The sequence below is a fragment of the Heloderma suspectum genome, chromosome 6 (assembly GCF_057233095.1).
Source record: "Heloderma suspectum isolate Gila_16-S chromosome 6, 16-S_ref, whole genome shotgun sequence".
In the NCBI taxonomy this organism is placed as follows: Eukaryota; Metazoa; Chordata; class Lepidosauria; order Squamata; family Helodermatidae; genus Heloderma; species Heloderma suspectum.
Genome location: NC_139463.1, coordinates 116,326,423 through 116,609,637, shown reverse-complemented (window position 1 = coordinate 116,609,637; position 283,215 = coordinate 116,326,423). Strand labels below are relative to the sequence as shown.

The following is a 283,215-nucleotide window of genomic DNA, read 5'->3' as shown; positions in this document are numbered from 1 at the left end:
TGAGAAACATTGTTTTATATAGCTTTGTTTTTCATTCACTAACCCAACTGATCACTGGTTTTTACTTGCTGTTAAAAAGAATTGTGCAAAATTGGAAGGTTGGGCAGGAGAGGATTAATGGAACCAGATGTACTAGTAGAGGCTAACTTAAATGTCCTAACGAAGTTGCCAACTACTTTCCCTCTGTTACAGAGACTGACCAATTGCTCTCTACAACTGTCATTCCCAACGGCTAGGAAATACCTGACAGCGGGACACCTCTCCCTCCACCCCAGCCAAGGATGATGTGATCTATGTGTCTGCATGTGAAGAGAAACTGCTGCTTCAGTTAAGAGAGTGATTATCTATGATTTAAAGCACAGAAAGTTGAGTTTGGGCTCTGAAAGCATCTTTGGGTGCTGGCTGTTTCCCTGGAGATCTGAAGCAATGGACTTCAGCTGTCTGACTGAATGTTTAAGCTATGCCTCCATCTATGCTCAATTTGCATAAATAAACACATATATTACAAAATGCCAATAAGACTTCTATGCCCTCCTTCCAAAGGGAACCAAACCTAAATAAATGCTGCAACACTGAAACTTCTCACCACTCTGAGAAGTGGGTTGAGCATAGCAATATTCTGTCCATGGAGTGTCCGAATCAAACAGCACCTCCTGAATTTGTCCTCTCTGGGTTACCATACCCAGGAGAGATGAAGGTCCCATTGTTCCTCTTCTTCTGCCTCATGTTTATACTGACGCTTTTGGGGAATTCCTTGATCCTCTGGGTGTTGGCATCTGACCTCCAGTTGCACAAGCCCATGTACTGGTTCCTGTGCCATCTGTCCATTCTGGACATGGCCTTCACCTCTGTGGTTGTTCCCAAAGTGATTGCAGGATTCATTCCTGGTGGAAAGGTCACCTCTTTTGCGGGATGTGTATCCCAGATATTCTTCTTCCAATTTCTTGGATGTGCAGAAAGTCTGCTTTACACCTTGATGGCTTATGACCGCTTCTTGGCCATTTGCAAGCCCCTCCATTATAGCAGCCTCATGAGCTGGAAAGTCTGCCTCATCCTCTCCTTAGGGACAGTGATTGGAGGCTGTCTGAATTCAGTGTTGGAGACAACCATGACCTTTCTCTTGCCCTACGGACAAAGAAACCATGTTGACTACATCTTCTGTGACATCCCTGCCATCTTAAAGCTGGCTTGTGCTGACACAAAACTCAATGAGATGGTGGTCTTTGTTGACATTGGCCTTGTGGCCATGACATGCTTCCTCCTGATCCTGATCTCCTACGTGTACATCATCTCAGCGATTCTGAGGATCAGCAGCAGTGAAGGGCGGCGGCGGGCCTTCTCAGCTTGCACTGCCCACGTTACTGTGGTGGGCATATATTACTTGCCTGTGGTTCATCACTACTTGAGGCCAGCTACTCAAGGCTCAGTAGATGGAGTGGTGAGCATGTTCTACACCACAGTCACCCCGTTGTTGAACCCGGTCATATACACACTTAGGAACAAGGAGATGAAGGCTGCTCTAGTGAAACGGTGGGGTGGGAATTCAGAATGAACAGCACCAGGTTGACACAACCCTCTTCTCCTGTGCTGTGGTCAAAAAGTCAACTCACATCCACTTCACCATGTGGTGAGTTGATTGTGGAAGTGGGAGTGGTGACGGGGAGGATCTCCAACCAGTGTTGTGTCAGTTGCACTGGCTGCCTCTTTTTGACTCAGCTCAAATCAAACTGTTGGATGGCTTGTATGTCAACGTACCCTGAAGAAACCCACTTCCTATCCCTTCCAGTTGTCTCTGGGTGTGTCTTTCCTTCGCTCTTTGATGGTTGCCCACATTCTAGATTGTGTTGTAGCTGGCATATACAGTTTGCTGTTTTGTTATATTTTCATATAATATTAGAGTGCTACTTCTTTGAAAATATTTGGTAATTCTTTTTCAATGAAAACTGAAGATTGGTTTCGAATAAAACATAGGGCAATATCCAGGTTGACCTAAGCACTAACATAAAATACATTGCAATAGCATGAGGGACCTCTAGCACAGCACCAGTAACATTAACTGGCATGATGGGATTCCCCAGAAAACGAGTCAAGCCAGCTAATGCTAATGCGATTGCACCTGAAGTCCCTTACACTAGTGTGATGTAACTTACATTAGCACTAGTGTCAATCTGGATACTGCTGATAGGACTCAGGATGAGATATTTTTGCAGAGAGCAACATGCAGCATCTCTACACTAGCCTAAAATCCTGCATTTAAAACAGGGCTTTCTGCTTCCGTTTTAAATGCAGGATCACAGCGGACTCCCTTTACACATGATTCCTTCCCCCCCCCTTTCCCCCTCCTCCTCCCCCTTATCTGAGTCTTCCATATGTTTCATTGGTCTGTCTCCTCTTCTTGCCACTTTTCCTCTTTTCACAAGGGAACTCAGGAGCAACTCAAACTCTGTAATTTGATGACTCATTATCCCTGATCTTTTAAGAAATGGAATAAAGGCCACTTAGTGCAGGAGAGCTCCTGGAGGTCCACGATGTCATCTAAAGGGCCCGCGCACTTCCATGAGTGAGCAATCTCAATAGAAGGATGAAAGCTCTGTGTGAAGGAGCCCCTGGTCGTGAGAAGCACAAAGTGCCAAAGTATCCCTGCTCCCCATTGTTACGTTATATTATTGTCAGCAGCTGCTGGGACCTGGGGACAGCTGCGCCATCCGGTGAATCGCTGAATGCAAGTAGCAGGTTCTCAGTGAAGTACCTTCAGGCGCTGAACTGACCCTGCCTACCCGGGTTGGCTACTGGATGCTCCTGGACAGGAAGGAATACAAGAAGCCTTCCTCTTCCAGCTGAGCCTTCCTGGGCTCTGGTATATTCCTGTATCTGGTTATTCTTCAGTTCTGATTTCTATATTGCTCCTCAACCCTGCGGCCAGACAGTTGACTGGGGCCAGTTACAGGGAAGACACGACTCCTTTGTTACAACAGCTTCACTGGCCACTGGTCTTTTATGAGCACAATCCAAAATGCTGGTTATGACCTAGAAGGCCCTATACAGCTACCCAAAAGACTGCCTTCCCCCAGCTCCCTGAAAGACCACCTTCTCCCATACAAGCCTGTCCAGGTTTAAGATATCCAGACTAAGGTATCTCAGACCCACCACCGTCCAAGGTACGCTTGGCAGAGATGCAAGGGACAGCCTTCTTGGTGGCTGCTTCCACACTCTGGAACACCCTGCTGGGGGTGGCTAAGCTTGTTCCCCCCCCCCATTGTTCTTCCAGCGGCAGGCAAAGACATTTCCATGTAGGCAGGCCTTTGGCATTTAGGCTGATTTATGGCTGAAGAGCTTTATTTTGTTTGGTGCTGCTCAAGTCTTTTATTGTTCTTTTTTTAATTGTGCTTTCAGTCTCTTAGATTTTATGTTTTAATCAAGATTCTATTTTTAAATTTGATATTAAATACATACATACATACATATATAAAGTACATCCTGCCTCCCAGTTTGTCTTCTGGTTCTGGCTTGTTCTTCAGTCCTGCCTTGTGGTTTGTCTTTTGGTCCTGACTTGCTTGCTCATCAGTCCTTCCTATTAGCCACATCTCACACTGCTACCCATGGGCCAGGCTTCTGACAGTTATACTATACTTAATTTCTCTTGTCACCCATTTTGTAATGCATGGATAGAACCAGGACCAGCGTCAAGGGTGGGCATGATTGGGCATCTGCCAAGGGCCCACACCCAGCAGGGGCCCACTGACAAGAGACCTTTGGAGTCAGTCCTTCTCTTTGCCATAGCAATCTGCTTATTGACCTGCCTCTCGCTCTGACCCAGACAATGAAGGTGGTGAGAAAGAGGATCAGTGAATGCCACTGTCTACTTGCTCATTGCCTTCCTTGCCTGTCAGACATGAGTGGAACAGTACCAACCCACCCATGCCCCCCCACACACACACAACTGGTATACATAGGCATACTGCCTCTTATATTGGACGTAGCATATAGCACTCAGGACTATGCCATTGACATAAGAACATGAGAAGAGCTGGATCAGAAGAAGGGTCTACTAGTGCAGCATTCTGTGCCCATGTCAAGCCCCCACCCTTTCAGAAAGGCAGAAGAGTATTGCTGATGGCATCTGCACCTGTGGAGGTTGCACTGCTCCTCTGTTCTTCTGAAAACCGTCAGACTTCCTGCAGTCTGAGAAAAAAGATCCACAGGGGGATGGCAACGATGGTATGATGGCATCGTTTAGATGCCCTGTTCAAAGTGAGTGAATGTGGAAGCACTCTGAGATGTCCCTGCTGGGTCTACTGCACGGTCCTCAGATGGCTGCTTTCCTTCCACATTTTTCCTTGATGTAATAACTTCAGAAGTCAAAATGGATGGGAGAACACAATTCCCACCGTTAACAGCCCATAAAGCAGATGTAAGAACACAAGAAGAGCCATCCTGGATCAGAGTCAGGGTCCATCTAGTCCAGTATTCTGTTCATACAGTGGCCAACCAGCTTCCTGTGGTAGCAAATTCCATAATGTAACTACATGCTGTGTGAAGCAGCCCTTCCTTTTATCTGTCCTGAATCTCCCTCCAATCGGTTTCATGGGATGACCCCGGGTTCTAGTATTTTGAGAGAGGGAGAAAAATGTCTCCCCGTCCACATTCTCCACATGATGCATAATTTTGTAGACCTCTATCATGTCTCCCTTTACCCTCCTTTTTCCCCAAGCTTTACCCTTCTCTCATAGGGCAAATGCTCCAGCCCCTTGATAATTTTAGTTGCCCTTTTCTTCCCTTTTCCCAGCTCTATAATATCCTTTTTTAGGTCTGGTGAAGTTCTTTCAGCCCAAGGGACAAATTCAATTTTGGACAAGCTCTTGGGGGCTGCAGTCATGGGCAGGGCCAAGGACAAAATGTGGCAGGACCAAAGGCAAAGTGGTGGAGTCAAAATTCCAAAAACACCAGCATATTTTAGCTTCAAGCTGTTACTGTCAGTAACTAAGCCTTAGGAGACACATGTCAACCTTTTACAATGGGGGGATGGACCAGAAGAATGAAGCTTGGCCATCTGGGGGGCAGATTGGAACCCAGGTAGGGCATATTTGGCACTTGGCCTGAGGTTCAGCATCCCTGATGTATAGGGAGGGGTGGTCCAGCTGGTGCAATTCAGTTTTCCCACTGCATGCGTTCAGAAAACATGATTGTAAGATCAGTTTATGCACCCCTACCATAAAGTCTTCCTAAGAACATAAGAAGAGCCCTGCTGGATCAGACCCAGGGTCCATCTAGTCCAGCATTCTGTTCACACAGTGGCCAACCAGCTGCCCACACGAAACCCACAAGCAAGACATGAGTGCAACAGCACCCTCCCACCCATGTGCTCAGTGCCTCTGATACTGGAGGTAGCACATAGCCACCAGGATTAGTAGCCATTGATAGCCTTCTCCTGAATATGACTGAGATGTGCATAATTGAACAAAGGGTTGCATCTTGGAATGGATTCTTTAGTTTTTACCCCAAAGAAAGCAATGCCTTAATGATGCCCTCTGGAGTTTCAACTGTTGTCATCATTAACCCAAGAATAACCCAAGTCTCACATGCATAAGTTCCTGTGACCTGAGGGACACAAAATGAGTAGACAGTAGAGAGGGGGAAGGAAAAGAAAGGAATGCACATGAGGTATAAAGATAGACCAGCAATAGAGGTCAGGTGTTCAAGAGAAAGACTGCTTCCTAGGATGAAATAATCTCTTGCAAAATAGAGTTCCCCTTTCTTTCAGGCAGGTGCTTCCTTTGAACATGTCACATCTTAGATAATCACTTAGTTGTTGGCAACCCAATGCAGTGCCTGTTTATTTATTGTCAGCAAAGCAATCTCTTGCTTGCTTTGTAAAGTTGGAAAAGGGCATTTTGAGGGATAAAAAGACTGTCCAGGAAGGAGAACTAAGGAGCAGAACTGGGACGTGAGATCTCTTGTGTAAAAATGCTGGAGTGAGGATAGATAAACTAATGGAAACTGGATTTTTTCAAAGTATTCTAGTTTCATGTAATTATTATCCTCACCAATACCTTCAGCTGATGAAACCTCTCTCAACTCCACTGAAAGGTATGGACCCATTTTTTACATATACGAAGTGAGTACTGGATTGACTGAACACAGACTGTAACCACAGGAGGAATAAATATCAGTGATCACCCATCTTGAGTAATCAGTGCTTTGCTCGATACAGCAAACAAACCTTGCTGCTCCAGAAAAAGGGGTATAACATTCTCTTCTGGACAGTAGAGGGGTGACAACCACCTGGGATGCCTTCCAGCTAAATATGTAACTGCATGAGTCAAGATGTTGCTAGACGCCAAATATTCTAAAACTGCCTCTAGGCATTGAGGGAGGGTGTTGTTAAAATCTAAACATCACCCACAATAACTCATTCTCTATTTGCCATACTTCTGGGGAATATCTGGACTGAAGCTAGTTTGCACAGGCTCAACCAACCATGAGGTGCTGACCTTAGTTGACATTGGGTTTGTGGCAATCATTCACCATGACTTTTGTTCTGCCGTGACATGCATTGCCTGAATGGAGTGTGGAAATATCACAACACTGCTTGAAAATTTTGAACTTTTGGGATTCCTCTACCCCAAAGACCTAAAGCTCGTATTGCTCATTTTCTTCTTCCTGGTGTACATATTGTCTCTTTCTGGAAATGTTCTGACCCTCTTAGCAATAGCATTGGAGCCTCATTTGCACAAGCCCATGTACTGGTTCCTCTGCCACCTGTCCATCATGGATGTGATGGTCTCCTCAGTGGTGGTCCCCAAACTGATTGCTTGGCTGGCAGAGGGCAACAGGGTCATCTCCTTCGCTGGTTGTGTGTCCCAGCTCTTCTTCTTCCACTTCCTGGGCTGCACAGAATGCTTCCTCTACACCGTGATGGCCTTTGATCGCTTCCTGGCCATCTGCAAACCACTCCACTACAGCACGATCATGACCCGCCAAGCCTGCTGTTGCCTCGCCATTGGCACCTGGTTTGGAGGCTGTCTGCACTCTGTGATACAGACCTCCCTCACCTTCCGTTTGCCATATGGTCGGGGCTACCAGGTAAGCTACATCTTCTGTGACATCCCAGCTGTGTTGAAACTGGCCTGTGCAGACACATCTCTCAACGAGATGGTGACTTTGGTTGACATCGGGTTTGTGGCCATGACTTGCTTCCTCCTGATCCTGACATCCTACATGTATATCATTTCTGCCATCCTAAGGATTCCCACTTCGAAAGGGAGACACCGGGCCTTCTCCACTTGCACAGCCCATATCACCTTGGTGGTGATATACTATGTGCCTGTGGTTTACAACTACCTGCGTCCAGCATCTCAAGACTCCTTTGAAGGTGTGGTTGCCATGTTCTACACAGCACTGACACCCTTCTTAAACCCTGTCATATACACACTGAGGAACAAGGAGATGAAAGTGGGGGTGAGGAAATTGTGCAGCAGGAAACCACAGTGCTCTCTTATCTAATAGAGATAACATTCTTTGGTTGGATCCAGAATCTGCCTTCCATTAGCTCTCCTTGAGAGAAAGAGCTCCACTTACAGAAGGCCCCTCTAGCCAAATCTTGAGGGTCCCCTCCTGCACACACCACAGCTCACTCCGATTCAGCAGGGTCTCCTGACTCCATGTGTAGCAATTTCAGGGCTCTAGAGGGGCATCCATGGGAAGGAGGGGTTGGGGAAGTCCATTTCCAGCAGCACTCTTGATCAAGCATAAATCTGGAGCCATCCCCTTGGAAATAGTTTTGCTCGAGGAAGAAAGTATTGCACTTTTTCTTAAAATGGATCCTTGTAGTACAAGTTTCAAGACAATCTTGGCCATTGATGATCAGCTAGTTCTCTAGTCAGTACTAGAGAAGACAGACGACACGGTAGACAACCTGAGCCTGGAACATTCACCTGATCTCTATTGTGTTCTTTTATGCTGTTTAGAACCTGCTGTCCTCAAGATACAGATTAAAAATCTGTAACCAGAAAATTTCCTAAAGGAAATCAACCCTGAGTGCTCATTGGAAGGACAGATACTGAAGCTGAAGCTCAAATATTTTGGCCACCTAATGCGAAGAGAAAACTCTCTGGAAAAGACCCTGATGCTGGGAAAGACTGAAGGCAAAAGGAGAAGGGGATGGCAGAGGATGAGATGGCTAGATAGCATCACTGATACAATGAATATGGACTTGAGCATGCTCCAGGAGACAGCGCAGGACAGGAAGACCTGGCGTGCTATGGTCCATGGGGTCATGAAGAGTCGGACATGACTGAACGACTGAACAACAACAACAACAACAACAAACCAGAAAATTGTATTTGTCTGGACTACTCATATCATTTCTTCTATTAGTGCACATACATTCATTTCAAGTCCAATTTCTGTGGTACCCATGTGGTTGCGGCATATCTATGGCTGCATCCCGTACTGTAACGTTATCATCTAAGGCTGCAATACAGAGTAAGCCCCATTAAACACTGTGGGTCTTACATCTGAGTTAACATTGCACTGTATGTGTCACATATACTGTGAGAACATCTCATATTTAAATAGGGATGTACAAATCCCTTACCTTGTTCCGTTGTGGGGCTTCCGCAGTGGGGGGGAGGCGCTCCGTCCCTCCCCCTGGAATCCTCCCTGGCTGGCTCCACTCCATGGCGGCTCCACAGAGCCGCCGTCCAGGGCCGTCCGCAGCTGGAGTTCCACCGAAGCTGGGCTGCTGCAGACGCAAATGGCGGCCGCTGTAGCGGCTGCCATTTGCGTCTAGCCAGGCTGCCATGATAGGCTACGTAAGAATTTACGTAGCCTATCACAGCAAAGAGCAGGGATGCAAATGGCAGCCGCTACGCCATTTGCACCACTGCTCTTTCCGTGATAGGCTACGTAAGTATTTACGTAGCCTATCACGGTAAAGGCAGCCACGCAAAATACTTATGTAGCCTATCACGGAAAGAGCAGTGGCGCAAACGGCGCAGCAGCCGCCGTTTGCGTCCCTGCTCTTTGCTGTGATAGGCTACATAAATACTTATGTAGCCTGTCATGGTAGCTTGGCAGGATGCAAATGGCGGCCGCAGCAGCCGGCCGAAAGACCAGCCGCCGCCACCGCTGCCGCCGCCGCCGGAGCCCCAGGTAATTTTCATTCTGGGGGAACTCCATGGGGTGGCAGGGGGTGGGAGGCCATTCCACGATGGATTTCGGGGGCCAAATGCCAGTGCATTCAGCCTCACTGAAATCCGTGGCGGAATTCTCCGCCATCCCTATATTTAAACCTCCAAGTACAAATGCCTGGGAAGCAGATGTATACTTATATTAAGCATTATATATTTACTGTGGGATAACAGCAGTGTTTCCCCCCTGAAAGTATACTATGTGGAGCTCCCTAAAACTCGGGATAGTTGGCCACCTCCGAACTCAGAGGCGACCACCTATACAATGCAGGGCAGGAGAAGCATGGAGGGGATCGTTCCCTCCACCCTTCTCCTGCCCTGCATTTGTGACTAGGCAGCCGATTTTGGCTGTCTAGCCACAGGAAGTTGGAGTGGGGCGTGTGGATGCCGGATGATGCATAGGATGTGTCGGAATGGCATGTCTGCCCTCCCCACCTCGGCACGCCCCCAGGAACACCCTGTTCTGGCCGCTCCATGCTCCTCTTCTGAGGGCAGAGCATGGTGCCATTCCGCGCTGCCTCGTAGGCAGCGCTGGAGGGGGTGAAGGTCGGTTCTCAGGGAACTGACCTATCCTATGACCATCTAGCCCCTGACTAGCACCATAGGATTGTTTAATTGTTTATTACACTTATATACGTTTATATTCCTTAATTGTTTATTACATTTATATACTGCCCAACAGCCAAAGCTCTCAGGGCAGCTCACAACAATTAAAAGCATAAAACACAACTCAATAAAACGTAGTACAAGCCTTTAAAAGGTTAAAAGTAGCATGTAAAACCAAACTAAAAAACCAACAGCAGTCACAACTAGGGTTGTGCTCCGCTTTGTCACGAAGCCCGAATAACGAGGCGAAGTGAGCTGTTTCGGAGCAAAAGCCTCGTGATACAAGGCGGTTCAGAGCAGTACCGAGGTGCCCCGGGGCGAAGCGCACGCCCCACGAAGCGCCTCCGACGCCTCGTATAGTCAGAGCTCTACTGAATACCTGAGCAGTCCAGACAGGCTGCCTCCAAAATGTATCAGCTTCTCCATGTTCACGTGGAGAGGCATGAGAAGGAGGAGGAGGAGGGAGGGGGGAGGCAAGCAGACGCAAGGAGGCAGGGAGGCGAGCACAGGAGGAGGCGGGAGTGTGCTTTGGCGAATAGGAACCCTCAGCCAGAACCGACGCTAGCAGTCTCCAATCAGAGAGAGCATTGGAGGAAGGGGGTATATACTTCGGGGAAAGGCTGCATTCAGTCATTGGGGGTGCAATGCCCTGGAGGGGGGCTGGGAGAGGCCAAGGTGTCATGTGCGTGTGTGGAAACAGGGAGAAGTTACAGCTCTTTGCTTGGAGAGTTTCTGTAGAAAACATTAGATTTCAACTCCACCTAGCACAAAAACGGCTGGGCCAAACTGTCTGAAATTGTGCAGGTGGTCTCCTCCCCAGGGGCATGGAGAGATCTCCAGATTTCATGCCTGTGTGCTAAAAACTAAAAAAAAGTTATGACCATTTGTGTTTTCCCATGCAAGTCAATGGGAAAACGCTCAAAACGCACGATCCAGATATCCGAATCCGAATCTCGCTTCGGATTTGGATCCGAGTCAGATCAGAAGGGTTCTGAATCAGTTCAAGGCAGATTGGGGTTGTTTTGGATGATCCGAAGCAGCATCCGAAGCGGATCAGGGGTCCATGCACAGCCCTAGTTACAACCCAGACAAGACATTGGGGGATTTGCCCATCCCTAGGTACCACTAACCACCACCACCAAGCCCACTTATTTACCTTGCCCTTGGGATCAGTGATGCACATGTACATGAAGCAAAGGCTGTTCCATATTTAGGATATTGATTGAGACAGCTATTTGAAAATGAACGCACTCATGCAAATGGGTCTCACATAAAGGCAATCTTCAACCTTTTCAGACCCAGGATCCATCTTTAATCCAAACATGCATTTGAGGACCCCATTTTTAATTGGTTTTATATCATAGATTTGTACGGTGTTCATGCTTTTGTTGCAGCCTATATCCGATCAGGAAGCCGCATCCCAAAGTGGCTCCCAACCTACCAGAGAAAGATCATTGTGTGAAGGAGCTCGGGGGGGCAGAAAGCAGGGTACTGGCCTCTTCGTTGTGCTTCTCTGCTGAGTCTCCTAATACATACCAAACATGACTATACTCAGTGGAGGCTCTGATGTCGGTGGGGTTGTGAATCCACTCTGGGTTTCCAGGCAGAACCAGGCAGAACTCTAAGCGACCTATCTGAGGTGCTGAACCTATTTGGGGGCTAGGGCCCAGCACCTTGGATAGCTCCTTTGGAGTTCTGGTTGGTTCTGACTGAAACCCAGAATGGATTCACGGACTCACCAAAATCAGAGCCACCAGCCTCTGCTGACTGTACTAACTTTTATAGGTCATAAGAATAGGGATGCCTCTATTTTTCCTATGAAAAGCCAACGTGTCTGCTTATTAGTAGCATGTAGCAGCACAAGACTCAGTAAGCATGGGTAAGGCTACATCTAAGACACATTACTGGATGGATGGATGGATGGATGGACGGACAGACAGACAGACAGACAGACAGACAGACACACTGATCAGGATCACCCTAGAGTGGCACGGGAGCATCACGAGGGTGGGATGGGGAGTGGAGGCCATAGTTCAGGGATATGGAACCTCTGGCCTGCAGGCCTAAATTGGCCCATGGAGGTCCTGTCCCAAGCCCACCCCTTCTCCCAGGGCTAGAAGAAGGCAGGCTTTCTTTAGCACAGGAGAGGAAACCCCGCTCTTATCTCTGATCATTGAGTGGGTTCCCCAGCAGTAAAGAACAGCAGCCTTTCTCTACTGCTGGGAGAGGAACCCTCTGCTTTTACTGCTGATAAGTGATAGGAGAAAGGCAGCCTTTCCCTACCACTGAGCAGGGCTGCCCTGTTCGCTGTGCAGAGAAAGGCACGGAGCGATCACACCTGCCCCTCTCTGCACATAGAAAGGAATTTCTCCACGCAGACTGGGCAGGAGTGATCACTCTGGGTCTTCCTCTGCATGGAGAAACTCTCCTATGACATCAGGGGGTGGAGCTTCAGGGGAACGGGGTGGGGCTCCAGGGCAATCACCACTCTGGCCACCTGTAGCCTCCCCAGCTCCCTACACTTCATTGAAAGCCCAGTTTAAGGCCCCATGAGGTAATTCCTCCCATGGGGCTTTTGCAGATCAGGACATGCAGGCAGCCTGGGAGGCTGGCTGTGATTAGCTAAGCTCAAAAACATCACAAAATTATAAAACATCCTGGATGAGGCAGAACATTGGAAGCCTCTTTGAGAAAACTTCCTGGAAATTGGAGGACAGATTTTGGCAGAGCACTAACCCCACTTCCACCCTGGAGCTGGACACAACGCTACCCCCACCTGCATTGTGTTGAACGTAGGGATGGCAGAGAATTCCGCCACGGATTCCAGTGAGGCTGGATTCTTTAGAATCCGGCCCCCCGGAATCTGTGGCGGAACAGCCTCCTGCCCCCCCGCGGAATCCCCCCAGGATGGCACTTACCTGGGGCAGATGCGGCGGGTGCGGCAGTGGTTCCGGCGGTGGCTCTGGCGGCAGCGGCTGGTCTCCTGGCCGGCCACGGCTGGGCTTCTGCCGCCACCATTGCCATCCTTGCAGCTGTGATAGGCTACACAAGAATTTACGTAGCGTATCATGGCTAACCCCCCTCCCAAAAAACCAGCGTACGTAAATGGCGGCGGCTACGGCCGCCGCCATTTGCGTACGCTGGGTTTTTGTGGGTTTTTTGGAGAGGTTAGCTGTGATAGGTTACTTAAATTCTCACATAGCCTATCACGGCTGCCTGGCTGGACGCAAATGGCGGCCACTATGGCAGCCGCCATTTGCGTCCACAGCAGCCCGTCCGCAGCCGGAAATCCGGCAGTGGATGGCCCGGAGCCAGCCGTCGAGGACTCCGGGGGGGAGGACCGGATCGCCTCCTCCCCCGTCGAGGATTCCAGGGGGAGGGACGGAGCGCCTCCCCCCCCACACACCACGAAAGATTCCGCGAAAAGGTGAGTTTCGTACATCCCTAATTGGGGGCCGGCCTGCCAAGACAGCTGATGCTGTTGCAGCACAAAAAACTCCAAGCCCCTTATTAAAAAAGAAAGAAGCTGTGCTACAAGCCCTGCTAATGGGGGGGCCCTGCCTGGGAGAAACTGTGGAGAATTTCTCCTCTCCCTGGATAAATTAGGTGAAATTGTCTCCCAAATTTCTCTGCCCACACGTAAGGTGGAGAATTTCAGGAGGCCATTTGCACACAGATCTAATGTCGGGTGAGCCACACTGGAGAGCTGCTGTCTGTCAGAGGGTGAGGAGTGCCATAAGGCAGTTCCTGGCAGCTTGCATACCCAGGGTCAGCTCAAGACATGTTCCCACCTGAAACGAAGAACAAGAACCATGCCTCTCCTCTAGGGATGGGCGGAACGCTTACCTGCCATTCCAGGAGGGGGATCCGCAGTGGGGGGAGGCGATCCGTTCCTCCCCCCCCCCCCGGAATCTTCTTGGCTGGCTCCACTCCACGGCAATTCCATGGAGCCGCCGGCTGGCTCCGAAGTGCCAGCGATACGGCCGCCATGCCGTATCACTGGTTGAAGGGAGGGAACTGACTGTGGACGCAAATGGCGTCCAGGACACCATTTGAGGCCGTAAAGGCCTTAGTTTAAGGTAAATGCAGCCGTAAATGGCTGCATTTACCTTAAACTAAGGCCTTTATGGCCGCAAACGGCATCCCGGACGCCATTTGCGTCCACAGTCACTTCCCTTCAACTGGCGATATGGCACGGTGGCCGTATCGCTGGCAATCTGGAGCCGGAGGATCCGGCCAAAGAGGATTCCTCCTGGAGGCAGGGGTAAGTCTTCCATTCCGCCACAGACTCTGGGGGGCAGATTCTTTAGAATCCGGCCTCATTGGAGTCCGTGGCGGAATTCTCCCCCATCCCTGCTCTCCTCCACCTCCGCTTCCACCCAAATTCCACGTACAGAAGCCAACCGGACTGGAACTGGGATCTTACTTCAACTGCGGCAAAGAGACAGTGTCCTGTACCGCAGCGTTTCTCAAACTGTGGGTCAAGACCCACCAGTGGTTCTCAGCCCACCTTCAGGTAGGCCTCAGTGCTGCAGATGGCTCAGTGCCTGTTTGCTTGACCATCCTGTAGCATGACCGCACCACACATACCGCATAGGCAGCTGGCCTTGGCAAGAGAGCAAGGCTAATATATTATTGACAGCCACTGTGGAGTAGCAGTTCGAGTGCTGGACTGGGAGCCGGGAGATCTGGGTTCTAGTCCCCACTAGCCATGAAGCTCACTTGGTGATTTTGGGCCAGTCACAGGCTCTCAGCCTAATCTACCTCACAGGGTTGTTGTTGTGAGGATAAAATGGAGAGGAGGAGGAGGACGATGTAAGCCACCTTGGGTTCCTTGCAAGCGGAAGACAGGCAGGGTTGTTGTTGTTGTTGTTGTTGTTGTTATAGAATAAAGAGGAAGGGGATAAGAGATGAAAGCTGTTATATGAGGAAGTGAATGTAAAAATAGCAGGAGGGAGGGATGAAAGGAACTGGCACTTGGGGATAGGTACAAGTTAAGTGTGAAAGAAGGAGAGAAGAAACGACAGGAGATGGGGAAGACTCTGAGAGGCATGTGTGGGGTGTGGGGGAGATAATCAATATAAAGTTTTCTTTAGTTAGAGCAGGGGTCCTAACCTTTTTGGGTCAGTGGGCCCAAAATGGGCTGTCAACATTCCATATTTGGAATGTTGAGAGTGTCGTGGGCACTCTCACAAAATGGCTGCCATGGAGGGGTTTGTTCATTCATAAAATGGCTGCCACGGTGGGCATGGCCACACAACACTCATTTCCTGGAAGGCAAACTGGTGAGACTATCTCTCAGTTATCTCTCATTTTTTCTCCCAAAATGGGGAGGCTAAGTGATGAAACCTCCCGAGTCAATGCCTATACTTAAATTGAGGAAAGTTGAATTATGGAACTCCCTGCAACAAAAATAGCTGTGGCAAAGAATTAAGCCATTTTCAGAGAGGGATTAGATATCAACATAAAAGGATATCAGCAATTGCCAGCTGTTTATGCAAAACTCCACCTCCATCTGTCACCATTTTGCGACTGGTGGACCTCAGTCAGTTTCAGCTATCTCAAGCTATCTCCCACGTTGCCTGCACTTCCTGAGCTGAAAAAGCCTTATTGAGGAATTAATTCATGATGTCTTCCCCTGGGTTTTAATTAAACGCCTCTCCTGTCCTGAACATACCTTGTCACTACAATCAACATCTGGGGCCTTCCTCCAAGTGATGCTCGGAAGGTGGCAACAAGAGAGAGGGCCTTCTTAGTGATGGCCCCCAACTAGAGCTCCCCACTGAGGCCTGCCTTACGCGATCACTGTCATTTTTTCAGTGCCAAGTTAAGACTGCCCTCTTCCCCCAGGCATTTAATGACATATGGTGGGCCATGTATGTCTGCTGTTTGAACAGGTCTATTAAAATTGTTTACTGATATTGTTTTTAGTTATTTAAATTGTTTCTAAATTTTGTATGTTAGAATTTTTTATACATGCTTTAATCATAACATTGCATTGTTATATAATCTGGTTCTTGTATTTCTTAAGAATTGTTGTGAACCACCCAGAGAGCATCGGCTATGGGGCAGTATGGAAATGAAAATGATGATTGATGATGATGATGTGGGGAGGCTGAGGAGGCTATAGGTTGCCAGAGATGACTGTACAAAGAAAGATAGGACACTCTCAAATACTCTTCAGTCACTTCATGAGTAAGTTAAGCACAAGAACTCTGAACTAGGGATGGTGCGACCACCTGGCTGGGGTTCAAAGCTCAGGGATTTCTCAGCAGCTCTGCCCCCCAGACACCGTTCTGCAGTTGCCCTCATTTGCCCAACTCGGCACGCACAGAGCGAGGCAAGCGCACGGCCGCCCATTCCCTTGCTGAGCCACCATTTTGCATAAAAATGGCAGCTCAGCCTTTTTCATGAATAACCATTTATGCAAATAGTGCCCTTAAAGCGGCCACTTACACACCATGGTCCATTTATGCCAGTAATGTTGTGTAAATGGCCGCTTTACAGAAGCCATTTGCATAAATGTCTATTCATAAAAAAGGCAGAGCTGCCATTTTTTATGCAAAATGGTGCTTCGGCAAGGGAGCAGGCAGCTGGGCACCACTTGCCCGACACCTGCTGACTTCCTGGGGGCTCACTGCACACAATGAGCAGGGTCGGGTGGCTGGCGGGGGTCTGGCAAGCGGCACATGGCGTGTGGGATGAGAAATGATGAGTTCACCCATCCCATCCCTGCGCTGAACACAACCCACGAGAACATCTCCGAAATTTTCTTCTCCTCTGAATTTCTTTTCAAAAGCAATTTCTTTTCTATCAAATGGAATGAGAATGATTGGAAAAAATGTGGGAGAGATTTTCGGCACAGCACTAGATACCTTGAAACCACTGATCCATCCTTTTCCTTCTGGATCAAAAGCAGTCACTGGAGTTTTCTACGCAGCAGTGCCGTGTTGATGATTCAGTTACCAATTCAAAAAGAAAACAACCTCCTGAAATTTCCATAGGGGAACTTTGAGCAATGAGGAATGGTAAAGAATACACAAAGGGGTAAGAGAGAGAAAACTGTGGGGCATATGGATGGTGCAACTCTGCTCCCATGGTAGGAGGAGTTGAAAGGAATAAATATCAGCAGAAAAACAATACCTATGAGCAAAACATTATTTTTAGCCTGAATTTAGTCTTCTGCCTACATTCTAAGGACACTCCAAGAGGAGCTGAACAGAATAAATATTAGGGGGAGAATTATTCTTATGAGCAAATTATTCGTCAGCCTAGATTTATAGTCTTCAAACTCCTTCTGCAATAGACAGTTCAGTGGAAGAGAGATTCAGGTGTTGCTCTCTGGGCAATTCTCCGTGTTTTCCTTATTTTACATCTCCATAAAACTTTCTGTATATCAGGGGCAGTAAAGTTGCTGAGCTAAAATGTTCAGGAACTAGGGAAGGTCTTCAAGGGTGGGTGAAGTGATGTTTTAGTGGACAGCAGAATTATTTTTTGGTAATGCATCTCCTTTCTTTTGATGATGTGCAAGTGGCCACCCTATCTCCTTCTGAATCTCCATGGAGTCCTCTGCTGCTGGTGGTGAGGGGGTGTCTGTGGCTTGGTCATTCTGGGGAGAGGACTTTGCCGACTTGATAAAGCCTAAAAACCACACATTGGCTACTTCTACTGAGAGAGAAAGAAGAAATCTTGGGTGTTGTTTGTGAAAACAGTGCGATTCTCAGCTGATTTGGAAAACTCTAAGAATCTGGGTTAGGATTAATGCCTCACAAAAGGCATTTAAAAAAAATTCTAATATATCCATAGAATATTCTTGTATTTCCCATGTTCTGGCCACTGCTCTACCTTGAAAACTCCAGACAATTTTACTTTGTGGAAAACAATATTGTATGAATGGAGTGTGAGAACCAAACTGTTTGGGCTGAATTTGTCCTCTTGGGCATTCCGTACCCTCAAGAGCTATATGCCCCCTTGTTCCTTTTCTTCCTGCTCATCTATTTGCTGACCGTTGCTGGGAACATCCTGGTCCTCTTGACTGTGGTATCCACCCCTGATCTGCACAAGCCAATGTACTGGTTTCTCTGCCACTTATCTGTCTTGGATATTGCAATGTCCACTTTAATAGTGCCCAAGGTGATTGCTGGGTTTGTGGAAGGTGGTTGCATCATCTCCTTTGGTGGCTGTGTGACCCAACTCTTCTTCTACCACTTCCTGGGCTGCTCTGAGTTCTTCCTCTACACTGTCATGGCCTATGATCGCTTCCTTGCCATCTGCAGGCCTCTTCATTACAACGCCATGATGAATCACAGAGTATGCCTCTACCTCTCAATGGGTGCATGGCTTGGAGGATGTCTGCACTCTGTAATTGAAACAACACTCACCTTTGGCTTGACTTATGGCCTGAAGAATGAAGTAAGCCACATCTTCTGTGATATCCCTGCCATGCTGAAACTGGCTTGTGCAGACACAGCGTTCAATGAGATGTTTGCTTTGGTTGATATTGGTTTAGTGGCCATTACATGCATAGTCCTGATCCTGATGTCTTATGTGTACATCGTCTTTGCCATTCTGAGGATCCGCTCTGTTGAAGGGCAACGTCGGGCGTTCTCCACCTGCACTGCCCACATCATTGTGGTGATGATCTGCTACATGCCGTTGGCTTTCAATTATCTGAGAATAGGGGCTCAGGATCTCCTGAGTGGGGTGATAGCTATTTTCTATACCACACTGACCCCATTCCTAAACCCCCTCATATATACATTAAGGAACAAGGAGATGAAAGATGCAATGCTGAGGCTGAGAGGTAGGAAACCATAATATCTTTGGGTCCAACTAGATTTGACATCAGGAGATTCAGGAGTGGATGCCCTGCAGTGTTGTTTTGTTTTTTTCCGAAGGTAAAAGCAAATGCAGCAAGGTAGCTCAGTTCAATTTAATTTTCTTTCCATATCAGCTACAGGCTACAACAGATTGTAGAGATTGCAATATTCAAATGGTATAAGATAAGAACAGGATAAAGAAAAGATGAAACAACCAGTTAATTTGGAGGCCTGAATTGAATTGGGGCAGCCATGCTGGGGGAGGTGAGGGTAATCCTTCACCCCATTCCATTTCCCCAATCTAACAGCCTCCACCTGCTCCAGAAAAAGTTCCTATTTGATCTATGAGGGGAAACATACAAGTGCCCATATAGTAACTGTGGGTTAGATCCAGACTTAGTCATATTTAAATTGGACCCAGTGAAATCAGTGGGATTTGAGTTAGCCATGACTAACTAAAGTCCCATTGATTTCAAAAGGTCTACTATAAGTATGACTAAGTTGGGATCCAACCTCATATGTTTTCCTCCACAGGGCAAAAAGCAGCTGGGGTGGTAGTGGAATTTAGACTGAGAAGATTGGACATGTCATGGGCCTGTTCTGGTTTGAGCTTCTCCACAGCTGCATTTACCATTCGGGGGTAGGGGTGGGGGACTACAGGAGATCTGATCCGGGATCTCCCAATGTCACAGCACCTTTGGCCTCTCTCCCAGAAGGACACCCAGTCACCTATGTGTGAACATTTCTGCTAATATATGGACAGTCCATTCTTGTCCTCCTAGGGAGTTTTCACACATGGGTTTTTTTCAGCCAGTTGTAATGCAAATGTAAAGGTTTTATATTAGCCAGAATGTTCATTCTCTTGACAAATGCCCTCCTCATCTCACTTTTTCTCCCACCTTAGCAATGACCAGACATAACATAAAACAACCTGGTGGTCTCCAGATGTGTTGGACTGCAACACATTCCTAGCCATAGAATTATAGAATCATAGAATAATAGGGTTGGAAGGGGCCTACTACAAGACCATCGAGTCCAACCTTCTGCTCAGTGCAGGAATCCAAGTCAAAGCATCCCTGACAGATGGCTGTCCAGCCTCGTCTTGAATGCCTCCAGTGTGGGAGACCCCACTACCTCCCTAGGAAATTGGTTCCATTGTCGTATTGCTCTAACAGTCAGGACGTTTTTCCTGATGTTCAGCCAGAATCTGGCATCCTGTAACTTGAGCCCATTATTCCGTGTCCTGCACTCTGGGATGATCATGAAGAGATCCTGGCCTTCCTCTCTGTGACAACCTTTCAAGTACTTGAAGAGTGCTATCATATCTCCCCTCAGTCTTCTCTTCTCAAGGGGAAACATGCCCAGTTCTTTCAGTCTCTCCTCACAGGGTTTTGTTTCCAGTCCCCTGATGATCTTCATTGCCCTCCTCTGAACAGCATGGTCAACTCCCCATGATGGAAGCCCCAACACATCTGGTGAGCACCTGGTTGGGGAAGGCTGACATAAACAGTGCAACAGAGACTCACAGGTGATTTAAGCCCTGCGTACAAAGACACTCCAAGAGTTGTCAGATTCAAAGCTGGTACCTTTAAATCCCCTGTTGCAGCAGGAGATATGACATCTGTAGAGGAGGGTGAGAATTTCACTTCAGTTTTGAGAAGGATTTACCGAAATTCACAAAATTCTTCATATTCGGGACAGAAAGAATGTGAGATTTCTAAAAAAAAATCAGATATGGGACAACCCAAGACTGACAGATGCATCCGTCCAGGCCCAGGGCTTTGAGGGCTTGGCTCTTAAAAGCCTGGATTGGAATCCCAGTGGATTCAACCATGTTAGTATTTATTTAGGTAGGTGCCTCTTTCTTTTTTCCACCCAGGTTCCTCATCTGTAGCAGCATGGCAGGCTGGTCCGTCATAGCCCTCTCCATGCTGGGAATAGCTGTACTTACAGAATATGGCTGGCATAGATGGTTGAGAATTTCATGTCAGTTCATTTTAATAAGAATTTACCAAAATTTGTAAAGTTTTCATATTCTGGGAGAAAGAACTTGAGATTGAAAAAGTTCAAATGCAGGAGAAAATGAAACTGACAGCTTTGCCCGCCCCAGAGTCTCCACCTGTTTCCTCCCTGGTCCTGTTGTCCACTATCCATCCAACCTGTTGTAGGTGATCAGGACTCCAGGAAGCAAGCAGGGAATGGTGGTAGACAGCAGAGCCAGAGAGGGAATGAGGAACAGTGCTTACCTTCTCTTCTGCCAATGGGGAGATTTAAAGGTAACTTAGGACACAATCCTATGGCCACTAGACAGTGTTTAGACGGCCATAGGATTTTTCAGTTTCTGGCACTGAGCTTGGAGCCAGCACTCCGAGCTCGGTTCCCAGAAATCCGACTCCCCTCCCCTTCCCCACTGTCTTGTAGGTGACGCGGGTTGTCCTTGGCTCTGCACTTGGAAGAGCAGCATGGAGTGGCCAAAAAGGGGGCGTTCCTGGGGGTGGGGAGGGAACCACGGAAGCACCATTACAATGCTTCCTATGTGCCATCCAGCCGCCCCCACCCCCTGCTCTGAGGCACCCCGGTTAGACAGCCAAAATGGGCTATCTAGCCACAAATGCAGGGCGGTTGGAGTGCAGAGGAGAGGATCCCCTCTGTGCTCTGTCCACTCTGCATTGGATAGTCAGCCGCCTCCAAGTTCGGAGGCAGCTGACTATCCCCATAGGATTGCGCCCTTAAGCCTGTTAGATCTAGTCCTGCCTGAGGTTCACTTGTCTTGGGATCTGTTTTAAGAGCTGGTATCCAGGACATACTTCCCTTGTTATGCAATAATTTCTAAAGGACATTTCCCATTCCAAGCTCCTCACTATTCCTAGGGTCAGCATCAGGGGTCAGCCTTTTGGGGCATCTGCTGAGGCTCACAATTCTTCGGGGTGGGGGGCACTGTTGACTCCCAGAGCTGCCTGTCCCTGTTTCTCCCCTTCCTTCCTTCCTTCCTTCCTTCCTTCCTTAATTTATTTATTTGATTTGTACCCTGCCTTTCTGCCAAAACATGGCACTAAAGGCAGCTCATAGTAGAACCGATTAAAACTGATTAAAACAATACATTAAAATGCAGTAAAACATAACAATTACAGGAAAAAATATTATTAAAAACAGCACCCACTTACAAGTTAAAGGCCTTCTTGAATCAAGCAGTCTCTGCTTGCCAGAGGAAGGCTAGCAGAGAGGGAGTGAACCCAGCCTCCCTTAGGAGAGAGTTCCACAGCCTGGGAGCAGCCACCAAAAAGGCCCTGTCTTGTGTCAGCACCAAATGAGCCTCTGCAGGCTGAGGTCTTGAAAGTAGGGCCTCTTCAGAAGAACTGGGCAGGCTTATATGGGAGAAGGCAGTCTTTCAAATAGCCTGGTCCCAATCTGTACAAAGGGATTATAGTCATAACTAGCACTTTGAATTCTGCCCGGAAGCAGACTGGTAGCCAGTGAAGCTGCTGTAACAAGGGAATCGTGTGCTCTTTGTAATCGATCCTGGGCAACAGTCTTGCTGCAGCCTTCTGGACCAGCTCAAATTTCTGAACACTTTTTGAAGGCAGTTCCAACAAGCTTCCTTGTGTCCTATTCACCTGCCCTCTCTAAGCTTGCCAAGAATGGGTGGGATCCAGACTTAGTCATGCTCAGAGCAGACACATTAAAATCAATGGGACCTAAGTTAGCCATCACTTACTTGTCCCATTGATTTCAATGGCTCTAGTCTAAACTAGGGATGTTCCTCTCACTGCCTATGTACATTGTCCAACCTGTCTAAACTGTCTGTGGTTTGTTTCACTGACAGGCAAACCCGCAGCTCTGGCTTATCTCCCACCTGGCAAGCCAGAGAAATAATGCAACAATAAACTGTGGGTTATTTTCCTGGATTGTTGGGGGAGGGACAAGCCAGAGATCTAGGTATATATGTCATGCTAAACAAGGTGTACAAAATTATGCATGGTGTGGTGAATGTGGATAGGGAGACATTTTTCTCCCTCTCTCAAAATACTAGAACCTGGGGTCATCCCATGAAGCTGATTGGTGGGAGATCCAGGACAGATAAAAGGAAGGACTGCTTCACACAGTGCATAGTTAAACGATGGAATTTGCTACCACAGGATATGGCGCTGGTGATGGCCACCAATTTGGAAGGCTTTAAAAGGGGGTTCGACAATTCCTGGAGGAGAAGGCCATCCATGGCTATTAGTCCTGATGGCTATGTGCTCCCTCCAGTACCAGAGGCAGTGAGCCTTTGTACACCAGTTGCTGGGGAACATGGGTGGGAGGGTGCTGTTGCACTCATGCCCTGCTTGTGGGTTCCTGGTCAACAGCTGGTTGGCCACTGTGTGAACAGAATGCTGGACTACATGGACCCTGGTCTGATCCAGCAGGGCTCTTCTTATGTTCTTATGTTCTTAACCCATGGACCAAAGGATCAGGGTATATGAGCACACTACTCATGCACAATAAGCCAGGTTTCCAGAGGAATCCTGTCTTATCGTGTCATGCAAACTGGGTCAATGCCTTTTGACTGTTAGAGATAGGAGTCCACTATGTGGAAGCACCCAGTGTGTCTCAGTTTAGACTTCTAAAAATCAGTAGGCTTTTCTGTGGCTATAATGGATAAAATAAGAGCTGCAAGTGAACGTTTACACCATAAACCAGCCCAAAGGAATCTAAGGACCATTGCTTTCATGTACTTCACTTTGCCGCGTTGAAATCGATGGGTCCTAAATGTGCCTAGTTTCAGTGGATTGTGCTCTATCTTCTTTTTAAAATTAAAAAGATTAAATTACATGTTATTAATTTTGTTATTTGCCTCTGCTGTCATACCAAAACATGGCATAAGAGGTTATTGTATCTCGACACAGTATGTGCTCTTGTTCCTCCTGTGTATAGAGATCAGGGAGCAGAGTGGACCTTGATATGATCCGTCATAAACTCCCCACCCCCCATCATGCTACAGCAGGTGTCTGCTTCTGCATGAGAGGGAATAGCCCATCCCCATCAAGGCCTGCCTGTAGCCCACCTCACTCCAGCGGCTCATGGCTTCCACTATGAGTACCTTGTGTGTTATAGAAGTAAGATCATGGCCTCAGGTTCCAATCCTAAACACGTGCATTCCCAAGAAGAAAATCCAATTGAACTCAGTAGGGATTACTTCTAAGAGTTGTTTTTTTTAAGGCAGGGTCAGAAACAAATTGTTAGAATGGTTTCAGGCTTTAATGATTTGGGTGAATGGACGAAGCACAGGCCATTCATTTTTTTGTTTTCAAACGAATCATTAATGTCAGAAGCAGAATTTCGTACAAGAACCAGACTCAGAAAACGCTGTCCTGAAAGTTCATCATTCAGTTTCTGTCTGTTTCTGTCTCTCTCTCCCTCTTCCTTTATTTCTCCCCTTTTCAATATTTTTTTTTATTTGAAATATTTATTTCCCGCCCTATATCATTAGGATCTCATGGCGGTGTACAGATAAAATCAATTTAGACAGTATAGAACAATAAATAATTTAGGGAGTAATCCTATGGCCACTAGTCAGCAGCTAAATGGCCATAGGATATCTGGTTTTCCAGGAACCAACCTTGAAGCCTGTGCTCCGAGGTCGGTTCCTGAAGAACTGACCTTCCCTCCCTTCTATGCTGCCTCACAGGCAGTGCGGAACAGCCCCGTGCCCTGCACTCTCAAGAGGAGCATGGAGCAGCCAAAATGGGGCATTCCAGGATCTGTTCCAGGGCGGGGAAGGTGTAAATGACGGAACAACACATTCTATGTGTCGTCCGGCAGCCTCCTCCGCCCTTCCGTGGCTAGACAGCTGAAATCGGTCTAGCCACAAATGCAGAGCAGGAGAAGCACAGAGGGAACAATCCCCTCCGTGCTTCTCCTGCCCTGCATTGGATAGGCAGTCGCCTCTGAGTTCGGAGGTGGCTGCCTATCTGCAGAGGATTGCATCCTCAAACAGCTAAAAACATATTAAGCCATTAAGAGGGCTAATACCAATTTAAAATCTAAAACAATAAAACAGTTAAAACAGTGTGCTACTTTAGGGAATGCATTTAGCCCTCAAAAGCTTTGGTAAAAAGCCATGGTTTAACTTGGCGCCAAAATGAAACCAATGTCTGTGCCAATCGGTCCTCCTTTTGTTATTCTTATTGATTCTAGTCACATGCTTTCTTCTCATTGTTCATCTCTCTGCCACATGATGTGGTCATGTCCACTAACTTAGATAGTTTTGAAGGGATGTGACATCCCAGGTCTCCCACCCAAGGCCCTGGGCCCTAGAGGTCACAAGGTAAGTTACCCATCCTGTCCACTGAGTCCAGATTCCCCATAACCTTATCTATACAAGGTTAGTGGGCTGTGTTTGGCTTGATAGATTGCATTCAAGGCTGGCATCAAGAGTAGGCATGTTTGGGCACTTGCTGAGGGTCCACACCCCAGCAGGGTCCCACTGGCAAAAGTCCCCAGGAGTTGCTCCTCCTCTTCACCATTGCAACCCGCTTGTTCACCTCCCTCCCACTCTGGCCCAGACAACAGTGATGGTGGTGAAAATCAGAGACAGTAGATGCCACTACCTACTTGTTCACTGGTTCTCTGTCTGTCAAGAAAGCAAGTCGTACTAATGATGAGAAAGAGGATGAGGAGCAATAGAAGCTAGTGACAAGGGTGGTGGGAAAGTAGACTCACTGAGGAAGGGGGCTCATTGAGGGTGCCTTGCCCAACAGCCCTCAAAAACCTAGAGCAGGCAATGATCACAAGTTGGGTAGATCTGGATTGAGGTCAATTTGTGTGACTGGATCGTGTGTCATTAAAGTTACATGACCTACTTGGGGGCTTCCCAGAGGCAACTGGTTGACCACTGGGGAAAGCATGAAGCTGGATTAGATAGACTTTGTGGGTTGTTGCAGCAGGACTCTTCTTATGCTTGAATGGGGTTGAGGGATATTGTCATCACGTCATTATAATAGGAAGGTTTTAGGGGTGTGTGAATTAGCAAAACGTGAGCTCGTCGCCTTTCTCCAAATCCCACCTTGAACTTTGTTCTGACTCATGTCTGTATCAGATTTCAAGCTTTGTCTCCTTCCTTTTCACATGAAAATTTGTGCATATTTTGTGCACCTTTTCCCCAAATGTACACCTCAAAGGCGCACATTTTTCAAATGTATGCATCTTTCAAATGCATTTTTTTGTTTTGTTCCACCAATCACATCACAAGCTCAGAAAAGTATGGAGTTTGACTGCAGTTTGGGTCCACATTCAGTTCCAGGTGGTGCAAACTGGGTAAATTCTGGCCAGAAACACACTGACAATAATTTTTCATGCATCTCAATTCCTTTTATACCAAAAGGACTGATATTTAGTTATTTGGCCTGATGTAAGAGGTAGAAAGAATAAGAAGCCACTTTATTTATTGACTGCTGTGCAAATAGCTACCAGTTTTACCTGACACAAGCCAAATGACTCAGCTCCTATGATATCAGTGGAATGTAACGTTGCCACCAGTTACATTCACAGGGCAATCATGTTTACTCAGAAGTAAGTGCCATTGAGCTCCATAGGTCTTACTCCTTGGTAATTGAGTATAGAATTGAAGCCTTGGTATGTATCAATCCATTATGTATTGTTTTTCTCTTCTTCTGGAAGAATGGGTCCCACAGGGAGAACCACACAGCTGTGACCCATTTCATCCTTCTTGGCATCCCTCACACGGAAGGCCTTCACGGCATCCTCTTCCCTGTGTTCTTAGTCTTCTGTATCTGCACTTTGTTGGGGAACTTGTTGATCCTGAGCGATGTCTTCGCCAACTCTCGTCTCCACACCCCCATGTACTTCTTCCTTTTCAACCTCTCCATCCTTGACATTGGCCTCTCTTCCATTAGCACCCCAAAGATGTTGGCCAACCTTTGGGTGCAAAGCAGAATAATACCGTTGGGTGGATGTGTATCCCAGGTTTTCTTCTACCATTTTTTAGGAAGCACCGAATGCCTCCTCTACACCGTCATGGCCTATGACCGGTATGTGGCGATCTGCCACCCACTGCGGTATCTCATCATCATGAACTGGAAGGTATATGCATCCTCTTGGCTGCTGGCGCATGGGTCACCAGCTCCTTTCATGCCACCATCCTCACCACCTTGACTTTCATGCTCCCCTATTGTGGGCCCAGTGAAGTTGACTACTTTTTCCACGACATCTTTCCTGTTGTCAAGTTGGCTTGCGCTGAGCTGACATCATCATCATTGAGACAGTGAGCTTCACCAGTATTGTCATGGTACCCACGACCTGCTTCATCCTCACTCTGGCTTCCTACATCCGCATTGTCTATTCTGTGCTAAGGATGAGCTCTGTGGAAGGGCGGCGTAAGGCGGCCTCCACTTGTGCCTCCCATTTAACTGTAGTAACCCTCCTCTTTGGCCCCTGTGCTCTAATCTACACTCAGTCTTCACTAAGTGAGATTCTGGTGACCCCTGTGCAGATCTTCGGCAACATAGTCACTCCGATGCTCAACCCAGTCATCTACAGTATACCCTTCAAAACAAGGAAGTGAAAGCAGCCTTGATAAAACTGACAGGGGGAAGAAAGTGTCCCAGATAGTGACTGAGTAACTTGTTGGGGTTAATATACTTCTGTAGCTAGATCAATAGCTGTGTGTGCTAGATGACCTCAATCAATTCACTCTCTCTCAACTTTAAAGCAGGGGTGGACAACTTATGGCTCACCAGATGTTTCGACCTACAACTCCCATAATCCCTAGCCAACATAGCCAATGGTGAAGCATGATGGAAGTTACAGGCCAAAGCATCTGGAAAGCCACACGTGCCCACCCTGTTTAAAGGACTGAAGACTTAACGTGTATTCATTGCAAACAAAACTGAGCACAATCCAGGAAAAGTTGGCCATGACTAAATCCCAGGGAGAAATACATGGGTGTTCACCATCCATATATAGAGCAGTGTTTGAGGGGTAGAGGCCCCCTCTTTGTAGGAAAAATAGAACTCCAAACTGGAGGTACTCTGCTTCACACAGCAAGGTAAGTGGAGAAAGGTGTGGGTTTCACTCTCCTTCCCTGTGACAAGAGTACGACAAGAGTAGACCCCCTCCAACTCCACTTACTGTGTGAATGGGGCAAATATGTGGATGACTGCCATGCCAGATTTACTTTCAGTATAGGACTTAGTCATGACTCTTTTTATCTGGGTTGTGTCAGGTATGTTGAGCTTCATTTAAATATTGTTATATGTTTGGAGTCAATCTAAATGGTCAATCTATTTACATTGGGGTCAATCTAAATGTTTGGGGTCAATCTAAGGGTGCCTGCCTGGACCCTAAGATCATCCTCAGCAGTCCTCCATGACCTCTGACAAAGAAAGTAAGGTGGGTGGGCTACCAAGAAGAGGGCCTTTTCTGTGTCACCCCAGCTGTGGAATGAGCTCCCTATAGAGAGGTTGGCCTGGCGCCTACGTTGTACTCCTTCCAGCTCCACGTGAAGACCTTGTTATTGTCCCAGTACATTAGCATTTTAGCTTCCTAGTCTTTTAACTCTGGTGTTTTAAATCTGTACTTTAAATCTCTGCATCGCTGCTAGGTTTTATTCTGGTTGTACTGTTATATTGTGGTTTTAAGCTTTCATATTTTATATTGTTTTATGCCGCACTTTGTGGTTTTAATTTTTGTGAATGACCTAGAGAGCTTCGACTATTGGGCGGTATAGAAATTAAATGAAATGAATGAAAAAAAATTACTTTCCTGGAGTCCCTTACAACCCAGTGCTTCTGATTGCAACGAGATTCGGAATTCCTCCCAGCTCTGCAACTCTTGATTCTAAGATTTCGGTGACCCCGGATAGTATCCAATCTTAGCCCTACTTCAAGTAGACCTACTGAAATGAATAGAACTTTAGTCAGTCATGACTAACTTAAATCCTATTCATTTCAATTGGTCTACTCTATGTAGGACTAACATTGGATACTACCCCTGGTTTGCATGTAACAGCAAGCCATAGTGGGTGAATTTCCCCATGGGTCTTGCCATATTGCATTTTAAAAATGTAAGCCATGGCACCGAATGCCTCCTCTACACCGTCATGGCCTATGACCAGTATGTGGCGATCTGCCACCCACTGCGGTATCTCATCATCATGAACTGGAAGGTATGCACCCTCTTGGCTGCTGGCACATGGGTCACCAGTTTGTCGTTACACATGAGCCTGGCAAGGGTGGGTTGTTGGAGTGGTGAACAAGCCACAAAGAACCCATGGCCTGTTTTAGGGTTGTGGATGGCTTGTTAACCACCCCCAACACCCTCACCAGCTTTGCATGTAACAACAAGCTGCGGCACGCCCCCACCACAGCTTGAATTTTCAAAATGGTGGCCAGTACCACAATGAGAAGCCCTGCAGGGAATTTATCCACAAGGCAGCTCCGTAAGTAGACCATCAGTGTAGGTGCCTGAGGCAACGCAACTTGAAGACCTGACAATATACAGCTGATGGCTGGTAACATTCTGTTGATGTGCTTTAATGGGAGGTGGGGTGGACCAAGAAGAATAGGTCATAGATGGGGAGATGACTCATTCTTTGTCCTACTAGGCCAAGGGGAGAGGATGAGCGAGGTCTGGGTGTTTAGCAGGAATTCAGTCTGTGCTGGAACTGGAACTGGAGCTGGAAAAGCAGGCAGAGAGCTGGCTTGCTCTCTGCAGGAAATCCTATAGGACTATGGGTTCCCCTAGACATCTGATGGGGAACAGGAGTCTGTTGAAGCGTTTATGTGTGGTCCTTTTCTTACACTCTGCCTGTATACATATGTAAATAAACCTTATAGCACAAGAACACCATAAGTCTCCAATGGTCTCCCTCTAAGGAAACTGAACTCTGAACAAATGGACCTCTGAAATGTCTCTCTGCTCAGTAGTGGGGAGCACACTTGTAACAATACAGTTCATTGTTATTCTTTAGCATGAGGCATATGCTATTGTGATTTGTTAGCTTCTTTAATTAGAATCTTCAGAATTACACACCTGCCCGGTGGATGAGAGTTCAGTATCTGTAAGATGTTAACAACTGACGGTTTTGTCTTATTCCCTCCACCCACCTCATAATCTATTAAACAACAGGCACTGGAATCCTACAGACCCTTACCTAAGAGCATGTCCCATTGAACTCAGTGGAGCTTACTCCAGAGAAGAGCAGAGAAGAGCAAGCATGCATAGGAGTGCACTGCACATCTCAGACTGATTCAATTAATTGCTGCCAAATATGAACTTGAGCACATTCCGGGAGAGAGCAGAGGACAGGAAGGCCTGGCGTGCTATGGTCCATGGGGTCACGAAGAGTTGGACGCGACTTAATGACTGAACAGCAACAACAACAATGGTATAGTTCTTATTGATTTGGGTACCTGAGTGGTTGATGCTTATAGATACAAATCTTAACCAGTCTCTGAAAGTCCCTCTATTTTGAATTCCTGGTAATTATTATCACTCAGTATTAGACACTACTAGAGATGTTGGAGAAATCCACAACAGAATCAAATGAGTTCAGTTTTCTGTGAATCTGACCCATGGATTCCATAGAGAACTGGCGTTTCCTGAGTTGCATGGATTCCATGGACATGCAGACTGTTTTTTTGTTTGTTTGTTTGTTTTACATTCTAGAATTTTACCCAAATTTAGTTGTAGAAAATTACGTAAAATTAAAAAAAAAAAAGTCAGCCAAAAGTGTACATTTCCCCCATAGGCTAAAGCATGAAAATGCACATTTAGGGGGATTTGTGCACTTTGGGGAGGATTTGCACATTTTTTCAAGTGTGGATTTTTGCAAGTGTGCATTTGTGCAAATTTGGGGAATTGGGGGAAAAAAATCTAATTATGTTAATGAACAGACAACGGAAAGAAAGGCATCCGACAATCCATGAAATGCAGACAGAATGGATTCTACAAAATTGGTACATCCCTAGACACTAGAGCCTTGTGTGGCGCAGAGTGGTAGGTGGCAGTATTGCAACCGAAACTCTCCCTACGACCTGAGTTCGATCCCAGCTGAAGCTGGGTCTCAGGTAGCCGGCTCAGGTCGACTCAGCCCTCCATCCTTCCGAGGTCGGTAAAATGAGTACCCAGTTTGCTGGGGGAAAGGGAGTCACAACTGGGGAAGGCAATGGCAAACCACCCCGCTACAGTCTGCCATGAAAACGCCAGCGCAAGCGGCGTCCCTCTAGGGGTCAGTAATGACCCGGTGCTTGCACAGGAGGAACCTTTCCTAGACACTACTGATAATCAAATAAATCAAAATATTATATCCCTATGTATTTTGGAGGTAATAGAGGTCAAGTTGATATTAAAACTGTTTTATTAATAGCTTTTTGGTGGGGGGTGTCCACCATGAGCTTTCCATTATGTATGGGCTCTACCATTACCATTTATCCATGAAAATAAAATGAACTGTATGTTGGTCACCAGGCTGCTGACTGTGTTGTCTCTCAGCTTAGCCTTTAGCAACACCCTGCAAACATTTGCTGGAGTTCTGTTTAACCTGAGGATATTGGAAGTGGAAGCAGTCTTCATGCAAAGCAATAGAAAAGGTACCAAAGAGAGCAAAATCACCAAGGGCAGCCTTCTCCAAGCTGGTGCTCTCCAGATGTTTTGGACTATAACTACCAGCATTCCTGACCATTGGCTGGGGCTGACAGTTGAAGCCCACAGCATCTACAGGGAACAAGGTTAGGGAAGGCTGACCAAGGTGTTTGAACCCTTACCTCATACAGATATTTTTAAGTGTTTAAAGGCGCAATCCTAGGCATGTTTAAACAGAAAAAAGTCATAAGAACATAAGGAAAGCCATGCTGGATCAGACCAAGGGTCCATCTAGTCCAGCATTCTGTTCAAACAGTGGCCAACCAGCTGTCCATGGGAGACCCACAAGCAAGACATGAGTGCAACAGCAATCTCCCACTCATGTTCCCCAGCAATTGGTATTCATAGGCATACCGCCTCTGATACTAGAGGTAAGCATATAGCCATCAGGACTAATAGTCATTGGTAGCCTTCCTGTCCTGGAATTTGTCTAACCTCCTTTAAGAACATAAGAAGAACCCTTCTGGATCAGACCCAGGGTCCATCTAGACCAGCATTCTGTTCACACAGTGGCCAACCAGCTGTCGACTGGGCACCCACAAGCGGGGCATTAGCGCAACAGCACCCTCCCACCCATGTTCCCCAGCAAGTGGTATACATAGGCTCACTGCCTCTGGTACTGGTAGCACATAGCCATCAAGACGAGTAGCCATGGATAGCCTTTTCCTCCAGGAATTTGTCCAACCCCCTTTTAAAGCCATCCAAATTGGTGGCCATCACTACATCTTGTGGTAGCAGATTCCATAGTTTATATGTTGTGTGAAGAAGTCCTTCCTTTGATCTGTCCTGAATCTTCCACCAATCAGCTTCCAGGGATGACCCCAGGTTGGCTGGTTGGGGAATGCTAGGAGCTGTAGGACTTTTTTCTGTCTAAACATGCATAGGATTGTGCCCTAAGGCTGCAATGCTATACACACATACCTGGGCATACATCTTACTGAACTCAATGGGGCTAACTTCTGAGTATAGGACTGAACTAGCTTTTTAGTTTTAAAAAAGGGGGATATGATAGAAGGTGATCAAAATTAGAAGTAGTAATTTTTAGATGATGAATCTTTGTACTAGGATTCAAGGTCACCTGGTAAAATTGGTCCATAGCAGCTTCAGAACTGATTGAAAGGAGCACTGTTTCACACACCACATTTTTAACTTCGGGATTCTTGAGGGAAAGGACTATCAACAGTTATTAGCTGATCAGAGCTTTGATGGAATTTCCATGTCTACAGGTAGCCATGTGTCCTACTTTTCAGAGGATAGTCCTCTATTTGAAGATGTCTTCTGTTTGAAGAGCTGTCCAATCCAAGTCCAGTTTAAAGATTAAAAAAAAAACCATAAGAAGCCAGGGGAACAGGGGCCTTGGAGTTGCCTATCAACTGTTAGTACCTGAACAGCAGGCTGAGAAGGCTGGCACACAGATCACCTGGTCACAATCTTCTCCGCTATGGTGAGATAGATTGTATTTCTAGTTACATTATAGTAATTCTTTCTAAATGTGTGTCTATACATAACCATTAGCATATGCGACCTTTATGCAAATAGATGTTCCTTTTGTCCTCTTTTGGGGTGATGCATGTCCCCACTTTTGGAGATGTGTAAATGGCCACTCGGAATACCACCAGATGCTTGAGACATTCAACAGGCAGTGCTGCTCAGTGCTGACTCCAGATTTTTTAGGGCCATATTGAGGGACTTTGGGGCAAGAGCCCCCGCCCCCGCCCCTCTAAGTGAGTCTACCTTCTCACAACCATTGTAACCAACTGCTCTTGCACCTTGCCCTCTTTCTCATCATTGTGCCCACTTGCTTGCTTGACAGGCAGACTTGGCTGTCAAGGAGCCAGTAGGCCGTGGCATCTGCTGCTCCTCCTTCTCACCACTGCCGTTGTCTGGGCCAGAGTGAGAGGCAGGTGAGCAAGCAGGTGGCAATAGTGAAAAGGAGGAACAAGTCCAGGGGGCTCTCATCACTGGGCTCCTGCTGGAGTGTGGGCCCTTGGCAGTCACCCAACCATGCCTAGCTTTGTTGCGGGCCGTGGCAGTGCTGCCTTAATGCCATGTCTGTAGGCTTCCAAAGGCATGTAGTTGACCACTACTGGAAACAGGATGCAGGAGGACCAAATTAGTTTTCTTATCTTTTTATAACAAAGCCTGAACAATTCTTTATTCAGATAAATTATTCAGATAAAATTATTATCTTCCTAGGGAAAGGGAAAAGGACCAGGAGACAAACAATCAAAAGGAAGACTCTATAGATTGTATCCAATGTTAACTGAACTTACTTCATTTCAGTGGGTCTACTCTAGGGAGGACTAACATTGGATATAACTCCATGGACCCCATTTTGCTAATGCAAAAGTGGTCATACGGTACCCCCTACACTAGAGAGTAGAAGTGAAACTTCTGGTAACATTGCTGCATAATATAACGCAAGAAGAAAGTTTTTAAAAAATATATATTTATGTGTTTATTTATTTACTAGATTTAGAATATCGCACGCTCTGCCTAGCAGGCCCTTGAGGTGATGTACAATAAAATCATTAAAACTTTGCATAAAACCCAAGGAACAAAACCATACAATACAATTTGTGAGCAGCATTAAAATTAAAGAGCTGCAAAACATTAAACATTAAAATTCGCCTGACAGAACAGATTTTATGGCCTGTCTAAAGCAGAACAAGTAAGGAGCCAATCTCATGTCCTTCAAGAGGGACTTCCACAATCAGGGTGCTGCTACCAAAGAGGCCTGGTCTTGAGTGTCTGCCAGCATAGAGCCAAAACAGACATTACTAGCAGATACGTCTATTTCCTCTACTGGGGCATACCCCAATAATGCTGGTAGTTTTTCTCTACTTGGAGATGCGAGGAATTAAACCTGAGACCTTCTCAGTGCAAATCATGTGCCTTACCACTGAGCAATAGTAACTCAGGTACTTAAATGATATTCAGGGTGCAGTGGGAGAAAAAACCTATATCTGGGATTCTGAGGAACTACTCTCAGTCAGAGCGAACATTGCTTAGTGAGATGAAACATTTGATTCTGAGGAACATTTGAGGATTCTAAGGAACATTTGATTCTGAGGAACTACTCTCAGTCAGAGTGAACATTGCTTAGTGAGATGGAACATTTGATTCTGAGGAACATTTGAGGATTCTGAGGAACATTTGATTCTGAGGCACGACTCTCAGTCAGAGTGAACATTGCTTAGTTAGGTGGAACATTTGATTCTGAGGAACATTTGATTCTGAGGAACATTTGATTCTGAGGAACATTTGATTCTGAGGAACTACTCTCAGTCAGAATGAACATTGCTTAGTTGGATGGAACATTTGATTCTGAGGAACTACTCTCAGTCAGAGTGAACACTGCTTAGTGAGATGGAACATTTGATTCTGAGGAACGACTCTCAGTCAGAGTGAACATTGCTTAGTGAGATGGAACATTTGATTCTGAGGAACATTTGAGGATTCTAAGGAACATTTGATTCTGAGGAACGACTCTCAGTCAGAGTGAACATTGCTTAGTGAGATGGAACATTTGATTCTGAGGAACATTTGAGGATTCTAAGGAACATTTGATTCTGAGGAATGACTCTCAGTCAGAATGAACATTGCTTAGTGAGATGGAACATTTGATTCTGAGGAACATTTGAGGATTCTGAGGAACATTTGATTCTGAGGCACGACTCTCAGTCAGAGTGAACATTGCTTAGTGAGATGGAACATTTGATTCTGAGGAACATTTGAGGATTCTGAGGAACATTTGATTCTGAGGCACGACTCTCAGTCAGAGTGAACATTGCTTAGTTAGGTGGAACATTTGATTCTGAGGAACATTTGATTCTGAGGAACATTTGATTCTGAGGAACTACTCTCAGTCAGAATGAACATTGCTTAGTTGGATGGAACATTTGATTCTGAGGAACTACTCTCAGTCAGAGTGAACACTGCTTAGTGAGATGGAACATTTGATTCTGAGGAACGACTCTCAGTCAGAATGAACATTGCTTAGTGAGATGGAACATTTGATTCTGAGGAACATTTGAGGATTCTAAGGAACATTTGATTCTGAGGAATGACTCTCAGTCAGAATGAACATTGCTTAGTGAGATGGAACATTTGGTTCTGAGGAACATTTGAGGATTCTGAGGAACATTTGATTCTGAGGCACGACTCTCAGTCAGAATGAACATTGCTTAGTGAGATGGAACATTTGATTCTGAGGAACATTTGAGGATTCTGAGGAACATTTGATTCTGAGGAATGACTCTCAGTCAGAGTGAACGTTGCTTAGTGAGATGGAACATTTGATTCTGAGGAACATTTGAGGATTCTGAGGAACATTTGATTCCTAGGAACGACTCTCAGTCAGAGTGAACATTGCTTAGTGAGATGGAACATTTGATTCTGAGGAACGACTCTCAGTCAGAATGAACACTGCTTAGTGAGATGGAACATTTGATTCTGAGGAACATTTGAGGATTCTAAGGAACATTTGATTCTGAGGAATGACTCTCAGTCAGAATGAACATTGCTTAGTGAGATGGAACATTAGATTCTGAGGAACATTTGAGGATTCTGAGGAACATTTGATTCCTAGGAACGACTCTCAGTCAGAGTGAACATTGCTTAGTGAGATGGAACATTTGATTCTGAGGAACGACTCTCAGTCAGAATGAACACTGCTTAGTGAGATGGAACATTTGATTCTGAGGAACATTTGAGGATTCTAAGGAACATTTGATTCTGAGGAATGACTCTCAGTCAGAGTGAACATTGCTTAGTGAGATGGAACATTTGATTCTGAGGAACATTTGAGGATTCTAAGGAACATTTGATTCTGAGGAACGACTCTCAGTCAGAGTGAACATTGCTTAGTGAGATGGAACATTTGATTCTGAGGAACATTTGAGGATTCTAAGGAACATTTGATTCTGAGGAATGACTCTCAGTCAGAATGAACATTGCTTAGTGAGATGGAACATTTGATTCTGAGGAATATTTGAGGATTCTGAGGAACATTTGATTCTGAGGAACGACTCTCAGTCAGAGTGAACATTGCTTAGTTAGGTGGAACATTTGATTCTGAGGAACATTTGATTCTGAGGAACATTTGATTCTGAGGAACGACTCTCAGTCAGAATGAACATTGCTTAGTGAGATGGAACATTTGATTCTGAGGAACATTTGAGGATTCTGAGGAACATTTGATTCTGAGGAACGACTCTCAGTCAGAGTGAACATTGCTTAGTGAGATGGAACATTTGATTCTGAGGAACATTTGAGGATTCTAAGGAACATTTGATTCTGAGGAATGACTCTCAGTCAGAATGAACATTGCTTAGTGAGATGGAACATTTGATTCTGAGGAATATTTGAGGATTCTGAGGAACATTTGATTCTGAGGAACGACTCTCAGTCAGAGTGAACATTGCTTAGTTAGGTGGAACATTTGATTCTGAGGAACATTTGATTCTGAGGAACATTTGATTCTGAGGAACGACTCTCAGTCAGAATGAACATTGCTTAGTGAGATGGAACATTTGATTCTGAGGAACATTTGAGGATTCTGAGGAACATTTGATTCTGTGGAACGACTCTCAGTCAGAGTGAACATTGCTTAGTGAGATGGAACATTTGATTCTGAGGAACTACTCTCTGTCGGAGTGAACCCTGCTTAGTGAGATGGAACATTTGTGTGACTCAGTATAAGACAGCTTAGGAGAGGTAGGTTGATGGTTGCCATGAGAATGAACTAGTGACAATAAGGAAAGATTGAGCTGTTCAAGCCCTGATACCCCATGACTCAAAGGTTCTGTTGCTTGCTTATTTATTTATTACATTTCTATACTGCCCAATAGCCAGGCAGTTCACAATAATTAAAACCATAAAATACAAGGAGATAAAATACAATATAAAAGTTTTAAAGTTTAAAATTACAGCATCAAAAATAAAAATAAAAATAAAATAGAAGGTTATTAGCAGCAGGGCAAAGATTTAGAATACAATACCAGATTTAAAACAGGAACTGAAAAACTAAAATGCCTGGACAAATAAAATGGTCTTCACCTGGCTCCGAAGAGAGCACAATGTAGGCACCAGGCGAACCTCTCTGGGAAGCTCATTCCACAACCGGGGTGCCCCAGCAGAAAAGGCCCTCTTCTTAATAGCCACCGGCCTCACGTCCTTTGGTGGGGGGTCCCAGAGAAGGACTGCTGAAGCTGATCTTGCGCTGGGCAGTTGTATATGGCAGGAGACAATCCTTCAGGTAGCATGGGCCGAAGCCCTTTAGGGCTTTGAATGTTACTACCGGCACTTTGAATTGGACTTGGGAATGGGCTGGCAGCCAGCACAGATGGAAAAGCACTGGTCCCAATCTAGTTAGGGCTTTGATTGTTAGTACAAGTACTTTGAATCAGGCCCTGTTCTCTCTAGCTTCTCATGCTTCACAAAGTTCTGCCCATGCCATTACAAACATGCAATTTTCAACATTCCAGATTAGGGTGTCCTACTGGACAGTCGTATGAGGGCAACTTTTATGTCTTTGTTCCTCAGTGTATAGATTATGGGGTTGAGAAGTGGTGTCAGTGAAGTGTAGAACACAGCTACCACTCCATCGAGTGAGTCCTGAGATCCTGGCCTCAGATAGATGAAGACAAGTGGCACATAATAAGTCACCACTACAGTAATATGAGCTGTGCAGGTGGAGAAAGCTCGCTGACGCCCTTTGGCACTGCGGATCTTCATTATGGTGGATACAATGTACATGTAGGAAGTCAATATAAGAAAGAAGCAAGTGGTGGCCACAAGGCCAACATCAATCATGGTCACCATCTCATTGAGTGCAGTGTCAGCACAAACCAACTTCAGCACAGCTGGGATGTCGCAGAAGATATAGTTCACCTGGTTTCTCCAGCCAAAAGGCAGGCGAAAAACAAGAGCTGTCTCTATCATTGAGTGAAGACAACCACCAAACCAGGTGCCCATTGCAAGGAAGATGCATGTCCTATGGTTCATGATGGTACCATAATGGAGTGGCTTGCAAATGGCCAGGAAGCGGTCATAGGCCATCAGAGTGTAAAGGAAGCATTCTGTGCAGCCCAGGAAATGGAAGAAGAACAGTTGGCATACACAACCCCCAAAGGACAGGATCCCACCACCATCTAGAAATCCAGCAATCACCTTGGGTACTATCACAGAGGAGACTGTCATATCCAAAAGGGACAAGTGGCAGAGGAACCAGTACATGGGTTTGTGGAGCTGGGGACTGGATACTACAACCAACAGAATCAAAAGATTTCCAAAGACAGTAAGTAAGTAGATAAGCAGGAAGAAGATGAATAAAGGACTCTTCAGATTCTTGGGGTATGGAAACCCAACGAGGACAAACTCGGTCAATGATGTTTGATTTTCACATTCCATCTCTGCAACATTTAAAAAAATGTGGGTATAATCAGTGATGGATTGGAGGACAAAAAAGGAACATAGAATATAAATCACCAAATCTTTAACAGGTCAATAGAATCAAAGGCATGGGTCCCTGAACAAACCAGATCCTCAATGTCCTTTTGTATAGCTTGGTTCCTTCTCAGGATTGTTATATATAGCTGGCAGGATGGGTTAAATCAGCTTCTCCCAACCTGGTGCCCTCTAGTCATGTTTGACTGCAACACAGCAAGGCTCAGATGTTTCATAAAACAAGACAGGAACAGGATAACATTGGGCACCTTTGCTGGTCCCAGGCACTCCATCCTCCCCATCTGGATTTGGGCCTGAAAGACTAAGGCAAACTGTGAATGCATGTAGGGTATGTTGTAAGCCAGCACAATGTATGGCATTGCACAATATCATCACTGATCATGGGGCACATCAGTTAAGTCATCAGCCTTAGCTTCCAGTTTCCTGGCTTTGTGGAGCTTCAGCCAACATGAGATAGTCTTACCTCAGGTCTTAAACCGGCAGGGGGTTTTTATCATTGAATTTTTTTTTTCTCTTGGCTCTCAAAGTACTTTACTAACAGTAGCCCTAGAGCAATTCTGTGTCTTAGACCACAAAGTGATTTGAATAAGGCCACCTAGTAAGGTCATATATGAGCTGAGTTTTGAACTGAGACCTTCTGGTCATGCTTTCAATGACCACACTATCTTAAAAATATTGTTTCTTAAGGACATCATGGACAGGGAAGCTTCTAAATTAACATTAGTAATGGATACTGATATATCAACAGATGTAATTTTGCTCTCCAGGATCTTGCAAAACACACTGGTTATGCATCTTAATGAGGAACATCATAGAAGTTTGTCCTGGCACCCAGTTACCTGCTGTTCCGTTCATCAGAATGGTTCCAATTATACAGGATCTGCTTCATCTCCTTTACAGAAGATTTCTATGAAATCTGTTGAGATGTTTGCTGGTGGCATCATGGTTCAGTCTCTTCTCCCAGTCCAAATCTTATCTCAACCAGATTGTGACTTTGTCTGACATACAGACAATTCCATAACACAACTGGGGATTAAGAGAAGAGCTTCCCGCTGTGCTTAGTACATCTTTTTTTGAAAGCTACTTTCTCTCAAAGTGTCTACTGCTGGACATCCACTTCTGGCAGAGGCAGGAGTGACCTTCGAAGGGTGAATCTGCTGAGAAGATGTGCCTAATCTCCTCTCAAGAATCATGCTTTGTTCAAGTTTCATTCAGCTCTGATATTCTTGACTATTCTCATGTCTTTATAACATTGCTCATTGTCTGTGATCTCATGTTGCCTTTCTCTCTTGGTCTTAATCCCAAACGCTTTTCTCTTCCCTACGGCCCTATTGCACCGAAGCCATCAGGAATTCAAGGGGGGGGTGTTGATCAAACAAAAGCGCCACCTCTGAGTAAACTCCTTTGAGATTGACTTAAAACTCTTGTTATTTCAAGTAAAGTGGAGTGTACAAGACCCCAAAGAGCAAACCCCTATGGCTCAGGGGTTGCTTATACTTCAGCTTTGAAGAGTTGAAGTATGTTGTATGCCACATCATCATCATAGTCGTTTTGAGACTGAAGATGACAGCCTCCATACATCTGGTTTTATGGGTCCTTTGGTAGGCCCAATCCTTGCCTGAAGACTGTCATACTGCATATTGGACAGATTAAAGTCAAAGAACTGGATAATTCAAGGCCAAATCACACATTACTTTAAATACTTTTTTTTCCTATTTTACTCTAGAGTAAGCACAGGGGCCCCAATCTAGATGAGGACCCTAGTGTAGGAGGAGGGGTCTTTAACCCTCCTCTCCCACCCCCCAACGTCAGCTGGATCTGATGCACATGAGGTCCCACACCCACCCACACCTGCAATATCTATTACCAAATAGTGAACCATTTGCTTTAATATATCACTATTTGGCAATAAAAATTGCCAGTGTGGGACTTGATCCAGAGGGGGGTCACAGCAGAGGGGGAAGGGTTAAAAGGCTCCTATCCCCGAGGCTAGGATCCCAATCTAGACTGAGGAGTTGCTCTTACTCTATAGTTAAGAAGGGAGAAAAGATGAAGCTGCTAGTTACATCTTTTCAGTAGTGTGTGCTTTGGGTCCAAGGCTGCTTCTGATGAGGTTTAGACTGCTGGTTTTTGCACACAGTTCTGTCAGGGCACTTACTTTGCAATCCTATACATGTCTACTTGAAGTAGGTCCCAGTGGGTTCAGTTGGACTTACTCCCAGGTTACTGTGTGGCAGCAACATCAATTTTGAGAATGCCTGTTTTTCTATTCTTTGGGTTTCAACTAGGGATGTCGGAGAAATCCACAATGGATTCAAATGAGTTCAGATTTCTATGAAGCTGATCTGCAGATGCTACAGCAGATGGGGTTTTTTTTTAGTCATCTGGATTTTGCAGACTTGCGGACCAGTTTTTCACTTTGGGGGGCAATTTGCGCTAATGCGCAGGAGTGCTAATTCACATTAATGCACTTTTTCTGTAAGTGCACTAATGTGCATTGGAGCAAATGTGCTACTGCACTAATGTGCATTAGTTAATGTGAAGTATCACTAATGTGCATTAGTGCAAGAAGAACAAAATTCTGGTAAATAAAAAATCCAGTTCCATCAATGGGTGGATTACGGAATGAAAGATGCCTCACAATCCGTGAAACACAGACGGAACAGATTTAACAAAATCCAGATATCCCTAAATAAAGCAAGTTCACCACTTTGCAAACTCCACCCACTTTGGCTCCAGCTCTCCCCACCTTTGGCTCTGGCCCTGCCCACTGCTGAAACATGGACATTGACAGGTTTCAACCAAAATAAAGCAGACTTTGACAAGAAAGAGATCTTCTCCTTCCCCCCCACTTCCAGGCTAGTGGGGAGACTAATGGGTGGGTGCTTTATTGTTAATTCTGGTGGTGTGTTCTTTTATGTTTGATAGATGGATATCCCCTTTAAGTGATTTTTAAAAAGTTATTAATGTGCTAGTTTTATTGAAGTTTGCATTATTGTTATATTGTATTATTTTGTGTTTATAACACTAAGACTTTTAGAAAACATGAGACTATAAGAAGAGCCCTGTTAGATCAGACCAAATGTCCATCGAGTCTATCATTGACCTGGTTCACACAACATGACAAGCCAGAGTAAGAGTGTAGTATGGGTTGAGTGTGAGTTGAACATTGGGTTGTTGTTGAATCAGGGGTTGTTGTGTTCACACAGTTCATAACCCAACACCAAAGCATGAGTTCTATTTGTGGGTTGTTCATGGTTAACAAACCATGGTTTGTTAGCACAGGTGGGTTCACACAACACAACAAACCATGATTCAACAACAAGCCAGGGTTCAACAACAACACACACTCAATCCATAGTCAGCCCACACTCAGGCTTGTCGTGTTGTGTGAACCTAGTAAGTGTGTTCCCCACAGTGGCCAACCAGATACCTCCAGAAATACCACAAATAGGGCATGATGGTGGTAGCCCTCCCAACTGTTGATCCCCAACGTGTGGTATTCAGAGGCAGACTATCTGTGAACATGGAGGTTCTATTTAGCCATCATGTATACTAGCCATTAATAGACCACTCCTTTCCCATTCATTCCCTTTTAAAGCCATCTAAGCTGATGGCCATCACTATCCCTCTTCCACCACTTGATTCCATATATCAGGGGCGTTAGACCTCAGGTTTGCAGGCCAAATACGGCCTGCCTGTGATCCCAATCTGGTCCTTATGGCATAAATAAATTATGCGTCTTCAAGGAAGTTGGTACCTTAAGCAAAGGGGGGGGCGTCCAAACTCTCTTGGATATTTTCAGTGGTGTAGTGGAGCCTGGGCTTGCAAGGATGCTGCATGCAGGGATGTTGGAGAAATCCACAACAAAACCAAATGAGCTTGGATTTTTATGAATCCAACCCACAGATTCTGAGGCAGACTGGCTTTTCCCCTGTTGGGTGGATTCAGCGGAGTTGCAGACCATTTTTCTAACTTTTGGGAGTTCTGCGCAAATTTCCTCGTAGAAAAAAATGCAAAAGAATTTTTTAAATGGCCGGAAATATGCATTTCCCTCATAGGCTAAAATATGAAAATGTGCATTTGGATTTGCACATTTTGTGGGAATGTGCACATTTTTGCATGCGAGAATTTGCGCAAATTCAGAAACAAAAAAAAATCCCATTCCGTCGATGGAATGAAAGCTGCATGACAACCTGAGAAACACAGATGGAACAGATTTTATACTATCTGTACATCCCTAGCTGGATCACCAGTTTTTTATTAACAGGGATGTTGACATAATCTACCACACACACCCCTTCAGACTTCCCAGTTCCCTCTGAGCTTAGCAGCAATCTTCATGGTAGCTGGAGGAGAAATGGATTTTCCCAGCATCAATATATTGTTGGGAGCTACTCCTGTTGTAACGCAAAGTATTTTGGGCTGACTTGCTCTTGAACGGCCAATTAAGGCCTGTTAGCTTTACAAAAGACCTGCACCTAGCAGATGAAACCCTAGAAGTGGATTGGTGATAGGGATCAACACAGCTGCCTGCATTTTTGGCCTCTCCTTGGGGGTGTGGCTATGGGGACTTCTGTGATGAGTATCTGCACTTCAAAATTTGCCACTATATCACTGGACATTTTGCAGAAAGTGAAAAGGTGGTATGGGGTGGGGGGGTTCATACATTATATAATAAATTGTACAGGGAACATAAACAAGTGTGTGTGTATGTGTGTGTGTGTGTGTGTGTATCTATCTATATGAAGAGTCCTGCTGGATCAGACCAAAGGTCCATCTAGTCCAGAATTCTGTTCACACAGTGGCCAACCAGCTGTCAACTGGGAACAGGGGCATGAGCGCAACAGCACCCTGCCACCCATCTTCCCCAGCAACTGGTGTGCATAGGCTCAACGCCCCTGGTACTGGAAGTAGCACATAGCCATCAAAACTAGTAGCCACTGATAGCCTTTTCCTTCAGGGATTTGTCCAATCCCCTTTTAAAGCCATCCAAATTGGTGGCCATCACTACATACTGTGGTAGGGGATTCCATAACTTAACTATGTGCTGTGTGAAGAAGTCCTTCCTTTGATCTGTCCTGAATCTCCCATCAATCAGCTTCATAGGATGACCCTGGGTTCCAGTATTTTGAGAGAGGGAGAAAAAATGTCTCCCTATCCACATTCTCCTCACCATGCATAATTCTGTAGACCTCTATCATGTCTCCCTTTACCCTCCTTTTTTCCAAGCTAAACAATCCCAGCTGTTGTAATCTTCTCTCATAGGGGAGATGCTCCAGCCCCTTGATCATTTTAGTTGCCCTTTTCTGCACTTTCTGCACTTTTTCCAGTTCCACAATATCCCTTTTGAGGTGTGGTGACCAGAACTGTACACAGTATTCCAAGTGTGGCCTGCTCCATGGATTTGTATAGGGGCACTTTGATATTGGCAGTTTTATTCTCAATTCCTTTTCTAATTATGCCTAGCATGGAGTTTGCCTTTTTTACAGTGGCCGGACACTCACTTGACATCTTCACTGAGCTGTCCACCACAACTTCAAGATCTCTGTCCTGGCCAGTCATCCTCTAGCTGAGATGCCATCAGACTATATTTGAAGTTGGGATTTTTTGCCCCAATGTGCATCGCTTTACACTTGCTTACATTGAAGTGTATTTGCCATTTAGACACCCATTCTCCAGTTTGGAGAGATCCTTTTGTTATGTGTGTGTGTGCGTGTGTGTGTGTGCGTGCGTAATCTGAATTGCACAGTGTTACCATATCGACATTGCACCATTCAGGAACACTAGGGTGGTGGAAGAAACATAAATGTAATAGGACTACCAAAATGTTCTATGAACAAGACGCAACAGCCAATATGGGGTACCCTTGTGTGAAGATGGATAAATTAAGTAATTACACCATTGCGCAATTTCACAAATAAAAAGCCAAACAAAAATCAAGCTCTTTTGTTCTAAATAGCAGTTTATTTTTCCTGGAGAATATTCCAAAAATAGTCCACTGGAATCTGCCCAGCCAAGTCCTGATCCAGAAACCATGCTGGAAATATAGAATTGCAAAATCTGGAATAGAATCCAATTGAATTGGGTCCCATAACCAGTCCAAAGTGTAACTCAAATCTATACAACACAGAATTGGGGGTAGCATGGCTCTGTGTCCTACTTTACAGAAGACAATGGCCATGCTGGCTGGGAATGATGAGAGTTGTAGTCCAAGAGGGCACCATGTTGGGGAAGGCTGAGCTAGAACATATGAACTTCCTACATTCCTATGTTCAACAATATTGGTGAATATTTACATGACAAGAGCCATATTTCCTTTCACTCAATGGGTGATACATCCTACAATTTTCAGTACCCATATACAGACAATTTCAAAGATACCCAAAAGTCCCTTCCCTCACCACCACCTTGGAAACTTGATTTGCCCTCTGTTCTAACCCATGCCCCCACGCTAGAAGAATCGTGGCACATGCAATTTGGCTTCTACTAAATTGGAGGGGACATCCCACCTCTCAACAAAACCTGGAGCAGGCAGGAGAAATCTAGGTCTCACGATACTTTCATGTGGGGCAACACTTATCGATTTGGCTAATCTAGGTCCAGGGCAGAAATTTTCCTCAGGCAGGGCTTCAGCAGCAGACTTATTTATATTATATATTTACCCTCAGGGTTGCCCATGTTCTCTGCCCCCCCCCCCTTTATCCTCACAACAACCCTCTGGAGTAGATTTGATAAGAGAGAGATGACTGGTCCAAGATCACCCAGGAAGTTTTTCAGGGGCTTTGTGGGTTCTTGTCTAACATTCTAACACTGCCTTCTCCAACCTGGTGCCCTCCCATTCTGTTGTACTACAAGATCCATCATCCCCTGCCATTGTACTACAAGCTCCACCTTCCCCAGCCAGCATGGGGACACCAGGTTGGGGAAAGCTGCTCTAACCAGTACACCACACTGACTCAGACATTCCCTTCCAAATTATGTTTTGCCTCATATGCTTCTGTTGTTCAGGAATAATAAAAGATGTCCCAGTTATGCAAGTCTGGTGGTAAATGGGTCTTGTCTCTCACTCTTACATCTGTTTGTTCTAATCCTAAATATAGCACATTCTGATTAAACTCTCAGCATTTCCTGATGTTATCATATCATGACATCTGGAGGTGGGAAGAGGAGTCTAATGTTCTCTTCCCAATTATTATTATTTTGCCCTTCTTCAAAATAAATTGTCTAACTGCCTGTCATCTTTCTGAATGCTGCCTGAGTTTCCTTGTTCCATAGAGTGTAGATGATTGGGTTCAACATCGGGGTGATGACATTGCAGAAAATCTGGATCGGTGTGGCTAGCACATCACTCAGGGATGGCTGGGTGTAGAGAAGGGTGCAAGGTCCAAAGAAGAAGCAAACTACCATCAAATGCGATGCGCAAGTGGACGCCGCCTTGCGCCGGCTTTCTGATGAGCGCATCCTCAGTATAGAGATGGCAATTCTAATGTAGGATGTGAGGATGAGGAAGAAGCAAGCCATGGGCACCACACCGATGTTAGTGAAGCTCACTGTCTCTATCAAAGAAGTGTCTGCGCAAGCCAACTTGACCACTGGGAAGATGTCACAAAAGAAATAGTCCACTAGGTTGGACCCACAGTAAGGCAACGTGAAGGTCAAACTGGTCAAGATAGTGGCATGGAACGAACTGGTGAACCACGTGCCAGCAGCCAAAAGTCCGCACACTTTCCGGTTCATTATGACAGTGTACCTCAGCGGATGGCAGATGGCGGCGTAGCGATCGTAGGTCATGACTGTGTATAGGAGGCACTCAGTGCTGCCCAGGAAGTGGTAGAAGAACACTTGGCACATGCAACCGCCTAAGGAGATTGTCCTGCTTCCTGCCCAGAGGTTGGCCAGGAATTTTGGGGTGCCAATGGAGGAGAAGCCGAGATCGACCACGGAGAGGTTGCAGAGGAACCAGTACATGGGTGTATGGAGGCGAGCATCAGAGATGATTGCAGAGAGGATGAGTAAGTTGCCAAGTAAAGTGATGAGGTAGAAGGACAAAAAGACAGTAAAGATGATATTGTGGAGGCCTTCAGTGTGGGGGATACCAAGCAGAATGAATTCCAGGATCACTGTGTGGTTTGGCATTTCAAAACCAACCAAAACATCGCTAAGGGTATTAAGAAAAACACACACACAATCTTGGTCATTTTTTTTTTTCAAAAATGCAGATAAGATGTTTAGGTATTTCAGGACTCCCTATAAGCACACAATGGATCCAAGATCTGCCTTCCATGAGGGGAAGGTCTCCCCTTGCAGAAGGTCCCTCCACCTGATTTTTGGGAGATCCCCCCTTCCCTGAGACCACAGCTCACCCCATTCAGTAGGGTCTCCTGACCCTCTGTGTAGCATTTTCAGGTGACTGGAGGGGCTGTCATGGCAAGGAAGGGACAGGGAAGTCCACTTCCACCAGCGCAATTGATCCAGCTTAAATCTGGATCCAACCCAATGGATGGTAGAGTATCTTCTCACTTACTCCATGGCTATTTTAATGCTAAAAAATATGCTTCTATCTACATCTTATGCAGCCTCAGGTCTACTTATCATGGAATGTGTGTCTATGGAGCTAAAGGAAAGCATACAAATAGAAAAGATTATGGCATACTGAGCAATACCTGTCTTCCACCCCAGAGAAGATATATTAGGTGGACTCTATGAGCTGGTTCAGACATTCATGTTCTTCACTTGGTAACTGCAACATCAAGAGGTGTCCTGCATGTGTGAATGAACAATCATAGATGGAACAGATAGGGCTGTTCTATCAAATGATCTCACTTCAAATTCAGTTTTTTCAATAGAGGGAATACAGTCAACTGCCTTCATTTCATTTCATTGCCTGTAATCAGTCATTAGAAAACCAAGTGAGGTACATGCATGTATGAACTAGGGATGGCGGAGAAATCCACCATGGATCCAATGAGAAATCCACCATGGATCCAATGAGGCTGGATTGGAACGGACTGCTCCCCCCCACCACCCTGTGAAGGCCAGTCGGGACGGACCCTACCTGGCGGCGGCCGGTCCAGGTCCATCGTCTTCGTTCTGCAGCCATCCGCTGCCAGGCTGCGGACGCAAACGGTGTCAAGTGTAGCGGATGCCATTTACGTCCCTGCCCTTGGCCGTGATAGGTTATGTAAATATTTATGTAGCCTATCACGGCAAAGAGCAGGGACACAAATGGTGTCCGCTACGCCATTTGCATCCCTGCTGTTTGCCGTGATAGGCTACATTTGCATGGCAGCGGCCAGAAGTCCAGCTGCAGACGGGCCCAGCCGGCAGCTCCGCGGATTCTCGGTGGTCTGGCCAGGGGGAATTCTGGGGGGAGGGACAGATTGCCTCTCCCTCCCCACGGACCCCTTCAGAGGATGGGTAAGTAGGTTTTGTACACCCCTAATATGAACTACACATGCCTATTCTACTACCTTGTTCACAGGTCTATTATGATCATATTAGGGATGGGAGAGAAATTTGTTTGGTTCACATTTTTATATGAACCAACCTAATTTGCATTTCCCAAATTAATATGCAAAATGGAATGCAATTATCCCTCAGTTTTCACATTTCTCGGAGAGAGCAATCCTATCGCCCACTAGACACTGTCTAGCGGGCCATAGGATATGCTTATTTCTGGAAACCAACCTCGGAACCTGCACTCCAAGGTTGGTTCCCAGAAAACTGACCACCCCCTTTGTCCATGCTGCCTCGGAGGCAGTGCGGAGAAGCCCCATCCTCCACACTCGGAAGAGGAGCGCGGACCAACTGAAATAGGATGGGGCTGGGGGGGTGTTCCGGGGCAGGGAAAGTGGAGATGTGCATATGACACATCCAATGTGTCGTACGGCAGTTTCCTCTCCCGGTCACCCACACCACCACCACTAGACAGCCAAAAACAGCTGTCTAGCAAAAAACAGCAAGGCAGGAGAGGCTCAGAGGGAACGATCCCCCTGTGCCTCTCCTGCCTTGCTTTGGATAGACAGTTGTCTCCAAGGTCAGAGGCAGCCACCTATCAAGTTAGGATTGCACCCTAAATTTTGCAGTCGGGTTCTCCAATCAAAATATGTGTACAAAAATGTGTACACTTGGGAAAACTGCATATAAAAATGTCTACATTATGGGATATACCATTTTTAAAGCATATTAGGGGGAAAGGTTTGCAAAAGCCAGTGTGGTATAACGGTTAGAGCATTGGTCTGGGACTTGGGAGACTCGAGTTCTAGTCCCCTAGTTGACCATGAAGCTCACTGGGTGACTTTGAGCTAGTCACTGCCCTACCTTGCCTCACCTACCTCACAGGGTTATTGTGAGGATAAAACAGACAGAAGGAGGGAAAGGATCATGTAAGCCATGTTGGGCACCTTGGAGGAAAGGTGGGATATAAATGTAACAAACAAATAAAAAAGCATATGTCTGGGAACATTGTGTACACATGTTTTGGTGTACAAAAAATGCACACAAACTTTCCTGCGGAACTCTTTTAGAAAATCCACAAGCTGATATGGAAACAGGATGCTATGAACTTGTGCTTGAAAAAAATGCTCAGAAAGCAAGAATCCATTCTTTGATTATATAAATGTGGAACAGCAATTTCTACATCATGTCTGTACACAACACACGCTGTGGAATCATTCCAGAATTATTCCTGTGGAGATAAATACTGTGCTAGAAAAGGTCCAAGTGCAGAGCACATCCTGAACCTGAGACACTTGTGTTTCTTCAGTTCCTTTCTCTGCCATGGAGTCACTATGTTGGCTTGAGCCAACCTCTTGGCCTCACTTGCCCCATCTCCAAAATGGGCAGCAGGCTGCATCAACAGGTAGGTTGTAGAGGAGAACCACATAAATATTTTCATAGAATCATAGAATAGTAGGGTTGGAAGGGGCCTACAAGACCATCGAGTCCCAACCCCCTGCTCAATGGAGGATGCCTTATTCCCAGTCAGTATCCCATCCAAGTACTAACCAGGGCTGACCCTGCTTAGCTTCCAAGATCAGGTGCATCTACCCATTTGCTCTATATAAATAATAAGCCCTAGTAGAAGCAGGGAAAAAATGGAACCTTCTACTAAGGGGAAATATAACAATATAAAAAAAAACAAAAAATATATAAAATATAACTATAAGGGGAAATATAAAAACAAGCAGGCAGAAGAACCAAACAGAAGCAGTTAAACAAAAGAGATGTTCTCTTACCCTGCACAAGCAAAAGATGGAGAGTTAGGGCATGGGCCAGGAAGCCTTAATGACCTCGATGTTAGGGAAGCATCTATATGTCTTCTGCATCCTTCAGTTGGGATTTGAGGCTCTGGAGAAATCCCTGCCTCCCTCTCTCATGGTAGAACCCAGTGATGAATTAGCCAATGGTGTTACATCAGTTATTTTGAGAAGTTCATGTGCTTCCTGTAATGAGGATCACAAGCTAACCTTCTCTGGGGACAGGGCTGTCTAACAAGTCCTGGGGACTGGGGGGGGGGGCTTTAGAGGTCTGTGGAGCACACTACCTCACTCTACAGAAAGTATTAAGCCATCTTCAGAGCTAGAAATTCATGCACTTAAGGGCTGCGTGTCCTCGGGGCTTACAGCACTTGTCGTGTAAACCAGGAGTCGTAAGTTCCAATCCCATGGGGGCCTTCGTTATGTTTGCACCAGGAATAACTTTCTCAACTCCTTCGCATTGATACCAATTGCACCTCCTGAAATTCTCCACCGTAATTGGGGGCGAGGGACAATTCCGCTGAATTTCTCCAGTGGGAGGAGAAATCCTCCAACTATTTCTCACAGGTAGGGCTCACTACTGGCAAGGGTTGTGGGTGGCACAGCTTCTTTCTTTCTTTCTTTCTTTCTTCTTTCTTCAGGGGCTTTGTGGTTTGTTTGTTTTTGCACTGCCACTGCAAGGGGCAACAGCAGAAACTGTGTTGGCAACCTGGCCTCCGTTGGACATCCTCCGCAATACCCCATGCATAGCGTGCAGGGAGGAAGGAAGGAGAAGGCCACCAAAAAGTGGGGAAGAAAATGTTGAGAACTTCTGCAAAGTAGCCTTTTATTCCTAGAGAGGCAAGAAAAGAAAAACCTCTGGACTTTTCTGAGAACAATGTCTTCTTCTTCTTTGATAATAATTTTTTTTATTTTTTAAAAACAAAACAAAACAACAACATAAACACACCATAGACATACAATGAAATATCTCTTACGATTATAAGGTATCTACCTTTGGCTCCACCTATACAACAAATGCTCATTATTATTCTCTAATTCTTATCTTGGTTGTATATCATATACATTGAGTTCACAGACATTATATTATTTCTCTCCTAATTTTAACAACAACAACAAAAGAGAGTTAACCATCTCAAAGCTCAAAATCCAGATACATAGATATCATTTTTCTCTATTTCTTGTACAAATTCTATAAACCATTTCCAGTCTAACATAAATTTAGTTGTTGATCCTTCTTTAATTATAGTAGTCAGTTTTCCCATCTCTGCCAGCTCCATCATTTTCATAATCCACTCATTCGCAGTTGGTATTATTTCATTCTTCCACTTTTGTGCATACAATAACCTTGCAGCCGTTGTCATGTAGAGAAAGAGGGTTCCCCCCTTCTCTTTTACGTGTTTATCTATTAGTCCCAATAAAAAAGTTTCTGGCTTTAATTCTATAGTAGTCTTTAATATTCTTTGCGCTAAAGACTGTATTAGTTTCCAAAATGTTTTAGCTTTTTTACAAGTCCACCATAAATGATAAAACGTTCCCTCTTGATCTTCACATTTCCAACATCTTCCAGAAACACCTTTATACATTTTAGACAATTTAAATGGTGACATATACCATCTATACATCATCTTATAAAAATTCTCTTTAAGACTTGTACGTAAAGTAAATTTTAAATCTTTTCCCCACATACTTTCCCACTCTTCCATTAATAAATTATGACCAACATTTTGTGCCCATTTTATCATACAGTCTTTTACTTCTTCATCTTCTGTCTCATACCTTAACAGTAATTTATACAGTTTAGCAATAACATGTTTGTCATTTTTACACAGTGTTATTTCAAACTCAGATTCTGTTTGTTCAAATCCACCATTTTTCTCATCTATTTTAAACCTTTCTTTAATTTGTAAATATGAAAACCACTGACATACGTAACCTTCTTCCAATAATCTTTCCCTTGATTTTAACTTATATTCCCCTTGTAGACATTGTTCTACAAGGGGAACAAGGAGAACAATGTCTCCTGAGAAATTCTGGCTCAGCTGTAGTTGTCATCCTTTATGGCTCAGCACTTTCCCCAGGATCCTCCAAATTTTAAATTTCAGAGGGGTGATTGTGGATGCATCTTGCCTCTGATTCAGGTGCAGAGGAATGATTGCACAACGAATGAGAGGATGCTCATACACACTCCTCAGGCACTTCATAAGTATGATAAGCACAAGAATGCTGACCCAACACATGAGAATCTCTCTGACATTTCTTCCCCTTTGAATTTCTTCTCTGTCAGATGGAACAAGAATGGTCAAAAATAATGCGGAAGAAATTTTCCACACAGCACTAACTTGGGGTGTCCTTATAATGGCATGAATCCAGATTTGGCCCTACTTAGAGTAGACCCATTGAAATCAGTGGGATGTAAGTAAGTCATGGCTAACTTAAGTCCCATTGATTTCAATGAGTCTACTCTAAGCATGATTACATCTGGATCTGACCCACTGATTCTCGCTAACATATTGCCACACTTCTTTTCCTTTTGAGCAGGAGTGGGGGACCTGTGGATCCCGGATGTTGTTGAACTACAACTCCCATCATCCCTGGCCATTGGCCATACTGGTGGGGGCTGATGGGAGATGGAGTTCAACAACATCTGGAAGGACACAGGTTCCTGACCCGTCCTATAGAGGTTTTTAAGCAGAGGCTGCATGGCCACCTGCCACGGATGCTGCAGTAATCATTTTTCTGCAGGGTGTTGGACTGGATGACCTTTGAGTGTGCCTTCTAGTGCTGTGAGTCTGTGAATGTAGGAGTGCAAGGGAAACTCTACATCTCATGCATCCATTGTATTTGGCAGCAAAGAAGACTCTCGAACTCTCACAGAGAAAGCTTCCTTACATAAAGTCAGTCTCTTTGTCCATCTAGCCAAGTGTTGACTACCTGTATAGCACCTGCCAGGTAGAGGTCTCAAACAGGGGTCTTTCCCATCCCCTGCTATCTGGACCTTTTGATGGAAGGTGCCAGAGAGTTGAACCTGGGATCTTAGGCATGCGATCCATGTACGCTGCTACCCCTACTTGTTTTGTCCCTTGTTTTGCTTGTTTTGCATTTTGGCTCAGGTTGCTAGACCTCAAGATTCTTGTCAAAATCAAAGTGGATCCTGCAAACCTGAAGCCTGCCCACCCCTGTATTAAAACTAGGGCTGTCAGAGAAATCCATTTGGAGGGTGGAGTTCAACAAGTTTTCCTAGACTCAGGCCTCTGGACTTCATTATGGTTCCCACTGCAGCACACAACTTGATTTGCAGTCATTTGGGCGCCACAGTGGCTTTTCTGAGAATGTTGTGCTTTTTTTAAGGTTCAGCAGTTTGTGCAAATTTCTGAGCACTTTGCACAAATTACAGCCAAATTTGCACAAATTGCTCAGAAATTTGCATGAACTACTGAACCTTCTCTCTCCCCCCAACCCCAAGAAAATGCGCAAAAATTCTTGGCGTTCGGGGGACAGCCTGCAGCTTGGCTTGCAGAGGCAAAGCAAGTCATACACACCACAGAACTCCATCAAGCCAAAAAAGAAACAGATTTCCCAGCAACAGACATCCCTAATTAAAACATGTTTATCACACCTTACAGATCCAGTATAGACCCAACACCCCACACACAAGGAGGCTCACAGGCTAAGGGTGCAATCATATGCATATTTAGACAGTTAAAAGAAAAGTCCTACAAGTCCCATGCTGGCTGGGGAATGCTGGAAGTTGTGGGACTTTTTTCTAACTAAACATGCATGAGATTGTGCCCTAAATCAAACAGTAATCAACTGCACATCCAGCTATAAGAACAATGTGTGTGTGTGTGTGTGTGTGTGTGTGTGTGTAGATAATTTTATATTATATGACAATACTGTATTTTTAAGATTTTTAATCTGTGCAAACTGCCCAGACAGTTTTGGCTATTGGGTGATATAGAATAATAAATGAATAAATGAACAGTCATATCCATGGCCATTATTTATTTGTTTGTTTGTTATGTATTTAGTTATGGAATTTATTACCCTCTTTTTATTATAAAACCATCCCAAAACACAATAAAATCATGCAACATTGACCAAAACAAAAAACATAACCAAAAAAAATAAAAATAAAAGTCAGACAGGGGAGAACAGTAACACAGAGATAAATAACAGTTTGCACATTGCAGGAAAACAAATTCAATCAAAAGCCTATGTGAACAAATAGGTCTTTAGTTGGCATCAAACTCTTGTAAGGCTTGAGGCCCGTATGTGATTCAATTCATTCAATAGGTTCCTGCACTGAGAAGGCTGGGAGCTTTTGTACTGACAACACCTGGCTTCTTTCACTGTGTCTCTCAGAGCGCAGAAGTATACGCCAGCATCGCTCAGTCTTGCTCCGTCTCTGGTAAGCCTGGTGAGACGAGAGTCTTTGATCACATCCAGTTTGAAATCTCCAGCTGGGGCAGAGTTTGCTTCGTATCCGTGTCCCAACCAAGTCAGAGTAGTGCCATCCTGTTGGGAATTCTGTTTGAACCAATGCATAGTGTCATGACTGGTTATGTTCTGAGTACAACTGATCAAGATCTTGTCTCCTTCTTTGTAGACAAGTTGCTTAGGTTGAAGAACCTGGCCCATGACAAGGGTTGGAGCCACTGTGTGAAAAGAGAACCAGAAAATCAGAGGTAGAACATGGGAGGACCAAGTGAGTGCTTTAGGAGCCAAGTTCAATCCCAGACATCTTCAGTGTACAGGTTTTGGGTTAGCAGGTGATTGCGGGGGTGGGGGGACTCTATCTGAGACCCCGAAGAGCATCTCCTAGTCATCAGGAGACAATACTTATAAGGATGGGAAAGAAATGTGTTCAGTTCAAATTTTAATGGCAACCTCATTTTGCACTTCCGAACCAATATGCAAATGAAACTCAGTTCTCCTTTGAAATTCACATTCTCCAAATTTTGTCACAGAGCTCTCCAATCAAAAAATGCATACAAAAATACAGGGAAATGCACACAAAGATGCATACGGTGGTGAAAGTAACATCAAAAATGCATTCTCTTAGTAAAATGGCTTTCAAAAAATGCATTTATGAGAGAAAATCATGCATCGAAATGCATGAACGAGGAGAAATCCTCTCCAAATCAAACGTGGGTGCAGATTTTTGTGGGAATGCTTTTTAAATTGTTTATTTCATTATCAATATTCAGGACAGGCCATACTCAAGATTGGAAAAAATGAGAAACTGGGAGAAATTGAAGCTGACAGATCCATCCATCCCTAAATACTGGGGTTGACTGGTCTGACTTAACAGAAAGCAACTCCATGGGTAACAGACAAGGACTTTGAACCAGAGCTGTGAGATTTAACTAAATGATCCTTGCAATTAAGCAACTGAAGTCTTAATCAGTGTTCAGTCAGGGTAGCTGAGAACAATGCTAGGACTCTGGAAGGGTCAATCAACCATCTTATAGGTAGAAAAAACAGATTGAGGAACATCGGAAGCGAATTTATACTGAGTCAGACCATGGGTCCATCTAGCCCAGTATTGTTGACACTGACTGGGAGCGGCTCTCGAGGGTTTCAAGGAGGAGTTTTTCTCCAGCCTTACCTGGAGATGCCAAGGATTGAGGCTGGGACCTTCTGCAAGCAAAGCAGGGGTTCTTCCACTGAGCAATGGCCCCTCTCCCTTTGAATCTGATGAAAAATACATATTTGCTCCTACCAGCTTTGACCAAATCTAGCAGATACATTGGCCTTTAACGGTCAGATTCAAAATCTGGCTCACCAAGGATGATGCAGAGATAGGTGGAGAACATCCTTCCGATGGAGGTTAGAAGCTGCCATCTGCCCAGCCACATGTAACTCCTGAACAGGCCCATCCATCTGAACAACATGAGGAGTGGCTGAAGGGGAGGTTCCTTCCTGAGCTGCCACAAAGAGCCCAGCTGTTTACATGGCTGCCAGTGCACCACAAACCACCATCACCAATTGATGGTTTCCTCTCATGCTGATTTTTTCCCCCTCTTAAAGCTGAAAGAAGAAATGATCCATGGGCATTCCACCTACAGTGCATGATCAGTTTTGGAGTTTGTTATAGCTATAGAGACAGAGATATAGAGATATTGCTCTGTGAGGATGACAGCAGCTTCATGGATAGGCAATTTAAATTCATTCATTCGCTCATTTCATTTCTATGCTGCCCAATAGCCAAAGTGGTTCTCAAAAATTATGACCCATAAATACAAGATAATAAAAACGTAATATAAACTCTTTAACATATGAAATTTAAAACAGCTTAAAAAAAGCAGTTACAATAAAACAATCAGACCCGATAAACCAATTAAAATGCCCCATCATATGTCGTCAAATGCCCGGAGTAGACGAAAGCCTTAACATAGCACTGAAAAGATGATAATGTTGGCATCACGTGGACCTCAGTGGCAATTGAAAACTGTGGCAATTTAAGAACCCTCTTCCCGCCCCCCAAGTCCTGCTCTTCCTATCCCATATAGAGGGCCCTGTACATAGGGAGCACCCAAGGGCGGGGTGAGTGAGATGAAGCTTCCCTGCCCCCATCTTTGTTTCTTTCAGATAGCAAACATATGGAACAAAGATCCCCCTCCCAAATTCATATTGCCCATTCTGTGCCCCTCACATAATTATTATATTTTGGGGGGTGCCCCCACTCTGCCTGTGTCTGTTTTCAAGTTGTTGGGTTGGATCCGGGATCTGTCTTCTGTTGACAGAAGGGGTCTGTTCATGGAAGGTGCCTCTGCCCAATTTTCAGGGATCCCCCCTTCCTCTCTCTCTCTCTCTCTCTCTCTCTCTCTCTCTCTCTCACACACACACACACACACACACACACACACACCACAGCTCACCCATTCGTCAGGGTCTCCTGACTTTCTGTGTAGCATTTTCAGGGGGCTGGAGGGGCTACCATGGGTTGGGGACAGGGAAGTCAGCTTCTGTCCACCCAGTTGTATGTGCCAAAATCTGGCTCCAAACCTGTGTGTGTGTATTTTAACTCAAGAGATCCATGTCACATATAGATTGGCCCCCACACACACATAGATACATCCATGGACAATAGATTTATCAATGGTTAGGAATACCTTGTAAATACACCCATCACAATTACTATCCTGCAAATTATTTTCCAAGCCTGCTGTGGGCTGGCAGAGGAGGGATGGAGAGTGACATTTCCCTGCTGGCCATGGAGGAGGATGGCTTCCCTCCTGTAGCAGCCCACTCAGTTTCAATGCTGGGCTCAGAGGACAGATGGAGCACTCCATCCCTCCTCCGTCAATCTGCTGACTCGCCTGCCTGTGATCTCCTGCTCAACCATGGAGACCAGGCTAGTGCTTAAATATAGCTGCGAGATGGTCCGGAAACTTCTGCTAGTGCAGAACAAAGTTGTGAAAATTCCAACTGGGATCAAGCACTATGATAACATTATACTGGTCCTCTCTCGTCTGCACTGTCTCCCAATTCATTTCTTGGCCCAATTCAAACGGCTGGTTTTGATTTATAAAGCTCGATATGGCTTGGAACCGTGGGACTGATAGAATGCTGCCTCCTATATGTACTTGCCCGTACTTTAACCCTGCTCCAATCTGGTGGGGTGACAAGCTTACCCCAGGTGCACTTTACATTGCAGAATTTGCACAGAAGTAGACCTGCAATGTAGTCCTCCCAGGGCATTGTTGGGCACTGTCACCTGTACAATGTCTCCGAATTTCAGCCTCTTACCAGTTACCGTTTTCTTTCTGGGGGGAAAAGTGGACTTGGGACATAAAACATCCCAAGCATCGGTTGAGTTTGCCACTGGAGTGCCTTTATGCCCCAGACACAAGCAACATCCTGGGGAGTAAGAATGTCCCCTGGCTTTTTCCAAAGAAAACTGGTCTAGGGAAGGAGCTGGAGGGTACAATCCTATGGGGATAGTCAGACGCCTCCGAACCTGGAGGTGGCTGACTATCCAATGCAGGGTGGGCAGAGCGTGGAGGGGATCTTCTCCTCCTTGCTTCAGCTGCCCTGTATTTGTGGCTAGATGGCCGATTTCGTCTGTCTAACCTGGGCACCTCGGAACGGTGGGCGGGAGGCTGGATGGCGCATAGGAAGCATCACAATGGCTCTTCCACAGTCCCTGCTCCTCCCCCAGGAACACCCCCTTTTCAGCCGTTCCGCACTGCTCTTCCAAGTGTGGAGCCAGGGATGGCCCAAGACTCCTACAAACACCGGCTCCAAGCTCAATTCCCAGAAACTGAAAAATCCTATGACCGTCTAGACGCTGTCTATCGACCATAGGATTGCACCCTTAAGTACTCTGCATGTCAATAGGTTGACACAAGCCGTGGGATTTCATTGGGGATACACTGACCTCACCAGAGCTAGTTTTCTTATGGGGGTAGAAAAAGACCCCAAATGATCCAAATCCTTGGTTTTTAACGGCAATACAGTTTTGCCTAAAGCTTTACTTTGACAGCTTATGATACTTTTCTGATATTTCTAATATTTTGAGTTTAAAGCACACTTCTTAGTTCTTATGACACCACAGACACACTTGAGATCGTGGAGCATTTTGCCATCCCAGGAAACACTGGGAAATGGCTTGGGGTAGTAAAATTACCCCCAAACACATTTGTGTATCTACTTTTAGGGTCATTGGATGATTAAGGGCATCCGCAGAAGCCCTTTTTCAAGTGACCCCCTCATTATTGAGGCTTGGAGGGTGGCAACCAGAGGCAGGGCTTAGGCCCCGCAATGTGATTTTACCTCGTATACCCGATATTGTATTTCATGCTGTGTTGACACATTCATTGGTTATACAGTGTTTATTGGTTGTGGTTTTACTATTGTTATAATTATTATTGTTGTAAAATGCCTAGAGAATTTTTTATGAGGTATTTCATACATTTCGAGAGCAACCCTATGGCCCCTAGACAGTGTTGGGCAGGGGGGATAGGATAGTTTGGATTTCTGGATCCGAGGTCAGAGACAGCACTTCAACCTCGAACCCAGGAGTCCAAGCTCGCTGCCCCCAGCCCCTCCCTCTTGCAGCCGGTGCAGAGAGAACTGCTGCCTCTCTGCACTCCCCGAAGCGACCTTGGAGGGAAGGTAAAAGGGGTGTTCCCGTGGGTGGGGAGCAGAGGGGACTGGGGGGGCAGCTGACAAGGAATCATGCGGGATCCCCAGCCTCCTTCCCTCCCCGATGCCTCACTGAGTTCAGGGGCTTACGGCCATCCCCATAGGATTGCAACCTTGATAAATGTATTCATAGCTGAGCTGGGAAAGATGGTGGTACAGAGGAGAAAAAGAGGGAATGACAAAGATGACCCAGCATAGAAAGACATGAAAAATGGCCCCAGTATTTCAGGGTGGGGTTAAAAAGGAGGATTCCAAGAATGAAGAGCAACCTGTTCAAAGGCTGCAACCACACTTACCTGGGTGTAAGCCCCATTGAACTCAATGGGACTGACTTCTGAGTGGACATGCACAGGGTTGCGTAATTGATGTCACTATTAAAGCTGGTGTCTGCACCTTTACAGGGCAAATGTAGACATGTCTGCTCAGGAGTAAGCACCACTGAGTTTGATGGAGGCATGGAGCTTATTCCCGGGAAAGAGGATATAGGACTGCAGCCTGGATTATTTTAGATTGCAGCTAATACCATCTGTTACTATTCTAGGTCAAGCATTTGGAGGAATGCCCAAGGGAAAGAACCGTCAGAAGATATTTCGTGTACAGCTGATCATAAGACTTCCAGATCTAGTCCATATATCCAAAACAGGAGTACAGCTTACTCCTTCTGCTGTCTTCCGTTGATGTCAGATTGTTTAGTTTTATGCTGGGACTTCGGATGGCATTAAGAAATGCAATAGATCTTATATTCTATTATTATATTATTATATTGCAATAAATGCAATAGATCTAGACAGATCTTAGAGCCAGCGTGGTGTAGTGGCGAGAGTGCTGGACTAGGAGCTGGGAGATCCAGGTTCTAGTCCCCACTCGGCCATGGAAGCTCACTGGGTGACTTTGGGCCAGTCACAGACTCTCAGCCCAACCCACCTCACAGGGTTGTTGTTGTGAGGATAAAATGGAGAGGGGGATGAGGATAATGTAAGCCGCCTTGGGTTCCTTGCAAGAGGAAAAAAGGCGGGGTATAAATGCAATAAATAAATAAATAGATCTGAAGACTCTGGTTCTGTTTGTCCATTCACCATTTTCTCCAGCAACACACACACAAAACACACACACAGACTTCGAGAATCCTGAACAAGGACGATGGACAACTGAAATGAACGTGGATCATTCCCGGTCCTTTCCTGCCCCCTCGTGGTTATTTGAAGCAAGGAAGAACCTGTTTTATTTTTCTGCTTCTAGATTTTCGACATTGCTGCCTAATTCAATGTAGCGCAGATCGGGTAGAGCAGGTTTCGGGAGCCTGTGGCCACCTGGAGGTTGTCAGTGGACTCCACCTCCCATCAGCCCCAGCCAGCATGGCCAATGGCAGGGGGTGATGGCAGTTGTAGTCCAAAAACATCTGGAGGTTCTCTACCCCTGGGTTAGAGTGTTGCACTGAACCTGGGAAAGGTCATTGGGTGTCCTTGGAGCAGTCTCTATCTCTTAATCTAACCTACCTCACAGGATCATTGCGAAAATAAAGTGAGGGGGAACAGGGAGAAGCCTGTTTGCTGCCTTGAGCTCCTTGAGGAAAGGCAAGATATACGCCCAAGTCGTCATCATCAATTTCATCGAAGCCCTCAGGAGAAGCTGGATAAGGAGTTAAATGCTGCCTATTAAACCCTGGGCTCAAATTTAGCTGCTGTTTTTAGGGGGCTATCGAGCACTCTTCCCCAACGTGGTGTCCTCCAGATGTGTTGGATTACAACTCCTATCATCCCCAGCCCGCATGGCAGCTGGGCTAACTGAAGGTGACGGAAGCTGTAACACAACACGTCTGGAGTGAAGCACCCTGGAGAAGACTGCTATAGGCAGTGGAGGCTGGTAGTTCCGATGTCCGTGGGGGGGGGGGTGAATCCACTCCGGGTTTCAGTCAGAACCAGTCAGAACTCTAAAGGAGCTATCCAAGTTTCTGACTGGTTCTGACTGAAACCTGGAGTGGATAGCTCCTTTACAGTTCTAACTGGTTCTAACTGAAACGCAGAGCAGATAGCTCCTTCAGAGTTCTGACTGGTTCTGACTGAACCCTGGAGCGAATAACTTCTTCAGAGATCTGACTGGTTCTGACTGAACCCCGGAGCAGATAACTCCTTTAGAATTCTAACTGGTTCTGACAGGACCCCGGAGCAGGTAGCTCATTTGGAGTTCTGACTGGTTCTGACTGAACCCCAGAGCAGAAAGCTCCTTCAGAGTTCTGACTGAACCCCAGAGCAGATAGCTCCTTCAGAGTTCTGACTGGTTCTGACTGAACCCTGGAGCGAATAACTTCTTCAGAGATCTGACTGGTTCTGACTGAACCCCGGAGCAGATAACTCCTTTAGAATTCTAACTGGTTCTGACAGGACCCCGGAGCAGGTAGCTCATTTGGAGTTCTGACTGGTTCTGACAGAACCCCAGAGCAGATAGTTCCTTCAGAATTCTGACTGGTTCTGACTGAACCCCAGAGCAGATAACTCCTTTAAAATTCTAACTGGTTCTGATTGAACCCTGGAGCGGATAGCTCCTTTAGAAATCTAACTGGTTCTGACTGAACCCCAGAGCAGATAGCTCCTTTGGAGTTCTGACTGGTTCTAACAGAATCCCAGAGCAGGTAGCTCCTTCAGAGTTCTGACTGAACCCCAGAGCAGGTAGCTCCTTCCGAGTTCTGACTGGTTCTGACTGAACCCTGGAGCGGATAGCTCCTTCAGAGTTCTGACTGGTTCTAACAAACCCCCGGAGCAGATAGCTCCTTTGGAGTTCTGACTGGTTCTGACTGAAACCCGGAGCGGTTCACCACCCCACTGACACTGGAGCCACCAGCCTCCACTGGTTATGGGGTAATTGATTTGGCTAAACCTGGGGGGAATCCGGCACTGGAAATTGTGGGTTTTCTTAATTCACACACACACACACACACATACACACATTCACACACAGACCTTTTACCCCTAATTCTTATTGCAGCCGGCGCAAGGACGCAGGGCAACAGAGAATCCAGGCTGAAGTCTTACCCCGGTTGTTGGCTTTCTCCCTTGGCAGAGTACCCCATCCGCTTGCCACTTGGGTACCAAGGGAAAAAGGGGGATGCTGTTTGTACAAAAGTGCAGAACCGTCCAGAAAGGGTTGGCACAGCCTCACAAATCCCCTTGTGATTCCATGTCACAAGTTCCAGTCTCTGCGGGGTCGACTCCCTCGAAGTTCAGAACAACTTGATATTGCCAGAAGCTGTGTTTACCCAACGATCAGAAGGTTATATATTAGGAGAGAAAGAGAGGCACAACCTGGCGGCTATCCGACTTCCCTGGAGCTAAAGAGTGGGGGGGGGAGCAGCCCCTCCTGCAGCTACCGCAACCTACCTCGTAAGTCTTTATTCTAAAAATCATTTGAAAGCGGGAAGCGTGGAGGAATCAAGGGATGTTCCGTCCGAAAAGAACTGATGCTGAGGGCCGAAACAGATGTGACACGTGGAATGCTAGATCAGTTCCACGTCTTCTTTTGTAATGGGAAAACCTTGAAAACAGATGTGCAGGTGGGCAGGCAAAAAGGACAGCAGTGCTGGAAGAGGGGGGTTGAATGCTTCCCCCCTCTCTGTGCCATTTTCCCAGTCCAAATCACCCCCAAAGCTATTACTAGCCCACTGGAGAAAAAAGATGGGTAATGGTTTCCCCCCAGCATGGTTTAGCAGCTTTAGGATGCAATCCGATGTATGTTTCAACGGAAAAAAGTTCCCCGGCCAGCCATGCACAGGTAACTCACACATGCAGTTACAAGTGTTCATTGCTGCAGAGGCTGGTGGCTTCAATGTCAGTGGGGCAGTGGATCCGCTCCAGGTTCCAGTCAGAACTGAACAGAACTCTAGAGGAGCTCTTTGGAGCCACCAGCCTCCACTGGTTCGTTGTTAGGTTTATCATTTTTATTTTTATTTTTATTTTTATTTTACTCGGAGCCTTTGTGCATGATGCAGGACCTGATCCAGAATGCCATTCGCAGTTTCCTTGACTCAGGGAGCAAGAGAGAGCGTACAGAATGTAGCTGAAAACCGGCAGGTGGGGAGGGAGGGGAGTGTCAAAGTCATTGCAGAAGAAGTCAGAAGAAGTCATTATGCCTTTATTTATTTATTTATTTATTTATTTATTTATTTATTTATTTAAAGCCTCTTTTTTTTAACTCCACTCTTCAGCCTTACAAATCCATAAGGAACAAGAGAGCCCCTGCACTCCAGCATACAATCTGAAAGACACGACACGAAAGGGGAAAGGGAGAAGGAGGGAGGAGGAAAAAAGCAAACTCAGTTCTTAGAGTTACCATAGAAAAATATAAGAGCAGCTGGGAAAGAAACAGTTGAGGTAGCCTGATAGCAGCCTGGTAGCTGCTGCTACTGACCGTTGAGGGAGAGGGAATGCCCAAAGCAGCTGTTTTCTCAGCAGAGCTGAGAATAGCCCTGCTTTCCTTTGCTCCCTCTCTTGCAGTCTGATACAGTACATTTTTTTCATGCTCCCCTCTTCTGTGAGCAAGAGGACGTCCTGTGGCAGGAGTGGACACCCTTTTTCCCTGCCAGGGCCGCATACACTGGTGGGTGGTGGGTGAGGTGCTGTGCTCACACATGCAGGCAAACACACTCAGTCATCCCTCTGCCCTCTCCTCTCAGATACCCACAGACACAGAACATACCAGTCACACACAGATACTCATACCCAGAGAGAGAGAGAGAGAGAGAAAGAGAGAAACTCTCCACCCCACCCCAAAACTCTGCATGTGAGGATGGGAAGGCTTAAACCTCCCCTCCCTGCACACTGAGATCACTTTGTACCTCCCTCCACGCCCAGTGCCAATCAGCTGGGCATGCGTGGAGATGCATGATTAAAATGGGGGAACTGTGCACATGGTTGACTCTCTCTGTGTACCTTCTTCCTCTTGTAAATCACACACACACACACACCAGTGTGCAATCGTCTCCCTGCACAATCACAGCCGAGCCAATGCACAGGGCTGTGGCATTTGCTGGTGGGGAAGTGGCCGTGTGGGCACCTGTGATGTGCCGCACAGGAAGCTTCCGAGGGCTGCATATGGCTCACAGGCCACGGGTTGCCCATATATGCCATTTCCAGAATCTATTTCCTTGTAGGAGAAAGGTGCAGGAATTTCATGGTGATATTTTTTAATGTGCCTGCTTTTAAACAAAAGTGTACAAGCTGATCAGGGGCAGGGAGAGCAAGCAGATGGCTTTTATGTATAGTTTACTGTTTGTATTTTATGTTTTTAATGTATTTTGCACTACCCAGATAACTTGAGTCATTGCCCAGTTTAAAAGATTAATGAATGAATGAATGAATGAATGAATGAATGAATGAATGAATGGTGCTGGTCTTTAAAGCAATAACAGTTCCCCCAAAAGTAAATTGCATGTATTGACAGTGCTGTTCCCAGAGGCTGCCTCATGCAAAAAACTCTCAAATTCAGATTTTTTTTTCATCTTCCTCTTGCTAGTTTCAAATGGCAAAAGTGCTCCCTTCAGCCCCCACAATGGCAGGTAGATGTGACCTGCAATCCAAGCTGCAGAAACATCAGGGATCATCAGGGACCATATAAGTCAGCATGCTATATGGAAGCTGAGAGAGGTGGTCATCTCTTCTCTGTATGGAACTCAATAGCATTCCCATAATGAAAGTGTGTGCGTGTGTGTGTGCGTGCGCGTGCGCGCGCGCTGTCTGTCTGTCTAATCAGGACTTTAGAGGTTCATTATAGATTTTTCTCTCTGATCAAAGTAGTCATTCATTTAGTTATAAATCATAGGCTTTAGGCGCAATCCTATGGTGTTAGACAGCAGCTAGATGGCCATAGAATTTTTCATTTCCTGGGAACTGGCCTTGGAGCCAGCGCTCCAGCGTCGGTTCCCAGAAAACCGCCTCCCTGCCCCTGCCCCCTTGTAGGCAGTGCAGTTCATCCCCGGCTCCACACTCTTAAGAGCAGCGTGGAGCAGAAGTAAAGGGGGCATTCCTGGGGCAGGGAGGGGAGGGTGGAATCACTGATATGATGCTTCCTATGTGCCATTCCGGCTACATAGCTGAAATCAGGCCATCTAGCCACAACTGCAGGGCAGCCAGAGCACGGAGGAGAAGATCCCCTCTGCACTCCGCCTGCCCTGCATTGGATAGTCAGCTGCCTCCGAGTTCGGAGATGGCCGACTATCCCCATAGGATTGCGCCCTGAATCTTCTTTCCCAGAAGACACTGCTGGTGAAATATGGATTCTCAGTGATTTTTCAAATGTGCTGATTGCAGGGTGGGAGGATTACTAATGTGTGGGAGCATCCAGGGATAACGGGAGACAAAACTAAGTCAAGCAAAATGTAACAGCTGCTCAAATCTGTGTGTTCAAAACAAAGCAAATGGCACAACCTTCACTGGACTGTACCACTTGAAGTGGTACAGTCCAATAAGGCTGTGCCATCTGATTCTTTTGAACATGCAGATCTGATGTAGATGATGGATTGAATGCTTGAATGCTCCTTCAAATGAACAGCTCCAAGACTATGGAAAACTAGCCCTTCAGGAGAAAGTTAAGCTAGACAGTCATCTCCAGAAAGCTAGCTTTCCGCATGCACTGAGTTTTTGACATGACACAGCATTCGGACATGCAACCCTCCACTTTGCATTCTGAAAGGGTATGGTCCCTGAAAAACTGAGACACACGCTTTTTCTGAATGTGTAGATCTGTCCTGGGGCCATGTCCATTGAGGGTGGTAGCTCTGATTTCGGTGGGGCTGTGAATCCATTCTGGGTTTCAGTTAGAACCACCCAAAACTCTAAAGGAGCTATCCATGGTGCTGAGAACCCTTTGGAGATGGGGTTCAGCACCTTGGATAGATCCTTCAGTGTTCTGGCTGGTTCTGACTGAAACTCAGAGCGAATGCGCAGCCCCACTGAATTTGGAGCCGCCAGCCTCCACTGGGCAGTGTCATGAATGGATCAGGAGATGTTGCTGTGACAGAGAGAAAAGCTAGGCCAAGGGTGCTTTCAGGATGATGGCCAGTAGCTCAGGTGGCTTTACAAAGAGCTAGGCAAGACCATGGAGGACGACAGGTCTGCTGATGGCTATATGGGACCCTCATATGCCAGAAGCCATATGCCACTAAATACCAATTGCTGGTGTTGTCCTCATATCCTGCTTGGGGGCTTCTTGGCCACTGTGGGAAGCAGAACGTTGGACTAGGTGGACCTTTGGTCAGATCCAGCATGCCTCTTTTTATGTCCTTATGACGTACCTTTAGAAGCCCATATACCTGTGACTTACATCTAGTCCAAGGCATCTTGCAGCCCAAGGTGAAGAAGAAGAAGACGCCCCTTCCCATTCCCTGTAGAAAAGCCAACTGGACTGGCAGTCGAAACTTTTTGCAACACTGGCGATGGGATAGCATCCTCCACCACACCCGGAGGCAGCAGGCTAGTTTAGGGGGCACAAGGCAGGCCATGTGGCCCATATCTCTCTCCTCCAACACCTTGCCGCCTCCCAGCATCTGCCGCCTGAAACGGCCACCTCACTCTGCCTAATGGTGGGGCCGGCCCTGCTTGTTGCCTTTGATTCAAAGTATGGATTTGAGACTTCTCACTGGTAACCTGCAAGATAATGACGTGCTCTTGTGCCCTTCTCTTTCCCCTAGAATAAAAATGGAAGGACTGACAGTTCCAAACAGGACCATCGAAGTACAAAACCAGACCTCGGTGACCGAGTTCATCCTGGTGGGCCTCTCCAGCAATCCCAAGATACAGCTGGTACTCTTTGCCTTCTTTCTGGTGGGCTACCTGCTAACATTGGCTGGCAACATCCTCATCATGGTTACCATAGCACATGACCGCGGCCTTCACACACCCATGTACTTCTTCCTGAGCAACCTCTCTTTCATCGACGTCTGCCACTCCACGGTCACCATGCCCAAGATGCTGGCCGACTTCCTGTCGATAGAAAAGACCATCTCGTTTGGAGGCTGCGTGGCCCAGATGTTCTTCCTTCATCTCTTCGCCTGCACCGAGATCTTCCTCCTCACCGTCATGGCCTACGACCGCTACGTGGCCATCTGCAACCCTATGCACTACCTCACCATCATGAACCACAAGGTCTGCCTCTTATTGGCTTGCATCATCTGGCTGGGTGGCACAGTGCACTCCCTTGCCTTGACTAGCATGACCATCAACCTACCCTACTGCGGCCCCCAGAAAGTCGACAATTTCTTCTGCGATGTCCCGCCAGTCCTCAAGCTGGCATGCACCAGCACCTACGTCATCGAGATCCTGATCATTTCCAATTCGGGGCTGATCTCCGTGGTCTGCTTCGTGGTTCTGGTGGTCTCTTACGGTGTCATCTTGGTCTCTCTCCGCAGCCGTTTGACGGAAGGCCGGCGCAAGGCACTCTCCACCTGTGCGGCCCACCTCACGGTGGTGACTCTCTTCCTGGGGCACTGCATCTTCATTTATTCCCGACCCTCCACAAGCTTCCCGGAGGACAAGGTGGTATCAGTCTTCTTCACCGCTGTCACCCCGTTGCTCAACCCCATTATCTATACACTGAGGAATGACGATATGAAGCAGGCACTTAATAAAATGCTCGGCCGGAAAGTGAATTCAGAGAAGTAGCGAGAGTCCAGATGTACTATGGGAAACTGGGAAGGTCCGGTAAACCAGTGAGCGGTGGTGTACCAGAGCCAGGACTTAGAGGGATGCACACCAGCACTTTCAGATCAGCAGGGACACTGATGTCATCTGCCACCCCCCTTAGACTTCCCTGTTCTCTCTGAGCTTAGCTTTGATTCTCACCATAGCTGGGGGGAAATTGATTTTCCCAGCAACAATAATATATTTTTTTCCCTTTTCGAATGCAAAGTATTTGGGGGTGGCTTTGTCTGGAATGGGCAATTAAGACCCATTAGCTTTATCCAAGACCTGCTCCTCGTGGAGATGAAAACTGCTGGAACTGATTTGTTGATATGGATCAATGCAACTGCCTGAATTCTCCTCGGGGGCATGGCTATGGGAACTGTCATACTGACCACCTCAAAATTTTCTAGGACCCCAAGGCCAGTGAAACGCATGGCAGCCCCACAGAGTGTGAGATCAAGCATGAAACCCTATGAATCTCAGGTCAACACTGCACATCTTGACTTGCAAATCAAGTCAAGACTGCAGATCACCATGCACAAGCAGAATTTGGAAGCAGGAACAGAGTCCTGCATCCAGGGATTACCTTTGTTTGCTTCTTGATGATCCCCCTGATCAAACTCTGCACTCACAAAAGGGGGCTGGGTGGGACAAAAAACCCTGCAACCCAGCATCTGAGTCAGGCCCGATGGTGATCCATGCTGGATCAAGACTGCCGCATGCCTGCCAAACAGGTGGTTGACTCAGTGACCTGGGTCACACAACGTGACAAGCCAGAGTATTGGTCATCATTGAATCGTGGGTTGTTGTGTGAACCCCACAGTGCTTAATGAACCATGTTTTGGTAACCACAAACAACCCACAGTTCGCAACCCAACTCTCTGTGGATTGTTTGTGGTTAACAAACCATGGTTTGTTAGCAAGGCTGGGTTCACACAACACAACAACCCATGATTCAGCAACAACCCGTGAACTAACAACAAGGTATACTCAATGAATCAGCAACAACCCATGCTCTGGCTTGTCGTGTTGTGTGAACCCAGCAAGTATGCAGTGCCATACTCACCTACTTGCTGGGAGAACAGGGGAAGTGGCTGTGGACTGGGCATGCAAGGGGGCACAGGGAGAGGCTGCTTCACCCCTTCCCCTCCCGCTGCTTGTGCTTTGCAGTGTCAGACAGCATGAATCATAGATTGCATACAGATTTAGGGTTGGCTCCAGGTTCTGCCTTCCACAAGAGGAAGAGGTCAGCTCATGGAGGGGCTGCCGTGGGAAGAGTGGGGAAGTCCACTCCCATCAGCACATTTGGTCCAGCAGAAATCTGAATCCAACCCTTAGTGTTTTCTTTAAATATATTTAAAATAATGCAAAGGTTGGCAATGTACCTATATCTTTTTAAGTCCCCCCCCCCCCAGTAAGTTGAACATTTCTTTAGCCCAGCAACAATTGTGTTATAAAGCTGGTGATTTTACAGATGGGTCAATCACAGGGGAGGGGCGAGTATTATTATTGTTGGTATTGTTGATGATGATGCTGTTGTTATTATTAAATATTAATTTAAAGGTAAAGGTAAAGGTGTCCCCAACCAGTCGTGTCCGACTCTAGGGTGTGGTGCTCATCTCCATTTCTAAGCCGAAGAGCCAGCGCTGTCCGAAGACGCTTCCGTGGTCATGTGGTCGGCATGACTGAACACCGAGGTGCACGGAACACTGTTACCTTTCCCGCCGAAGCGGCACCTATTTATCTACTTGCAATTTCTTGCTTTTGAACTGCTAGGTTGGCAGAAGCTGGGACTGAAGACGGGAGCTCACTCCATCACACGGCACTCAGGTCTTGAACTGCTGTCCTGCTGACCTTCCGGTCTGCAATTCAGCATCTTAACCACTAAGCCACCGCGGCCATTTACCACCCATCATTGTCAAATTGCAGGGCAGTGTACAAAATGCATTCTAACAACCATTAAAATTAAATGCAGAGATAAAAACAACAGCAAAGAAAAACTACTAAGCTAGGTATTAAAACCAGCAGATGTCGGGGTGTACAGATGCCTTTTCAAAAGCACCTAGAGACTGTCAAGGAAGCCGCCTATGGCACTGCAGTAAGGGAAAGAATTCCAAAGGCAGGGTGCCGCCACAGAAAAGGACCTCCCCCTGGTTGCTGTCACATGTACCTGTGCAGATGACGGGAGAACCAGGAGGCCCTGATTTCAGTGAACGGGTAGGTTAACATAGGAGAAGGTATTCCCTCGGGCACTAGCTTGTGGGAGCATCCAGGGACAGTGAGAGTCTTGGAGATACTGCATAAAATCTCCAGAAGCTGTCTCCCTCTCCTCCCCAATCCACCCACTTCTGATCTCAGGAGTGCGCATATTTGACATGTGTGCATAGATCACATGTGTGCATACTATGTTAACACCATGAAAAGTAGAATGAACCGACAGCCCCGCGCGAAGGATCCCAGGAGAGGGAAGTCAGTAAGGGTTCCAAATGGACCCATTCCTGCCAAACGGGCCTCTGCCACCAGCTGTCCTGTTGTGCTCTTTTCTTTTCTTTTAATGCATGTATTTTGATGTTACTTGTGAATAGCTTTGGAAAGATCTGTATTCTGAAAGGCGCAATATAAGTGACGAATGAATAAATAAAGGCTGCTTAACCCCTCTCCCTCCCACCGTTTCTTTGCGCCATCAAATGTCTGCATGCGTGTGTGAATAGACTATCACAAACACCACAGGCAAAACTTTTCATGGCACCTCACATACAATGCATTTCCATGGCCGTCAGTTTGCCCGTTCAGCCAACCGACATCAATCATACAGTAGATGAAGTGAAGAAAAATGCTGGGTTGTTCACAGCCTGGGTGAACCAGCCCTCTGCCCTGGGCTATACTGAAGTGGTACGGACCCTATGTCTGGCTTATACCATTTCAGACTGCAGGAGGGGCTCACATAGAATCATGGAATCCTAGAACAGTAGGGTTGGAAGGGGTTTACAAGGCCATCAATTCCAACCCCCTGCTCAGTGCAGAAATCCAAGTCAGAGCATCCCTGACAGGTGGCTGTCCAGCCTCGTCTTGAACGCCTCCAGTGTGGGAGAGCCCACCACCTCCCCAGGTAATTGGTTCCATTGTTGTCCTCTAACAGTCAGGACGTTTTTCCTGATGTTCAGCTGGAATCCAGCTTTCTGTCACTTGAGCCTATTATTCCGTGTCCTGCACTCTGGGATGATCGAGAAGAGATCCTGGCCTTCCTCTCTGGGACAACCTTTCAGGTACTTGAAGAGCGCTATCCTATCTCCCCTCAGTCTTCTCTTCTCAAGGCCAAACATGCCCAGTTCTTTCAGTCTCCAGTTTCCAGTTAATAAATTAAGGGCACAATCCTATGGCCACTAGACAGTGGCTAGCCAGCCAGAGGACTGGTCGATTTCCAGGAACCGACTTCAGAGCCCTGTGTTCCAAGGTCATTTCCCAGAGACCTGCCTCCCTGCCCACTCCCACGCCACCTCATAGGCAGGGTGGATCGTCCCCGTGCTCAGTGTTCATAAGAGCAGCATGGAGTGGGGCAAAAGGGGGCGTTCCTGGGGGCAGGGAGTGCAGAAGTGATGGTACGACGCTTCCTATGCATCGCCCGGCCTCCCCACCCCATGTGCCGGTGTCCGGCGATTAGAAAGCTGAAATTGGCTATCTAGCCACAAATGCAGAGCAGCTGGAGCGCGGAGGAGAGGATCCCCTTCCCTGCATTTGATAGGAGGTTGCCTCTGAGTTCGGGGGCAGCTGTCTATCCCGATAGGATTGCGCCCTCCATGACTAACCATTTGTTGCCCTTTCAGGACACCCACAATCTCCTGCTTGAGTCGGCTGCCTCACCCTGCCTAATGGTAGGGCTGGCCCTATGTGGGACTCCTAGAGGGAAGCAGGATGCTGGACTAGAAGTACCCTTTCAATCTGATCCACCCAGGCTTTTCATATGTTCTTGTGATCTCACTATGGGCCAAAGTACACATGACATAGGAGATCTATCTTCAGATACCCCGCATATGTTGTTGTTGTGATGGTACCAAGTGAGGGTTCTTTAAAAAACCCTTTCTCCTCATGCTGTTTGCCCAGTTTATATTCCCACAGCTGCTATTAGCTATGGGTGGGGGGGACGTACAACAAGGGTGCCTGTCTTCCCTCCCCTCTGTAGCTAATACCAGGTTATCTGGGGGGGCAGGGGGGGAGAGAGATTTAAACTGAGGTAAGGCGCAGGGGAAAGGATTAATGTGCCTCTTCCCATGCACTCTGACTGTAAAACCAAATTCCCCTCCCTCCCCTACCATGGCTGCTTTTATATCTTAAAAAAGAAAAGAAAAAAACAGCTCTTGGTGATCTGAACACAATTTCTCATTTCGTTTTGCCCTCCAGTGGTCAACCTGCTGTTGGACTATACTACATCTGGATGCAGGTACCTTGATCAAATGTTCCTCCTTGGGGGGAAGGAGTGTTCCCTGCACCTAGAAAGTTAGCCTGTCAGGGAAAATGGTCCTAGCCCAGGCTTTACCTTGACATGACAGCTTTCTATTTGCAGGTTTTGTTTCTTTGTTCATTGTATGCAGGAACATTGCATGAGCAGAAGAACTGGGCACGTTTAGCCTTGAGAAGAGAAGACTGAGGGGAGATAGGATAGTGCTCTTCAAGTACTTGAAAGGCTGTCACAGAGAGGAAGGCCAGGATCTCTTCTCAATCATCCCAGAGTGCAGGACACGGAATAATGGGTTCAAGTTACAGGAAGCCAGATTCCGGCTGAACATCACGAAAAACATCCTGACTGTTAGAGCAATAGGACAATGGAACCAATTACCTGGGGAGGTGGTGGGCTCTCCCACACTGGAGGCATTCAAGACGAGGCTGGACAGCTACCTGTCGGGGATGCTCTGACTTGGATTCCTGCATTGAGCAGGGGGTTGGACTTGATGGTCTTGTAGGCCCCTTCCAACCCTACTATTCTATAATTCTATTAGGATTGTATTTTTATTTATTGTTTTAGTGCCAGGAAGGTGGGAGAGGTGCTTGCAACATTTTCTGCCGCAGTTGCCAAAATATTTATTTATTTATTTATATTAATTTCATTTCTATACTGCCCAATACCCGAAGCTCTCTGGGCAGTTCACAAAAATTAAAACCAAACAGCACACAATAAAACAATTTAAAATATATAGAACATTAAAACCACAATATAACAATACAACCTCAATAAAATCTAGCAGCAGTGCAGGAGTTTAAAATACAGATTTAAAACAGCAAAGCTAAAAGTTTAGAAAGCTAAAATGCTAAAATGCCTGGGAAAATAAAAAAGTCTTCACCTGGCACCAAAAGGAATACAATGTAGGTGCCAGGCGACCCTCACTAGGGAGCTCATTCCAGAGCCGGGGTGCCACAGCAGAAAAAGCCCTCCTCCTAGTAGCCACCTGCCTCACTTCCTTTGGCAGGGGCTCATGGAGAAGGGCCGCTGACGATGACCTTAAGGTCCGGGCAGGCACATATGGGAGGAGGCGATCCTTCAGGTAACCTGGCCCCAAGCCGTTAAGGGCTTTAAATGTTAATACCAGCACTTTGAACCGGGCCCGGAAATGGACTGGCAGCCAGTGCAGTTGAAAAAGTACTGGCGTAATATGAGCTCGCAGGCCAGTCCCTGTTAACAATCTTGCTACCCTATTTTGGACCAGCTGAAGTTTCTGGACCGTTTTCAAAGGCAACCCCACGTATAACGCATTGCAGTAATCCAGACAAGAAATTATCAGAGCATGGATAACTGTAGCTAGGCTATCTCTGTCCAGATAAGGGCGTAGTTGGTATACCAGCCTAAGCTGATAAAAAGTGTTCCATGCCACTGAGTTCACCTGTGCCTCAAGTGACAGTTCTGGATCCAAGAGCACCCCCAAACTACGAACCTGATCCTTTAGGGGGAGTGCAACCCCCTCCAGAACAGGTTGAATATCACCTAGCCGGGCAGACGAACCACCCACTAACAGCACCTCCGTCTTGTCTGGATTGAGTTTCAGTTTATTGGCCCTCATCCAGTCCATTACCATGCCCAGGCACTGATTCAGAACAGCCACTGCCTCACCTGGTTTTGATGAGAAAGAGAGGTAGAGCTTGGTGTCATCCGCATATTGATGACACCTCAGCCCATACCTCTGGATAACCTCCCCCAGCGGTTTCTTGTAGATGTTAAACAGCATAGGGGATAAAATAGAGCCCTGTGGAACCCCATGGCACAATTGCCATGGCACAAAGCAATAATCCCCCAGCACCACCTTCTGGAATCGGCCATCCAAGTAGGAGCAGAACCACTGTAGTGCAGTGCCTCCAACTCCCAACCCAGACAACCTATCCAGAAGGATACCATGGTCGATGGTATCGAAAGCCGCTGAGAGGTCCAGAAGAATCAACAGGGTTGCACTCCCCCTGTCCCTCTCCTGGCAGAGGTCATCCCACAGGGCGACCAAGGCAGTTTCCATTCCAAAACCAGGCCTGAAGCCCAATTGAAATGGATCTAGATAATCCGTTTCATTCAACAGTGCCTGGAGCTGTTCTACAACCACCCGCTCAAGCACCTTGCCCAGGAAGGGGATGTTGGCCACTGGCCTATAATTGTTAACATCCTCTGGGTCCAGGTTAGGCTTTTTCAGGAGTGGTCTAATTACCACCTCTTTTAAAGTGGCAGGCACCACTCCCTCTCTCAAGGAGGAATTTACAACCTCCTGGACCCAGCCGGACATTCCCTCCTTGTTTGATTTAATAAGCCATGAAGGGCAAGGGTCAAGCACACAAGTGGTCGATCGGACTTGGCCAAGCACCTTGTCTGCATCCTCAGGCCTCAGTAACTGAAACTCATCCAATAAAACTGGACCAGACAGTGCTCTGAAGGCCTCTACCAATGGAACTACATTAATCGTGGTGTCCAATTCATGACGAATCTGAGCGACTTTATCATCAAAGTGCCGTGCAAACTCGTCACAGCATGCCACCGAGGGTTCCACTGTCTCTCTCCCTGGCCCAGAATGTAACAGGCCGTGAACCACTTGGAAAATCTCCACTGGACGACACTGAGAAGATGCAATGCTGGTGGAAAAGAACTGCCTCTTTGCCACCCTCACTGCTACAGAGTAGGCATGATAGTGGGCTCTTACCTGTGTTCGGTCAGACTCAGCACAAGTTTTCCTCCACCTGCGTTCTAGCCGTCTCCCCTCTTGCTTCATTGCCCTCAGCTCAGGTGTATACCAAAGAGCTGGCTCGGCTCAGAGGGAGAGGGCGCTTGGGCACGATTGTGTCAACCGTGAAAATATCATGCCTGTCCTAGGATACTATGCACCTTGATTTTGGAGTGGTGACGGGGGGTGCCAAGGCAGCAAATTGTCCTGGGCCAGTCTTGGTCCCACAAGAAAGAATGAGGACAGCTGCTCTTCACTCTGTGTTTCCCCAACGTATGGTATTGAGAGGTATAATGCCCCCTAAATATGGAGGCTTTATACAGCCATCTTCAGTGGCTAATAACTATTGGTAGAGGTCTCCTCCACCATGAATTTGTCAAATAGTAATCCTCTTTTAACTCCATCTGGCTAGTGGCCATCACCACATACCCCAGTCCAGGCGTGTGGCATTAATGGGACTTACACCCAATGGGTTTCTGATTCCTGTTCTGCAATGGGCATTGATGTGCTATTCTCTCTCTAAAGCAGCAGTTGGAATACAACATCTCAAACCCTAGGAGGGCTTGTTAAACAACTCCAAGTTAAACTTTCGGAGGGCACTTGCGTAACGATCCTCGTGACTTCACTGTGAACACTCTGTGACCAATGTCATGAATTACCTGCTGATGACAAGAGACATCTTTTTCGGGATAAAGATCATATAAGATCTCCAGAGCTAGCAGACAGAACGTAGGCATGAAGCAAAATTTAACCCCCCTGTCGTTCACCTTTCTGGGTTAGATATTCCTTTGTAGGTTTTTTTTTTTTTTTTTAGCAACAAATTCCTAGGTCTCCTTGCCTTTCCAGAAAACAAACTAGAAAGAAAGTGTCCCGTTAGATTCTTTCTATGTCAAAATTTTCCCAAAGGAAAAACAAAATGTAAAGAAATAATCTGGATCAAAAAGTTGAATTTGGATTAGGGAGACTTTTTTTTTAAGAATTTCAGAATATAAATTTAACACATTACCTAACTGCTACATTTTATACCAGAGGAAGAAGCAAATTCAGTTATGGCAGTTGATGTTCTTTATTAACACGTCCTGGGAGGAACAAAACCAACTTTGTAGACAGGCAACACAGTAATGCTCCGTTGGTTCTTTCTAGTCGTCTTAAGATGACTTTCAGAGGCAGCCAAAGCATTTTTTCTTTTCAAATTGTGCACTAGGAGTTGATCCAGAAAGAGCTCTGTCCTGTATACCACCAGCAGCAAAAAGAAATGTAAGTGATGTTTTATTCATGCATTTGGGAAAGGGAGGTTTGGGGGCACCAGGCTTCTTAAATGCTTTTAAACCTTTTATTTTAATGTCAGACAATAAATACCTGTAACTGAGGTTCTAGTGCTATCTCAGACAAAACCATTCCTAGCAACAGTTAATTATCATTTTGGGATGGATTATTCATTGTTTATTGACAAGGCTGATTGTATTCCACATTTGCACCACACAAATGCAGGAATCAGGTTTAGAATTCAGCATCATGAGAAATATGTGTTTAAATAACAACAAGCTTCTAGTCCTCACCATTGTGAAGATAGGTTTTGAAGTGTGAGCAACATAGTGACATCCCAAAACCTGCATCTGTGCACGCGCGTGCGTATGTGTGTGTGCTGGAGAGAGAGGTCTTTGCCCTCTGATTAACAGAAGCAGTGTAAATCATGCAAATTAACTGATTAAATGCAATCACCTTAATCTGCATACAATGGCACACCATTCAGTACCTCTTAGAATATAGCATCAAACCTTTTAGCACAAAGTATATATATAAGACTGCTTTTTATATTACTGGTAGCATTAAATGTCCTTCACACTAGCAGTGTGTATGGTGCTGTATGCGGGGTGTGTGGGGGGGAGGTGTTTGTAGGCATATGTGTATGCTGGGTTGGACCCAGACTTAACAATACTTAAGACCTACTGAAATCAATGGGACAAGTTAATCATGACTAACTTAAGACTGATTGATTTCAATGGATCTATTCTAAGTATGACTAAGTCTGGATCCATCCAACCCATTCCATTTGGATGGCGACCAGACAGAGGGCCATTTTGGCTGTGGCATGCCACCTATGGAATGTTCTTCCCAGAGGAGCTCTCCTCACACCAACCTTGATGTCTTTTTGGTGACATGCAAAGACTTTTTTGAAAAATTACCCAGACATACCAACATGTTTTGTAGATGATTTTATGGCTTCACCGTTCTGCAGGATTTGATTGACTAGTTATGAATGGCTGTTCTTTGCCATTTTAGATTGAAAATTTCTTTATGCTTGTATGCAATTCAGGGGTTTTATACTGAAGGGCAGCCTATATATTTACTAGACAGATAGAAAATAGATAGAGGATAGACAAATATATGATGATGATGATGAAGATAGATAGATAGATGATAGATAGATAGATAGATAGATGGATGGATGGATGGATGGATGGGCGGGCGGGCGGGCAGGCAGGCAGGCAGGCAGGCAGATATAGATGATAGATTAGATAGATAGATAGATAGATAGATAGATAGATAGATAGACAGACAGACAGACTTTAGCTATCATGGTTTCTAGCCATGTATTTTGTCTAATCCCAAAGGATATACAAACCCTCCCTGCAAACACCACCAGTCATAGAAACAAAGAACTGGAAGGGATCCTGTAGGTCACCTAGTCCAACCCAGTGGGGGCTGGTGGCTCCGCTTTCAGTGGGTCTGTAAATCCATTCTGGATTTCAGTCAGAACTCTAAAGGAGCTATCCAAGGTGCTGAACCCTGTCACCAAAATAGCTTCTGCACCCTGGATTGCTCCTTTAGAGTTCTGCCTGGTTCTGACTGGAACCCAGATTGGATCCAGAGCCCCACTGAAATCGGAGCCACCAGCCGGCATTGGTCCAACCCTCTGCTCAGTACAGGATCACCATTGTAGGATGCAACTACAGCATCCCGACAGGTGGCCATCCAGCCTCTGCTTCAGCACTGCCAGTGAAGGAAAGCCCATCATCTTCCAAGGCACTCTGTTCCCCCATAGTGGTGAATCTGCTCTGGGGTTCAGTCAGAACCAGTCAGAACGCTAAAGGAGCTGTCCAAGGTGCTGACGCTATTTCGGCAACAGGGTTCAGCACCGTAGATAGTTCCTTTAGAGTTCTGACTGGTTCTGACTGAAACCCGGAGAGGATTGACTGCCCCACCAACATCGGAGCCACCAGACGCAACTGGACCAGAACCATTAGGAAGTTTCTCCCAATGTTTAGCAGAAATCTGTTTCCCTGCCATTTCCACCCACTAGTCCTGCCCTCTGGAGCAATGAAGAACATCTCTGCACCCTCTTCTGCATGACAGCCCATCAGTCAGTCAGTCAGTCACTCATTCAAAGTGATTGGCTAAAAACCATTGGTCATCACAAACAGGATTGAAAGCCTGGTCCAAGCATAGAAATGGCAAGTTGCAGCACTGAGGACTGGGACCTTGCTTTCAGGACTACAGCAAGCCAAGTAGAACAAATCTGACTGAAAAGACTTAATGATTTAATCAGCACTTTGAATTCCAGCCCAAATCACCACCTGAATGTCCCTGCTGAGAGCGTCTCCAAAATGGAATTTGGCCCTCAGGCCAAAAAAGGTGCTGCACCCTGTTTTAGGCTGCAAGCCAGTGTGGCGTAGTGGTTAGAGTGTTGGGCTGGGACTCGGGAGATCTTCTAGTCCCCACTCGGCCGTGAAGCTCACTGGGTGACTGTGGGCCAGCCACTGACTCTCAGCCTAACCTACCTCATAAGGTGTTCTCAGGACACTGTGGAGAGGAAGAGTGCCATGTACACTGCCTTGGGCTCCTTGGAAGAAAAGCAGGAGAAAGAAAGAAAGAAAGAAAGAAAGAAAGAAAGAAAGAAAGAAAGACAGACAGACAGACAGACAGACAGACAGACTACCGCATCACTTATTTCAAAATTGGGTAAGCCAGACCTGCTGGGCTTGGGCCCCCCCCCCGCTTGTTTTAATGAGTAGAGCCCTGGACATATGCCCCCAAATTGCTTCCCCGACAGCCAGTGGTGTAGTACAGTGGGGATGAGGGGGAACACAGCTCCCGGACTTTTTTCAGCACAGGAACAATGGCATCATCTGCCAAAGTACCAGGGCAATTGATGGCCTTCCTGGCTCTGGCAAGGGAATGAGGCGATAACAAGGCTTTCAAGTTTTACTATTATTTGTAATAGATTAGCATATAGGACGTTAGAGGATGGGGGAAATAATCAAGCAGAAGCTGGATACTTCTTTCCTTTTCTTTGGTGGAGTTCCTACTTCATGTTAGCATTTTGAATGGAAATGCTTCTTTGCAAGGTGGTTTGCATTTCTAATCCTAATACACTGGGTATTATTCCATGTACTGCTCTCCTTTCATGTATGTGTGTGTGATGATGATGATGATGAGTTCCCGCACTTCAGCATTTACCACTACACTGCTGATAGCACATAAGAACATCAGAGTTGCACTGGTTACCAGTTGTTTTCCGGGCCAAATTCAAGGTGTAAGTTTTGACCTTTAAAACCCTATATGGTTCCGGCCCAACCTATCTTAAGGAGATAGCAACACCAGACAGGCCGCTTAACAAGATCAGCCTCAGATGGCCTTCTCTCTGTCCCATCAGCCAGGACAGCTAGACTGGTGGGTACGAGGGAGAGGGCCTTTTCTGTGGTGGCCCCCACTCTGTGGAACTCCCTCCCTAGGGAACTCCGCCATGCCCCCTCTTTAATGAGCTTCCGCCATGCATTAAAAAGGTGGTTGTTCAGGCAGGCATTTGGGGTGGGTTAGGGTATTTTAGAAAATGTTTTTATGGTAGAATTTTATTGTTTTAAACTGTTTTATTATATGCTGTACATCGCCCAGAGTGGCTGGGTGACCAGCCAGATGGGCGATTAATAAATTTAACAAATAAATAAATGTAATAAATAAATAGAAGAGGCCTGCTGGACCAAGGGTCCGTCTAGTCCAGCATTCTGTTCACACAGTGGCCAACCAGCTATCCACAGGAATCCCACAAGCAGGACATGAGTGCAATAGCACCCTCCCACCCATGTTCCCCAGCAACTGGTGTACATGGGCATGTTGCCTCTGATACTGGAGGTAGCACAGAGCCATCAGGACTAGTAGCTATTGACAGCCTTCTTCTCCATGAATGTATCTAATTCCTACTAAGCACCACTGAGCTTAGTCCATAAGAACATAAGAAGAGACCTGCTGGATCAGACCAAAGGCCTGTCTAGTCCAGCATTCAGTCCCCACAGTGGCAAACAAGTTGCCCCAATGGGAAGCCCACAAGCAGGACACAAGGGCAATAACGCCATCCGACTCATGATCCACAGCAACGGGCATGCAGAGGCATCTTGCCTCTGATATTGAAGGATAAAATGGAGAGAAGGATCCTGTGCATTGCCATGGGCTCCTTAGAGGAAAGGCAGGATCCAACTTTAACAAATAAATAAATATTACACAAGCCATCAGGACTAGCAGCCATTGATAGCCTTGTCCTCCATGAATTTATCTAATCCCTATTTAAAGCCATTCCAGTTGGCAGCTGTCTCTACACCCTGTGATAGCAAATTCCATAGTTTGACTCTGTGAAGCAGTCCTTCCTTTTATCTGTCCTGAATCTCCCACCGTTCAGCTTCCTGGGATGACCCCGGGTTCTAGTATTATGAGAGAGTTTTTTCTCCTTATCCATTTTCTCCACACCACACACAGTTTTATATATCTCTATCATGTCTCCCCTTACTTGCCATTTTTCTAAGTTAAGCAGCCCTCAAGAGATCAACATTCACACTTTTTCCAGTTTTACAATATCTTTTCTGAGGTACCAGTGACCAGAACTGTACACAACGTTCCAACAGCAGAAGTAACCCTGGCTGTGAAAAAGCATTTGGCGAAAGGAGCTGTGGTGTGGTCAAGGCCAAACTACATGAGACATGGAAAATTCATAATCAGATCTTCCAATATCTTTTTCTTTAGCTAAAAGCAGCTGGGGGCGAGGGTGGTGGAATTTAGACTGGGACCAAGTCCCTGGATGAATCACACCTCCCCCCTCACACACACACACACCATTTCTCCAACATAAATTATCAACCACAGATAATGGCAGCTTAATGGGGGCGGGGGGAGATTTGGATTGGGACCATGAAGTGGAGGAAGGGATTAACTCCCTTCTCCCAGTATCACCGCCCCAATCCAAATCTGCGATCTGCACCTGTTTTTAGCCAAAGAAAAATGCATCAGAATATCTGTTTGTGGATCTTCCATGTCACAAGTAGGTTGTCCTTAATGTGTGCGTGGAAATAGAATCCAGCTCTCCAAATGAGTTTGTCCATTGTTTCTGTAATGAGAGGGTCCGTAGCTCAGTGGTAGAGCACCTGCTTTGCATGCAGAAGGTCCCAGGTTCGATCTCTGGCTTCTCCAGGTAGGGCTGGAAAAACTCCTGCCTGAAATCTGGAGAGCTGCTGCTGCCAGTCAGTGTTGACAATACTGGGTCAGATGGACTTATAGTCTGACTTGGAATCCACAAGCTTCCTAAAAATTCAGATTTCTCCACCCTTCCCTCTTTCTATGCATTTGGGGCCATTCCAACTCTTTCGACCCAGAGAGTTTGGAGACTCTGAGCCCATAGTAACCATTCCCAACTCTCATTCCCACTCTTTCATCCTTCATTCCTTCCAGCTTCAGCCATCGACAAACATGGTACCAGAGAATGCCACTACCGTACAGGCATTCATCCTTTCAGGCCTGACTGCCAACCATAATGTTGAACTGGTGCTCTTCTTCTTTTTCACGGCCATCTATGCATTGATCGTCATTGGCAACATTCTCATTGTCATTACGATTGTCTATGACCACAATCTCCACACCCCCATGTACTTCTTCCTCAGCAACCTCTCCTTCATCGACGTCTGCCATTCTTCGGTGGTCATGCCCAAGATGCTGGCTGACTTCCTAGAAGAGACAAAGGCCATCTCCTTCGGAGAATGCATAGCCCAGATGTTCTTCCTGCACCTCTTTGCCTGTACAGAGATCTTCCTCCTCACTATCATGGCGTACGACCGCTATGCTGCCATATGCCACCCCCTCCATTACACGACCATCATGAGCTGCCGGGTCTGTCTCCAGTTGGCTGTGGCCATGTGGTTGGGCGGGCTTCTGCACTCCATCGCCCTGACCACATTGACCCTCAACGTGCCCTACTGCGGCCCCAACACCATTGACAACTTCTTCTGTGACGTGCCCTTGGTCATCAAACTGGCCTGCGCCAACACCTACGTCTTCGAAATCCTCATTGTCTCCAATTCAGGGGTTATCTCAGTGGTCTGCTTTATAGTTCTGGTCATCTCATATGTCATCATCCTCGTGTCCTTGAGGAACCGTTTCTCTGAAGGACGGCGGAAGGCTCTGTCCACTTGTGTGGCTCACCTGACAGTGGTGACCTTCTTCCTGGGGCACTGTATCTTCATCTACCTCAGGCCGGCCAAGAGTTTGGCTGCGGACAAGGTGGTTTCCATTTTCTTCACAGCCGTCACACCACTGCTCAACCCGGTCATCTACACCCTGCGGAACGAGGACATGCTGAACGCCCTGAACAAGCTGCGAGGACGGCAGGTCAATTTGGGAGGCAAAGGACATTAGGCAGTGGCAGAGGAGGAGGAACACAACACTGCACGGTGTGGGGCTGTTTTGTTTCTAAGACCATTTGCGAGTAGGGATCGCATGGGTGCCCGATTCTGTCCAGAAATCCAACGGAACCCGCCCTGCCTGCACCCCTAAGCCCCACCTGCCGAGCCCCTGCCCCCACTCACCCCCTGCCCATGCTCAGTGAGTGGCCTGCATTCGCCCCAGAGGCCTCATCAAGCTCTGCGGTAGCCCTTTTTTGAAAAATAAAATGGAGATCGCAAAAATGCGCATATTTAAGTATGCATGAAAATGCATGGTTTTGCGAATGTGCATATTTGTATATGCAAAAATTACATTTTTGTGAAGGTGCACATTCACATATGTGCGAGAATGTGCATTTCCCCAAAATGCATGTTTTGTGCATACGCAAATATGTGCTTTTGCACGATGCACATTTTTGCGCTTACGTAAATATGCGCATTTTTGCAATCGCCATTTTATTTTTCCAAAAATGGCAACCATGGAGCTCAATGAGGCCACTGGGGTGAGTGCAGGCTGCTCTCTGAGTGCGGGAGGGGCTCAAGCACAGCCCGAGGACCGGTGAGCATGGACAGGGTCTGGGTGGGTGCCTGGAGAACCCAGATGGGGGTGGGTTCACACATCCCTATTTGCACGCTCATTGTAGGGACAGTTTTTCGGCCACGGCAGGGGTGCAGAACCTCAGGCTTGTGGGCCAAATCCAGCCCACCAATCCCGCCCTCTGGGGTTCCCCAAAATGGCCATGCTCCCTTTCCCCAGACAGAGAATCCTTTGGTTGTTTCCTAGCTTTTGCATAGTTTCCCCCCATTCTAAAAGGTCGAAATGCTTCTCCTAAGGCTTTAAGCTAAAACATGCTGGCATTCGTGATATTCTTGGCCCTGGCCCTTTTTCCTTTCACTCCACCCACTATTGGAATGCAGCCCTCGAGATCTTCTGTGAAATGAAATCCAGCCCTCAGGAAACCCACACGAGTGCAGGATATGAGTGCAACAGCACCCCGCTAAGTTGTCAGTGAAGAAGTAGGCAGTTAACCTGAAAAAGAGAACAGGTGGGAGATTTGTTCTATGCTTGTCTATGTCATGCACATAGTTGCAGTACTCTAGAATTAGCACAGCTAGGAATTGTAGCCAGTTTATTTCTTTTGGTAACCACAAACAACCCACAGTTCACAACCCAACAACAAACCATGGGTTCTCCTTATGGGTTGTTTGTGGCTGGCAGCTGGGTTCACACAACACAACAACCCACAGCTCAACATAAGAACATAAGGAGAGCCCTGCTGGATCAGACCCAGGGTCCATCTAGTCCAGCATTCTGTTCACACAGTGGCCAACCAGCTGTTGACTAGGAACCAACAACCAGGACACAAGCACAACAGCACCCTTCTATCCATGTTCCCCAGCAACTAGTGTACATAGGCACCCTGCCTCTGGTTCTGGAGGTAGCAGGACTAGTAGCCATTGAAAGTCATTTAATTAACCCTGATCCCAAACCATTCAGGGCAGTTTTCTTCACCGCAAGACCTGAGGGCCACTGGTAGCTCCCAGTCACCTCAAGTGCAGCTCTCCACCTGTCTTTCTCATTCACTCACTCACTGTCACTCCCTTTTTGCAGAAGCTGATCTCTCTCAGCAGGGGCTCTCTAGATTTCCCTCCTTGTTGGCTTTTTGTTTGTTTGCCTGCTACGATCTGGGCTACTGGAACAGGTTTCAGGGGTTGGGGACTCAGAAGCCCTACTGCTCATCAGCTGTAAAGGGCGGGGGGGAGCAATCAGCCAATTAACTGTGGCAGGGGAGGAGCCCAAGAGGCAAAGAGCAACGTGACTGGCTAGCTGCCGTGGTGCACTGCACAGGCATTGGAAGTGGAGGGGAAATTAAATGTGCGGTTGAGAGTGAGAGAGAAAGCAATGTGGGCCTGCACTGGGAGATTTTGCAGCACTGAGTAGAGCAGGGCACTCTCTCAGCGACAAGAAATAGATCCACTTCAGTCCAGAGACCAAGGGAGCCTGTCGGAATTTGCCTGCCTGGTGACTTTGTGCTGACTTGATGAGGTCTTGCTTGGGCGACATGGAGGGGGATGAGGAGGAGAGGCCCAAAAAGGCCTCCAGCCGAGTCTAGAGCACAGTATCACCATTTGACCAGAGGGGGGAAACGAGAGGTGCCCCATGGCCAGAGAAAGGCCCGAAGTGACCGTGGTGGTGGTGCTTAGAGCTAAAGTGGCTCCTGCCTGAAAAATTGTGAAGGCTTTAACAACAATAATAATAACCAGCAGTTTAAAGTAGAACTGGAAATAAACGAAAAGCCAGTGAAGGTCATTCCGGGTTGGATTCACATGTTCTGAAAAACGGCCCCAATCACAACTCTCTGCCCCTTTGATCATGTATGTGCCCTAGAACAGAGCGATGGCCTTCTTCCCTTAAAATTGGCTGTTGCTCCTGGCTTCTGAACCCAAGATTTAACACCATCCCCTAGAGAACCTAGACAATAAGCTGAACCCCCGCCTCTGAAACAAGTAGGTCAAATTCTAAGACTTGGCAAACCTACCAGTCCCCACTCTTGAGAGGTGTATCCACGACAGGCAATGAGAAAGAAAGCAAAAGCCCAACGTTCACTCACTATTCACCCTCTGCACGTGCCCTCCAGATGTGTTGGACTACAACTCCCTGCTGCCTGGGTATGATGGGATTTGTAGCCCAACAGGTCTGGAGAGCACCAGGTTGGGGAAGTCCGATCTACACGATGGGAGGGGAAGTAGTGGCTCATGGGCCGGACATGCCTACAGGGTCTTCCGATCTGGCCCACAGGCTCCCTTCCTCACCTAGTGCAGCCGTTAAGCTTTTTAAAAAGCTTCCACTGGTGTTAATGAAAACTCCTTTTTTAAAGCCCCATTCCCACCTGTGATTCTACTCTTCTGTCGCCAGCACTCCAAATAGGGTAGGAGGATGCCATCCCACTTGTTTTCAGATGACGTAACTGGGAGCATCTCTACACCAGCCTAAAATCCCGCGTTTAAAATGGGGCTTTCTGTTTTCAATGCAGGATCACGAGGGACTCTCTTGACACACGCTTCCTTCCCTCCCTTTCCCCCCTTATCTGAGCCTTCCATATGTTTCAATATAGTGCTGCTAGGTGGCGCTGTGGTCTAGCTCCTCCTAATGCGGATTTTCCTCTTTTCACGAGGGAACTCAAGCAGAACTCAAGGGCAGTAATTTGATAGCTCATTATCTCCGATCTTTTAAAAACTGGAACAAAGGTTATTTAGTGTGAGAGATGCCTGGAGGTTGACAATGGCATCTTAAGGACCTGCTAACTTCTGTGAGTAACCGATCTCAATAGCAGGATAAAAAGCTCCATGTGAAGAAGCCCTGAATCTGGCCTAGCTATCCCCCTTCCTTTTTTCTCCCTCTTTGAAACCACCCCACTTCCTTCAGCACCATGTCACTTCCTTTTTTTTCCCCTCCCACTTTTGGGCATTGTCTGTTTACTGATACAGAACACACCCACCCTTCCGGCTTTCTCGTCTCCCCCTTTGTCTCCTTCTCACTTTTCTCTCAAGGCTCTCTCGTTAACGTCAGCAGGAGGTCTTGCCCCAGGATCCTTGCAATCCTTAACATCCAGAGATTGTTTTGGCCCCTTGTGCATCATGGTGTTCCGCAGTAGAAAAAGAAAAGCCTGAAAGTCACCTTCGCCCTAATGAATTCCCCCCAGATCCTATTAAAAGTTACTTCGGAAAGCACGCAGAATGATGAAACCTTGCCAGCAAGTTTCTTCAGGTTTTAATTAAACAAAGACAGAAGTTTATAAGGCAGAAGAAGAAGGACGGCAAATGTGCACAAGAAATTCAAGCTTATAGAAAACACCGGCAGGGTGGGGGGCATTAAAAGGGTTATATGAGGGGGGGGGGAATAAACCTTCAGTCAGTTTTTGTTTTTCAAAAATCTGCTGTCACTCTAGTCCAGTGCACACATCATGACAACCCACTTTTTTTTTTTTTTTTAATTGTGCGTTATCCTGAACAGGCCTGATCACTTCCACTGTAAGTGGAGTGGCTAAAAAACCCATGGACTTTCTGTCCATGGTTTGGTTCCTGTTACACATCAACAAGGAACTCTGCTTGTCTATTCCTCAACAAGCCAGAGAAACAGCCCAACAACAAACCATGGGTTCTTTCTCTGGCTTGTCAGAAGAGAGACAAGCCAGAATCCCTGGTTCGGGCGTAACGCTAACCAAACCATGGATGGAATGTGGTGTCGTGGCGAGCGATCCAGACCACTATTCCTGCCTGCCATCCTAATGGGACCTTTCCAGTGTGTTAATTTCTACACAGAGTTGTGCTGCAGTCACACGGAGGGCCAGAGTCAAGGGTAGGCATGGTTGGGCACCTGCTGAGGGCCCACACCCCAGCAGGGGCCCACTGACAAAAGCCCGCTGGAGTTACCCCTCCTCTTCACCATGGCCACCTCCTTGTTCACCGGCCTCCCGCTCTGGCCCAGACAACACTGGTGGTGATGAGAGGAGCAGTAGATTCAGTGGCTTATTTGCTCACGTGGTCTCTGCCTGTCAAGCAAGCAATACTCAGTGATGAGAAAGAAGATTAGGAGCAATAGCAGCTGATGATGGTGAGAAGGTAGGCTTGAGGAAAGGGGCCCATTTAAGGTGTCTTATCCAAGAGTCCCCAAAACTGCTCACACCTATCTAGAATCTGGGGCCGGCTCCAGGTTTGAGGGGGCCCTGGACAAAGTAGTGGGCCCCCTCTTCTGCCAGAGAGCCCCCTCAGGCTCACCCGGTGGTGGCAGGCAGCACTAGGTGACTGAGTCTAACTGCCATTTTTATTCCCCACAATGCACCAAGGCGATGTCATGCCAGCAGCATTGTGGGAAATTAATATGGCAGGTGGACCCCGCCACAGAATGCTGCTCAAAGCCTTCTGCACATGCCTACGGAGGTCTGGTGCTGACACAGGCTCTGCTAGAATCCATGCCCTTGAACTTGGACATTTTGCTTCCAACTCCAGATGGGGAAGAGCAGGTTGTTGAATTCCCTGCAGAATAAGAGAAAAGTCCTCTGCATGTGGTGAGAGGCAATGCTCCCATCTGTTGCTTTTGAATTGCACATTCATTCTGGGGCTGAACATTGGCATGCTGTAGCCTGGGGGAGGATCCTTACATTAATGGTTAATGCCCATGCTTTGCATGTTGAAGGACCCAGGATTCATCCCCAGCACCTTCAGTTAAAAGAATATCTCAGACAGTAGGCCTCTGAAAGACCCTTGCCGGGAATACACTATACAGGGCACGAGGAGCCAGTGGTCTGACACAATATAAGTCGGTTCCAGATTGTTATGGGATTGGAGGTGGTCTGAATAACCTTCCTGGGGATCTTCTCCATCTCAGAGATCTTTGACTTTAAGATGTGTTTGGGTCTCCATCCGTGAAGCTTCCACCATTTTCCTGCTGCCCCTACAACAGTGTTTTTCAAACTGGCCTCTTTTAGAATGCACCATCGGATATCAGGCAAGATGATGTGGAAACAATTGTCTATCTCTTCTTGTGGGTAACAGGCCCATAAGCTTTCAAGGCTCAGGGTAGAGCTGAGTCACACAAGGGCTCAATCACCATTATCCCAGTTACCACAGATGAACTGGCATAAGGGGAGGCCTTCCCCAACCTGGTGCCCTCCAGATGTTTTGGACTTCAACCACCAGCAGCCCCAGGCAGTATAGCCAATGCTCAGGAGTGCTGGAAGTTGTAGTCTAAAACATCTGGAGGACACCAGTTTGGGAAAGGCTGGGCCAGCCCTTTGATCATGATGGCAAGTTCCGTCCCCAACCTATGCACACCCATTAGACTGTCTGAAGAGAGCCTCTACGAAGGGTGTTCTCCATATAATAAGGAAGCCCAGTTTCTGACCATGAAGCCATTCCTAACTGTTTGGGGCCATAGTGCCATAGTAGAGCTGCTTGTTTGAGACCAAAGCACAGTGGTTGAGCTGATTGTCTGAGACCAAAGCTCAATGGTAGAGGTGATTGTCTGAGACCAAAGTTCAGTGGTAGAGCTGATTGTTTGAGACCACAGCTCAGTGGTAGAGCTGATTGTCTGAGACCACAGCTCAGTGGTAGAGCTGATTGTTTGAGACCACAGCTCAGTGGTAGAGTACATGTTTTACCTGCAGAAGGTCCCAGGTCCAATGCCTGGTATCTCTGCTTAAAAGGATCAGGTAGCAGGTGAAAGGTATATCTGTTATCTGAAACCCTGGAGAGCCACTGCCAATCAAATTAGACAACACTGGGCTACATAGATAAGCCTGACTCAGCACAAGGCATCTTCATATAACCATGTGTGGAAAGAACCCCCCAGATCTATCTTTAGGTATAGATATTCTAACAAAAACATGTAACCTACCCCTCTATATGTTCATTAGAATGCTTGAAATGGTCTGTTAGGAGACAAAATAATGTAGTAATGGGAAAAGTAAAATGGCTCAAGGTGTGCATCAAGACCTATGCCAGGGGTAGGCAACTTGTGGCTGCCCAGATGTTTTGGCCTGCAACTCTCATGATCCCTCACTATTGGCTACGCTGATTAGTGCTGATAGGGATCGTATGCTAAAATGTTTGGAGATCCTCAAGCGGCAGAGTGCATGTTTTGCATGCACCAGGTTACAGGTTTGATCTCTGCCATCTCCTGTTTAAAAGTATCGGGTAGCGGTGATAGGACAGATGTGGTTGAGACCTTGGAGCAGCGGAGGCTGGTGGCTCCGGATTTGGTGGGGCTGTGAATCCATTCTGGGTTTCAGTCAGAACCAGACAGAACGTTTAAGGCACTATCCAAGGTGCTTAACCCTATCCCCAAAATAGGGTTGGATAACTCCTTTAGAGTTCTGGCTGGTTCTGACTGAAACCCAGATTGGACTTTCAGCCCCACCAAAATCAGAGCCCCCAGCCTCCGCTGCCTTGGAGAGAAGCTGTCTAGAAAGACAAAATTCCTGACCTGGTCTAAGGCAGCTTCCTATGTTCCTAGATGCTGCCTTCCCATCACAAGCAGCATTTGAAATTCCACTCGTTTTTGAGGAGCAACTGGCCATGAAACAGAAGTTCAAAGCTCCCTTGGGTGGCACAGGAAGTAGACAGGCAGTTCTCTGAATCTGGGCTGCTGTCATTTAGATAACCTGTCCCATGTAGGTGAGCACTGATCATCTAGCACATAGTCACGTGTTACTAATCAATTAACATTGTCCCATCAATTTCAATAGGCCTACTCTAAGTATGGTTAAGTCTAAGCCCAATCCAGTACGCACAGACATAGACATCTGGAAAAACCTGTGTCCAGATGTTCTGAACTATTTACTTATTCCTTCGTTGATTACTTTTCTATACCACCCAATAGCCAAAGCTCTCTGGGTGGTTCATAGCATAAAACACAATATAAAACCTTTAACACTGAAAAACTGAAAGCTGTTTAAGAATAAGTTTAAAACTATTGACAGTAAAACTACCAGGACCTGATAAAAGAGTAGAATGCCCTATCATATGCTGTAAAATGCCTGGGAGCAGAGAAAAGTCATAACTTGGCACTGTAAAAATGACAATGCTGTTGCTGGGCAGGCCTCACTGGGGAGAGCATTCCACCGTTGTGGGGCCACCTCTGAGAAGGCCCTCTCCCTTGTTACCATCGTCCAAACCTTCCTCAGAGGAGGCATTCATGTGAGGGCCTTAGATGTTGATCATAGTGTACAAACAGGTAGGTTCAAACTGGGAGAGGCGCTCCATCAGGTATTGCAGTCCTGGGCCATGTAAGGCCTTATAAGTCAAGACCAGCACGTTGAATTGGGCTTGGAAACATAGACAGCCAGTGCAGTCAAGCCAGAATCGGTGTTATATACTCAAACCTTCTGGTCCCTGCTATCAATCTTGTTTCCGCATTTTACACAAGCTGCAGGTTCTGAACCATCTTCAAGGGCAGCCCCCTGTAGAGTGCATTGCAGTAATCTAACTTGGAGGTTACCCAGGGCACAGACTACTTAACTACAGGACAATGCTACTATGTATACATGGAACATGACAGAGAAAATAACATCACCTCCCATTTGTTTAGCTCAGAACCTCAGAAAATGTTGTGTTGTGTGGGAGATGTGAAAGGAATGCCATTGGTAGAATATTAGCCAAGGAGAAACAGATAGATCTAATATTAAAATTGTTGCTGTTGTTATATCACCATCATGTTGCTTTTAATACTGAATGCCGTATTGCACTCATGCACTTCTTCTTCATCACCCATTTATTGGTATGCCATTTTTCCTCAAGATTGTTCTCAACATACCAAATGAACAGCAATAAATATAATAATAACCTCCAAAAGGGAACAATTACAAATAAGCAAAGTGTCGATAAATAAATACATCAGGTTGGATCCAGACATAGTCATACTTAGAGAAGACCCATTGAAATCACTGAACTTAAGTTACTAGTAATGACTAAGTTTTCCCATTGATTTCAATGGGTCTACTCCAAGGGTGGCTACATCTGGATTCAATCCATAATAAAACCATTAATCCATACAACTTTGTATTAAATACAAATAAACTGACCTAGATAAAGGCTTAAAGCTATACAGGAGAAAGAATAAAGCCTAACACAGAAATGAAAATACACTGCCTACAAGGACAAACAGATCTTCATTCCACAAAGGCAACTTGGGGTTCTCCACAATTAATCTTCACACATTGGTTGGCAGCCACATCTCGCATTGGTGGCAACCTTCCTTCCAGCTCTCACCTGGATCTTCTCTATTAGTCCTTCCCCACCTCTCACCTGTACAGAGTGGCAGTCCTCTTTCAAGTCCCACACACATTCACAGTTGACATTGACGTTACTTGGTCTCTCGCCACCACCAGGCACCCTTTCCAACACTGTCTTCTGTCAGCAGGCTTTATCAGGCACTAAGGTGTTATGCAAGAGTGATTTGCTATTGTCAACAATCAATACTTCAAAAACTTGTACATTGTCTCAGCAGGCCAATGTCTCTCCTAGTAGTACTTACAGAGCTTCATGATACTGTAACCTGTTGGGTTGCTTTCCATTCAATTCGACTCTCATTCTTCATTGTCTACCAATTTCCCGCCAGAGCAAGACAGACACTCATTTCCTCATCGAGAAGACCTTTCTCTGGTCTCTGAGCTTTTTCATGGACTTCTTCACCTCTTTGTTTCTCAGGGTGTAGATCACCGGGTTGAGCACGGGGGTCACGGCCGTATAGAAGACGGCCACCATTTTGTCTGCAGAGAAGCTGGGGGCAGGCCGGGTGTAGATAAAGATGCAAGGCCCCAGGAACAAAGCCACCACGAGCAAGTGGGCGGCACAGGTGGAGAGGGCTTTGCGCCGCCCCTCAGCTGTCCGCTTTCTTAGCGAGACCAAGATGACAACATAGGAAGCCAGCAAGGCCAGGAAGCAAACCAAGGAGATCATGCCACTGTTGGACACGATGAGAACCCCAGTCCAGTAAGTCTCAGTGCAGGCCAGCTTGATAACTGGGGGGACGTCGCAGAAAAAGCTGTCGATGATGTTCGGGCCACAATACGGGAGGCGGATGGTGAGGATGGTCTGCACAAGGGAGTGGATTATCGCTCCCACCCACAGGGCCCCCACCAACCAGGCACAGACCTTCAGGCTCATGAGGGACAGGTATTGTAGCGGGTAGCAGATGGCGACATAGCGGTCATAGGCCATGATGGTGAGGAGGAAGATCTCAGCGCAGGCACAGAGGTGGAGGAAGAAGAGCTGTGCCATGCAGCCACCGAAGGAGATGGTCCTCTGGATGAACAGGAAATCGAGGAGCATCTTCGGCACGGTGACCGAGGAATGGCAGACGTCAATGAAAGAGAGGTTGCCCAAGAAGAAGTACATGGGTGTGTGGAGGCAGTGGTCACATGCCACGGTAACTATGATGAGGAGGTTCCCAGCTAGGATAAACAAATAGATGATGGAGAAGATCACAAAGAAAGCCAGCTCCAGGCCCCGGTTCCTGGTTAGCCCCAAGAAGACAAAATGAGTCACTGTAGTGTGGTTTGGGCCATCCATTTAAACAGGGCAGAGGGTTATCCGTGCAATCAACCTGAACAGAGAAAATGAATATATCCTGGTTACCTATTTGTATATGACATATGCAATCCATTCATTGACTCTTCCTTCCTTCCTTCCTTCCTTCCTTCCTTCCTTCCTTCCTTCTCTCACACACATAATCTTGTCCAAAATGCCTACATTTTTAATGAATCTTTCTACTTAACGGTCTATAACCTATACGTGCTGGCCTAGTAAGATAAATAAATAAATAAATAAAGATATTTTGTTATCGCTCATGTTCGAGCTGAAGTGAAACTTCACACAGGCTTGAGATTCTACTTCTTTGAATGTGGAGCATTTTCAAATCTTGCTTTTGAAGTTTGAGAGCTTAAAGAAAAATCTCATTGATGGATTTAACTTGTCACATTTAAAACTTTTGCAGCTTCGGTTCCCTCCACCCTTCTACAACCCTAGGTCCCATTGTATTATTTAAATAGCCTTACTTCTTTACTCGCTCACTCTCTGTACAGGTAGAGGCCATTGCTCAGCTCATATGTTGCATGCATGAAGTCCTGGGTCCAACACCTGACATCACTAGTTAAAAAAAACTCAAATTGTATGGCTAGGAACGACCTCTGCCCATATTTCTTCAAAAAAATAACAGGCAATATTGGTCTGGAGGGACCAATAGTCTGGAGATGATAGATGATAGATAGATAGATAGATAGATAGATAGATAGATAGATAGATAGATAGATAGATCCCACCTTTTTTCTTCTTACAAGGAGCCCAAGGCAGCTTATATAGTCCTCTCCTCTCCATTTTATCCTCACCACAATCCTGTGAAGTAGGTTAGGCTAAGAGTAAGTGACTGGCCCAAAGCCACCCAGTGAGCTTCATTGCCAAGTAGGGACTAGAACCCAGAGTTCCAGTCCAACACTCTAACCACTGCACCACACTGGCTTTCTACACCACACTGCCTTTAAGTATAAAGCAGACTTATAAATTCATAAACAGCCATCTATTAATCCAGCAGCGGGCAGACTTCAACCTTGCACGATCTACTTTATTTTTTACTGGAAGCCTGAGATCCACCTACCGGACCCTGGTGCAAAAGACATACACTTAGAATTCAAGACTTCTGAGCCCAGGACTTTGTTTTGAGTACCAAAATGGAACAGGGTTCATAGTCCTTCCACACAAAAATCCAGTCCTGGTTACCCCAACTTCTTTTAAGCAAGATAATTTGGGGGGGGGGCAGGGGGGAGGTCATTTTGTTCTTGCCATTATGAAACAATTGGGAGCTAGAAATCTTTGTTTTTCTACTTCAAATCACCTAGAGATCTGCCCATAGGTTCTGGTCTGTCATCTGCCCACACCTATGTGAACCTGTCCTTCACTCTATTTTTTCTTTACACATCTATAAATATAACACACGCAGGGTAAAAAATTAAAAAGCACTTGCTGCTGGAAATTTGGCCATTTGCACTGGTCTTGGGTTCCAAGCAACAAGAAGGTGTAGCTAATGGTGAGCTCCCTTAATATAAAATGTAGGAATGTCAGATTTATTCCCATGTTGTCTTCAGGAAAGCAGAGTGTTTACCTGAATCAAGAAAGAAGATCACACCAACACCTTCACAACTTCAACTTTGTTCTTTGTTATGGTTCCTCCTTTGACCTCTTGCTTCATCAGTGTTCTTTTGGATCTCCATCTGATTGTATCCATGTCCCCTTATATAGCCTTAGGTTCTTTGAATGTAAGAACTGGGCATGGCATGGCATCTTGGAAGACACTGAAGAAGAAAGAGGAAGATCTTGGGAGATTTAAGCTCCTCACACTAATTAAGTCACCAAGGGGCTTGGGTGTTTGTTTTTTTCGAAGTTTCCATGTGCACAAAAAGTTTTAGAGAGACTCTGGTAGCAATTGATTAATAAAACATATTGGTTAGGAAGGAATAAACCCATATTGATTTTCAGTGGTTAATTTCTAATGGTAGACTCAAGTTTGTGGGGGCATCACACCTTCTGAAGTGAAGGTCTATAATCCAATCCCCAGATATGAAATTCCGAGATTAGGAGGAAATGATTCTGTACATGCTCAAAGGCACTGTCTCTTTCCCTTTCTCTCTCTTTCTCTCATGTCTCTTTTCTTGTGCAGGATAGCGGCTTCTAGTCCTGATGGCTATGTGCTACCTCCAGAACCAGAGGCAGTGAGCCTATGTACACCAGTTACTAGGGAATGTGGGCAGGAGGGTGCTGTTGCTCTCATGTCCTGCTTGTGGGTTCCTGTTCGACAGCTGGTTGGCCACTGTGTGGACAGAATGCTGGACTATTTTACTCGAAGCCAACATGGATTTGTCAAGAACAAATCCTGCCAGACGAATCTGATCTCATTTTTTGATCAAGACACCTCCCTTGTGGACCATGGAAATGCTGTGGACATAATATACCTCGACTTCAGCAAAGCTTTCGACAAAGTGCCCCGTGACATCCTGATGAGCAAACTAGCTCAAAGTGGGCTAGATGAAACAACGATCCGGTGGATCCACAGCTGGCTACAGAATCGGACTCAAAGAGTGCTTATCAATGGGACCTTCTCAAACTGGGGAGAGGTAACGAGTGGGGTACCGCAGGGCTCAGTCAACATTTTTATTAATGACTTCGAGGAGGAGGTGCAGGGAATGCTGATCAAATTTGCAGATGACACCAAATTGGGTGGGATAGCTAATGCCCTGGAAGACAGAAACAAAATTCAAAGTAATCTTGATAGACTGGAGTGCTGGGCAGAAAACAACAGAATGACATTAAATAGGGATAAATGCCAAGTTCTGCACCTAGGAAAAAGAAACCAAATGCACAGTTACAAGATGGAGGATACGTGGCTCAACAACACTACAAGTGAGAAGGATCTTGGAATTGTTGTCAATCACAAGCTGAATATGAGCCAACAATGTGATGTGGCTGCAAAAAAGGCAAATGCTCTTTTGGGCTGCATTAATAGAAGCATAGCTTCCAAATCCTGGGAAGTACTAGTTCCCCTCTACTCAGCACTGGTTAGGCCTCATCTGGAGTACTGTGTCCAGTTCTGGGCACCACATTTTAAGAAGGATGCAGACAAATTGGAGAGGGTTCAGAGGAGGGCAACAAAGATGATCAGGGGACTGGAAACAAAGCCCTATGAAGAGATACTGAAAGAACTGGTCATGTTTAGCCTTGAGAAGAGAAGACTGAGGAGAGATATGATAGCGTTCTTCAAGTACTTGAAAGGTTGTCCCAGAGAGGAAGGCCAGGATCTCTTCTCGATCATCCCACAGTGCAGGACACGGAATAATGGGCTCAAGTTACAGGAAGCCAGATTCCGGCTGAACATCACTTCCTGACTGTTAGAGCAATATGACAATGGAACGAATGACCTAGGGAAGTGGTGGGCTCTCCCACACTGGAGGCATTCAAGACGAGGCTGGACAGCCATCTGTCAGGGATGCTTTGACGTGGACAAATATTGAGCAGGCATTGAGCAGGGGGTTGGACTCGATGGCCTTGTAGGTCCCTTCCAACCCTACTATTCTATGATTCTATGATTCTATGACTAGATGGACCCTTGGTCTGATCCAGCAGGGCTCTTCTTATTTTTGTAAGTTGTCCACCTCAACTATAGGTGTTGCATTTAAGCAACAGCAAGTCACTACCGGGTGCGGCTGAGGAGTACAGAGTACCTCCTTTTCTTGAGAGAATTAAGGAGAATTCACACTGGCAGTTTTCCACTGGTTTTACAGTTGCGCGTAACCACTGCCAGGCTCACTCTTGACCACTGTTAGTTCTGTGTTATATAACTGGTGAAAGCTCCCGTACAGGGGTGGGCAACTTGTGGACTTCAGATGTTTTGGCCTACAACTAACATGAGGCCACCCCCACCCCCCACCCCAAAGCAGCAATTTAATCCTTGCTGAAGTGACCATGCCAATTGTATGCAACCAAAGTACTTTATTGCTGAACTTTACCGCAGGATGTCATGATGGCCACCAGTTTGGGTACCTTGAAAGGGGGTTAGACAAATTCCTGGAGGAAAAGGTGATCAGTGGCTGCTAGTCTTGATGGCTATGTGCTCCCTCCTGTACCAGAGGCAGTGAGCTTTTGTACACCAGTTGTTGAGGAACATGGGTGGGAGGGTGCTGTTGCGCTCATGTCCCGCTTGTGGGTTCCCAGTTGACAGCTGGTTGGCCACTGTGTGGACAGAATGCTGGACTAGATGGACCCTTGGTCTGATCCAGCATGGCTCTTCTGATGTTCTTATGCCCTTATCCACTGCCTCCAACATTTCACACATGAAGATAAGGAGAGACTCTTGGGTACAACCTGCCAACAATGACTTGGCCAACTCTTCCTCTTTGTCATCTTGTCCCCTCTGGAGGACTCCTCTTTGGAGGATATTTATTTATTTGTTCGTTACATTTATATCCCATTTTTAAGTGAACGTGATCCTCCTCCTCTCCATTTTATCCTCACAATAACCCTGTGAGGTCAGATAGGCTGAGACACAGCGACTGGCCCAAATTCTCTCAGTGAGCTTCATGGCAGAGCGGAGACTAGAACTTGGATCTCCTTAGTCCTAGTCCAACACCCTAACCACTACACCCCTGACCTGAACATCCCCCGAGCTGCCTGTGTCAGGGACCATGGTGCAGGTCGAGAAGACCCTGGGCCCTCGGGGGAGACATCCATCAACCCTTCCCCTCAAGAGCCAGTGTGATGTAGTGGCGAGAGTGTTGGACTAGGGAGCCGGGAGATCCGAGTTCTAGCCCCCACTCAGCCATGGAAGCTCACTGGGTGACTTCAGGCCAGTCACAGATGCTCAGCCCAACCCACCTCACAGGGTTGTTGTTGTGAGGATAAAATGGAGAGGGGGAGGATTATGTGCACCGTCTTGGGTTCCTTAAGGAGGATGGATGGATGGATGGATGGATGAATAAATAACATGTAGTTAGCACCCTCTCGGACTTGGATGGTGAGTGGCCACCTAGCCCCAGGGAGTGCAGGTACCTCAAGGTTCAGGCTCAACCACCTGCCAGATGCAGAAGCACCTGCCTAAGACATAAGGACTCCTCGTGAGTAAAGGTATAATTGTGAGTAAGGCTGTGCTTGCAGGTAGGCCATTTCTTTTTTAAAAGATGTTATTGGTTTTCCAAAACAAGATTAAACAAACCAACAGAAAGAAAATAAATAAAAAGAAACACATTGGATTTAAATCTATTTATTGACAGAGAGTACTACGTTTAATCAGTGGAGGCTGGTGACTCCAATGTCAGTTGGGTGGTGAATCCTCTCTGGGTTTCAGTCAGAACCAGCCAGAACTCTAAAGGAGTTATCCAAAGTGCTCACCCTTTGGGGGCTAGGATATCAGCACCTTGGATAGCTCCTTTAGGGTTTTGGTTGATTCTGACTGAAACCCATAATGGATTCACAGCCCCACCAAAATCAGAGCCACCAGCCCCTGATGCATTTAACATATATGTATGTTTTCCCCTTTACCTTACACAGCAAGATCCAGGTGGAATCCATAGGCTGCTTGGAGTTTTTCTTTATAATTCTTCACCATAACAGATCAAATTTTGTCTCTTTTCCATAGTCTGAGGAAAGGCTTTGACAAATACTGCTGTGTATGTCCCTGATTAGTGTACAAATAAAATCCTACCATATTTCAAGTAGTTGTGGGGCTCTGAAAGCTGAAAAGCCTTCAGTTCTAGATGCCGAGTTTTGGAACAATGTCTGTGCACCAGTTCCCGGATACCTACCTTGTATTTCCTTGATAATCTGGCTCTTTTCTGAAACTCCCTGCATTTGGATTGCCGCCTGATCTTACTTTTGGAATTGATCTTGACTATTTTCCTGGAGCTCTGTCCTTGCATCACTGTAAGTAGGACACCCTTCCATGATTACAAACTCCTAGAAGGTCACCTGTGTTCATGCTTCGTGGCATATACAGTTGCCCATGTTTTGTCCTGTGATTTGATCACAGCACAGCATGGAGAGAAATGTTTATCGCCTGGTTATGGCTGCAGATCAACACTGCAGTCAAAAGCACAGTGACAGAGGCTAATTGAAAACTTGGCAACCTTAGTTGTAAGGTTAGTTGGCAACCTTAGTTGACATCAGTAGGTTATAGCTGAGTGACTTGTGAAGCAGGGTGTTATTAAACTGATGGTAAGAACAAAGCTAGCAGAGATTACAGTATTCCAGCTGAGCTATTTAAAATCCTAAAAGATGATGCTGTTAAAGTGCTGCATTCAATATGCCAACAAATTTGGAACACTCAACAATGGCCTCAAGACTGGAAAAGGTCAGTATACATTCCAATTCCAAAGAAGGGCAACGCCAAAGAGTGTTCAAACTACCGCACAATTGCGCTTATTTCACATGCCAGCAAGGTGATGCTGAAACTCCTACAAGCTAGGCTTCAGCAGTATGCGAACCGAGAACTACCGGAAGTACAAGCTGGGTTTCGAAGAGGCAGAGGAACTAGAGATCAAATCGCCAACATTCGCTGCATCATGGAGAAAGCAAGAGAATTCCAGAAAAACGTCTATTTCTGCTTCATTGACTACGCTAAAGCCTTTGATTGTGTGGATCACAACAAACTGTGGCAAATTCTGAAAGTGATGGGAGTACCCCTTACCTGTCTCCTGAGAAACCTGTATGAGAGTCAAGAAGCAACAGTAAGAACCAGACATGGAACAACCGAGTGGTTCAAAATTGGGAAAGGAGTACGACAAGGCTGCATATTGTCACCCTGCTTATTTAACTTATATGCAGAGTACATCATGAGAAACACCGGGTTGGATGAATCACAGGTCGGAATTAAGATTGCTGGGAGAATTATCAACAACCTCCGATATGCAGATGATACCACCCTAATGGCAGAAAGCGAAGAGGATCTAAAGAGCCTCTTGTTGAGGGTGAAAGAGGAGAGTGCAAAAGCTGGTTTGAAACTCAACATTAAAAAAACTAAGGTCATGGCATCTGGCCCCATCATTTCCTGGCATATAGAAGGGGAAGAAATGGAAGCAGTGACAGATTTTACTTTCTTGGGCTCCAAGATCACCGCAGACGGTGACTGTAGCCATGAAATTAAAAGATGCTTGCTCCTTGGGAGGAAAGCTATGGCAAACCTAGACAGCATAGTAAGAGGCAGAGACATCACCTTGCCGACAAAGGTCCGTCTAATCAAAGCTATGGTTTTCCCAGTAGTAATGTATGGCTGTGAGCGCTGGACTATAAGGAAGGCTGAGCGCCGAAGAATTGATGCCTTCGAACTGTGGTGCTGGAGAAGACTCTTACGAGTCCCCTGGACTGCAAGGAGGTCAAATCAGTCCATCCTAAAGGAAATCAACCCTGAGTGCTCATTGGAAGGACAGATACTGAAGCTGAAGCTCAAATATTTTGGCCACCTACTGCGAAGAGAAAACTCTCTGGAAAAGACCCTGATGCTGGGAAAGACTGAAGGCAAAAGGAGAAGGGGACGGCAGAGGATGAGATGGCTAGATAGCATCACCGATGCAATGAATATGAATTTGAGCACACTCTGGGAGAGAGCGCAGGACTGGCGTGCTATGGTCCATGGGGTCACGAAGAGTTGAACACGACTGAACAACTGAACAACAACAAAGGGTTTCCTTTTTAAAAACTGAGTCTTTTTCATCCCTTTTCTTTCTTTTTTCTTCATTTAGATGGCAAACTCAAACACCTACACCTTTTAAAAAAAATTCTTATTGAATCATATATTTAAAACTTTAGCATAATGCTCACCCAATATATGTGTACATATCTTTCAACAACAACAGAAATCAGATTGGGGAAATCAATGAATATGGATGAATATTATCTCTAAATTTATCATTCCAAAACATTACAAAGATACTCCATCCTTGAATAAACCTATCTGCAAACATTTGCTCTTCTCTTCTCTATCTGCAAACATTTGCTCTTCTCTTATATAATAAATTAATTCCATCATTGTTGCCACATCCCAGATCCTTAAAAAACCCAGACAGATGACGAGCAGTACTTTTTCTCCCCAAAATGAAGCTACTGAGATTTTTGCCACTGGCAAAGGATTAATTACTAATTCCACATCTACATTTTCCACACAATCTTTTAAAAAATTAAGAAGTGTCTAAGAGGATCCATTGGTAGCTTGTAAACCATTATCTGCTCAGCACAAAGCCAAAAAATGTGGATATAATCTGCTCCACAAGAACCACATCTCCAACAGATATCATGCCATATTTCCTTTTAATTTTGCAAGATGCTAAATATAATTGATGTAATGTTTTAAAATAATTTTGTTTCAAATTCATTGCAATTAGGCTTTTTGCCATATTTCACCAATCCATTGCCAAACTTCCATTGGTAGTGCCAATCCTAAATCCTTCTCCCATTAAGAGAGAGAGAGAGAAAGAGAGCGAGAGAGAGAGAGAGAGAGAGAGAGAGAGAGAGAGAGGTAATGGCACTTCTCATTTGCCCACATGTGAGAGAGTCAGGTGGGTGATCACACATGAGAGGGCCTTCTCTGCAGTGGCCCCACACCTTTGGCACAAGCTGCCATCGGAGGTCTGCCATGCTCCATCATTGCAGGCTTTTTAAGAAGGCCTTGAAAACATTATTTTACCTTGGCCTTCTCATGATATGACTGTTATTGTTGCTGTTACTGCTGTTATCATTGTTGCTGGTTTTATTGTTGTCTTTTATTGTTTTTACATTTTTATCACTTTTAATATTTTAACTGTTTTGATGTATTTTATTGCTGTAAGCCACCTTGGGAGGGCTTCTGCCCTGAAAGGCAACCAAGAAATGTTTAGATAGATAGATAGATAGATAGATAGATAGATAGATAGATAGATAGATAGACAGACTGTTCCTGACACCTCCCTGGACAAAGGTCATAAGAACATCAGAACAGCGCTGCTGGATCAGACCAAGGGTCCATCTAGTCCAGCATTCTGTTCACACAGTGGCCAACCAGCTGCCCATGGGAAACCCACAAGCAGGACATGAGCACAACAGCACCCTCCCACCCACGTTCCCCAGCAACTGGTGTGCCTAGGCTCACTGCCTCTGATACTGGGGGTAGCATATAGCCATCAGGACTAGTAGCCATCTGTTGGTTGGCCTCTGTGGTCTGTAGTCTGAATACTCTGAAGAGCAATTTTAACATTACACAGAATACTTCAGTCAACCAATATAAACAGGAAGTGGGAAAACCGAGGCATTAAGGCAAAGTAAAAGCAGCAACACGAGAAGGGAAATGAAGGGGGTGATGGGAGACTCGGTTGGTGGTTTTCATGCAGCTCACTCCTGTGTTCGTCTCACTGTGTCACTCACGGCACAGTAGTAGACGCCGGAGTCCCTCAGTGCTGCCATTTCTTTGGTCAGGTTGGTTGAGCGTGAAGTTGGGTCCACTGCCATGTGGAAGTCTCCAGCTGGTCTCGAGCCTGTGTAGCTAGACCCTAAAGTGGACAAAGCACCCCGGTCCTCTGATGCCTGTTGATACCACGACATTGTGTTGTGAGATGAAACATTCTGGTAGCAATAGATCAGGACCTTCTCTCCTTCTTTGAATGCAAGCTGCAAAGGTTGGAAAACTTGGGAGGAGACCCAACTCTGAGCAACTGTGAAAGAGAGAGAGGATGGATGCATTCATATTAGTGGATGATTATACCTTTTTTTTAATTACATTTATCTCCCACCTTATTTCCACTTGCAAGGAACCCAAGGCAGCTGACATGGTCCTCTCCTCCAATTAAGAGGAAATTAGGAAAGATATTACCGTATTGATATACAGAAAGTATATTTTTGAGCTTCACGAGGTGAGGGATGCTGACCGGGGGGGGGGGGGAGAGAGAGAGAGGGAGGGAGAGAGGGAGGGAGAGAAAGGGGGAGGGAGGGAGGGAGGGGGGGAGGGAGGGAGAGAAAGAGAGAGATTGATTAACCAAAGGCAAAGATATAGGTTAGGGATTACCAGCTTGAAGCCAAAGGACCAAATATGCCCTCCCCTCTTAACAGTGGCTGCCCCCACTCCTTTGTTGCCAAACCCAGAGGCGAGAGAGAGATGCGAACATAATATGTGAAGAGTAGGGATGTATGAGAAATTTGTTTCATTCATTTTTTATCAGGATTTACCCAGTTAGCACCTTCCAGACCGAACATAGACTCAGACACAATTGATGCAATTGGCAGTCAAAGTCCGTACTTTTCCGAGCTTGCAATGTGATACACAGACACACAAACACCCAGAAATGCTTTCAACAGCATGTGGACATTTTAAAAATGTGCAAAAATGTATACTTTTGAAAAATGCACGCAAGTATGCTTTAATCAATGGGAGAAGAATGCATCCATTTCAAAGATGCAAACAACTGATGCGTACATTTGGAAAAACACATACGAAAATACTATGGATTTTCATGCAAGAAGCAAAAACAAAGCTCAAGTCAGAACGAGCTTCAAGATGGAACTCGGAGAACTTCAGTGAGCTTGCGTTTTGCTGATTTACGCATCCCTGGCGAAGAGTCATGCTAGATCAGACGAAAGGTCCTCAATTTCCTGCCGTGACCAAACCCACAAGCAGAACCCAAAGATAATACCTGCCTCTCATTGTTCCACCCCAGGAACTAGGACTCAGAAGTTAACTCTTTCTGAACATGGAGTTCCATATCGTTGTCTTGACTAGTATCCATTAAGGATGTTCCATCCCCACCAGTAGCAGTGGCTTCATGGCAGCCTACTCTGGGGTAACTGAGGAGGGAGTTGGCCCTCCACCACTGTCCACCCACTCTTAAAGTGATCTTCCCATAAATCAAATTGGTAAACAGAGAAGCTGATATTTGACCAAGGAAGGGTCGGCTCTACCATTAGGCAGGGTGAGGGGGACACCACAGGCAGCTCATTTGGGGTGTCATGAAAAGGCAGCAAATGGAGAGTCTGGGCACAATCCTATGTTGGTTTAGACAGGAAAAAAGCCCTACAACTCCATGCTGGCTTGGGGATGCTGGGAATCTTAGGGCTTTCTTCTGTCTAAGAATGCATAGGATTGCGCCCTCATTTAATTTATTATGGTCGTATTTTTAATACCAGGGAAATGAGGAGGTGCTTGAGGGATTTTCTGCCTCAGATGCCAAAATAATGTGGCATTTTGACTTGGGCACAGGTGGCGGTGCACCATTTGCTGCTCCAGCCCAGGTAGCAAAATGTTTTGAGCCAGGACTGGAGCAGAAATAGGGAGGGAGGGAGGGGGGAAGGAAGGAAGGAAGGAAGGAAGGAAGGAAGGAAGGAAGGAAGGAAGGAAGGTTGGTTCTCTTTGGCTCAAACTGTGGTGCCATCCAAAGCTATAATGGGGATTCTGCTGTTGTTAATATTACAATAACCACACGTGATTGTTTTACACATTTGCAATGTACCATGTAGACTCTGCAATATAATCTATTTGTTCCCTATTTACCATTTCTACTAGCTATATTTCTACTAGCAAAAAGACTTTGTTTATATTAATATCCATATTAAAACAGTGGCTTATACATAAAATAGATGGTGCCCATGATCTTCCAAACGTTTCTCATTGTCTTCTTCCATCCTGCAGTTGTACAGATGGGTTTCCAAATGCCATCTCTTAAGATACCATCTGTAAATAAATGGCTCATTGGAAAAGGAGCCTTTTAAGAACCATTACGATTTCTGCGGCAGTTAATAGGTTCTAAACTAATTCCAAATCTTTGACATGAGCCTCCTCTTTAAAATAACACAGTAATATATGCCACGGATTTAATGGTGAAGAGTAACAAATTGTCCAGCTAATATGTGTAATAATACTTCCCCAAAAAACATTTGCAGATAGATGTAATGCGGATTCTAGAGACAATGCACATTGCAGTCACTTGCAGCTGCTTTGGGAGTGAAAGATGTCAAGTGGAAAATGTGCACACCTTACTTTTGAATCAGCTGGAGAATTAACGGGGCTCCTGGACAATAGTAGAAGCTCCTCAAAGAGCACTCGGTGCACTCCATAGGTTTTGGACTACAGATCCCATCAGCCCCAGCAAACCTGGTCAGTGGCAAGGATGATGGTAGTTGTCATCCAAAACATCTGGCATGTGCCAAGTTGAGGAAAGCTGTTCATAGGCTTCTTAGGATAGCTTCCCAGGCAAAAAGGATATCGGAACAGACAATAGCGGGCATTCTGGGCCCTTTACCCATCTCTCTCCCCAGTGTCATCATTTCCCCCATAGTATCTATATAATTTCTAAATAGGCAGAAGTTTACCCACAACCAGTTAGGGAAGCCGCCACATTTGCCTGTCTTTTTAATGTTATATTGGCTTTCATGGTGGTCCTCGCAGCATCCATACATAGAAACGGGGACCCGGCTAGGAGGTAGGGGAGAAAGCGAAAATAATTTTCCTTACCTAGAAGACAGAGTACGGTGGAGAGATACCTCATACTCCGAAGCGGAGGTCTGTTCATCAGCAACATCTCATGAACTGTCACCTCCTCTGGCTGGGGCCAACACCTGAAAGGCATATGCCAGCCACAAGGGGTGAGAACCTATCTACATTGTGGCTGCAGTTCAAAAGATGAAGAAGATACAAACAACTTCCTTTCTTTTCTTACAGGTGTGTAAAGCTGCAGCATTTGCTATTTTTGAGAAGAATTTCATTGGGAGGTTGTTTTTTCTTACTTCCGACTTCAGTTCGGATTGGAAACTGTTTTTGGCCTTCTCTGAGGCTGTCTTTACAGGAGGCATTTATAGTGCGCTCGTGACTGGCCACCCATGGAAGTTTGTGAGTCCATTACATGACACTGTTGTCATCTAGGGCCCTTCCTGTGCTATCCCCAGCAAAAGGTGTAGTTAAAAAACACAGCTGAAGACCACAATGCTATGGCCACTAGACAGCGTCTAGATGGCCATAGGATTCTTCATTTTCTGGGAACCGAGCTTGGAGCCAGTACTCTGAGGTTGGTTCCCAGAAAACCGACTCCCCTCCCCCTCCCCTGCTGCCTTGTAGGCAGCACGGTTCATCCCCGGCTCTGCGCTCATAAAAGCAGCATGCAGCGGCCAAAAAAGGGGCATTCCTGGGGGTGGGGAGGGGAAAGGATGGCAGAAACGTTGTTATGATGCTTCCTATGCCCCATCCAGCTTCCTCACTCCCCCTGGTTCAAGGCGCCCCTATTAGAATTGTCTGTCTAGCCCCAAATGTAGGGCAGCCAGAGCGCAGAGGAGAAGATCCCCTCTGCACTCTGCCCACCTTGCATTGGATAGTCGGAGGCGGACGACTGTGCCCATGGGATTGCACCCTAAGTGAGGTATTTAAATACAATGGGGTGCACCGCCATTTTTCAGCCACTAGATGGCACTATTTTTCATTGAAAGATATACAGGCTGGTGAGAAAAGACATTTGGTCATGTTCCTCAACTAATGAGCCAATTCTCATCACGCCATGATGGAAGAAAATGGCCCGGGGGCTCCCAGATTTTCCGTTAATGTAGATAGGGATGTTACAGAATTCTGCCACGGATCCCTGGGAGGCTGAATTCCAGTGAATTCGGCCCCCCGGAATCCGTGGCGGAACGGAGCAACCCACCCCACCAACCCGTGAAAGCCCCATGAAATGGAGCCTACCTGGCTGCGGCTCTGGCGGTGGTGGAGACTCCAGAGGTGGCTCCAGTGGCTCCAGCTGCTCCCGGGCTGCAGCTGCAAATGGTGGCTGCTACGCCGGCCGCCATTTGCGTCCCTGGCAAGCTGTGATGGGCTACGTAAGTATCTATGTAGCCTATCATGGCTCAGAGCAGGGATGCAAATGGCGTAGCAGCCGCCATTTGTGTCCCCGCTTTTGCCGTGATAGGCTACGTAGATATTTATGTAGCCTATCACAGCTCAGCAAAGGGACGCAAATGGCGGCCACTACTCCGGCCGCCATTTGCATCTGCAGACCAGCCATACAGATGCAGCCAGCCAGCGGCTCTGCAGAGTCGCCACGGAGCAGAGCCCGCTGGGGTAGGATTTCAGGGGGAGGTACGGAGCGCCTCCCCCGCACTGCGAATGTCACCCTTCGAAAAGGTAAGTGACTTTCGTACATCCCTAAATGTAGAGATGTCCTGATTCACAAACACATGAACACACATGCATTTCTGTTTTCATTCCTTTAAAACACACACACACACACAGATGAGAAACTGAGGCTGCAAAAGGCTGAACTTGCCCCTGGCTTCACCGACTCATAGAATTGTAGAGTTGGAAGGGACCAGCCCCAGATCTACAATGCAGGATGCAGCTTACAGGGGTGGAAAGACTTCAAGCTTGAAGGATCTACAGCCATATCTACGGCCATATCTATGGATCTATGGAAAGCTAAGCAGGGTCAGCCCTGGTTAGTACTTGGATGGGAGACTGCCTGGGAATCAGGCTTCCTGCACTGAGCAGGGGGTTGGACTCGATGGTCTTGTAGGCCCCTTCCAACCCTATGATTCTATGTCTACTTTGTTTCTTTACTTGAACCCCAAGATCCACCAACTGGAGTCAGATGCAAAATAGTGGAAGTGGAAGGAGAGGAGAGCATACATTTAGAAGTAAGGAATTGGGCGCCTTTTTTGTTTTCAGTAGCAGAATGGAGTTCACAGTTCTCTTTCACAAACATCCACTCATTTCTCCATCTTCTTAGCAGCCAAATTTAGGGGCCGTTGGGGAAACTTATTGATAAACAATTGGGAGTCAGAATCTCTTGCTGATCTACTGCAAATCACCCAGAGATCTCCCAATAGATCCCAGTCTATCTTCTGCCCATCTCTGAAAAGCAGCATAGCAGCTTCTGCTGAAATGCCACCAGTGAGAGCCCATCACCTCCCAAGGTGGTCTGTTCTCCTGTAGAACAGCTCTTAGGGTCAAACTCAACATTCTTCTAACTGCGCATAGCCGTACTGTGTTAGGGATGTCAGAGAAATATGTTTGGGGGTAGAGTTTGATGCGATTTCCTAGGCTTAGCCCCCCTGGACTCTGTTTTGGTTCCCGCTGCAGCACCCAACTTGATCTGAAGTGAGTCGGGCTAGTTCGTGGATTTTCTGGGAATTTTCCACATTTGGGGAGGGGGAGCTTCTGCAATTTGCACAACTCTCTGAGCAGTTTGGACAAATTGTGGTCAAATTTACACAAATTGTGGCCAAATTTGCACAAATTACGGTCGAATTTTCACAAATTTGGCTATAATTTGCGCAAAATGTAAAACCTTCTAAAAACAAATGTGCAAAAAAATTTCCTGGTGTTCAGGGAACAGCCCACAGCTCACCTCACAGATGCAAAGCAAGTTGTACACACTGCGGAATTCCACTGAGCCAAGAAAGGAACAACCGGATTTCCCAGCAACGGACATCCCTAAGCCATAGTTTGGATTCCATTTACTGCTCATTAGAAATGTTTTGAATTGCACAGATATACTCCAACCTGGGCCCTACTTAGAGTAGACACATTGTAATGGATGCAAATCAAGTGAATGAGGAAACATGCAGTGCAATGGATCTACTCTGAGTAGGATTTACCAGAAACTGGTGTTGAGGCAGAAAAAAAGAATAGCTGCACAACCTTTTTTGATTGTGAGTGCAAGGTGCCCTCCATCTGGAAGTTCCCCCATAATGGCAAAATTTCCAGTAAAAATCTCATGTTTAAGGAGGAGCAGATGAAGATACATAGATGTGGTTCTCTGTGTTCTCCCCCCTCCCCGCCGCACCTTTTTCTTGCTCTCTCCCTCATTCTGTGGGTACCTTAAATGATTATATGGATGAAAATCAGTTTTCTTTCTCTCCCGTCTTCCCTCTGAGGTGACGGAGGCCCACAAGTCAGAGGGAGGGGCAGGCAGAAAAAAAGACGATGTTGTTAACATAGTATTTCAAAAAGCTCCATTTCCCTCTAGTGGATGGTTTTGAACATAACCGTTTATACTCTTAATGTTTTCATTACAACATTTATGTTTTATCTGTAATGTTATTGTTAGGTGCCTGGAGCACCATTTTTATTGGAAAGGCGGGAGATAAATAATAAATCTATAGTAATATAAGATGTCTGTCTGTCTGCTGGCCTGCCTGCCTGCATTTCAGAGCTGTTGCTCCAAGACCATGAAAGGTAGACACCTGAAACTTGGCATCCATACTTAGGGAATTCTAAGTGTGTGTACCTCAGGGTTATTTGTTTTTTAAAGACACACACACACACACACACACTCATTAATTTTAATGAATTTAAATGTGTCCACGTGTTTGAAGTCTGCAGTACCATCTTCATTCACTAGGTGGCAGGCATCCCTAACCAGAACATAGCTTTGCAGTAGACAGTGTTTGAAGCCGAGGTGGGGGGCGGAGTTATACAGTTGCCCCCTTCCCCCTATCAGGGGAATGGATTGGACAGACCCCTCCTTCAGGGGCCTATAGGGGTGCACCATGGCAGAGGCTGTGTCTTGGGGTGCCAGTGAGTGTGGCTTCACACTCGGATGGGGCGGGCACAACGTGTCTGATGCTGCCAGGCTGTGTACCATTACTTGAAGATTTTGCTGTATCAAACTAAGGGCTATTCCAACCTGTGCAAAGCCAGATCCATTTGCTAGTTCAATGATAAAAAGACTTTGCTGGATGGACCAATGGTCCAACTTGAAGTAAGGCAGCTTCCTATGTCCCTAGGAAATTAAGCTTTGTGAACAGTGGGCATTTTCAAGTAGAGATGTCGGAGAAATCCACACTTGAACCAAATGAGTTCAGATTTTGATTAATCTGACTGGCATATTCCACAGCAGACCGTCTTTTCCCTTGTTGGGAGGATTCTGTAGACTTGTGGACTGTTTTTCGAACTTTCCCGATTTTGTACAAATGTTGTCATCTAAAAATATGCAAAAATAAAAGAACTGGCCAAAAATGTGCATTTCCCCATAGGCTAAAATGTGACAATGCACATTTGGGGGGGATTTGCACATTTGGGGGAATTTGTGCATTTTCACACATGCCAATGTGCACACATGAGCACTTGCACAAATTTGGGAACTAAAAAAAATCCGATTCTGCCGATGGGCAGAGTGCGGAACAAAAGGCACCTGACAATCCACAACACACAGACGGAATGGCTTTTACACAATCCATACATCCCTATTTTCAAGCGATGCAAACTATAAACCACAGCCCTAAACTACATTTGTTTTACATTATGGGCTACTCCACATATGTATGTCCGTCAGTCGACAGCAGTAACCTGAGGTGGTGACTTGAATGTGTAAACAGGCCATTGCAGATCTAAAACCACCACCTCAGAGTTCCTCTCCCTTCCCCTCAGATGTGAAGCTTTTTATTGGAGGCTGTTCACACATTTGGCTGGGGATCATCACCTGTAGAATAATCCATTGGTGAGGAATTAAGCCATGCAGGTGTGAGCAGGTTTCTAGTTTCAACAGAGCTGACTTCCAAGTAAGGAGTGTGTAAGAAAGCATACACCTAACATGGTGGGCTTAGGACTGCCAAGAGGCAGTATGGTGCAGTGGTTACAGTGTTGGGCTCTAGACCAGATCTACACATGTATCAGTCAGTGTAAGGCGGTAGAACAGACTGCAGAAGGGTGACCACATATCTGCCTGCCCACCCACAGTATGTATTTACTGTTTTTTGATTAAACATATACGATTGTATCCAATGTTAGTCTAACATGAGTCCCATTCATTTCGACAGGTCTATTCTAAGTAGGATTAATTAACACTGATTATAACCCATCAGTGGCACCCTCTGCTTATACCAAATGCTTGGAGTGGCGGGTGGAGGGCTGTACAATTTTTTTAAATGTTAATTTCATGTAAAACCAAGAAACACTGCAAAATTTCAGTAAACAGAAAACCAGCATAGCTAGCAAAAGGCTGGGAGAAAACCATGAGGTGCTAGTTTTCTCTCTGCAGTGAGTTGTTTCGGGGGGGGGGGTTGATATGTGGAGGAATGTTCGGATTGGGCAGGAGTGGGGAACCCTCCAGCCCTGTCCATTCCACCATCTCAGCATTCCATGGTTTTATTCCCCTACATGAGTCATCCAGGCCTTGGGAGATCACTGTTCAAATCCCTGCTCAGTCACGAAGTCAACTTTGGAGCCGTGTCTCTCTCTCTCTCTCTCTCTCTTTCCCTAACTACATTGCCGGGTCAGTGTGCAGATAAAGGGGCAAATATGTGCCACACAGACCCTGAGGATGCCCTGATGCTCTGGATACTGCTGCAACAGCATCTTGACCATAATGGAGGCCTTGACATGAGGCCTCCATGTTGTTCCTGCCGCTCCCACCACCCCCCAGCCAGTAAACCCATTATGAACTGGACCTGAATCCTTCTAAATGTCACCAACCTAATCTACCAGAGCATAATGGAGCCATTTTTAAAGATGCCATTTGGTTACTGAGTCACTTTTTTATTGTTATTTTTGTTTGAATTTCAATCCCAAAAGAAATGAAAAGTACTATTCATATCTGCTTCTGAAAATGCGTGATATCTTACCATTCCACCATCATCATTGTGGTGGGGATCATCTGATTTGACTGTGGATTGACTTTTGTTTTTTTCTGCCTCTTGTTTTGCAGTGGCTGTTGGTTTTAAGCAAATATTGATTTATTATTAATAATAAAAGGTATTTATTATTATAATTATATTATTATATTATAAGTATTAATAAAAATACTTTTTATTATTAATAATAAAATACTTTTATACTCATAGGGCAAAATCGAGCATAGGTCCTACTTAGAGTAGACCCATTGAAATGAATGGGACTTATGTTAGTCATGACTAACTTAAATCCCATCCATTTCAATGGGTCTACTCTGAATAGAGCTTATGTTGGATTTTACCCATAGCTGCTTATAATATGAGCACAAAACAGTGTGGTGTAGTGGTTAGAGTGTTGGTCTGGGACTCAAGAGATCCAGGTTCTAGTGTTGGCTCAGCCATGAAGCTCACTGGGTGACTTTGGGCCAGTCACTGACTCTCAGCCTGACCTACCTCACAGGGTTGTTGTGAGTATAAAGTATAAAGAGAGGCGGAGGAGGTGGTCCACGTGAGCCACTTTGGGTTTCATGCGTGAGGAAAAAAGGAGGGCTATAAATGTAATAATATAGTTCTGAAAAACAAAATAAATAACAGCAATGATCAAAACAGGTATAAAATGCCATACAAATCATCAGTTAGCTAAGAGAATAATGAACCAAAGTTAAGGGGTTTTCTTTATGGCTTGGAAAGTGGGGATTAAAAACAAACACACACTTCTGAAGTCAAGAATTCCTGCCTTAATCTTGTCACACAGCGTCCCCCCCCCCCGCCCCCGCCTCAGCTGCAATCCACTCCCATGTTGACATCCCTGCTGTGGGCTTGCTTGCCCTCTCCTCCTCCTCCCCTTCCCCCCTTGCCGTCCCCGTCCAGCATCCCCCAAGAGTCAGCGCTTTCATCCGCCACACTCATTCACCTCCTGTGCAGCCATTGCCTGTTCCCCTTTCAGCTCCTCCATGTCGGACTCCTGTGCAACATGGAAAGAAAAGGAGCTTGTGTAGGAGACAATGCCTTGGGGAGAGTCAGCCTGGAAGGGGATGGGGCGGGGGTGTTGTTGGCGGGGGGAGATCCAGCCCAGGCAGGTGGGAGGTGCAGGGGGGAGTCAAGGGTGGCTTCGGTTCACGTCCCTCGCCAGCTTCACTTGCATGCGGCGAAGATGGATATGGCCAATTTGTATGGCCCCAGGAAGCCTGTGGCTGCGAAAGGGATGGGTCAGCTCCAGAGCAAGGGAGGGAGGAGAGGCAGGCAGGCAGGCCAGCAGGCAGGCCGGCAGGCAGGCACCGAGGTTCACTTGAGCCAGGCCTCTACAGAGTGGAGTCCACAGCATTTTGTGAAGTTCAAACTTCAATGCTTTTTAAAAATGAAACGTAATTCAGACACGAGGAGATGAGTCAACGTTTCCTTTGAGTGTTGCAACCATTTTACAGGTCGTGGTTGGATCTCTGCAAGGCCTAAGGGCCTTGTTCACTGCCAGGAAATTATACCATCTTCTTTTTTTCATATACGTATATATATATATATATATATATATATACGTATAACCTCCATTCCAAGGAAAGTGGCCATGCCTGATTGCATTAATGACTAGAGCTGTGCGCAAACGTCCTCTCAAAATTCTCCAGCCTATTTCTGGGCAGAGAAATTGGGGTAGACAATTTCACCGAATTTCTCCTAGGGGAGGAGAAATTCTCCAACATTTTCTCACAGATAGGTCTTGCTATCGGCAGGGGTTGTAGCACAGGCTCTTCCTTTTTTCCTAAGGGTTTTTGGTTTATTGCACTGGTAGGTGGCAACAGCATCAACCGTGTTGAGGCTTCCACTTTTTTGAGGCAGAATTTTGAATTTCTTTTGGTGGTATTTTTGAGCTTACCTAATCACTGTGAGATGGCCGAGGGCGTGGGTGTGTTTTCTCTCCCTATTACACATCTTTCTGTTGCTCTGAAGCTCCCAGGCCACCTGCACTTCCTGAACTGAAAAAGCCCCATGGGAAGTATTGCCTCATGACGTCTTCCTCCTGATGGCTTTAATGGAAGTGCAGGAAGCCAGGGAGGCTACAGGCTGCCGCAGATTTCTGTACAGTGAGAGACAGGACACTCGTGCACGCTCCTCAGCCACCTCAGAAGTAAGGTAAGCACAAGAACCCAAACCCAGCCCGTGAGAATTCCTCCAAAATTTCTCCTCCTTTGAATTCCTTTTCGAAAGCAATTTCTTTTATATCAAATTGAATGAGAGTGGTCAAAAAAAACGTGGGAGAAATTTTCGGCACAGCACTATTAATGACCGAGACAGGAACAACCTCCACCAGAGCTGTGTCTGTCTCCTCCATTATGCCTGGCACCGGTTTCCTGTGGCTGCAGTTCCAGCAATAAACATCTCCCTGTAGAGCAGCCTGACCTAGATCAGGGCGGTGGTGAACGCCTCCCTTGAGGAGGGAGTGAGGCCATCAGCCCTCAAGGAGGAAGTGATAAGACCGATCTTAAAGAAGCCCTCCTTGGATCCCCAAGTTCTGAACAACTTTTCCCTTGTCTTGAATCTGCCATTTTTGGGCAAGGTGATTGAGCGGGTGGTGGCGATGCAGTTGAAGGCACACTTGGAAGAAGCCGATTATCTAGACCCATTTCAGTCAGGCTTCAGGCATGGGCATGGGACAGAAATGGCCTTGGTCACCTTGGTGGATGATATGAGGAGGGCTCTGGATAGGGGTGAATGCTCCTTCCTTGTTCTCCTCCACCTCTCAGCAGCTTTTGATACTGTTGACCAGGGTATCCTCCTGGACCACCTGGAGGGGTTGGGCATTGGAGACACCATATTGCGGTGGTTCCAGTCCTTCTTCTCCAGCAGGTACCAGAGGGTAGCACTGGGAGAGGAAGTTTCAGACCCATGGCTGCTCACTTGTCGAGTGCCACAGGGTTCCATCCTCTCCCAGATGCTATTTAACATCTATGTGAAGCCGCTGGGGGCTATCATCAGGAGGTTTGGGGTGCGATGTCATCAATATGCGGATGACACGAAGCTCTACCTCTCGTTCAAATGTTCACCAAGGTTGGCTGTAGAATCCCTGTCCAGATGTCTGTAGACGGTGAGTGGCTGAATGGGGAGGAATAAGCTGAGCTGAACCCTGACAAGACCGAGGTACTTTTGGTGGGAGACAAGAGGAGGCTGGGGGATGTTGACCTGGTGTTGAATGGGGTACGGCTACCCTTGAAAGACCAGGTCCGCAGCCTGGGGATCATTTTGGACTCCCAGCTGTCCATGGAGGCTCAGGTGTCATCTGTGAGCCGGACAGCACTGTACCAACTCCATCTGATGCAGCGGCTGCGCCCCTTTCTTCCCAACCATCTGCTCCCGTCAGTAGTACATGCCCTGGTTTACTCTCATTTAGACTACTGTAATGCGTTCTACATGGGGTTGCCACTAAAGACGGTTCGGAAGCTGCAGCTGCTGCAGAACACGGCAGCTCGCCTGATTAAAGGCAGCCGCCGGTGAGATCACATCACTCCGGTGCTGAAGGAGTTGCACTGGTTACCAGTTGTTTCCCTCTCTTTAATGAGCTTCCACCATGCATTAAAAACGTGGTTGTTCAGGCAGGCATTTGGGGTGGGTTAGGGTATTTTAGAAAATGGTTTTACTGTAGAATTTTATTGTTTTAAACTGTTTTATTATATACTTTGTACATCGCCCAGAGTGGCTGAGTGACCAGCCCGATGGGCGATTAATCACCCCTAATTTGTGCAAATAGAGATTTTCACAAATCGCGGGCACAATTTGCGCAGATTTGTGTAATTTGTGCAAATTGCTGCCATGATTTGTGCAAATTCAAAAACACCCAAAATCCGCTAGCTGGCCCAACTCACTGCAGACTGAGGGGGATGAGCCAATGAAAGCTCATCAATTTCCACCCCTCAGTCAGATTCCTCCAACATCCCCAGCTTGAACCAACTTCTTTAAACGTCCCAGAGAGCTTCGGCTATGAGGCGGTATATAAATGTTAATAATAATAATAATATAATATAACATAATATGGCACCCCCCAGAGGTGTTGGGCTACAACTCCCATCAACGCCAGCTAGCATGAGTAGGATAGAGGTAGATGCAGGCATGCGACAGAGGCAGTTTGAAGCAAGCCCTGATGCTACATTCTCCCAGTGCTCGCATAAGAGTAGTGCGGTCAGAGAAAAGGCATTCTCCTTTACCACCAGCAGCCACTGTCACCTGATCAGAGAGGCATTTCTGAGGAGAGAGAGACGGGGGGGAGGCAGAGGCATGAGCAAGGTGTGCACCTTTGCCAAGCACAGTCGCTGGATCAGGGCAGAGGCACTGTGCTGGAGCAGAGTGCTCACTTCAATGTTGCAGTTGAGATATGGCAGCGAAAGGGAGGCAGGTGGGCAGAGGTTGTGGCGGTGGCAGCCAGAAACGGGACCCCCTGAGTGTGAGTGTCAAATCAGCCTGAGGCCTGTGACTTGGCACACACAGTATGGTGGTCACCAAGCCCCATAACACCATCCTGGCATAAGAGAGACAGGCAAGCAGGCAGAGGCAGCACTGAGTGGGAGCGCCAGATGTAGGTAAACCCTAAGGATGTGATTTGGCATGCGGGGTGTGGCAGGAACTGAGCCCTGTTCCACCATCCAGGCATGCGGCCGAGGCAGGAGCAGCAAACACATAGTGTTTGAGTTTGCCTTCACCAGGCACAGGCATCCAATCAGAGTCGAGGCGAAGTGTTCCAGCTTCGGAGCTGAGACACTGCTCTGGAAGAGCAGCAGAACGGGCAGAGTGAGGCGGGCAGAGGCAACAGCACCAGCAGCCATTCCAGCAGGCTGTACTGAGGGAGATGAGAGGGAACACAGGGCTGTTCCACCAGGCCTGCTCAAAGAATTAATTTTCCCCCCCTCTTCCCTCCCCTTTCCTTTTTCCTCATGTGTCATTTCTTTTTACACTGTAAGCCTGCGGGCAGGGACCGTCTTGTTGAATTGATTATACGTAAGCCTTTTTGACTGTGGAGCAGCATACAAATGCTTCAGATAAATAAATCAATTATGGGCGCAATCCTGTCGGTATAGGAAGCTGCCTCCGAACTCAGAGGCGACTGCCTATCCAATGCAGGGCAGGAGTAGCACAAAGGGGATCGTCCCCGCCCTAGCCACCCTGCATTCATGGCTAGACAGTCGATTTTGGCTGTCTAGCTGCAGGAAGTCGGAGCGGGGGGGCAGGGATGCTGGATGACGCATAGGCACTTCTGCCCGCCCCAGGAACACTCCTCTTATGAGCATGGAGCGCAGGGCCGATCCGTGCTGCCTACAAGGCAGCGCGGGAGGGGGTGGAGGTTGGTTCTCCAGGAACTGACCTATCCTATGGCCATCTAGCCGCTGACTAGTGGCCATAAGATTGTGCCCTAATAAACTTTGAGTGGGAGTGCTTGATGCATGTAGGATCGTCCTCTTCCTCCATCTCCTCCTCCTCCTCCTCTGTGGTCTCATCCAGTTCTGGGGTGCTTCTACCAGGAAGGTGGTGAGATGCAACACCAGCAAAGTCTTCCAGACTCAAGAGCTAAGATTCTTCACCAAAGAAATGCAGATTTCAAATGAAAATGACACTCAATGAGAGCAGGGAGATGGAGGGGTTGAGTGCAACTACAGTAAAAGGGTGACGCTCCCTCTCTGTTCACAGTGCAGTATGCCAGCAGCAGAGGATTCACTCTGAAGAGCTGCAGCTGCTCCACCGACTTCTTTCTCCATTCCATTGCATGATACAAATGATACAGGATAAGGCTGTAGATTTCTATTTGCATATATTGTATGCTAGCAAATGGGCCCGGCTTCGCATGAGTTGGGAAGAGCCGTTAGTTTGATACAACAAAGCCTAACACACCTGTCAGAGTTGGGGATATTGTGCCTGCCTCATCTCAGTGAAGCCCTAGCCTGGAACCCCACTGGAACCCCTAGGCATGGCCTCTGCCATGGACATACCTGTGTATTATATTTACATTACTTTTCAGCCAGTTTCAGTTTTTGTTCACGAATTGCGATTAATTTTATAGTGCTTTTTGTAGGGTTAAAATTTCCTCACTGCAGTGCTGAATCGTCATGCCAAGTTTGGTTGAAATCCATCAAATGGTATTGAAGCTATACATATTTTAAAATTTCAATTGACTGCAAATTCAGTTCAGGATGGCAGACTCAATTTTGTATGGTTAAAAACTGCTTGCTGCCATTCTGAATCATGATACAGAGTTTGGTTGGAATCGATCAAATGGTATTGAAACGATAAATCTGTAAAAAAAATTGATTGGCTGCCATTTTTTTTTCAAGATGGTGGACAACATTTTCACTATGCCTAAAACCATCCCAGATAGACCTGGCTTTGCATGTGTGGGAATAGCCCTTACATTGTTGCACCAAAGCCTTCAAGCAAATTTACACAGCTGTCAGGGCTGGACACTTTGTGCCCACCCCATCTGACTGAAGCCATGCTCACTGACACCCCTAGGCACAGCCCCTGCCATGGTGCACCCTTATAGCCCCCTGAGGCAATGGACTGAGGGGGATGCCCCCCATCCAGTGCTTACTTCTGCGTAAATTGCATCCCTAAGCACTTTACAGCCGCAATTTACATATCAATAAGCGCTTTATGGCCGCAGTTTACGTAGAAGTAAGTGCTTCACAGCTGCAAATAACATAAAATATGGAAACTGTGTCTGTAATTTGCTCAAGATATGCTAACTGCAGTTGCAAATAACGTATCTTGCCTTTTTTAAAGCCAGAAAACCACCCTGCAAAATCTGGAGGGCGGGTGCACCATGGCTCTAGAGAAATCCAGTGAGTCCCATGTGGCCTGGATTTCCCCATGGTGGACCCCATCCCCCAAGATCACGCATTGGGAGGACTGCCAATCCCTACTATTCTGAAGCATATGTACTGCATATAGGTCTACTCTAAGCATGTTTAAATCTGGATCTGACCCTATGGTTTCCTGCTCTTCAGTGTAAAGGTAGCACAGCGAATGTAAGTCCCATTGATTTCATTGTATCTACTGTAAGACGTGGTTCACAGAACATGCAAAGTCAGAGTACAGGTTGAGTATGGGCTGAGTGTGGGTTGTTGCTGAATCGTGGGTTGTTGCTGAATCGTGGGTTGTTGCATTGTGTGAACCTAGCCACACTAATAAACCATGGTTTGTTAACCACGAACAACCCACAGTTCACAACCCAACAACAAACCATGGGTTCTCTCAAACAAACCATGGGTTGTTTGTGATTGGCAGCTGGGTTCACACAACACAACAACCCACAGCTCAACATAGAATCATAGAATAGTATAGTAGGGTTGGAAGGGGCATACAAGACCATCAAGTCCAACCCCCAACATAAGAACAGAAGAAGAGCCATGCTGGATCAGACCAAGAGTCCATCTAGTCCAGCATTCTGTTCACACAGAGGCCAACAAGCTGTTGACCAGGAACCCATAAGCAGGGCATGAGCACAACAGCACCCTCCCACCCATGATCCCCAACATCTGGTGTACATAGGCTCACTGCCTCTTGTACTGGAAGTAGCACATAGCCATCAAGACTAATAGCCATCAACAGCCTTTTCCTCCAGGAATTTGTCCAACCCCTTTTTAAAGCCATCCAAATTGGTGGCTATCACTACATCCTGTGGCAGTGAATTCCATAGTTTAACTTTGTGCTGTGTGAAGAAGGCTCCTTTTCTCTGTCCCGAATCTCCCACCAATCAGCTTCAGGGGATGACCCCACTGGGTTCTACTATTTTGAGAGAGGGAGGAAAAGGTCTCCCTATCCACATTCTCCATACCATGCATAATTCTGTAGACCTCTGTGATGTCTCCCCTTACCTCCCTTTTTTCCGAGCTAAACAATCCCAGCTGTTGTAACCTTCTCTCATAGGGGAGATGCTCCGGCCCCTGGATCATTTTAGTTGCCCCTTCCTGCACTTTTTCCAGCTCTACCATATCTTTTTTGAGGCATGGTGACCAGAACTGTACACAGTATTCCAAGTGTGGCCGCACCACAGATTCGTATAGGGGCACTATGATATTGGCAGTTTTATTCTCAGTTCCTTTCCTAATTATGCCTAACATGGAGGCATAACAATAATCCATGGCTCAACGACAACCCACACTCAACCCATACTCTGGCTTGTGATGTGGTGTGAACCCAGGCTGTGTATGACTAACTCTGGATCCAACCCGTTATATTTGTACATGTATATTTTGCCCTCCCCTGCTGGAAACATGCCTGCCGATGCCCATGGGGAGTGGGCAAGGAGTCTTCCTGCAGCTGCTCCTTCTCAGGCCCAGAGTTGGCATCAACATCTGGCACCTTGGGGGAGGGTTCACTCCTGAAACCTGTCCAGGAAGGTGGGTCCAGCCACCACTTACATTTTCCCCAATGTAGCATCGCTCTAGGGCATTTTGGGAAAGGTAAATGGCAGCTGGACTCAGCCATCCAGTGGTGCCCATGCAGGGACACTGCCACTGCCAGGTAAACCCATTGGGACCCATCAGCAGGGACGAGGGACTGCCAGAAGAAATTTTGCCCAGGGCCCTCAAACCCGGAGCCCCCCCTGCTCTGGCCAATGGATCGAGCTGGTCTGGCCTTCCTGTTATGATCCTGGATTGATCAGAGACATCCCACATCCCTTATCGGGTTCAAAATCCTTGGTTCATAGTGCAAAGAACAATATTGTACAGCCTTCCGCCAACCTGGTGCCCAACAGGTCGGGGGAAACTGAGTAAATCACGCTCTTCTTGAGTCAATAACAATGGCAGATTGTTGTTAGATTTATACTTGAACCTTCCCAAATTTTGATCGTCTTCCATTTAAAAGTGCAAAGAAGAAGATTAAGAGACGTTTAAAAAAAAAAGATCTCACTGGGAAATTGGTGTTTGCTTCCTTCTCTATCCTTCTTTGGTTTGACAAAGGCTGAGTCTCTCCCCTACATTTAGTTCTGACCTTGGGGTTCAGGTGACTGAACTTACCAACTGATACAATAAAAGAAAGAGGGATGGCAAAAAAAAAAAATAAAAAGGAAGGGAAGGGAAGGGAAGAAAGAAACCCCAGCTCTTCTCTGCTCTTCCTAATTTTCTTGGCGCGTTCGGAGACACCACATAGATCCCATCTCCACCCCCTCTCAAAATCCTCTCCACTCTGCCACACACAGAAATATCGTCTCAAAGGGGCCCATTCCCCCCCCCCCCAACCACTGAAGTAAAAGTCTTTACGCCTTTGTGCTGTGGATTCATTAACATTCCCCTAGCGAGCTTCTCCGAGGATTTTACTTTTGTAGCTCTGGGGGGAGGTCAAAAGGCCACAGGGAAGAGGTAAAAAGGAGGCAGGAATGGTGTGGGACGAGAGGGGGGGAAAAGACTGGGGGGGGGGAGAGTCAAAGATGCTGGCTCTCAAAGGGGGAGGGGGAGAGAGATGGAGAATGGATGGGATGTATAGGACAGATGGTGGTACGTGCGTGGATGGGAAGAAAGGAAAGGAAGAGAAAAGAAAGGCAAGGAAAGGGATGCAATAGACCTGGGAAAGAAAGACATGAAAGAAAGGAAGTTACATGAGGAAGGAAGGAAGGAACCAAAGAAAGAAAGAAAGAAAGAAAGAAAGATTATAGAAGGAAGGAAGGAAGGAAGGAAGGAAGGAAGGAAGGAATAGAACTGAGAAAGAAAAGAAAGTTACATAAGGGAGGGAGGGAAGAAAGAAAGAAAGAAAGAAAGAAAGAAAGAGACAGAGAAGTTATAGAAGGAAGGAAGGAATAGAACTGAGAAAGAATAGAAAGTTATATAAGGAAGGGAGGGAGGAATAGACCAAAGACAGACAGACAAGTTATAGAAGAAAGGAAGGAATAGAACTGAGAAAGAAAAGAAAGTTACATAAGGGCGGATGGGAGGAAAATACTTGGGAAAGAAAAGAAAAGAAAGTTACATAAGGAAGGAAGGAAGGAAGGAAGGAATAGATGTGAGAGAGAGAGAGAGAGAGAGAGAAATGAAAGAAGGAAGAGACAAGACAGAAAGAAAGGCTTATTCCAGAGGTAGGATTTGAGAAGAAGAGCCTTTTATTTTTAAGCCCCCTTCCTTCTTTCTAAAGGTGTAGAAGAAAATTTGTTTGAAACCCAACCCATCTAATGCACACATATAGTTAAAATAACAAGAGTCTTGTGACTCCTTAAAGACTAACACATTTATTGGGGCGTAATAAATACTATTGAGGGGAAGGTGAGAGAAAGAAGGAAGGAAGATCAGAAATAAATAGATAGACAGATGGAAGGGATGGCAGATTAGAGCAGGGTCTAAGTAGGTAATGAACTCCAGCCCCACTGTGACTCCTGGTGTTAACTCTGGGAATATTCTGAACATGGCGCACTGTTCTTCAAGGAGAACAACTGTCCCAGGGGCTGGATCCAGCTTTAGTCATACTGGAATCAACAGAACTGAAATTACTCATGAGTATCTTAAGTTCCATTGGTTTCAGTGGGTCTACTCTATGGCTATATCTGGATCCAACCCCAGGGGATTCCAAAGGACTTGCGCACCCATCAGGCAATGTCTGCCACGGTGACCCAAGAAACCAGGTGTAGGTATACCAGGCGGCTGGTGATGAAGTTCTTCTGTTAGCTGATCTGCTTGCTACTGTCCATTCTATGAGTTATAAAAAGGAATTGACAAGAACTGTGGTGTCAGTGGGCTTGGTTTGATTAAATTTTTATTCACCCCTGATTATTCTGCTCATTCCAGTTTGTAGATGAACCGCAGGTGGATCTGGGTCCCACCATTGAAGCCTACATGTTTTATGGGTACACAGCAACACAGCAGAAATGTAAACAGGACTACCAGGTTTCAGACCCTCTATTGCTATGGATGTTCTGGAACCTCATGAAGTCTCAACACCTGGCTCTTTCTTGGATTTTTATTTACATCTTTATTTACACAGTTGGCAAGGTTCTGGCAAGGTTCAAAAGTGGCTAATAACATTTCTTTAACATGTCTATGTCGTTGTCATCATCATCTTCATGATTCCCATTTCACAGATGAGAAAAACTGAGGTTCAGCTAGCATCTTACCCAAGACAGAGCAAGAACCCCACCGTTTGGATGGAGTTGAATTGAGATATCCCACGTCTCAGCGCTGTCGACAAGACCAAATTTCTCTTAAAGGAGCAACACAGAGGCACATTTACTTTCATTTGCTAATTTACGCATGGATATGTGACGGAGTGAGCTCCCGTCTTCAGTCCCAACTTCTGCCAACCTAGCAGTTCGAAAGCAAGAAATTGCAAGTAGATAAATAGGTACCGCCTCGGCGGGAAAGGTAACAGCGTTCCGTGCACCTCGGTGTTCGGTCATGCCGGCCACATGACCATGGAAGCGTCTTCGGACAGCGCTGGCTCTTCGGCTTAGAAATGGGGATGAGCACCGCACCCTAGAGTCGGACACGACTGGTTGGGGACACCTTTACCTTTTTATACCTCTCTTAGGGCACAATCCTATGCATGTTTAGACAGAGAAAAGGCCTACAACTCCCAGCATTCCCTAGCCAGCATGAAGAATGGGGAATGGCTGGGGAATGCTGGTAGTTGTGGGCCTTTTCTCTGTCTAGGATTGCACCCTTAATGGCTCCCAGCAGAGAGATCTCTAGACAGGCATCACCATGCAGACGAGCCGGAAAGAATTCCCCCAACATTTCAGCACATGAACTTAACTTTTAAAATTTTTCACAATTTCAAACCTGAATCTGCTAAATACAACCTCACTTTGAAGAATTTTCCGATGAAAAGGATAAAGATCACCTTTCCCAGTTCTACAGTTATATACCAAATTTTCTTCCTCCACTGTCCCCCCTCCGCCCCCACACAACCCCCCCCCCTTCTATCCCTGAATTTACCAACCATCCAAAAGTGAGACATGGAAATGTGAGACATGGTTGCTGACACGGAACTCATGTGAATGCTTGCAACGACATTTGAACTTGGGGAATTTCTTGGAGCATTATCCAAGTAATGTCAGCTCTGATAGAAAAGCTCGCTTCACCTTCTTCCACCCCAGAGCTGGCTGCAGTGTTCAGACCAGAGATTCCCATCGATTTTTTTTTTAAGAGAGAGGATCTGGGATAGCTCCAGGGAAGGAAAGAGTTAAATTTCCCTTTTCTCTCTCTCTCTCTCTCTCTCTCTCTCTCTCTCCCTCTCCCCCCCCCCCAAATGCCTGCTAGTACAAAAGAAAAAGAGTGTACAGAAAGATTAAGAGTTTTGCTTTTACAATGAGGGGCACAAAGGAAGGAGGCGTGTCTCCTGAGAATGTGAGTGTGAAAGAGGAGGGGGCTGGGGGGGGTTGCAGGAGGGATCCCATTCCTAAGAGAGAGGAATCAGGTGCCCACTGGCTCCCCACCAAAGAGAGAGATTTGGGGTCCCCTCCCCAACCCCCCCAGCAGGGATGTCTCGGAGGAAACAGCGCAACCCCCAACAGCTCATCTCCGACTGCGAAGGTTCCACAGCCTCGGAGAACGGTGGGTGCCCCGGAGGGGAGAGAAGGGGGTGTCTTGAGAAGTTCTGGCAGGTGCCATGGGGGTGGGGGTGGCAGCAATGTGGGAAAGTGAGTGTTGTGCGGGGTGAGCTTGTCAAAAGCTGGGTGGCAGAGAAGGGTTGCAAAGGAGATGGGAGAGAAAGTTTTGGTTCCCCGCCACCCCACCCCAAACTCCAAGGAAGTGATTAGGAAACTCTGAAAACACTTTGTAACTAGCGGATTGCCTGGATATTCGAGACCTAGATCTCGCTGCAGCACAGTGACATGCTCGAACACATCTATTTCGGAACACCAGTTCTGATCGCCTTGCACACATGGGCCATGTGCAGACACGTGTACACGTTGTCTGTCTCTCTCTCACACATATAAAATTCTTTTTTTCCCTTTCTCTCTCTCTCTCTCTCTCTCTCTCTGACACACACACACACACACACCATCAGAGACCAAGGAAGATCCCTTCCAGCTCTCTTCCTGAGCACTCTTTAATGAAATGGCCTGTGTGAAGTGTGGCATTCAGATTTTAAAAACCATAGCAGGGCTCCCAGCAATCTTCATCCATTGAATTTTGCAGCCTCAAAAGCCTGACCTGCTCAAAAATATGCATTCATACCTTTTTCAGTGTTGAAAGCACCTTGGTAATCTCCCTTGTGTTGATATCTCGATTGTGAGCCCCGTGGGTGCAGAGACCTCTCATTTGTTGAAAAGCTTCGTGGACAGAAATGGCATTATACCAATAAAATAATCACCGGAAAGCCACTGTGGTGGAGTGGTTAGAGTGTTGGACTGGGACTCTTGGGAAATCTGGATGCTTTTCCCCACTCAGCCATGAAGCTTACTGGGTGATTTGGGGCCAGTCATGGGCACTCGATCTAACCTACCTCGCAGGGTTGTTGTGAGGATAAAATGGAGAGGAGAGGGACCACGTAGGCTGCCTTGGGTTTCTTGCAAGAGGAAAAAAGGTGGGATATAGATGATGATGATGATGATGATGATGAAAACAACTCCTTCCAAAAAACCTGTAAGGTAGGCTAGTATTCTCATTATGCTCATTTTGCAGATGGGCAGCAAGGATAAAAGAATGGCAGTTCATCCAAAGCCACCTAATGGGTTTGTGGCTGAAGGACTTTCTGGATAACTTTCCAAGCTGCTACGCTATCTCATCTCTGACCATCACCTTATGAAGCAGGACCATCTATCCTTTAACCTCTACTGCCTCACAAAACACACATACGCATTACACCATACAATGCAGACCTCACCTTGCCACAAGCAGAGTGCAGATGCCTTGTAGAAAGGTGTGTGCAAAGCATACCAACTTCAGGGAGCTCAAAAAAGTGAGCTGAACTGCATTATGCAGGATAAAGCGAGGAGGAGGGTCTCCACCTGACCTGACCCAGCTGGAAAATCTATCCTGACCCCAATCCTATACATATTTACTCAGAAGCAAATAAGTATCTTTAGGACTGCGGCCGGCCGTACACACTCTCGCCAACACAGTTTTGTTGCAGACATGCACGTGTGCTGGTTTCCCTTGGACCCAAAGGCTGGAATCCTATGTGCATTTACTTGGGAGAAAGCCCCATTGAACACAGTGTGACTTTCTTCCAAGTAGGCATGCATACACAAATCTGCACATTCTCACGGGCATTTCATCATGCCTTCTTTCTCAGGACTACTTTCTGGCACATGGCCACACACTGCTTCCTCACATTCTGTTACGCACATCTCGGTTCCATGCACCCGTGCATTCACTTTTGCAGCTCTCTCACAAGCCTGTGCGCCATTTCGTGTGGGGATCCCGAGAGCCGGGAAGACGGTCACACACATATGCACTCTGTCACACTTCCTCACATGCATATTTTTGCCACACACTGCCTCTTTTCTCTCCTGCCCTCTTCCCTCTTTGTGCTGTTGCTAAGTAACTTGAGGAGTTCTAGATAGTCCCTCTTGTGTTAAGTTAGATCTCTTCCTCCCCACCCCCACCTCCCCTTGTTTTTCTTTTCGGGCCTTTGCCTGTGACAGTCGCATTGGATTGACTCGAGTCCAGCTTCCTCTGAGATTCTGAGATGCAGAGAGAAACAAGGAGGGGAAATGAAAGGAGCTGATGAGATGTGCTGTTTTGCCCCTGTGCATGGAAGAATACATTTTAGCTGCAGCAAGCTATGACATAGACAAGTTTATGATCACTTTGGCAAATGTTCGTGTAGGCTAAAGAAAATGTGACTGTAATTAAGCATGGGTCCCTTAAAGGCTAACTTTCGTAAGCAAGCTTCATCAGACTTGTTGATGTGTTACATCTGCCTATGTCCACATGCAGTCTGTTATGTTCAAACTGATACATGGCCCAACCCTATGTGCGTCTCCTTACAAGGAAGTCACACTGTTGCATGAGGCTCGCATGCAGAAGAGCTCAGTGTGGCCTGCATCATATCTCATAGACCCAGGGTTTGGATTCCAGGTGTGTGGGCTTCGTTCAAATCTTCACTAAGGTTGGCCGTAGAATCCCTGTCCAAATGTTTGGAGATGGTGAGTGGCTGGATGGGGAGGTATAAGCTGAAGCTGAACCCTGACAAGACCGAGGTACTTTTGGTGGGAGACAAGAGGAGGCTGGGGGATGTTGACCTGGTGTTGAATGGGGTACGGCTACCCTTGAAAGACCAGGTCTGCAGCCTGGGGGTCATTTTGGACTCCCAGCTGTCCATGGAGGCTCAGGTGTCAGCTGTGAGCCGGACAGCGCTGTATCAACTCCATCTGATATGGCGGCTGCACCCCTTCCTTCCCGACCATCTGCTCCCATCGGTAGTACATGCCCTGGTCTCCTCTCATTTAGACTACTGTAATGCACTCTATGTGGGGTTACCCCTGAAGATGGTTCGGAAACTGCAGCTGGTACAGAATGCAGCGGCTCGCCTGATTAAAGGCAGCTGCCAGCGAGATCACATCACTCTAGTGCTGAAGGAGTTGCATGGGTTACCAGTTGTTTTCCGGGCCAGATTCAAGGTGTTGGTTTTGACCTTTAAAACCCTATATGGTTCCAGCCCAGCCTGTCTTAAGGAGCGACTCCAGCAACACCAGACAGGCTGCTTAACAAGATCAGCCTCGGATGGCCTTCTCTCTGTCCCATCAGCCAGGACAGCTAGACTGGTGGGTACGAGGGAGAGGGCATTTTCTGTGGTGGCCATCACTCTGTAGAACTCCCTCCCTAGGGAACTCCACCATGCCCCCTCTTTAATGAGCTTCCGCCATGCATTAAAAACGTGGTTGTTCAGGCAGGCATTTGGGGTGGGTTAGGGTATTTTAGAAAACATTTTTATTGTAGAATTTTATTGTTTTAAACTGTTTTATTATATGCTGTACATCGCCCAGAGTGGTTGGGTGACCAGCCAGATGGGCGATTAATAAATTTAATAAAATAAAAATAAATAAAATACATTTGATATGGTGAGCAGTGGTGAGTTTTGAAGCACGTGAGCTCACCACAACAGTGCATCCACAGATGTATTTATTTCTTATTACATTTATATCCCGTCTTTTTTCCCTCTTGCACAGAACCCAGGGTGGCTAACATGGTCGTCCTCTTCTCCATTTTATCCTCACAACAATCCTGTGAGGTAGGTTAGGCTGAGAGTCAGTGACTAGCCCACAGTCACCCACTGAGCTTCATGGCCAAGTGGGGACTAGAACCCGGATCCCTCGAGTCCCAGTCCAACACTCTAGCCACTACACCACACTGTCTCTCCTGTGCATACGCATGTGCACACAGAAAGAGCAATGGTGCATAGCATAATACCCAATGCATTCAGAACAGCATTTAGTACACTTATATCACACTTTTATTCCATCATGGAATTCAAGATGGAGTGCTTGGAGTCCCCTTGGAGTCTCCCATCTAGGCATCGACCTGAGCCACAGACGCTTACTTTAGCAAGTTGGCAGCATCATATGTCCTCAGATTAGACCATGCGTATGAAGTACATAATAGCAGGATATTGAAAAGAAGGGTTTTTCCAAGGCTTCAGCTGCTGCAGCTTAATAAGTTTCCTGTGTTAAATTACTTTGCACATTCAACGACAGTTCTTACATTGTTACTGATTTCGTGCTTCTGGTATTGTGTCACTGTGGCTACACTGCGGCCCATGCACGTGACTTAGTAAGTCTGAACATTGGAGAGGGAGAGAGGGGAGGTGCTGCCGTGACCCCCACAAAGCTGAGCTCAATGGGTAGTATCCAATATTAGTCCAATATAGAGTAGACCCATTAAAATGAATGGGACTTCAGTGAGTTGGGACTAACTTAAGTGTCATTAATTTCAATGGGTCTACTCTGTGTAGGACTGACTTTGGATACTACCCAATGTTATGTCCAACTTTAATCAGCCATGCTTTAGTATTCTAAGGGTGCAATCCTATGCATGTTTAGACCGAAAAAAGTCTTACAATGCTGGGAGTTGTAGGACTTTTTCTGTCTAAACATGCATAGGATGGTGCTCTAAATGGCTTCATTCTGACAGCTGACCTCTTGCAAAGCTCACCTTAAGCTGCGAAGTGTGATCCCAAATAGGTTGAACCCAAAGTTAGGAACGTAGGAAGCTGTCTTATACTGAGTCAGGGCACTGAGTCTATCCAGTATTATCAAAACTGAGCGGCAGCGGCTCTCCAGAGTTTCAGGCAGGAATTTTTCCAGCACTACCTGGAGATGCCGGGAGTTGAACCTAGGACCTTCTGCATGGAAAGCAAGTATCCTACCACTGAGCTATGGCCTCTCCCTTGACCTATGCCACCACCCCACCTGCAATTTTAACCAGTGAAGTCATTATTCAAGCTTATCAGCAGATCAGACTTACAGAGTTGTTGTCTTTGGGTTCAATACTATATATATATATATAATCAATTGGCACTTTTGAGAACATGTTCTCATTCTGCCTTCTGTCCTTCCTTGGTGCTTCCCTTCAGTTAGCCTACTGCCTTCAAGTGTGGTGGCCAATATTGTCCTGTCATGGGTGTTCAGAGTAATATTCGGCTGTCAGTCTAGTTGGCTTCATTGCATGGAATGGGGGGGGGGGTAGTGGGAGATCAGCTAGTGAGCCAAGCCACCTGCCAAGCTGGAAGGAAAGCAAGCAAACCAAGGTGGTTGCTACTGGGTTGTGTGGGAGAGATTGGTGGCTTTTATTTTTATTTTATTTTATTTATTTACAACATTTATATACTGCTCCACTCCTACACAGATTCTGGAGCGGTGATCAATACAAGATAAAAAGATAAGATAAAAGAATAAAACTCCAGATTAAAAATTATTATTTCTAAAAAACAGAATACCTGGCTGGTCAGTCAAGGAAGGGGGCCACCACACTGAAGGCTCTTCTCCAGGTGGACTCCAGTTGGGCCATAAGTCCACGTGGAACCCCCAATAACATGCCCTCTGATTACTTCAGTGTCCGGGCAAGTTGATAGGGGAGAAGGCGCTCTCTCAGGTATCCTGGTCCCAAGTTGTTTAGGGCTTTATACACGAGTACCAGAACCTTAAACCTGGCCCGGTAGTGAATAGGCAGTGAATTTGAGCTGGATATGCCTGTTGCACAGGGCACTCTGGGGCGGTGTCTGTTCTGTGGAGTAAGGAATCAGTGTGGTTCAGTGGTGATGTTAGCAGAGGTGGGGTGCTGTTCTCTGGAGCATTTTTTTTTTAAAGTCCAGGGGGCCTGCCCTGGAATTCTCAGAGGCTTCAACACTGACCCCAAAACTAGGGCTGCGTGCTGTTCCGGTCCAAACCCTGAGTTCAGAAGCGGATCAGGGTGCTTCAGGCTGAAGCGGTGCAGTTCTGGAGAGAGTAGAGATCAGGCCAAATCACTTGGAAACAGGTTGGATTGCTCCAAAGTGCTTCAGGGATGCTTTGGACCAATCTAGACACAGCCCAACCCGGAAGCCCCTTTCGCACATTATACTGTGGCAGGGCTTGCCACTTCAACGTTCACTCCCAAAGTTCACTCCCACTCAATCCTGGCTCTCTAACGAGCGTGGCAGCCCCATTCACACATGCATGCCAGTGACCTGATTTCTTGACCCCTGGGAACCTGCTGCCAAATGCATGAACAGACTCCACGCTTTCAGATGATCAGAAATTCTGCAGGAGCCTTTTCTTTGGTACCTGAATCTCTGTCGGTCCATTCCGACATGCAGGTCACAACATGACATGATTGCAGCGCTGCGGCTGGGGACTGACATCGGCCTTACATGTACGTAGGGATGTGGGAGAAATATGCAACAGTACCAAATGAGTTAGGATTTTCATGAATCCAATTCCAGCTTTACCCGTTGGGCGGATTCCGCAGACCATTTTTCTAACCCTCAGGAATGTTGCGCAAATTTTGTCGCAGAAAGATATGCAAAAATTAAAAACTAGCCGAACATGTGCAGTTCCCCCATAGGCTAAATCGTGAACGTGCGCATTGGGGGGGTATTTGTGCATTATGTGGGAATTTGCGTTTTTGCATGTGAGAATTTGTGCCTATTTGGAAATTGAACAAATTTGCTCAATTCCGCTGATGGGTGGATGACAGAACGAATGGCGCCTGACAACCCACGAAACATAGGCAGAACAGAATTTACACACTCTGCCCCTCCCCCATTTGCGCTTCAGCTCCCGATACAATTGCAAGCATACACGACAAACGTCTCAGGGGTGCACACCAAACCCTTCGCCCCAAATGTAACATGTGGATGGGATGCCCTATTTGGAAAGCCAGGCACCATAGAGCCGACGGGAATCCCTGCTCCTTAAAATGTCTGCCTGTTATGAGAGGGGGAGAATGTGGATAGGGAAGCATTTTTCTCCTTCTCTAATACTACTAGAACCTGGGGTCATACCATGAAGCTGGTTGGTGGGAGATCCAGGATCGATAAAATCGAGGACTTCTTCACACAGCGCAGAGTTAAACTATGGAATTCGCTTCCACCAGATGTGATTATGGCCACCAATTTGGATGGCTTTAAAAGAGGATTGGACAAATTCATGGAGGAAAAGGCTGTCGATGGCTACTAGTCCTGATGGTTATGTGCTACCTCCAGCACCAGAGGCAGAGCACCTATGTACACCAGTTGCTGGGGAACATAAGGGGGAGGATGCTATTGTGGGTTTCCCATTGGGGCTTCTGGTTGGCCACACTGTGGGAACCGAATGCCGGACTAGATAGGCCTTTGGCCTGATCCAGCACAGCTCTTATGTTCTGATGTTATCAATCAAATTGGCATGGCTGGTGGAAGAGGAGTGGATCAAGGTTGGCTTGGTGATAGAGGTGATGGGATTATGGGGGTCAGGCTTACATTTGCGCCTCAACCCACAGCTCTTTATCACCCACACTGAACCTCCACATCACCACCACCCTTCTGAAGTGGGGATGAAAGGCGATGTGGCATATGTGAGTTTATTCCTGCATACAACACATAATTAATTTATGGAATTTGGGTGCATTTAAAGGGGTTGGATAAATTCCTGGAGGAGAAGCCTATCAAGGGCTCCTATGTGCTCCATCCAGTACCAGAGGCGGTGAACCTATGTACACGAGTTGCTGGGGAACATGGGTGGGTGGGTGGTGTTGTGCTCATCTCTTGCTTGTCAGTTTCCCGTTGGCAGCTGGTTGGCCATTGTGTGTGCATGCTGGGCTAGATGGACCTCGGTCTGATCCAGCACAGCCCTTCTTATGTTCTTATGGAAGAGCGCTCCCCACATGCTCAGAGGTGTGCATGGAATGCTGGGCTAGATGGACCTCGATCTGATCCAGCACAGCCCTTCTTATGTTCTTATGGAAGAGCGCTCTCCACATGCTCAGAGGTGTGCACGGAAGGCTGCGCTAGATGGACTTTGGCCTGATCCAGCACAGCCCTTCTTATGTTCTTATGGAAGAGTGCTCCCCACATGCTCAGAGGTGGGAGGGTGGTGTTGCGCTCGTGTCCTCCTTGTCAGTTTCCTGTCGGCAGCTGGTTGGCCATTGTATGTGCACAGAATGCTGGGCTAGATGGACCTTGGTCTTATCTGGCACGGCCCTTCTTATGTTCTTATGGAAGAGCGCTCTCTACATGCTCAGAGATGTGCATGGAATGCTGGGCTAGATGGACCTCGGTCTGATCCAGCACGGCCCTTCTTATGTTCTTATGGAAGAGCGCTCTCCACATGCTCAGAGGTGTGCACGGAATGCTGGCCTAGATGGACCTTGGTCTGATCCGGCATGACCCTTCTTATGTTCTTATGGAAACGCGCTCCCCACATGCTCAGAGGTGTGCACAGAATGCTGGCCTAGATGGACCTTGGTCTGATCTGGCATGGCCCTTCTTATGTTCTTATGGAAGAGCGCTCTCCACATGCTCAGAGGTGGGAGGGTGGTGTTGCGCTCGTGCCCTGCTTGTCAGTTTCCCGTCGGCAGCTAGTTGGCCATTGTGTGTGCAAGGAATGCTGGGCTAGATGGACCTTGGTCTGATCCGGCTCGGCCCTTCTTCTGTTCTTATGGAAGAGCGCTCCCCACATGCTCAGAGGTGTGCACGGAATGCGGGGCTAGATGGACCTTGGTCTGATCCGGCACGGCCCTTCTTATGTTCTTATGGAAGAGCGCTCCCCACATGCTCAGAGGTGTGCACGGAATGCGGGGCTAGATGGACCTCGGTCTGATCCGGCACGGCCCTTCTTATGTTCTTATGGAAGAGCGCTCCCCACATGCTCAGAGGTGTGCACGGAATGCTGGGCTAGATGGACTTTGGTCTGATCTGGCACGGCCCTTCTTATGTTCTTATAGAAGAGCACTCTCCACATGCTCAGAGGTGTGCACGGAAGGCTGAGCTAGATGGACTTTGGCCTGATCCAGCACAGCCCTTCTTATGTTCTTATGGAAGAGCGCTCCCCACATGCTCAGAGGTGGGAGGGTGGTGTTGCGCTCGTGTCCTCCTTGTCAGTTTCCTGTCGGCAGCTGGTTGGCCATTGTATGTGCACAGAATGCTGGGCTAGATGGACCTTGGTCTGATCCAGCACGGCCCTTCTTATGTTATTATGGAAAAGCGCTCTCCACATGCTCAGAGATGTGCATAGAATGCTGGCCTAGATGGACCTTGGTCTGATCTGGCACGGCCCTTCTTATGTTCTTATGGAAGAGCGCTCTCCACATGATCAGAGGTGTGCACGGAATGCTGGCCTAGATGGACTTTGGTCTGATCCGGCACGGCCCTTCTTATGTTCTTATGGAAGGGCGCTCCCCACATGCTCAGAGGTGTGCACGGAATGCTGGGCTAGATGGACCTTGGTCTGATCCGGCACGGCCCTTCTTATGTTCTTATGGAAGAGCGCTCCGCACATGCTCAGAGGTGTGCACGGAATGCTGGGCTAGATGGACTTTGGTCTGATGCGGCACGGCCCTTCTTATGTTCTTATGGAAAGGCGCTCCCCACATGCTCAGAGGTGTGCACGGAATGCGGGGCTAGATGGACCTCGGTCTGATCCGGCTCGGCCCTTCTTATGTTCTTATGGAGGAGCGCTCCCCACATGCTCAGAGGTGTGCATGGAATGCTGGGCTAGATGGACCTCGGTCTGATCCGGCATGGCCCTTCTTATGTTCTTATGGAAGAGCGCTCCCCACATGCTCAGAGGTGTGCACGGAATGTGGGGCTAGATGGACCTAGGTCTGATCCGGCACGGCCCTTCTTATGTTCTTATGGAAGAGCGCTCCCCACATGCTCAGAGGTGTGCACGGAATGCAGGGCTAGATGGACCTCGGTCTGATCCGGCTCGGCCCTTCTTCTGTTCTTATGGAAGAGCGCTCCGCACATGCTCAGAGGTGTGCACGGAATGCTGGGCTAGATGGACTTTGGTCTGATGCGGCACGGCCCTTCTTATGTTCTTATGGAAAGGCGCTCCCCACATGCTCAGAGGTGTGCACGGAATGCTGGACTAGATGGACCTTGGTCTGATCCGGCACGGCCCTTCTTATGTTCTTATGGAAGAGCGCTCCCCACATGCTCAGAGGTGTGCACGGAATGCTGGGCTAGATGGACCTTGGTCTGATCCGGCACGGCCCTTCTTATGTTCTTATGGAAGAGCGCTCCCCACATGCTCAGAGGTGTGCACGGAATGCGGGGCTAGATGGACCTCGGTCTGATCCGGCACGGCCCTTCTTATGTTCTTATGGAAGAGCGCTCCCCACATGCTCAGAGGTGTGCACGGAATGCTGGGCTAGATGGACTTTGGTCTGATGCGGCACGGCCCTTCTTATGTTCTTATGGAAAGGCGCTCCCCACATGCTCAGAGGTGTGCACGGAATGCGGGGCTAGATGGACCTCGGTCTGATCCGGCACGGCCCTTCTTATGTTCTTATGGAAGAGCGCTCCCCACATGCTCAGAGGTGTGCACGGAATGCTGGGCTAGATGGACCTTGGTCTGATCCGGCACGGCCCTTCTTATGTTCTTATGGAAGAGCGCTCCCCACATGCTCAGAGGTGTGCATGGAATGCGGGGCTAGATGGACCTTGGTCTGATCCGGCACGGCCCTTCTTATGTTCTTATGGAAGAGCGCTCCGCACATGCTCAGAGGTGGGAGGGTGGTGTTGCGCTCGTGCCCTGCTTGTCAGTTTCCCGTCAGCAGCTAGTTGGCCATTGTGTGTGCAAGGAATGCGGGGCTAGATGGACCTTGGTCTGATCCGGCTCGGCCCTTCTTCTGTTCTTATGGAAGAGCGCTCCCCACATGCTCAGAGGTGTGCACGGAATGCGGGGCTAGATGGACCTCGGTCTGATCCGGCACGGCCCTTCTTCTGTTCTTATGGAAGAGCGCTCCCCACATGCTCAGAGGTGTGCACGGAATGCGGGGCTAGATGGACCTTGGTCTGATCCGGCATGGCCCTTCTTATGTTCTTATGGAAGAGCGCTCCCCACATGCTCAGAGGTGTGCACGGAATGCAGGGCTAGATGGACCTCGGTCTGATCCGGCACGGCCCTTCTTATGTTCTTATGGAACAGCGCTCCCCACATGCTCAGAGGTGTGCACGGAATGCGGGGCTAGATGGACCTCGGTCTGATCCGGCTCGGCTCTTCCCATGTTCTCGTTTGCGCGCTCCTCGGCTCCCCCGGCGCTCTCTCCGTTCCTCTCCCGGTCCTTCCCCTCGGCTGCTTTCTCCGCGGCTCCAGCCGCCCATCGCCCAGGTGCGCTCCGGAGCCAGGGCGCACGGGGGCGCAGCGTCCCCGTTTCTCGGCGACGGCCGCCCTCCAGACACCAGAGGTCTCTGCTGCAAGCCGGGGCGGTGGGAGCCGCTCTCGGCGGCCGATCGCTCGTCTTGCCGCTTCTTCTTCCTCCCCCTCCTCCTCCTCCATCCCCCGGGATCGGAGGCCGGGCGGCCGAGATGAGCAGCCCCCGAGGGCGCGGGGAGCAGCAGCAGCAGGCGGGTGGAGCCGCTGCCGGCGACATGATGGGCGAGCCCGCAGGTGGAGGCCTCGCCCTGTTGCTGGCCAGGCTTGGGGGGCGGAGGGGGGGGGAAGATTCGACTCCCATTACGCCAGGGACGGCAGGGGGGCTCCTAGTAGCGGGGGCGGAGGGGAACCCGCGGCGACCAGACCCATCCATCCTTGCATGCATTCACACGTTCGCTCTGCACGCATCCCATCCCCCACCCGTGCCAGCTCCGCTTCTGCTTGTTGCTAATTCTGGCCCTTCCTTCTCCCAAACGGCAGCCTCTGTGCGCACCTCTTTGCTCTACGGCTTCTCTCGCTCTCCACCTCCCCCCTCCCCACCATGCCCATTGTCTGCACATCTTCTTCTGCCTTCTCCATCCAACCGGCCCACTTCCCCAGGATGGGTGGATTAAGATGGTCTGTAGGAACGTGGTGGATCGATTTGAGATGACTCGTTCCTTCTTTCCTTTCCTAGAGAGCGGGATGAGTGAACGGGCAGATTCTTGCAAAGGTGGGTTGCCGGTTTTGCACATGAGCTCATTCAGCTTTTCCCCACCTGGGGCCCTCCTGACGTGTTGGGGTGGTACCCAACGTTAGGGCTGTATAGAGTAGACCCATTGAAATGAATGGGGCTTAAGTTAGTTGGGACTAACAAGTCCCATTCATTTCAACGGGTCTACTCGACATTAGTCCTATATTACTCGACATTAGTCCTAGACTAACATTGATTATTACCCTTGGACTGCAATTCCCAGCGTTCCCAGACCTGACAATGCTGGGAGTTGCAATCCAACATCTGGAGGGCACCAGGTTCGGGGAGACTGAATGAACTGGGGGTGGTGTGGAATTTCAGATCTGTTTGTAACAGGGTGGGGGTACGTGATGTGCCACACTGATGGAAAAACCTTTCTCTACATTTAATCAAACATTTTTTAAAAAAAAAAATTGCACATTGTCTCTTTGCCTGTCTGCCCAGTTCTTCTGTATGCTGCCTCTGATATTTTAGAGTTCTTTCATTGCTAAGCCTTTGGCATATTTAACTGTTTCCAAGTGTGTGTGTGGGGGGGGGGGGTCTTTTTTTTTTTAAACAAAGATGAGAACTAGAAATATCGCTTACTTTAGCTTGATCTTTCTTTTCTTCTTTAAGGCAAATATTTGCAAAATCATATTTTTCTGTGCAGTTTTGCCTTACGGGGCGAGCAACTGAGAGCATGGGTTGTGTGTTAGGTTCATAAGCTCAGCAGAAAGACACATTTATTTATTTATTTATTTATTTAATTAATTAATTACTTTTATATCCTGCCTTTTTTCCTCTTGCAAGGAACCTAAGGTGACTTACATGGTCCTCCTTCTCTCCATTTTATCCTCACAACAACCCTGTCAGGTAGGTTAGGCTGAGGGTCAGTGATTAGCCCAAAGTCACCCAGTGAGCTTTATGGCCGAGTGGGGACTAGATCTCCTGAGTCCCAGTCTAACACTCTGTCCACTGCACCACACTGGCTCCCATGCTCTGCAGGAACCCTATAGCATCCAGTATTACCAGGAGGTCTCCCATCCAAGAACTAACCAGGCCTGATCCTGCTTAGCTTCCGAGATCGGGCATATTCAAGGTAGTATGGCCGTAGACATGCTTTGTATGAAGACAGTCCCAGATTCCATTCCCAGCATCTCCAGTGGAAGGACCTGTGGTCATTGGGCTAGAAAAGGCCACTGCCACTCAGAGTAGACAATATTAGGTTAGCCGGACCAATTAATCTGGTTCAGTATAAGGTAATTTCATGCATTTGTATACATTACATGCAGGCTATAAGAAGGTGTTCTTTTAGCCCTTGGTAGATTCAGCATGGGGTCGCAGGTGAATCTGCAGGTTGGACCTCTCTGTGACTGTTAGGCTCAGTGGCAAAGGGTGCAATCCTACGCATGTTTAGGCAGAAAAAAGTCCTACAACTCCCAGCGTGGGAGTTGTAGGACTTTTTTCTGTCTAAACATGCCTAGGATTGCACCTTAAATGGAACATCCACCTTCAGAAACTGTATGTCACCCTATGCAGTGCAGCCCTCTGATGGAATGCCAGAATCCCAACCCTCTTTTTGTCCCTGATGAGCCACTGGAGGAAGATTCGGAGGGGACAGTATAAAAGGAGAGAGAGACTGACCTGGTTCACCTGCTGCCTCTCATCCACTTCTACTTGTAAACAACCCAGGAACGCCACCCTGTTCCTGGGTTGTTGTCCCGACATACGGACCTGGCCCTCTGGGTTGTTCAGGGTTAACCCAGAGTTTTAACCTTAAACAAGCCAGAGTGCTGGGTTCGCAAGTCACAACAACAACCCAGGAGCTCCCCTTCATTGCTTTAAAATATTTATTCATTTGAATGTTTGTTTTGCTTCCTCTCCCTCACCCCTGTTACAAATTGCTGGGATCACAGAGTGAGGTACAGAAGGGGGGGCGGCATTATATGATTTTATGTGACCACCACCACGCCGCCTTTCCCCTGCCTTCTTAAATAAATTCTAGTTGTTTTATCAGTTGCTCACTGGTTTTCCCCCCAACCTTTTCCAGCAAACGGGGGTCTTGGTGGCCTGGAGGCACCGCACACTAGTTTGGGGTCAGCATCTTTCTCCCACGTCCACTACTGGCTAAACCCGCTTCCCATGGTTTCTACCACCCCACGGGGTTGCTGGTAGGGAAGGCGAGGTTACTCTGGATACCAGTTGCTGCAGGCAAACAGCAGGAGACAGCTGCTGGTGGGCTTCCCAGAGGCATCTTGTCTGTCTTGTGTTGGAAGCAGGACGTGGGACTAGATGGATCTTTAGTCTGGCAAGGCTCTTCTTCGTTTGAGAGCCGATGTGCATTTCTGCTCCTTAAAGTCTGAGAGCGACACTCAGTTGTTGCTGAACGGCGTACGCCAGCAGTAGGCGTTCTGTAGATCTTTCCTGTCGAACGAGCAGCTGTATGTTGGTTGGCTCGGCCACGGGCCTCCTTGCAGATCTGGAATAACCACATCCCCTCTCTCTCTCTCTCTCTCTTCCTTTCCCCAGGAGACACTGGGGACGAGTCAGCCCCCTCATCCTGCCCATCCTGCCATACCAGCTTCAAGGATCACTCCGAGTTGTCAGCTCACGTGGATTCCTGCTGTCCAGAGCAGCCCACCTGCTCTGCTGCTGCTGCCACTGCCGGCCAGGATCACTCCAGCGTTTCTTCCTCCTCCTCCTCCTCTTCCGTGGAGGTCCGTCCCGAAAGTCCCCCGAGCATGGATGTTGAGTCGGGGGCCCTGCTGACAGACTCATCCCACGAACCGGCCCTTCCCCGGCCGCCGCCGCCTCCCCCGCCACCGCCTCCAGCCGCCGCCACCACCGTCCCCGCGGGACACCTCAATATCCCTCTCATCCTGGAAGAGCTCCGTGTCTTGCAGCAGCGCCAGCTCCATCAGATGCAGATGACGGAGCAGATCTGCCGCCAAGTGCTGCTGCTGGGGTCTCTGGGGCAGGTGGGGTCCCCGGCGCCTTCCGCTGAGCCAGCCCCAGCAGCACCCCTCCCGCCCAAGCCCCCCTTGCCAGTCTTTTCCATCAAGACAGAGCCAGGGCGGACCCAGGCGTCCAGCTCCCCGGAGGTGCCCAAGCCCGCCTTCTTCCACCTCTACCACCCTTTTCCCGGCGGGGCTCGAGTCCCCAAAGCCGAGCAGCTCTTGGCTCCAGCCTTCCCCACGGCCACGGGCCTCCTGGCTGCTCAGTGCCTGGGTGCCGCCCGGGGTCTGGAGCAGGCCACTTCCCCGGGGCTGCTGCGGCCGAAGAACGGTGGAGGCGGGGAAGCCAGCCTGGAGGAGAAGCCGGGTGGGCGTCACAAGTGCCGGTTCTGCGGCAAGGTCTTCGGCAGCGACAGCGCCCTCCAGATCCACCTGCGCTCGCACACGGGCGAGCGCCCGTACAAGTGCAACATCTGCGGCAACCGCTTCACCACCCGCGGCAACCTGAAGGTACACTTCCACCGCCACCGGGAGAAATACCCTCACGTTCAGATGAACCCCCACCCGGTCCCCGAGCACCTGGACTACGTCCTGACCACTTCGGGATTGCCCTACGGCATGTCGGTGCCTCCGGAGAAAGCCGAGCCCGGAGATGAGACGGCCGCCCCTCCGGCCGCCGAGCGCAAAGCCCTCACCGCGACTGAGAGCCTGACGCTGCTCTCCGGGGCCTCCCCATCTGCAGCAGCCCAGGCCTTGCCTAGCTTCAACAAGCTGGTTCTGATGAAGGCGGTGGAAGCAAAGGGGAAAGGCGACGAGAACACCCCCCCGGAAAGGGAGACGGAAGGTGCCCGGCTCCAGCTGGGGAAGCTGGTAAGCTCCTTGCCCAGCTGGGCGTTGCTGGCCAACCACTTCAAGGCAGGCACGGCGGTGGGGCCGTTCCCGTACGTGCTGGAGGCGTCGCCCTCGGAGACTTCCAAGCTGCAGCAGCTGGTGGAGAAGATCGACCGCCAAGGCTCCCCGTCGTCCTCCTCATGCGCCCTCCCTGTCACCGCCGTCACCCAAGCCGTGGCTGGCTCCTCCTCGTCCTCCCCACCCACTTCTTCGGGGCCCAACCAGTGTGTCATCTGCCTGCGGGTCCTGAGCTGCCCCCGGGCTCTGCAGCTTCACTACGGGCAGCACGGCGGGGAGAGGCCCTTCAAGTGCAAGGTGTGTGGGCGGGCCTTTTCCACCCGAGGGAATCTCCGGGCCCACTTTGTGGGCCACAAAACCAGCTCGGCGGCCCGAGCACAAAACTCTTGCCCCATCTGCCAGAAGAAGTTCACCAATGCCGTCAGCCTCCAGCAGCACGTCCGCATGCACCTTGGTGGGCAGATCCCCAATGGGGCGCTCCTCCCTGAGCCCCCCGCTCCTGAGGGGACCCCCCTGGGCGAAGGGGAGAAGCAGCAGCAGCAGGCCCCACCGCAGGATGAAGAACTCTCGGAGGAAGACGAAGAAGAACCCACCGACGAAGACTCTCTGGAGAGTGGCGGGGAGAAGGCCGAGGGGCCCTCCAGCCCTGAACAGGAAGCTCCGGGTCCTGCCAAGGAAGGGGAGGAAGCATTACAGGCAGAGGAGGAAGGGGGAGGCACCAGTGCTGCCTTGCCGTTGGTGCCTGGAAGCCCTCGATGCCCCGTGCAGGAAGGGGAAGAGAAGGCAGAAATGGGAAAAGGGGGAACACCACAAGAGGAGGAGGAACCAGAGAAGGGAACCGGAGGGGAAGGCCCGTCGGAGAGGCAGCAGGGTAGCCAAGCCAAAGAGGGGCTGACGCTGGTTTGTGGCCTTTGCAAACAGGCCTTCCCAGACCGGGCCACTCTGCGTAAACACGCACTGACCGCCCACCACCAGGTAAGAGAGAGACCGTGGCGCCTTCTCGCTGTCTTCTACTAGAGCGGGCGTTTTCCCTGTTGCTTACTCCTACGTGGCCTCCCTTGCCATCTTGGTTTTTTATTGACGGTGGACGCTGCCTTCCCTCGGTGTGCTCTCTGTTCCCCTCTGGAGGTCACACTGGGATATGCAAGGTTCCATTGTAGAGAGTACATCTTTGTCGTATGACCATTCCTAACCCTTCTTCCAGATAATATTCTAGATTACCCTTCCCCAACCTGGTATCCTCCGGATGTGCTGGACTGTAACTCCCATAATTCCCAGCCAGCATGGCTGTTGGCCATGCTGGCTGGGAATTATGGGAGCTGCAGTCCAGCACATCCGGAGGGTACCAGGTTGGAGAAGTGTGGTCTCTGCAGGCCACACCGAGACAGTGGCTATCTGTCCCACTCTAGCACTGTGCCACACTGTTACGGCTTATGGCCAAACGAATAACATTCGCTTATAGCATCCCATGCAGTGGCCTGTGGCATCCTATCCCCTGTCAAGGAGCACTTGCCGGCTTCATAAGCCTGTGCCACTACGCCGTCTTTTGTTGCTAGGCCCAATGAGATTATGAGGTCGAGAGTTTCTGCGCAACAGAAGCATGGTGGTCCCTTTCTAATGGTAGTTCTGGTCACTTTCCCCTCTCCAGTGATTCTGTTCGGCCCAAAAGTGGTACTCTGCCATCCCTTTCTAGAAGTGGCTGCTAGGCAACCGAAAAGCATGGCCGCCTCAACTTACGAGAGAACCGCAACTGTTTCTGCATGTCTGCATTTATACAGTTTGCCTGAATTAACAGCCATGGCTTCTCTTTTAAGGAAATATTGGGAATGATAGCACTGGAAGCGGGTTGAATATTTCTCATGGGGAGGCTTCTGAGCACCGTCCCAAAACTACAACGCCCAGGTTTCCTTGAGGAAAATAGCTTAAAAACAGGCTTGTGTTCGTACTGGAAGCTCACTGGGTGACTTTGGGCCAGTCACAGACTCTCAGCCCAACCTACCTCACAGGGTTGTTTTTGTGAGGATAAAATGGAGAGGAGGATAATGTACACTGCCTTGGGTTCCTTGAGGAGGAAATAAGGCAGGATGTAAATGAAATAAATGAATAATACTGGGGATTTGTCCTTAGGGATTCAAATATGCTGATTACGTTCCCTACAAACAGGGGTCTCAAGTTTTAACTATATTGGCATACTGTAAATCAGGGGTCCCCAACCTTTTGGGGTTGGTGGGCACATTTAGAATGTTGAGCGTGCCATTGGCGCTCTCACAAAATGGCTGCCATAGGGGTGCATTGCCCTTTCATAAAATGGCTGCCATGGTGGGCAAAACTGGTCACAGAATACTCATTTCCCAGATGCCAAACTGGTGACTAAAAGAAAAATAATTTGCCCAGGTACCTAAGTACGAGACAGAAGTGGGGGCTGAGATCTAAAGTACATAACCACTCTTGTGAACCCAAATAAAGATGGCACTGGAGAGCAGCACTTTGCTTTGCTAGCCCCAGTTTTTTTTAAAGTAATTAGTTTTTTTATAACGTAAGAATTTTTTTAAAATAATCAGGAGGGGCAGGGAGCCTGGCAGGCACTAAGAGAGGTGTGTGTGGGCACATTGACACCCACAGGCACCACATTGGAGACCCCAGCTGTAAATGAAGCGCCTTCACTTCCCCCTTCAAGAATTGCTGGGAAATGTAGTTTTTCAGGCATGTTTAAATCTCTGGGAGACCTTCGGAAATCTATAAATCCCAGGCTTCTTGGAGGTAGCCATGGTGGTTCATCTGGCTTTTCAGGTTGCCCTCTGGAATCAATTTTTGTCCCACTGACAATGCGTCCCCTTCAGGTTTCCACCCAAGATGCCGCCTGTGCTAAGCGCCCCGCTACGCTCTCTTGTTCCCAAAGGTTAATCTTGGCAGCCACGTATGGAGTAGCAGCCAGGCGCGACGCGGACGGCGCCTGCCTCTCGATGGCCCTGTGCCTGTGTTGTCCGGGGGCCAGGTCAAGCTACAGGACTTCCTGGGACGTGACGTACCAGCCCAGCTCGTGGGGGTGGGACCCCTGTCTTTCTGGAACCAGTACACAGCCTTCCTGTCCGGAGGCCTTCCAACCAAGCCAGCCCACAGCACTGCTGCTCCCACCTTGTCCTCCTCTTCCTCTGCTTCCAACATGGCCACCCAGGGCCTCTTTGGATCAAGCAATGCGGCCGGAAGGGCGGGCCCTGGTGAGGCCAAGGAGAAACCGCCTGTGGGGTCTCTGCTGCTGCTTCCACCACCACCAGCCCCAGCTCCAGAGGTCGTCCCAGAGAGCCAAGGGAAGGGGGAGAAGTAACTTGATCGTGACAGAAGCCTCCGTCGGGTAAGGGGGCCAGCGCCACAAGTCTGCATGATACAGTTCTGAACTCCGCCCCCCTGATGCGACACTGCAGATATGTTGCGAACCGGACCTGCGAATCCAGAAGCAGTGAACTGGGGAGATGATTATGCAAATGTGGCAGGCGTTTGCATAAATAATTTGCATTGTGGTGTTTGACAGGTAGTAGCCTTTCTAATTCTGTTCCTCACCAGGGATGTGAGGAAGGGAGTTTTCAATTCGTAGGATGTTGAGGGGATGTGTGTAGTGTAGGGGTGGGTCTCGAGTAAAGAGACTGGTGTGCCCCCTCCGCAACGCCCAGCATCAGCCACCTGAGATGACTTCATCACTCTGCCTTAACGGTAGGGCTGGCCCCACTCATTACTGTTCTGCAAGGTCTCCCGAGTTCACTGCCTTTGGATTCTAAGGCTCAGTTCGCAACATATCTGCAGCGTCTTAACTGGTGCCGGAAACCATCTTGATGTGGTGGGCATGCCATGCAAGTGGCCAGGAACGGAGAACATGTTTACCACGTTGCTTTGCCTCTGCACCCATGATGTGGAACTTCCACACCCCAGAATTAGTAAAAAAACAAACAAACACGCCCAGTTCCCCCAGAGAGGTCAAGGTAAACCAGTTGAGTGCTTGTGGGTTTACTTCAGGAAAGAAGGAAGCACAGCTCATTGGTCCCAGTGTGGGAAGGATTATTCTTGCAACATCAAAAGAATCCTGCCAATTCAGGCCAATGATCCAGCTTCTTATGTTCCAGCAGTGGATGTTTCCTGGAAGTCCAGAAGCCGGAGTAGATCCCGTTAAAGCACCTCCCCACCCCAGCGCACCGCAGTGCCTCTGAATCTGATAGGCTCCATTCGGCTGTCATCAACATTCCCTCTAACAGCAAACTCAGGCAATGGGTGCTGATGACCATGTAGCTAAACTGGGGGCCTAGAGGATCGAGAGGGAGATAACGGCATGCTCAAGGGAATTCCAAGGCTTGCGGATTTTTTTTTTTTAAGAATAATTTGTTGTTGTTCAGTCGTTCAGTCGTGTCCGACTCTTCGTGACCCCATGGACCATAGCACGCCAGGCCTTCCTGTCCTGCGCTCTCTCCCGGAGCGTGCTCAAGTTCATATTCATTGCATCCGTGATGCTATCTAGCCATCTCATCCTCTGCCGTCCCCTTCTCCTTTTGCCTTCAGTCTTTCCCAGCATCAGGGTCTTTTCCAGAGAGTTTTCTCTTCGCATTAGGTGGCCAAAATATTGGAGCTTCAGCTTCATTATCTGTCCTTCCAATGAGCACTCAGGGTTGATTTCCTTTAGGATTGACTGATTTGACCTCCTTGCAGTCCAGGGGACTCGTAAGAGTCTTCTCCAGCACCACAGTTCGAAAGCATCAATTCTTCGGCGCTCAGCCTTCCTTATAGTCCAGCTCTCACAGCCATACATTACTACTGGGAAAACCATAGCTTTGATTAGACGGACCTTTGTCGGCAAGGTGATGTCTCTGCTTCTTACTATGCTGTCTAGGTTGGCCATAGCTTTCCTCCCAAGGAGCAAGCGTCTTTTAATTTCATGGCTACAGTCAGCAGAAAAAACAGAGAAAAACCAAAGGGGACCAAAACCCCAAACTACCCAATGGGGGCTGTATATACTAAGTAGCTATGGAATATTGAATGTCAGAGGTGGGGGAGGAAAGTGGGAGAATGGAATGGAGTATCGTGGAAGAGGGCACGGCTGGCTGGAAGGAAGGGGCCCTGAAGGAAGGAACACTTACTATGAATTTGTCTTGTCCCCTTTGAAAGCCATCTATCTAAGCCAGCAGCCATGAGGGATTATGAACCTTTTTATAGTTGAGTAGAGGAGGGTTTCATTGACAGGTTGAACCTCTTCCAACCATTGCCACATGTGATGTGAGAAACGGTGCCTTCCGAAATTCCCTCTTGTGCATGCTTGTTGCAGCAGGAGACCCCCATCCTCCTTGACAGGTTTGTCACTTGTGCCCTGGCACCACCTGCAGGAGGATTTGTGTCACGGGTGTGGAACCTCTTTCACACAAAAGCCGGGAAACCACCAAATGATAGTTGGTTGAGGGGGAAGGGGTTGTGGCCAGCTGGGGAACCACAGGGTCTGGATTTGACCCCCTGGCAGGCCACATTTGCTCTGTGGCATGATGTTCAACACCCCTGGTTTGTATTATCAAAGATCAGCGGCCACTCTGGTGGGTCAAAGTAGTTCTTGCGACTTGCTGCGGGACTAGGGCGGAGGGTGTGTGAACATGGTGCCCATTCGCTCTTTCCCTCTAACTTTCTCTCTCTTTCTTTCCTTCTCTTCCAGGGGGACCTGTTCTAGTGATACCGAGGGTGCAGGGGGAAATAAACCCCACGCCAGGCCCCGCAGGAGAAGTGACTCCAGTCTAATCTTAGCAGCATTTTAGTCTTTTACTTTTAATGTAGCTTGGACGTCCATTGGAAGGAAGGCAAAGATCCTGGCATGGGGCAGGGGAGCATGGCAACTGCCCTGTATCTTTTGGGCAATAAAAAAATGGGTTCCCTCTAGTGTAGGGCAGGATGCCAGACGGCCCAGTCCAGCAAAGGAAGGACATCTGGAATTTCTCCCAATAAAAGCAGTTTGTCAGAATGATCAAGCTTTTGGCTCTTATTTTTGGCAAGGGATGGAAAGGTAATGTGGTTAGCCACTTGATGGGATACACACACACAGTAGGGTAGTGGCAAATTCAGACATGCAGGGTACCTTCATGACAGTCACAGCCCCACCCCCTCGGAGTCACGCCCCCTTCTAAGATTACACAACCTTGTAAGATATACAGCCTTCAACTGGGATCCAAAAGCAGTGTAGCTGAGAGTAAGGCAGTGGCATTTCAATTGGACGTCTGAGAAAAAATGCAGGGGTGTTAAAATCTTTTTCACTCAAACACAAACATTTTAGGTTTTTAAAATATGATACTGTATGGAAGCTTCACTCTCTCACCTCAGCCCCCATGGACACATCCCTTCTCATTTAAACAGCCCCCTTGCACACTCCCTTAGCGCCCCAACATTACCCATTAGCCTTCCCTAAGCTCCTTCATTATATCTCCCCCCTCTCCCTCCAACAGAAACGTCCACACGCCCAGCTGGATTGAACTACACACACATACACACACACACACACACGAGTGGTGTAGTGGTAAATATGGAAATGCAGGAGCTCATTGTGACAGTCTCCAAGGGCAGTCAAAGAATTTCAGGCAGCTGTGTTGATCCATATGAACAAACCAGTTCTAGGAGTTTTCATCTCCACCAGGAGCACATCTTTGGTTAAGCGAATAGGTCTTAATTGCCCATTCCAGACCAAGGCATCCCAAATACTTTGCATTCCAACATGGAACAATATACTGTTGCTTGGAAAATTCATTCCCCCCACAGCTACAGTGAGGATCGCAGCTACGCTCAGAGGGAACAGGGAATTCTGAGGGGGGTGGCAGATGACATCAGAGTCCCTGCTCATGAGAAAGTGGGCTGCGTCCCTGCGAGCCCTGTCCACGACACCACTGCACACACATGCTCCAGCACAAGCACAGTGGGAACCTTGATAGTGGTCCCATCTGATATGAGGCAGCCGCCTTGCTGAAGCTAAGCAGGTTTGGATCTGGTCAGCACTTGGAGGGGAGACCACATGTAGCCACCTTGAGTTCCATGATGGAAGAAAGGTGGGATATAAATTCAATCAATCAATGTAGCATTCTGTCCAGCAGCCAGGGGGTAGCAGTGAGTACAGCCACAGAGGCATTACTAGATTTGGGGCCCGGGCCCATATATGTACACACAAATGTACATAAAATTTGCATAGGTTGATTTATATCTAAATATGCAAAGGCAGAAATAATTCCTAGGAAGCCGGCCCATTAATTTCTCATCCAAATCGCTCAAAATCATCCAAATTGCTCAAAACAAATTCTTCAATTAATTTGCATCCTGCCTTAGATCATTTCAAACCAATGGAAAAACTATTTTCTCAGCTTAATTGCCATGCAGGGAGAGATTTGTGTGTGTGTGTGTGTGGGGGGGGGTACTTTCCCTCCCCAGCTGCAATCCCCGTTCCCTTCCATTGGCACTGATGGGAACTCAGGGCTCTGGGGAAAAGATCCAGGAGCCTGGGACCTCATGAGTACAGGGTAGCTGGAAGGTAGGTAAGAAAGGGTCGGCCATGAAAACAAATTGGATCTGGAATCCCTTATCTATAAATGAGAGCCATCATCTGGTTGAACAAATCTTTGTTGATCGTCTGAATTTTTAACAGTTAAATCTACATACATTTGCATATGGATTAAAATAATATGAAAGAGAAAGCATTGCTTTCTTTGTTTTTAAATGATGTGTGCTCATTTCGTAGCAGAGCACCATCTGTTTAGAAGTAGTGTTCATTCTTTTACCCATTGTGGAATGCCTTTCTTTCGAGCTTCAGGTTTTTGTATTAACAATAATTAACTTTTAACATGCTACTTGTTTAATGGGGGGCACCTTTTAAAAACTGACCAAATGGCTTTTAATCAGATCAAGTAAACTGATTGATCCGCAGTGCTATTCTTGTTCAGCTCAATACAGCTTATTCCCTTGTAAGTGCGCTTGGGATTGTAGCAGAGCAATGCTATGCATGTTTACTTAGAAGTACGTTTTACTGTATTCATTGGAGCGTATTCCCAAGTAGATAGCGCAGTGTAAATGTTGCAGACCTAGAGAGTAGGTGTATCCTCTCGGTATGTTTAGCCTGGAGAAGGGAAGACTGGGGGGTGGGTGGAGACATGATAGCACCCTTCAAATACCTGAAGATATGTCCTCAGGCAAAGATGTGGGCAAAGACATGTCCTCAGCTGACCCCAAAGGGCAGGCCTGGATCTTCAATTACGGGGGGTAGATTTTGGTTGAACATTATGTTTACCTGAGAGCAGTTGGAGGGGATGAGATTGTGTTTGATCCTCAAACCACTTGCTTGCGCGGCTGTTGCATCAGGGACCCCAAGTGATGTGGCGTTGTTTTGGTAGCAGAGTCTGTCCTTTAGTGTTTCCAAGCAGGATTCTGGGAAACCCGAAAACTCTCTTCCTCCTGCCACAGGGGCCTTGGGTGAGTTGTTCCACTGACAGATCTCATTTGATCGACTTTGTAACTCTGAAAGAAGAAAGAAAGAGGCCAACGGCCCCACGCTTCCCAAAGCCAATGCCCCATTAAAGGATTTTGAAGGAGCAATGCTGAAAGAAAGAAAGAACGGCCTTGCCCCCCCCCCCCCATATGGCCACTTCTTCCTGACAGATACTTAGGAAACGGGTTTTCGCCCTCCACCTTTTGGCGATACTTTAAAACAGATCTAATCTGCCTTGCCAACAAAGCACTTTTGTGCCAAGTTTAAAAATCTCCTTCCGTCCATCGAGCTAATGCTTTTTGGCATGGCGGCGCCTCTCCCCACCCACACACATCAGTTACGGATAATGCCATTTAGCGGCTTATGCGGTCAGGGCTTCCTTTGTCGCAGCTTCAGCCTGGCAGGCCTCCGAAGGAAAGGGCCCACTTCCTTCTCACAACGAATCTCTCCCTACCCCGTCCTTCACTTACAATCCCCAACATTCATCACAGCTCCTCTCCATCTTTCCTCTTGTGTGTCGTCCCTCCTAACTAGTGTTTTTTCTAGTGAGCGCGGATGCATTTTAAAAGGGAAAAGTGGCAACGTATTATTCACCAGTGAACGGACCCAGGGAATAGCCCTTTACGTTGATACAGCGAATTGCTGGACACATTATGCCTCCCTGTCTGAGGGAAGCCATGCTTCCTGGCACCCACAGACATGGGTCCTGCCATGGTGTGCCCCTGGAGCCCCCTGAGGGAGAGGTCTTACTGCCCCATTCCTCTTGAGAGCGGGCTGCCCCACGTGAGTGGGGAGAGAGCAGGCATATAAATCTGCCCCTCGGCCTACTAATCTCCCAGACCTTCAACTGTATTGACTGCGAAGCTACATGCTGGTTAGGAATGTCGGCTCCTACTGGCTGAAACTATATAGGCTTCAACCATGTGAACACATTAAAATTAATTAAAATTAATGCTTTTAAAAAACAAAATAAAGCCAGAGGGGCACACCCCTAGAGTCCCTTCAGCGTGCATGTCAACTTTCAGGTCTCTAGGTTTCATGGTCTTGGCGTGATGGTGGTGATGGCTGGACGGACGGACACACATCCCCTTTTGTTGTTATAAACAGTCAAGCCCCTTCTATCGGAGGAGAGGTGCATGTGTTTTATTCTTGTGTGTCAAAAGGCCTGGCATCAGCACAAGGCTTCCTGGAGCAGCTGCCAGGGCCGAAGACCCAAACAGGCTGCCCTGCTGATGCCTGCCTTGTTGTCCCCCTTTGAAAAATGGTCTGGGTCTAGCAGCAGCCATTTTAATTTCCCACAATGCCTTGGAGCAATGCTACAGCACGGGCATTGTGGGAAATTAAAATGGCGGCTCCAGGACCCAGCTTTTGGGCAATGCCAGCAGGTAACCCGGAGGAGGCCCACTGGTGTAGGAGGGGACACGCTGGAGGGCACTTTTCCCAGGGCCTCCTCAAACCTGGAGCTGGCCCTAAGGATCAGTACAAGAAGAGCCCTGTTGGAACAGACTGACAGTCCATCCTATTTTTTAACTGGGGTTAGCCAGATACCTCTAGAAAGCCCACCAGCAGTAACGGCAGCATGAAGGGAACAGACCCTCCCCTGCAGTTGTTCCTAAGCAACTGGTATCCAGTACCTCTGGACACTGAGGTTCCATTTTGCCCTGACGGCTAATAAGTGGTGACTGATCTCTCCTGCATGCATTTGTCTAATACCCTTTTGGAGACATCAAAGTACAGCTGCTTGCACCACATAGGAACATAGGAAGCTTATACCGAGACAGACCACTGGTCCATCTAGTCCAGCAGTGTTGACACTGACTGGCAGTGGCTCTCTCGGGTTTCCAGCCCTATTTTTCCAGCCACACCTGGGGGTGCCAAGATTGAACCTGGGACCTTCCGCATGCAAAGCAGGTGATCTACCACCGAGCCACAGACCGTCTGCTCTGGCTGCCAGTTCAGTACATTAATTGGCACCTGAGTACAAAGTGTAACATCAGAAGTACCCCTTGTACCCCGATCCTGAGCACATTTACTCAGAAAGAAGTCCCACACAGCTCACTGGGACTTACTCCTGAGGAAGTATATAGGACTGCAACGTTAAACTCTCCCACTTTCCTGAACTTGAGGTCTCCGAGGGTGCTTCCAGGCAAAGCTTTTATTGTGTCTATGGGATTGCAGCCGTATAGACGAAATGACGTGCTGGAACACTGGAAGGAGAGCTAGCTGAGGAGCCAAAGAATAACCTTGCAATTTGATCTTTGGATCAAAGAACTGTCAGTCTAATTCTTTCTAGAAGGCAAAAGGAGAAGGGGACGGCAGAGGATGAGATGGCTGGATAGCATCACCGATGCAATGAATATGAACTTGAGCACGCTCCGGGAGAGAGCGCAGGACAGGAAGGCCTGGCGTGCTATGGTCCATGGGGTCACGAAGAGTCGGACACGACTGAACGACTGAACAACAACAATTATTTCTTACTTTTACAGTGTGTAAGGCAGGGGGTAATGCAACCTGGTGCCCTCCAGATGTTTTGGACTAGAACTCCCATTGACCCTGGCCATTGGCCATGCTGGCTGGGGCTGATGGGAGCTGTAGTCCAAAACATCTGGAAGGTGCCAGGTTGCCTGCCCCTGGTATAAGGTGTTGTTGTTGTTGTTCAGTCGTGTCCGACTCTTCATGACCCCATGGACCATAGCACGCCAGGCCTTCCTGTCCTGCGCTCTCTCCTGGAGCGTGCTCAAGTTCATATTCATTGCATCGGTGATGCTATCTAGCCATCTCATCCTCTGCCGTCCCCTCCTCCTTTTGAGGTATAAGGTAGGGGTTTGCAGAAAGTAGAGCTCCAGATTTTTTGGACTTCAACTCCCAGCATTCCAGGCCACCGGGCATGTTGGGAGGGCCTTCTGGGAGTTGAAGTCCAAAACACCTGGAAATCTACCTTCTGCCCACCTCTGGTACAAGGGGGCCGGTTAGATAGACAAAAAAAAAGAAAATCGAGCCAATTACAAATATGGCTGCCTGAGCTTCGCCCCCTAAGCCAGAATGGCTGCTTCCCTCCACCCCTCCCTGCCAGATTCACCCGAGAGCGTCAAAGCGGGGGCACGAAGCGGAAGTGCGCGATTCTTTTCTCCGTCCCCCAGGCGATACTTCCGGTTCCCTGCCTGGTCGTCTTTGTTGCTATAGCATCTGCCCGGTTAGCCGGGGCTATGTCGGACACATGGAGCTCGATCCAGGCTCACAAGAAGCAGCTGGACTCGCTACGGGAGCGGTTGCAGCGGAGGCGCAAGCAGGATCCCCTGGGTAAGAAGGCAGCTGAGGAGGAGACCGGGTTTGGATGGGAAGTCAAATGTCACTGATGGGCCATGTAAAAGCGGGTCGGGGGTGGGTCAGAAATCATCAGGGAGGGCAAGGGACATGAGAATTTGTGGGGCTAAGGACAGAAGAGGAGCCCTGCTGGGTCAGGCCGAAATTGGCCCACCCGGCCCAGTATCCTGTTTCCAACAGGGGTCAGCTGGGATACTTGCAAGCAGAGCAGTGATGGAGAAGCCCTCCCCCTCCTCAATTGTGTGATTCTCACAGCACCCGGAGGTTCACTGCCTTTGAATGCGGAGGTGCTATTTTGGCACCACGGCCAGGGACGTATGAAGATCAGCCCAAAGTGGGTCTGGCTAGTCCAGGAGTAGCCAAGTAGGTGCTTCCACGAAGCTCTGAAGAAAGGCATGCTGGCTGGGAGTTGTAGTCCCACACACCTGGAGGGCGCCAAGTTGGAGAAGGCTGTTTCAACTGGAGATACCAGAGACTGCAACTGGAACCTTCTGTGTGCAAAACACGTCCTCGACCATGGAGCTGGTGTTCCCCTTCCATAGCTGACCCTTGTGGCAAGTTAATTATGACTGTGTGAAGAAAGACTTTCTTTTGTCTGTGCTGAATCTACTGCCAACTCCGTTTTGTCAGGTTCAGCTGGGGAAGAGGCTGGAGGCAAGCCCTTCAATTTAAGGAGACTTCCCCACCTCCTGACCTAGGTTGGATGGAACCTCCTTGTACAGCAGCACTCTGCCTCTGAACACCAGAGGATGGGAGTTTCAAGCTGGCCACTGTTGGAAACTGGATGCTAGGCTTTGGTCTAATCCAGCAGTAATGCTGCTTTTCTGAAATGTTGAATACTAGATTGTCTGTGGGTGGGCTGAAGAAGGTAAAGCAGCAATGGTGTTGAGGGCTGACAAAAGATGGGACTGGGGGTGGGGAGGAGGGGTAGTGAAAGACGAGACAAGCTTTTTCAGGAAGACGTGTGATTGTGTGTTCCCTCTCCTAGACCTCAGAAACCCGGAGCTGGCACTCACCCCTCCCTTCCGCAGCGACAGCCCAGTGCCTTCGTCCATCACCCCCAGCACCGCCACGGAGCCGGGGGACCTGGTGACTGACCCTGAGCTTGAGAAGAAACTCCTTCATCACCTCTCAGACCTGGGACTGGCACTGCCCACGGATGCCTTGTCCATCTGCCACGCCATTTCCATGGTGAGCAGCGCGGCAGCAACGCCACTGCTTGAAGTCGACATCTTCTTCTTCTTCCACCCTGGCCCTGTCCTCATCTTGGGACATCCTGCATTCTTCCTGTTGGGTCTGTTCACATTTAGGGATCCCGGGGGATTTGGGAATTGGTGTGGGATCTGTTAACATCCTCGGCAGAATCCTGAGTGAGACTAGTCCACTTCGTTGCAGATATATTTGTGTGTGTAATGTCCCCCCCATCCCCCCCCCCCGGGGCCCAAATTTTAACTTTATTTTGAAATAAAGTTTAAAAAAACAAAGGCACCCCCCGCCCCCAAAAAGAACATAGAAAATCACTAATGGCATAGAGAAATTCACTAATTGTAATTCTTAGTTTATCACGGATACACTTGTGGAACAACACGAGCAGAACAGCTTAAGTAGAAACCCAGTATCTAATGAAAGAATAACAATACAAGTTACATAGCATGTAAGGGGTGTGTGTGTTAATCAGAAAAAAATCTAGGCAACTGTACTTGCTTGGAACTTGATCAAAAGTTTGAAGGCTTTCCACATAGGATAAAATTAGGATTCTGTGCTTGTGGAGTAAGTTTACACATAATCGTGGTCTCCCAAACATGATCAGCCCGCTGCTGTTCAGTTGGTTGCTTTGGAAAGTTCCATTTGTGTCCTCTACATGACCTTGTAGCTGTATACAATTGCTTAAGAGGGTCTTCATGCATTATACGTAATGTTCGATGAACCATCGGTTCATTTCATGCCCCCTTGCAGCCATGCCTGTACAGCGCTGTGTATATCCTTAACGCTAAGGAAGCTGGTGCCTGAAACTGGGTCAGCCCGTTGGTCTGTTTAGCTTAACATTGCTTACAGCAGCCTTCTCCTACCTTGTGGTCTCCAGGTTTTTTGTGGTACGTCTCCCAGCATTCTTGACCATTGCTGTGCTGGCTGAGGCTGATGGGAGTTGAGATATCCAAAACATCTGGAGGGCATCATACACCTTGACTGGCAGTGGCTGTTTCTGGAGGGGGTCTTTTCTAGCTCTACCTGGAGGTGTCAGGATTGAACCTGGGACTTCTGAATGCAAGGCATGTGTTCTGCCATTGAGCTACGACCTCTCCCTGCTCTAATATGTGGCATAACCTGGCCTAGATGCTGCCATTCTATAAAATGTCTACCTACCTTTCTCTTCTATAATTGAGGTTCCTGCCAGTGTTTTTTGTCCCACTTTCGAGCGTTGTCCTCTTACCCTCCCTTTCCTCATCTGGCCTTTGATGTTTGGGTCTACAAGTCTTCGCATCCCTGGCCATTGGGGATGCTGGCTGGGGCTGATGGGTGTTGGAGTCCAAAACACCTGGAGGACAATTCAAAGCTGCCCTTGCGCGCACAGCCAGCCCGTTCCGTGAGCGGTCCCTGCCACTTGCAGAGCGACGATTCGGTGCTTCCGGGGCAACCCTAAACGAGCGGAAATGCATAACGGGGCTCTGCCGACCTGCGCCCTTCCAGAACTGAAACCTTGGAAATGCTAAATCATCATTCTGCAAGCAGTAGGGACCGCTTGCAGAATGGAATTGGCAGGGCTGGCCAGAAGGAGCGGCCAGCTCCGCTAGCAGATGGGCAGCATTGGATTCTGCCCCAGGTTGCCTCCCCCTGGCCTATGGTGTGAATGTGGCTTGGCCTTTCTCCCGTCCTGTTGTATTCTGGGGTGACGAGCCGACCCCTCCTTTTGGCGGGTGTGGTGATGCCTCCCACCCCTCTGATTGGCTTATTCTTTCTCCTGCAGCCCGAGGCCCCCGCCACCCAGCGGAGCGTAGAGAGCCTCCTCCAGAAGTTTGCGGCCCAGGAGCTCATTGAGGTGAAACGGGGGCTCCTGCAGGATGACGACGATGACCTGCCCATGCTGGTCACCTACGCCGACCACTCCAAGCTCTCCGCCATGATGGGTGCCGTGGCCGAGAAGAAGGGCGCAGCAGAAGGAGTAGGAGCCGGCGGGGTGAAGAGGCGGGCGGAGCAGGACGCCGGGGTTTCCGCCTCCGTGGCCTCTCCCTCGGCCTTGGCATCTTTGGAGCCTCTCAAAGAGCCCCCGAAGAAGTCCCGCAAGCAGGCCTCGGACTTGGATCTTGAGATTGAGAGCCTGTTAAGCCAGCAGTCCACAAAGGAGCAGCAGAGCAAGAAGGTAGAGAAGTCTGTGGCAGGCGGGGGTAGACACACTCACTAGTACAGGGGTGTTGAACCTCTTTTAGCCTGAGGGCCAAATTTCACTTGAGAGACATTCTCAGGGCTGCATTCCAGGGGTGGGCAGGGCCAAAGCCAAAAGGGGCGGGACCAAAATGCCAGCATCTTGTAGCTTAAAGCTTTTACTGCCAGTAACTGTCAGTCAACACACTCCAGGAAACAAAGCTTCAGGCCAACACTACTTTATTAGTAAACAATTAGCTTCTTTACAAATGCAGATTTTAGGAAACTTTCAGACTGCATAGAACCAGCTAATCCACACATCTACGAATATCAATAGTGGAGATGAAGTGGAAGTTAGAGAAGTGCCAGCAGTCTGGTCATGAACTTCTCGGCCAGACTCACTTCGCAGGGATGCCCCTCCCTTAGGGTGGCTCCCTCCTACACTGGCTTCCACGAGTGTGGCCAGTCTGGCGGAAGGTCTGAGCCCTGCCCCTAACTTTTCCCTTTTCGCTCTGCGACGGCCCTAGCGTCCCTCAAGTCACGCCCCTCACCCTCCTCCAGAACTTAAGTTCTCATGGTAGAGGAGCAGGGGAGCCGTTCAGCCTGGGCCATCTGTGTATCAAGGTCTTGGGAAAGTCTCGCCGTATCTGGGCTCACTAGGGAGGTTGCCTCCCTCTGTTCTGGCTGTTCCTGTTCTGATACTGAATCTGAGCTGCCAGACATCTCCACATGCTCAGATTCATTCCTGACAGTAACTAAGTCTTAGGAGAGGCATTTCAAGGCTTTTTGAATGGGGGGGAAAGCACCTAAACCCAAGAAAGCACCAGACAATTGGTCGGGGAAAGGGGAGATGGCCATCTGGGGTTGTCTTGGAGATTGAGGGCCCGCAGAGTTTCCAATGGGATGAAAGTGCGTGCGCGCGTTCTCTCGCTCGCTTGTGCGCGCACTTGTGCACACGCACATCTCCCTCCGTGGAAGAAGACAGGAGAAGGAGAATAGGGCTGAACTCTTCATAAAGAGCTGGTAGCCTGGCTGCTGTTTGTTTGCTTCTGACACATGCATACGAACGATAGCTGGGAGATGCATGCTGCAGGAGCTCCGAGAGGGGCTCATTGGCAATGTTTATTTGCAGGAGCTAGTTCATCTTTGTGCCACAGAAAGCCATGGGGTAGTCCATTTTGAACAGTTATCTATTTATTTTTAAGTATTTTTATCCCGCTCCACAGACAAGAAGGCTCCCGGAGCAGTTTACAAACAGTTGGTTAAACAAGACGATCGCTGCCTGCAGGCTTACCATCTAAAAAGTCATAACACACAAGGAAGAAGGGGCTGGGAGGGAAGAGGAAGAAATGAAGGAGTCTTTTAGCAGGGCTGTCAGAATGGCGCCGCTGCCCCTTCTCGTCTCCCTCGGTACATGCTGCTGGAAACATGACCAAATGCCTCTCGCTCTGTGAAACAACAACAGCAATATGGATGGGGACAAAAACCATGTTGGAACCATGAAGGCTGGAGCCTTTGGCTTATTTATTTCTTTACTGCATTTATATCCTGACTTTTGTCCTGTTGCAAGGAACCCAAGGTGGCTTACAGATAAAAGTATCTGTGCACAGGTGACACGAAAAATGCAGGAAGGCTGAGAAGTAGTATGGCTGTCAGTTGCTTTAAAAATATGATATGAGCACTTAATGCTGTCTTTCTGTCTCTCACACGTGCATCATCTAAAGGGCATGTATGAAATCTGTCTGAGCTCCCGAAGGTGCAAAAAGGGAGAGATGTCAAGGATGAACAGGAGACATTTATTTATTTATTTATTTATTATTCCATTTCTGTTGAACTGTTTTTCCTCTTGCAAGGAACTCAAGGTGGCCTATATGTTCCTCCTCCTCTCCATTTTATCCTCACAACAACAGCCCTGTGAGGTGGGTTGTGCGGAGAGTCTGCAACTGGCCCACAGTCACCGAGTGAGCTTCCATAGTCGAGTGGGGACTAGAACCTGGTTCTCCCGGCTCCCAGTCCAACACTCTCGCCACTACACCACGCCGGCTTAGAACAACGTTCCATAGGCCACACTTCCTTTGCCATCTTCGTTTCCACCCATCTGAGCTTGTTCTCTTTGCCTTTCCAGGTGAGCCAGGAGATCCTGGAGCTGCTGAACACGACAACGGCCAAGGAGCAGTCCATCGTGGAGAAGTTCCGCTCGCGGGGCCGTGCTCAGGTGCAGGAGTTCTGTGACTATGGCACCAAGGAGGAGTGCATGAAGGCCAACGACGCCGAGCGGCCCTGCCGGAAGCTGCACTTCCGGTGAGCCCTGGGAGGAGGAAGGCTTTGGCTGACTCTGTCTGTCTGTCTCTCTGTCTCTCTCTCTCTCACACACAGACACACGTACGTACATTCTGGAAGCAGTGTGCTGGCGCATGTGCGACTTCTGGGAATTTAGAGCAGGGAACTGTAGACCAGGGGTGGACAGAAGGTAGATCTCCGGATGTTTTGGACATCATGCCCCCCTGGGGGGGGGGGCATGTTGTGGTGTAGAAAGTTTCTCATTCCCAAATGTGCCTGTGGCTCCAAAGGAGACCCCTTGGAGACCCCTGCCTCACAGAAGACATTAGGACAGGGCCCTGCCCCAAGGAACAGTGCAGGGGGCAGCAGGATGAACAGGGAAGCATCTGCTGTAGTTTCAGTTACGCATAGTTAGGCTTGTTTACAGCAGGGACGGGCAACTTGTAGGCCAAGATATCTGGAGGACCACAACTCCCATCATCCCTCACCAGCACAGCCAGCGGTGAGGAATAATGGGAGTTGTAGGCCAAGACATCTGGAGGTGCACAAGCTGCCTGGGCCTGGTTTACAGATTTTGTGACACTTGGGCAAAGTAAAAATATTTGAGTTTTATCAAATATGGCATGATTTCATTTCCTATACAAATCAGGGACATATGCAGCAGAATTTGTCAAAGCCTTCTCTCAGATTATGGAAAAGACACTAAATATAGGTTGTTATTATGAAGAGCTGTAAGGAAAACCGCCAAGCAGCCGGTGGATTCCGCCTATATTTTTGTCTGTAAAGTAAACAGGGAAAATAGGTGGAGGGAGCAATCCTGTGGCCGCTAGTCAGCAGCGAGACAGCCATAGGATATGTGGTTTTCTGGGTACCGACCTTGCAGCCCACGCTCCAAGGTGGGTTCCTGGAGAACTGGCCTTCCCCCCGATCCGCACTGCCTGTGAGGCAGCGTGGAACAGCCCTGTGCTCCCTGTTCGGAAGAGGAGCGCAGAGCGGCCAAAGCGCAGTGTTCTGGGGCTGGGAAGGAGGAAATGCTGGACACAACCTATGTGTTGTCTGGCAGCCTCCTCCCCCGCTCCGCTTTCCCATGGCTAGACAGCCGAAATCGGCTGTCTAGCTGCAGATGCAGAGCAGGAGAAGTGCAGAGGGAATGATCCCCTCTGTGCTTCTCCTGCCCTGCATTGGATAGGCGGTCGCCTCCGAGTTGGAGGCGGTCGCCTATCCTCATCGGATTGGGCCCGAAATGAACTACCCTCTATCAATAACTAGATTGAAATTCAGTGCATTTTTTGCTTGTCTGTCTTCCATTTTTGGAAAATTAATCAGACTTATTGATCAATAGATACTGTAAAAAAAAAAACCATTTAGACCAGCCTTCCCCAACCTGGCCAGGGGGTGATGGGAGTTGTAGTCCCAGCACATGTGACATGGGAGCCAGGGAGGCGGAACCCACGGCTTTATGGGAAAAGTGTGTTTTGGGGGGGATTGATCTGAAGGAAGCTCAAGGCAGCTTTGAGAAGAGAGCTTATATTTCCCTCTGCCTTCTCCTTCTCCTCCTCCACCTCCTCTGCCAGCCGCATCATTAACAAGCACACGGACGAGTCGCTGGGCGACTGCTCCTTCCTCAACACCTGCTTCCACATGGACACCTGCAAATACGTGCACTACGAGATCGACGCCTGCGCCGACCTGGACGCCCCCTGCGGGCGGGAGCTCAGTGCGGGCCAGGAGCTGGCGCTGCCCCAGGCGGTGGGGAGGGACTCCAGCGTGGACCGCCTCTTCCCCCCTCAGGTATCTTGGGGGGTGGGGGACCAGTGTCGATGCGGGGGGGACCAGTGTCGATACGGGGAGGGCACGTCAGTCGCACGTGCCAGCATCCAGCAATGGCTGGACGAGTGGAACGATACATACATGTATATTTTTACTTTGAATGCGCCACGTGGATCAAGCTGCTTTGCATATATTTGCACGTTTTTCACATAGTTTAACCTGCCAATGGCTGTGGAAGCTCTTTTCCTGACGTACGTATGAGGTAAAATATAGACCTATAAAATAAAGATCCATCCAGTCCTTGAGGCCATGCAGTGAGGCCCTCCTGGTTGGAGCTGCATACTCCCGAGGTCCTCTCTGTATTTGTTCAGAGCAGGGCATGTAGCGTTAGCGCCCGCTGTGTGGAAGAACGCATGTGGAAGGTGCCCAGAGCACTGAAGACCCATTACCCTGGCTTCTAGCAATCCCCCCATAAGTCTCTATTCCCACTCCATCCCATCTTCTTTCCACCCTGCACATCCTAGTTTCCCAGTTTATCTCCTTGGCCATGAGGACGAGCAGCTTGCCTTTTAAAAATGAAAGAACAGCGGCCTGTAACTAAACTCGTGACCTTTTGTATAGCTTATCCTAGAGCTGCTTCTGGAAGACAGAGCGACAGAATTGTTAAAGATCAATAATGCAAATATATGCAAATGAGGTAAAACACCCTTGGAGTTTCCTCATTGCCAAATCTGGGATGTTGCCTTTTGGGGCAGGTAGTGGGGAATAAGCAGCACTCTATGTCTGTCTTAAGGAGTGCCTCCAACAACGCTAGGGACGCCGCTCACTGGCCTCAATAGGCCTTCTGTCTGTCCCATCAGCCAGGACAGCTAGGCTGGTGAGGACGAGGGAGAGGGCCTTCTCTGTGGTGGCCCCCACTCTGTGGAATTCCCTCCCTAGTGGCCTCCGCCCCCTCTGTGATGAGGTTCCACTGGGCTTTGAAAACCTGGCTGTTCAGGCGGGCATTTGGGGTGGGTTAGGGTTTTTTAGAGGAGTTTTGTTTTGTAACGTTGTTTTGTTCAGTCGATAATGTAAATTCGTTGTATTTCATGTTGTTATTAGTGTTGTATGCCGCCTAGAGCGGCCGGGTAGCCGGCCAGATGGGCAGCTAATAAATCTAATAAATAAATAAAATAGGTCAGGAGGAGGCAGAATGTAGATCTCCAGGTGTTCGGACTTCAACTCCCAGCATTCCTGACCGCTGGCCATGCTGGTAGGGAGCTGCATCTGGAGTTCTGCCTTCTGCCCGCCTTGGCTCTGCGGCACCTAATGTGGTCCCCCACGCACTTCCTCTCTCTCTCTCTCTGCCCACAGTGGATTTGCTGCGATATCCGCTACCTGGACGTCAGCATCTTGGGCAAGTTCGCCGTGGTGATGGCCGACCCGCCCTGGGACATCCACATGGAGCTGCCCTACGGGACACTCACGGACGATGAGATGAGGCGCCTCAACATCCCCGTGCTGCAGGATGACGGGTTCCTCTTTCTGTGGGTCACCGGCCGGTACGCCGCACACTGGGGAGCCGGGGCTGGGGGAATAGTGGAAGACCAAGGCCAGCTGGGGATGATGGGATTTGCAGCCCAGCACCTCCAGAGGGCGCCAGGGTGGAGGAAGGCTGATGACACCAACGTCTGTGCTTCTGGAGCAATGGTTCTGGGACATGAATGTTGGAATCCTGACATTCATCCATGGAGCTCAGGGCAGCGGACGCTGTGCAGTTCTCCCCGTTTATCCCCCCGATGATCCTGCGGGGTAGGTCAGGCTGAGAGTGGCAACCGGCTCGAGGGTATCTAGTGAACTTTGTGGCCTGGGGGAGGTGGGGGTGTCTGATATGAACCTGCATCCTTCCCGGTCCTAGTCTGGCATTCTAACCACTGCACCGCAGTGATGGGGGGGCCCTCAAGACTTCCAGGTGGGCCCTGCGACCTTGTTCTAGGGGAGGAAGTGCTCTTGCGAGGCCCCGGAGCACCGTCACCTCTGCCTGTCCCATTGTTGCCTCTAGCGGCAGACAGAGAGCTAGGAAGAATTCAGCTGCTTAGATCAATAGGTAAATAAGTCTTCCTGGTGCAGAGTGGTCTCTCTTTTGTCCCCTGGTGAACAGTCGGCAAGCATGAGGAAGGGACCAGTAATATCGTTCTTTCTTTCTCCATCCTTCCCCATCAGGGCCATGGAACTGGGCCGAGAGTGTCTCAATCTTTGGGGGTGAGTACAAGCTGGCCAGGGGGAAGAGTCTGTGTGTCGTCTCCCTTCTATGACCTCTTTTCCCCCTGTCCTCTCTGACTCCCTGACATTGCGTCTCCGCCCCCAGGTACGAGCGGGTGGATGAGATTATCTGGGTGAAAACAAACCAGCTCCAGCGTATTATCCGGACGGGGCGCACGGGCCACTGGCTAAACCACGGCAAGGAACACTGCTTGGTAATTAGGGGGTTGGGTGGTCAGGTTCAAAATCCTGGAGAAACAGGAAGCCCGTGGGGGCCTCAGGCAGGACATTTGACACAATAGGAATGTCACTTTTTAAATTTAATTTAAAGAGCAAACTACTAGTCCTCATAGCTGTTGAGGACAACTTAGAAATGACTGTGCCTTTCCCCATCTTCTCTGCCCCTTTCTTTTCTCTGCCAAGAAAAGCTTGAACACCCAAGTAATTTGAGAAAGGTAGATTGTGGAAATAGATCTCAGCTCACGGTGAATTGGCTTGTGGGACACAACAGCCCCCATGAGACTCTTACGTTGTCATTGGCACCACGCCTCTCTGCATTGCCCGAGGATCTCTCGGAGGACCTCCCCCCGCCCGCCCCCAGGAGCCATATTTCCCTATGATGCTGGGCACAGGCGATAATTTCATTGGCCAGAAGGTGGCATTCAGTGAGCCACGGCTGCTGGCCACAAACAGCCCCTGGGCTTTGGGTTAGAGGAAGAGGCTGTGGGGGCCCTTTGAGGAACACTACAAGAGAGGACACAAAACAAATCAATCTGCACTTCAATTGGCACTTACTCGTCGTACACCAGGGGTGGCGAACCTCAGGCCTGTGGGCCAAATCTGGCCCCCTTCTCCCAGTACCACTCCCTTTCCCCATCTGCTAATTGTTTGGTGATTTCGCAGCTTCCGTGTAGTTCGCCCCCCCAGCCCTTTCTAGAAGGGTGAAATACCTCTCCTTAGGCTTAGTTAGTGGCAGGCAGAGCTTCAACCTAGGGCTGTGCACAAACGGCCTCTCAAAATTCTCCAGCCTATTTGTGGGCAGAGAAATTGGGGGAGACAATGTTGCCGAATTTCTCCCAGGGGAGGAGAAATGCTCTCCACAGTTTCTCACAGATAGGGCTCACTATTGGCAGGGGTTGTAGCACAGGTTATTTCATTTTTCCTAAGGGTTTTTGGTTTGTTGCACTGCTTCTGTAAGTGGCAACAGCATCACCTGTGTTGAGGCTCCCACTTTTCTGAGGCAGAATTTGGATTTCTTTTGGTGGTATTTTTGAGCTTACCTAATCACTGTGAGGTGGCCAAGGGTGCTGTGTGTGCTTTTTCTCTCCCTATTACACATCTGTCCATTGCTCTGCAGCCTCCCAGGGCACTTGTAGTTTCTGGACTGAAAAAGCCGCATGGGAGGAATTGCCTCGTGACATTTTCCTCATGATGGCTTTAACTGGAGTGCAGGAAGCCAAGGAGGCTACAGGCTGCCACAGAAATAACTGTACAATGACAGACAGGGCACTCACACACACTCCTCAGCCACCTCATAAGCAAGGTCAGCCCAAGAACCCCAAACCCTACCCAACCCATGAGAATTTCTCCGAAATTCCTCCTCCTCTGAATTTCTTTTCAGAAGCAATTTCTTTTCTATCAACTGGAATGAGAACGGTCGAAAAAATGTGGGAGAAATTTTTGGCACGGCACTAGTTTAAACTGAAATACACTGGTATTTCTTATATTTTGGCCCTGTCCACACTGAAAAGCGAGCCCCTCAACTGCTTTCCCAAAGCTGAATTCAGGCCAAAAGAGGTTCAACACACCTGGCTTACAGTGAGCCCAGGTATGACTAACCCATCTGTCCGTCTTCTCTTGTGAGCAGGTCGGGGTGAAAGGAAACCCCCAGGGCTTCAACCGGGGCCTCGACTGCGACGTCATTGTGGCAGAGGTGAGACAGGAGCATTGGTGCAGTGCCACAGTGGACATGTGCCCTATGCGCCTTCCATCCCCCGCCCTTTTCTGTCCATAAGAAATTACACCTCTCCTTTCTCCACAGGTTCGCTCCACCAGCCACAAACCGGACGAGATCTACGGCATGATCGAGCGTCTCTCGCCAGGGACCCGCAAGATCGAGCTCTTTGGAAGACCCCACAACGTCCAGCCCAACTGGTGAGCACTTTGCCCTGGACCACCATTTCTCCAAGCGACAGGTTTGAAGTCTGTGATGCCCGCGCAGCCCTCGTTTTAGACCCGTGAAGCCCGATGGCGTTTCTAGGCTGTGCTTCAGTAATGCTGGCTTCTGCCGCCGCTTTTAAAATTTGGAAATGCGCCTCTCCCTGCCTCTCCTGACCGGATTCCCTTCCCCGTATCTTCCCCCAATATTTCTCCAAGTGGAGGCCAGCGCAGGTTCGTAACGGCCAGGCGAGTTGCCTCCCATTTATTGCCTCCAGGCGGAAGAGTCTCCCCCATTTCTTTCAGGCTCTGAATGTCTACTGTCAGAGCAGCCCTGCCAGATCAGACAGGGCATTCTAAATCAGGGGCGTCGAACCTCTTTCGGCCCCAAGGGTTGAATTGCATTTTGGAGAAGCTCTTTCCAGTGGTGGACAAGAGCCCAGAATACCAACATATTTTAGCTTAAGGGAATGATCCTATGCATGTTTAGGCAGAAAAAAAGTCCTGTAACTCCCAGCATGCCCCAGCTAGCTATGCTGACTGAGGCATGCTGGGAGTTGTAGGACTTTTTAATCTAAGCATGCATAGGATTGTGCCCTTAAGCTTTTACTGCCAGCAACTATGCCTCAGAAGAGGCAATTCAGCCTTTGAGAACAGAAGGGGGAAATGGCACAAAAGCCAGGAAACCATCAAATGACTTTGTGGGGGGCACTTGGGGAACCTCAGAGGGCTGCATTTGGCCCCTGGGCCTGAGGTTTTGCACCCCTGCTGTATATCCTTTAACAACCCCTTCACTCAGCTTTACAGTGCGACTATTATCCAGGATGTATAAGTGGGAGAGCATCCAAAATAGACCCCCAAATGGAGAGAAACATCTCAGGGTGCTGGAACAAAAGATTTGATTTGTTAAAAGCCCGATGTGTTTCAGCCTATTTTTATTTTAGGCCTTCTTCGGGAGGGGGGGTTATAAAATGTCTGCAGAAATTCCTATAACAAAGGCCTCCTACTGTGTTGCCAGTGAATTGTAGTAGGAGACATTTGTTAAGAGGAATTTTTGCAGACGTTATAACCCTCTGAAGGCAGCCTTAATACAAAAGTAGTCTGAAACGCATTGAGCTTTTTACAAATAAAATCTTTGCTCCAGCATCCCAAGATGTTTATCTCCTTTTTTGTATCCAGGATGTAGACCTGACACTGTTAGCCTTGAACAGACTTCAGCCATGGATTGAACCCTCCCTCATCACTTTTGGCCCCCCTTCCCCTAACGCTCCTCTCTTGCCCCTAGGATCACTCTCGGCAACCAGCTGGATGGAATCCACTTGCTGGACCCGGATGTGGTGGCCCAGTTCAAGCAACATTACCCCGATGGCATCATCTCCAAGCCCAAGAACATGTAGTGGGTGAAGAGACTGCCCCAGTGCTATGGACCAAGGCTTGTTTGCTCTGCTGCAGGGGGTGGGGTGGGGGGTGAGAAAAGGTGTGTATTCTAATCTTTAGTTTTTTAATTAAATGGATTCTTTTTCCGGAACAGAGAGTTTGGAAGAACATGTCAGGGAATCACCGGTTGCTGCCAAAGGAGCGGCTTTCCTGCGTCGGCCCCCATTCCGTGATATGCAGTCCCAGGGGCACTATACTCCTTGCCCCCAGATTTTCAAATTCAGCCTGTGTTGCAGTAAGGCAGGGACGGGGAAAGTGTGATCCTCTAGAGCAGCCTTCCTGCTGTCCTCCACACGTGTTGAACCACAACTCCTCTCATCCCCAGCTAGCACAGCTGGCTGGGGGATTATGGAAAATATAGTTTGACACATCTGAAAGCCACCTGGTTGGGGAAGGCTGCTCGAGGTGATACTGGGCTGCAAATCCCATCATCCCTTACCACGGTCTATGCTGACTAGGGCTGATGGAAGCTGTAGTCCCAACAGCAAGTAGAGGGCCACACATTCCCCCACCCCTGCAGCAGAGAGACTGCGTCAGCCCTGGGTGGAGCGGTCTTTTCTTCCACCCACACGCACACAGTACTGGAAAATGGGCAGGGCCAGGAGTAGCGTATGGGAGCCAACCGCAGGAAGCACAGCTGACCCAGGAGAGGCATGCGAGGCCTCTCCTGATTGTTGCCCTTGCGACCTGGGGCTAATGGGAGTTGGAATCCAAAACAGCTGGTGGGGGCAGGCTGACCAAGCACAAGGATAGGGAATGTGTGGTGCTCCAGCTGTCAATGGACTGCAACTCCCACCAGCCCCAGGGCAGCCTTGCCAGTGGTGAGGGCTGGTGGGAGTTGAAGTCCAACAGCTAGAGAGTGGCACGTTCCCCTTCCCTGTCGTAGGGTATGGGATGTCGTTCCCCAATATTACTGTCCCAAATGCTAATGGCAGGAGAGGGGGACCTAGAATCATCACCACCCATAATGGTATTTCCCTACAGGCATCCGCCCCAAATCTGTGGCTATCAGGATCACGCCCCTCCTGCAAAAGGGCAGGAGTCTTTTCCCTGGCCTTTTTTTTTTTTTTTTTTGGGGGGGGGGGCTGCCCTCTGAAAAGGAATGGGAGATCAGGGAGCCTAATCCTGCTCCCCTCTCCAGGTTGGTGGTGAAGGATTGAGGGATGCTGCACAAGGCAACGAGAAGGCCCCTGCCTCCTTTCTGACTTGGAGCCAAACGGGGCAGGCAGGCTTGCTCTAATTCTGCCGTGCTCAGTATCAATTTCTTTAGGCTCAACTGCAGTATAGGACTGTTGACTTTTTTTTGCAGGCTGCCAGAGGGCTCATTTCAGCTCTGTGCTTGTTGGGTGCTGAGACGAAGCCCCAGGTTGGAGCTCGAGACACACAGGCTGATCTGCACCTCTATGCCCAAGCGGCCATCGAAGCTTGGAATGGCCATCGAGCCCCACAGGAGGCCCACGTGCCTCTGCCCGCCCAGCTTGAAAGCGGCAACAAGAGGCCAAGGTTTGTTCTGGTCCTGCGCTTGTGCCTAGCGGACACAGAGCCAAAACAAATTACATGCTTTGGCCCAATCTGGGGGCTAGGAAGGCAGCGATCTTTCCCTCTGCCACCACAGTGGTGGAAGCCGTGGCAAGAGAGCTTAGGGAACTCTGCTCACCTAGATGGTGGTGGTGGGAGGGGATTGTGTGAGCAAAATGTATGGCTTCTTATCCATCATCTACATCAAAAAGGAGGCTGTTACCTGCTGCTTCCTCACCATCCATCACTACACTACTTTGGCTAACAGAGGGATCAGGGCCCATCACTCCACCTGACCACCTCAGAGTAGCCGTTTTGACATCCTTCTTGGAAATGGTTTCTCTTTACCCCGTCCCCGTATGGGAGAATTCCATTCACAGATTTCACCCCACTCCTTCCTCTGCCACCACAGTCTCCTCTCCATCATCACTTATCCCCAAGAACTACATGGCAGGCCCTGGCCAATATCCCTTGTCCAGCTTTAATCGGCTCCATCACAGGAAACATATCAAGGGATAGTGTATAGAAAAAAAAAATCAGCGGGGGGAAAATAAGTCTGCAGCACCCAAACCGTTCCCTCCCACCCAGAAGGGAGGATGTCTTCTCTTGATGATGGCCTCTGGATGATGAACAATTCTGCTGCACGCCCCCCCCAACCCCCCACAGTTGCATGGCGATTTTGTTTTTTGGTCGTCCTTGGAAAAGGTGTGCGTGGGAACACAAAACTGTCGCTTTCTTCTCCCCACAACCACCAAAAGGCTGGGGGTTATTTCACAAAGACAACATTGTTATTGGAATTGCGGGAGGCCAGCCAAGCTAGAAACACATCCCTGCAAGAGAAGAGGCGGCAAGTTAGAGGCAGGAAGATTCAAGCAGAAGCTGCATCTACCCTAAAGTGCATTAGGAAACATTTTTCTCCCTCTCGCCTAATACTAGAACTCGATGGGGTCATCCCATGAAGCTCATTGGTGGGAGCTTGAGGAAAGGTAAGAGGAAGTCCTACAACACATGGTTGAACTATGGAATTCACCATCACAAGATGTAGTGATGGCCACCCATTTGGGTGGCTTTAGAAAGGGACTGGGCAAATTCCTGGAGGAGAAAGCTATCAATGGCCACTAGTCCTGATTGCTCTGTACTACCTGCAGTACCAGAGGCAGCGAGCCTATGCACACCAGTTGCTGGGGAACATGGGCAGGAGGGTGCTGTTACACTCATGTCCTGCTTGTGGGTTTCCAGCGGACAGCTGTATGGCCACTGTGTGAACAGAATGCTGGACAAGACAGACCCTTGGTCTGAACCAGCATGGCTCTTATGTACCGCAAGGGGGGGAAAGGGGCTCTTTGACTCCAGAAATGTATACAGGTGTTGTCAGGAGTGCCCCAGCGGCCTCTTTCAGTACACTCCAATAGCCAACTCAAGACACCGAGGAAAAGATTCTTTTCATGGCTTTAACCCTTTTACAACTTAATGACTCTTTCAGATGCTAATCATCAGTGACTAAGCAATGAACAGCAGAGTAGCCTATGCTCCGGGTAGGCAATTGGTCCCCATTTGAAGGAGAATCACTGAAAACCCTGAACTTATGGGCTAGGGAGAGATCCTCCCTCTTTCCCTTGGGTCCATGGGACACGGCCGTTGCTTGCACGCCAAACGGGCGCTACACGCCTCCTTTCCGCGCCCTCCATCGCTCGTCGCTCCCTGCGTCTGCGTTGAGTGTCTAACAAGCCCCCCTCCTGCACCCTCTCACTGCCTGGGTCACTATCTATCTCAGGAATGCCAGCAGGAGGAATCTCTGCCAGCTGCTGTGCCTGTGAGGGATGAGCTGGCTCCTCTCCCATGGATTGTTGATCCTCCTCAGAATCAGAACTGCTCTGGGGTTCTGTCGGCTCAGTTCCCACCCTGACAGGTGTCTTGCAACTCCCAAGCACAAGAGGAACCTGCCACAAAGTGTTGCAGCATGCCATGTCCTAGTGGAACCGTGTTCATGATTCTTGCCAGGCAGCCATACACCTCAGGGATACAACATGTGTAGCACTACAGCTCCCATCAGCCTCGGCTAGCACACCTGGAGGGCACCTAGCTGGGGAGCTTGAGCAGAGCATGCCATTCCCCCTCCCTCCAATTTTCTGTCTTTTCCAACTGACAATATTCCATGGTTACTGATCTTTCTCAATCCTCATTAGGCTTTCCAGCGGGAGGATGTATGTTGGCCCCTTAGGTTTTCTTAAAAAGCTGTTTTGCAGTTCTACAGTTCTCAAGTGTTTCCTGAGCATGCCTGAGCCTCCCGCTTGTCTGTCAGCGGGCCTGGCTTGGCTCCAGGTCTGTCAGCACTCAGGACCCAGCTTTCCTGTTAGGAGGGAGGGATGACACAGCTATTGCTCTGCTCCCTCCAGTCTGGCCTTGCTGTTCACCTTTGTAGCATAAAGTGCACCAGCAATGTGATTAGTAACAGGGAACTGGGAGAAAAAATTTCTCCCTGACCCCACTGCCTAGCATGCTTTCGTTATCTTCTCCCAAACCATGTGGCTTGGCTCATTTTGTTTGAGGCAGCTGAAACTCCTTTGCTCAGATTTACGTGAGCGGGACCGGTGGCTGTACTGCTTAGCAGACTCCGCAATCATCAATAGCAGCATATAAGGCTTCAGATCACAGGTGCTAGCTGTTTTAGATTCAGGGGTTTTTTCACTTCAAAAAGAAAGTTAAGTGTCTAGTCCTCACTGTTTGTGGGTGGAGAGGAAGGGAACTGCCCAACTTCTGCTACCAGACTTGCAACTGAGGAGATCTCAATAATGAGTTTAGGTTCCACCCAAGCCATTTTAAATTGCAACCACTCCTCTCCTTCCCTACCCTTGTAGCCCCCGCAGGCGGCTAAAGCTTGAGGCCTGACAACAGAAAACATCCTCTAGCTTGCCCCTATTATTCTGGCGCATTTGTTTTGCTGGAAACGTAACAGCATAACCCCCAGGTTCAGACAGGCCTGCAGCCCACCCTCACACACCTGCAGTGTTTAACCACACACTCGTTGCTGCAATATTCGTTGTCCCAGTCGCTGTTGGCCACAGGGGGGTTGTCACAGCCAGCCCGGATGCAGCGAGGCCGGGGGGACATGGCCACTGGCGATTCGGACACGAGCTCTACGTGCATTGGCGTCGGAGACTCCACCTGGTCGGGGCGGGCGGGCGGGGGGAAAACAAAAGAAAGACAGCCCTCATCAGTTCCATCCAGGCTTGCAGCTAGGGCAAGTACAGATTTCCTCCAAGCGAGCGGGGGCAGGTGAGACGGAAGCCTTTGGAAAGAGGAAGTGAGTGGCACTCTCTTCTCCTCCTCCGCCCCTTTCGGGTCAACAACCTTAAAAATGGGGTGGCTGGTAAATCTTGCGGATTTGCAACCTGACTGACTTCAGTTAGCAGCCTGACTGAGTCCACTTAACACCCCATGTTGGTTGGTGGGAGTTTACTTCAGCCAATGGAAATGTGAAGGGAGGTACAGTCCTCTTTCCTGGGCCAAGGCTCCCCCCCCCATGCTAGCTTTCCACATGCAGGGAGATTCCAACATGCAGGTGAGTGATGTCTACGTATAGAGGGACTGTGCCATGAGCTTGTTTGAATAGGTCCTTGGGGCATTCCTTAAGACGGGTGTCAAACATCTTCCAGCCCAAAGAACAAATTCGATTTCAGAGAAGTCCTTGGGAGCCACACACCTGTGGTGGGTGGGGCAAAAGGGGCAAGGCCAGAATACCAGCATGTTTTAGCTTAAAGCACTTATTGCCAGTAACTAAGGGCGCATTCCTACGCATGTTTGGACAGAAAAGAAATCCTACAATTCCCAGCATACCCCAGCCAGCCTTTTAGAATGGGAGAAAAAATGTGCAAGATCTGGGAAGCCACCAAACTGTCAGCAGTCAGAGGAAAGGTGATGGGCAGGGAAAGGATCATGTCTGTCTTGGGAACCCAGTAGGGCTGGACTGAGATCTCACACGGGCCAAATTTGGCCTGTGGGCCAGAGGTTCTGCCCCTCTGCTGTCCAAGGTGCAGATCTGTTCTATGCAGAAACCTGCCTCGCATAATCTGTCCCTGCCTCCTCTCTCCAGTTCTCTTGAATGGATGGGGCAAGTGGCTTGGTGGTCTGGGTAGTCACAATGAGACCCTCAATTGCAGAATGGGGCTCTCCAACACCGAACAGAAGACAGAGGAGGAGGATTATCAGATCTGAAGTTCTATGCACCCTGTTATTTCGGAAACCAGCTCCCAGGTTCAACCAGGCCCACTTTGCTAGAATGACACCACGCTGCAGCATGGAAGCTCCAGACATTACAGGTCATGCGTTCCCTTCTGTAACCTTCAGCCCCTCATTGCAGACGTAAGATGGGCTTTTTTTGCAGGAAAACCTGGTGAGCCACAGGAGTCCAGCACATCCTCAGAGGTACTCCAGATTAACCTATTTGTCCCACGTTCCCTTCTCCTGCAGCCCCCAGAGGCCTTACCTCTGGCACCACGTCAACCGGATCTGGGGAAGCGTGGAGCTCGGTGCCGGGCCGCTCGGGGCTGCCTTCTTCCGTCCGCAGGGCAATGGGCTGGATCTGCAGGGCAGGCGGGGGCAGGATCTTGATCTGCAGGGGGGGCGGCGGTTGCTGGAGGTTGAGGCGCACCTTTTGCTGGAGGGGGGGCTGCTGCATGGCCTGGAGGGGAGGGGGCTGCTGCAGGATGGCGACCGGCTGGGCCGGGGGCTGCTGAGGCATCTGCTGAAGGGGCGGGGGCTGGAGCCGGGGCAGGTGCATGGATGTGGCTGCCGCCGCTGCCGCCGCCAGGACCGAGCGGGTCACAATTTGGGTGGTCCCTGTCCCGGCCTGCAGCTGCCCCAGCTGGATCCCCCGCGAGGTCACCATGGTGGCCGGGATGACTGTCACCACACCCCCTTGCGAGGTGACTGCCAGCGAGGAGGGCAGCATCTGCTTGGGGATGATGATCTTCGTGATGCTGGTTTGGCCTGCCGACTGGGGCCCTGCGCCCGACGTCACCACCACGGTGGGCTGGGCCGGGACGATGGCCGGAGGAGGGGGGGGGCTCTCGAGCGCCGGTGGGGCAGGCGGCGCAGGCACTGGTGGAGAGGCGGACTCCACCGCAGGGGCCGGCTGATCGGGGGGCGAGGAGATGGGGTCCAGTTCCACCGTTTCAACTATCGCCTGTGGAGACAAAGCGGGAAGAGGAGGTTAAAAACCCAGCCCAGCTTCCCACACGTTCGCCCTCTGGTTTCGTCCTCGCTAGAATTCGGGGAAATAAGCTGGCAGAGGCTGGTTTGCAAGCTTCAGGGTTGGTTTGTTTTTGTAAAAAAGGAAGAAAGAAGTCCACACCATGAAACGGGAGGAAAGAGAAAATCAAAGACATAGTAGGTTTGTCAGGTTTTGAGCATTTGGGGGTGGGGGGACGACTCATCCTCTGCCTCCCCACCCACCAAGGAGTGTTTGCAAGAGCTTCCCTCTCTAGCCCTGCCCCACACAGAGGGGGCAGGGAGGAAAGGCATAGCTGTTCCACTCCCGAACTTCTTAGGAAAAGGGTGGACAACAGCCTAGGAGACAGAAGCAAGCAGGCATGTCCTGTTCTGTCCACAGGCCAACAAGAACCAGTTGCTGGTTATGCACCCTTTTTTGCCCCTCGTCACAAAGACAACAGACCGGGCCATCAAACAGAGCAGCAGTGCATGGGGTTTGCACGCTGGAGGTACCAACTTCATTCCTCGGCACCTCCAGCTAAAAAGGGTCTGGCAGCATGCGATGGGAGAAGACCCTTTTTGGCCACTGCCGGTCGGAGACCATTCTGCGCTAGATGAACCATCAGCTCCATCTGGTATAGCAGGGGTGTGGAACCTCTTTCAGCCCAAGGGCCCAATTCCGTTTTGCAGAAGCTCTTGGGGGCCGTGTTCCAGGGGTGGGCGGGACCAAAATATTACCATACTGTAGCTCAAATCTCTTCCTGCCAGTAAGTAAGCCTTAGGGGAGGCATTTCACCCTTTGAGAATGGGGAAAAGAACATGCAAAAGCCAGGAAACCACCAAACGACTGGGGGAAAGGGCTGTGTGGCCTTCTGGGGAACCCTGGTGGGTCAGACTGGGACCCCAAGCAGGTTCGACTTGGCCCACAGGCCTGGAGTTCGAACACCCAGGTGTGGCTTTCCATGTCCGTTTCTCCTCCATCCAAGCGGGCAAGGAAGTGGGATGCAAGACAGCATCAAGCGAGCTCTCCCAGGTGGGAAGGAAGCAAAGCTGGCAGAGGCAGGAAGGCCCGCCCTTCGTACCTGGCACTCCTGGTTGTCACGATAGGCCGCCAGTGCTTTCAAATATTCCTTCTTTGCCGCCTCTGTTTTCCGCTTGTAAACCTGCAGGGGAAGAGAAAGAGGGCTGTTGCGGCGGGTACTGGATTCCCACTGAAACCTCACCGCTTCACTGGCCGCTTCCACCATCCCCTCCAGTGCTTGCCACGGGGCTCTTGGGCCCCCTGCCGTGACTAGCAGGAAGCAGAACGACCGAATGGCCACCAATGTGCATGGCTTTAAAAGGGGATTGGATAAATTCCTGGAGGAAAAGGCTGTCCATGGCTACTAGTCCTCATGGCTATGTGCTCCCTCCAGTACCAGAGGCACTGGACCTATGTACACCAGTTGCTGGGGAACATGGGTTGCACTTATGCCCTGCTTGTGGGTTCCTGGTCAACAGCTGGTTGGCCACGGTGTGAACAAAATGCTGGACTAGATGGACCCTGGGTCTGATCCAGCAGGGCTCTTCTTATGAACAAAACAAGGAGGTGCAACCCAATAGGACTGCTTGTAAGTAGGGCTGCAAAAACCAGTTTGATTAACTGGTCTTTGCATACATGAGTTTGATTAAGAAGAAGGGTTGCACACCACTCATGTAACATGTATTCAAAGAAGCCCGTCCTACATTCCAACAGGTCTAGCAAACCATGAGCAAGTTCAAAGTATCCTAGCAAAGCAAACTACCACGCGCACTCACATTCGCACACAGTGAGATGGCATGTCTCAAGCATGCGTGTCAGCTGGGACGGAGAGCAGTTCTACATGCACGCAGAGGAAGTCCCCTTGGTTGCCGACATCGTGCCTGTCTGCCGATGACCAGGACTTGCAAGTACTTACATTCTCGGCCCTTCAGGTTCCTCCTTTGACTCACCCAATAGCCGGGCATTCTACTTTTGGCAACGCCCGTCCAGCCCAATGGCCAGCAGTTTTATCTCTGTCCCTCACCCTGGTCAGGGCTCGTTCATGCATTCAAGCACTAGGTCAGCCCTCCTGGGTCAACTCATGCACTATCTCTATACGCTGCCTCACACAGGGAACGTAGGGAGTTTCCTCACTTTATCTTCTCCTCCAGATGTTTTTCAGTCAGCTGCTCTTATTTTTTCTCCGAAACCCACATGCCATGCACTTTTTATACTGCCTTCAGCCATTACTTTCACATTCACACTTCCTGATTCACACGAAACAGGTCAAACAGATATAAACAAATACAAAGCAGACCCAAAGCCTGTCTGAATATAACAGATGGCAACCAGCTAAAAAGGTCCCACAATTCATCGGTCTGCAGATTTAAAGTAGACGAAAAGTTATTTTTTTAAACGCACATAGTTACTTGAAAAACTGCAGGCAATTTAAGAGGACTTCCTGCCCGTCTGAGGGAAGGGGGAAGCATTTCCTATGACCATGGATGCCTTATCTAAAAATAAAGGATGATTTCTTGAGAACTGTTTTGTTTTTGCTCCTATACAGATTTCAAATCAGCCAAGCAACTACAGTTCCTTGAATCAGGCAACAGCAACAGGCCAGTTTGCACGATCACCACAGCCCATCATACCTAATTTAAGCTGCGGTGGGTTGTGGAACGTGGGGGTGGCCATTTTGAATATTCCACACCCGGGCAGGGGGTTGCCATGGTTTGTCGTGTCATCTGAACGCAGGTGACAGGGGTTGTTTGAGGGTTAAACAACCCTCATATAGCCCATGGCCTGTTGTAGGGTTGAGGATTTAACCCTCAAACAATACCAGCTGCCTGGGTTCAGACAACACGAGAAACCATGGCAACCCCCCACTGGGGGTTCAATATTCAAAATGGCCGACCGCATGCACCACAACCTACCGTAGCTTAAAAAGCCACAGTAGGCTGCGGTGATCGTGCAAACCAGGTTTCTATCTTATCAAGACTGCAGATGCAGGGTTACCTCAAAGCAAAATTCTCCCCCCCTCCAACACACACACACTCTCTTCCTGAAGCACAGAATATCTGTAGCCATGGCGATAAGCCAGAGGGGCCAGTACAGAAACTGAGCCTACCCCAAGTCACTGCTTCCTTCTCCCATGCAGCAAGGAGGAAGGCATACGCTTGGCATGCGGAAGGTCCCAAGTTCGATTCCCTGCAATCCCAGCTAGAAACACTGGAGGGAGCAGGGTTGGGAAAACTCCCTCGGCCTGAGACCTTAAGGGAGTCACTGACCAAGCTTCCCCAACCCTCGTGTTCTCTAGATGTGATGAACTCCTGGCTGAGAATGATGGGACTTGCAGTCCAACACACCTTGTGGGCACTGGGTTGTGGAAGACTGCTGTAGAACAGGGGTGGGCAGACATCAGGTATGAAGAATCTACCTGGGCAGGGGGTTACTGGAACCCCAAAATCCCCCAACATGAGCCTGGTACAAAGGCATACACTTCAAATTCAAGAATTTGGAGGCCAGGAATTTGTTTCGAGTCCCAGAAATGAATGCTGCTCACGGTCCTTCCTCACAAAAATCCTCTCCTGGTTACCCTAAGCTTTCTTCACATTGAGCAGTATACTTTGCGGAGGGTCATTTTGTTGCTGCTGGCGTTACACAATTACCGACCGACTGCAAATCGCAAAGATCTACTAGGGGATCCCGAGACCTCCTTGCACATTCAGCCTCTTTCTCCACCCCAGCTCAGGCTTCCTCCCTCCAACCCCGCCCCGCCCCGCCAGCACGTACTTGCTTCTGCTCTTCCCCCAAGCTGTCCCACATGGAGGCGACGATCTTGGAGACCTCGCCGAAGGTGGCTTTGGGGTTCTGCCCCTTGATGGCCGCCTGGGTGTCGCGGAAGAAGAGGGCATAGGCCGAGACAGGCTTCTGGGGCTCGTTGGGGTCTTTCTTCTTCTTCTGTTTCTTGGCTGGCTTCGGCTTCTTCCCCGCATCCAGCACCACCACAGGCGGGGGCACTGGCGCGGGTGCCACCACCGAAGGCGTCACAGCTGGCTTGGCGACGGAAACTTGCTGCGGGTCAAAGAGGGGCAGTGTCAGAAAGGGCCCCATGGCACTGAGACCCACGGCGGCTCAGCCCAGGGTAAGAGGGGAGGGATTCGCACACTGCTTGCTCGCACCAAGGTCCTGCCATGGATGCCAGCAATGGGTGTAACGCAGCGAAATCAGAAGGACAAAAGGCAACTAAGGCCAGACTGGCAGGTTTAAAAGTAGCTGACAGGAAATGGCCTACCCAGAGCATAGAAGAGGGGAAGCCAGCCGTTTTGTCACGAACAATAAGTGAAAAGGAAAAGAGGATTTGGAGAGAGAGAGAGAGCATGCAGTGCCTTACTTTCAGAAAAGCAGCAGAGGTCCTGGGAAATAACCTCAAAACCAAACAGCAGAGTGCCCCCATGGGGCAGTCAGTAAACGGACAGAATTCACTCAGTGGCCCCCAGGAAGTCATGATGTGTGAACACATGTAGTTTGCGTGCGCATTTTTAATGAACCGACTGAAAAACACTCCATAATACTTAGATCAGTGTGGACTCAGCCAGCCTGGGATGATCGGAGAGAACAGCCTCACAACTGCTGGGGGCATACAGGTTCCCCGCCTGACCTGGGGAGAAGCATCTATATAGCTGGCTCATTTTTCGTTTGTTCTTCATCCCAAGAAGATCAAGGTAGCCCAGCTTGTCTCTACCCCACGCTGCCTTTTATCCAACAACAACCCTGTGAGGTTGGGTAAGCAGAGAGTGTCTTGCTCCAAGGTCACCCAGCGAGCTTCATGGATGAACAGGGAGCTGGACGTCCATCTCCCCAGCCTGACACTCCTATAACACTCCCCCTAAAAGACCAAGTGCGCAGTTTGGGAGTCCTCCTGGACTCTGAGCTAACTGGGGAAGCCCAGGTGGCTGCTGTGTCCAGGAGTGCTTTTTACCAGCTTAGACTGGTACGCCAACTGCAGCCCTATCTGGAGAGGACAGATAGGGCTGTCTCAGTTGTCCACGCACTAGTCACATCCAGGCTGGACTACTGTAATGCGCTATACGTGGGGCTGCCTATGAATACGGTTCAGAAACTCCAGCTTGTGCAGAATGCGGCCACCCGAGTATTGGTGTGGGCGAGGCAATTCGATCATGTAACGCCTATACTGTGCCAGCTGCAGTGGTTACTGGTACGTTTCCAAGCCCAATTCAAAGTACTGGTTTTTGACCTTTATAGCCTTAAATGGTTTGGAACCAAGTTACTTGAAGGAACACCTTCACCCATATCTGCCTGCCCGCACTTTAAGATCGGAAAGAGAAGCCCTTCTCATTTGCCCTGTGAGAGAAGTCAGGTGGGTGAACACACATGACAGGGCCTTCTCTGCAGTGGCCCCACACCTTTGAAACAAGCTGCCATTGGAGGTCTGCCATGCTCCGTAATTGCAGACTTTTAAGAAGGCCTTGAAAACATATTATTTTGCCTTGGCGGTCTATTGATATGACTGCTACTGCTGCTGTTGCTGCTGTTAGCATCATTATTGGTTTTAATTGTTGGCTTTTATGTTTTTATTGTTTTTGTTTTATCACTTTTAATATTTTAACTGTTTTTATGTATTTTATTGTTTTTAAGCTGCCTTGGGAGGGCTTCTGCCCTGAAAAGCAGCCAAGAAATATTTTAAATAAATCACATAAATAAGTAACACTGGTGCTTTACAGACATGCTCTCCATAATCTGGAGAACAACCCTGTATTTTGAATCCCTGTTTGAGAGACAGTGGGCTCAGTACACCAGCAACGGAAGATCAAACCAACCCAAAGTGTATTTAAATGCCCACTTATAGCTCACCGCCTTGTTCTGGCCTTGGAAAGCTGAGGTCCCTCCTCTACCTTTTCCCTCCCCTGCCCTTCCCCCTGCATGTCTTGTTATTGTAGTTTGTAAGCAGGGTCTGTCTCTCTGTCTCTTGGTATTGATGTGAGCCACTTTGGGAGACAATGGTCTGAAACACGGGATAAAAACACAGTAAAGGACTAAATAAATGGCGCCCTGTATCTCCACACGTCTGCTCTAGGTGTCAGCAATCCAGCCAGCAGCAGCTTCAAGAAACCCCCGGCGTAAACCGCTCCGAGACTCACCCGCCTGATCTCTTCCGTCTCCTCCTCGTGCATGGAGCTAGCAGGTGAGGGGGTGGGCGAGAGCCGCTCCTCAGGTGACTGGGCGGCGGGGGGCAGGATGGCGCCACCCCCCAGGCTGAGGCCCAGCTGGGAGCTCTCTGACTGGTCGATGGTGGTCAGCTGCCCGTGCCCCATGAGGCCAGAGCTGATGTCCGTCATGGAGACGTCAATGGTGACAGGCGGGTTGGCGCTGTACTGAGTCCCCATGGGGTGATCCAAGTCCTGTAATGGGTGGGTGGGGAGGGAACACAACAGGTCACACAGATGGTCACATGAAGGCAAGTATCTAGAAATCCATGTGCTGGCCTGGCCCTCTGGCAAGGACGTCCAGCAGCTTATGCTACCTTTGACCTTGGAGGCGTTAAGCACAAAAACAACACAGCAAGACCCCCCTTGCGCTGCTTCTTTCATTTCATTTACACTGAGGTTTCAGAACTACACCTCTCACCCAGGGCCAGCGTGTAGGCAAGGTCAGGCACCTATCGAGGGCCCTCATCCCAGGAGGGGCTGGCTGACAACAGCACCCTGGACTCGTTCCTCCTCTTCACCACTGCAACCTGCTTGTTCACCTGTCTCTCGCTCTGGCCGAAGCAACCGTGGTGGTGAGAAAGAGGAGCAGGGGATGCCACCCCCTGGTTCTCTGCCTCTGGAGGAAGCCAGTGGGAGCAATGAGGAGAAAGAGGAGGAGGTGCAGCTGGTGCAATGGCGAGGAGAAGGCGGGCTCACTGGTGGAAGGGCTCATTCAGGGGGTCTTGCCCAAGGACCTTCCCAAACCTAGAGCTGGCACTGCTCTCGGTCCACCCCTTTGTGTGCGCCAGAGGGCTCGAGGGAGAAGCGGGTTCGTGTCTCGCTTGCACTGAGCTCCAGAAACTGTAAGGGGACTCCCTTCGTTTCATGCTGCTCAAGGAGTATTCTTGTGTATTCGCAGGATCCCATTCCGCATCTAGGAGCTCAACCATTATTGGACAAGTCTGTATATGAACTGATCTCAACATGTTATTTTTTTTTAAAAAAGCTAAATGTCAAACAAGGCAAGAGCACTTCAGAGAATGTTTAGCAGCGCAGCACATACTCATCAAATAGCTTCAACAGAAACACATTCCGCAATCTTTCTTGCAAGTACGATTTGCGACACAGGAAGCTGCATTATCCCAGATACTGACTTGGTGGAGAGAGGCAAGGACAGTGGCGAGCACCGATAGGAAGCTAGCTTACAATCCAAGCCAATCACATAACTCGGAGCAGCACAAAGACTTCCCATTGGTGGAACGGCTCGGGAGTTCCCAGCATTTTCTCTGTCTGTCCAGAACCAGATCTGAGGGGTCAGTGACCATTCATGACAGGTAAGTATGGAGCCAGTTTGCCTCAGGCCAGAACAAGGGGGCACAAAGGGTGGCCTCCCAAGCCGTTTCTGGCAGCCGACAGGACCCGCGCTGCACCTGCCACCGCTACTGGAAAAACTGCAGTGGTTCTGCCCGGGGTTTTCTGTGCTACCAAGGGAATCCCTTATCTCCGATCCCTCATGAGAGATAAGGAAAGGATTCCCTTGCTGGTGCTAGCAAGAGAACCCCCAGATGTCCCATAGCTAGCGCTAGCAAGGGAAGCCCTTCCCTTATCTCCAAACTGTGAGAGGTAAGGAAGGGATTCCTTCAATAGTGCTAGCAAGGTAATCCCTTCTCTTCTCTTGGATCTCAGGGTCAAAAATGTAGCACACCACTGGGTAAAAAGGCTCCCTTCAAGAGTACCAGCGAGTGGCAGGCTGACAGAGAGTTGCCCATAAACCAGAGTTGGCCTGAACGGCAACATGCTCCTTATATCAGCAGTGCTATACGGATTGCTGCAGACACAATCCACTCCTGAAGCACAGCCCCTCCCCCTGCCCTTATGCCACTTCCCGGAGCACCACAAAACCCACTGGACTCACCATGGCCAGCCCGCCACTCAGCAGCCCGCCCCCTTGCTCCATGAGTCCGTGGCTAATGCCCACGGGGATGTCAAGCGCCTGCACCCCATACTGGGCTGAGAAAGTGGCGTCCGGGGCAGTCACGGGGTCACCCAGGTCCTCAAAGTGGCCAACCACGTCAGAAACGGCCAGGGAGGGGTCGGCGTCCAGCGCGATGGGTGGGATCTCGAACTCTTCGTCCCCCAGGCTCGGCGTGTGGAAGGTCTGAGCATGGCAGGGAGAGGGAATAGGCTTTAATACAGACACAGAAACCTCAGAATTTGTCCCAAACCAGGGGAGGCATTGTCCAGCTAGCCCACGATTGTCTACAGTGGCCCACAGCAGCTCTCAGGCTGAGACGGATCTTTCCCCATCACCTGATTTTTTAAGGCTATCACATCTAATTATCAAAGTTCTCAAGCATTTGTGTCTGTTACTCATAACAATTCAAGGACTTTTCAGGTACAGAGGGGTCCAAGGCAAGTTTGTCCATTTTCTCCTCCTTGACCATATGCCTTAGCTGTTGAACCTCTTGCCACTGCTTTTCATGCTAACCTGTGTATTCAAGGCATACGTGTTGGTCATACTGGACATACAGTGGATATGACCCTCTACATAACAAATCCAGGATCAGCACTACCAGAAATAATCTCACTGTTTGATGATTTGGGGCAAATCTCTGGGTGCAAAGCAAACTATCCTAAGTCAGAGATGATTAATGCCAATCTCGTTGCAGTTACACAAGCAAATCTAGAAAATAAACTTTTTTGTGTGGATTACTAACCCTTGGCGATATTTGGGGCTTCATATTGCTCCCTCACTACATGAACTCTATAAACTTAGCTATCAGCCACTGTACACACAAATTCACTCCAGTACTCAAGAATGCGGTAAAGATGGGTTGTCATGGTCAGCAAGAATAGCTATAGTAAGAATCAACATCTTGCCTAGACTCCTTTTCTTATTTCAAACCATCCTACTTCATCTCCCAGGGACTGACCGGGGCCGTTCTGCCTACAAAGCCTCTGCTCTACCACTGAACTACGGATGGCAAACTCTCCCCAGAGCTATGGCTGGCAAACCCGATTGATGCCTGACATTCAGCATATCCCCATCATGTCCCCACCACCACCCGTCCCTCCCACCGCCCATGCAAGCAGCCCCCATGATCTCACCTCCGCCCCTGACAGGAAGGGGTGGGCCGTCCCGGTAATAGCCAGGTAATTCTCATTTCCTCCAGGGAACTTAGGAGAGAAGGGAAAACGTTAGCAATCCACTTCTATTGCCTTATTGTGTACGGCCGCCACGAAGATGGGCGCCTGACGAAGCAAATATAGCCAGACAAATCCACAGAGCAGTCACACTCACACATCAAGAATATTTAAAGTAGTCAGTTCTGTGGGAGAGTAACAAAGTGGGGCTTGTGAGCAGCAGGCCCCGGGTGACACTGAAATGTCTGACTGTGTGCCTCAGAAAGATGCGTACGTGCAAAGATGATGAGCAGAGTTAGAGCGTCTGCCAAAGACAGACATACATGGTACAGGCTGTTGATAACTCAGGAAATGTGACATGTGATTGTCTGCTTACACTATGCATGCTTTCACTATATAAGGAAGTTGTATATGTTGCTTTGGAGAGGCTCACAGTACTGATGGGGACTCCCTGGTAGTCTAGCGGTTAGGATTCTTCGTTTTCCTCCACAGTTCTGATCACCACCTCCACAGCAAATTATTCAGGACATCTGACCAAATCTTGTTTTGGTCATTACATTTTTTCATTTCATTTATTACATTTAGCCAAAGCTCTCTGGGTAGTTTACAAAGCTTGAAACCTTAAGAATACATTATAAAATCCATTTACATACAAACATAGAAACACACCACACACAGAGACACATATATCTAAAACAATTTTGAACAAACAATAAAACAAATCCAGGACCTGATTAAAACCTCATCACATGCTGCCGAATGCCTGAGAGAAGAGAAAGGTCTTAACCTGGCACCCCAAAAATAACAATGTTGGTGCCAAGCGGGCCTCATCAGGAGATCACTCCAAAACTGGGGGGACACCACCAAGAAGGCCCTCTCCCTTCTGAGCTTTCCTCGGAGGAGGCACCTGGATGAGGGCCTTAGACAATGAGTGCAGTGTACAGGTGGGTTCATGCCGGGAGAGGCGCTCCATCAGGTACTGCGGTCCTGAGCCATGTATTCTGCTGTGTTATCTTGCCCTTCCTTCCAAAGCACTCAGACATGGCTCTCCCACTGCCATCTTTCATTGTCACAACCACCTTGCAAGGTAGGTAGAGACAGCGATTGGCCCAGGGGTGCTTAATAAGCTTCGTGGCCGAGGAGAATTGGAATCCAGGTCTCTCCAGCTCTAGTCCGCCACTCTAACACAGGGATAGGCAACCTGGTGGCCTCCAGTGCTAGGAACTACAACTCCTGGAATCCCTAACCATTGGCCATGCTGGCTTGGGCTTGGGGTACATGTAGTCCAGAACATCTGGCGAGCACCACCTTGCCTATACTTGCCCTAAACTCTATACAACACTGACCCACTGTGAGTAATGCTACTTTCTAAATCACTCTCTTTGTGTCACTCAGCAAAAATGTCAAAAATGAAGACATTATCAGTCAAGTCCCCGAAGGCTACCAATCAGCTATATCGGACCTACGTACAGCAGCTGTTACTGCCCCATAACATGTATCCCCCATCACAGATCTTTGTGCGACTTTGCCCCAGCTGAAGAGCTTGGGTGGGCAGGTAGCAACTTCACAGCATAGGAACACTCTGGAAGGAGGTGGGAACAAAGACTTTGAAACGTCCCTTCTGCATCAGTCTCCTTCCCACTTGCCCAAGGATCAGTGGGGAGGAATTGGATATGGCTGCCCCATTTTACGAGTAAACCAAGCTCAGACCTCAGAGGTCCAAAGCGGAGCGTGGCCAACCGCCAAGAAAAGCAAACGATGAAACTTCAGGTGCACCTTTAACCTGCTGTCTGTGGTGCAGGAATCGGCGCATGGAGCTTCTCGCAGCAGCGAGATCAGCATTTTCACCTGCACACGTCTGCAGAACGAGTAACTGCTAAAAGCACAGCAGTAAGAGGCTGGTAGTCTTACCAAGGTGGGGAGAACAGAAGCTTAGCAACCCAGGCTATCGCCACCTTCCCCAACGTGGTACCCTCCAAGATGTGTTGGACCACAACACCCAGCATGCCCCGCTATCAAACCGCTACTCTGAACCACCAATCAATTATCATTAATAACAGGCTCCAGGGGCATCTGACGCTGCATGCACCATGTGGAATCAAAGGATAGGTGGCCCTCATGGGTCCCTTTCATGGGGGGGGTGACCCATTGCCACCGGCCCATGTAAGAGCAAGCTGGGAACTACGTTAAGAGATTATACAGTGCAGCGACAGCAAAGTGGTGTTGTTCCATGTACTAGATCAAAGGTGGGAAGATGCTAGATCTCTTGACATTTTGGACTTCAACTCCCAGAATTCCCTACCAGCACGGCCAACAGTCTGGAACACCGGGAGTCGAAATCCAAAGTATTTGAAGATCTACTTTCTGCCCAGCACTAGATTATGTTCCAAGCAGCTGCCATAACTCTCTTCCATAAACAGCAACGTACAAGAGTGGACTATAGGTATAATAAATATTTACCAAAAAAATTGTGTCAATCCTGGAATTGCTTAATCAGCCTTCCCCAACCTGGTAGTCCCAACAAATATGGAGGACACAACTCCCAGAATCCCCCAGCCAGCCATGACTAGCTGGGGGATTCTGGGAGTTGTGCCCTCCATATTTGTTGGATTACTCGTTTGGGGAAGGTTGATTTACATACTCACGAACCAAATCGGAGAGTGAAATAAGTTAATGGATATGGGGAAGGTGTTCTTTTCCTCTTGAAGACATCCTCTAAGTTCACCTCTTGTGAAGTAAAGACAGGTTCACACTTTACAGAACAGCGACACGAAGTGATGCTATCCGTGGGAAACACACAAAATGGTGAGCAAATTGTTCAGCGCAATCATCACACATGCTGAATCACTCTCTTTTCTTTTGTGGGCAGTCATTGCTCCTGCAGCTTCAGGGATACGGCTTTATAGGCAAGGACAGAGTACATGATGACACAGTTCCATGTTTTTGGAGGGGTCAAAGCTCAGCAGTCGAGCACATGCTTTGCATGCTGATGGTTCAACCCCCAGAATCTCCAGTTAAAAAGCATCAGATTGAAGATGATGGGAAAATCTTCTGTCTGAAACCCTGACAGGTGACTGGTAGCCATCGGGCTAGATAAACAGACCTATGGTCTGATTCAGTACAAGGCAGATTTGTAGGTTCATGTTCCCCATACCAAAACAGGACAGATGAATGGAGAGAGACTCAGAAAGGGATTCTAGCATTTTCAGTTCAAGGTCCGTCCCATCCTGTTGAAAAGAATAGGGATCTGCCTTGATGTTCCAAACTCCTGGGTACCCACATCATTAACGGGAATGAGAGAAGGTGCACTGCAACCACACAAGGAGATACCCAACTCCTTATCATGGGCAGGGCATAAGAGGGCATGAATTGGAAGGTAAGAATCGACATTGGGACCATACGTCTGTCTAGCCCTATTCAGTGTCTCTGAACAACCACACACACACAGCCAAAGACAAATGCGATTTCAGAACTTGCTGAGCCTTCCGGCCACTTCACAGCCTTCTGTACACAGCTCAATAGGTTACAACTCTTCTCCAGCAAGAAAAGGCAAAGAATAGAACAGACCATAGTCAGTTTTCATGGGCAGTCACCATTTTACCCTGAGCCACTTTGCAAAAAGCACGAGTTGGGTAGCACTTTGACCTCCACTCAGACATATGCTCCAGGGAGCTCCTTGGATGTAGCCTGCCTCCAAGCCGCCTTACCCATATTGATGGACAAGGACATCACAACCTGACATAGTTTGGAAAAGTAAAAAGAAGAAAAGGCAATTTAGCCTGCTTTGGTGTAGTAAGACCCACATACATCATGCAGGTCAACGACCTCCCAGAATACCATGAGCAGTGCTGGATGAGACATAGAGGAGCAATACGGTTTTCTGTGGGATCGCAGAGTTGGAAGGGCCCAAAGTTTATAGGATCAAACTCCCCCCCTCCACACACACACACACACACAGCAGAACACATCACACAAAGTTCAAGGCATGCAATCTGAACAAATGTAAACAAAGGAGGATGTACAAGTGAACAAAGTGACCTGGTTTGCACGTAACCACAGCTGAGAAGTTGAACAACCTACAGGCTGTCGTGCACAACCGGGAGAGATTGGCCAAGCTGTAGGTTGCCAAGCGCGACGTCTGAACCCAGAGCGTTGGGTTGTTTAGGGGCTAAACAACAAAGCGGTTAGCCCACGCTGCCCGCTCCCTCCTGCTCATCCCCGACAGCCCATGGGCTGTCGTTACATGGACACCAGCCCAAAGCGCCCGAAGTGGGATGACAGAACAAACCAAATGGAGAAACACCACATGCAAGATTAGTTGCTACCCAAATCTATTCTGGTGTGGGTGACATTCTTTCCTGGCTCTAGGGTGAACAGGTATGAACAAATGGCATTCAACCAACGAACACAACAAGTATAATCCACACAACAAGTATAATCCACCCAACAATTTATCTCCAGTTGGAACATTTATTTATTCCTGAAAGGAAGATTTTTTGAGGGAGAGAGGGTGAGGAAAAGGGACACAAGTTTTTAAGCCAAAGTTGGATGCAAAGGAAGAAGACTGCAGACTCTTACAGAACCATTTGCATGGCCAATTTCATGCATGTCGGGCTCTTTCTAGCGATTTTCAAAGAACGCAAGAAGAGCCATGCTTGATCAGACCAAAGGACCACCTAGTCCAGCATTCTCTTCACACAGTGGCCAACCAGCTGCCCAACGGGAAACCCACAAGCAGGACATGAGTGCAACAGCACCCTCCCGCCCATGCTCCCCCATGACTGGTGTACATAGGCATACTCCCTCCAGTACTGGGGGCAGCATATAGCCATCAGGATGAGTAGCCATGGATAGCTTCTCCTCCATGAATTTGTCTAATTCCCTTTTAAAGCCATCCAAATTGGTGGCCATCACTACACCTTGTGGAAGCAAATTCCACGGTTTAACTCTGGGCTGTGTGGAATACTTCCTTTAATTCTGTCCTGCATCTCCCATCTTGGAAAACACCCCATGAGCAATTTCAGCCTAATTTTATTAGCATTGCAATGAAAAAAATGCCCACAGTGAAAAAGAAACCACGGTTTCCATTTTAAGGTAAGGGCTTTCCTCCTGAGGTTAACTGAGGACATTAGCCAGCCTACTCCCACTCCAAGCATGAGCCTCAAACTGTCTAAGCAAAACCCATCTAGGGATTCAAGTTTCATCTTTATGCACCCGAGGGAACTCTATAGAAGTGGTCTCCAAAGTGGGGTGTGCACGAGACGATCCATTGCGGTGTGCAGGCCACCTGATAATGGAGCAGCCTCCTGCTGCCCCAGCAAGCTGCCATTGTGTGCAGTGATGGCGGCAGCAGGATGGGACGGGAGCCGAGAGGGAAGCTCCATGACATTTCACTCTGGGCTCCAGTCCTATCCTGCCTCTGCTACGGCCACAGTGCCAGTCTCTGCCAGGCACATCAGAGGAAAGTGCAGTTGCTTGCTTGGCTGTGGCACGGGAGCACCTGCCGTCCTGCCAAAGGAGAGCAAATTTGTTCCAAATTTGCTGACCTTTTCTGTGATGACAAGTGGCTGTCAGAAGTATGCTACCTAGAAGATATTTTGAAAAAATAAACACACTTAATTTATGTATGTTTTTTTTTATTTACACAATACTTATATACCACTCCACATAAAAAGATTTCAGAGTGGTGAACGGCAAGGATAAAAGAGTGAAATACCATGTCCAAACAATTAAAACACTTTAAAAGAAACAAGTTCCAATAAGACCGGCTTTAATAAACCGCAGCTGGTCACTCAAGGAAGGCTTCCCGAAATAACAGTGTCTTCAGGAGGCACTGGAAGGAACACAACATTGCCCACCATCTGTCTCTTCAAGGTAAAGGTGACGTTTTAATGAGTGAGAAAGTAACTGATTTTCTAAAGAAACTTATGCTACGGAGAGCGCATTTTGAAAATGGATGTTTGGAAATGTTTCCATCGGGACGTGATTTTGTTGCCAAAAACAATGCAAGTATGTCACTTATAAAAACTGTCAAATCTGCACACTTAAAAAATGCGGGAAATATAATTTTTTAACCTGTTTAAAAACCTTCCAAACAAAGAGCGCAGCCAAAGATGCACTTCTTCCATTTGGATCTACGTATCTTTGTGAGGTGCCTTTTTCAACTACGACAGCCATTAAAACCAAGTATCGAAATAAACTGAACTTAGAACGAGAGCTTTGAATCTCTGTATCACAAAGTGTTAAACCAAGATTTTCAAAAATAATGAAGCCTGTTCAGTCACATTCAGTTACCAAGGGAGGTAGTGGGCTCTCCCACACTGGAGACATTCAAGATGAAGCTGGACAGCCACCTGTCAGGGACGCTTTGACTTGGACTCCTGCACTGAGCAGGGGGTTGGACGCGGTGGTCTTATAGGCCCCTTCCAACCCTACTATTCTATGACATTGCTCTCACTAAAAAATATTATTAACAATAATTTTTTCAGTGAGAGCAAAAAGGGGTTTCAGTGACAGCAAAAAGGGGTTTGTTTGTGTCATCTTTATCACATCCTTTTTTCATTTCTATTTTTGTGTATATTTTATAATGTACATAATATATTAGCACAATAGTGCATGTATATCATTTATAAACAAATATACATATATTGGGGGTGCGTGATCAAAAAACATTTACTGATAGGAGTGCATGATCAAAAAACGCTTGGAGACCACTGCTCTATAGGTATTATCCTACTTCCTCATAAAACTCTCACCCCCACTCCAATATACATGGGCACCCCCACAAGGCGTGCTACACCCTTACTTGTCCACGTTTTGCTCTATGAACACCATTCCCATCCAGGATCCCCTCTCCAATACTGCACCCCAATAAATCTCAGTTATCCCCACTCCATTCCGGACACGATCTTCTCCATCCTCTGTATTATGCCTCTTAGCCACTTTTCTGCACTCCCCCCACTCCCTCCAGCTAAATGGCGTCTTGCGGCTCTTCGCCAGCATCCACTACACAGTTCTCCTTTCATTTCCTCAAGCCTGCATTTCTCCTTCCTCAACCACCCCACTGTTTTATATCCCCGCTCTGGGATACATGCACGGAGGACGGGTCTACTCATGGCTATTAACCACGAAAGCTAAATGGTACCTCCAAGTCCAGAGGCAGGACACTTCCAAATGCAACTGGGGGGGTGGGCAACTGGAGGGGTGGAGCTATTGCATTCGCACCTTGCTTGGCTCCCTTGGGGTAGTCGGCCGCTGCGAAGAACAGGGTGCTGGATTAGACAATGGACTGGTCTGACTAGGAGAGCTCTTCAGAACTAGTCTTGAGAAGAAGGATCATCGGGGAAGGAAGGAAGGGGAGAAGGAGAGCCAGCATGGTGTAGTGGTGAGAGTGCTGGACTGGGAACCAGGAGATCTGGGTTCTAGTCCCCACTTGGCCATGGAAGCTCACTGGGTGACTTTGGGCCAGTCACAGACTCTCAGCCCAACCTACCTCACAGGATTGTTGTTGTTGTTAGGATAAAATGGAGAGAAGGAGAATGTAAGCCGCCTTGGGTTCCTCGCAAGAGGAAAAGAGGCAGGATATAAATGCAATCAATCAATCAATCAATAAATGGGGAGATCAGAAAGGCCCATGTCCATCTTTTGGGCATTCCATACGTTACACTGCATTTTTTATTTTTTTTTTACACTGTTGGCCCCTTTGGTACTCTTCCCTGGAGCAGTATATTCCTTTGCCAAAGAAACGAATTCACTTTTGGTCTGCGAGAGTGGCGATGGCCAAGGGGATGTGGGCCACAGAAGGGAAGCCGGCTTCGGCCCAGCAGAACCGCCGCTGGCCCCTCTAACCCTTTCGGCCAGCTTTCCCCAGCTGTGTCGAGCTGCAACCTTTGGCGCCGCGCTGGCCGGGGATGATGGGAGCTGCAGTCCAGCACCTCTGCGGAGGGCGCCGGCTGGAGGAAGCCGCTGGAGAGGCTCCCCTGCTCCCGAGGGCGCTTCTCCAAGCGGGGAGGGGGGCCTGGGAGCCGCCGGGGGCTCAGCCCATCCCATGCCCCTTCTCGCAGCCGCTCCGTGGGGCCCCTCGCCCGCTCCCGTGTAAAGGCGCGGGCCCCCATACCCGCCGCGCCGCGCTTCGCCTCTCACCTCCATGGCCGCCGCGCAGCGCCCTCGGCGACGAGAGGGGGAGGCCCCGCCGCACTCTCCCCCTCCCCGCTTCTTTCTTCCCCCAGCGCCGCTCCCGGAGCCGGAAACCTCTTCCGCCCACCCAACCCAGGGCCGGTACCCTGCGTCACTTCCGCCCGGCGTTCCGCTGCCTTTTAAAAAAAGCTCCTGTTTAACTCTTCCGTGGCTGGTGGGTGAGAGCGCGCGCGAAGCGGGTCGGCGAGAGGAGGCGGGGCTTCCCGCCGGCGGCCGTTTCACCCTTCCTTACACAGCACGCTCGCTCGAACCGTTAAGGCGACGGAGAGCGGGCTCGTGGGAGGCTAGAGCGCCGCCGCGCGGAGCAGTAGAGAGTAGGGCTCTCTCTCTCTCTCTCGCGGTAGAGCGGCCCTAAGCTGAAGGAAGAAGAGGACGCGTTTTAGAGCGGCTCCGGGCTTTCCGGATGTGACGTCCAGCGGCCGATTCCGCCCAAGCTTGACGGTTGGCGGCGGAGAAGAAGGAGGAGGCGGGGTTCGCAGGGAAAGGAACACTGCGGAGTTGTACCTCCGGGTTGCCTAGAGCGTCGCAGGAAATGCGGCCGCAGCCTACGAGAGAGAGGCCGGAGCGGCCACGGAAGGGGCAGGGATTTCTCCATGAGTTTTAGCCGCCGCTGCTGGCATAGTCAAGGAAGCGCCGGAAAAGGAAAACCAGAGCGTCGAAGGAGGGGGGAAGCGAGCAGGGGAACAGTAGAGACGGCCGCTGTGGAGTGAGCTAGAGCGGCCTGTGGAGGACCCCGGGTCGGGGCTGGGCTTGAGGGGCTTCAGCGCCATGTCCTACGCCTATCTCTTCAAATACGTCATCATCGGGGACACTGGTATGGGAGGGGGGAGAGTGAGGGTCTGTGGGCCTGGGGCTGGTAGTGGGGTGAGGGTCGTATTATTTATAGTGGTGGTATTTAATGGGCTTGATACACGTTTTACGCTTTTCAGAACTGTGCCCCATCTTACGATGGTGATGAGTTGTACAACAACCCTGTGAGGTAGGACGTTCGGGCACTGCCGTTCCCATTTTACAGATAAGGACAACCTGCGGCCGGGAGAGAACCACCTCCCGGGCCAGGGCTCCTCAGCCGGCAGCCTTCTGCCCATCTTCTCCAGACTAAGCGTGGATGAACGCTGTGGGATTTCCTTCTGAGTAAGCATGCCTAGGGTTGGGCTGTCGGAGTGGGAGCCCATAGAAGGGAGAGGCTGGGATCCATTTATCCCTGCTGCGGCTAAAATAGAAAGGTATGACACTATTGCAGGGAATCCCCAGCAGTTTTAAACAGAGAAAAACACAGCTGTGAATTATAATCCAGTGATGTTGTTGCATTAGTAGCAGCGGTGGTGGCAAAAGGGGATGGCAAAGAAGCATTTTGGGTTTATTTCTTTTAAAAGGAATAATCGGGAGGGAGCCCGGAGAACAGACACGGAGAGGGAGCTCCAGAGGCGAAGTGCCGTGGCAGAAACGGCCCTGCCTTGATCCAAGTCTTGTCTCTGCTGGTTCTCCTTAGGCTTCTGATGAGGCTGTTGTAGTGCAATAAACAGCAGTAAGATTATCAATCATACAGTGACTGCCCCCCGCAAGAGTCCCTTCCTACTGTGGATTCTTCCGACACACAAGGGTGGGACTGGACATGGTCTAGTGACACGATCCCGCAAAGTGTGCATACCCCGGCCGCAGTATTTCTTTGATGCAATCCTCTTATGAGGCCCTGAAGTGCTCCATGTACAATGCCTGTATAGTACTGAGAAGAAAGGAAAAACTCATTCATTCACTTGTGCTGCCGATCACCCCAGCACAGATGCATACTCCGCCACTACCAAGGGGAGCACGTCTTTCATGGTGTACCCTAAAGTGCTGGCTTCCCTCCTGCTTTCCGAAGTGGGGAAGTTAAATGAAAAAAAGCTCTTTTCATCTTGGCCACTACAGTGTTCTCGCTTCAGGTCCATTGTCAGGCGTAATACAAAGGGCTGGTTCCTCCTCCTAATATGGGTCAAAGACTATTGGCGATGCTGAGACAGAGGGGTTAGCCTGGCCCACTGAGCCTCAGCCCTTAGAACCTCCTCCTGCTCTTGCATTTTCCTTCCAGGTGTGGAATTTGAGGCACAGATGATCAGGATAAAGCCCTGAACAGTTCAGGGCCAGGCTGAATAATGTCTTTATTATGGTTTATTGTAAGTATTCATAAATCACTTTTCTGCCCACCAGGGCCCTCAAAGCAATGCACAGTTCAAACCAATACAGTAAATAAAACCCCAACTGAATAAAAGCCCAAGCAAAACACTCTTTAAAACAGCTGTCCCCAACCTGGTGCCCTCTTGATGTTTTGGACTACACCTCCCAGCATTCCTGACCATTGGCCACGCTAGCTAGGGCTGGTCGGAGTCGATGTATAAAACTACAGGAGAGCACCAGGCCGGGGAATTGTGCTTTAAAACAAACTAGAACAGTACTAGTATCCATCAAAGGCCCAGTGAAAAATTGCCATTCTTACTGCCTGTATGAAACTGCCTGGATAAGATGGAGCCCAGTTCTTCAGTCAGGGTGCTGCTACTAGAAAGGCCTTGTCTTGTATACCTGCCAAGCTAGCCCCTTTTGGTGGCGGGACATTCAACAGGGCCCTGATGAAGACTGCAGATTACAGGATTGCTCACAAGGGAGGAGGTGGCATTTCAGATATCATGGCCCCAACTTTATATGTCTAAACTAGGCCCTTGAATTGGGCTTGGAAACAAATTGGAATCTGGTGTCTTTGGTTAAAGTCAGACAATATATCAGGGGTCCCAAATGCAGCAGCCGTGGCTGCCTCCAGTTGGTGCTTACAGAGCACTTCGCTCTCTGCCCCCTTAAAAAAAAAAAAAGTTAATAAATTGAAAATGATTAGGGCACCAGGTTCTCCTTCCAGTTCCTGAACCTGCTGCAGAACAGCTGTTCAGTGGGCAAGAAGAGAAAGCAAGGCCAAAGGGGAAGAGAAAGAGCAAGGTAAAGAGGTGGTAGAGAGAGAAAGAGCAAGGCTAGAAGCTGGGAGTGGACAGAAAGAGCAAGATAAAGGGGTAAGTGTGTGGGGGGGAAGCAAGGCTAGGGGCTAAGAAGGGAGAGGAAGGAGGAGGCAAGGGACAGGGAAGGGAGAGGAAGGAGGAGGCAAGGGACAGGGAAGGGAGAGAAATAGCAATGCAAGGGGTTAGGGGAGAGAAATAGCGATGCTAGAGACTGGGAGTGGAGACAGAGAGCACAAAGGAGAAAAGTCTGTGTGGATGGAGGAAGATTGGCTGGGCCAGGAAGCAACCCCTACCATTTCCCCCTCCCAACCTCTAGCCTTGCTGTTTCTCTCCCCTCACACCCCCCACACCCCGACTAGCCAGGCCCCCATGGCAGCCATTATGTGACTAACCACATCCCTTATGGGAACCATTTTGTGGTGGTGCCAATGAAATTTCTCAAATTCCCAAATGTGCCCTTGGTCCAAAAATATCGGGGACCTCTGCGATATATGGTTTCTAAAGTGGATGTCAGACAACAGTCTAGCTGCCACATTTTGCACTAGCTGTCATTTCCGAACCCCTTTTCACAGGCAGCCCCACGCTGTCTCATATGGGCATACCTGGCCACCATGTTCATCATCAGAGGCTTTATTCCATGACGTCAAGTGGTTCATTTTCACTAATGGTTTTATTACTGTTGGGTTGGATCCAGATTTACCCATACTTGGAGTGAATCCACTAAGATCAGTGGGACTTATTTATTTATTTAAAGTATTTTTTTTAATGCCGCTCCTCAGCCAAAAAAGGCTTGCTGATCGGCTTAGTAATCAGTAACACAAGATCTAAATAGACACGACACACAAGGAAAAACAAATGAGGAGGGAAGAGGTGGGGGGGAAGTAAACCTTTCAGCAGGGCTGGTGGAATGGCTCTACTTCCCACAGTCATCTCCCTCTGCCATGACTAACTGAAGTGCCATTGATTTCAACAGTATCTGATTTCACTGTTAATATATTTTGCTCCTTAACTATGCCACCCAGAGCTTTGGCTAATGGGCGGTTTAGAAATGTAATAAATAAATAAATTATGAGTAAATCTGGATCCAGCCCAATATATTTAGCTTACTGTTAGACTCTTTGAGGCCAAAAGGTGGGGTAGGAATGTTTAAATAAAGAAATAAAGTCCCAAAGAAAAGTACGGAGAATTTGCAGATCCTACATTGAGCGGAGAGTAGACTAGATGACCTCTTCCATCTCTGTGATTTAGGTTGAAATCGTATTCTTATATGAGAGCAAATCCTGTTGAATATTGTGAGGCTTACTTTCAAGTAGACATGCATAGGACAGAACTATTAAGCGTGTAAATCTGCTGTCAGAGGGTTCTGTGCAACTTGTACGTCTGTCATCGATCCGTTTTTCTTTCTTTTTTAGTAGAACAGTTTGTGATTGTGTTTTATAATTTTTTCAAAGGTGTCGGGAAATCGTGCCTCTTGCTACAGTTCACAGACAAACGGTTCACGGCTATTCATGACTTGACAATTGGTGAGTGCTGGTGCCAAATGGCTATCGTTGGTGCATGTGTTGGGACTGGAGGGGGAAAATTGGGGGTTAGGGTATTGAGGGGTGGGGGATGTGAATGGATGGAGACTCCCTTTCTATATACAGAGAAGCACTCTTGTGGTAATTAGAACAGCACTGTCAGAATACGTGGTTGGCCTTGCAGAATTACGTAGTCAAAATAGACAGGCCCCTGTCTGAAATGTGTTTATAACCTAAGACGGGCAATGGGCTTCTCTCCATGAGCAATTTACTGCACACTTGTGATTGGCCATGGAGGTTTGCGGGTCCTTTACCTGATGTCGTCAACCTCCAGGACATCTCCCGCGCTTTTCCCGAGTTATCCCACTTTCAAAAACATGGGAGATAAGCTGAAATGAAAATTAACACAGCATATCAGCAGTGTAATTTGGCCACTAGATGGCGCTGTTTCACTGAACGTATAGAGCATTGCTGAGAAAGGAAGTTTTCAATTCCACATCACGTGTTCTCTGTCTAAAGGAGCCTGTTGTAATCCTGCAAAGAAAACAAGCAGAAAGCCCGGTAAGGTTGTGGGAGTTTAGCCTGGTGTAGAAATGCTCACTGAGAAAAAACAAAGGAGCGGTTATTTTGTTTCATTAATTTTAATCTGAACACTTATTTTCTGCCTCACATCCAAGAGCAGGGGTGTTGAACCTCTTTCAGCCCAGGGCCTGAATTCCATTTCAGCTATGCCCTTGGGGGCCATGTTCCAATGGTGGATGGAGGCAAAGGCAAAAGGTACGGGCCCAAAAATACTGGCATATTTTAGTAGAAACTCTTTCTGCATTTCAGCCTTTTAGAATGTGGGGAAAACTGGCACAGAAGCCAGGAAACCACCAATGATCGGTGGTTGGGGAAAATCTCATAGTCCTAGAACCTGATTGGGTCATCCCATGAAGCTGGTTGGCAGGAGATTTAGAAAAGATAACAGGAAGTCCTTCTTCACACAGCACATAGTTAAGCTGTGGAATTCAATTCCACAAGATGTAGTGATGGCCAGCAATTTGTAAGGCTTTAAAAGGGGGCTGGACAAATTCCCTGAGGAAAAGGCTATCAATGGCTACTAGTCTTGATGGCTATGTGCTACCTCCAGTACCAGAGGCAGTGAGTCTATGTACACCAGTTGCTGGGGAATTTGGGTGGGAGGGTGCTGTTGCAGTCACATCCTGCTTGGGGGTTTCCCGTGGGCAGCTGGTTGGCCACAGTGTGAACAGAATGCTGGGCTAGATATACCCTTGGTATGATCCAGCATGGCTCTTCGTATGTTCTTAAAAGGGTAGGCTCAGGGGCAGGAGGCATAGTGTTCTGAGGAACCCAGGTGGGCTGGATTTGGCCCTGAGACAGACCGGATTTGGCTTCCAGGCCTGAGGTCCTTCACTTCTGTCTTAAGACGAACCCACAACTAACAATTTTTTTAGAGTCTTATATTATATTGCAAGGTATATAGCGCTCTCCCCTTTCCTAATAACGATAATTATAGAGCCAAAGACAAGAGTAGAGAGGGAAGAATGTGGGTAAATGCCAGTGCACACACTTAAAGCTGGGTTGCAGTCAGGAATTACGATTGCCAGGGAATGAGCATTTGAGTTATATCAAAAAGCAGGGTGGAAAAGGTGGATCTTGACAAGGGTTTGAAAGAAGTGTGTGTGTGCCACTGATGTGTTCAAGGAGGCAGTTTCACGCATAAGGCGCAGCACAGCAGATCAGCCAGAATCAGTTAGGTAAGCAGGAACCCTTTGGGTGGCTGTGGATGATAGGCCTGGAAGAGGAGAGGTCACAGGCAGTCTTACAATGAGAAACAGAGGTTGAACAATAGGGTAGGACAAGGCTATGGAGGACTTTAAAGTGAAGGTATCATCCCGGTTCCCATGTAACGGCAAGCCAGAGTATGCACTGAGTATGGGTTGTTAAATTCTGGCTTGCGTTCGTTGTGAATCTCGAACTATGGGTTAACTATGGGTTGTTAACCACAATCAACCAGGTAGAGAACCATGGTTTGTTGTTGAGCTGTCAAGTCTGGGTTGCTTTAACTCTGGGTTGTTGTTATGTGCAAACCCAGAACCCTGGGTTGTTTTGCCAGGCTATGTAATATTCAAAATATATTGATAAAATGGCTGAATCTCTCTCTCTTTCTTTCCCCTCTTTTTGCTTGCTACTGTGGATCCATTTAATCCTCTGGCTGTTCTCAGAGGCATCCTTTTTTCTCAATCCCCATACAATCCCCTGGTCTGTTCCTCCCCGAATCTTACCTCATTGGCAATGCCAGGACTGGAGGGGGGGGGGGGCAGTGAGCTAGGCCCACTCAGCCTCCCCCACGCCCCCAAAACCCTCCTCCTGTTCTTCCCTTTTCCTACCAGGTGTGGAATTCGGGTCACGGATGGTCACCATTGACAACAAAAAGATCAAGCTTCAGATTTGGGACACGGTGAGGACCTCTGAGAGCCCTGTGCCTACCATCCGTGGTGTGCTTGCGTGTATGGGAGAGATATTGGGGGGACTGGGTTGCCAAAAGACAGCCAAGGCATTTTAATTTCGTTTCTGCCATGTCTCCCTCCCTCCCTCCCTCCCCCACCGGCCTGCCCCGCCACTCTCTCTCTTGGGCATCTGATCCCATCTAGCATTCTACCCTTTGTATGTATCGCTGATCAGGAAATACTTGTTCCAGCCCGCTTGGTAAAAGTGTGCCAGAGCTGAAGTGTTAGAAGGAAGCAAGGAGCCAAGGACCTTAATAAGGGAAGAGAGAGACTGGTATTATGCGGTTGTGGCTTGGGACTGGGGAAAGACAGGGCTGGGTGAAAGGGTAGGTCACAGGAGGTCAAGACTACAACGTTAAGGCAGAGGGATAGGGCTGCTTTTCAAGCCAAGATGGTTTTGTTTGTTTTTCATTATCCCATTTCTTAGTCACATTATAACAAATTATTCTCCAGGTGCCATACAAACCATAACTTGGGCACAACCCTATGCATATTTAGACAGAAAAGAAGTCCTACAACTCCCAGCATAGCTGTCTGGGGCATGCTGGGAGTTGTGGGACTTTCTTCTGTCTAGACTTGCATAGGATTGCCCTCTTAAGTGCGTGGATGGCTGAGCTTTCCTTGCAGGCTGGCTTGCAGCCACTCTGGCTTGCCCACTGCCATCAGTTCTTCACCTTGTTGCTGAGCAAACATAGTCCTGAGGAGCTTAGTTAACATCTTTTAAAGATTCCGGTCCTCATGGTTGCAGGGTTGGAAAGAAAGAAAAGAGGGAGGATCGGAAATCAGGATGGCAGGACATTAGCACCTTCTTTAATGTCCCCAACAACTTGAGTTCCTTCCTCTGCCCCTCACCTGTCACTAACTGCCCACCTCTTGCCAATCTCCATGCTTAGTTCGCCAAATACGCCCCTCAGCTGCTTCATCTCTCTCATGCTTCCACATATTTTTAGAAACCGGAAGCAGAAAATAGGATGCAGAACAAGCCAATGTTTACACATGTTAATTTTGCAGTACTCATTCTGAATTTTTAAAAAGTTACCCTGACACTGAATATGGCCAGAGATGGAAAAGAAGTGAACATTTTAAATTCCACCCTAACTCATGACTGACACAAGTTGGTCACATTCAGCCCCTCACCTGCTCAGACAGATGCTTCCAGAAAGTTCCTTTCCTTAGAGATGAACTGACTTCCAGGGGGCTAAACTATACACTGTGTTAAATGCACAGGGTGTGGCTGATCCTACTTTTTATTTTAGTGTAAGCGAGCGGGGGCCCCAATCAGGACCACTGTGCGCAAGTGGGGTGGGTGGATTAAACCTTTCCATGCAGCCTCTTCCCTACCCCTCTGAAAAAAGTTTTGTCCCCCACCCACGCTGAAGCTAAAGAAAAAACCCACTGGTGCCAACTGGTTGCGGCATGACTGGCCGATGATTTATTTGTAACGATTTACTTAAGGCACAATCCTATTCATGCTTAGACTGAAAAAAGTCCTACAGCTCCCAGCTTTCCCCAGCCAGCACCCAATCAGTCAAACAAGGTAGTCCCTGCCTGCAGGCTTACAATCTAAAAAGAGAGGACATACAAGGAAAAAGGAATGGGGAGGGAAGAGGAAAAAAATAAGCAGCCTTTCCGCAGGGCTGATGGAATGACCCTCCCTCCCCTCTCATCCCCATCCATTACAACCTGCTGCAATGGCTGCTGGTGGTGTTAGGTGAGGGAGGAGGAGCCTTCATGGGGGGCGGAGGGGGGGCTTCAGCAGGGCTGGTGGAATGGCTCAGCATCCACTTTGTCCGTGCTGCCTGGGAATGATGAGTAGTTGCAGTCCGACGCCTCTGGAGGTGGTTGGGGAAGGCTTTGGGTCCTCTGACTGGTTCTCTTCCATCCCAAAGGCCGGACAAGAATCCTTCCGCTCCATCACGCGCTCGTACTACAGGGGGGCAGCCGGGGCGCTGTTGGTCTATGACATCACCAGGTGAGGCCCGACTGTAGGTCTGCAAGTCGGCACAGCCGAGAAGAATGGCAAATGCGGTTCAGCGTAAGCAAGCATAAAGCAATGCACGTTGGGGCAAGAAATCCCAACTTCAAGTATAGCCTGATGGGATCTGAGCTAGCAGTGACCGACCAGGAAAGAGATCTTGGGGTTGTAGTGGACAGCTCAGTGAAGATGTCAACCCAGAGTGTGGTGCCACTTTAAACAAGGCAAACTCCATGTTAGGCATAATTAGGAAGGGAATTGAGAATAAAACTGCCAATATCATATTGCCCCTATACTAATCTTTGGTGCGACCACACTTGGAATACTGTGTACAGTTCTGGTCACCACACCTCAAAAAAGATATGGTAGAGCTGGAAAAAGTGCAGGATGGGGCAACTAAAATGATCCAGGGGCTGGAGCATCTCCCCTTCGAGAGAAGGTTACAACAGCTGAGATTGTTTAGCTCGGAAAAAAGGAGGGTAAGTGGAGACATGATAGAGGTCTACAGAATTATGCATAGTGTGGAGAATGTGGATGGGGAGACATTTTCCTCCCTCTCTCAAAATACTAGAACCTGGGGTCATCTTATGAAGCTGATTGGTGGGAGATTCAGGACAAATAAAAGGAAGGACTGCTTCACACAGTGCAGAGTTAAACTATGGAATTCGCTACCACAGGATGTAGTGATGGCCACCAAATTGGATGGCTTTAAAAGGGGGTTCAACAAATTCCTGGAGGAAAAGGCTGTCGATGGCTACTAGTCTTGATGGCTGTGTGCTACCTCCAGTACCAGAGGCAGAGCACCGATGTACACCAGATGCTGGGGGACATGGGTGGGAGGGTGCTGTTGCGCTGTTGGGTTCCTGGTCGGCAGCTTGTTGGCCCCTGTGTGAACAGAATGCTGGACTAGATGGACCCTTGGTCTGATCCAGCAGGGCTCTTCTTATGTTCTTAAGAATGTGCTGTGTGGAGTTGAACTTGGGGGGTGGGAGTAAGAGGAGGAGGTGGAGGGAACAGAATGTGGCATTTTCAGGATCCGGAGTTCTCAGCTTTCAATTATTTGGAGTTGTCACACAAAACAAGCCTTGTGGCTGGAGAAAGGTAACGTGAAGCCACAGTAAGCTAGAACAGCCTTCCCCAACCTGGTGCCCTCCAGGTGAGATGGACTATGACTCCCAGCACCACCACCCCAGCCTGGGGGTGATGGGTGTTGTGGTTCAACATATCTGGCAGGCTCCAGGTAGAGGAAGGCTGCGTTACACTAAAATTCAGTATACATTCGCTAAACCTTGTGGCTCTCCAAATCTATTGGCTTACAAGTCCTATCATCCCTCGCCATTGGCTATTATGGCCAGGGCTGATGGGAGTTGTAGGCCAAAGCATTTGGCAGGCCACAACTTGCCCACCCCTGCACTAGATGGTGGAAACTATTCCCGATCTCTTCTTTATCAGACAGGGGGAAATGAAGAATATGAACGTGATGTTGTATCAAGCTAACAATGTAAATAAGAGTCAAAGAAGTCAGACAACATGGTAACCTGTTCATAGTGTCTTTCACAGTGTGCTGGCGAAACTAAGGATACACTTCTAGAGATATATTTACAGAGCAAACCCGCCTGTGGCGTCAGGTGAGGTGGGGAGTTAACTCCAATTCAGAGCCTGTAAAATATCCAGGGTGAAAGTGAGGGAGGAACAGCGTTTTTGATTTCTCCCACCCATCTCTCCACCCCACCTCCAAATTTCATCCCATCCGTTTCAATGAGAGAGAACTAATTTACACCAGCTCCAACACTGGTGCAGATTTGCAGCTGGTTTGGGGGCTGAGTCCTGCAGATCTGCAGCCTCTCTCAGCCTGGCCTCCCCCAGCACGCCTCCTTTCTCCTCTCTCCGATGTCAGAGCAGAACTGGCCACGGAGGTTTCCACAGTGTCTGGGAGGGGGGTTTGTAGGTCAGATCTCCCCCTCGGTGGGAAAACCTCTCTTTCCACCCTTGGAGTGGGAGGATCCAACCTATCTTAAAGACCCTGGGATGCTCTCCTAGGAACCATAGGATTGCAGTGTTAATTATGTTGTAAAATGATATCTCGTCCACTTTAGCGATGTGTTTTATATTTTGATTAATTGTGTTTTTTATATGGTAGTTTTTAAAATTCTAAATAATACTGTTTAGATTACAGGTTTTTTAACCTGATTAAAAGTGCATTTGTTGGGGGTGGATAAGGAAGAACAGCATTGTGAAATGGAAGTAGGCAGGGCTCAAGCTAACCTTGATGTCTTACTCCCTGACCTACAACCTGTCCCCCCAGATGTGAAGGAGGTGTCTGCAGTTTATTTAGTAAGTCATGGAAAGTGCAGAAAAGGGCAACTAAAATGATCAAGAGGCTGGAGCATCTCCCCTATGAGGGAAGGTTACAACAGCTGGGATTGTTTAGCTTGGAGAAAAGGCAGGTAAGGGGAGACATGATAGAGGCCTACAAAGGTATGCATGGTGCAGAGAAAATGGATAGGGAGACATTTTTCTCCCTCTCTCAAAATAGTAGAAGGTCATCCTATGAAGCTGATTAGTGGGAGATTCAGGACAGAGAAAAGGAAGGACTGCTTCACACAGCGCAGAGTTAAACTATGGAATTCACTACCACAGGATGTAGTGATGGCCACCCATTTGGATGGCTCCAAAAGGGGGTTGGACAAATTCCTGGAGGAGAAGGCTGTCCATGGCTACTAGTCCTGATGGCTATGTGCTCCCTCCAGTACCAGAGACAGTGAGCTTATGTACACCAGTTGCTGGGGAACATGGGTGGGAGGGTGCTGTTGCACTCATGTCCTGCTTGGGGGTTCCTGTGAGGAGCAGGTTGGCCACTGTGTGAACAGAATGCTGGGCCAGATGGACCCTTGGTCTGATCCAGCACGGCTCTTCTTATATTCTTATGGAAGAACACTCTCTGCATGCTCAGAGGAGCTCTCTCCACATTTTATTGTACAGATCTTGGGGTGAGCCGTGTGGGTCCCTGGCTCTGCCGAGCTCCTGGAGAGCAGGGGGAAGGATGCCCCCTCTCGGATTCCATTCCCCTCTGTCCACCTTCAGCAACATGACCTCTCTTTCTTCCTCTGCGCAGACGGGAGACCTTTAACCACCTGTACGCCTGGCTAGAGGATGCACGGCAGCACTCCAGTTCCCACATGGTGATCATGCTGATCGGCAATAAAAGGTATTCAGGGCTCCCTAGTGTTGCTTTCTTCCTCTAAATTCCTGCCCTCAGCCAAGGGTTCCATCTTTCCCTCCCTAAAAGATTTTCTTGGGTTAAGGAAAACAAATGGGAAAAGTGATGGCAAAACATGGGAGGGTTACAAATGGAAAGTGACGTTGCCTGGGACCCTCCTGTAAAATACATTGAATGAGGCTGGACAGCTGCACAGGAAGAGCCTTGTCTGGAAGCACCCTGTCTCTCTAACTTTTCTAGTCACATGTATGTTTATATTCCTGCTGCTTGTTTTCAGAAGTTAAAAAAAACCCTTCAGACAGCTAACTCTTTCAATCGGGGTGGGCAACTCATGGCCTTCCAGATGTTTTCGTCTACAACTCCCATCATCCCTCTCCATTGGCTGTGCTGGCTAGGGCTGATTGGAATTGTAGGCTAAAACATCTGGAGGGCCACGAGTTGCCCACTCCTGCTTTAGTTGTATAAAATGTAACTGGTTCAGTTGTGCAGTGGAATGGGCCTTGCTGTGTCTTCTTCTTCGGTTTTATAGTGAAGCAAGGCCAACAAAGGCCCTAATACCTTGCTGTGTCTCCTTTTCCTCCTTCCACTTTAAGGGTGGTTGGTCATCAATGGAATCTGGGAGGGGCTGATTGGCTGTTGTATAGGAGGAACTGCTAACAGAATCTGGGAAGGGTTGATTGGCTGTCCTATAGGAGGAACCACTAATGGAACCTGGGAGGGGCTGATTGGCTGGCCTACAGTACGTGGTATGTTGTCTTTCCCATGCTGTCTGCATCCGTTCTTCCTGACAGCTGTAGGGTGTCTGGCTGCTGGCTTATAGGACATAAGCTCTGTTGATTTCAGTGGGACTTATTTTCAGGCAAGCATGTTTCGGGTTTAGCTTTTACTGTTGTTATTTTCTTTTATCCTTGTGCTATATGGATCTCCCTTATATTGAGGCCCAACAACTGGCCCATCTCTAGCCCAGTCTTGCACAAATATTCTGACTGGCACTAGTACTAAATGATCTCTTTCTCAGCCTTTCTATCTAGATTAAACCTGGGACCTTCTGCCTGCAAAGCAAGTGCTCTACCAGTGAGCTAAAGTGGGGTGGGCAGAGACAGAGAACTCAAAATTTCTCAGGGAACCAGCTAATAGCTGACAAATGCACATGCTTTTGGATGGTCACTTAGAGCAGGGGTGGGTAACATGTGGCCCTCGAGATGTTTTGGCCTCCAACTCCCATCAGCCCCAGCCAGCATAGCCAGTGGTGAGGGATGATGGGAGTTGTCAGCCAGAACATCTGGAAGGCCACAAGTTGGCCACACCTGATGGTAAAAGAAGGGTCAATTTTACACCCTTTCTCAGAACCCCTGATTTTTTATTTATGTATTTTTTATTTATTACATTTCTATACTGCCCCATTGCCGAAGCTCTCTGGGTGGTTTAGATGTAGAGCATAGACAGGAGGCGCCAGCTCATGAACGTATGTTTTTGGCTTGGGTGCTGCTGCTGGTTTCCGTGTGTTGATAGTTCAGACTTCCACTTGACCAGAGGAGGGTGGCTCTTGCCAGCTCTCGGGCTACAGAAGGGAAAGTCAGTTGAAAGTGCAAGAAAAACAGTGATGGTCGGTTTTGCCTAAGACAACACAGCGATTGTCCTGTCTGATTGGAGATTTCAACATGGGTCTCCAGTATCCTAAACAACATCTTACTTCATTGCACCCTTCACCCCCACCTCTCTCTCTCTCCCTCTGTGTGTGTGTACACGCACAGGGTACACGCTCGCGTACACACACACACACACACACTTAATTTAATTGAGCCAGGATCTCTTCTCAATCTTCCCAGTGTTGAGGACACAGAATAATGGGCTCAATTTACAGGAAGCTAGATTCTGGCTGAACATCAGGAAAAACTTCCTGACTGTTAGAGAATATGACAATGGAACCAATTACCCAGGGAGGTGGTGGACTCTCCCAAACTGGAGGCATTCAAGATGAAGCTGAACAGCCATCTGTCAGGGATGATTTGACTTGGATTCCTGCATTGAGCAGGGAGTTGGACTCAGTAGTCTTGTAGGCCCCTTCCAACCCTACTACTCTTTGATTCTGTGATTCATCTCCAGCACTGGTGCCTTTTTCTTTGTTTTTTCTGGGGTTTCAAGATGGCTCCGGGCAGACAGCTAGATGAGATAACTTTCCAATCCTCTTCATACTTCAGTTTGGATTCCTGCATTGAGCAAGGGGTGTGGATTTGATGGTCTTATAGGCCCCTTCCAACCCTATTATTCTATAACTGACATAATCTTTTATTTTTATGTATTTATTATTGTTTTATTTGAGGATTTAATTTGTACCTACCTTTCGACCAAGAAAATGGCCCTCAAGGCAGTCAATACATGTCTGTCCTGCCTCTCAGTCCAAAAGGCTACTGGAGCTGCTTACCAACAGTCAGTTAAACAAGATGGTCCCTGCCTGCAGGCTTATTGTTTAAAAAAGACAAGACATGCAAGGAAAAAGTGATGGGGAGGGAAGAGGAAAAAATGAGGTAGCTGTGTATGTGTGTATACGTATGTGTGCGTGCATGGCTGTTTCTGCCTTTGAGGCTCTCATGCTCCTGCCCTAGCCTGACTTGTTCTGCTTGCTACTCTTCCTGTAGCGACCTGGAGAGCCGTCGGGCTGTACAGAAGGAAGAAGGTGAGGCTTTTGCCCAGGAACATGGCATGGTTTTCATGGAGACCTCAGCAAAGACGGCAGCCAATGTGGAAGAGGTGAAGAAAGGAATGCTGGCAACTCCCCTGCCCCTAGTCCCTTGCCTCCCTTCTGATCGGGAAAGCGTTTGTATGCATTTGCATAATTTATTTTGCTCCTGCTAGCCAAATGGGAGTGGGGGGGGGGGGCACACAAGGAGACATCCAGGGACTGAAATCCTGCTCCCTGGAAGCCTTGCTTAGCCCTGGGTTCTGAGAATTTGCCAGACATTTCTTATCTTGGCATATCTTAGCAACCATAACAAACAGAAACTTAAATGGAGCTGAATTCTGCACCACTTCCGAGTCTGCGTTTACACTTGTACGCGTGTGGGACTGGCACAATACACACAGCCCTGGATTTCACCCAACTCTTCTGGGTCTCTTATGTGTACAGCTTTTCAGACAAGTCAAAGAAAAAATTTAATAGTCCCTTGATGTTTCTTTTTTTTGTCAACCTGTCTCACCACTATATCTAGTGGATCATTTTCTGGAACTTCATTAGGATGAGTGGGGGGTGGGGTGGGGGTGTGCAGAGAAACACACCCACCCACAACACTTTCATTGGAGAAAAACCTCCCTGCCTGGTTGCTTGAATGTAATTCTTGCTTGCCACAGGTGTCCCGGTGAGAGGCTGTTTACAGGGCTGATTATGTTTTGTCTGGACCATAAGTGCTCAGAGTGGATTATAGGATGCTTAGTCTCATCTTCCCATTTTGGCTATCCAGCATTTATCTGTGGCTGAGCTTTGCCTTGGTCCTATAAAGAGTTAGAAAAAAAATTCCCTGCATAATTCCCTCTATTAGCGACGTTCAGGGGCTGAGTGCTAATCCTTATGTAGCCAAAACAGTGCCACCCACACACAAGAGGGAGATATTGGCAGGTCTGGGGGAACACATTGTTTGCAGAAGCACAAAAAAACTGTCAGGAAAAAAACCCTAAGGGGGTAGCGTCCCCACCCCCCAAAACAAAACAGCTCTGTGAAGACTGAGCATGTTCAGTAGCTGACTATTTTGTTGGAAGGGGGGCGGGGAAGCAAAAAATGGGGATGGAAAGAGGATGGATATGGAGTATTCTGGAAAAGGGCATGACTGGCTGGAACTCTGAACAGGAGCAGTCTGTACTGCAACATTTTGTTGCAAGTATGACTTGTAAATTACAAACATCCACACCTTTCTTCCTGCACAAGACCTTCTCTTTCCTTACTGTGTCCCATGTGGATGTCCAAACCAGGCACTTTCATTTATGGCTATCCTTTACCCCTCTTACTGATTTATAAACGTTTCCCTTCCATCTGCTTCTTCCAGGCCTTTCTCAACACAGCTAAAGCCATCTACACAAAGATCCAGCAGGGCCAGTTTGATATTGCCAATGAAGTGAGTTGGAGAAAAGCCCCCCTGGATCTCCATCGACCCCGTAGCCAGGAATTTTGTGGGTGGGGGGCTAAGGGAAGATCATTGCAGAACAGCCAGAGCATTAGTACAAGTAGCTTAAGCATTTTTAATTGATTTGTATTAAAGACTAACAAATCCAACCTTAAATTTTATGGCACAAGAAACAAAGGTTTCAGTGAACGTTGCAGGCTGCCTTATACCTGGTCAGACTGTTTGTTGCTCCATGCCTGGTAATTTTAACTGGAGATTCCAGGGTTTGAATTTTGGGGTGTATTCCTTAAAATGGAGGGGCAGAACCTCTGGGGGTCCCAATTCAGCCCTCCGGGGTTCCCCAGATGGCTACACCTCTTCCCTTCACCCCACCCCTTTCCTCCGCCCGCCTGACGTTGGCTGGTTTCCCCATTTTTGTGCGCTTTTCCCCCATTCAAAAAGGTTGAAATGCCTCTCCTAATGCTTTGCTACTGGCAGTAGAAGCTTTAAGCGAAAACATGCTGGTGGCAGGAATGAATCTGAGTGTGTGGAGATGTCTGGCAGCTCAGATTCAGAATGGGAACAGCCAGAATAGGGGAAGGCTCCCTCCCTAGTGAGCCCAGATATGGCGAGGCTTTCTTCCCAAGACCTTGACACACAGATGGCCCAGGCTGAATGGCTCCCCCATTTCTCCACCATGAGAACTCAAGTTTCGGGGGAGGAGGGTAAGGGGCGTGACTTGAGGGACGCTAGGGTCCATCGCAGAGCAAAGCGGGAAAAGTTAGGGGTAGGCACAGACCATCCACGAGGTTGGCCACTCGTCGAAGCCAGCGTAAGAGGGAGCCACCCTAACGGAGGGGCATCCCTGTGAAGCGAGTCTGGCTGAGAAGTTCATGTCCAGACTGCTGGCAACTTCTCTAACTTCCGCTTCGTCTCCTCTGTTGATATTCATAGATGTGTGGATTAGCTGGTCCTATGTAGTCTGAGGGTCTCCTAGAATTTGCATTGGTAAAGATGCTAGTCCTTACCCAATAAAGTAGTGTTAGCCTGAAACTTTGTTTCCGGGAGTGTGTTGTCTTTGGCACCGCCCCCTTTGTCTACAGCTCTGCCCCTTTTGCCTTTGGCCCCGCCGACCACTGCAGTGCAGCCCCTGGATGCTTTTCCAAAACTGAATTCAGCCCTCCGGTTGAAAAGGGTTCAACACCTTTGGCTTAAAGAATGGTGTCGCTCTTCCAGAGCTGAATGGAGAGGGCCAGGCTGAACAGGGCAGCATACCCATTTCTGGGGATCACAAGCCGGAGGGTGCTCTTGTGCTCACGTCCTGCTTGTGGGCTTCCCATTGGGGCATCTGGCTGGCCACTGGGGGAACCAAATGCTGGACTGGACAAGTCTTTGGGTTGATGCAGCAGGGCTCCTCTTACGTCCTCACTCGACAAATGGAAAGTTTAGCTTTTAATTTTGCTGTCGGGCAGAACCACGTTTAGCTCTGTCAAGAGCATTGTTGTTTGGATGTCTGCTGATACATTTGTGTATTGGGCTTAAAACCTTTTGAGGTCATAGTTGAGTTGCTTGATGAATTTTGTATGTTTGTAGTTTATTTAAAGGGTTTTTTGAAGTAGGTGTTGTCAATGCCCAAATTACCGTGGGATTGGGAATGCTGCCCCTCTATTTGTTTTTTTGAAGACTACAGTTGGGGGGACTGGAATGGGGTTTCTGGATTCCATTAAGACCCCCACCTCCTTTTCCCTCATATTTGGAGCACTGTGTTGTTTTAATCCTAACGTCTATAAGCTGGATCCAGATTTAGTTATAGTTAGAGTAGGCCCATTGAAATCAATGGGAAAGTAGTCATGAAAGCAACTTCAGTTGATTTCAGCGGGTCTGCTCTTAGTGTGACTGAGTCTGGATCCAGCCCTATATCTACATACATAGACACATTCTGATTCCTGGTTAAGGAATATCTCCTCCCTTTTTCTGTTACATTAACCGAGAGGAGACTCAGTAAGCCTCTTCTCGATGCCTGCCTAGGACTGTAAAAACAGGAGGTATCATTACTCACATGGCAGACATTGAGAGCCAGTGTGTGTAACAGTTAGAGAGTATTGGACTAGACTAGGAAGACCTGAGTTCAAATCCCCACTCAGCCATGAAGCACTCTGAATGAACTTGGGCTGGTTATGATCTCTCAGCTTAATTTTTGCCATGTGGTTGTTGTGAGGATAAAATTTGGGGTGGGGCGGAGGAGTTTGTGCACTGCTTAAGCTCCTTGTAGGAAGGATGGACTATACATGTAATACATAAACGTATGCCCGTTGGGCTGCATTCTACTTGGTGAGCCGCCCCTTGGATGGACCGTGCTTTGATCTGGCAAGGCTCGTCTTCTCTCCAATAGTTTTCTTGTTTTCCCTTGCTCCTAAACCTTCGGCGGGTGCATATTTGTGGTGGCATTTCATTAACTGGCTCACATGCCCCATCCCAAAGGCTAAAGGTGGCAGGTGGGCCTCAGATCGCAATCCTGTTGAGGCTTCCTTGATGGTATATTTATGGTGTGGGAGGGACGGGAGAACTGTAAAAAGTGAGGTCACTGGGAAATTAAGGGAACAATTCTATGCATGTTTAGGCAGAAAAAGGTCCTGCAACTCCCAGCATTCCCCAGCCAGCATGCTGGGAGTTGCAGGACTTTTTTCTGCCTAAACGTGCATAGGATTGTGCCCTAAGTGTTTTAGCAGGGCTAGTGCAATGGTACAGTGAGGAAGGTCAAGGCAGTGCTGGTTTTCCTGTGGATGCATGTCATCGGAGTCCCTTTATTTTTCTTCTTCTTGAAGGGAAACGGCATCAGGATCGGCCCCCAGCAGTCCTCGATTCTGCAACCTGGATCCGCCATCCGCCAGGGTCCTCCAGGCTCGGGAGACCGATCGGGCTGCTGCTGAATTTCCCCAAAATCCAGCCAGGCCCGTTGTGGCTTGGGAACGCACAGAGGATGGCGCTTCACTTTCTCTCTCTCCCATTCAGTTTCAGGCCCTCCATGCTTGGGGAGTGGGATCTTCCGATCCAACCTGACCTCGACCCTGTTACAGGCTCCCCCCTCCCTCCGGACATGGGGACTGGGACTGTTCTGGACCTAGAGTTGTCTCTGGCTGGGGGCCTTTGATTATTCTGAGCTCTGCCATCACCCCCTGACATTCCTTATAGGTGAGGAGCCACTCTTCCCCCAGTCTGTGCCATATTTCAGCTGTTTCCTCTCCTGCTATTGGGAAATTTTCATTCCACGCTTTGGGCTTATGGAACCCAGTGGTTCAGTCATCTTACCTGCTCTATCTGATCTTAGACTTGAAGCTATGCCACACTGTTGTTTTTCTTCATATTAAACATTTCCACGTTTCACTTCCTCTGACATGTCTTTATACTGGGAGGGGGAAGGGAAAAGCTATATGAAAAGGACTCCATTGTTCCACATTCTGTCTGGCAGATCCTTAACAGAAGCTACCAACAACTGCACAAAGAACTTGCCTTGCTTGGAATGGGGTCCCTGTGGCGTTCCTGCCTATTTACCAGTGAGAATACCGTTTTATAAAGCCTTTCTCTCAGCAGGCAACACCTTCTACCACACACAGTAACACTGCCACTGGGATCTTTACCTCAGGTCTAACACCTTTTCTTCCCGAGTTGCGAGGGCACGCTGGCTTTTATTCTGACCTATATGACTCTCTTTATTATTTTACCCTTTTGTAGCCATGAGCCGTAGCCATAAGATTGTATAAAACATAGAAATATTTCTTATTTATAAAATTAAGATGTTAATCTGTAAATAAGGGCGCAATCCTGTTGAGATAGTCGGCAGCCTCGGAAGTCGGAGGCTACTGAGTATCCAGCGCAGGGTGGCCGTAGCATGGAGGCGATCCTCGCCTATGTACTCTGGCCACGCTGCATTCTTGGCTAGATGGCCATTTTTTGCTAACACTCAGCCAATCATCTCACATATGCAAATACATGATACCTCCTGTCAATCATACCACTCTCACGCTAGATCTACTTGGCAGAAAACCTAGAGTCATAACATTAATACACATATATAAACCCAGATTCATAACATGCGACATCACAGTCCCCCTTGGGGAAAGGGACAGCACTGAGATAAGCAAAGGTAGCTGACCAGATCAAGCTCTTTGTCCATTTAGCTCACTATTGTTGACACTTTGAGGTCTCAGGTGCAGAACTGTCTTCCACATCTCCTCTTGTCTGATCCTTTGTAAGCGGAGTTGCTGGGGATTGAACCCGAGACTTTCTGCATGCAAAGCCTGTGCGCTTACCATTGAGCCATGGTGGAGTGAGCCTAGTTTGTCAGCTGTTTACCTTGGAAGTCCAATGGGTGTGTGAGTTAAGGTGAGATGATCACGAGATTCAAAGCAGGGGAAGGGGCTCCCCTCAATGGAAGAGTGGTGTCTTGGGAGGGGGCAGGCATGACACAGTGTGCTGAATGCCAAAAACACAGAGAGATGCTTGTTATTCTGATGAGAAGGGGGAGCATATCCTACATACCTCACATGTGTATTAGTTCTTATAAGAAGGGGACACATTGCTTGCACATGTGTATTAGTATTCTTAGGCTTAAATCTGTCTTCCCCAACCTGGCGCCCTCCAGATGTGTTTGACTACAACCCCCAGCATCCCTGGGATGCTGGGAGTTGTAGTCCAACACATCTGGAGGGTGCCAGGTTGGGGCAGGCTGGCTTAGATTAAGTAACTCTGATGTTGCAATCGTAATCACTCTTACCTGGTTGAGTAAGCCGCATTGAGCACAGCACGACTTGCTTCTGAGTAACCATGCATAGGATTGCACCACATGTCAATTTTTAAAAGGTGAATATGCATATATTTGTATATGAAGAGCAACAATAGTTCTGAAAGGGGGGGAAGTAAGTATAATTTGTTTTGTGATGATGGTACAGCGGACTTCATTTTAGGTCAGGCATTCTCTCCTTCATAGGAGAAAAGAAAGAGTAACTTCTAAAATGGTGGCTGCTGCCTCTGGTTTCTGTAGAACATGGTGGTCGTTTTGTAAAACATAAAACTTGGTGGTTGGTTGTTTTGTTTTTGGAGTATAGAACATAAATCCACATACTTCTTAAAGAAAACTCGCTGCCCAGTGTAATTGCCGGGGCACCTTTTTGTTCTTAAGATGTTTTGAGTCAGCTGCTTATTATATGACTATTTCTCCACCATTTAGAAAGGAGATAGATATTTACAATGGATATCAGAAATAATAAAGAGTTTTCAGTATGTGATACACAACCAGCCATAATTTTTTCTTTTTAAATGATGAGTCTAATGAACAATTTTGCCCAAACCATGAAAGCTGGTATTCTGGTGGATGTCCTTTGCTTTCACGGTCTTGAGTTTTTACCATGTGCACTCAGAAGTAAATCCCAATGGTTTCAAAGTAAGTAGACTCTGGATCGCAACTTTTAAGTCAAAAAGGACAAATATCAGCAACTGCTATACAATAGGAGAAAACGAGTATTATAGTATAACTTGGTAGAAGTGAAGATTTTAAGCCCACTTTATGAAGTAGCTGAGTAAGCACATTGCTGGCAAAGGAAGTACCTACATTATGAAAATAAAGGAGCATGAAGGAATCTTTCCTGTGTATATGGTGGACTGGTTGGTGGGACACTTATCTCTTACCACCCCACACATCCATCCCCGCCCCTGGCCCCCACATGCTTTAAACCTCACATTCTAAAAGTGTGAGTAACCCACCCTAATCCATCCAGGTTATAAATCCTACCGGCAAACTAAGTCTTATTACTTCCAGTAAAAACAACTAGAGTCTTGTGGCACCTTAAAGACTAACGAATATATTATGGCATCAGTTTTTGTGGACATAATGTATTATTTTAAAGGACCCACAAGACTCTGTTTTTGCTGCAACAGACTGTGACCCCTCTGAAAATATGTATTTACTGCATTTTTATCCTACTTTTCAGACTAATTATTGTCTCCCGAAGCAGCTTGCATCAATAGAGAGAGAGAGAGAGAAACAGGCCCTGCCGTCAGGCTTAGAAACTGAAATGACAACACACTAAGGATGGGGAGTGGAAGGGAAAGGATGGGTGGAGATCAGTTTTTCAAGGACAGAACAAGGTTGTGAGCTATAAGCAGGCATTTAAATGCCCTCTGTAAATACTTAAAATAAGTCTTATGATGGTGTCTGTAACCCCCACCCTGCTCTGTATTTTGTGACTTGTCAGCTGGGGAGAAGGATCAAGCCATAAGAACATAAGAGCCATGCTGGATCAGACCAAAAGTCCATCTAGTCCAGCACTCTGTTCACACTGTGGCCAACCAGCTGCCTACGGGAAACCCACAAGCAGGACATGAGTGCAACTTGTCCAACACGGGCAGGACTTAAATCTTAGAATCTGCAAGTCAAATCCAACTTCCACCACGCACTGCCTCAGTGCTCAAGTGTTGCATCAGCTTTATCATTAAATGGATCAGTCTCCAATTCCGGTCCTGAGAAACTGGATCAGGCTGACATGTTGTGGCCCAAAATTCTACCCAGCCTGTTTTCCCCATCTGGGGACAACAGGGCTTGCCTTGTAGGGCGGTTGTGAAGGCCAAATCAGTGATAAAAGACCTTTGTCAAATAAACAATGCCTGTGCACAATGATAAGTAACTATTTTGGCAACAAGGTTGATGAATCACAGTTGGCCTTGCCCCTAATATTTCGCCTCCCACCACCACCATGCAGGAGTGGGCAACTTGTGGCCCTCCAGATGTTTTGGCCTACAACTCCCATCACCCCTAGCCAGCATAGCCAATGGTGAGGGATGTTGGGAGTTCTAGGCCAAGACATCTGAAAGGCCACACGTTGCCCCCTCAGCCAGGCCAAGATGGCTTCCTTGTATAGGTGGCTATCTTATCGCCCGACTGCCTTGAAAAAGGACGCGATAAAATACGTATGGCCACATCGCCACACGGCCAAACGCTCCATAAATACAGCTTTAATAACGGGTTCTTTCTTTAAAAAAAAAAAAACACGTATTGTGCAGAAAGTGAATCAGGCGGTTCTTTAGACAGCCTCGCCGGGACGAGGCCCCCCCGCTCTCGCTTCCCTTCTGTCCCCCGCCTCGCTCGGCAAAGCGGGACTTCCTGGAAGGTGCTCTCAACCGAACATGCTGCCTGGCCCCGCCTCCTGGGCTCTTCGGCGGCCGCTCGCCCGCTCCGGCAAGAGGGGTGGGCGTGGCTTGGAGGCGCCAGAAGAGGGTTAGGTTGCACCGTCCATGCTCGGCTGCCTTGTTCTCTCTTCTCTCTCCCTCGGAGAGGGGAGGGGGGCGGGAGGAGAAGCGGCTCCTTCAAGGGGGAGTCGGAAGTGGGGAGACCCCCAGGTAAGACCCCGGGGTTCGCCCCCCCTCACACACTCACGCGACGGGTGGGGAAGGAGAGGAGGGTTATTATGGGATGGCCCTTCCCCTGTGCATGATGCAGGCCCGATACAGGGACCGTCCCCTCCCCCCCCTTACAGGGAGCGAGAGAGACCAATTCCATTTTTTGAAAAGGGTAAAGAAAAGCCTTTTGCTTTCCTGTCTCCAGACTGTGTACATATTTTGATTTTAAAAGGGGGGGGGAGGAAAGAAATGAGTTCATATTCTGCTGACCTTTCGGAGAAGAAGAGGGGAAAGGGTGCTGGATGCACCTTAAATCTCTCTCTGCTCCAAATCACTGCAATCTATTTGCAGCTATTGCGGGGGGGGGGGTTGTCCCCTCTTTCCCCTCTTTCCCCTCTGGTGGTGGAGGACACTAGGAAGCTGCCCGGTACTGAGTCAGACCATTCGCCTATCTAGCCTAGCATTCTTGACACCGACTGGCAGCCGCCCTTCCTGGGTTTCAGGCAGGCCTCTTTCCTAACCCACCTAGAGACGCCAGGGATTGAACCCCGGGCCTTCGGCATGCGAAGCATGTGCTCTCTACCATAGGAACGCAACCATGTTACAGTTTGTGTGTGTTTCTGTTTGCACAGGTCCCTTGGAGAATGAAAGGAGGTGGATTCGATCCATGGGGGGAGAGCGGAGAGTGTGGGGCAGATAGGAAAAGGGGATTGATCTGTATGGCTACTGTGTGTGTGCGGGGGGAGAGCTTGCATGCAGAGGGGCTGATATTTCTGCATTGCATTGGCGCTGTTTGTGTTGCTTGAGGGGGGGCAGGTTGTCTCCTTGTTCTGTGCAGAGATTGTAATGGATGTAATGGGGGCGTGTGTGTACAGGGAGGTGTGGGGTGAATCCCATGTTGCCGCACGTGGTTTTTGTGCAAGGGGGGATGTTGATGCCACTAGGTTCCACGTGTCTTGAAGCGGTTTGGAGCTTCTGATTGTTGGCGTGCATCTGGGAAAGACAGAGATGTTGTCTTAAATCCCCGTGGGTTGGGTTTTGAAATGGATGGGTGGTCAGGCAGGAAGGTAGCTCTACAATTGCATGTCAACTTTTCTGTGGTTTTATGTGTCTGACTTGTGAACAGATGCATTATCTCAGAGACAAATTTTCGTTCTCCACCTATCTTCTCTCCCCCCTCCACAACCACCCCTTCACCCCACACTTCTGCCATAGAGTTCTGCACATTTCAGAATGGCTGTTTTGTATTTTAACATTTTCTGTCTGAACAAAAGTGTAGGAGAAAAGCCTTGTCACTTTTACCAGTCAGATTTCCCATTGCTATCTGCCTTCTCTGTTCTCTGGTAATCCTGACAAGGTCAGAAGAGTCTTTTCTGTTTCACGTATGTTGCAGGTGGATGGGAATCGTTCATCAACCCTTTCCTGCTGTTGTGCTCTTACTCACTGAAAAGGCTTTCCACTAGCTTTGTCAGTTTCCCTGGAGGGCAGTGAGGGAAATGGTAGGGGAGCGGCTGGAATGGTACTTGTGGATTAGCATGCAATTACTTTTAATAGGTTGGATCTAGACTTGGCCATAGTTAAGAGTAAACCCATTGAAACCAACAGGACAAGTTAGTAACAACTAAGTCCCATTGTTTTCCGAGGGTCTACTCTAAGTATATCTAAATCTGGATCCAACCCATTGTCATGTTTTCTTAGACAGATGATCTTAGGCTGCACTAATCTGGTTGGGGTGTGTGTAGGAGGGGTGTATGTAAAAAAAAAATATATATATATATATATATATATATATATGCGTGTGTGTATATATATATATATATATATACACACGCATGCACGCACGTGTGCACTTTGCTTGGACTAGTGGTACTGGGTGAGAAGAGGTGTGATCTATAGTTCAAACATTGTTTAGGAGGTAGTTTCTGTGTTAAACTACAATTCTAAGGTGAAGTGGCAGGGATGAGGGAAAGAGATTGTCAGAAGTCATCCTCTAAATATTTACACTCCAGCCACATTCAAGCTTTTAAAAAGGGTGGGTGGGGCAGTTCTGAAGACCAGCACTTGATTTTGTAGGTACCAAAAGCGACTGACTACTTGGTCTGTTTCCAGTCTGTTTATCCATGTTCCTTTTTCTCCCTCTGCAGAAGGCAGTTATAACCCTATGCTATTTACTTGGAAGTAAATTAATGGGATTTACTCTCAGGTAAGTGTAGTTACTATTGGGGTGGAAAATGAGGTATTTATGTAGTGGAGGGGAAAAATATGTGGGCTTCAGGTCTTTATGTGTATTTGAAATTAGATGAAATTGTAAACTCACCTTATCAAAGATGGTGCAGGGGGGAATTAACAACCATGTAGTCCTCTACATGTTTACTCAGAATTAACCCCCCATTGAGTTCAGTGGGACTTGCTCCCAGGTAAGTGAGTATAGGATTGCAGTCTTAGTGGATCTTGAATTTCTTTCAACAGAGAAATGACTCTTGGCATATTCTCTTTCAAGAATTGTGATATCCATTATAATGAAATCCTATCCATGTCTACTTGGAAGTAAGTCCCATTGAACTCATGCCTAGGTAAGTAGGTATAGGATCTTTTTTTCTGAACTTTTTACCGAATTTTTGGTGATGTGTCTATGGGTGCATACATGATGGCTTAATGCCAATGAGTTACCTTTTGGCTACCACCCTATTGTGCCAAGAATAAGAGAGGTTTAAAAAGCAGTAAAAGGATTTCTTTCCTCCCCCCCCCCCCCGCCCCTTGATCCTTATTGTGCCATATGCATTATAATCTGTTTTAGTTGTTATTATGGAGGCAGGGTGTGGTAGTTATTATGGAATAATTAACGTGAGAGATCTCAGAGTGTGTGTGGATTATATTCTCCTTTCAAAAGGCAGATGTCAGCTAGGATGGGGAAAGTGTGCTCTTGATTTCTGCCTCTAATTCAGGGGAAGGGGAAATGGGGGGTTCTTGGCATAGATAGATTTGGAGACTCACCAGAGGTCGGCCCTGAACATCCTGCCAAACCACTATGAAAATGTCCTCCCTCAGCTGGCTTTTGCACTGAGTATTTCTAGTATTTAATGTTTGAAATATCTATTTCCTGTCTGAAACAGCTAGTAACGGGGGCCCTACTCTCTGGGGTGAGTGGGTCTATGAATGAAGGAGAAGATTGACTTCTATCTAATGGATAGATTAAAGAATGTTCGCAAAAAATGGATGGAATCTGTTCTGTGCGTGTTAGGGCCACCTTCCTCATCCTGGTTTCCTCCAGGTGTTTTGGACCTCAAGTCTCATCAACGTGGGCCAATGGTCAGGAATGTTGGGAGCTGTAGTCCAAAACATCTGGAGGGCTTGGGGAAGGCTGGCTTAGGGGTAGCATATCCCGGGCAGTGCTGGCTCTGGTTTTTGAAGGCCCTTGGGTAAGATGCTTTCAGCAAGCCTGCCTCATCCTTTCCGCTGCTGCTCGTTCTCTTGCCCTCTTCCTCTGGTCTGTGTGACTACCCAGAAGGAGGGTGTGAAGGGGGGAGGATGCGGCTTCATCTCTGCATCCCTCTGGCTGTGTTTTGTGTGCTCAGAGAGGGCCATTGAATAGGCAGAAACAGCGAGCAGGAGGAACAGCAGAGACAGGAGGCTCTGGGAATCGATTGTGGTGGCCCTGCAGTGTTGTGAGCTTCGGCAAGTGACCCATGATGCCAACCTTGGTCCCAGCATTGCAAGTGAGGGTTGGGGAGGGCCCTTGCTCTGCTTACCAAACTCCGGTCTGAAGCAAGCGGCTGTGACTCTCCTTTTTGCTTGGAGAGTGAGCGAAGCGCAGAGATCTGGCCTGTTCTATCTCCTCGGGACCCCAAAGCTCTGGGCAAGCCGACCAGTTGCTGCGCATATCTCCACACAGGCGGTGCAGGCAGAGCTGTGCGCACTACTGATTGCCGAGTGCCATATTAAGCACATGCATGCTGTCCATTGCAGTAGTCTTTTCAAGGCCTCCTCTTCCTCCTCTGGAAGTCAGCAAGGAGTGGGAGGGATTTCTCATACTCCCTTTGTGGTGCAGCTGCACTGTGTTTCTGGGGTCTGTCCATCTGGTCTCCCGGCGGCCAGTTGCCACTGGTGAACAGATAACTGGCTAGTAAGAAGGCTGCTCCTGCGTTGAGGGCAGGGGGCTGCAGTAGATAGTCTGTTTTGTCTTTTCCAAATTGATGGGAACTGAAAAGGATCATTTGCTGTGTTGGCTTGCTGACAGGGAAATAGATCATGTAATACTGGTTTGTAAATATGCCACTAGCTCAGCTTACCCATTGTTGCGTTCATGGGATACAGGCAGCCATGAAGCACTTGTGAGACGGTTTGCTGTCATGCAAAATCTAAACAGAGGCACTGGGGGGCACTTTGTGCTATATCATCATTGGCAGCACATAGTTTTGCAGGAGTTTTGCACACTGGCTTTCCCAGTGACTTGTCAGCAAGGCCATTCTTATGACCACAGTACAGTAAAATCCATCCAACCGGTTGGTTGTATCTTTAGATCAAACCACATTAGAATAGGTGTAATTTTTCATGACTTTGCACAGCATTTTGGCCTCCATAATTTTAGGTGAGTAAATTTTTTCTAGCAGAATCTCTGGCCCATCCTGGAGGGAACTCGGTATGCTCTCTGTTTGGCAGGCTGCTGGATCACCCCAGAACCATCTGCAAATAAGTGGCAAAAAAGTGAGTGAACAAGAGCAGAGGAAGAGAGGGATCTGTTATAGCGTTTGGTAGAAGGAAATACTGGCTTAGCTGGTGCATAAGCATGATGTTTTCCTACTTTTAGGCTCTGGGGTGGCCCAGGTAAATAAGGAGTCTGGAGGAGAACAGCTCTGGATTTCAGGATCGAGAGTTTCAGTCTGATGTGGTTATATCTGTAGGCTTGGGAATTATTTATCAAGTGTACATATTTTATTATTTACTCTTGGATTTTTTCCTCCAGACAAGTCCCCCCTGCCCCCGCCCAAACATTTGTCATTCTTTGGAATGATTGGGATTTGGGGAGTGATATGGGCTCTAAAAACAGTGACTAAAGGCTAGGGCTCTGTATGCAGAAATGTTTTGTACACACTGCTTATGTGCTTCCAAACTCACTGGAGGCATGAGAATCTCACTGCATTTGTGGTGTCACTGGCAGAGAATAAAAGCGGGGGTTGTCACAGCTCTTGGGAACTAAAGTTCTGCAAAGCGCTTTGCACTGATACAGCCAGGTGACCACTTGTCTGGTCTCCATAGGTGATCAGGAATTCCATGTAGGTGACTGGGTGGGCTGGCAGAGGAGGGCCAGATTTCTCCTTTCTTTTGCCAGTCTACTTGGTTTCTGTGCAGGCTGAGGAGGAAGGGAAGCCAGTCCCTCAAGCTGCCTTCCTCCTGTGCCAGCAGACCTGGTAGGATCCCATTCTTTTCTTTTACTAGCTGGCTAACTGAAATATGGAGATACTGCAGACATGGATTTACTGGGAAACTGGTTGGGGAGGAAGTGGTTTCCCCTTCTCTATGGCCAGCTTGGATATGCAGGATCCTAACCTCTCTGGAGGCTATTTTTAAAAAAGCAGGCTAGTAACTTACATGGGCTTATTTGCAAGACCTGCACTAATAGTAGAGGTATCCGTCTATATTTCAATGACCTTGGAAATACATCTCCAAAATACAAAGTACCAATTTTAAATGTTAGTGACTTTGAATGCAGGGTGGGAGCGAGAACGGGCACCTAAGTGTCTTAAATGTCGGATTAATTTTAAACTGGACTTTGATCTTGTGTATGTGTGTGACTTGAAGTGTTGATGTCTGGCTTTTGTGCCTTTTTCTCATCCAGAGCAGAGGAAAGAAATGAGGCCACCAAACCAGCCCATCTCCCTCTGTAGATGCGAAAAGTTGCTGATGTAGCAATATAGAATGACTTTGGTGGGAGGGGAGTGGGCAACTGACAGCTTGTTTGGGGGCGGCAGCAATATTAATGAAAGGAATAAGCAGAAGTAGGAAGAAACTGGGAAAGATGCATGTGTGCCTAGTTGTATCCCAAGCTGTCATCTTGGTGCAGAGCAGGTTTTTTTTTTTTTTAAGTGATATGCTCCATGTATAAGATCACAGCCTGGCGTAACGTCCATGCCTGGGTCCGCCAAATTTCAAACAAACATTAGAATCCTTATGGCATCCGTTCAACAGTTCTGCCCTGTAACCCAATAATTGTTTTCAAGGTCACCCATTCCCCCCCCCCATCTTCATATTAAGAGAGAATGAAACACACCCACACCTCTCTCTTTTGATTTGGTTCTTTTTATCATACTGCAGCCTCATATTGCCACTCTGTCTTAAAGAGTGATATCTCTACTATTAGTGCAGGTCTTGCAAATAAACCCATGTAAGTTACTAGCCTGAAAGCCCACTTAAGTTACTAGCCTGAAAGTTGATTAAGGGTGCAATCTTATGCACGTTTAGACAGAAAAAAGTCCTACAACTCCCAGCATGCCCCAGACAGCTATCCTGGGAGTTGTAGGACCTTTTTTTCTGACTAAACATGCATAGGATTGCCCCCTAAAATGGATTAGGACATTGTTCATCCTCTGTACACAGTGGGTACATACCTGCACACATGCACCCGATTCTTCTCATCCCACTCTGCCTTCTGAGACACTTCACAGGAGTATTTACAGAATCCAGAATTAATCTGCCTCTCCTATCCTAGATTAGTTAAATTCCAGCGTCCACAGCCACATGCAATAGAATTCATGGACTGTGTCCTAAAGAGCTCAGGTTATACCAGAGTGCCAAGAAAGCTGAGCTTCAAGCTCAGTTTGGTCCAGAGAATAAAAATGGCCATGTCTGGCTCAGTGTTCATGTCTGCTGGCAGTGGCGAGCCAGAAGCATCAGGGAGTTCAGGAGCAGGGCATGATGGGAATATCCCTCTTGTTAATCTTCAGCAGCTGATTATCAGAGTTTCTGAACATGGACATTTTAATGGGTAGTCAGCTGGATTTCCGAAGACAAGCTGTGTGTGAGTATATTGCAAAGCAGAGCTCTGTTGCACACTTAAAAGTAATTGGTGCAATCCAGCTGAAGCAAAGCACGTTTGGCTCCCATTGAAGTCAGTGGGGGGGAGCTAAGGAAGTCATGGGAAAGAGTAAGTTCTTGCTTCCGAAAGTTCATACCCCTCAAAAGCCACTTAGGCCAACACAGGTATGTTTTAAAGTGATCAGGGTTTGTAAGTTTGCAAGTTACACTTTTCCCACAATTTTGCCATCCCCACCCCCTCAAGGGAGTAAGGGAGAAAATACCCCACACCTGCCTAGCCCAGATACTACTGGCCTATATCAATGTGCAGCTAGACTTGGGCACTATCCCACAGGTATCTTTCTGCCCCTTCTTAGCCATTGTTTCCTTCAAGTTTCACACCTTTGTGTTTGCTAGCGAAACTGTCAGGGTCAGAGGAAGACCTTGCGAGTTCCACAAAGCTTTGTCATTTCTTAAAAAAAAGAAGTACAGCTGTGTCCATCATGTGGCCATGCAGTTTTTGAAGAGGGTGAGGAAAAACTCCTCCCTGTCCTGGGAACAGCTTCAAGAAATGGCATCATGGGGAACTGGTGGGATGAAGTCTTCCTAGCATAGGTGAAACTGGTAAGGGAATTCTGTGACCTTGTCAGTATCACTGGAGGAAACTTAACACTGATGAAACTGACCTGGTTTTCTCTCCCATATTTCTGTGGATTAAGGAGAAGAGTGTGTGTGTTTTTTAAATGGTATTCCCAAATACAGACAACTCACTAGGGTTGGAGGGACTGGTGGTGGCAGATGAAATACATGCTTCAGATAAAAGTATCTGTACACAGGTGACATGAAAAATGCAGGAAGGCTGAAAAGTGGTATGGCTGGCAGTTAAATATGATACGAGCACTTTAAAAATATGATATGAGCACTTAATGCTGCCTTTCTGTCTCTCACACGTGCACCATCTAAAGGGCATGTATGAAATCTGTCTGAGCTCCCTAAAGTGCAAACAGGGAAGAGACCTCAAAGATGTACAGGAGACTTTTATTTATTTATTATTACATTTATATCCCACCTTTTTTCCTCTTGCAAGGAGCTCAAGGTGGCCTATATGTTCCTCCTCCTCTCAATTTTGTCTTCACAACAGCCCTGTGAGGTCGGTTAGGCTGAGAGCCAGTGACTAGCCCAAAGTCACCCAGTGAACTTAATAGCCAAGCGGAGACTAAAACTCGGATCTCCCAAGTCCCAGTCCAGCACTCTAACCCCTGGCTCTCTGTGGATGATGGGTCCAACACAATTAGAGTATCAAAGTGCTTCCACAGGATTAATTCCGACTTGGTATTTTGAAAGAGGAGCAAAGGCTGTCATCCCACCAGGAAAAGTTCTAATATTCAAAACACATTTGGTGGCAGAGTCACTTCCGTACACCTTTTGAGGACTCCCCTGTTTAATTTCTGCATTTGGTACCTTCCCATCTTTTCTCTGCTAAGTCCTTAAAAATGCCACGGGTATTCTGTGGCATATGGCTAGCAGTGCAACTGTGTCACAGCATTCACTAAGCAGCTTTGGCTGAGCGGCTCTCTGCCTCTTTTTGCCAAATCTGTGCAATGGCAATAATCCATTGGTCTGAATGTGAAATCAGGATTAGGAACAGGGATTCCCAGCCATTGGTTCCCAGATGTTGTTGGACTACAACTCCTATCTTCCCCAGACAGCATGGCTAGTGGTCTGAGATGATGGCAGGTGTAGTCCAGCAACATCTCAAAAATTCCCTACCTCTGATCCACCATGTTTTAGAAGGTTTGAAGCACTTGTTTGAATTTTTAAAGCATTTTTACCCATTGTTCAACCAGAAAGGCTTCCACTTCACAGTTATCCCAGTAATGCTGACAACAAGGCTGACTCAAGGGGGTGACAGGGTTGGGCTTTTGTCAGGGCACCACAACCAGCACAGGGCCCACCACCATAACAGTGCTAACATTTCCACCTTGCACAGAGTATCCAAGAAGATCAGATGCAACCTAAGAATGCATGTCCCAGCACTTCCAGATTTGGGGGTCGGGGAGCTTAGGTTGCTATGTCCGGGAGGCCCCAAAATCTTGGAGATAGCACTGGCTGACAGCATCCCTGCAAGGTAGGCCAGTTGTACCCCGTGTTGCAGATAGAGGTACTGAAGCTGAAAGAATTACTATGGTTTATATTGATTTGGGGGTAGGGGAATTCTGTTATCAATTTCTGTATTTGTGTGTAGTAAGTCACTTTGAGACTTCTTTTTGCCCTGGGAAGTGACATGTACATTAAATTCTTATTCTTGGAATTGCACGTGGAAATGAACCGGACACCAGCGCAGATGCAACAGAATTAGGGTAGTCAGAAAAGTGGGCTCCAGAAATCAATCTGGCCACTGCATTTTTCGTGTTTTGGTTATTGTCAGAGTGCATCACTGAACTGAAAGCACTGAAAAGTTCTGCGTAGTTTGGGGTTCTGACTATTCCATTGTGCTCGAGATTTCCTTGACGGGGGGCATGTACTGTTAGGTGGATTATTCGTGGGCAGAACTTACTTGCTGTATGAATTGTAAATATATCAGATTCTGCTTATTTAGGACATGTTTTTAAAAGAGATGACAAGGGGAGGGTTTCAGTTGTGGAATTTGGGGTCATAGATTCCAGACTTGGGCATGGGGGGTGGGCATGTAATTCCTGACAACACACGTTGTGGGATCATGTGTAGTTTGGGGGGTGGGGGTGGCAGGAGGACATGACTATTTTGTTAAATTTTCCCCTCTCCATCATAGTGTGTGAGCCAATGCCTAACTTTAAAAAAAAAAAAAAAAGTTAGCACATGTTTTAAAACAGCGCTGGAGGACCTGTGCCCCTCCAGATGTTGTGGGACTCCCACTTCCCATCTGAGGGGTGATGGCAGTAGGAGTTCAGCAACATCTGGAGGACCACAGAAAACCAATATGCAGTTGAACAAACGGGATATGCGAATGAGAAATGAGACCTCTTCCTGTGACAGATGCCCTGATCGGTTGTGTTGTTGTTGTTTTGACAGGATAAAACACACCTGGGGTGATGAGGAGGTAATATTTCATGTGAGTGATTAATATATAGGCTGCAGTGTTTCATCAGTTAAGGTAACTCTCCATCCACTGAAAAGGTATCTCCAGAAAGTGTCTAATACAAACGCTTATGGAAACTGTGGATAGCAAGCTACGTCCTTTTCCCCTTTTTTCTCACATACCAGGATATGCCTCTTGATTCTCTTGATGATGCTAGGATGCATGAAAAACCACAAATTGTGTTTCTAACTTCAAAACTGTTATTTTTAGCACTCTACAGATTTGGGTAGATTTATCAACTAAAGTCCATACAAATAATCGATTTTAAAATGTCTTTAATTGGGTTTCAGCCACAAAATTTTATGTTTTGTGTGTATGTGTCCTCATGTGCGCACACACACACACACAGAACGGAAGAAGGTGGAAGCTGAAACATTTTGCTTTAATATTTCGATTCTTCTGTTTAATCACTCTAATATATATATTTTAAGTGATTAACTACATCTTCCTGGGATCCAGAGCAAACTTGTCTGAAGTGCTGTTGATGCTTTCAATATTGCGTGTGGGCATATTATTGCACATGGATATATTCGTACGGAGAGACTGAAAGAACTGGGCATGTTTAGCCTTGAGAAGAGAAGACTGAGGGGAGATAGGATAGTACTCTTCAAGTACTTGAGAGGTTGTCACAGAGAGGAAGGCCAGGATCTCTTCTCGATCATCCCAGAGTGCAGGACACAGAAGAATGGGCTCAAGTTACAGGAAGCCAGATTCCAGCTAAACATCAGGAAAAACTTCCTAACTGTTAGAGCAAGACGACAATGGAACCAATGACCTAGGGAGGTGGTGGTCTCTCCCACACTGGAGGCATTCAAGACGAGGCTGGACAGCCATCTGTCAGGGATGCTTTGACTGAAATTCCTGCATTGAGCAGGGGGTTGGACTCATGGTCTTGTAGGCCCCTTCCAACCCTACTATTCTATGATTCTATATTCATACACACACCAAGCTGATGGGAAAAGCTGGATGCAATGGAACAATCGAGGTACAAAAATGAGTACTAGATGTAGAGCTCCTCTCCTTCTGGAACTGATACTTGGAACAGTTCTTACTCCCTACCTTTTGGGGTGGGGGCAGGAGCTGATACAACCAGGAAATACAAACATATGCACACATACATACATATAGATGATGGGGAGTGTGCGTGTGTGTATATAAGGGGGTGAGGTTTCATTTTGTGCCATTCTCTTGTGTATATTTTAATACTTTGCTAATTCAATGAGATTTCTTTTTTTAAAAAAGGTTTCATGCGATGAGATCAAGGATGCAAATGAGCAATGACCAGAGTGGGGTGGGTGGGGCAACCCCTCTTTCTCTCTGCAGTAGAGCAGAGGAAGGAGGCTGGCTGGCTGGCTGGCGCTCTGTGTCTGGCTAGCTCTGTGTGTGTTGCTGGGGGGGAGAAGCGGCCGGGCCAGGGCTGGGGCTCCGCCTCTCTCCTTCCCTCCTCCTTGTGCTCAGTGCCGGGGCGGGAGGAGGAGGAGGAAAGGAAGGAGACGCTGGGCTGGAGGTTTGGAGGAGGAGCCGCGCTGCTATCGGGCCGGGTAGGATCTGGGATCAGATGGGGAGACAGGGGGGGTGGTTTCCAGCTAGGAGGAGGAGGAAAATGCGGATTATGGGTGGCAGGAGGTAAGGGAGGGGGGATTGGGTGGTGGAAATTGGAGAAGACAGGGAGGAGGTGGGGGGATTGGGAGGGACTGGAGCTCGCAGGTTTGGGGGCTCAGGAGGAAGGATGTGAGGGAGGAGGGGCTGGGGATGACAGAGGGCTCTGGTTTGGGGATAACCAATAATAATGGTTAATAATGGGGATAAAGAGGGCTTGCAAGGGGACGGTGTGACAAGGGCTGGCTGGGAAGAACACCTGAGCTGCAGAAAAGGCAGGTGGGTTCAAGAGGGGCTGGGGTTCATGGGGATTAGGTGTTGGGGGTAAAGTGACTTTCTAGGGGGCTGAGTGTGGGTGGCACAGGGAGGATGTGGGGTCAGGGTGAAAGGGCTGCGGTATGCAGGGGGAGAAGGGTGGAGGTGTTAGGGGGCTGGGGATATAGAGGTGTAAACAGAAGTGGGGATGTGAGGGAGAAGAGAGGACAGGAGGGAAAGGGGGCTGGGGGGGCAGAGAGGGCTGGAGCGGGGGAAGGATAAGGAACCCTGCTTGGTATGGGGAGGTGTGGGGCTGAAATGGAGGTTAAGCAAGCAGAGGAGAATGTAGAGAAAAAAGAAAGGGGCTCTGTTGTGGGGGAAGGCAGGTGGGTGGGTGTGGAGATTAAAAGGGGATCTACCAGGGATGTGTCTGAAGGGAGCTGGGGGAAAAGTCTGAGATCCCAAAAGGAAATTGAATATGTGTGCAGCTGGAAAGGAGCTGCTGAAAATACACTTGAGGGGCAGAAGGAGGATAAGGGACTAGGGAAATGGGGGTGGGGGTGGAGTCTGACTACACCCCAATAAAAAGGTCACCCCAAGAAAAAATATAGGCCATAAGGTGAAAGATGTGGAAAGGGGCTGCATGTTTCTTGAGTAGGGCTGCTTAAATCGGTAGATTAATCGGGGGGGCACAATTCATAAGTGTTTGGACTGAGAGTTTATTTTATTTCTCTTGCTTTATTTCCTGAGGATGTTTGGTCCAGGTGTGTATAGGGAAGCCTTCCCCTAACCAGGCACCCTCCAGAGGTGTTGGACTACAACTCCCATCATCCATGGCCAGCAGGGGGATGTGTGATGTAGTCTCACACAACTGGAGGGTGCCAGCTTGGGGGAAAGCTGGTGTAGGGCGTGGAGAGGAGAACAACGGAAACAGAAAGTCTTTACGACAGCGGGTGATCTGTCCGTTCTCACGCTTCTTTCTAGTTATCTTCTCTCCCCCAAAATACCTAGATTGGCTTACTGGCAATATTGAAATTAACTTGCATTCGATCAGTTCATTAAGGTGCAGTCCTATGCAGTTTTGTAGGACTTTTTTTTCTGCCTAAACCTGCATAGGATTGCACCCCGAGTCAGTGAAATGGCGGATGATTCGGCCATTTTTAGTTGACAGGAGAAAGGACATCCCTGCTTTCTAGGGAGTACATGGGTGATGTGTTGACCCTATCCCCACTCCTGCCAGCTTTCACATCCTTGGGATTAGAGAGCAAGGAAAAAGATTCCAAAGCAGCATTAAAAGGCCATGAACTGATACCTACCGAATGATCCACGGGTAGGGGGGAAATAATCCTTTTGGTCAAAGACAGATATATTGTAAAGGTGTGCTGGATTGGTTTCAACTCTGGAATAAATGTTTGACTGTGTTTACAGACAGATACATCCACAACTCTTTTTTGCATGAACAAGAGCAACGGAATTCTGTAGTCAGGGCCAGAAATATTGGAACAAGGATAACTGTTTTGGCAGTTGGCTTCTGTACACCACCATGTTGAAGTTGAAAGGAAACACACCCAGATGGGAGCGAAGTCAGGACTTTCAGCTGTAATTCAAGGGGACAAAAGTGGGGCACTAACCATTCAGGAAGTACAGCCAGTGGCATACACACACACCCGTCATTGGTGGCTCATAAGTAATGGAACGAATGGCTGACAAGCAGCTGCATGGCCAGGTGTGGCATGTTTCCTGGGTACCCCATGACCAATCAAGCAGATAAGAGGCCTGGAGGTGGTTCTGAGTGTTACATTTGCATTTGGTGGCTGTTCACTGGAACTCCCAACATGAGGTCCAGAGAGGTGTCCATGCAAGTGAAGGAGGCCATCATTAGGCTGAGGAAACAAAATAAACTCACCAGAGAGATAGCAAAAGCAGTGGGAGTGGCCAACACAACAGTTTGGAACATCCTGAAAAAGAAGGAATTAACTGGCAAGCTCGGCAACAGCAAAAGGCCTGGCAGACCACAGAAGACAACTAAAGTGGATGACCGCAGAATGCTGCTCATGGTGAAGCAGAACCCTTTCACAACATCTAGCCAGGTCAAGAACACTCTTGCGGAGGTGGGCATGTCATTGTCAACATCTACAGTCAAGAGACGGCTTTATTAATGTAAATACGGAGGCTTCACAACAAGGTGCAATCCACTGGTAACGCTCAAGAACAGAAAGGCCAGATTAGCCTTTGCCAGTAAACACCTAAAAAAGCCTGCCCAGTTCTGGTATAAGATTCTTTGGACTGATGAAACCAAGATTAACTTGTACCAGAATGATGGGAAGAGAAAAGTATGGAGAAGGAAAGGAACAGCTCATGATCCAAAGCATACCACATCATCTGTCAAACATGGTGGAGGCGGTGTTATGGCATGGGCATGTATGGCTGCCAATGGAACCAGGTCACTGGTGTTTATTGATGACGTGACTGCTGATAAAAGCAGCAGGACGAATTCTGAAGTGTTTAGGAGTATACTTTCGGCTCAGATTCAGCCGAATGCTGCCAAACTGATAGGACGCCGCTTCATATTGCAGATGGATAATGACCCGAAACATTCAGCAAAAGCTCCCCAAGAGTTTCTGAAGGCAAAGAAGTGGGATGTTCTTCAATGGCCAAGTCAGTCACCTGATCTCAGCCCAATTGAGCATGTTTTTCACTTACTGAAGACAGGACTGAAGGCAGAAAGACTCACAAACAAGCAGCAGCTGAGGGCAGCTGCAGTAAAAGCCTGGCCAAGCATGTTGAGGGAGGAAACTCAGCATTTGGTCATGTCCATGGGTTCCAGGCTTCAGGTAGTCATTGACTGCAAAGGATTTTCATCCAGGCATTAAAGGCGATCCTTAAGTTTGAAATGATGTTGGTTTGTTCCATTACTTATGAGCCACCAACGATGGGTGTATGTGTATGCCACTGGCTGTACTTCCTGAATGGTTAGTGCCCCACTTTTGTCAAACCCCTTGAATTACAGCTGAAAGTCCTGACTTCGCTCCCATCTGAGTGTGTTTCCTTTCAACTTCAATGTGGTGGTGTACAGAGGCCAACTGCCAAAACAGTTATCCTTGTTCCAATATTTTTGGCCCTGACTGTATTTCCCCAGAACAGGAGTGGGTGACTTCTGGTCCTCCAGATGTTTGGACCGACAATTCCCACCATACCTTGCTATCGGCTGTGTTGGTTAGGGCTGATGGGAATTGTAGGCCAAAACATCTGGAGGGCCACAAGCAGCCCTTCTCTGCCCTAGAAGTAGTATAGTTTCTGAGCCTTACTTCAGGCCCTGGTTAGACATATTCTCAGAACCAGAGTACGTTTTCCCAACAAGAAGGATGGTGGGTGGCAGCATCATGTGTGGGTGCCCTAGAGTTCTGCTCTGGTAGATGGAGGCATTTTGGAAAGGGGTGCGGAGACCACCCCAGATGAGTAAAATTATCCTGGACTAACCATTCATGGGAGTAGAGAGAAGCCTTCATTATCTATTTTTATTTAAAACAGGCAGAAAGTGGATCAGGACTTCCTAGTAGATCTCTGGGTGATTTGCAGTAGATCAGCAATAGTTTCTGACTCTCAATGGTTTTATCAAGAGTTATTCTTGATGGTTTTATCAAGAATTATTCACCGTTTCGACTTTTCTATCTTTCAAGCATGTTAAACGTTTGGTTAAACTGAAGTAAATGTTTCTATGAACCTGAACTTAGTTGAGGATAATTGTTTGGTTGTGCTTGAGGTGTACTGAACTCTCCCGTGAGTTTGCCCTTAGTGCGTTCTTGAGGAAAACGTGGTCCCTTGCTACTCTATTTCACTTGCTAAGGACACTCTAGCCAGCGTTTTCTGTCCTGGAAGACTGACATAGTTACTCTGTAGCCCCCTTGCTTTCTCGGTTAAAGCATTTGTTCTGAGCATCCAGGCATTGTTTCTCTTCCGGATTTGTTTTGACCACAGATTTATAGCATTAGGCAGGCCACAGTGAATGCACGATGCACAAAAATGACAGAAGACACGTGTCACAAAAATGACATGAAGAAGTCCTGTGGGCAGTTGCTAAATAATGGTGTTCATTGTAGAATTCCAAGCCCCTTTCTGTACTTAAAGGTCCCGAATGAGGAAAAGTTGCACAAATTAAGGAATCCCACTTTGCCCAAGGAACCTGGAGGCCATGGCTCAGTGGAAGAGCACATGTTTTGCGTGAAGAAGGTCCTGAGTTCCATCTCCAGTAAGTTCAATAATATGGCAGAAAGTGCTGGCAAAATCTTCTGCCAGAAACTCTAAAGAGTCGCTGACTGCCCGGGCTAGATGGACCAATGGTCAGACGTGGTCTGAGAGACCTTCATATGAAGATCTCGCATGGGGATCTGTAGTTCTGTAACGGGCCTGGCTCTTAACAGCAGACCCTTCATAGAACTCTCAGCACTGATTCAACAACAATAAAATGGGGATCCAGGTTTCCTTATGAGAAACAATAATGATTATAAACCTCTATAAAATGTGTGTTTAAAGACTTTAGTTTACGAGGGTCTCCCAACTCCCCCCTCCTACATCTCATCGGCCCACCCAGCAGCTTGGTAAGGTCGGTGCCTCTTCTTGTTTTACAGCTGGGTGACTTGCAAAACCATGGTAATTTTAATAAGGAGGGTGTTGAGCCTCTTTCCGCCTGAGGGCTGAATTCCATTTTGGAGATGCTATCCGGGTAGGGCAGGGAGCAAAAGGGGCAAGGTCAAAATAACCAAAAATACCAGCACATCTCAGCTTAAAGCTCTTACTGCCTGTAACTAAGCCTTATTTATTTATTTCATTTCATTTCTATACTGCCCAATAGCCAAAGCTGTCTTAGGAGAGGCTATATAATCCTGCCTGAGGATTGAGATCTGTTGGAGGAGCCCTCCTCCGTGTCCCACCAGTGTGAGACTTATCCTACGGTGGGACGTGGGAGAGGGCTTTTTCTGTGGCACCTCAGTTGTGGAACGCCCTCCCCTTGGAGGCCCGATTGGCACAGACACTGGTTTCATTTTGGCATCAAGTTAAAACATGGCTTTTTACCAAAGCCTTTGAGGGCTAATTGGGTTCCCTGAGTTTGCACACTGTTTTAACTGTTTTATTGTTTTAGATTTTAACTTGGTATTAGCTAGCTTAATGATTTAATATATTTTTAGCTATTTACATTATTTTTCTGCACTGTTTAAATTGATTTTATCTGTATGCCGCCCTGAGAGCTTAATGATACGGGGCGGGATACAAATGTTTTAAATAAATAAATTTCAATCTTTTGGAATGGGGAAAAAGCTACGCAAAAACTGGGAATCCACCAGATGATTTTGCTGTTCAGGGGAAAGAGGGTGGGGCTAAGTGAAGGGACAGATTTAGGCCTTGGCCCTGATATTCTGCACCCCTGTCATAAGAGAGCAAGTAGTGCTTGTTATTTTTATGACATCTAGGTCTCAGGGCCAACTTTATACCAGCACAGTGCATACGCACTCCACCATTTAGCACTCCAGAGCTAGCCTTTGGCAATGTCTGACCTACTAAGTCAAAGCACAACCCCGCAAGGCATATCCTGTGCCTTGCCAGGTGTTTGGAATCTCCTTGCCCCCCCCCCCTTTTTTTTTTTTACTGTCTCAGGCAGGCAACAAAACAGAAGGCGTGCCGAGCTCCCAGACGGGCCACCCAAGATGGGGGGGTGCTGCTTAGTGGGACATAAGTCATGTGTAGACCTGCTCTTTTTGTTTTATGAGCTTATTCAGCCGTGAATTTTACAACTTTCCTAGTCACCCTAGGCAAACAGGAATTCAGTGCAGGCGAGTGAGCGGGCTGGTGTAGGGGGAACAGAGGGCTCCATTTATTTTATGAAGTTATTCTATTGGATGTATAAACCAGCTTTGTATTTAACAACTCACTTAGTTGCCATAGGCGACCAAGAATTTGTTGCAGGTGAGTGAGTGGGCTGGTGAAAGAGGGGCAGATATCTCCTTTTTCCACCAGTCCAGTTTGTTTCTGGGCTGTCTGCAGAGGAATGGAGGCTAGTAAAAATATATATGTGTCAGGCTAGTAAATTTTGTGGGCTTATTTGCAAGGTTAGTATAAAAGCTCCCATTCAAAGTTGTGAGTGGAGGTAACGATATTTAAACTGGTCTTCTGAATTCCTACCAAACAATATAGGTTTTGGAATATATATATACACACACAGGTGTGTTAAATATACAACCAATTCTCATATACCATTAAAAACCAGTTTTTAATAAAATATTACAAAAAAGGTTAAAAAGGTCTATGCACAGTCCTCAAGTATTCCCTACATACATATTATGATAATTGGTATCTATACCGGGCTGTACAAGTTTTGCAAAGCCCCTGTCCCATATTCATTTCTACTGAGACAGTCTTCATCAGTGGGAAAAATAAACACAAATTACACCCCATATAATCACGAATTACAACTAATATCTCATAATTGAAGATATTCTACACAAAGTCTGTAAAACAAAAATAAACAAGTTTAAATATCTTAAATATTGTCACTGACAAATATTGTCACAGGACTGTTTATAGATCTTTTTAACTTAGTTTGTAATGTTTTATGAAAGCCTTGTTTTAAATTGTATATGAGCATTGGTTGTATATTTTAACACACCTGTATATAGATATAGTTTCCTATAACCTATATTGTTTGGTGGCCTTTTGTGTGGTTTAGGATATTACCTTCCCTGCGAGCGCTTCTGTATTCCTAGCCAGTGGAAGCCCAATTGAATGCAGGCTGGTTCATACAAGCATGTCCACCGCTTGATTCTTGGCCAAAGGTGCAAACTGACACTGGTGAAAAGTGTGTTTCTTGATTTTGCGTTGGCTCGTTCACATGTGTTAAGGCATGAGCTGATGGTGCAGTCCTCAAATGCTGAATATGTGTGACACCACCTCCCACTGCCCCAGCCTCTGGAAATAACTGCAAGCAACTTTTTTTCTATTAGCGGAGGCCTTGCTTCCACCAATAGGAGCCCATATGTGCTGTAGAACAAACAGAATGTCCAGTAATGGGTGTCTTTAAGACACCCCATGTTGGCAGAAGAGGCTAACATGTGGCCATCAGATCACTCGGATTCTGTAGCCGCATTTCTGGGAATTGTTCTTCGAATCGAGAATGGCTTCTTCCTGTGTGATGAGAAGCTGCATTAATCATCTGCACAGGTCCTTAAGAGGCTCCAGTTTTGAACCCCAGGATCCCGTGGCATTGTTGGCTGATGCTCAAGAGGTTTCTAAGGAGGAAATTGTCCAGATGTGCCCTCACTGTGGCCTGTGGATGTGCAAATGACTCTGTTGGGTGAGAAATCGAAGGGAGTGAAATCTCTTTCACCACCTTGGGGCAGAAATATCTAGGGCTGGCACCAAGGGTCGGCATGTTTGGGCCCCTGCCAAGGGCCCACACCCCAACGGGGGCCCACTGGCAGGAGCCCCATGGAATTGCGTCTTCTCCATTGGAGGCTGCTTGTCCCCCTGCCTCTCGCTCTGGCCCAGACAGCAGTGGTGGTGGTAAGGAGGAGACGTCATGGTCTACTTGCTCCCCGGCTCTCTGCCTGTCAAACAAGCAAGCGGTAGCAACAGTGAGAAAGAGGATGAGAGCCAGAGCAGCTGGTGACCTGGTAGTGAGAAGGTAGAGTCACTCAGGGAGGGGGCCCAGGGAGGCTGTTTTGCCCAATGGCCCTCCAAAACCTGGAGCTGGCACGATTCTAGGAATTGGTTGCTGGCTCCTAGAAATCTGAAGTCTTTACTCCTCCCTATGTATGCAGGGCTGGTGACTTAAGAATACGATGCTGACTCCTTTTTAAAGAAGCAAAGCTGGTTCTGATGCTGATGAATCATAGCATCATAGGGCTGGAAGGGGCCTACAAGACCATCGAGTCCAACCCCTGCTCAGCGGAGGAAGCCTGATTCCCAGGCGGTCTCCCATCCAAGGACTAACCAGGGCTGACCCTGCCTAGCTTCCGAGATCGGTCGCATCCAGCCCTTTGCTCATCAAATGCTTACGTTCCATATTGTAAGGTCGCTCACAAGAAGAGGTGGAAAGAGAAGCATGTGTGTAGGAACTGTTGGCCCTCCACAAGTTGTCGGACTCCATTTCCCATCGGCCCCAACCAGCAGGTTGGGGATTATGGGGGCTGTAGTCCCAGCAACACCAGGAGGGCCGCAGGTTCTCCAGCCTTGACATAGAGGAATGTAGGAAAGCATTTGTTTCTGTTCCTGCTCTTTCGCCCTATGAGCATTGCAGACCCTTGCAGGATAGGCCCCTAAGTGTTTAAGACTGGATGGGAGTAGGAGTAGAAAGGGCATTGAGGTCTAAATGGGGGTTAAACCCGGGGCTACCCTTGCGCTTGGGCTGGAAGCTGCAGCTGGCGTAGAATGCGGCAGCCGGGTTGCTGGGTGGGCCGCCTTGCCGAGCCCATCTTACGCCAGCGTTGAAGCAACTGCCTTGGCTACCTGTTCACCGCTGAGCCAAGTACAGGGTCTTGCTGTTAGCATCTAAAGCCCGGAACAGTTTGGGACCTGGGTGAGTGGAGCTTTGGCAACCACCTGCTGCATCTGGTGAGCACCTACCTGGCCCATTTGTCTGCCTGCCTGCTGCTCCTCAGTCTGTTTGCAAGCGGAGCTGCTCCTACCTGCAGCTCCAAGGGGTGTGGCCCAGCAAGGGGCTGCTTAGCTGCAGAAGCCTGAGGCAGCACTGAGGGGAGCTGTGGCAACCAAGCTTAGGACCTGGCTCCCTGGCAGATCGCCTTCCCTGATGCAGACCTGGGCGATTGTTAAAATCATCAGAGGAGGCCTTGCCGGTTGTGCCGCGATGGGCAGATTGCTATCTGGCGGCAACATAGAAGCAGGCCTTCTCTATGGTGGCACCCAATTTATGGAATGTCCTCAGCCCTGATGTTTAGTAGGCACCAACTGTGGCATGTTTTAGAGCCTGTTAAAGACACATCTCTTTACCTGAGCCCTTGCTGAATAATTGTGCTGCCCACTTTGTTTGTTCAGTATGTTTTTTCTTTTTTTTTCCGTTTTGGTTTTAAATATTTTAAACACTTGCACTGATGATTTTTTATTATGCTATGTTTTACTTTTTGATTTTTTAAAAACCATTTAACAATATGTTTAAAGATACGGCCAACGGTATATAAATGAATTAGAATAAAAGGCTGAGTCTTGTTGACAGCGTTGTGTTCTGGGGGTTTGGAAAGACCTGTTGGCTTTTCCTTTATCACATTTTGTTTCGCCCTTTCCAGCCAGCAATAGACGGCGCTCTCCTTCCTTCATGAGGCTCGGCCCTGCCTGACTGGAGAACTGACTTGCAGCTGAGGTTGGGGAGGGGACTTCCCTACAACCCTCACCCAGGGGAGCTCAACCCCTTCCTTCCGCCATGGCTGACCCCATCATGGACCTCTTTGATGACCCCAACCTCTTTGGCCTGGACTCCTTGACGGACGAGAGCTTTAACCAGGGCCCCCCGGATCCCATCGAGGAGGCTTTGGGGCTTCCGAGCGGGGCCTTGGACTCTCTGGCCGGGGGCTCCAAAGAACAGCCGGCCCCCCCACAGGCAGCGCCCCCCCAGCCACAGACTCTGCCCCTCCCACAGACACAGTCTGAGGCCGGGCCTGAACTGCCCCAGCAGGATCAACCTGGGCTCTTGCAAGCCCCACAGGACCAGGAGGTCCTCAGCCAGGGCAACCCGTTCATGGGCGTCTCCGCTGCCGTTGCCACCACGCCGGCCATCGCGCCCTCTCCTTCCACCGGAGGACAGCAATCCGCCGCCATCACCCCTCCTCCTCCAGCCCCAAAGATCGTCATCTTGAAGGCGCCAGCAGGCAGCTCCATGACGGGGGCCCACGTGGCCCAAATCCAAGCCCAGCCCATCGGGGCAGCCAACGGGGGCAAGGTCACCTTCGCCAAGGTGCTGACAGGCACTCCTCTGCGGCCGGGGGTGTCTATTGTCTCAGGCAATGCGGTGCTGGCCACCAAAGTGTCCCCTGGGGCCGGGGCCCCCGCCACACTCCATCGCCTTGTCCAGCCTGGCCGGCCCGTCAAGCAGCTGGTGCTGCAGCCCATCAAGAGCCAGGCCGGGGGGAGCGCCGGGACCACACCTCTGAAGCCCGCGGTGACTCTGACATCCACTCCAGCGCAGGTACGGTCGCCAAGTGCAGTCACATGACCTGAGCGTGATGTGGCTTTGGGGGTAGAGCTCATAGGAAGGTCCCAGGTTCTATCCCTGCCATCTCCTTGTATTCAAGCAGGCCTTTGGCGTCGAAGCGGGTCTGTTGGGTTGGATGCTGTTTTTATTCTGTTACTGTTGCATTTTAATTGTGTTTTAATGCATTTGTTTTATTGTTTTAATCGAACTGTATTTATGATTGAACCTGCCTAGAGTCCCATTTTTCTTGTAGAAAGGTGGGGTACAAATCGAATGAAATCAGATCAAAAGATCTTGGGAGAGTGCTGTTGTCAGTAGGACTAAACAGCGCTGGACAAGATTGGGGGCATGGAACTTGTATTTATTTGTTTAATTTATAGCCCACCTTTCTGCCAGAAATGCCGCTCGAGGCAACTCACAGTAAATCCAGTTTAAAACAAAATCTTAATTAGAACATAACATTAAAAACAACATTTTAAAAAACAACGCCCAGGTGGGCAAAGCTGGGAGAGATTCAGTCCTCTGGTTTTGTCCAACTTGACATCTCTGTGATACTGGTCTGATCAGCACGCTCAGCCAGGATCAAGGCATCATTTTCCCCTTCACTGACCTGGCATTCAGCAGCATCACCTGACAGTTAGACTCAGTGTGAAACAGGTTCTTTATATCAGGGATGGGCAGACGTCAGGCTTGCATGATCTACTTTGTGTGTTTGTTTTTTTACTAGAGCCCTAAGATCCACCAGCCTGGTGCAAAACTCACACTTAGAATTTAAGAATTCTCAGCTCAGGGATTTGTTATGAGCACCAAAACTGAACGCAGCTGGCAGTCATTCCACATGAAAATCCACTCCTCGTTACCCCCAGCTTCCTTCATTTCATCAGTATAATTTAGGGCAGGGAGGGGTCATTTTATTACTATTATTGTTAAACAATTGAGAGTCAGTTATCTGTGCTGATCTAATGCAAATTACCCACAGATCTACCAGTCGACCCAGATCTACCTTCTGCCCACCCCTGCTGAATATCAGGTGCAAGCAGAAGGTAGATTAGGTTCCACTGGTAAATCTCTGACAATTTGCAGTTGATCAGCAAGGGTTTCCAACTCCTGACGGTTTCTGCGCATGGCTTTTCCCCCTTGTAATGTAGGCTGCTAAAGTCAAGGAAGCTCGTGGCAGGGACACAGACAGGACTAGGCTTATGCATGAGAATTTTTGTGTGAGCGTTCCAGTTCGGGTACTGGAAAACAAATTCCTGGACTGAGCATCTGCTCTGACACACCTTATTCTGCAACTCTTCGTCCATTTCCTGGAGTGACTATTTTGCACCTGACTCCGTTTGGTGGACCTTGGAATTCTAATGAAAAGCAAAGTAGATTCCCATAGGCCAGGAGTGGAGAAGCGGTGACTTTCTGGATGTTGTTGGACTCCACCTCCCATCATTCCTGACTGCTGGCCATGATGGCTGGGGCTGATGGGAAAGTTCAGCAATACCCAGAGGGCTGCAGGTCCCCACCCCATGCTGTAAGGTGAAAGTCTGCCTTATATCCTTATTCTGGATTGCAGACTTTCAGCCTAGTGTGGTTATGTCTGCCGATTGAGTTTGGTTGCATTTGAATTTCTTGCATCATAATTCTGGGCATGTCTACTCAGAAGTGCATTCTGTTGTGTTCAATGGGATTTACTCCAAGGTAAGTGTATGTAGGATTGTAGCCCCATGGTCTTGTCTTCCAGTACAGAAACAATATCATTGGTTTCCATGCCCCTTTCCCTCCTGTAAGACCTTTTTGGCTGGGTTCCCAGTCAGATTTAGAAAAACCTCTTTTTGCCTGTCTACCTAATGGCCCATGCCACTTCGGACCACAAGCACCTCACAGGTCTGGGATGAGGTTTGGCATGTTTCAGTGCTTCCCGACGTTAAAAAGTGTTGTATTTAGAAAACTAGCCTGTGAAGGAGAAGGACAGGGTAGAATCCTTTCGAACAAGCTAGGTTTCCAAGTGCAGGGCGTGATTATATTAGGAAGTGGTCAAACATACAACCTTTTCTCCCCCACGCCCTTGGGATTTAAAGTCTTACAGTCCTAGGAAGGCTTTACTACATGGTATTTTGAATGTGTAATTCAGCTGTGAATGTGTCTGTGGGAGAGGGAGGTAAATAGTGGGGGTGGGGGGAGAGGGGGAGGTTTGAGACTGCAGTGCCTCACAGCGATAACTGCTGGACCTAAACATTTCCTGTATGAAACTTTTTAAATCCCTGTTTTGTTACAATTGGGAGGGCAAATAATCTGTTCATATTTCTCTGATTTATAGAGCTAGGATGGCACCTTTATATATAAAAAGCACAGCGCCAATAGCAGATCTCCTACTCACTCTGTTTTGTTACAGTTGGGAGGGCTAGTAATTTGTTCGTATTTCTCTAATTTATAGAGCTGAGATGGCACCTTTATATATAAAAAGCACAGCGCCAGTAGCAGAACTCAGGAGGGCTAGTTATCTGTTCATATTTCTCCAGGTTACGGAGCTGAGAGGGAACCCTGACGCAGGGGGTGGTGGGAGCACAGTGCTAGTAGCAGAGCTCCCTCTCACCCACCCCAAATGCTGGACTTGCAGTCAGATGCCTTGCTCAGCCTCAGCCCTAGAGAAATGCAGTTGCTCCAGTTCTGCTTCTGTCTGCAGTGCAGAGATGTGTGTCAACGGCAGCTTTCTCAATTGAGTGGGCACCATCTTCCGAGAAGTGCCTGCCACTTCTTTTTCCTCCTCTCCAGGGAGAGTCGAAACGCATCACCCTGGTCCTCCAGCAGCCTCCGGCCAGTGGAGGTGCACCAGGCCAGCGCCACGTGGTTTTGGGCAGCCTGCCGGGCAAGATTGTGCTCCAGGGGAACCAGCTGGCGGCCTTGAGCCAGGCCAAGGGGATGCCAGGTCAGCCCGCCAAAGTGGTCACCATCCAGCTGCAGGTCCAGCAGCCCGGCCAGCAGCAGCAGCCCAGCGGCCAGCCCGGCACCCAGAAGATCCAGCTCTTGCAGCAGCCCCCGGCTGGCGGCTCGGGGCAGCCGGGTCCCCTGAGCGTCTCCTCGGTACAGCAGGCCCAGGTGGTGGGCGGCTCGGGACAGAGAGTGACGGTGCCCCTCAAGGTCGTGCTGCAGCCGCAGGTAAGTGACTTAGTGACTGGCAGGAAGAGCTTTAAGCTACAGGATGCTGGTATTTTAAAAATTGCTTTATTACATTTCTGTGCTTCCCAACAACCGAAGCGCTCTTGGCAGTTCACAACAACCATAAAATACAACATAATCACATACAGAAGATAAAATAACGATTTAAAAGTTTAAACTACAATATAAAAGTAACCAAACAGAACCTAGCAGCAGTGCAAAAATGTAACGCACAGTACCAGATAAAAATAAACCGAAAAGCTAAAATGCCTGGGACAATAAAAAGGTCTTCACCTGGTACCAAAACAAGCACAATGTAGGCACCAGGCAAACCTCTCCAGGAAGCTCATTCCGCAACCGGGTGCCACAGCAGAAAAGGCCCACTTCTTAGTAGCCTCCCACCTCACTTCCTTTGGTGGAGGCGCCAGAGAAGGGCTGCTGAAGCTGATCTTGGGGTCCAGGCAGATGTATATTTTTGGTGCTTTGGCAGACACATCTCTTTTGCATTTGGCCTCGCCCACCACTGGAATGTGGCCCCTGGAAGCTTCTCTGAAACTGCATTCAGCCCTCGTGCTGAAAGAGATTCGGCACCCCTGTAATAAGGGCTGTGCGCACCTCAGTTCCTCTCGTGAGCACAGAATATGTTAGTGGAGTGGGCAGTTCAGATTCCTGGAAACCTCTGCTTTGATTGAAAAAAGAAAAGCATGCTTCTAGCTCTAATGGCTGTGAAGATCGGCTTGAAAGCATGTGGGGAATAGGTGAATTGCCCAAAATGCCAAACATTGGCGAAACTATGTAGGTTTGTTCCATTTGGCGCAATTCATGCAGGCAGCAGAACTGACCTTTGGGTCTGTTTTGCGGTGTGGAATGTGGATTGCCTGGGTACCAAATTGTGGTGGTTATCGGACCACAGAGGTCCCATCCAGTCCAGCATTCTGATGCTTCTCGGATGCCTCCCAGCGGGCAGGAAGGTGTCTGCTCTCCTCTGCCATTGGTTCCCTCACGTCTTGGTGTGCAGTAAAGAGGTCGACGTTGCTGGCTGCTGCCACATCCCGTGGCAGCAGATTCCATAGCAGAACATAGCCCTGTTTATGACATGTGGCAGTGCAAGTGCTGGGACAAAGATGGTGGCTGAGGCTGGTCTCTTCCATTTGTACCTGTCCCTTTTTAGCTGTTCAATGCCCCCTGTTGATTTCATTCCACCTGTTCTTTGGCCTGCTCCAGGCTCTCATCTGTGAAGCCAGGTGGGAATTTAAAGCAGGGGCAGGGCACTTTTTTTTCTGTCGGGGTTGCATGCTGGTAGTGGATAGGGCCACCCTCTTTCTTTCTCTCTCTCTCTTTCTGCCACCTCCCTTCTTTCTCACTCTTTCTGCCACCCCCTTCTCTTTCCATATGAATCCTGTAGAGGGCTTCTCCCCTCTCCTCCATTTCACTGCAAGATGATTGGGTTTGTTCCTTTTTTTTCCTGCTTCTCCCCTTTCTTCCATATGAGCCTCCCACCCCACACACACACACCATATAACCTCATGTATGGAAGTCCACGTATCTTTCACTCTTATGAGAAGGAAAACACCTTGGAGGGCGTATGCTTTTTAGTGGACAAGCGGCAACAGGGGAAAGCTAGAAGCCTTCTCCCCATCCACCACTGATCACTGTCTTCTTCCACAGCCTGATTCCCGTTGCTTTACAGAGGACTCCCCCACCCCCCACCTTCTCTCCTTTCCCCAGGCTTGTTTTTAAAGGTGAAAGCACCTTTGATACCATAGCATCTGCTTCTGTCCTGGATCATCATGGAGGAGGGGTTAATGACAACTCCCATAACCCCTGGCAGATCATTCCAATGGCTGGGGGGGATGGGTGTTGTAGTTAACACCCAACGATCCATTCTGGCCAGGGAGGAAGGGGCTTCTTTTCCTCTGCAGCTGGCCCAGAAAGGCAGTGGGGCTGATGGAGGAGGGACCGTGTGGCCTGTTCCTCCCCTGCTGCATTTCTGTGCCGGCTGTGAAGGAGGTGAAGCTTGTTGTTGTGTGTCCAGAACAGAAACGAGGTGGTCTAGGGGCAGAGCTGCCAGAGCAATGCATGAAATGTGGCTGCAGATTCCCCCCACACACACCTTTTAAAGGGAGGCAGAGGTCCAAGTGTTCATAGGCCCAAGGATGGAGTGAAGGGTCTGGTAGTGAAGTGGAACCAGAAACTCCTTGGCTGGGGTCACAGGTGTTCAGAACCCACTTCAGCATCTGGGGATTCTTGGGAGGTGAATATATAAATAAATAAATATTTATTTATATATTCACCTCCCAAGAATCCCCAGATTTGAATATATATATATTCAAATATATGAAATATATATTTCAGTGACATATGTGTATTCTCTCATACACTTGCTCGGGATAATCCCTTGAAAAACATTGATTGCAACTTCGGAACTGCCAAGCTTGCCTAATATTGTGTCTGCAACTGGCACCCTTTCATTACTGATGACCTTACGAAACAGGAAAAAATCTGCCCCCCGCCCCTGGGTACTGCCAGCCTTTAAGATGCCAGTATAGCCTCCAGACAACCCTGGGATGCCTCACTGAAGGGTGCGCCTGCCCCTGTCGCCCTCTGCAGGCCAGTTCGTCGCAGGGCAGCTCCTCGGGGCTCTCGGTGGTCAAGGTACTCAGCAGCAGTGAGGTGGCAGCCCTCCCCTCTTCCAGCGGGGCGACGCGGAGCAGCTCGGATGAATCCCGTAAGCTGGAGCACCAGAAGAAGCAAGAGAAGGCCAACCGTATTGTGGCGGAGGCCATTGCTCGGGCGCGGGCACGGGGCGAGCAGAACATCCCCCGGGTGCTGAATGAGGATGAGCTGCCCAGCGTGCGTCCTGAGGAGACGGGCGAGCGCAAGCGGCGCCGGAAGGGCGGGGGCGATCGCATCCCCAAGGAGGAGCGGCCACGCAAGGGCAGGGGCCAAGGAGGGTCCGGCAAGAGCAAAGGCCGGGGGAAGCCCAGGTAAGGAGCGAAGCCCTGTCTAGTCCCCCATCCTCTTTGGAGGGGGGTCCTGTTATTTCAGTCTGTCTTCCTCTCGTTCCTCCCAGCACCATCACGCCAGTAGTAGGGAAAAAGCGGAAACGCAACACTTCTTCGGACAACTCGGACGCCGAGGTCATGCCGGCGCAGTCCCCACGCGAGGAGGAGGAGAGCAGCGTCCAGGTGAGCTGGAAGGGCAAGCGTGTTTGGGAGGTGGGACGAGGGTGGAAGAGAGAAAGGAAGAAACCTACCAACCAGCTGGAGCACTCTGGTTTCCCCGAGGACTAGCAGTAGTAATATTCAACATTCTGCATGTCTTTGATTGTGCTTGCATGGATCCCACAAGGTGGATCAACAGCCTTACTCTGTGAAAGGGAGCGCCCTCTGTTGTCTATTGGGAATAAACTGGTACTCAACAAAAGAAAGTAACTTTGTCCCATGGCTTGTAATAATGCAAATGGGGACTCTTCCTGGCTCGTGTTCTCGGGCCCCGGCATTCCTGGGAGAAAGAGGGGGTTGACCCTTTGCCTTAGCCTGGCCCGTGGTCTGTCTTCCCCTGCAGAAGCGGCGCTCGAACCGCCAGGTAAAGCGAAAGAAGTACACCGAGGATCTGGACATCAAGATCACGGATGACGAGGAAGATGAGGAGCTGGACGTGACAGGGCCCATCAGGGCCGAGCAGCTTCCAGCTCCCGAACCACCCGCTCCAGAACCTATCCCCGAGGGGGAGGCTCTGCCTTCCATGCAGTTCTTTGTGGTAAGGCCTCTGGGCGTTCCCCTGGTAAGCCAGACATTCTGCACAGTCTTTGCCAACTCCGGATCATGGTCCACCTGTCTGGCAGGGAGCAGAGGGGTGCCTCTTCCCCCACCCAGTCCTTCCTCAAGCTCTTGGGAGTTTCCCCCTCCAGATTGGGGCGGTACGTCCCATGGCGACTCGCTCCTTTTCATTCAGAGCATGATTATGGAACCTGCCCAACTTCCGGTATTACAAAGTAGTCGGAGCGGGGGGGACCCTCTCTTGGAACCAGGGGTGGGAAACTGGTGGCCTTCCAGAGGGTTTGGGGACTCCAGCTTCCATCATCCTTGGCCATGTTGGCTGAGACTGATGGGAACTGGAATCCAACAACATCTGCGGCGGGACACAGGTTCCCCACTCCTAGTCTAGAAAGAGAGTTTTCTCCCACCTCCTTTGTAAGACTGGAACTCATGGAGTAACTGTAGCTTAGTGGCTGAGAAAATGCTCTTCGTGGAAAAGGTCCCAAGTTCAGTTCTCCTGCTTTTTAAAGAGAATCCTGGGTAACAGGTACTGGGGAACGTGTCTGAGACCCTGGAGATTAAGTATGACTGATCTAGATGGGCCTGACTCTGCGTAAGGGAGCACCCTCTGTTGTCTATTAGGAATAAACTGGGACTCGACAGAAGAAAGTAACTTCGTCCCGTGGCACGTGATAATCTTACTGGTGGTGGCTGGTGGTGTAGTGGAACCAGGGCTCGCAGGGATGCAGCACTGGCACCTTTGAATTAGCAGGGATGCTGACATCACCTGCCACCCCCCTCAGACTTGAAAGGTTGTCACGGAGAGGAAGGCCAGGATCTCTTGTCCATCATCCCAGAGTGCAGGACACGGAATCATGGGCTCAAGTGACAGGAAGCCAGATTCCAGCTGAACATCAGGAAAAACGTCCTGACTGTTAGAGCAGGACGACAATGGAGCCCATTACCTGGGGAGGTGGTGGGCATTTGGGCACTGGAGGTATTTGAGATGAGGCTGGACAGCCATCTGTCAGGGATGCTGTGATTTGGATTCCTGCATTGAGCAGGGGGTTGGATTCGATGGTCTTGTAGGCCCCTTCCAACCCTACTATTCTAGGATTCTGTGATGACTTCCCTGTTCCCTCCGAGCTTCCCTGCAACTCACACAGTAGCTGAGGGGGGAAATTAATTTTCTCAGCAGCAACATGTGTCTCCCTATTGTGATGAAGTATTTTGGAGTGGCTTGGCCTTAGCTTTACAAAAGTCTTGCTCCTGGGGGAGATGAAGATGGCTAGAACAGTTTTGCTGATATGGTTCAATTCAGCTGCTTGCATTTGGAGGCTGCCCTCGGGGGCGGGTGTGCGGACTGTCATGTTGAGTGCGCACGCTTCAGACTTGACCACGTGCCACCGTGCTACTGGGACAGGCACTAGCTTAGTTCCCTTGAAAAGAAGAGGAGAGAATTTTATCGAGTTGAGGTCCATCAGTGGACATTAACCATCATAGCTAACCAGAGCCTCCATTTTCAGAGGCAGCATACCTCCGAAATACCTGTTCCTGGTGTGGGAAGGAGCAATAGGAGAGAGCCACTTGCTCCATGCTTTGCTTGCAGTCTTCCTGGGAACGTCTGGTGGTCCAGCGTTGGAAATCAGAGGCTGGACTAGATACGGCCCTTTGGGTCTGATGCAGCAAGCCTCTCTGACATGTTGTTTAATGGACTCTCCCCTTTCTCCGTCTCCCCCCACAAAGGAAAACCCCAGCGAGGAGGATGCTGCTATCGTTGACAAAGTACTGTCCATGCGGGTGGTAAAGAAGGAGGTGAGAATGTTTCCCGTGCTATCCGGGGATTTCCCTTCAGCTCCTTACCTGGTTTTCACTTTTATTTTGCTGTTGTTAGGGACTCACACTTTTGGCTTGCACATGGCGGAGCTAACGAAGACAATAGCGCCCATGCCCCCAATAGTTTATTTTTCCCCAAACAGGCTCGCAGAGCGCCTTAAAGGCTAAACTGCACAATTACACTCCAGCATGAGCCCTGATTGCTTTCCCCCACCCCAAACTAATGCAAAACCACTTCAAGAGGAAGCTGTTTAGAGTGGAAGAGCAACGACAGAGGGCAAGAGAGAGCACATAACTTGTTTCCCTGCTCCAAATCTCCATGCGTGGGAGGGTGGGAGATGTTCTGCTTACATTTTAGAATACCCCTTCGGGGATCAGTTCTGACCCCAGATGCCTAGGAGGCTTAAGGCCAGAAGCAGCAGTTTAGGAAGCTCATCCATTCAGTCCAGCCTTCCCCAGCTCTCCCTACCAGTGCATCTCTTCTTGCCCATTGGGGCTCTTAATTCCACTTTCTGTTCTCCCCCCCCCCAACCCCCATCGACAGCTCCCCAATGGGCAGTTCACAGAGGCAGAAGAATTCTTTGTGAAGTACAAGAACTAGTGAGTATGATGCGGCATCCTGTGATACCTGCAACTCTGTTGCCTAAGGGAGGCTGAGCAGTGTTGGCCTCTGTTTCTGCAGAAACAGTTTATTCTTTATTTTCATTTAGAGCAGGGTTGGGGAACCTCAGGCCTGGGGGCCAAACCCAGCCCTCTTGGGGTCAAATCCATCTGTCCGAGGTGCCCCAGAAGGCCACGCCCCCTTCCCCCAGTCCCATCCCTTTAGCTCCAGCCACCAGCCAGTGGGTGGTTTCCTGGTTTGGGGGCCATTTTTCCCATTGCAGAAGGTTGAAATGCCTCCCTGAAGGCTGAGTTACTGGCAGGAAGAGCTCTGAGCTAAAATATGCTAGTATTGTTTGGCTCCACCCCCTTTGCCTTTGGCCCCGCCCACCACTGAAATGGTTCTCCTGAATGGAATTTGGCCCCTGGGCCAGAAGAGGTTCAACACCCCTGATTTATGCCTTGCTTTTCAACCAACAGGGTGGCTTACTATAAAAAAAAAATCAGAAGTAAGCACCAGCGTGCACGCTGGTTAAAGCAGCTGGACTCGGATCCAAGAGACCCAGCTTCCAGTCCCCACTCAGCCATGAATCTCCCCAGGTGCCCTTGGCCAGTCACCCTCTCTCAGCCAAAACCTTCCTCACAGGGTTGTGGTGATGGTAAAACAGAGGAGGAGTGTCAGGCAAGCTGCCTCGAGCCCCTTGGAGGAAAGGGAGCAGGGATATAAACATAATAAATTAAAAAGCATGCAGGGGGATGTCATAATTAGGGAGACATTGGTATGGGGAGGAGCTGCTCTTGAGAAGGACAGCAGGGTGGACTTAAGGGGCTGTCTGATGATAAAGGGGCCAGGAGATTTGTGCCACACTTGGCAGTATTCCACCATTGCTGTTCTGTCCCACTTCCTTTGTTGACCTGAGGATTCTTGATACATTCTTCTCTTCTTCCCCAAGCTCTTACTTGCACTGCGAATGGGCCACCATTGCTCAGTTGGAGAAGGACAAGCGAATCCATCAGAAGCTCAAACGTTTTAAGACCAAAATGGCTCAGATGAGGCACTTCTTCCATGAGGTACCAGAGGGACTAGAAACTTAAAAAAAAAATTTTTTAAATCAAACTGGTAGCTGAGACCCCCTTGGCAAGCCTGTTCCGTCCCAGCTTCCTTCCATGGGGCACGCACGGGCCTGCCCACACTTTCTGCATCCTGTCCCCCATAGGACGAGGAGCCCTTCAACCCAGACTACGTGGAGGTTGACCGCATCCTGGATGAGTCACACAGCATCGACAAGGACAATGGGGAGGTGCGTTGGTGTTTTGGAGGGGATCGGGGTATGTGTGTGTGTATGTTGGGGGGGTGCTTCTTTGGAGGCTCTTCTCTGTGTCCCACCACAGGGTGGGGGAAAGTCGCTGTAGCATGTTGAGCTGCTACTTTCAAGGTGGTCCCCCACCCGCCCCCAGTTTTACTTTGTTTCTCTGTTCATAACCGTTTCTTGATTTCAAGACTGTGACTGTATTAGAGTTTGAAAGTTTGGTCTTCCATGAGCTGCCCTGAATACAGTTTTACGGAAGAGCCAGAGAAAAGATGGATTAAATAAATAAAAGGATGTGCCTTGAACCTGCCAGTAAGCTTGTGCTTGTCTCTTGAATGCTTTGTAGCCAGTAATCTATTACCTGGTCAAGTGGTGTTCGCTCCCCTACGAGGACAGCACGTGGGAGCTCAAAGAGGATGTGGATGAAGGGAAGGTCCGGGAGTTCAAGCGCATCCAGTCTAGACACCCGGAGCTCAAGCGGGTGGTAAGTGCCAGCTTTGTATCACACACACACACCCCGCACGCCGCCACCCCTCAAATCTCGATCCACAGACTTCTCTGCTGGGCTGATTTTTGCCTTTTTTGTGTGTGGTGATTTTAGAGCTGTGCTTGTCAGGGTTGGATCAGAGCCCAGAGAGCCCCGAAGGAGTTCTGAGGAAAAGATAGAAACCGCAGGAGGGGAACCCGTGTGCTGTTCAGAGGAGCAGCCAGGGGGAGAGCCCGTCCTGGTACACATTCCTGAGAGTGATAGTGACCCTGGCAGGGAGGCGAAACAGCAGTTTCTGGATGCTAGGCACCGGCGCAGCGTCAAGCGGGAGATGGCGGGCACTGAGAGGAGGCGCTCAGCCCACTTGGCGCAACGGCAACAGCGGCACCCTGATGCCTCATGGGAAAAGGGTGGACTCTCTCCTCCTAGCCCATAAGTACAGAGATTTCCCACCTTCCCCTCCAAATGGAGATCAACTGATTCCTAAGGTTAGAACCCCCGAGTAGGCAGCTGTCTTAAGTCTCACTTGTAGGATCAAGCAATTAGCATCTATAAGCGTCATTAGGTTGAATGGGAATAAAGCCTTGGAAAAGAGCTCTGTTGTCTGCGTGTTGATTCTGGCTACCTGAGGATTTCAGAAGGAGGCAGAGGTGACCTCCCGACAGTACTGTGTTGAGAGTTCTGCTTCTCCTTTTCCCCGTAGCTTGTGTGTGTGTGAGCGAGAGAGTGAGAGTGACAGAGAGGGTTGCTTCCATTGCATTAGCAGCTGAGGGTTCCAGAAAAATGTTACATGACCACACTGTCATGTAACAAGGCACCTTGTCTCTGTTGTTACATGGTTTTGGAAACTGTATTATGCTACATGACTTTGTTCAGGTCTTGGTCTATTTTTTTCAAAATTGCACTCTTCCTCCAAGGAGCTCAGGGAAGTACACATGGTCCTTCCCCGCTCCTCCCCAGCCCACATATTATCCGCCCAACAACCGTGTGATGTAGGCTAGGCTGAGAGAGAGTGGCTGGTCCATAGTCGTGCAGTAGACTTTTTGGCTGTGTGGGATCTCCCAGGTCCTAGTCCAACCACTCTAACCACTACGCCCCACTTTTTATATACAGCGATCAATGTTTTATCTTCTAACCTTTTCAACATCCCTTTTAGTATGGCCTTTGGGGAATTTCTAATTAGATTATTAGTGGGCCTTTTTGCTGCTCCCTTGCCTCAATCCTTGGGTTTTTTTAAATGGCCTTTTATTCATTTTTAGATTTGTGTTTACGATATTGTCTGTTCATTTGTTTTTTTGTTGGCCTTGTTGGATTTATTTTCACAAGGCGGGCTATCTACAAATCTTTCAATAGATAGCTTGATCCTGATAGTTTAATCAGAAGGGGACTTTGAGTACCGTTCTGTCACTTAGGGCACAATCCGGCTGGGTCATGCCTCGAATTGTGGGACTTTTCTCTGTCTAAATGTGTGTAAGATTGCACCCTTAAAGAATCTTCTCTCTGTCTCTTGTGTTAAAAAATATTACTTTCAGGCCCGTCCCCAGGCAGGTTCCTGGAAGAAACTGGAGCTGTCGCACGAATATAAGAACGGCAACCAGCTGCGAGAATATCAGTTGGAGGGCGTGAATTGGTTGCTTTTCAACTGGTACAACAGGTGAGGCCAAAGGTGGGAGAGCAGTGGGTTTGTGACCATCGGTATTGGCAGGGCCTTGTGTTCCAGGTGCGGAATCGGGGTGGCAATTTTGTGCCAAGACAGAACAAGTTCCGGATCCTTTGATCCAGCCTTCAATGCCCATCAGCCCCAGCCAGCATAGCCAGTGGGCAGGAACATGGGGATTGTAGTCCAGAGCATCGGGAGGACACTAGGCTGGGGAAGGCTGCTCTGATCTGTATATATACATGGGCTCAAAGGGCTACATAGAGTGGCAAAGCCCAACCCTCAGCAGTCCCTGGCAAGCGGTTCCCTCCCAGATTCCGCGATTTCAGCCGGCCTTTTCTGCACAGTTTCTGAGTCCCTCTTCCCACCCTTGAGGGCTAGAATCCTGCTTCAAAAAATAAATAAAATCAACAGAGATGAGTCTCGAGATGTTCTTTTCGGTGGTGAATTGTGTGCTCTGTACCAAATGCTGCATTTCCACAGTGCAGTGTCCGCACTGCAGTTTACTATACTCTCTGTGTTGACTTGGGAGTAACTGCTACTGTATTCAGTGGGGCTTACTCTGTAGTAAGTATGACTTTAGGGTTTGAGCCGAAGCTATTAAAAGCACAATCCTGTGCATGTTTAGACAGAAAAAAGTCCTACACCTCCTGTTGTACCCAGTGGTATTTTCTGAGCCCAATACACCATATGTGGATTGGGCCCTCTGTCCCATGGGTATCTTTTTGGCAAGAACCATTGCATATGTCCAATGTGCTACATTTGCAAAGTCTCTGCTGATCTATAAGAAATCAATATGTTGAACAAGTTCCTGTTCAGTGGGTAACAGTGCCATGCTCTTCAATCACTCTTCACTCATTGCGGAGTGCATGTAATTATAAGGAACAGCTTTCTGAATGCCCTTCTGCAACACTTAGAAGAGCCTTTCCCAACCTGATGCCCTCCAGATCTGTTGGACTACACCTCGCAGAATCCCCCAGCCAGCTGGGAGCCATAGGACTTTTTTTTGCCAGACGCATATAGGGTTACGCCCTAAGAGTCCTGCTTTGTAGACGGGGGATTTAGGGGGTTGGCCAGTGAGTTGCTGCTAATCCGCCCTTCTGCCTCTCCCTCCTCAGGCAAAATTGCATCCTGGCCGACGAAATGGGCCTGGGCAAAACCATCCAGTCCATCGCCTTCCTACAGGAAGTTTACAACGTGGGTATCCGGGGGCCCTTCCTGGTCATCGCCCCTCTCTCCACCATCACCAACTGGGAGCGGGAGTTCAACACCTGGACCGAGATGAACACCATTGTGTACCACGGCAGCCTCGCCTCCCGCCAGATGATCCAGCAATATGAGATGTACTGCAAGGATTCCCGGGTACGGGGAGGCAACGGGTCGTGGCAGTAGTGCAAGGGAACTAGGATTGGGAATGGGGAGGGGAGGGCAGTATCCAATGGTGACATTTTGCAAGCTCAAATAGCACTAGTGGAGCTCCGCTGAATCTTTCTGTTGTGTGAGCAGTTGCGCCGTGCACTTCTGCGAGCGGTTGCACCGTGCGTTGCCCAGTGGGTGCACACAGTTGTGTAACCAGTTGCACAAGCCAAATGCGCAACTAGTCACGCTGTGGTGCAAAGCAGTTGCACAGCCAGTTGAGCAACACATTTCACAATGGGTGCAAGCAGTTGAGTAACTGGTTGTACAAGCAGGATACACAGCAGGCCGTGCAAGAGTTGTGTGCCACTGGTTGCACCACGGCTTCCACAAGCATTATGTGAAACTGCTTGTGCAAGCATAATGCATAATCCTTCTCTTGCGCATAGCTCGGAACCTAGTTTCCGCTAGCGCAAGGTCATTTGTGCTGACAGAATGGCACAGTTGGATACTGCCAGAGGCTGTACCATAGCATTTTTTAAAAAAATAAAACAAGACTCCCAACTTCTTCGTGGTATCTAAATGCCCCACAGAATTCTATTAAGCTTGATGTTCATAACATTTTCAGCTAATTTCAAAACTATAATTCCCAGGTTTCCTTTTGGGGAAAGGAGAGGATATAATTCACTGTATTCTGGTGGGGGAGGGGGGTTGCTTCTGAAGAGCCTACTCAAGATTTTTCTGCATCATCACCTTGCCTGCCCCTTGTAACTTCGGTACGTTGCCAGTTCGGTGCATTTTATTCTAACCACCGAAAGGACTAGCAACTTCACCAATAGAAGGGTATGTATTGGGGGAGACAGGATGGCGAGGGGCTTAATGGTTGCATTCTCTTCCGTCCTCAACAGGGCCGCCTGATCCCAGGCGCGTACAAGTTTGATGCCCTGATCACCACCTTCGAGATGATCCTGTCGGACTGCCCCGAGCTGAGGGAGATCGAGTGGCGCTGTGTTATCATCGACGAAGCCCATCGCCTTAAGAACCGTAACTGCAAACTGCTGGACAGTCTCAAGCACATGGACTTGGTAGGGGGCAAATCCTGACACCAGCATACACCGGGGACAGGGGGAGAAGTACCTGACCAGGAAGCAAAGTTTCTAGTTCTTAAGGTAGAAGGGAGAGGCTGGGAAGTGTGCGGACCATGCCTGGCATATATTTATTTACATAGCGCTATTTATATAGTGCACATGGTACTGAGCAGGAAAAGTAGAACCCCTTGGGCAGGTAAGCATAACATTCCAGGAGCAAAGGACGCAAGCGGGTCGTGAAATAAGGGCTGAAAGATCTGGAGGAGCTAACCCGTGACAAGCCTTTAAAGTCAATAGAAGACGCTTCTGTTGAATCCAAGAATGGATAGGAAGTCTCAGGGTTGAGGGTCTCAGTGTCCTGTATAGCTTTGTTCCCCCCCTTCCTCTGCAGAGGTAATTACGTGTTTTTGTAAAAAAAAAAAAAAAATGTACAGTTGCTTGATCTACCGCTTGTTGGGAACGAGGCCTGATCCCCTGCCACCACCTTAGTCCTCAGGCTGGCCTCCTGGGGAGTCTGTTGCCATAACTGCCACTCTCCCCATGTTCCAGTTGGCTGCCGAGTGAGGGCTCATTTGAGGGGCTGACTTTTTCCAGTTGCTCCCACGCACCCACATGTCAGTCATCTTGTAATCTGTGCTGCCCCCAGATGTCAGGCCCTGAGCATAGGTCTTGATGGCTTCCCTTCCTCTTCCTAGGAGCACAAAGTGTTGCTGACCGGCACCCCGCTCCAGAACACGGTGGAGGAACTCTTCAGCCTCCTGCATTTCCTCGAGCCCTCCCAGTTCCCTTCGGAATCAGAGTTCCTCAAGGACTTTGGTGACCTCAAAACGGAGGAGCAGGTAAGGTGAGGGGCTCACCCATGGGCCGTCCGCCATTGGCTCCCCTGGCATTTTCAAATGCCCCCCTCCCTGCTGCTTCTAACTTTCCATCTGGGTGTGTGTTTGGGAGCAGGGAGGGGCGTCCTTCACTTCACAGTGTCATCTCCCCCTGCAAACCCCTGTCTTACCTACAGATGCGACACCTCTCTTTTGATGTGCCCTCCCTACCTATTGGGACTGAGAGTGAAATGGAACTTCCCTGTCCGGATGCAGTATACCACATGCTGGAGACAAAAAACAAGGGCTTGGGGGCTTAAGGTTTGGGTCTTCCTTTAGGCCCAGTATATGTCACGGTTTCAGCTCCCTTCATCCCCCATTAACTGTGTATATATCTAAAACAGCCTTTGCCAACCTGGTGCCCCCCCAGATGCTTTGGACTTCAACTCCCATCAGCTCCAGCCAGCCTGTCCTATGGTCAGGAATGCTGGGAGTGTAGCCTAAAACATCTGGAGGGCACCTGGTTGCGGAAGGCTGCTCCAACAGCCCAAGGAGGTCAGGACGACTGGAGAAGCCCCCCTAGCTGCTGGCCTAGAGCTTTGTTTTGGCCCTCCCCAAGATAACACTGTGAAACAGAAAAGACAGGAGGACCCCTAGTTACAGCTTGGCAAAAAGACACAAGGGGCAAGGGACCTTAGAGACCTGCCCTTAATCAAGACAGGACCCCCAGTAACAGCTTGGCAAAAACACATGGGGGGCAAGGGACCCTACAGACCTGCCCCTAATCAAGACAGGATCCCCAGTTACAGCTTGGAAAAAACACATGGGGGGCAAGGGACCCTACCTGCCCTTCATCAATATATTGTATAAAGGAAGTAAATGAACATTTCTAATATTAAGGAAGTGAAAATTGTTTCTTATGATACCAGTTTTCATAGTATTTTATATTAAATTACATTTCTATACCGCCCAATAGCCAAAGCTCTCTGAGCGGTTCATAACATATATATAACATTTTATTAATTAAGAGGAGTGGTCTATATAGCTCCTGAAGAAGACTCTTCCTAGTCAAAACGGTAACACACCGGAGCTCCCTTGGAGTGATAACGTTTGATATGATATATATCCATTGGAACTGATTGAAATGTTTGCTAAGATACTGATATGTTTGATATGATGTATATGCATTGTAAATATTTATTTGTAATTTGGTGTGCCTTATTCTGCCTTATTTGTTTTCAGTTGTGCCTTGTTTATACACATTTGTTAACCATTATAAATTTACTTCTTTTATACAGTATATTGATTCAGTGCAGTTGTGTAAGGTCCCTTGCACCTCGCCAAGGTCAGGGGGCTTGATGCTCTGCTCTGTCCCTCCAGGTGCAGAAACTGCAAGCCATCCTGAAGCCCATGATGCTTCGGCGGCTGAAGGAGGATGTCGAGAAGAACCTGGCCCCCAAGCAGGAGACCATCATTGAGGTGGAGCTGACCAACATCCAGAAGAAGTACTACCGGGCTATCCTGGAGAAGAATTTCAACTTCCTCTCCAAGGGAGCAGGCCACAGCAACATGCCCAACCTGCTCAACACCATGATGGAGCTGCGCAAGTGTTGTAACCATCCCTACCTCATCAATGGTGGGTTTGGGGGCATGTTACGGGGCGAGGGATCCAGGTTACGGGGCGAGGGATCTGGCACTGTTCCTGAAAAGGTGCATAGCCTGGAGGAGATGGCCCACAGCCTTGTAAATAATCCCAGAGAAGTTACCATCAGTCTTGCTATTGTTATCACTGCTGCCATTGTTACTATTACTGTTATTGTTATTATTACTATTATTACTATGTCACTTCCCACTGCAAAAAGCAGTCTCAAAGCAACTCACACATACAGCTACAGACATCTGTAATTAATAGAACAGGAAAAAACCAAACTGGTATAAACTATAATCAGCACAACAATAGAAATAAAAATAAACACCTACAAAAAAAAATTACGAACCACCCAGAAGCTAATTGCCTGGATTTCCATGCTGGCTGTAAGCACATAAACACAGGCTGTTAGCTTCTTGGCAAGCTAGTAAAAATAGTTGTTTTCTACCAAAAGTATTGTCAGAGAAGCAACTGATCGTTTTTGTCCCTCCTCTGGTAACCTGCTGTGTCCTCGTGCTAATTATGGAAGAAGGGCATGGAAACCATGCAGGTGGCAGAGGAAGGAATGAGTGATTGATCCCTCCTCCCCAAGAATCCTCACTTGCCTGCATTGAATTTCTAGTCAGCCAGGGTGACCAGATGAGTTGTTACATAGGCAGCTGGGTTTGTGAACAGGAAAGAAATGTGAAGCAGCATGGAAAGAGAAACCTCTGTCACAGAATAAATGGGAATCTGAAAACGGGATCAGATCAAGTATATCCTCCCCCCAGCCACCAGCACCACCCCGAAATTTGGGAGAGAAAGCCTCTAAGAGAAATGGTTGTAAATATACTTTAACATACTCATTTCCCAGCAGCTTCTGCATAAATGTAGGTTTTTTCTTTATTTAATCCTTAGAATAGTATTGAAGCAATTTGCTTTTAACACATTACCTCTGTACCCCGATAATCTGAGTTCAGCATTCTCAGTCTACTTTAATATTTGCAGCAAATTCTCTGTTCCTTATTAAATTGCTGGGACTTCTCATATGCACAGAGAATGTTCTGTTCAAGGGCGACTTGTCTGATACAGGATCGGTGGTGGTGGTGTTTTTAAAGACGATGCTTCTAATTCTCATGAGTCCAGTTCAGACCAAATCCGGCCCTTCAGGGGTCCCAGTTCGGCCCTCCGGTATTCCCCAGAAGGCCATGCCCCCTTCCCCTGGCTCCCAAACACGGATTGTTGGGTAATTTCCCAGGGTTTGTGCTGTCCACATCCCCCCCACCCCCCAATTCTAAAAGGCTGAAACACCTGCCCTAAAACTTCGTTACTTGCAGTAAGCTCTTTAAGCTAAAATATGCTGGTGTTTTTGGCCCCACCCCTTTTGCCTTTGGCCCCACCCACCCCTGGAATGCGGCCCCTGAGAGTTTCTTGAAAATGGAATCCAGCCCTCGGGCTGAAAGAGTTTCTGCATCCCTGATCTCATTCCTTGTTGTATGCTTCAAAAACTCTCTTCCATCTCTGGCTTTTGTTCCTTGTTAGTATATTCTCACGGGTTCGTTGGTCTTCCTCCCCCTATCCTACCCCCCCCCCAAAAAAAATAGGTGCAGAGGAGAAGATTCTGACCGAGTTTCGAGACTCCTGCCACCACCACGTGCCCCACGACTTCCCCCTGCAGGCTATGGTGCGTTCCTCCGGGAAGCTGGTGCTGATTGATAAGCTGCTTCCCAAGCTGAAGGCTGGCGGACACAAGGTGCTGATCTTCTCCCAAATGGTCCGTTGCCTCGACATCCTGGAGGACTACCTCATCCAGAAGAGGTGAGCGCCTGCGCCAAGGAACAGAGGGCCCCGCCAACGGAACCCACCATGCCCTCCCAGAGGCCGGGTTCTGCGTGCTCGCTTCCAGGTGGCAAAATTTCAGGAGACGTGATGGATTGTATACAGACTTGTCCGACGTCAACATGCCGTTCCTGTTCAGCTCAGAATGTTTGTTTGGAAGGGATCGTGGTTTCACTGTAACCACGGCTTACGGAAGGCAGCACCTGCCTGCCGTAGGTTCGGCACTGTTTTACGTCTGAGCGCATCCATCTGGGAACTGGAGTGCTTTGGTTCAAATCCCCAGTCTGCCATGCTCAGTTCTTTATAAGTCCACCTTCCCCAACCGAGTGCTCTCCAGATGTGTTGGACTACACCTCCCATCATGCCCACTCAGCATGGCCATGGGCCATGATGGGAGTTGTAGTCCATATCTGGAGGTCACCCAGTTGCAGGAAGCTGTTAGAAGTGGAATCCTAGGGTTGTGAGGGATGTGAAAAGGCCATCAGATCTTTAGCTCATCCACCTCATGGCTTCCTCACCCCCCAATTCTCTTCATCAGCACTGTTGCCCTCTTAAGTCTAGGCCAATGGTGGCCAGCGTTTTTCGTTTGCCTTTTGCCAAGCGTTTGGCAAGTCAGTACCAAAGTACTAGGCCTGGTCTAGGCATGCTGTAGGATTGAGCTGGTAGACTTCCAAGGTGGTATTGTGGACTGTAGTTGGGAGATGACATCCTTTTGAATGCCCTCCCTATATAATAAGAGCTCCTGGCATGTCCAAGGCTAGCACAGAAGGGAGAGAGTGTTTAGCCCAGCCCAGCATTCCTTGACGTGCTAGCTTTCTACTTCCAGGGCGTTTCTGACACAAGGAACTGTTCAAAACACAAGGCACCACCACCACCACCTCAAGTCTGAAGTGGTACAGTCCACTTTACTTCCTCAGGGCTTCCCCACCTCATTCTGGTGCCAGTGTAGATATTGCCCCTTAGATATTGCCTCTCAAGTGAGCATTGCTGTTCATCAGGTTGGTTTTTGTCCCTAGTCCGCTGTTCCCAAGAGAGGGCAGATGGGGAGTGCCATAGCCAGGCCCACAAGCCCCTCCCACCCACAACGCTGTGGGGAGTTGGCCAGCCCCAGTTCAGTCCGTATTCTTCCATCAAAGAATGCCTCACCTGCCTCTCTCCCTCGCAGGTACTTATACGAGCGCATTGACGGGCGGGTGCGGGGGAACCTGCGGCAGGCGGCCATCGATCGCTTCAGCAAGCCCGACTCGGACCGCTTTGTCTTCCTGCTCTGCACGCGGGCAGGAGGGCTGGGGATCAACCTGACGGCCGCCGACACCTGCATCATCTTCGACTCGGACTGGAACCCCCAGAACGACCTGCAGGTACCAGCGGGACATGGGCGGAACTCTTTTGCCACTGCCGACTCTGTGCAGTGTCATGATGGGAGTCTGGCCAGTCAAAAACATGGATTCCAATCCTTTCCTCGCACGTGAATGGCCCAGTTTTCACTCTGCCAAACCTACCTCACAGGGTTGTTGTGAGAATCAAACAGGGATTACCCTGTATGTGCCACCTTGAGCTTCGTGGGGTGGGGAGGCAGGATATGAACAGCATGGACAGATCTTTCTCCTGCTCCCGCTGTTTTTTTTGCCGTGCCCTCACAATGGATTTGGCACCGATGTCCTTTTCCCAAGCAAGGCATGTAATGCTGCTACTCACAGTCTCCCATCCCAATTCGCCTGATTTCAGAGGTGGGATGACACTGGGCATCCTAGGAGCATTCTGTGATGGGGGGCTGAGCGATCCTGCGGTGTGCGTCTCCTAGGCGTTTCCCCTGTGTGTCACTTCCCCGTGGTGCAGCCACGAGTGGCTCCCCTGTCTTGTCTGCTAGGAGCAGCGTTCTTTGACGAAACCCTCAGACTCCCTCTCTCGAGGCAAGACCGTGCAGCAGCCCCTCGTTTCCTCGAACGCCCCCCACCCCACATGCCTTTCTTTTGCTCTCTCGTCCTCCCCTGCCAGGCTCAGGCTCGCTGCCACCGTATTGGGCAGAGCAAGGCAGTGAAGGTTTACCGTCTCATCACCCGCAATTCCTACGAGCGCGAGATGTTCGACAAAGCCAGCCTCAAGCTGGGGCTGGACAAGGCGGTTCTGCAGTCCATGAGCGGGCGAGAGGGCAGCATCGCCGGGGTAAGCCTTTGCAGCTCTGAGCAGGTAGGGGGGTGGGACGACACACAGTCACGGGAGTGAAAATTCAGTCCCTGGGCACCTGTTTGGGATTTCACCTGCCTGCAAATACAGGTTTTTAGTTTGCGGATTTGGGTTGGGTTTTTTCTAGCTCTGTAGACTCGTGTGCAGTGGTGCAGTGAATCCAGGGCTCACAGGGTCAAACATAAGAAGAGCCCTGCTGGATCAGGCCAAGTGTCCGCTAGTCCAGTATTCTGTTCACACAGTGGCCAACCAGCTGAAGATGGGAAACCCACAAGCAGGACATGAGTGCAACAGCACCTTCCCACCCATGTTCCCCAGCAACTGGTATACATAGGCTCCCTGCCTCTGGTACTGGAGGTAGTACATAGCCATCAGGACTAGTAGTCATTGATAACCTTTTCCTCCTGGAATTTGTCCAACCCCCTTTTAAAGCCATCTAAATTGGTGGCCATCACTATGTCTTGTGGAAGCAAATTCCATAGTTTAATTCTGTGCTGTGTGAAGAAGCCCTTCCTTTTATCTGTTGTGAATCTCCCACCAACCAGCTTCGTAGGATGACCTCGGGTTCTAGAATCGAGAGAGAGAAAAATGTCTCCCTGTCCACATTCTCCACACCATGCATAAATTTGCACAGCTCTTAGCTCCCCTTACTCTCCTCCAGGCTAAACAATCCCAGCTGTAATAACCTTCCCTCATAGGGGAGATGCTCCAGCCCCTCGATCATTTTAGTTGCCCTCCTCTGCACTTTTTCCAGCTCTATAATATCTTTTTTGCGGGGGGGGGGGGGGCAGAACTGTACACAGTATTCCAAGTGGGGTCGCACCATAGAGTTGTATGAGGGCAGTATGATACTGGCAGTTTTATTCTCAATTCCCTTCCTAATTATGCTTAACATGGAGTTTGCCTGGGACTTTCTGATTAGCAGGGACGGTGACGTCACCTGCCACCCCCAACAGACTTCCCTGTTTGCTCTGAGCTTAGCTGCGATCCTCAGAGTACCTGCTGGGAAAATGGATTTTCCCAGCAGCAATATTAATGCGTGCTATCCCTGTTGCAATGCAGAGTATTTTGGGATGGCTTGGTCTTGAAAGGGGAACTAAAGCCCTGCTCCTGGTGGAGATGAAAACTGCTAGAACTATGTTGATAGGGGCCAACCCAGCTGCCTGCATTTTTGGCCTCTCCTTGGGGAGAGGAGTCGCTATGGAGGCAGTCATGATGAGCGCCTGCACGTCAAAATCTACCGCTGCACCACTGGTTCTGTGATGTCAGCATGTGGCTAAGTGTGCAATCCTATGCCTGTTTAGACAGAAAAAAGCGCTACAACTCCCAGCATTCCCCAATCAGCTGTGCTGCCTGGGGAATGCTGGGAGTTGTAGGACTTTTTCTTTCTAAACAGGCATAGGATTGCACCCTAAATCTGACTGGCCACATGGAGCCCTGACATCCTCGTGTTCCTTTCATAATCCTTGAGCACCGGGATCACTCTATGAAGAGAAAAGTAACCTTAACCGATGGGGAGGACGGGGAGAGAATGGCGCAGAATCAGACCGAGGAAACAAACAGATTTGACAAAAAACGGTGACTGCTCTCAAAGAATTATGAGGGAGGAGGATTCAGGAAACATTTGATACCCTCCCCCTGAAATTTCCCCCTGAAAGTGTGAATCTTCTGGTCACGTGGTCTGGCTCTAATTTTACGGCATGGTTTCTATTTCGGCTCATGACGGGTTGGAGAAGACCGTCTTTTGTTCCTCCTTTCTCCCTTTTGTCGTCATTTCTCTTCTCCCAGATCCAGCAGTTTTCCAAGAAGGAGATCGAGGACCTGCTGCGCAAGGGGGCCTATGCTGCCATCATGGAAGAGGACGACGAGGGCTCCAAGTTCTGTGAGGAGGACATCGACCAGATCTTGCTCCGGCGCACCACCACCATCACCATCGAGAGCGAGGGGAAGGGGTCCACCTTTGCAAAGGTACTCACCTGCTCCTCAGCTCCCTTCTGCCTAAAAAAAAGAAAGGAGGAGGGGCCATAGCTCAGTGTGGTAGAGCCCCTGCTTCGCACACAGAATGTCCCAGGTTCGATCCCCAGCTTCTCCAGGTGGAGCGAGGAAAGAATCCTGCCTGAAACTCCGGAGATCCGCTGCCTGTCAGTGTCAACAATACTGGGCTGGATGGACCCATGATCTGACTCGGTGTACAGCAACTTCCTGTGTTCCTAAGTTTTGTTTGGTGCTGAGGTGCCACATAGGATGAAAAACTGACTCAGCACCTGGCTGACGACAGATGGATGGGTGGGTGGAGAAGGGTGAAAAGGAAAGGAAATTTAGCACTGTTGGTGTCCTCGGTGCTGTAGGGAGTGCAGGAGGGATGCCCCTGTCCCGGAGGGTTTTATAATCTGTGGCAGGGGCGGGGAACCCCTTTCAGCCCGAGGGCCGAATTAAATTTCAGAGCAGCTCTCGGGGGCCGCATTCCAGTGGTGGGCAGGCCAAAGGTAAAGGGGTGGTGCCAAAATACAAAAAATACCGTGTATTTTAGCTTGAAGTTCTTCCTGCCAGTAACTGAGCCTTAGGAGAGGCATTTTGACCTTTTAGAATGGAGGAAACCCACGCAAAAACTAGGGAACCACCCAATGATAGGTGGTTTGGGGGAAAGGGATGGGGCCATCAGAGGGCCAGATTGGGGCCGCAGTAGGGCTGGATTTGGCCCCCGGGCCTGAGGTTCCCTACCTGATGTGTGGAGATGAACAAGGCAGAGTGGAAGGGAGAATAAGAACATCAGAAGAGCCCTGCTGGATCAGACCAAGGTCCATCTAGTCCAGCATTCTGTTCACACAGTGGCCAACCACCTGTTGACCAGGAATCCACAAGCAACAGCACCCTCCCACCCATGTTCCCCAGCAACTGGTGTACATAGGCTCACTGCCCCTGATACTGGAGGGAGCACATAGCCATCAGAACTAGTAGCCATCGACAGCCTTCTCCTCCAGCAATTTGTCCAACCCCCTTTTAAAGCCATCGAAATTGGTGGCCATCACTACATCTTGTGGTAGTGAGTTCCATAGTTTAACTATGTGCTGTGTGAAGAGTCCTTCCTTTCCTCTGTCCTGAATCTCCCACCAATCAGCTTCATAGGATGACTCCAGGTTCTAGTATTTTGAGAGAGGGAGAAGGCTTTCCTGGAGGTGTGGAGGAGGAAAGAGTGCGGTGAGTGCCAATGTACATTGCACACTACTGCCCGTGTGATGCTGTGCATCTTTTTCCTCACAGTCATGAGTTCTAGAAAAGTGCTTGCTTCATTTAAAAACAAATGTCCACCAGGTTCTGCATTGGGGATAGCATGCTCAGCACTCTACAGGACAACGTCAAGTGTGTGTGTGTGTGTGTGTGTGTGTGCGAGCACGCAAAAGAGAGAAAGAGAGAAAGAGAGGTGGGCAGGCAAGCATTAGGACACCCCTCCCCACACATCCTTCTTTTCCCCCGCTCTTCCTTTTTCCCAGGCGAGCTTTGTGGCCTCCGAGAACAGGACGGACATCGCCTTGGATGACCCCAACTTCTGGCAGAAGTGGGCCAAGAAGGCAGACTTGGACCTGGATATGCTCAACAGCAAGGTGTGTTGGGGCGGGGCTTGGGAAAAGAGGGGAGTGCCTAATGTGCTCAGTTCAAGGCTTAATTGGCTGCTTCATGATATTAATGCTAAGAGAACTTCTTTAATAAGCCCAGCAACTTGCTCCAGCACACCCTGTGGGTTGTCGTCCGTCCCCAAACAAAAGTCCCCCAGCCCCTTCACAACAAGAGGTGGTACGGTCACTGCCCCCTTGAATCGGCCTCCGTTTACGAAGGGAGGGGAGAATTTGCCTTGGTGAACTGCCCACAGCAGGGCTGGTGTTCTGTAGAGGGGTAAGACTCCGGCTCCTCTCTCCTCCTCCTTCCCTGCTTCCCCTCCACCCCAGAACAACCTGGTGATCGACACGCCCCGGGTGCGCAAGCAGACGCGCCACTTCAGCACCCTGAAGGACGACGATCTGGTGGAGTTCTCCGACTTGGAGAGCGACGACGATGACCGGCCGCGCTCCCGGCGCCACGACCGCCACCACCACCCCTTCCACCATTCGTATGGGCGCACGGACTGTTTCCAGGTGGAGAAACAACTGCTAGTCTATGGGTATGTGGCGTGGGCGGGAGGCAGCATGGGGAAGGGGACATACTTTGATTTGGGGGCAGGGGGTGGGGTCTCAGGTGTATCTCTTCGGATTCAATCCAGTGTTCCTAAAACAGTGAGATTCCTTGGAAGCTCATCAGGAATTCCCCAAGGAGGAGATCCGCCAAGGTGGACAAGCTTCCCCAGTAGACAGGCTGTCCGCTTCTGCCCAGGTTCCCTTGCAAGGCACAGCAGAGGGTGGGTGGGTAAGTCTTCTGTGATGAGTGGGCAGAAGGCAGATCGCCAGGCGTCTGGGACTTCAGCTTCCAGAAACCGCTGCCAACGTGGGCAGCCATCAAGAATGCAGGAGTTGAAGTCCAGAACCTCTGGAGATCTTCTTCCTGCCGCCCCTGGCATAGACCATCCTGAACTGGATGGACCAGTCATCTGACTCTGTATAAGGTGGCTTCCTCCTTCTCCAAATTCTCTACTGCACCCATGAGTTCCACTGCAGACATCCACAGGTTCCAGGGAAAGCAAGTTGATGGAGGAACTGTACTTTCCTACAGAAAGTAGAGGAAGGAACTAGGAACTCCCCATTACCTGGGGAGGTGGTGGGCTCTCCCACACTGGAGGCCTTTAAGACGAGGCTGGACAGCCATTTGTCAGGGATGCTCTGACTTGGATTCCTGCATTGAGCAGGGGGTTGGACTCGATGGCCTTGTAGGCCCCTTCCAACCCTACTATTCTATGATTCTATGAGGAAGCCAGCAAGTTCCCTCAAATCGTTTTTTAAATTTGACTAAACTGCAAAGTGTTGTGCTTTTATTTTATTTTTATTTTTTTAGTCCCTTGAAGCCAAAGCACAGTTTTTCTGAAGTAGAGGATGGAACTTATTACTTAAAACACTACTTGGTGCTAGAAGGGCTTAGGGCTGTTACTCAAAGAGATCTAGATCATATCAGTTCTAATGAATGAAATCAGTACGAAATTGCATAAGACTCAAAAAATTCTTGGCATACGTCCAGGGTTGTTTTTTTCAGATGGGGTGTGTTGATGCCATCTTAAAAGAGGTGTTCCCTCCTTGTGTTTGAGTGAATAAGAGAATGCCTCTTTGGAGACAATGAAAGCAGCTTTATTTTAAAAAGCAAAGAGTTTCTCAATCAGGGGTGTCTTGATAATCTCTTAAATATTCTTAATGGATTGATCTGATCAATTGAAGGCTGCATTCTTCGTCGTTCTCATCTGTCAGATGTGAGCATTGGGAGAGATTTTCCATCGCAGTAACACAGTCTTCCCCTACCCTGGTGCCAGCCAGCTGTGTTGGACTACAGTTTCTATCATGCCCAGCTATGGGCTATGCTGTCTGGTTGGGGGGGATGGGGGTTGTAGATGAATACATCTGGAAGGCACCAGGGTGGGGAGAGATGCAGTAATGCACCCAGATGAAATAAATATGTCTAGTTGCGACGAGTTTAGAGCTTTGGGCTCAGAAAAGGGAGATACCGTCATTTGCTGATTGTGCGTGAATCTGCCAGCATAAAAGCCACTCCCTGTTGGCTCTTAAAGTGCAGATGGACTTAGAGAGCAACTCCAGAAGGGCGTTTAGTTTAGTGACATGCTCACATATGTACTGCAGTCCTCTGCGTTCGTACTCAAAATTAAGTCCTGCTGTGTTTAACGGGGCTTATTCCCAGGTAACTGCATAGGATTGCAGCCAGTCACTATCGCAGAGGTGTTGAACCTTTTTCAACCTGGGGGACCAAAGTCCGTTTCAGAGCAGCTCTCAGGGACCACATTCCAGTGGCGGGCAGGGCCAACATGCCAGTGTGTTGTAGCCTAAAGCCCTTGCTGCCAACAGCTGAGCCTTGGGAGAGGCATTTCAGCCTTTTAGAATGGGGGGAGGCAGAGACTGCACAAAAGCTGGGAAACCACCAAATGATCAGTGGCCAAGGGACAGAGACATGGCTATTAGATGTGGCCCGCGAGTCTGAGGTTCTGTACCCCTGCTCTAAAGGATGAGGAAGAGAATACTTTATTTCTTGAGGTAGGGTCTGCCTGCCTGCCCCTATGAACAGCTCTGACTTTGCTGATTTGCCTGGCAGCTGGGGCCGCTGGCGGGAGATCCTGTCACACGGACGGTTCAAGCGGCGCATGTCTGAGCGGGACGTGGAGACCATCTGCCGCGCCATCCTGGTCTACTGCCTCATGCATTACCGAGGCGACGAGAACATCAAAGGGTTCATCTGGGATCTCATTAGCCCGGTTGAGAACGGCAAAGCCAAAGAACTTCAGAACCACTCCGGTAAGGGGACGCTCTTGTTTACTCTCCCCGTCGCCATCCGTTGGGTACGCTGCCGTACCCCGAGCCCCCTTTTTCCCCGCAGTCACAGAGGCCTTGGCCAAACTGGAGCTGCCATTTTGTGGCGAGCCTTTTGGGATGCCACCATCTGGGATGGTTTTTGCGGGGGGGGTGGGGGAATTCAAGATGGCCGAACTCTTGGGGACTGGGATACTGCTGCTTTGACTGGCACCCAAGAGAGGTAGCCTCTCTCTCCGTCAGCTCCCAAACTCGCGCTTGGGTGACTGCGGGTGCATGTGTTTTGTGCGTGTGTGTGTCTGAACTTGAGACATGATGGAAAATCTGGGGTAACCCTAATCCCTATTGCACTGGTTCCATGTTGTACCTAGAGAGCCATGCCCCTGCTCTGAGCTCACTTCCTGTTCCTCGGGCAGGCCTGTCCATCCCAGTCCCGCGGGGCCGCAAGGGGAAGAAGGTCAAGTCCCAGACCACTTTTGACCTCCAGAAGGCCGAATGGATCCGCAAGTACAACCCAGACACCCTCTTCCAGGACGAGGGCTACAAGAAACACCTCAAGCACCAATGTAACAAGTAAGATGCAATTGCGACGGGAAGCCGGTTTGGTACATTGGTACAGCCAGTGAGGGCAAGCAGCCCACCCCCACACACATGCCCACCCTGATATCCCAACCCCATTTCAGCCGAGAATTCCCAGGAAAGACAAGGGCCCCATCATACCGTTTTGTCAGTCACTGGTTTCTCATTGGCTGGCCAGCTGCAGTCCACCCCGAAGTAAGTGCAAAGATGTAGCGCTGTCCACATTGCTTGTTCCTGCCTGGCTTTTTCTCCAGGAAGAACAAAATGTGGCAGCTGACCACGGCTCCCTTCTTTCTCATGTGTACTCTTCCAGTCCCCAATCCATCAGCCCAGACTGGAACAAAAAAATTATCTCCCTGTCCTAGTCTACTGCTTAGCAAGCGAAAGAGCCAGAGACCTGGGGGTGCTGCCCATTGTAGTTAAGCATAGGGGTGCACAGTAGTCCTGTGCCCCATCATCTCCCAGCTCAAAGCCGTCGTCCTCTCCCTAGGGTGCTCCTACGGGTTCGCATGCTTTATTACCTGCGCCAGGAGGTGATTGGAGACCAAGCTGAGAAGGTGTTGGCAGGTGCTGTTTCCAGGTAATATTCTATTTATTTGTTTATAAATGACATTGGGGGGGGGGGTGTTATTGCACCCTTTGTTCAAGAAGCTTAGAGTGGCATACATGTGTCTCCCCCCACCCACCAATCCCAATTATGCTCTCAACAAACCTACAAGATGGATTAGGCTGAGACACTGTGATGGGCCTAAGGTCACCCAGTGAGGTTTCAGGGCTGAAACGCATCCCTCGAATGAACGACTTCTGTGCCTCCATAGCATACGTTCTGCTTGGTGTGTGTGCTTTTATGGCCTTTCCCTCTCAAAGCTAATCCTTTTTATACAGTTTGCCTTTTAGGGATAGAGAAGAGATTCCATTCTTTCTCTCTGCTTTTTAAAAAAAATTGTAGGTATATATGAATAGAGTGGGTTTTCTGCAAGATGCTCCATTTCTGAGTGATCTCCCCATCTCACATAGAATCATAGAATAGTAGGGTTGGAAGGGGCCTATAAGACCATCGAGTCCAACCCCTGCTCAGTGCCAGAATCCCAGTCAAAGCATCCCTGACTGATGTTTGTCCAGCCTCATCTTGAATGCCTCCAGTGTGGGAGAGCCCACCACCTCCCTAGGTCATTGGTTCCATTGTCATCTTGCTCTAACAGTCAGGACGTTTTTCCTGATGTTCAGCCGGAATCTGGCTTCCTGTCACTTGAGCCCATTATTCCGTGTCCTGCACTCTGGGATGAGGGAGAAGTGATCCTGGCCTTCCTCTCTGTGGCAACCTCTCAAGTACTTGAAGAGCACTTTCCTATCTCCCCTCAGTCTTCTCCTCTCAAGGCTAAACATGCCCAGTTCTTTAAGTCTCTCTTCATGGGGTTTTGTTTCCAGTCCCCTGATCATCTTCATTGCCCTCCTCTGAACCTTTTCTAGTTTGTCATCTGACATCTTCCGTTTTCTCTTGTTTCCTCTTCCTTGCCTTCTCCGCTCCAACCTACCCCTAATTCCCGCAGTGAAACTGACATCTGGTTCCCATTGGTGGATCAGGCAGAGGTTCCCACGGCCTGGTGGGACACTGAAGCCGACAAGTCTCTGCTTCTCGGAGTCTTCAAACATGGTAGGTGATGCTGCAGTGCCATTCTGAGGAAGGGGTTAGCAGTTATCCCGTAGGGAGCCACACTGTTGCCTGGGCTGTGCTGGACACAGGGCCGATGTAATTTTCAGGCAAACGCTTGCCTCTGCCACAGACCTGTGCTTGCTGGCCTGAGGGCTGGTTAATTGCTCCTTCAGACTTTGTTCCCAGCCAGTAAAATGCAGTTGGTAGCAACCTTCCTAGCAGGGCTGGTGTGGAGGGATGAGAAAATAAGAACCTGAAGGTTAGGGCAGATCGAAATATGGTCTTTAAAATATACATAGAAAATACCTCTACCCAGTCTTTTCATAAAATGTCCAATGCAGCTAACAAGAATTAACTAATAAAAAATAATAATGACTATAATATAAAAGAACTGACCAACAGATAAAATGCAAATAACTAGCAATTTAAAGACTGAAAGTATCACAGTGTGTCAGTGGAACTTCCCAGTTTTATCAAACACCTCTGGATGACCTTGCTACAAACCAAATGCTTTCTTAAAAGGGGATATGGTTAAAAAAAAGTTTTAAAGCCTTAACATGGCAGCAGAAGGCCACCAGAAAGGGAATGAGGCAGCATCCTTGGGCAGCGAATTCCAGAACCTGGGTTTAGCCCAAAAGAAGGTCCTCTATACTCTAAATGTATCGACTGGCAGAAGTTATGTGGAGGTGAAGAAGGATTACCCCGGCTTTTCTGAACCCCTTTTTGTGCCTCCCTCAGGCTATGAGAAGTACAACACCATGCGAGCGGACCCCGCCCTCTGCTTCCTGGAGAAGGCCGGCCGTCCCGATGACAAGGCCATTGCTGCGGAGCACCGCCTGGATGTGGGAGAGGGGTGAGTGGCTGCTGATGTGAGGGCTGGGCTGTTGCTGAGGGGACAGAAAGGGTGAGGTGGGGGAGTTCCTAGCTTACCGCTGCAGGGGGGAGAGGGAAACACGAAACGGCACACCCGTGATGACTCGCCATGCTAATACCGAGGCGCCGAGTGGAGCCATCGGCTCTGACCCCGGGTGTCAGTGAGTTAAGCTTACTTCTCGCGGGAAGACCTGAGGTGTTGCGCCTGAAGGGGGTGAGGAGAGTTGGGGATCAACGTGGATGCAACTAACCGTTGTCTCCTCCACCCACCCCTGCCAGCAGGGTGGATTTTGACAAGGACTGCGAGGATCCGGAATACAAACCAGTGGGAGGCCCTGCCAAGGAGCCCGACGACGAGGTGAGATTCTGAACCAGTCAAGTAATGGACACGCATCAGCCATCTTTCTTTCTTTCTTTCTTTCTTTCTTTCTTTCTTTCTTTCTTTCTTTCTTTCTTTCTCTCTCTCTCTCTCTCTCTCTCTCTCTCTCTCTCTCTCTCTCCTTCCTTCCTTCCTTCCTTTCTTTCTTTCTTTCTTTCTTTCTTTCTTTCTTTCTTTCTTCTGCCTGCCTGCCTGCCTGCCTGCCTGCCTGCCTGCCTGCCTGCCTGCCTGCTTTAAAGAAAGATCAGAAGCAAGGAAGCAAATAAAAAGGCATTTTCAGCCCTTAGAAATACTAGGTCAATTTATTTATTACTTATTTACGGCACAAGCCTATGCATATTTAGACAGAGAAAAGGTCTACAACTGCCAGCATTCCCCAGCCAGCCAGCCAGCCAGCCAGCCAGCCATCTGTTTAAACATGCCTAGGATTGCTCCCTTAGTTAGTAGTTCATTTCTAATGCTCCCAATAGCTAATGTTCCCTGGGCAGATTGCAAACACTAAAACAACTGAAATTCCATATAACAGTTTCAAATATAAAATACGATACAAATAATTAAAAGAATAAAATACGGTGTAATACAAAACAATAAACAGCACAGGAATTGATAGAACAGCTGTAATAACCCAGAACTAGGTCTCTAAAATGCCTAGGAGAAAAGAAAGGTCTTCGCCTGGCGTTAAAAAGATAATAACGTAGGTGCCAGGACAACCTCTTTGGGGAGTTTTTTTTCCATAAGCAGGGTGCCACCACTGAGAAGGCACTCTCTCTTTTAGCCTTCCGCCTAGTTTCCTTTGGAGGAGGGCCTCTGAAGATGACCCACGGGTCCAAGCAGGTACATGCAGAAGGAGACCTGCTTTTAGGTAGTCAGCGTGTCAAGGATGTGTTTTAGGAGCTTGAATGAAGATATTTTTTTCACATTGGATGGTATATTCTGGATGGTGGCTCTCAGTACACATTAAAACCACCCCATATTTTCACCAGCTGGCCACTTCCAACCCCTCATTTATGGCACTAATCTCTCTGTTACAGGGTGACCCACTAATGATGATGGATGAGGAAATATCTGTGGTGGATGGCGAGGAAGGTAAATAGTGTTTGTCAAAAGGAGGCGGTGGAAATGTTGGGGAGTGTTCAGCGTCTTGTCTGCAGGAGCCGGGAAGAACAGCCGTGTGGCAGCGACGGCGATGCAGGAGAGACAGAACCCAAAGTGACGCAGCTTCCATCTTTCCCTCAGGTCAACCGGGGAACCTCTTCTGGCCCCCTGCATCGGTGCTCACGGCCCGTCTGCGGAGGCTAATCACCGCCTTCCAGCGGAGCTACAAGCGTGAACAGCTCAAGATGGAGGCTGCGGAGCGAGGGGACCGGCGGCGGCGGCGGTGTGAGGCCGCCTTCAAGCTGAAGGAAATGGTGCGGCGGGAGAAGCAGCAAAGGTAACACTCCAGGCTGGCTTTGAGGCCTCTGTTCCCGCTTCCCTAGCTTGGGCTAAGGCAGAGGTTAGGGAACCTTTTTTTGGCAGAGGTTAGGGAACCTTTTTTTCCTGTCAAGGTCCACATTAACTCAGTCAAAACTTGTTGGGGTCCACATTTTGTAAGTGGGTGAGGCCAGAGCCAAAAGGGTGGGTTACATGTGGGACTCTTACCCTTGTTTAGTATACAAATGACATTTGCGTCTAGGCATTCTCCTTCCCAACCTGGGCAAGGTTCCCTCACCAGTTTTTTTTTTTTGGTTGGGGGACAGTGCAGGACGGAGTAAACAATATAAATAGCATGTAGTGGGGCTGGTGAGGGAAGGTGGCCTGAGAAGAGTCGGGGGTCTAGAAGGCCACATTTGGCCCATGGGCTTGGAAGTTCCCCATGCTTGAGCTAAGTAAAGTGATCCCAAATTATACACACTGAGCACACTGTTATTTTGTGGAGATGATGGATAAAATGTTACGTATTAGGGCTACTACCCAGCTAAGGGAATCTGAGAGTTTAGTGGTAAGTCGCCTCATGAGGGAGCATGTCCCACTAGGCTCTGTGGGACTTTCTTCTGCATAAACCTAGGATTACTCGACTGAACTGTGAGTTTGATCGAAGTTGGAGATGAGTCAAAACAGGTGTGCTGAAGCAAGCATACTTAGTTCTTAAGCAATGAACATGGGTGTTGTAGCGGGCATTGTCTTGGAACAACCTTCCGCCACCTGGTGCCCTCCAGGTGTGTTGGACTGCAACTCCCATCATTCCCAGTTGGCACAGCCAGTGGGTTTTGAAGTCAAAGAAGAACCTGCGATCAGTCAAGCCGGAGGTTCTCCCACTGAATTATCTCCTGATGAGTTGACTTCTCTCCCCGCGAAGGTGGACGCGTCGAGAGCAGTCAGACTTCTATCGTGTGGTCTCCACGTTTGGGGTGGAGTACGACCCGGACACCATGCGCTTCCACTGGAGCCGCTTCCGGGCCCTGGCCCGCCTGGACAAGAAGACGGACGAGAGCCTCGCCAAGTATTTCCACGGCTTCGTGGCCATGTGTCGGCAAGTTTGCCGACTGCCTCCTGCGGCAAGCGATGGTAAGTACCGGGGTTCTGGGTGGGTGGGGAACCTACAGGGTGGTGTAGACCAGCCTTACCCCAACCTGGCACCCTCCAGATGTGTTAGACTGCAACTTCCATCATCCCCAGCTGGCCTGGGCAGGTTGGGGGAGGTTACTGTACAGCACTGTGCATGCTGATGGTGATATATAAATACTAATGGGGGATCGTTTAACTCAGGGGCGGGCAACTTTGGGACCAGGATACCTGAGAGAGTGTCTTCTTCCTTACCAACCTTCCCAGTCATGGAGGTCATCAGAGGGCATGTTCCTGATGGTTCCACATGGACCCATGGCCTGGTTGGAGTCCACTAGCCTTCAGTGTGGTGGCCCCCTTCCTGTGGAACTCCCTGCCTTTGGAGGTCAGGCAGGCACCTACACTATGTTGCTTCCAGCACCTCCTGAAGACATTGTTATTTCAGGAAGCCTTCCTTGAGTGACCGGCCACGATTTATTAAATTCGGTCTTACCAGAACTTGTTTCTTTTAAGATGTTTTAATGGTTTCAACATGGTGTTTCGTTCTTTTATTTTTGCTGTTCACCGCTCTGAAATCTTTTGATGTGGAGCGGTATATAAATATTGTAAATAAACAAAATAAATAATAATTACACTTTAGGAATTCTAGGGATCACTTTTGCCCCCTCAGAACCCCCTTCCCAAAAGCAGGCCACAGTCTCCCAAAAAATGAATTTTAAAAAATTGGGGTGGGGGGGGGGGAACATCCAGAGCATTACTAAGTGCTGAAAATGTCAAATCTAGTTTCTTTGCAAGCTGTATTCGACCCTTTGGAGACTTGGTAGCATTTACAGAGTTCCAGAAGGTCAAAATTAGCTTGCAGACGAGCTGATGTTGCTCGTTCTGGTGGTTTATAGCAGCTCTGGATGCCATTTTTTGTTTTAAAAAATGTTTTTTTTAATTCAGGGGGCCAACGAAGGGGGGCAGGAGCTGCACTGTGGGGTGGGCGGGGCCATATGCAGCCCATGGGCTGCATGTTGCCCAACCCTGATCTCACTGGAGATGTTGATGGATTGAACCCAGGGACTTGGCTCCGCAACAAAGCGAGGGGCAGGGGGCTGGAAGGAGGAGGCAGGGAAGGGGCTCTGGCAGTAGAGAGGAGGAAGATGTTCCAAGCCCAGAGAGCGGCCGGATGGATGAGGAGAATGGACGATGGTGACCTATTGCTCAGCGCCCTGCCTTTTCTCCCTCCTCCCTCGCCCTTCTCCCTCGCAGAGTCTCCCGACCCGACGCTGTTCATCGAGCCCATCACGGAGGAGCGGGCTTCGCGCACCCTCTACCGCATCGACCTCCTGCGGCGCCTGCGGGAGCAAGTGTTGTGCCACCCTCTCTTGGAGGAGCGCCTCGCCCTCTGCCAGCCTCCGAGCCCCGAGATGCCGACCTGGTGGCAGTGCGGGCGCCATGACGGAGAGCTGCTGCGGGGCGTGGCCCGCCACGGCCTCAGCCAGACCGACGCCACCATCATGCAGGACCCGGACTTCTCCTTCCTGGCGGCCCGCCTCAGCCACCTGCACAGCCGGGCGGCGGGCACGGGGACGCCCCCTCTGCCCCTGCAGCCGCCGGGGCTGCCTCTTCCTGGAGCCAGCGCTGCTGCAGCGGCTGCTCCTTCTCCGCTGCTCCTCCCCCCGCCTTTGCACGAGCTGCCCGGCCCACCACCACAGCCCTCCGCCCTGCCCGTGAAACCCGAATCGGCCGACGACTCTGACTCAGAGCTCGACCTCAGCAAGATCTCTGCTTCTTCGTCTTGCTCGTCCTCCTCGGGCTGCTCCGACGACAGTGAGGGTGAGCTGCTCTTCAAGACGCCTTTTTCCAGGAGATCTCCCTCTCTTTTTTGCCTGTCTCTCCTCAGACCTCTTGGCTGGGAGGGCCTAGCAAACCCTGTCACCCACTTAACATGAAAGAAGAGGTCTCTTGGGATACAGTCGTTGCCTGGCCTCTTCTGAAAACGAGCTGCACCAACTGACAGAAGAGGGTTTTTTGTGTGCTTGTTTTGGTCAAGGGCTGGTTTTCCAGTTTTTACTGATTTAATTAAAACTTGAACTCCAGGTGGCCTCCCATCCAGGCGCTGAGGAGACAGACCGGCTTAGCTTCAGCAAGGTGCCTTAATCACATGCCCTCAGACTGTGCTCTTGCTGTGAACAGAGTACTGCGGCCTCCCCTGAGGAGATGGTCTGCATCCATCTGGGCCTGAGTCCCCAGGTTTTTCCCGCCTCAGAAAGCCCACAGGCATTTTTGTTCCTGACGTTGCACAAGGGCTGCTCTGCAAGCACTCCTGTGTTTGGGCAAGAGAAGGCCCGTCCATCAGGCTTTTCGCAGGCCGGCGTTCTACCCTTTGTGTCTGCATGCCTGGCTCTGTGGCAGCCCCTCGTAGCCTCTGCCTCTTCTTCTCCGCCAGGTGAAGAGGCCTCTTGCGGCGGGAAGCTCTTTGAAGAGGAGGAATCGTCGCTGCTGTCCCTGCCCACCTCCCTCGAGGGCAACTCCCCGCAGCCCAGTGCCTCGGACCTGCTGCTGCAGGAGCGCCAGCGGGCCCACGAGTGGCCAAAGGTAAGAGGAGGGGCAGAGAGGGGAGGGCAGTGGCCTGAGCTGTGCACTGTGCTGGGTGCATCTCCTACGGCTGCCACGGAAGCGCACCGTTCAGCATCCTGGATTGCTAGAGGTCCAGGGTGTCAGTATCCCTCCATTGCGGGGCAGGAGTGAAAACCACATCCGGCCTGCTTGAGGTCCCAGTCCTGCCCTTTGGGGTTGCCCACATGGCCACGCCCGCTCCCCCTTGCCTCCGCTCCTTTCCCCCGGCCGCCAGTCGTTTGGCGGTTTCCTGCTTTGCACAGTTTTTCTCCCCGTTCTAAAAGGTCAAAATGCTCCTCCTAAGTCTTAGTTACTGGCAGTAAGACCCCTAGGCTAAAATAGGTTGTTATTTTTTGCCCCACCGTCTTTTGCTCTCTGCCCCACCCACCACTTGAATGTGGCCTCAGAGACCCTCAGGCTGAAAAGGTTCAAATCCCCTGCCCTGTATAGTTCCTTAGCCCTCCTTATGGCAGTCACCGGGAACATATCTCACTGGTGCCTGGACATCATCTTTGCTGGCTGCCGATCCATTTCTGAATCCAGTTCGAAGGGCCGGTCCTTTCCTTCTTAAAACTTTTTCCAGGTTCCCCCACCTGACAGGGTGAGGCAGGGGGACTGTTAAGGAGAGGGCCTTTTTAGCGGTGGTGCCCAAGTTCAGGAACGCCCTTCCTGGAGAGACTTGCCTGGCTCCTATGTTTTGTGTGCTTTCTGTGCCAAGGTGAGGACCTTCTTATTTTTCCAGGCCTTTTAATTAGATCTCTTTAGTACATTTTAGATCAGCCTTCCCCAACCTGGCTGCCCTCCAGATGTGTTGGGATATAAGATCCATCATCCCCAGCCAGTGTGACCAATGGCCATGCTGGCTGTGCATGATGGCAGTTGTAGCCCAACACATCTGGAGGGCACCAGGTTGGGGAAGACTGCTTTAGGTCTTTGGCACTGATCATGTTTCCCCCTTGCTGCGTTTTAGTCTTGGGCATGTGCTCATTTTCTGTTGACCTTGTGCTGGTTTAAATGCTGATCTTGTGCTAATTTTTATGCTGGTTGTATTTATATTAGGTAGTATCCAGTGTTAGTCCTATATAGAGTAAACCCATTGAAATGAGACTTGTTAGTTGCAACTAACTTAAGTCTAATTTATTTCAGTGGGTCTACTCTATGTAGGACTAACATTGAATACTACCCATTGTTTTGAATCAATTTTGAAGTTTGGTTTTATTTTGTGTTTTATTGATTTTTACATTCTGTCAACCCACCCAGAGGGATTTGGTTGATGGGCACTATAAAAATAACATAAATGAATAAATATGTGGCTTGAGTGTGGGGTACTTGAAGGTGTGTGCACACAGTCTGCCCGGGCACTCGGATCAATGTTGGAGGTCCTCCTCCAGAGGGCCCTGCTTTCTGAAGTGAGGCAGGTGTTTGCTGGAGAGAGGACCTTCTCTGTGGTGGCACCCCAAGAAGGCTTGCCTAGCATTGGCATAGTTACAGGAGGGAATTTTTACCCTCAAAGGCAGCTTCCAACTCTTTTAAATAAAGAAAGAAAATAAGTTACCATGGAGCAGCATCAGACAAAGAATGCCGTTTTCCCCAGCCTTTTATTTTAATGTCTGAGAGAGATTGTTTTATTCGCGGCTTTATTTGTTGTTGTTTTGTTGTAGTGAGTGCTGTATTATTTTAGCTTTAGCTGCCCTGAGAATATCTTATATTGAAGGGGGACATATAAACTTTTATCAAATACAAAAATCCAAACTTCAAATCAGCAATGAGAAATCAGAGACAGGTTGTACGCAGCCCTGCCAATAGCCCACCGATTCCACAATATCTGATTTTAAGGGTCCAAAAGAAACTAATTTGCATCATTTGTGTAAAATGCAAAGGAGGATGGCCAAGAGGAAAAGGGGGCGGGGAGGATTTCCTAGTTCCCAGAGGAGGATGCTGATGGAATACAGATTGAGGGGTTTCATGGCCAGGGCTGACTGCACCCTTTCCTCTTGCTTCCTCCAGGACCGGGTCCTCATCAACCGCATTGACTTGGTGTGCCAGGCCGTGCTGTCTGGGAAATGGCCTACGGTGCAGCAGGGACAGGGCGGGTCTTGTGTAGGCCAAGGAGAAGGCCTCTCCCGCTTGCACGGGGAGTACACCAGCTCTCCCATCCCCCACATCTGCCCTCACGGGCCACAGGAGGAAGGCGCAACCTCCTTCACCCGCCTTCGGCACAGCGGCCAAGACAAGGAGTTCACCGTGCAGATCAAGGATGTGAGTGGAAGGCTGGGGGGGCAGGGGGCAGTGTCTGTTCCCTGATGCCAGGATGGTATCGTACGTCAGTGAGGGTTGCCTGTGATGACTTGCCATGCTAATACCGAATCCCCCCGAGCATGGCCCATGGCTGCGCTCCAGGGTTTCGTGAATCAACCTCACTTCTTGCACTGAGGCACCTCGGTTGTACGCGCGTCTTAAAAATGTCTTGCTCGGTGTCATTAGCCGAACAAATTAAAGCTAAGTAAAATATTGAAAGAAGGTTTTATATACGTGGGTATGTATGTGTGAGAAAGATAGAAAGACTAACAGCAGAGGATTTAAAAATATATTTTAAACTAAACGTTTCGCCTTCCGCCCTCATCAGTGGCTGTGTTGAACACACACACGCACACTCTCTCTCTCTTTCCAGGATACTCTCGCTGTTGTCATGGTCTCAGCCGCAGTTTCCCATTTGAAAAAAGTAAAAAGAGTGGCCAGCCTATGCCAAGGGTTTTGCAAGGGGGTGTCAACCACAGAAAATGCACCCAAGCCCTCCTTTGTAAGCCCAGATTTAGCAAATAATGGCAAACTCATGACAGGGTTCTTGGTTGCTGTTATCACGATAGGTCAGTTGCCATTGATGAAGGCAAAAGCCTGACCATTTAATAGAAATTGAAGAATATATGTTTATCCCTGTTTTGCCATTTGCTTTATTAAAAAGACAGACATACGCAAGCAACGAGCACACACACACACGGCATGAACAAACAAACCAGAAAGCCTCTAATTAACATCGTTTCCCATCTCTTCTGAACTAGGGAGCTGTTCACTAGCTTTGGAGCAAGCCAGGGTATTCCAAATCAAGTTTATTAGGCAACGAGTTACAGCATATAGGCAAAAAAGCACATTTACAGCCAAACAAATCAAACCTTTACAATATGTAGATCATACACAAGAGCAAAGTCCTTAAACCAAGAAGGTAGCCTCATAGGCCTGCTTAAGTCAGGAGCCTTTCACAGCATATTTGGCTGTATTAACATAACCATGCTAGACAGCAGATGCTTGATTTTATGCATATCACTGTGAGTGGCGACCGACTCTAAACCTTCCTTCAGGTATTTTTCCCTTGGAGTTTCATATATGCAATGTATGGTAAGCCAGGATATTAAGCCATGGTTTGAACTTGGCTTACATATTCTGGCTTGTTTTGAAAGTGGTAACTGCAGCTTCCTAGCTTGGACAAAACGAGGAAATGATGGATAATTTGAGGCTTCCCATTTGAATTGTGGCTCACACAAAGGGCGGAAAGACTTGCCATTCCTCTCTTGGCTCCGCAAGTCATCAGGATCCTTCCCACAGTGCAGTTGCTGTCAGTTAGCTGTGGCAGGGAGGAGACAGTCCAGCTGGAGCTGACTGCAACAACTTGTTTTGCTGCCGGCCTCCCTCCCATTAAATGCAAATGTAACACCGTGCCACAGTGCCCCCCCCCCCAGCAAACCTTGAGATCCTTAACTTCTCGTTGCCTTTCCTAGGAAGAGGGAATCAAGCTGACCTTCCAGAAGCACAAACTGGTCCCGAACGGCACCATGAGGGAACGCCCCACTCTCACCCAGAAGAAGAGCAGCAAGAAGATGGTGGAGGTAAAAGCTGGCCGGGATAGGGAGAGAACAGGAGAGAGAATCTGTGTCGTCAGAGCTGCAAGGGGTCGTGGGGCGGCTTTAATAGCATCCTTTTTTTTCACCCCAGCACCTTTTTCTTGGTTCCCAGTTGGAGCTGCAGTGTCTGGAGGCGCTGAGAGGCCCTGATATCGACCTCGAGGCCCGCATCCCCGTGGTGAACAAGACCGACGGGACGCTGCTGGTGGGCGACGCAGCACCCCGACGGGCCGACCTCGAGGTGTGGCTGCAGGCCCACCCGGAGTATGCTGTTGACCCTCGCTTCCTGGCCGTAAGCATTTCTGTGCCGCCCCCGGAGCTTTTCAGACGTGCCTGTGCAGTGCCGTGCTGTTTTTGGAATGGCCTGGGGTTTAACCCTCTTGGCCAACGCATTCTTTCTCTCCACCCTCTGGTGCAAGGTCTCCAAGTCACGCGCCTGCCATGTGTCCATTCCATAACCTGGCTGTGGGGAGATCTACGACATTTCTATCCCGCCCTTCCTCTGAGAAGCACGGGGGCGGGGGGGCGCACATGGTTCTTCCTTATCCTCATAACAAGCCTATTAGGTAGGCCAGGCTGAGATTTTTTCACTGTTGACTGATCATGGCTGAGCCAGGATTTGAATCTGCGTCTTCCCAGTCCTCGTCCCTCCAGACACTTGAACCTTTATGCCACGCTTGCATGCTCGGGGCCCCAGAGAGTTCCTGCCGGGGAGAGTAGACCTGGGTGAGCCGACGTGTGGCCCACATGTACAGCCCACGTGTGGCATCCGGTACACCCCCCCAGTGGCCCCCAGACCTCCAGAAGTTGCCCACACCTGGAGTTGATTCTCCTCCCCCACACAACCACACACACATCATTCTTGTCTTCCAAAGCCATCAGCAACTTAAGATGACGGGGTTGGGGGAGCGGCACCCATCTGTGGAATGACGCTTTTCCTTCCCTCTGCCTGTCCATTCCAGCTGGGCAGCTGCTCAGGAGGGGCTCTAGAGGGGTTAGTTGACCATCTCCAACTGCTGTTGATCCAGTTGCCTCCAGGAGGGAGATCAGGTGGTGCACGGAGAGGCAGTGTGCAGCAGCTGAGGGTGGGGTGGGGTGGGGTGTGTCTCGGTGAAACAACTCACTGAAGATGTGGGGATTGGGTTGGGTCATGAAGGTGCGATGTAGGGCAGCCTTCCCCAATCTCCATCATCCCCAGTCAGCATGGCCTGCTGGCTGGCTGGGGGAGGGGGGAGGGGAGTTGCAGTCCAAGACATTTGATCACAGAAGGTTGGTGTGGGGAGCATTCTAGGAGCTGCACAAGGTTTATCCAGTGTGGAATGCAGACGTAGTGTTAGATGATGATGAAGGCATGAGGGATCTAGAAAGCTTTTTGAAGAGGGGTCTAGAAAGCTTTTAGACTTTCTAGACTTTTTAGACTGGAAAGTGAAAACGACCAGAGTGAAAGTCACTGGAGCTCTTGGATTCATGCAACAGTGACTAACTTTTGTCTGTTTAACGTCCCCCCCGCCGCCACCACCAGTACATGGAGGAGCGCCGGAAGCACCGATGGCCGCGGTTTCCGAAGCCGGTACCAATTGAGCCCAGCTGCCTAGTGGGGCTGGAGCGGATGCAGGCCGCTGGCATCTCTGCCAACGGCAAGAAGGTGATTAAGCTGCAGACCCTCCCCTTTGATCTTCGCCACACCGAGCAGGACTGCCTAGGTTTGAAGTCAACAACAAAGTGGCTGGTTCGTTAAGCTTTTCACATCCTTGTAGATGCCCCAGAATAACGTTTGTGTTATGGTTTGATTAAGCTTCCCCCGCCTCCCTCCCCCACTCCCCAGTGCACATGAGAGGAAACGTGACAGACCAGCAGCAGCAAGGGCTTTTTTTAGATCACCACCTGCAGTCTAACCAGATTACATTAGATAGCTTGAAAAGTGATGATAACTGTAAATAGATTTTCTGCATGCTACCAATTTTAAGCGCTTCATTTCGTTTGCTGTTAAAATTGATAGTTGATAAACCCTCACCCATCACCTTTTAAAAATATAATTTATTTATTACATCTCTATCCCGCCTTTTCTCCAAGAGCCCAAGGAGGCATGTGCAATCCTTCTGCTCTCCATTTTGTCCTCACAACAGCTGTATGAGATTGGTTGAGCTGAGAGTCAGTGGGCCAGTTAGCACGTCACACAATAAGCCACACTGAAATTAAGCGACAGTGGGTTGGTTGTCTAGTCACTAACCCACGTTACTCCCAACAGACAATCAGCCACTCTGCAGCTCGCTGTGACATGTTTTCCCCTTTGTCCTCCTGGCATGTATCCCATGGGCCTTTGCAGCACAACCTGAGCAGCCTACTCCGCTAATGAGTGTAAATACATTCATTAGCGGAGTAGAGGGTTTTTGTAGAATTTCCTCCCTCATGTTCAGGGAGATTTGCACAAATTTGCAAAACTGCAGTAGTGACTGCGAATTTGCGCACATCTCCCCCAAAGTTTGGAAAAACGTTAAATTTGCATAAATCTCTCCAAAGGCGGGGAAAAATAACATTACATTTGTGTAAATTTCCCCAAAGGTGAAAAAAAGTGCCACTGTCTAGGGAGGTGACAAAGTGGAGGAGAACATTGACAAGTGTCATTTCTTTTTGATGTATCAGAGGGAGGATAGAGGCGGGAGGCAGCGTTAGCAAGATCACCAGGAGTAACCGGGTTTTTCGCCACTCTTGCCAGATGGTTCCGTAGCCCTTTCCGATGAGCCATGCATAAGCCACTCTGTCCAGTTTGCATGTCATGACAAGCCACTCTGAAAAGAAGCCATCCTGAACAACCCAACTACAAGTGATGGGTTCTCAGGGTGGCTTGTATATGGTTAACAATCCACGCTGAGGAAACCACGCCAGGTTCGGACCACCTGGAAAGAAACAAGGGCGACAACCCACCGTGGGTTGTCATGTTGTGCGAATCACGTCAGCGACTCACCCAAAGTCACCCAGTGAGCTTCCATGGCCGAGTGGGGACTAGAACCTGGATCTCCCGAGTCCCAGTCCAAAACTGTAACCAATATACCACACTGGCTCTCCAGTGTTAATATGCTGTTAAAATGTGCTAGTGCTTTATGTAGTAGGCTGTGAAGAAGCCTTCATTTTTACCCTGATAGGGAAGGTCTGAATTACCGTCACTGATCTGTGTGTGAAGACAGTTGTCAAGAAAAGGGGATAGGCCCTACAAATTGCAAGTTTTGACGACAGTTGGCAGAGGGCAGTAACGAAGGGAGGGGAGGAAATACGGCCCTAAATTTCCTGCGCATTTCTCCCTACTCCTGCTCTAAATGTCTTCTTCCCTTCCCTAGGGTTTTCTGCCAGATCCCACCATGAACCGTCTCCTTCCAGGACCAGTAGGGGCTGAAAACACCCCAAAACGGGGCCGCCAGACCCCCATGGAGTTTTCCAACATGATGGCTCTGATGGGAGCCGGCCGAGTCCAGCTGGGAGGCGCTGGGCCCCTCTCCTTGCACCATGCACACTTCCAAGCTGGCCCTGCCCACGGCTCCTTGCAATATGTGCCCTTTTCGACTGCTGCCACTGCCGCCGCGTCCTCCTCCGGCACCCTGCTCCATCCGGCGCTCGGCCACGCCGGCTACACCGCGGCCCCCTTGCACCTGGGCCACCCCCAGCCCGTGGACGAGGACGAGGAGGAAGACGAGATGGACGACTTGTCTCAGGGCTACGCCAGCTCAGAGCGGGACTTCTCCCTGCTCGATGACGACCCCATGATGCCGGCCAACTCTGACTCCAGCGATGAAGGGGACGAGGAGGGGGATGACTGAGCCTTTGTCCGGGGAACAGGCAGATGCGAACCAGGGCCGAACTGGCTGGGACTAGCCATCCCCTTGATGTTGACATTTGACCGGCCAGAGACTGGGCCCGCTCAGACACTGGCCAGCCGGGTTCCCCTCATTCCACATAACTTGCAGGAGGGCCGCCAAAGCAGGGTCCTTCCAACCCCAGCAAGGGTTGGTTAGATAACAGCTCTCCTAGAAGGGTGGTCCTGGGTGGCTTTTTTTTTTTTTTTTAAGAGAATCGGCTGTGGGTTTGGTCCGGCCTCCTTCTGGCACTTGGTATCAATTGGGAACTGTCCTTGCGACTGTGGTCTTGATCTCCTGGGGGCAGCGGAAACCGCAGCAGGGCTCCATCTTGCCAATATGATCCGGGAATAAGTAGCAGCTCTCCCCCACCCCCGTTTGTTTTTTTTTAGGCTCTCCCCACAGCCTGGTCTATTTCTCCCACCCCTCTTCCCGCCCCAGGTTCATGTGCTGTAACATAAGTGCAAAAGGGGGTGGTGTGGGGCTCCTTTCCTTTCCCTCCGACCCCCTGTCTCTGCGTGGGTGGGGTTTATATTTATAAATATGTAATATGTCTTGTGTAATATGGCTGAGGCTGTGGGAATGAATTGTTGGGGAGTCGAGTCACAGAGGGTGGGTTTTGGGGTGGCAGGGGGCTGTGGGGGAACAGAAGGTAGAGCTTCCTGTAGCTGGTTTCTCCTTTTTTTTTCTTTTGTTTTTTAATAAAAGGAACAAAATGCACAAAAATTCCCCCACCCCAATCCTACTCCTTCATGCTGTTGTATCAATTGCATAAAAATCTTCCTAACAATTGGGATGTACAACCCGTGTGTCAGGCGTGTCTCTCTTTTTGTGAGGAGATTGGAGGGGGAGGGGAGGAGAATGAAGACTTTGAATTTGGGTCAGGTTACTTGAGCTTCGTTGAACTAAGAAATGGCATCATAATGACTGCTTGATTCGATTTTTATACCACACAGCTGGCAAATGCCTTTGGGGCAGCTTGCAAACATAAAACCACATGAAAACAAGCAAATAACCAAACATTTGTTGTTGTTCTACAATACAAGTATCGAAATTACAATATTCAGCTTTAAAAATATTTAAAAATTGAAGAGCCAGCAGCAAAAATTGAAGAGCCAGCAGTAGAGAGCCAGTGTGGTGTAGTGGTGAGAGTGTTGGACTGGGAGCTGGGACATCTGGGTTCTAGTCCCCACTCGGCCACGGAAGCTCACTGGGTGACTTTGGGCCCGTCACAGACTCTCAGCCCAACTTACCTCACAGGGTTGTGAGGATAAAATGGAGAGGAGGAGGATCATGTAAACGGCCTTGGGTTCCTTGAAAGAGGAAAAAGGCAGGATATAAATGCAATAAATAGATAAACAAACAAATTAATAAAAATTAATAAAACAGATTAAAGGCTAAATGCCTGCCTAGAGGAAGGTCTTAACCTGGCGTTCAAACATATACAAGGAAGATGCTAGGGGGATCTCCCTGGGAGGGTCATTCCATAGATAGGAGCAGGGGGGATGGAGACGACAGAGAAAGCTCTTTCACCAAAGGCCCATGACTTAAGATGCCCCCTCTTCCTTTATAGTTGGGAGGCATCCCTTCTCTCAAGTACAGGTATGGATAACAGCCCAACAGTAAATGATATGCTTCACCTGCAGAAAGTCCTAGGTTCAATCCCCAGTATCTCCAAATAGGGCTGGGAAAGAACCCCTGTCGGGAGCCCTGAAGAGTTACTGTCAGTCAGTTTAGCCAATATTGAGCTATGGTAGCTTTCTGTGTTCATAAGGTATTAGACAACCTCACCCCCTTCCCTGGAAACAACATAGTTGATTCAAGCTTCTGAGTAAGTAGGCATAGGATTGTGCTGCACAGCTATCTTTTGCTCTCTCTGCTGTCCAGTGGGTGAATCAGCTCACACGTATCACCCCCGCCTCGAAACAACTTTTAAAAAAGTTCTTCAGCTGTAGAAATGGTTTCCCAGTCAAGAAGGCAGTGCTTGTTCGCTGTTCCCCAGCGTGTCCCTGTGTTTTGCAAGCAGCTGTAAAGCGGAACTTTGGCTGCTCAACCTCACCGGTGCTTTGCCTTAAAGGATGACTTACGAAGCAGGTTTGGGGGCAGGCCTAGCCCTTTTAAAGGAGGAACATCTTCCCATCCCTCCACTACTTTCTAAGTTGCATTCCTAGAAGGGTCCGTCCAGTTTAGGCACAAAACGCCTTGGAATGAAGGACACGTGGAGGAACGGAGGACTTCCCAAAAGGAAATGGGTACAAGTGTGATTCCTTCTGCGAGAGGAGGGCTAGTGTCAAGGGTCAGCATGGTCAGGCGCTAGAGCTCCCTGGACTTGCTGCTACTCTTCACCATTGCAACTTCCTTGTTCACCTGCCTCTCACTCTGGCCCAGGCAACAGGGGTGGTAGTGAGGAGGAGCAGCAGTAGATAACAAAAGGAAATCCATGCTGGATAAGGCCAATGGTTCATCTCATCCAGCATTCTGTTCACAAAATAGCTGCCCAAGGGAAACTCACAAGCAGGGCGTAAGTGCAACTGCGCCTTCCTGTGCATGTTCCCTCAAACTGGTGTACGTAGGCATACTGCCTCTGACACAGGAGGCAGCATATAGCCCCTCGGGCTTAGTAGCCATTGCTAGCCTTGTCCTCTCTGAAGTTGTCTGATCCCCTTTTAAAGCCTTCCAAGTTGGTGGCCATCACTAGATCTTGTGGTAGCAAGTACCATAGTGCAGCTATGTGCTGTGTGAAGGACCTCTTTTTATCTGTCCTGAATCTTCCACCAGTGAGCTTCATGCAGTGAACCTGGATTCAAGTATTACGAGGGTGAAAAATATTTCCTTACCCACTTTTCCCACACCATGCATATTTTTGTACACCCCTACCATGTCTCCCCTTACTTGCCTTTTTCCCCAGATGTAACCTTTTCTCAGGGGAGTTGTTCCAGCCCCTTGATCATTTTAGTTGCCTTTCCGCATTTCTTCCAACTCTACAATATCCTTTTTTAAAGTGTGGTGACCAGAACTGTGCACAGTACTCCCAAGTGTGGTTGCAACATAGATTAGTATAAGGGCAGTATGATATTGGCAGTTTTATTTTCAATAGCTTTCCTAATTCTGCCCAACATGGATTTTTTTCACAGCAGCTGCACACTGGGTCGACATTTCCACCAAGCTGTCCACCACAATCCCAAGATCTCTTTCTTGGTCGGTCACTGCTAGCTCAGATCCCACCTACGTATATCAGAAGGTAGATTCACTGAGGGAGGAGGCCCATTAAGGGTGTCTTGCCCAAGGGCCCTCAAAAACATGGCACTGGCATTACGCAAGAACAAGCTTGCAGACGTGTTGACAACAATACTGGGCTAGATGGACCAATGCTCTGACTCCACAGAAGGGCGCTTCCTATGTTCTTGGGTGGTTGTGACTGTTCCACGGCACATAGGCCGGGAGCAAAGGCACATGAACCTGTCCTGAAATGCGTTAACCGTGCGCTTTGAAGAAAGGTTTGCCTTGCCTGATCAGACTAAATGTCCTTGTGTTTCAGTGCTCTGCCCCCCACAACTGCCAATTTGGTGCCATCAGAAGCAGGCCGTGAAAGTGACAGCTATCCTCGGGTATTTGACCGTAGAATCTAGGTCCAAATATTGTAGTTTAAACTTTAGGTGTTGTGTCTGACGGTCATGGATCCACCTGTTGCTCACCACGGTGTCCATCCCATTTTCAAAGACATTGACAGGAGTGGTCTTTGCTACACCATACACTTTATGAATTTAGTAGTTCAGTGCTCTGACCCTTACCATTAAATTAATT

At 48.4% G+C, this 283,215-nt stretch overlaps 13 protein-coding genes, 2 non-coding genes and 1 pseudogene across 46 annotated transcripts; 12 read left to right on the top strand and 4 right to left on the bottom strand.

Moving 5' to 3' along the window:
- Positions 1-625: 625 nt before the first annotated feature.
- On the top strand, positions 626-1,552 carry LOC146342766 (olfactory receptor 10G6-like). The gene has a single exon (XM_084808638.1). The coding sequence runs from the start codon at positions 626-628 to the stop codon at positions 1,550-1,552; it is 927 nt and encodes a 308-aa protein (XP_084664764.1).
- A 5,009-nt stretch (positions 1,553-6,561) lies between these two features.
- On the top strand, positions 6,562-7,503 carry LOC146342765 (olfactory receptor 10G6-like). The gene has a single exon (XM_084807978.1). It carries the CDS (start codon positions 6,562-6,564, stop codon positions 7,501-7,503), a length of 942 nt encoding a protein of 313 aa, XP_084664104.1.
- A 10,187-nt stretch (positions 7,504-17,690) lies between these two features.
- On the top strand, positions 17,691-18,614 carry LOC146342764 (olfactory receptor 10G6-like). Its single transcript, XM_084808636.1, has one exon. It carries the CDS (start codon positions 17,691-17,693, stop codon positions 18,612-18,614), a length of 924 nt encoding a protein of 307 aa, XP_084664762.1.
- Positions 18,615-18,868: 254 nt separating this feature from the next.
- Positions 18,869-27,229, top strand: LOC146342763 (olfactory receptor 10D3-like; annotated as a pseudogene).
- A 10,521-nt stretch (positions 27,230-37,750) lies between these two features.
- On the bottom strand, positions 37,751-38,674 carry LOC146342762 (olfactory receptor 10G6-like). Its single transcript, XM_084808635.1, has one exon. It carries the CDS (start codon positions 38,672-38,674, stop codon positions 37,751-37,753), a length of 924 nt encoding a protein of 307 aa, XP_084664761.1.
- Positions 38,675-45,958: 7,284 nt separating this feature from the next.
- On the bottom strand, positions 45,959-46,870 carry LOC146342761 (olfactory receptor 10D3-like). Its single transcript, XM_084807976.1, has one exon. It carries the CDS (start codon positions 46,868-46,870, stop codon positions 45,959-45,961), a length of 912 nt encoding a protein of 303 aa, XP_084664102.1.
- Positions 46,871-62,632: 15,762 nt separating this feature from the next.
- On the top strand, positions 62,633-67,793 carry LOC146342760 (olfactory receptor 4E1-like). Its single transcript, XM_084807975.1, has 4 exons — positions 62,633-62,692; positions 63,633-63,735; positions 65,094-65,145; positions 66,824-67,793. Exons 1-4 carry the CDS (start codon positions 62,633-62,635, stop codon positions 67,791-67,793), a joined length of 1,185 nt encoding a protein of 394 aa, XP_084664101.1.
- A 13,943-nt stretch (positions 67,794-81,736) lies between these two features.
- LOC146342759 (olfactory receptor 4E1-like) lies at positions 81,737-82,678 on the top strand. Its single transcript, XM_084807974.1, has one exon. The coding sequence runs from the start codon at positions 81,737-81,739 to the stop codon at positions 82,676-82,678; it is 942 nt and encodes a 313-aa protein (XP_084664100.1).
- Positions 82,679-91,836: 9,158 nt separating this feature from the next.
- On the bottom strand, positions 91,837-92,775 carry LOC146342758 (olfactory receptor 4E2-like). The gene has a single exon (XM_084808634.1). The coding sequence runs from the start codon at positions 92,773-92,775 to the stop codon at positions 91,837-91,839; it is 939 nt and encodes a 312-aa protein (XP_084664760.1).
- Positions 92,776-135,062: 42,287 nt separating this feature from the next.
- Positions 135,063-145,710, top strand: SALL2 (spalt like transcription factor 2). 3 transcript variants are annotated; one of them, XM_084806317.1, is made up of 5 exons: positions 135,063-135,328; positions 135,771-135,806; positions 138,336-140,644; positions 142,569-143,021; positions 145,350-145,710. In XM_084806317.1, the coding sequence occupies exons 1-4, from the start codon at positions 135,247-135,249 to the stop codon at positions 142,992-142,994; spliced, it is 2,853 nt and encodes a 950-aa protein (XP_084662443.1). In that variant the 5' UTR covers positions 135,063-135,246; the 3' UTR covers positions 142,995-143,021; positions 145,350-145,710. The 3 variants fall into 3 exon arrangements, with proteins under 3 accessions (XP_084662443.1, XP_084662444.1, XP_084662445.1); XM_084806318.1 differs by lacking the exon at positions 135,771-135,806; XM_084806319.1 differs by lacking the exons at positions 135,063-135,328; positions 135,771-135,806 and adding an exon at positions 136,632-136,679.
- Positions 145,711-148,077: 2,367 nt separating this feature from the next.
- Positions 148,078-168,920, top strand: METTL3 (methyltransferase 3, N6-adenosine-methyltransferase complex catalytic subunit). 3 transcript variants are annotated; one of them, XM_084806323.1, is made up of 12 exons: positions 148,078-148,135; positions 151,292-151,451; positions 152,464-152,666; positions 154,441-154,833; positions 156,961-157,136; positions 158,690-158,906; positions 160,239-160,426; positions 161,088-161,126; positions 161,233-161,341; positions 162,994-163,059; positions 163,168-163,280; positions 164,569-168,920. In XM_084806323.1, exons 2-12 carry the CDS (start codon positions 151,358-151,360, stop codon positions 164,678-164,680), a joined length of 1,710 nt encoding a protein of 569 aa, XP_084662449.1. In that variant the 5' UTR covers positions 148,078-148,135; positions 151,292-151,357; the 3' UTR covers positions 164,681-168,920. The 3 variants fall into 3 exon arrangements, with proteins under 3 accessions (XP_084662449.1, XP_084662448.1, XP_084662446.1); XM_084806322.1 differs by lacking the exon at positions 148,078-148,135 and having other exon boundaries at positions 150,692-151,451; positions 161,233-161,324; XM_084806320.1 differs by lacking the exon at positions 148,078-148,135 and having other exon boundaries at positions 150,692-151,451; positions 161,233-161,324; positions 162,994-163,280.
- On the bottom strand, positions 161,246-189,064 carry TOX4 (TOX high mobility group box family member 4). The gene is made up of 9 exons (XM_084806324.1): positions 188,946-189,064; positions 180,768-180,836; positions 179,575-179,817; positions 177,612-177,872; positions 175,243-175,524; positions 172,532-172,612; positions 170,725-171,423; positions 169,240-169,403; positions 161,246-167,068 (listed from the first exon to the last, which is right to left on the bottom strand). Exons 1-9 carry the CDS (start codon positions 188,949-188,951, stop codon positions 167,005-167,007), a joined length of 1,869 nt encoding a protein of 622 aa, XP_084662450.1. The 5' UTR covers positions 188,952-189,064; the 3' UTR covers positions 161,246-167,004.
- Positions 189,065-189,101: 37 nt separating this feature from the next.
- On the top strand, positions 189,102-212,337 carry RAB2B (RAB2B, member RAS oncogene family). Of its 15 annotated transcripts, XM_084806335.1 has the most exons (10): positions 189,102-189,440; positions 189,929-190,133; positions 191,071-191,155; positions 193,432-193,503; positions 195,897-195,964; positions 197,903-197,985; positions 201,104-201,196; positions 203,848-203,959; positions 205,246-205,314; positions 208,128-212,337. In XM_084806335.1, exons 3-10 carry the CDS (start codon positions 191,146-191,148, stop codon positions 208,230-208,232), a joined length of 612 nt encoding a protein of 203 aa, XP_084662461.1. In that variant the 5' UTR covers positions 189,102-189,440; positions 189,929-190,133; positions 191,071-191,145; the 3' UTR covers positions 208,233-212,337. The 15 variants fall into 15 exon arrangements, with proteins under 15 accessions (XP_084662461.1, XP_084662465.1, XP_084662459.1 ...); XM_084806333.1 differs by lacking the exons at positions 189,102-189,440; positions 189,929-190,133; positions 191,071-191,155 and adding an exon at positions 189,649-189,813; XM_084806337.1 differs by lacking the exons at positions 189,102-189,440; positions 189,929-190,133; positions 191,071-191,155 and adding an exon at positions 189,649-189,813 and having other exon boundaries at positions 203,848-204,029.
- Positions 212,338-212,540: 203 nt separating this feature from the next.
- CHD8 (chromodomain helicase DNA binding protein 8) lies at positions 212,541-282,805 on the top strand. Of its 14 annotated transcripts, none has more exons than XM_084806304.1 (42): positions 212,541-212,694; positions 214,839-214,897; positions 215,164-215,267; positions 217,305-217,398; positions 219,639-222,796; positions 233,971-234,866; positions 237,636-238,019; positions 240,630-241,006; positions 241,093-241,207; positions 241,587-241,781; positions 243,527-243,595; positions 244,161-244,216; positions 245,170-245,287; positions 245,434-245,517; positions 245,873-246,010; positions 247,546-247,667; positions 248,789-249,032; positions 249,935-250,111; positions 250,810-250,953; positions 252,310-252,565; positions 254,161-254,374; positions 255,561-255,756; positions 256,394-256,561; positions 258,371-258,550; positions 260,074-260,184; positions 260,527-260,738; positions 262,820-263,019; positions 263,406-263,607; positions 264,104-264,193; positions 265,164-265,267; positions 266,006-266,120; positions 266,420-266,498; positions 267,551-267,605; positions 267,756-267,951; positions 268,858-269,066; positions 270,318-270,884; positions 271,498-271,646; positions 273,675-273,926; positions 275,441-275,548; positions 275,676-275,855; positions 277,086-277,292; positions 278,899-282,805. In XM_084806304.1, the coding sequence occupies exons 6-42, from the start codon at positions 234,105-234,107 to the stop codon at positions 279,373-279,375; spliced, it is 7,512 nt and encodes a 2,503-aa protein (XP_084662430.1). In that variant the 5' UTR covers positions 212,541-212,694; positions 214,839-214,897; positions 215,164-215,267; positions 217,305-217,398; positions 219,639-222,796; positions 233,971-234,104; the 3' UTR covers positions 279,376-282,805. The 14 variants fall into 14 exon arrangements, with proteins under 14 accessions (XP_084662430.1, XP_084662429.1, XP_084662434.1 ...); XM_084806303.1 differs by having other exon boundaries at positions 217,305-221,833; positions 222,757-222,784; XM_084806308.1 differs by lacking the exon at positions 219,639-222,796.
- On the top strand, positions 266,232-266,340 carry LOC146342753 (small nucleolar RNA U6-53/MBII-28). The gene has a single exon (XR_014784177.1). It is a non-coding gene; the product is annotated as a small nucleolar RNA U6-53/MBII-28 (small nucleolar RNA).
- On the top strand, positions 274,003-274,105 carry LOC146342752 (small nucleolar RNA U6-53/MBII-28). Its single transcript, XR_014784178.1, has one exon. It is a non-coding gene; the product is annotated as a small nucleolar RNA U6-53/MBII-28 (small nucleolar RNA).
- Positions 282,806-283,215: the final 410 nt, after the last annotated feature.

Excerpts from the sequence above, each read along its gene's own strand:
- CHD8 (XM_084806311.1), top strand. The coding sequence starts at position 234,105 with ATGGCTGACCCCATCATGGACCTCTTTGATGACCCCAACCTCTTTGGC. Across the intron at positions 267,606-267,755 it reads TGTGGTGGATGGCGAGGAAG|GTCAACCGGGGAACCTCTTC; the intron begins GTAAATAGTGTT and ends TCTTTCCCTCAG. Across the intron at positions 270,885-271,497 it reads CTGCTCCGACGACAGTGAGG|GTGAAGAGGCCTCTTGCGGC; the intron begins GTGAGCTGCTCT and ends CTTCTCCGCCAG.
- LOC146342765 (XM_084807978.1), top strand. The coding sequence starts at position 6,562 with ATGGAGTGTGGAAATATCACAACACTGCTTGAAAATTTTGAACTTTTG.
- METTL3 (XM_084806320.1), top strand. The coding sequence starts at position 151,358 with ATGTCGGACACATGGAGCTCGATCCAGGCTCACAAGAAGCAGCTGGAC. Across the intron at positions 158,907-160,238 it reads ACCGCCTCTTCCCCCCTCAG|TGGATTTGCTGCGATATCCG; the intron begins GTATCTTGGGGG and ends CTCTGCCCACAG. Across the intron at positions 160,427-161,087 it reads TTTCTGTGGGTCACCGGCCG|GGCCATGGAACTGGGCCGAG; the intron begins GTACGCCGCACA and ends CTTCCCCATCAG.
- LOC146342766 (XM_084808638.1), top strand. The coding sequence starts at position 626 with ATGGAGTGTCCGAATCAAACAGCACCTCCTGAATTTGTCCTCTCTGGG.
- RAB2B (XM_084806325.1), top strand. The coding sequence starts at position 189,768 with ATGTCCTACGCCTATCTCTTCAAATACGTCATCATCGGGGACACTG. Across the intron at positions 189,814-193,431 it reads CGTCATCATCGGGGACACTG|GTGTCGGGAAATCGTGCCTC; the intron begins GTATGGGAGGGG and ends ATTTTTTCAAAG. Across the intron at positions 204,030-208,127 it reads TTCTGATCGGGAAAGCGTTT|GGAAACGGCATCAGGATCGG; the intron begins GTATGCATTTGC and ends TTCTTCTTGAAG.
- LOC146342759 (XM_084807974.1), top strand. The coding sequence starts at position 81,737 with ATGGTACCAGAGAATGCCACTACCGTACAGGCATTCATCCTTTCAGGC.
- TOX4 (XM_084806324.1), bottom strand. Across the intron at positions 179,818-180,767 it reads CCTTCCTGTCAGGGGCGGAG|ACCTTCCACACGCCGAGCCT; the intron begins GTGAGATCATGG and ends TGCCATGCTCAG. Across the intron at positions 169,404-170,724 it reads CGGTTGACGTGGTGCCAGAG|GTGGAGTCTCCGACGCCAAT; the intron begins GTAAGGCCTCTG and ends CGCCCCGACCAG.
- LOC146342761 (XM_084807976.1), bottom strand. The coding sequence starts at position 46,870 with ATGCCAAACCACACAGTGATCCTGGAATTCATTCTGCTTGGTATCCCC.
- LOC146342760 (XM_084807975.1), top strand. The coding sequence starts at position 62,633 with ATGCTAGATCAGTTCCACGTCTTCTTTTGTAATGGGAAAACCTTGAAA. Across the intron at positions 62,693-63,632 it reads CCTTGAAAACAGATGTGCAG|TCTGATACAGTACATTTTTT; the intron begins GTGGGCAGGCAA and ends CCTCTCTTGCAG. Across the intron at positions 65,146-66,823 it reads AAGAGCAGCGTGGAGCAGAA|AATAAAAATGGAAGGACTGA; the intron begins GTAAAGGGGGCA and ends TCTTTCCCCTAG.
- SALL2 (XM_084806317.1), top strand. The coding sequence starts at position 135,247 with ATGAGCAGCCCCCGAGGGCGCGGGGAGCAGCAGCAGCAGGCGGGTGGA. Across the intron at positions 135,329-135,770 it reads CATGATGGGCGAGCCCGCAG|AGAGCGGGATGAGTGAACGG; the intron begins GTGGAGGCCTCG and ends TTCCTTTCCTAG. Across the intron at positions 140,645-142,568 it reads CACTGACCGCCCACCACCAG|GTTAATCTTGGCAGCCACGT; the intron begins GTAAGAGAGAGA and ends TTGTTCCCAAAG.
- LOC146342762 (XM_084808635.1), bottom strand. The coding sequence starts at position 38,674 with ATGGAATGTGAAAATCAAACATCATTGACCGAGTTTGTCCTCGTTGGG.
- LOC146342764 (XM_084808636.1), top strand. The coding sequence starts at position 17,691 with ATGGAGTGTGAGAACCAAACTGTTTGGGCTGAATTTGTCCTCTTGGGC.
- LOC146342758 (XM_084808634.1), bottom strand. The coding sequence starts at position 92,775 with ATGGATGGCCCAAACCACACTACAGTGACTCATTTTGTCTTCTTGGGG.